We start from the raw sequence: 288,358 nt of genomic DNA, 5'->3' as shown, positions 1-288,358 counted from the left end.
ATTTTGGGTTGTACATTTTTGTTTGTCCATCACCATATATATGACTCCCTTCACCCCTTGTGCCCACCCCCCACCCCCACTGCCCCTGGTAACCACAGTCCAGTTTTCCCTGTCCATGTGTTGGTTTATATTCCACATATGAGTGAGATCATACAGTGTTTGTCATTCTCTTTCGGGCTTATTTCATTTAACATAATACGCTCCAGACCCATCCATGTTGTTGCAAATGGGACGATTTTGTCTTTTTTTATGGCTGAGTAGTATTCCATTGTATATATATACCACATTTTCTTAATCCAATCGTCAGTCGAGGGACACTTAGGTTGCTTCCACTTCTTGGCTATGGTGAATAATGCTGCAATGAACATAGGGGTGCATAAGCCTCTTTGGATTGTTGATTTCAGGTGCGTTGGATAGATTCCCAGTAGTGGGATGGCTGGATCATAGGGCATCTCTATTTTTAATTCTTTGAGGAATCTCCATACCGTTTTCCATAGAGGCTGCACCAATTTGCATTCCCACCAGCTGTGTGTGAGGGTTCCTGTTTCTCCACATCCTCTCCAACATTTGTTGTTTTTTGTCTTGGTGATTATAGCCATTCTAACAGGCGTGAGGTGGTATCTTAGTGTTGTTTTGATTTGCATTTCCCTGATGATTAGTGATGTTGAGCATCTTTTCATCTGCCTATTGGCCATCTGTATATCTTCCTTGGAGAAGTGTCTGTTCATTTCCTCTGCGCATTTTTTGATCGGGTTGTTTGTTTTTTTGTTGTTCAATTGTGTGAATTCTTTATATATTATGGAGATCAACCCCTTGTCAGATGTATGTTTTGCAAATATTCTCTCCCAGCTGGTTGGTTGCCTGTTCATCTTGATTCTGGTTTCATTTGTCTTATAAAAGCTCTTTAATCTGATAAAGTCCCACTTGTTTATTTTTTCTTTAGTTTCCCTAGTCTGGGTAGGCATGTCATCCGAAAAGATTCCTTTAAAACCAAGGTCAAATAGTGTGTTGCCTATATTTTCTTCTATGAGTTTTATAGCTTCAGGTCTCACCTTCAGGTCTCTGATCCATTTTGAGTTAATTTTTGTGAATGGCGATAGCTCATGGTCCACTTTCATTCTTTTGCATGTGGCTGTCCAGTTTTCCCAACACCATTTATTGAATAGACTTTCCTTTCTCCATTGCATGTTCTTAGCACCTTTGTCGAAAATTAGCTGTCCGTATATGTGTGGTTTTATTTCTGGGCTTTCAATTCTGTTCCATTGATCTGTGTGTCTGTTTTTGTACCAGTGCCATGCTGTTTTGATTACTATTGCTTTGTAGTATGTTTTGAAGTCAGGGATTGTGATGCCTCCTGCTTTGTTCTTTTTCTTTAGGATTTCTTTAGCTATTCGGGGTCTTTTGTTGCCCCATATGAATTTTAGTATTCTTTTTCCTATTTCTGTGAAGAATGTCATTGGGATTCTGATTGGGATTGCATTGAATCTGTAGATTGCTTTAGGTAATATAGACATTTTAACTATGTTTATTCTTCCAATCCACGTGCATGGGATATCTTTCCATTTCTTTATGTCATCATGGATTTCTTTCAATAATGTCTTGTAGTTCTCATTGTATAGGTCCTTCACTTCCTTGGTAAGATTTATTCCTAGGTATTTTATTCTTTTTGATGCAATTCTAAATGGTATTATCTTTTTGAGCTCTCTTTCTGTTAGTTCATTATTAGCATATAGAAATGCAACTGATTTTCGTAGATTGATTTTGTACCCTGCAACTTTGCTGTAGTTGTTGATTGTTTCTAATAGTTTTCCAACAGATTCTTTAGAGTTTTCTATATATACAATCATGTCATCTGCAAATAGTGAGAGTTTCACTTCTTCGTTACCTATTTGGATTCCTTTTATTCCTTTTTCTTGCCTAATTGCTCTGGCCAAAACCTCCAGTACTATGTTGAACAGGAGTGGTGAGAGTGGGCAGCCCTGCCTCGTTCCTGTTCTCAGAGGAATGGCTTTCAGTCTTTCCCCGTTGCGTATGATGTTGGCTGTGGGTTTGTCATATATGGCCTTTATTATGTTGAGGTACTTTCCTTCTATTCCCATTTTATTGAGAGTTTTTATCATAAATGGATGTTGTATCTTGTCAAATGCCTTCTCTGCGTCTATTGAGATGATCATGTGGTTTTTATTCTTTTTTTTGTTGATGTGATGTATCACATTGATTGATTTACGGATGTTGAACCATCCCTGAGTCCCTGGTATAAATCCCACTTGATCATGGTGTATGATCTTTTTAATGTATTGTTGTATTCGGTTTGCCAATATTTTGTTGAGGATTTTTGCATCAATGTTCATCAGCGATATTGGCCTGTAATTTTCTTTCTTTGTATTGTCTGTGTCTGGTTTTGGTATCAGGGTGATGTTGGCCTCGTAGAATGATTTAGGAAGTGTTCCATCTTCTTCTATTTTTTGGAATAGTTTGAGAAGGATGGGTATTAAATCTTCTTTGAATGTTTGGTAAAATTCACTGGAGAAGCCATCCGGTCCTGGACTTTTATTTTTTGGGAGGTTTTTGATTACTATTTCAATCTCTTTACTTGTTATTGGTCTATTCAGATTCTCCATTTCTTCTTGGTTCAATTTTGTGAGGTTGTATAAGTCTAAGAATTTATCCATTTCTTCTAGATTGTCCAATTTGTTGGCATATAGTTTCTCATAGTATTCTCTTATAATCCTCTGTATTTCCATGGTATCCGTTGTAATTTCTCCTCTTTCATTTCTAATTTTATTTACTTGAGCCTTTTCTCTTTTTTTCTTAGTAAGCCTGGCTAAGCGTTTGTCGATTTTGTTTATCTTCTCGAAGAACCAACTCTTTGTTTCATTAATCCTTTCTACTGTTTTTTTGGTCTCAATTTCATTTATTTCTGCTCTGATTTTTATTATTTCTCTCCTTCTGCTGGCTTTGGGCTTTGTTTGTTCTTCTTTTTCTAGTTCTGTTAGGTGTAATTTAAGGATGCCCATTAGGGCTTTTTCTTGTTTGTTAAGGTGGGCTTGTATCGCTATGAGTTTCCCTCTCAGGACCGCTTTTGCTGCATCCCATATGGTTTGATATGGCATGTTATCATTTTCACTTGTTTCCAGATAGTTTTTGATTTCTCCTTTAATTTCATCAATGATCCATTGGTTGTTCGGTAGCATGTTGTTTAATCTCCACATTTTTGTCACTTTCCCAGTTTTTTTTTCATGGTTCATTTCCAGTTTCATAGCCTTATGGTCTGAAAAGATGCTTGTTATGATTTCAATCTTCTTAAATTTATTGATCCTTGCTTTGTTTCCCAACATATGGTCTATCCTAGAGAATGTTCCATGTGCACTTGAGAAGAATGTGTAGTCAGCTGTTTTTGGATGGAGTGCTCTCTATATGTCTACTAGGTCCATCTCGTCCAGTTTTTCATTTAAGTCTAATATTTCTTTATTAACTTTTAGTCTGGATGATCTATCCATTGCTGTAAGTGGGGTGTTAAGATCCCCTACTATTATTGCGTTGTTGTTGATTTCTCCTTTTAGGTTTGTTAATAGTTGCTTTATGTACATTGGTGCTCCTGTGTTGGGTGCATATATATTTATAAGTGATATGTATTCTTGATGTAGTGTCCCTTTTATCATTATATATTTCTCTTCTTTGTCTTTCTTGACCTGTTTTATCTTGAAGTCTACTTTGTCTGATATGAGTATGGCAACACCTGCTTTCTTTTGTTTGCCATTAGCTTGGAGTATTGTCTTCCATCCTTTCACTCTGAGCCTGTGCTTGTCTTTAGTGCTAAGATGTGTTTCCTGAAGGCAGCATATTGTTGGCTCTTGCTTTTTAATCCATCCTGCCACTCTGTATCTTTTGATTGGAGAGTTCAATCCATTTACATTTAGGGTAATTATTGATATATGAGGGCTTAATGTTGCTGTTTTGTCACTTATTTTCTGGTTCTTTTGCATTTCCTTTGTTTCTTGTCCCATTTGTTTTGGACTGCCAATTCAGTTTGGTTGTTTTGTCTTATGATTCTTCTAGTTTTCTCTTTGTTTATCATATGTGGTTTTGCTTTGATTATTTGTTTAGTGGTTACCTTGAGGTTTGGGCAAAAAATCTTGTGTATGAGATAGTCCATTATCTGATGGCCTCCTATTTCCTTATACTAAGTCAATTCAGTCACTTTCCTCTTCCCCTTCTAAGTTGTTCTTGTTATACCTTATTCTATCTTGTGTTGTGGCTGTGTGTTTACAGTGATGAGGTTAAATTTATTTTTGGTGAATTTCTTCCTTTGATCTTTGAATTTAGTATTTAAGTGGTTACTAACCTATTCCGGTAAAGATCTACTATTTTTCTGAGTTTGTCTACCTACTTTTCTCCTTCCTCCAAGCTTCGTGTTCCCTTTCTCTTCTTTTTTTCAGGCCTGAGGGCCTTCTTGAGTATTTCTTGTAGTGGGGGTCTCGTGGCCATGAACTCCCTTAGCTTTTGTTTATCTGGAACAGTTACTATTTCTCCATCATATTTGAAGGATATTTTTGCTGGATAGAGTATTCTTGGCTGAAAGTTTTTGTCTTTCAGTATTTTGAATATATCATTCCAGTCTCTTCTAGCCTGAAAATTTTCTGTTGAGAAATCCACTGAGAGCCTGATGGGAGTTCCTTTGTACGTTATTTTTTGTTTTTGTCTACCTGCCCTTAATATTGTTTCTTTGTTGTTGACCCTGGCTAGCCTTACCACTAGGTGTCGTGGTGAAGGCCTTTGTCTGTTAATATATATAGGTGTCCTGTTGGCTTCGCTTACTGGTATTTCCTGCTCCTTCCCCAGATTTGGGAAATTCTCAGCTATTATTTCCTTGAATAGACTCTCTGTTCCTCTTTCCCTCTCCTCTCCCTCAGGAATACCTATAATTCTTAGGTTACATTTTCTAATAGAGTCAGATATTTCTCGGAGTCTTTCTTCATTTCTTTTTAGTCTTAGTTCTCTCTCCTCTTCCATCTGGAGTATATCTGTATTCCTATCCTCTAAAGTACTAATTCTTTCCTCCATATTGTCAGCTCTGTTCTTTAAAGATTCCAGATTCTCCTGTATCTCCTCCATTGTGTTCTTCATCTCCATCAGCACTGATTGGTTTTTCTTTATGATTTCAATCTCTTTTGTGAAGAAACTCCTAATCTCATTGAATTGTTTGTCTGTGTTGTCTTGTATTTCATTGAGTGTTTTTATGACAGCTATTTTGAAATCTCTGTCATTTAGTTCATGGATTTCTGTGTCTTCGGGGTTGATTTCTGGGTGCTTGTCATTTTGTTTCTGGTCTGGTGATTTCATATATTTTTGCATTGTGGTTCCTGTGTTGGTTTTGTTTTTCCTCATCCTGGAAGTCTCTGGTTGCAATTTCCACCTGCCGCCACTGTCTGGTGGTAGAGGGCTGTGTAGTCTAAGCCCCCTGCGCTCTGCCCCGGTTTTTCTGCTGCGATCCGCAGTTTTGTTTTGTTTTTTTCTCCGCTGTGATCCACGGGTCCAGTCTTTTGATCAGGTCTGCCTGGGATCGCTAGGTCTGGTCTGGTCGGTTGAGCTGCAGAGTCCGGGTTGCGGGGAGGGGGGAGCTCTCTCTTTTGCCCTCTGGGTCCCTGACGGGGGAGGCTTCTCGTTTGCCCCTCTTTATCCGCTCTCTGGGGTGCTCAGATGTTGATGGTAGCCCTGTGGCTCCTCTGAGTCCTCTGTGCGGGAGTTTCCCACTGGCTGAGAGAGTCCGAAGAGCCACGGTTTCCCTGCCGAGGGCCGCCCCTCCCCTCTCTCTGGGAGCCACGCAGACAGGGATAGCTGATCTGTTGGGGAGGGAGAGGAGTTCTCCTTACCTCTCCCCACTTCCTCCAGGGGCCCAGCACATTCCACTCTCAGATGTGCGGCAGTGTGGATCCCTCCGCTCTAGGTTTTCACTGTCTGGGATTCCGTTGTTGGTCTGTGACTGTTGCTTTTGTTGTATCTTGTCGGGAGAAGAGTTCACGGGAAATCTCACTCCGCCATGATGCTGACGTCCTGAGATGGTTAGCTTTAAGTCTTTTGTTTTGCTTTTTGTTTTCTGTTTGTCCCATACATTCTTTGTCCTATTTTACCCCCTTTTCTGCCTTTTTTTGTGTTAATTATTTTTATAATCCTATTTTATCTCCCTTGTTGACTTATTTACTATAACTCTTTGTGGTATATAGTGATATCATTTGTAAGATAAATCTTTAATGCATCATATTTTGCCCTAATGTCATATAATACTACTAAATATATAGTATAAGAAACTTACAACAGTGTTACTTCCATCGTCCCATTCCAGGATTTTGTGCTACTGTTTACATCTGTATGACTTCTATATGCATTGCTTTTATTTTTGCTTTAAAGACATCTTTTAAAATGATTCAAATTATAAAAATATTTACATCATCCACATGTATTAGTCAGGGTTCTCCTGAGAAACAGAACCAACAGAGGATGTATATAGATATACAGAAAGAGATTTATTATGAGAGATTGTCTCACGAGATTATAGAGGCTGGATGTCCAAGAGCAGGAGATGAATGTCCCAGCACAAGCAAGAGAACAATTCATCCTTCCTCTGCCTTTTTATTCTATTCAGGCTCTTAACAGATTGGATGATGCCACCCACATTGGTGGGGTGATTGATCTTCTTTACTCAGTCTATATTTTTTTACTCAGTCTACCAATTCAAATGCTAATCTCTTCTGGAAACAACCTCACAGACACACACACAATGCTTTAGCAGCTATCTGGACATCTCTTAGCCCAGTCAACTTGACACATAAAATTAACCATCACATCATGTCTTTGCTATATTTGTTGTGCTTTATTCTTTGTGTAGATTTATATTTACATATGGCATACTTTTCTTTCTGCATATTAAGATGTCAGTTTTCTCTAAAATCATCTATAGTTATATAGATTCAGTACAATCTTTCTCCCTCTACTGAAAAAAAAATCCCAGATACTTCACCAAATTCTGTTGACAAATCACTTGTCATTAGGAAAATGAAAACTAAAAGTGCAATGAGATTCCACTACATACTTATTACTATGGGTAAAACATTAAAAAGCTGACAATACCAAAAGTGGCAAGTATGAGGAGCAATGGACCTCTCATATATAGCTGCTGGGAATAAAAAATGTTATAGCTCCTTGTAAAAAAATTAGCAATTTCTTATAAAATAAACCATATGCTTTCCATATGACTCAGCAATCCTATTCCTATGTGTTTACCCAAAATAAATCAAAATTCATAATCACATAAAGCACTTTATGCACATGTTCATAGTGACTTTATTCACAGTTGCCAAAACCTAGAAACAACCAAAATGTCCTCCAACATGTGAATGGATACACGAACTAGATACATCTTTGCAATGGAATGCTACTCAGCAATTTAATAGCAATGAACTCCTGATGCGTGAAAGAACATGTGAATGCACTATGATAAGTCAAAGAAGGCAGACTCAAATGGCTATATATTATATGATTCTGGGGAGGCATTTCTACAAAGGAGCATATGGAGCTATGTTGGGCTGATTTAAATGATTTATATCTTAATTGTGGTGGTAGTTACATGACTGTATTCATTTGTCAAAACTCATAGAACCGTACAACAGCATGTGTGGATTTTTACTGTATATAAATTGCATCTCAATGAAAAAATACATAACTTGAGTAGAAGGAGAATTTTTATTTTGATAGTGGAATAAAAGAAAGTTTCCCAAATATAATTTGCTATATTACAATAATTGCTATAGTATAAACACTCATCCAACTTTCTTGCTTGCTTAAGAATCAAATTTGAGTTCAATTGCATAGTAGTCACCAAATATTTATTTTTATAAAAAAACGTATTCTTGCAAATAATTTAAAAAGGATATTAAATACTTGTTATGAGAGAATTGAAGCATCACACCAGAAGAGCAAAAAGTTAATTTATTATTATTATTAAAGGAATAAGCACACAAAGGAAATAGTATTTGTAAAAAAAAAAATTCTTTTTAATTTCTGGTAATTATTGCCCTTATAAAAATGGAATAAATGCAATTATCAATTACATTCATTTAATCTATGTACTGGTCAATTGTTAAAAATTTGTTCAGCATCTTTTATGGGTCAGACAGTATTCTTAGCGTTTCTGGTTCTTTTCATTATTCTTTTCAATTCCACTTAAATTGTAATCAGATATAACATCATTATTCTAGAAAAGAAACTAGGAATTATCTGGTCCAATCATTTGCATGATATGTCATTCCCTTTGACTAAATGCAGTACAAACAAGAAGTAAAGTAACATGCCATACAGGTCTGTATTCAACCTGAGTCATTCTACTCTTACATCATTTGTTATGAATTGTCAAATTTTAAGACCTTCAAAAGTATCCATTTAAACATAAGGAAAAGTCCCTGAGCTATGGAAACCCGGTATTCATTTCATCTGTATAAATGAAATTCCCAAGATTTTGAAGGCAAAGACACAGAGCCTTTCATACGGAACTTGGAAAGACTAAAAAAAGGAAGCAAAGGTGTATTTCTAACAGACTGGGCAGTATCATCCGCATGGATACCAAAAGGTAGCTATCGAATACCTGCAAAATAACTAAGAAAGATTGAACCAAGATATCTAATCCCACAGGATTGGATTGGGTGCATTTGTTTACTTTTTGTCGTAGGAATCATATCATATTCATTTTTGAATCAGAAGGAGTAACTCATAGCATCTACCACAGTTCAGGTTTTCAAGAGGCAACTAACTACTACTAACTACTGAATTTAACTCGGTTATTACACAAAGCATTTTTTGACTGAAATCAAGTCTGACATAAATTATGGACTTGATTTTTCCCCAGGTTTTAAGTATAATTAGAATAAGGTAGGAAAATCAATCATAGAGTGACTGAAATTAATTGCTTACATAGTGTAGAATCTCTTGTGAATCAAGGTTCCATCTATGGCCCCAAGGAGCATTCGAGGGAAACAATGAATAACTGAGATCCAAAATAATATGACAGTGAACACTGGCTAAATCAACTTATAACAAAAGATACACGTATAAACAATAGCTAAATTACAAGACAATGTACAAATAAATATAGACAAAGGAAATAAATATATCAACTCTTCAAGTTAATACGATTGATTTGAGTCAAAGCGAAAAAGAGAAGAACAGGTTATACAATTCTTATTATGTAATAAACGAAGTATCTCAGTTTTGATGAAAGACATTTTCCTGAAATTAAGGGTTTAAGAAATTTGGTTGCACACTATTTACACAAAATCTTTGAGCGAAATCATGAATATTGCTTTAAGCGATAATTTGATGCTGCTAAAGCGTTATGTCTATCACCATTGTAGGACGAGCAATTTTACTGACTCTGAGGCCTGATATGAATCACATATGAGTAATGTGAGTTTAAAACTAAAGACCCATCTATTTTTTTGTATATTTTTTCCATCAATATATTTTTTTAATAATTATTTATTCCATTCTTGTTCTAAGACTGACATCACACTAAGTACCTAAAATTACCTTAGTTTTATAGCATAGAGTAAAAAAACCTTCCACATCTTGACAAGGAGAGATAGTTCTCACCTCAGATTTTTATCTGATACTGTTTTTAACTATTTCATCAGTTTTTAAACTCAACCTATTCAAAGAATATTTACCTTCTAATTTATCCAAAATAGCATTTAGAAACTGTTGGAGAACCGTAGATTCTTGGATGGTTTTTCATTTTTCCTCACACCATTTCAAATAATTGTCATCAATACAAACATTTACTGCTGAGTACAGTGTGTTGCTGGGCAAATTAGTGAGCTGTGGCTCCATATTACAACTTCTCAAAAATGAAATCAGATAACTATTTTCTTGAGAAATCAATAGTGTTTATGATGATTATACTTTTTAGTAGTAATGCCATGTAAATATACTCTAATGGCTATACACATATAAACAAAGTACATAATGCATGTATAGAAGTAGAGGTTTTCAGTGTGTCAAAGACAAAACAAAGCTACACCTATCAGAAATAAATTAGTGTCATGTATATTAGCAGTGCTTTCCCTGTGCTGGTTTCAGAGCACTAAAGCAAAGTTAAAGCTCTTAAATTATTGCAACTAGAGAGCAATAACAACACGATAACAGCAAGCTAATAACAAGAAAAAGGACTTTGTCCCTATGAAAAGCTCAAAGGCAGATTTTTTGGTCTTGCCTTAAAACAAATAATTTAGATTCTTCAGGCAATGGCTTCTGAGAGCAATAATGGAGTCACAGAAGGCAACTCGATTAAAAAGACCAGTTGTGCTAATAGCTCACTCTGTATCATGTGAAGTAGTGCTTTGTGGATTGAATTTCCTTGCTGATATTTTTAGCTCTGAGTACATCACTTAAAGAGGATCATCCTTCTCCCAAACCAGTGCAGCTTCCATTTTCTCTTAGCCTAGAAATCAATTGAAAGTGATTGAAGGAATAGGAAATTCTATCTGTGCCTATAGAAGACTTTCAGCAGTTTTGCCAAATAGAGAAGGGCTTCAATAGTCTGATCTTACCCTATCTAGCCAATATTTCCTAACAAAGTCCAAACCTCCATCATTTATTACAGTCAGAGTGATCTCTCTGCTGTCCTCCAAATGTGGCAAATGAATTCCCATTCCTCTACTTTTGCTTAGAATGTTCCATTACCTTTGTCTGACATTCACTCTGATAAGGCTATATAATGAGGTATATTTAAGAGCATTCACCCTGAAGCCAGACAGGGCTGTCACTTAGTACACTGTGACAGTCAACAGTTTTGAGACTTTATTTCCACATCTGTAAAGTGGAGATAATATTACTTTCTCATAAGGTTGGTGTGAAAATTAAATCACATAATATAAGTAAAAATATAAAAATAAGCCCTGACACCCAGTACATGCTATATGAGTGTTTATTCAATTATTTGTTCGAATTCTTTTCCATCTTTTGAGTGCCAATTTGACTAAATTTTGTCTAAGTGCTATAGTCCATTCAGAGTTTGACTTCTGAATTTCTGAAGCACTTTGACAATATCACAAGCATGTACTTAGTGATTTGTTAATTATTTCATACGTTTCATTGCTGTTTATACAAAGAAATTATTAGCACTTTAAGTAGGAAAATTTTATTTTATTTCTATGTATATACTAAAATCATCCTAGTGCTAGGAAAATAATGGACCCAAACTATTTTTTGATTGATTGATTGATAAAACCCAATTTATAAAATTGAAGGCTATATTTCATTGCTAGTGACTAGAATAATATCAGGTTCACTGACTTTATTTTCTTTTGAAGTCCTACTATGCTGTTAAGCCCATTCAAGAACTTTTATTGCAAAAACTGCATTTTGAATTTAACAATTCATTTTTTCAAAGTTTGTATTTCTGGGTGTGTATTCTCCATGTGCTCACTCATTATGTACATCATTTCCTTTAAATAATGTTAATAATAGCTGTTTAAATATTCTTTTATGCTAATTTCCATGTTGTGTCATTTCTGAATCTATTTTTATTGATTCTTAATTCACCTAGTTACGGGTTATGTCACTATGCTTCTTGAAATACTAGTAAAAAATTGTGGATATTATGTTGTTAATTAATAAACTGATATTTATTCTCTTCATTTAAAGAGTACTGTTACTTCTGGTTTCTTCGTAGAATACAGGAAATTGGTGAAAGCATTGTTGGCATTCTTTTTTTTTTTTTTTTTTTTTAATTTTTTGTTTATTGCAGTAACATTGGTTTATAACATTGTAAAAATTTCAGGTGTACATCATTGTACTTCTATTTCTGCATAGATTACATCATGTTCACCACCAAAATACTAATTACAACCCATCACCACACACATGTACCCAATTATCCCTTTCACCCTCCTCCCTCCCCCCTTCCCCTCTGGTAACCACCAATCCAATCTCTGTCCCTATGTGTTTGTTTATTGTTGTTATTATCTACTACTTAATGAAGGAAATCATACGGTATTTGACCTTCTCCCTCTGACTTATTTCACTTTGCATCATGCCCTCAATGTCCATCCATGTTGTCACAAATGGCTGGATTTCATCGTTTCTTATGGCTGAGTAGTATTCCATTGTGTATATATACCACAGCTTTTTCATCCATTCGTCCCTTGATGGGCATTCTTAAACCAACCAAAAATCTGGGACAATCTGCATTCTCACAAATTTTCTACAACTGATCATAGATTGGAGGTCACAGGAAAAACAACTAACCTTAAATCTAAGGAAAGGTAAGTGTCTGCAATGAAAAACAGGACATGAGAATTTACATACCTGGGGCAGATGGAGGCAGACAGTAGTGAGAAGTATTCAGGTAAAAATGTTAATGAATTGGTGAATGCAGTGTTTGTGCCAGCAAGAGAATATAGAAACCCTGGGTGCTACAGATATAAGGAGAATACACATCCACTCATAGGTTCTATTCCACAAACCTCACAGGGGCTCACAAAAAAATACTGGTGACAATAGTGCTATAGAGTCATTTGTGGTTCATGCCTTGCGAGAGGAATAGCTGCTGCTATGGAGAAAACAATACCTCTCCCCTCATTCTATCTCCCTTTTCTCTTGTAGAGACAAATATCTAAACTGAGGGGAAGGGGAAGGAAACAAACACTTTTTCCCATAGGCGCTGGTAAAAATCCTTTGCATCTGGGAAAAGGAAACAGGAAAACATCCTCTATATCTGGAGAAAGTGAAGAAATATATGCTGAGCCCAGAACTACAGCTGGGCAATGGGCAAAACCACTGAAATGACCACACTTATGAGGTCCAGAAACACAGTGCTTGCCTTAGACTGAAACCTAGCCACAATACAGATTACTCACCATCCCCACGACCAAGGTAAAAGCACTGAGTAACAAGTAACGGTAAAATAGGGCGGGGATATTTACTAGAGCGTGTAGAGATTTCTCTAAAGTGCACCACAGAGGGAAAATCTAAAGCTTAATATAAAACAGAAATGGACAAAAATCCTCTGTCAAACTAATACCCACCACAAACACAAGGTATCACAAAAGGAATTTAAGGCTTGATGTGCAGTGTGGGAGACCATACCAACGACAAACCCTAAACACAACTCAACTCTTGACTAGATTGAGTCAAGTCCTGACACCCAAAGCCTAGTAGAAGAGAAAATTTGCCTATTTCACAGCATAAAATATAGTTATAGATAACTAAGTCCTACAAAAGATGTCGTATGCCTTTTATACTGTTCTACAATAAATGGTTTATATAAGATGTTCAATACTCAGAAAAATTTTGAATAAGAGAAAAAAGCTAGGAAAAAAAAGGAAAAGAACCAACAAAACTAAACACAGATATAAATGTTGGAACTATCAAGAGAGGGAATGTTAAGATAACTATAACCTAATATGTTAAAGATTCTAATGTTAAAAGTGAACAACATGCAAAGCCAGATGTACTATTTCAGGAGAGAGATGGAAAATATAAGAAACAGTCAGGGGCTGACCCGGTGGCATAGGAGTTAAATTCGCGCGTTCCGCTTCATTGGCCCAGGGTTCACTGGTTCAGATCCTCGGCGCAGACCTACTCACCACTCATCAGGCCATGCTGAGGTGGCATCCCACATAGAAGAGCTACAGCTCTACAACTAGGGTATACAACTATGTAGTGGGGCTTTGGGGAGGAAAAAGAAAAAGAGGAAGGTTAGCAACAGATGTTAGTGAGGGCTAATCTTCCTAAAAAAAAAAGTTGACAAAAACATTAAAAAAAAAAAGAAAAAGAAAGAATCAAAGGAAAATGCTGTAAATGAAACACAGAAACAGAGATGTAAAATGCATTCAATGGGCTTATTAGTAGATCAACACAGCCAAAGAGAAAATGAGTGAACTTGAAAACAGGAAATATAAATTTCCCAAACTGAAACACAAAGGAAAAGTAAAATACTGAACAGAGAACTCACTTATGATTTCTAGAGCAATGTAACAGTCTAATATAAATTAAATTGGAATCTGTAGTTTTCTTTTCTTGCAGTGTCCTTATCTGGCTTTGATATCATGGTAATGCTGGCCTTGTAAAATGAGTTTAGGCATGTTACCTCCTCTTCAATTTTTTGGAAGAGTTTGAGAAGGATTGGCATTAATTCTTTAAATGTTTGGTAGAATTCGCCAGTGAAACCATTTGGTCCTGCGGCCCCCTTACTTTAAGATACAAGACTCCAGGTCTCGTTGGGCTCCAATAAGTATATTACCTTTCCTATTCTTGTTATCTAAGGGAGGTAACAACCTTCTCACTTTTGCTTGCCTCTAGGTGAGTCAACATCCTACCTCCTTGTAAATAGTCACTTCATTAACGTATCGTTATTTAAGCGATCTTAGTGAAATTTTCTTTGCAGCCAGGATCCTGACTGATATACTTGCCATGTTCTTCTATGCCTCAAGGACTCTGTGCTTGTTGTTTCCTCTGCCCAAATTATTTGTCCCCAGATATTCAGTTGACAATCTTTTTCTTTGTCACACCCCAAAATCACCTTCTTATAAAACCTCTGTTTAATCAACTATTACAAAATACCTCCCATTATTTTCTGTAGAAACATACTTGTTACTTTTTTCACTACTCTTATTTTTATTAGAAATTATCTTATTTTCTTCATTACTTGTTGTGTCTACTCTCCTCTTACTTTTTACTAGTATGTACTTTTTCTTCAAACAGGAATCTTATCTCTCATATTTACTTCTGGCTCTGGATTTCCAGAACTTAAAACAGTGACTAACACATGGTAGGCACTCAGTAATATTGAATGAATGAATGACTAAATTAATGAATGATGAGTGAATAAATATTTTGCTAAATGTACTCTTTATGGTGATATGCTTCCGCATCAGATTGTTTTCTTATTATTCTTATTTTATATAAATTTCTTGGACAATTCTTAATTGGGGCAACCACTTCTTTCTTTCTTTTTCATCATATTATATTCACGAGTATTTAAAAGTTTAGAAACTTTTTTTCCTGTCAAAATCAATACATATTGAATATGGAAGAAATTTGGGAAAATCAGCTCTTTGGACATATCTATAATAACATGGATCTCTTTATGGGGTTTTATTAATTTTCTTTAACAAAAGAGTTCTTGGGGTTTCAATAGTTCTCATTCTATATAAATATTCCTTAGTTCAATACAAATGGCATTTATTATAAACTGTGGGATCTTTGCTGTTGGTTAGACCAAGGTTACAAATAATACTCTTTCTGGCCTAAGGCTTTTGTTATTTTTTAAATTTCTTATATTTAAATAATTTTAAATTTATAGAGGAAATTCAAAGACAATACAGAGAGATTCTGTATACTATTTCCATAGCTTATTTTAATGTTAGCATCTTATATAACCACGGCACATTTATCAAAAGTAAAAATTTAACATTGGTGTGTTACAACTAACTAAATAATCAGACTTCACACAGATATCACTAGTTTTTTTAAGATTTTATTTTTTTAAAGCAGTTTTGGGTTCATAGCAAAATTAGGAGGAAAGTACAGAGACTTCCTATATACCCCTTGCCCCTACACATGCATAGCTTCCCCGTTATTAACATTCCCCATCAGACTGGTACATCTGTTACAATCAATGAACCTATATCCACCCATCATAATCACACCAAGTCCATAGCTTACATTAGGGTTCACTCTTGGTGTGCATTCTATGGTTTTTGTCAAATGTGTAATGACGTAGTCACCATTGTAGTGTTATACAGAGTGTTTCACTGCTCTAAAAATCCTCTGCACTCTGCCTATTCTTCCCTCCCTGCTACCCCTGGCAACCCCTGATATTTGTACTGTCTCCATAGCAGTACCTTTTCTAGAATGTCATATAATTGAATCATACAGTATGTAGTCTTTTCAATTTGGCTTCTTTCACTTAGTAATAAGCATTTAAGGTTCCTCCAAGTCTTTTTATGGCTTGATAGCTCATTTCTTTTTAGTGCTGAACGATATTCCATTGTCTGGATGTACCACAGTTTATTTATCCACTCATCCACTGAAAAATATTTTGGTTGCTTGCAAGTTTGGGCAATTATGAATAAAGCTCCTATAAACATCTATGTGCAGGTTTTTATGTGGACATTAGTTTTTAAACTCCTTTGGGTAAGTGCCAATGAGCAAGATTGTTAGATTGTATGGTAAGAGTATGTTTAGTTTTGTAACAAACTGCCAAGCTGTCTTCCAAAGTGTCTGTTGTGTTCCCACCAGCAATGAATGTAAGTGATATCACCAGTTTTTACACTAATTTTTTTTTCCTGTTCCAGGATCCAATGCAGGGTAAGCGTTGCTTTTTGTCATCATGTCTCTTGGTGATATTTTGTCAGTTGTCCCGTGTCTTTCATGACCTTAACACTTTTGAAAAGTACTGGTCTGGTATGTCATAGAATGCCCCTCAATTCCAGTTTGACTGATTATTTCTCGTGACTGGACACAGGATAATATAATAGAGATGAAGAGCCCTTTTCATCCCGTCATATCAGGGGCTACATGCTATGAGCGTGACTTATTATTGGTGATTTTAACCTTAATCACTTTGCTAAGGTGATACCTGCCAGATTTCTCCATTATGGTTAGTGTAAATAACACTTTTAATCATAGTAGGTGAAGTGTGTAACAGATAAAATGAATTTTTATTCTTGGACCGATAATGTTGATACTGTATTTTTTAGTATAACCATGTTACTTATCAATTCCATTGTATTTCGTCATGTTTCTCCCAAGATGTAAATTTACAGGCTGACGCACTAAAATGCAAGAAAGTAGATTAGAGGAGCTCTTAAAGTCCTACCACTTTTATTCTATCATTACAGCGGAGAGATTGATGAAAAGGAAGACGTGAGAGCAATTCAGTGTTCTATTTAGTTTTTAATTAACTAAAAGTCAATAAAACCATTAGGTTAATTTTAGCATAATGTTTAATCAATATTATTAACATTAATGTATTTTGTTTGTGTACTTAAGAAAAATTTGAACCAAGAAAATATTTTCTTTGATGTTTTTCACCCTCGTTCAATTTCTTTCCAAGTACCTCATGCCACTGAGCTGCCATCGGCCAAGAACACTCACTCTTTGTGGCAGACATTTCCCAATATCATCACCCTCCTTCAATTTTTCCAAAAACATCCATCTACATATAGACACATAACCAGGCTAAGCTCACAAGTGTACATGAAAATTATATAGTGTGTGACCAATATTTCCTAAGAAATTACAATCTAATTGGGAAAATAATAGTTATTCAAGGAAGGAATCAGTGAAATCATAATAAAGGAGATGGAAATTAAGATGTCTTTTATCTATGTGGAGAAAAGAATATTTAGGGAAGCATGATTAAAACAACCAGGATATGGGGTTGGGGAGGGAGTGAGCATTGGAAAACCAAAAAAAATAATGGTAACTTGTTACATTAAGTAACAGGACACAAAGTAAGAGATTTTTCTGAATCATTACTCGATAAGTATTACATGGAGCAAAAGTTAGGTGTTTTGTGATTTTATTTCCAAGGATCCTCATTTTTGTAGTTAGTTAGTATGATTAATAAGGCTTGTTAATGGGTGCTAATGGCTAACCCATGATATGTTTGTATTTTTAGGCAGTGTTATAAACGAGTGAATGTGATGAATGGAATTGGATATCGGACAAAATACTCTGGATTTTGTTATACCCATCAACACAGACTTTAAAGGACATCTGTTTTAGCCAGTAAATTCACTAGCCTCATCCATTAAGTGTAAATCAATGACCACTAATTGTTAGGTACCCCAAAAATCTAAAAATGTAAAACACTGCTCATATATATCTAAAATTTTATCTCACTTTATATTAAAAACATTTAATCCAATACAGAATCCAGAATTGTCCACATTGGAAACTTTTCAAATATTCATTAAAAACGAAAAATAGACGTTTCAGTGTGAAGTATGTGTTTGTAATCTCCTACTAAAATTGGAGATTCTTATTCTTTCTCCCAACATTCAATTAATCAAATTATTTTAATGGCCCTCTTTTTGCAGTAAAGAGCTGAATCACCATATTGCCTGATAATAAATGTACCAGACACAAAGGTTTTATGTTCAAAGTACAAAGTGAACATGTTAGAAAGTTACTGATTAATATGCAATCTTCTGATTGATAAGATTTCCTCCTATGATGTCTACTAATAGGTCCACATTAGTCTCTAAAACTCTAGTTAAAATATTTTTAAATGATACACTTAAATTATCTCTACAAAACTAACTTAGTCTATGAAATCCAAAGATCTAGCAATTTTTGACGTAAAATTCTTCCAAGATCCATAGCAAAATTTATTTATAAAGCATCATCATAACGTTATCAAAATGCTTTAATAAGAATTATTTAGCCATTGGATAATTGCACATAACCTTTCACAAAGGACATTTAGATAGTTATTTTCAATGTCTTTATAATTATTCTAAACATCTGGGCTTAGAGGAGTTTTCTTTTTCACTAATTCATTCATTCATTCATTCATTCATTCTGTGTCTATATTTGATGTTGAGTAGAGAGAAGCCCACATGACAGAACTTGTTTTGGAGCTAAATGAGTAACAGGGAAGATAATCCCAAAACATGTAATTACACAAACAAATGCAATGTTACCAGAGAAATAATACACAGCGACTGATGAGAACATATCAACGCCAGTAGTTTAGTTTGGAGAGGAGCTAACAAAGGAAGTGATCCTTAAGCTGAAGAAGAAAATTAAATGATCAAACATTATTTTTGATGAGAACAACCTTTTACTCTCAGGATGCAAATCAAGATGGTCTTAATATATTCTTTCTAAAATTTTCTCTTATTTCTAAATGTTCAGATTTTAACAAGACTTGCTTTTAACTAACTTCTCATAATCTATAGGTATAGAAACATTGTATATGAGATTTCCTCATTTTGAATATAATGATTTTTTTCTATATGGCACCCTTTGTCTGATAGACTATATAGTTTGTCTGATAGACTATATAGTTTGAAAGTTTACAGATTATTTTCTTTTCAAGTCAAAATTAAGCCTCAATATTGTCTATAGTAGGAAATGTCCCATTTTATAAAATAAGAAGCTAAGGCTCACAGAGTTTAAATGTTTTATTAAAGATCAAAAGCCTATAAGAGTCAGATATAGAAATCAAAACCAGGTCAGCTGAATGGAAATGTGATGTTGTTGTACCTTCTATTTCAACTGGCACAAATAAAGCATTCAAGGATTGGATTCAAGACTGTCAAAGAAACCAGATATTTAATATCTAGTGCTTTATTTAAACCCAAGTTTAGAAGTAGCAGGAAATGAAGGGTCCTTCTGGAGCTAATGTGTTACTGGATGTGCTGGAATAACTGTTTGATCCCCATGTAACTATTAAAGGGTTTATCAGCAGGATTTTGCATTGATCTCTGGTGATATGCTGAGCCAGACAGGAGAGGAAAGATACCAAAGTGTTGCAAGAATTAGCCAGCATGGACCAACATGAACTAGACGAATACTCCTGTTTGTGATATTGAAGCTTACTTCATTAATGAGGCTGGATGTATTGCTGGATAAATAAGAATTCATTGACATGGGAGTGTTTTATCAGGATATGGATTTTACCATCCTAGCAAGGGGCCTGGAGGATGGGGCAAACTTGCTGTTGGGAAGCACTTAGAAACTTGAAAAATGTGATGGCCAACAGTTGGCAAGATGGAAATATCTGAGTTGCCTTGGCAGACAGCAGAGGAAGGGAATAGAGGCTGAGGAAAGTGGTCATGCTGAAGTGGCTATATTGTGTAAGTCCAGAGGATCCCCCAGAGGATTATGTTCCACGGGAGGGCTCAAGTGACACTCTGTTCACCAATACAAGGAAGAATGTGATGGTATAAGAGGCACCAGCGTCACTAAAAATTCAGTGCGTGCTCTCTGTGCCAGACAGGGCTGATGATTGAAAAGCAATCACACATCTGTGTTTATTAATATACATGGGATGATAGAGCCTCAAAGTAAAAGAGAGCAAGTGTCACCACTTAGTGAGAAGCCATAAACTGCAATTACCTTCATGACCAGAAAATTCAGAAGGGTAGCCAAGGGGATTTGATCTGCAGATAGTTATAGAATCATGTTCATAAAACATGTTGTCACTGGGAGCAAAGTAGATGGGCAGCTAAATAGATGCTAAACAAATAAAACAGACAGCTTAGCTTATTTAAATCAAATGGAAGAAAGAATAGAGAAACTGTAGACTGAATTTGGTCACTCCATTAAAAAGTCGTGATTCTTTGCTCAGTTTCTGGATATGAGTCAATCTTCAGAACCAGAACCAATTTTCTTTCTTTTTTTTTTTTTTTGTGAGGAAGATCAGCCCTGAGCTAACATCCATGTCAATCTTCCTCTTTTTTTGCTAAGGAAGACCGGCCCTGAGCTAACATCTATTGCCAATCCTCCTCCTTTTTTCCCCCAAAGCCCCAGTAGATAGTTGCATGTCACAGTTGCACATCCTTCCAGTTGCTGTATGTGGGCCACCACCTCAGCATGGCCCGGCAAGCGGTGCATCGGTACGAGCCCTGGATCCAAACCCGGGCCGCCAGTAGTGGAGTGCAGGCACTTAACCACTAAGCCACGGGGCCGGCCCCCAGAAGCAATTTTCTGAAGAGGTGACCAGGACCCTAAGAGGAAGAACACTATAACACCATGGCAATTATTTATCACAATAATTTCCACTTTCCTTCCCCAACAGGACTATGGCCATTTACTGTGGTAACTGAACACTGGAGAAAGGAGAATAACCAGATATTTCCACATCTAGGAATAATGCTCCAGCTCATATATCATATGACATAGAAAACTGCCAAATTTTGCTGGATATAGAATTCTTGGATGAGACACTTTTTTTTTTGAAACTTTTAACATTTGTAAATAACAAGCGTTGGCAAGGATGTAGAGAAAGGGAACATTTGTGCACTGTTTGTGGGAATGTAAATCGGTGCAGGCACTATGGAAAACAGTATGGAGGTTCCTCAAAAGATTAAAAATAGAACTACCATATGATCCAGCAATTCCACTTCTGAAGATTTATCCTAAGAAAATGAAAACACCAACTCATAAAGATATATGTCACCCCCATGTTCATCGCAGCATTATTTACAATAGCCAAGATATGCAGACAACCTAAGTGTCCATCAATGGGTGAATGGATAAAGAAATTGTGGCATATATATGCAACGGAATATTACTCAGCCATAAAAAATGAAATCTTATCATTTGCAATAACATGGATAGACCTTGAGGGAACTATGTTAAGTGAAGTAAGTTAGACAGAGAAAGACAAATATCATATGCTTTCTCTTATCTGTGGAATTTAAAAAATAAAAAAAACTCATAGATACAGAGAACAGGTTGATGGTTGCCAGTGGTGAGGGGTTGGAGAGTGGGAGAAATGGGTGTTTCATTTTACTCCATTAAGTACGTGTATGTGCATGTGTGTACGTGAATTAGATGCTTTAAAGTCCTTGTCCCTTAAAAACCATCTAGCCCTTGTGATTTTTTTTTGTTAGGAAGCTCTTTAAATTTTTTATTTCTTCTATTTTAATTGGTCTGTTTCTATTATGATCAATTTTGTCTAGTTTTATTTTTTTAAATGTATTTATATTTCATCTTAATTTTCAAACTTATTTGCATAGTTTTGTTCAAATAGTCTTTAAATTTTCTCTATTTTGAGTGTTATTTCCTTGATGTCATTTTACTAATATTTGTCAACTTGATTCTGTCTTAGATTATGAGAAGTATGTTAATGTCTGCTATTTTTAATGTGTTACTTTTTCACCTCTTGCAACTTTTGCTTTATGAAAATTGTTCTTGTGTTATTGGATATATATATTTATCTCATTGTAAATTGCAGCCCTTAGCATTAAAGAAGCATCATTATTTTGTTTTGAAATCTTTTGTGCTGATTTCTATCTTGTCTGATATCAAGATTATAGTTCCTCTTTATTTGTTTGGTTTTATACTTATACAGTATATATTCAACAATTATTTTTTTAAACTTTCTATGACTTTTTGCTTTTGGTGTTTCGGTTTGTCTGGTATAAACTGCATAGTGTTAGATTTTGCCTGATAGTCTAAATAATTTTTGTTACATCAATGAATTAAGCACATTTGAATTAATCAATATGATAATATATCTGAGTACACATCCATCATCATTTTAAAATCATTTTATATATATAGCAGTAACAGGTAAATAGAAAATGTTTCTTTAAAATTGATGCCATTTACATTAGTATTTATAAATTTCAAGTAAATGGGAACAAATGTAATAAAAATGTATATCTACCCTGAAAATTATAAAATATTTTTGAGAAAAATCAAAGAAGATTTAAATTGATGCTTATATATTGAATAGCGTAGAGCTGTTATTTTTCCCCAAATTGATCAATAGATTGATCTATTGATTTAATGCAAACCCAGTCAACATAGCATCAGGTTCTTGTGGAAATTAACAAGTTTTCTAAAATTTACTAGAAAACATAGAGTACCAAGAATAGTCATAGCAATATTGAATAAGAATAACAAAATTACAGAAATTATTCTATCAGACAGCAAGAACTATTTTAAAGTCTTAGTATTGTCTTAATCTTTCTGTGTTTTTGTTTTTGTTTTTTAGTTTTCTCCTTTCCACCTTCTGTTTCTCCTGTATTATTATTCATCATGTTTACTACTCCTGTCTTCCTTCTAGTTTAGTCTTCTTTTCTCAAATGTTTCTTTTTTTATTCATAACTTTCTTTAGTTCTGTCACCACTTCTTTGAAATTTCCTTCTCTCCAGACTGTCATTCTGAGATTTTTAAAAATTCTGATCAACGTTATTCTCTCATAGCTTCTGTCATTTTCTTAGTTTCTTTTACCTCCTTTGAAATACTAGAGTCCAGTTTTCATAATGAGAAATGTAACATTTCATGTTATAATAGCATTATGGAATAAGATCACAATCCTCTTCTGGTTCTCATTAATTAAAATGTTTTAAAGATTGTTTTAGAAGGATTTCCAAATTTTATTTCTGTCTCACTCTCTACTGTTGTTTTCACCACTGATCAAATGTATGACCTCTTACTCTTTGAGAGTAACTTCTTTTGCTCCCTTCCCTAAATAGTATATCTATAATTTTTGTCCTTTGCTTCTATTGTCCTTCCTGCTTAATTTGGACTCCACACTCAAAAGTTTCTTCTGTATGGGGATTTTTTTCCTGAAAGGTAACTTTAATATGTTAGTTTCAAGGGTTTATAGTACCATCAGACGTTATGGCATCTCAGTTCCTTGCATTCACTCTTGAATTGTGTCCCTTCCAAATTCAGCTGTTAGGGTACTCGTGTACCTCTTGGTCCTTGGGGGAGCCCCTCTTCTCAATGCGCTCACCAGTTCAGTGCCTCCTCCCTCTTCTTTTTCTTTTCCCTCTTCTCCCTCTTCCTTCCACGCAGATGATGATACAATGCGGGCCTCTCATTTGTAAATATTTGATGCCCACAGGCTGGTATTTTGGAATTTCTAAGTACATTCTGTTATCTAGTTTTAGTATTGATGCTGCCCATGTGTTTTGATTTTGCTATTTTATTTACCTGTATTTTTTTTTATTGTGGAATTTGATTGATTAAAAGAAGAAAGAAAACTGTGTTGCCTTGGCTGTTGTTTTCCCAAAACACCATTGTAATATTTTTAAAACATGAATCAGATTATGCCACTCTCATGTTCATAATGCTTCAATGTCTTTTGCAATTGAACAAATTGATAATTATCATGCCCTACAATGAACTTTATGATGCCGTCCTTTCTTCACAATCCAACTTCATTTTGCTCCCCTCCATTCCTCTGTCCTTTCTCCACTGTCCTTTCAGTTCCTCACACTCAACAGTACCTACCTTAAGGCCTTCATACGCGCTATCTCAGCAAGTTGCAATCCTTCTTTTCTCCTCAGTTCCTTTTCTGAACCTTGCCTGCATTCACACGTACACAAACATATATTCCTTATTCAAGTGTGACTCTTTTTTGTCATTTCTATCTGACAAACCTAGGTAGGTAATCTCCCACCTTATTATTTCTATCACTGTGCCCTGTTTAACTCATTTTTGTCTTCATTACATTTACCACATTTTTAAATCATGCAATTACATGTTTTTTTTTTAATCTGCTTATCTGTCTCATGTTCCAAAAGGAAGCCCTGTAAGAGTAGAGAGTGTTTTATTCACCAGCGTAAAGACTTTTTCTAGCACAGTTCTTGGTACAAGTGAGTTGCTCAATGAATGTTTCTTAACTAAAATATATCTTTATTTCTCCCACAGTGTAATGCCTTCTACACAGTTGGTTTAACCTTTTGCCTGCAGACTACAGATGCATTGAGAACAATCAAAACTTGCTGCAAATCATGGAGACCTACGGTTCGAGTCCACCTCTCATCTCCCAATTCCCACACTCCGTACACACAGGGACCTGGAATTTTATTCCTAGGACTCCCATTACACAAATGTATGTACCAGAAGCATATTTTTCTTTATATAGTTGTAGTCAGGAAAGAGAAACACTCCAGCATATGTTACCGCTGTTCCCTACTACCATAGCTGCTATAAGCATCACCTCTATAGCATGCCAATAGCTACCACACTGCAGCAGGCTCTGCTCTGAAGGTGTCCTGGTCCTCTGTTTAATGATCTTTACTCACTTTTGCATGCACTGTTTCTACTTTTATTCTGCCCTTCCTCAACTCATGCAATTTCTACTTGGTTCAGAAGCTTTGTAGATAGATTCTTCCTAATTGTGCTCTCTTTTTCAACCAAACATAAAATAGTATATTTCTCTTGTTTGGAGAATTTAAAGAGTGTCACTGAGGCTAGTCCAAAAAGTCTGTTTAATGGTACCATTGCATTTTGTCCTCTTAGTAATCTTCAATGCCCTTAAACCTTGTGTTCTGATTACCATTGCTGAGTACTTCTTCTATTATCCTGGTGTGAGTTCTCAGGAATTGGAATAGCGTTTATCTATATTTTTGTAATTGTTAAGTGTTTTGTTTTGTTTTTACTCTTCTTTTCAACCTTAATATTGGTATACTGTAGGGCTGATTAAGATTGCCTAAATCCTTCGTTTCTCCTAGGGGTATGTAGGGTCTTCAAATAAGTCCATATTTTTATCATTCGTGTTGGACTTTCCACATGTGTCTTACTTTTGAGGAGCAAATCTGTTCTTTGGTCACACATAACTCTTAAAATCAAGGTCTCATCACATGATTGCTAAGTGGATATTGTTTTCTCTTGAATTTTCATCCAGATATGTTTTGTCTCTGTGGACGTATACATATGCTTTCAGATGAAAGGTTACAATCCAATATGTTTTCCCTTTTTCTTTGTTTCAAGAAAACTAAGAATAAATTTCAGTGCCATGTTGTAGCTATCAATTTATCTCAAGTGTTTTGAAACCTTTACTCTTTCTGTTTTCTATAAATGTATTTCATTTTGGTTAACTCCTTAATTCCCCCTCCCCCCAATGTATTTTAACGTACAGGTTACTAAAAACCTCCTTGGAAATGGAACAATCACAAACTACACACACACGCGCATGTGTGCACACACACACAAATACTTAAGACACTAAAGCACTGGCTATAAGAAAATAGTGACATTAATTGAAATTAATACTTTTCTTGAGTTAGAAAAAGGGAAGTTATATTCTTTTCACACATAAAAGAGTAGCATTAGCTAAAAATTAAATTTCAGGTAAGTAATCATAAATACAGAAAAAATATCACCAAGTTAATGGTTGGATAATATGAAATTTTATTTTAGTGCAGTAGTCAGGACAGTAGCAATATAGAAATCAAATCAAATAAAAGAAAAAGTGAGAAAAATATGGATCAATTTATAAGATAAAAAGAATGAGAATTAGAAAGCTTTAAGCTATACAAATTTTATTAGAAGAAAGTAATTTAAAAGACTTTTAAAACCACAGTTGTTTTTCACTGCAATTTCTGATTCTTTTTTTTTCTCTCTGAAAAATAGTACCAATGCCACTGCATGATAAATTTGAAAAATTCTTCTTTAAAGCAAGGAATTGGACAGGAACACTTTGTGAACCCAGACATGAAAGCCATCAAAGAAAACTTTAGTGGAAAAGCACAAGATACCAGTTTCTCAAGGCTCTGTGAGACCCAAAGAATTTTCATAGACTTTACGACCTGTAAGGATGAAAGACAGAATTAACTTAAAAATTCTAAAAGAAGAAATCTTAGGTCTTGTGCTATTTGTCCTACTATTACCTAGACCTACTTAAATCAATATGTTAGTAAACACAACCAAGTACACCAAAATTCCACATGAATTAAATTTGCAGATGCATCCATTTGTATATGTGTGCATATGTTTTAGGAGAGAAGTAGAGGAAAGGAAGAAATCCATAATAACGTGTTATTCAAATCAAGATAAGCAGAATATGGTTATCCAGGGACACAGAAACATAGTTGTTTTCCTCTTTATTAATTCCCTGCCAAGAATTTAGAGTTTAATCTTCTCCATGGGCTCACAGTTAACTGATGTTTTTTATTCTTCTACTTCATTTTCCCTTCCCACCAGAATGAAACATTGATGAGTACTGTTCTTAGTCCCCCCGGGAGACTCTCATGATAAGCATTCTGTGCTCACATTATGGATCAAAACATCAGGAATCAGAAATCAATCAATCAGCCTACTAACTGTTGTTACTTTCTCTGAAGCAAAATCATTCTAGCTTTATTCAAATAGTCCCATGAGAAATATCACTAAAGATATGAGTCTATCATCATTATTAAATGCACCTTAAACATAGCCTGGCTAATATTTGGGATACACTTGCAGATTAGAAGGATACACAATTTAGAATATTCACAGTTGCAAATCAGAATTAAAAACGGAAAAGTGCCTGATTATATTGTCCATATGGCACAGCAGTGGTATGATTTTTGTAAGATTAAATCTTGTATGGGGATGAAAAATGATAAGCCAGTGTTATTATTATGAACCACATAATAACATATGGGATGTAGGCCAATAGCAGCACTCTAAATCATCCTTAAATTTCATAAGCCACTGAATGTCACAGATGGAAGCTGTTATTCATTCTACCTGCTTGACATGACGAGAGAGAATGATAAAAGTACGGAAGTAAAACTAGAATGAAGACAGCTAAGCCTGCTTTTACTCTACTGGCTACAAGTATTAGTGATGTGGTGATGCAGAGGCCAAAGGTTCGCATTTATCAGCAGGCTAAGACAAGATGACAGTACATTAATTCTAACAAAAATTTCATAAGAATCTACTTTCATAATTTACACGTGTAAACACAATGCTCATATAATCCTCCTTGTAAGGAAAATACTACAAAGAAGAAAGCATGTCTAGGTTATCTATCGATATATATAAAATTAAACCAAGTGGAGGAAAGGACTAACAATTTCTTGCTAATTTCTTAACTTAGGATATTGTTTTTCATTTTTATTAAATTTTTATACTGTGAATCCATGCTTCTTATAAAATATGACAACAATATAGAAATTTACAGAGAGAAAAAGTAAATGTCCATCTCCCTTCTCTTTCACATGCACATAAACCCACCCCTCTCATTATGTAACTGTATATACACACAAATACGTACTATATATACTTTTGCTTATGTACACATGTATAATTTCTCCCCACATAAATGGAATTGCATTTTATATGTGCATGAATAGATACAAACACAGTTTTGTATTTATATAAACGATGTTGTATTCTATATACTTGTCTTTGACTTGCTCTTTTCATTCAACAATATAAGCACATAAAGATTTACAATATTTTCTAAGTTTCTGTATGATATTTCTTATGAAAGAGGTAAGAGCATTTAACTATTATTTTACTGAATAACTTTGTTTTTATTTTATTTTTTTACCATCATAAACAAGCCTGGAAAGAAAATTATATATGTAGATATAGACATAGATACAGATATATATATAGATAAATGTAGATAGATAAATACATAATGAAGGCACACATGAGTGTGTATACACAATACACATATTCACACACGCACACATACATGGTCAAAAGATATGTTTCCCTACTTGTTTGAATATCATAGAAAACTCTTACTGAAATATAAGCCTTTTTATTCTCACTTGCTCTTCTAGTCCAATGTTCTCTGTGCATATCGACACACTAGTAATATACACCTTTCATTTTTGTATTTTTGTAACATGTTTTAATATATAGATGAGAAAATTTTCTATTGTTATCATATTTTTTTTTTCAGAATTGTAATGGTTATTCTTGCATTTTTATTCCTCAAGATGAACTTTGGAGTTTTGCTTGGAATTACATCTTGAGGTTACATTGAAGAACTGACTATCCTACTCTATTGATGTTTGTCATCCATCTATCTTAATTCTTTCCATAATATTTTAATTTTTTTCATAAAATACTTGCATATATGTTTTCACATTTATTCTTATATATTTATAGATTTTTGTGTTTATGAAAGTAATTATTTTTCCTATTATAATTTTTTGCCTGAGTTTTGCTGGTGAATAATATGAATTTTCATTTTTATTGTTCTTAAACTAACCAATTCCTTAAATGTTCTTATTTGCTTTAAGATAGCTAAAAAGAGGTAACTAGAACTAATAAGTGACTTAAGCAAGATTGCAGGATACAAAGTCCACACACACATTAATTGTATTTCTTCAAGCTGATAATGAAAAATTAGAAATGGATCAAAAGACTCAGCATGTAAAAGCTGTCAGTTCTCCCTAAACTGATCTATTTATCACAATTATAATCAACATCCTCCCAGCAGGATTTTGGTAGATATAGACAAGCTCACTTGAAAATTTATATGGAAAGACAAATGAACTAGAATAAGCAGTAGATTGGCCAAAACAATTTTAATAAAGGAAGATCAAGTTGGAGGCATCATGCCACCTGAACTTGGGACTTACTGTAAAACTACAGTAAATGTGAAAGTGTGGAATTGGTAAAGGGATAGACACATAGATGAACAGAGCAGAATAAAGTCCAGAAACAGACCTAGACAAATATGGTCAATAATTTTTATTTAAGTTCAAAGGCAAATAAATGGAAAAAAAAGATTTTCTTTTCAACAAATGATAGTGGAACAATTGGATATATGCAAAAAAGAACCTCAACCTAAACCTCATACTTTATATAAAAATTAACTCAAAATCAATCATAAATCTTAATTTAAAATGTAAAATTAAAGAAAAATACATTGAAGAAATCTTTATGCCCTGGGGTTACGCAAAGACTTCTTAGACAAGATCAAAGTAAAAAAATAAAAAATTGCTCTGCTAAAGAGGCTATTAATAGAATAAAAAGAATAAGTCACAGACTGGAGAAAATACTTGCAAATCACATATCTGACAAGGAATTTGTATCTAACATATATAAGAAAAACACTCAAAACTCCACAGTTTGAGAAAGAAAATAAACAGCTCAATTAAAAAATGGATGAAAGCCTTGTACAGACACTTGACCAAAGAGCATAAATGACTTCAGAATAGCACATAAAATTATATTCATCATTAGACATTCAAGAAATGCAAATTCAAATCATGATGAGATATTATTTACCTAATAGAATCATTAAAATAAAAAAAATATTACTGACCATAGGAAGTGCTCGTAAGGATTCAGAACAATGAGAACTCTCTTATATTGTCAGTGGGAATGCAAAATGGTACAGCCACCCTGGAAAGGAGATAGGCAGTATCTTAGGAATTTAAATGTATACTTAGCTCTGACCCAGCAATCTCACTCTTAGGAATTTACTTAAAAGGAATGAAAAATTATGTTCACACAAAACCTGTATATTAATGTTCATAACAGCTCTATTCACAATTGTCAAAAATTGGAAACAGTACAAATGTCTTTCACAAGTGAGTGGATAAACTGTGGTGCATTCATACAGTGGACTACTATTTTGCAATAAAAAGAAACGAACTATGGTTACACGCAATAACTTGGATAGATCTTAAGGGGATGATACTGAGTTAAAAAAAGCCAATCTCAAGGGTTAGGTACTACATACTTCCATTCATTTGACATCCTGAAAAAGACAAAACTATAGTGATGAGAAGAAATTAGAGGTTGCCAAGGTTGAGGAGTTGAGAACGGGTGTGACTGCAAAGGGATAGCATGAGAGTTTTTTGGGGAGGCCGTGAAACTGTTCTGAAACCCGATTGTGGTAGTCATGTCCACACAAACCTATGCATGTGTTAGAATCCATAAAACTCTACATCAAAAAAATGTATGTTTTCAAAAAAATAAATTAAAGAAAACTCCAAGGGGAAAGGAAAATGAATTTCTCTTCTCTTCCATTCCAAAAGATTTCCTCTTGCATAAGGTTTCACGGGATACTTGTTTCAGATATTGCAAACAATTTGATTCCATCCTTTGATACACTCATGAGGTTGGTGACTGAGGGGATAACCAAATCATTTTAGCACTGTGAGAGGAATAAAGTGAAGTGGGTGGTGGGGAAGAACAGGTAACTAACACCCTCTGAATGCCTACATATCAAGAACTTAAAATGAAAATGTTTCTCTGTTTCAAGTAATGCTACAAGAATACAGGCAGCAAGTACTCTATGATAGATTGTATTTTCCAAAAATATACTAATATCTCCCATGTCATTTGCTCTTTACCAAGGTTATCTTGCCACTCTCACATCAAAAGATGGCATTCATCTCTCCACCCCCTTAATTAAGTCTGAACGGGCCCTATTACTGCTATAACCCATAAAATATCACCCAAGATTTTGTACCATTCCAGATATGGTCCCTAACAGCCCTGGCAGCTTCTACTTCCTGTCCAGTGGAGCCTTCAGATAACTCTATCCTGAGCTGCTACTTGACTCAAATCCTTGCGAGGCCCCAAACAAGAATCCTCCAGCTGAAGCAAATAAACCATAGAACCCTGAGACATAATAATAAATTGTTGCTGCCACTAAGTTTTGTTAGAGTGTAATAGGTAACTAGAACATACTCCCTTCCTCCAAAGTGAGACTAGATTATCTAGTCAAATATATACAACTAATTGTGTGACATAAAACTAACTACCCAGTTCCGGTCTATAAAAGAATTTGGAAAGATCAAGAAGTGGGATACAAGAGACAGAACTTCAGTGGAAAGTTCTCAGTGTGCTTCCTCCTAAGCTCAAGCCTAATGAAGAGGGCTCCAAAGAGCCCATGTAAAGGACTGTATAAGTGTTCTCAAGAGTTTGCCAGGGGGCAATAAGAAGGGAGTCATGTAGATATGTGTACACCTCAACCCTGAACAAAAATTCTAAAGGGGAAGAAGCTTGATGAAGTGGCCTTCAGAGTGAAGGACTGTGGAAGGGAAGTAACTGCCCTCCCACCAAGGGGAAGTGAAATATTTGTTTCATGTGGATTAGATGTCTTAATATCTGGAGGGAGGGGGAGAGGGAGAGAGAGAGAGAGACACTTTCAAAGCATGAAGTATGCCCTACAAATGCCTGCCAAGCCCAGGGTGTGTCTCTGCTAACCACAGCAGATGGGATGTTTTATGTCTCTTTATCCTGGCCCTTTTCTTCACGTTGGCCAGGAAGGAGTGAGGAATAAAAGTGAATGAAGGTGAGGGAGGAGCTGGCCGATTAAGGAGAGAAGCAGCCTATTGTACTCTCACTTCACCCCCCACACCATTTCTATATTTCCATTTCAAGTTCCTGCCTTAAGCAAGTCTGAGCTAGGAGAGGAAGAAGATTCTCTACTTTAAATAAACTTTGAAGGTTTAACAATTACGTGGAACATACATTTTAATTACGGAAATGAGAGTAGCTTTGCGTCTTGAAATTGTGAAGGGGACTCTTTTTTCTTATCTGAGAATGACCAGAAAATGCACAGGCCTTTCCTAGATTTCACCCAAGGGTCAAGATAGATGGGTTCGTATAGACAGAGAATAAAGTTGTTTTCTGTCCATCTTATGAGTCCCATTTGTTTACGAGTTTGATTACAGCTTGTATGTTCTAGGTAGAGTGATAAGTTGTTTATTTGGTTCTCAGAAACAGCCAGTAATGTAGTCATTAAAATCTCCATGAGAAAAACTAAAGATTGGAGAATTTAATGGTTTTATAGTCAGAGGATAGCAAAGGTATAGTCCAAAAGCGCCCTTCTGAGTCATGTAGTAGGACTGCTCATTACCTGTGGCTTCTGCATCCTCTCTGAGCATGACAGGGGGAGAGGACAGATGGTGGGAATGGCTACTTGTTTAAATTAAGCCTATTTATATTTAAGATCCTTACTAAAATAAATACTATTGCTCTCCATGGAAAATCCTTTCAGCCTTGCATTTATAAAAATGGTGACTCCTGAAATCCAGTTGCTGAAAATTTTTAAAAATAATAAATTTAAAAAATAAAAGTAAATAAATAAAAAAATTCTCTTGTGTATTTCTTTCCTTAACCATGGTTATTTGATTTGGGATGTTATACTTTCTTCTTGCCTATTTAGACCTAGTTAATGTTGTCTTTTAGAACTATACATGCTCTATTTTTAGAAATATTTTTCTCTTTGTTTAGTATATGTAATAAGTTTGTATTTTTAAAAGGCCTCTCCTCATTTATAACTTGCTATGAAATACTTTTGGTTGAAGAACATGTACATCTGAGATATGTGATTCCCATGTGATATTTAGCCTAAAAAACTCACATACTTTGCAGCCAGAGTGGCTTCAATGGTGCAATTTCTTGTCACCAGGCAAAGCCCTTAAGCTTCTTTAAATCTCCTTTCCAAATTGGAAAGGTTATTTTAGTAGAAGACTTTTATTCAAAAATTAGTGACAAAAGACGAAATGCAGATATTCTTGGAGCATTCACTTTTGCCCTTATTCACATCAGGTATACTTGACTTCTGTAAGATGCTTTCTTGAGAGCAGAGGTTTGGAAATGGGCACAGGAGTGGAAAGTAAAGCTCTGGGTACTGAAACATAAGGTGCTTCCCAGGGGACCAACAGAACTCAGAAAGGGAAAGCTAGATTTTGGAAAATTATCTTCAATCCAAAATATTGCTGAAATTTTTGAAACTTTTGATGGCTAATGTTCAAGCCCAGGGCAGGCAGCCCCAAAATATCCCACAATAGCATATTGATTATTTTGAATTAAGGTTGCTTGAGAAGCAAAAAGGGCTTTCTGTTCCTCTGCCCCTGTCTCTGTTCCCCCTGAAAGCAGGAAATAAATCTCCCATGTGAAAGGTTCTCTCCCTGCATCCTTATCACCAGAGCTAGCGGATTCAGGGCTGAGAAATCTGCATAAACAAATCTTGTTAATTTACAGCCTCAAGCCTAAACTCTGCTTAAATTTCTCACTAATTACATAGCTCAAACTTAAATTTCTTTGTCCTGTCATTCCTCACAAATTTATTGTTTGTTAGTGGAAAAGATATTTATACTGCCTGCTTTGTTTACTCTCCGAGCATCATTTTCATGATTCTCCTGTGTGCATGTAATTAAATTGGGATTTTCTCCTGTTAATTTGACCTTGTGTCAATTTTATTATTAGTCCAGCCATAAGAATACAAGAAGGGTAGAAAGGAGGTTTTCCCTCTTTCAGACACTAACATTAAATTTCTTTAAAAAATCTCCCAGGGCCAGCCAGGGGGCTTAGTGGTTAAGTTCACACGCTCTGCTTTGGTGGTCCAGGGTTCACTGGTTTGGATCCCAGGTGCGAACCTATACACCGCTCATCAAGCCATGCTGCGGTGGGGTCCCACACACAAAATAGAGGAAGATCGGCACAGATGTTAGCTCATGGCCAATCTTTCTCACCAAAAAAAAAAAATCATCTCCCTCTTCTTTTTCTTTCTTCTTTGAGATTTATTTCTGTCATATTTTTCCTTTTTTAGCATTACATCTGTTTCTTATCTATGCCTTAGTCATGTCATTAGTATTAAGTAGCTCCCACAGTCATCAAATCCAGTAACTCTGCATTAAACACTTTACTAAAGCTGCCTTACAGGTTTTAATTTAATTTCTTTTTATTTTCACGAAAAATGAGAACTTGAAATTGATTTTGAAACATTTCTAATGTAGCATTACAGAGCAACTATTTTGGTTTCTCAATTTAAAAATTTATTTAATTTTACTTACATGCTTAATGTCCCCGGTAATTGCAGGTAGTTTATTTGTGATAACAGATGAGAAGAAAAATAAATCACCTTTGTGACATCCTTTGTTCTGTCAACTAATCCTGACATTTACTTTAAAAGGCTTGATATGCTTCTCTGTGGGATAAGTTTTGCAAAATCATCTTCTTCATTGACTTAATTCGATTTTCTCTTAAAATGTCACATAGATTTTCTTCTTTTTTTTTTAAACTGTTCTTTTTTTTTTAATTTTATTTATTTATTTTTTCCCCCAAAGCCCCAGTGGATAGTTGTATGTCATAGCTGCACATCCTTCTAGTTGCTGTATGTGGGACAAGGCCTCAGCATGGCTGGAGAAGCGGTGTGTCGGTGCGCACTTAACCGCCAAGCCACGGGGCCGGCCCAGATTTTCTTCTAACACAACATAAACATACCTTGTCTCCCAAGTGTATAAATCTAAAAAAATCCTAAACTTGTTTTACATAAACTAACATGTGTGACATTTAATTTTGTTAAACACAAAAGACAAAAATAAAGAGTACTTTCACAATTAAAAGTTTTTAAGAACAAATGTCAAAAAGCTCTTAATCACCACAGTCTAAAAATAGAATGTTTTCTTTATACATCTTGCACATTCCTAAACTGCAACTGGTAGGATATTTAGTATTAAGACTTAAGACAGAAAAAAAAAGTCTCTGAAAAGATACTATATGTCATTCTTCAAATAACTATGTAGAAATATTATAAGAATATATGCTCTATTTAACTTTTATTGGGAAGTAAAAGGAAAAAATAAAAGGAAACAAAGGAAAAAGAGTCCTCTTTTACACGAGAAATTTAAGTCTAAAAGCTATTCTAAAATTGTGGAGCTAAAAATAAATAAATAAAAGTCATGACGTTGGTTCAGCTGTCAGCTACTGGGCAACAAGGAAACAGATTTAGCCAACAGGAAAGCTGAAAATCCTTTTCACATCATAGCAAAACATTTGGAAAAACAGCAACAGCAGCTTAGATAAATTGAAGGCTTACAAAGTCCCTAATGAGTGTGTAGTTCTAGAAGTAGTTGGAAAAAGTGTCAACATGTAGAAGTATGTTGGCTTCTCCTTGCTGCTTTTAAAAAGGTATTTCAGAAGGCAGTGAGGTGAGGGAAGAAACTAGCTGATCTGCAACCAAATTGAGGAAAATATAGACGGAGCTTAAGCTCTTCCCAGGGTTGGAAAAGCCAATTGTTTCTGCAGTCCAAACAGCAGAAAATGAGACTGAAAAAGACATTGAACAACAAAGACTTAACGGGACAGTCAAATGAGACCAAAAAAAGGGCTTTGAACAACAAAAGCTCATGAAGGAAGAGTCAAAGAAAGGCCCTCAGCTTTGTGGCAAACAAAAATTCAAAAGTATGGCCTTTCCAGTCAATCCCATGGCTTCAAGGTAGCTGCCATTAAGCAGACAGAGAAAGGAGGGCAATGGTACAAAATAAGCAAAGAAATAAAACAGGCTTAAGAACTGTCTCTAGAAAGTGACTTGAGGTGTGATTATAATCACAGAAAAATATGTGGAAACAGAGAAATAGAACACTACTAAGATTTTTTTAAAATAAACTATGTATTGAAGTATACACACATATAGAAAAATGCACAAATTATAATTGTAAGTTTGATGAATTTTAACAAACAAAAAAATTCCTATATATCCAGCACCCAGAGGAAGAAAAAGAATGTTATCTGCACCACAGAAGTCTTCATGCCCAAATTTATATAAATAAAATAATTAAATATTATAAAATATATCTTGCGATATACTTTTTAATAAAATAGTTTAATATGGAGTTATTTACATCCGTCTTTTTATAATCATTTTCTAGTAGATATGCTTTGAAAGGAAATCTTTAGAAGTTTTCTCCGGTTTGCCTTTTAGTGTATAAAGACAATGCTGTTTTCTTTAAAAATATGCATGTTTCTTTGACTAGGATGGTAAGAACATTTAGACAGAATTTGTAGGTATGTAACCTTTCCAATAGAGCACGAGTTAGTTTTATTTAATGTGAAGCAAAGATGTCTTCATTAATTCTTTGTCGTTTCTTAAAATTGAACAGAAAGTGAAAAAGCAAGCCCATTCATTTTTGAGAACTGTAGTGAGTGACCAGAGCAGAGTTCACACCCTCCTGATCTCGTCATGACGTTCTGGGCAGTAGTCCTCACATCCCTCCTGTATAGACAGAGTTACTCCCACAGACTGCCGTAGATTGCACCTGGAATGAATTCCAAACTTGAATTGGGAATAGAATAAAATACCCTCTAAGATCCCATAAACACCCATAGACTCCATGTCTCTGTATTCAAAGTATTTTTTTCTTAATTTGGCTTTAAAGATTTGTATTTACCTTATGTTACATATTAAAGTAACAACAAAAATCAAAGAAGAATTCCGTATTACTATCATCCTACCAAATCTATTTAGTCAATTCCTTACTTTTTCAATCTTTCCTCCTATGAGTTGTGTTGGCTTTTATAAGAAAATGTTAAAAAAAAAAAAAAAAGTCTTCATATATTTAAGCTTAAATTAAGAAAACTAGGAAGACCAAATCAAGAAATTTAATTTAAAATCAAAATTAAATTTATCTTCCTATTTCTACAGTTGCTTAGGTGACTCAGGCAATATAATAGATTAGAGAATCAACCACCCTCTCAATAAAAATAGTTAACACTGGAACAGGCTAACATGAAAATTCTTGAAGATTTTTAGACCAGAAAGTATCTGTCTTGCATAGTTTAGGTAAACTTGTTGTTGAAATTAGGAAATTGGATCAGATGATAACTAGTTACAAATCATTTAATGTCTACGACAAACAGACAATACTTCTGGTATGATATAAAAATTAGGGGGTAACAGTTTTGACCCTAGTGTTCAGTTAGTATTTATCTCCTGTCCACTTCTCTAATCTTTTAAATGTAAAATTCTAGACATGAAAGAAAAGTGGTAAACCTTTTATAAATCCAAGCTACCACATACTAAAATGATAACAATTAGCAGTTGTCACATTCAGTGTCAGAGAAATATTAAGAAGTTAGTGTATCCCTTTGGTGCACTTTTATCAAACTCATATCAAATACTATCAATAGGATTTTTCACTCCTTCAAACTACAAAGAAAATTTGTTGCCAGACAATTTTCACAGCTCTAATTACAGCATTGCTCTTGCAACTCTATAATTAAGAGTGAACTACAATTTTGCTTCCTACTCTCAGCTGTAAAAAAAATAAAATAAAATAAAAATAAAAGAGTTAAAAAAGTAAAAAGTATTCTGAATTTAACATGGTACTTATTTCCTTAGTTCTTCAGCATGTTTTGCCTCCAAAATTTTGTTGAAATCAAATGTAATTCGTCCATCTATACCTCTAATTTGCAATACATGTCAGTCTTTAAAAATGTATGTCTATCTCAAAATGTCAGCTTCTGGAAATGCCTATGGTTTTTTCTAGATTTCTATGGAATCATTTTCAGCAGTTCTTCTGCATGAATCGACGTGCCTACAAATAAACTACTTGATTCCCTACTCTTGTTCTCTCATTCCAAGGTATGTGAGTGTTTCTTTTTATTTTACAATGTTATATATTTATATATCAGATTAAAAACTGTTCTTTAAAAATGATGTGATGCTTCAGATATTTCTTCAGCTAGCATTTTGATTTATTTTGCAAGTAGTTCCTAGAATTACACTTCTAGGTATTAAATCATAATACAATCTATAATGTACTTTTTCCACCATATACCACATGATTTTGCAAATTTCGATATAACTTCCAAGTAAGCAATACTCATTTAGCATGGCAATTTGGAAAACATTTAAGCTGAATGTTAAATGGTTAGATCCAATGGTACTGCTTATATGTACCTCATGGTCCAGGCTGACAATCATATAAAACACCAGAAGGAAAGTACTTGTAGTCTCAGTTGCAGTCTTGGGAAATGACAGTTTAGTGTCACTTCCTCCAGGGATGGAAAGCTGGAGGACTTTGTGGCCTGTTGTTTAAAAATGCCAATGTGAGCCCGTATGGATCACATGCATACTAAAACAGACAACCTGCTTTGAGTTTCCATCAACTGGGACTCCAAAGAGTCAAACCTTTCTCTTGCTTTAGTCAGACAAGGCTACTCACCAAATACCTTTCCTGTGTTTTTCTCCATCCTGCCTCCTCCATGCCATATCTGCATCTCCTTTCCTCCAAATTCTTGCCTGAATTCCTCTTCTTCCAGTTATTCTACTCCATCTCTCTCTCTCTTTGTCTTCTCCTCTTTCTTCTCTTTATACTCTTTACTATGATATTTTCCCTCTTGTCTGGCTTCCTTTCTTTGATAAAAGAGAGAATCTAGGTTTAGAAGCAAACCAAGGTGGAGTGACAAAACTTTTGAGGAAAAGTCTCATATTCCCCAGTACTGTGAATCTCTGAAACAAAAGCAACAAAATGATAAGAGTAGTAGAGAAGTAGTAGCAGTAATAGTAGTAATAATCCCTTTAATTGTACTTACCATGTGCCCGGCATGCTCTAAACACTTTGCATGTGTTAAATCAGGTACTCCTCGCAGCAACTCTGTGTGGTAGAAGTGATCATTGTCCCCAGTTAACCTATGAGGAAACTGATTTACACAGAGGTTGAGTAACTTGTCTGAGGTCAAACAGCTGGCACAGGAAGAAACAGGGGTTTGATTCTCTAGTCCATATTTTTAAATAAGAGATGATTAGCCCTAAAGGATCATCTAGCCACTGCCCTCTGTTAGAATCCTTGTAAATGTTCAATGTAAATCTTCCAAGAAGACAATTATCTGTCCCACTATGAGAAGATCTGTTGAAAAGTAGACTTTACGTTCTTATCATTCTTAATTTTATCACCAATAAAATTGGAGGCATTTCCATAAATGTGAATTCTAGCAGAAATATTTATATTAGTTATTATGGAAAAGCTTTACACATAATATAAAAATAGGACTGTGATGGCCAGGAGGGCTTTGGGAAACTTGTGAAGAGGGAAAGTAAAAAAACAAAAACAAAAACAAAACAAACAAAAAAACCCCATGAAGTTTGCTATAAGCTTTTTAGCAGAGAGGCCTATCCAAATGTGAACAAGGCTTTTGAGCCACCTGAAATCTTAAAAATTGATACCTCATGATGTCAAATGATTAGGAGCAGCAAATACTTGCCCTAGCAAGAATATTTTTGGCACTTTTCAGTATGTGAATTTATCACTGTTCCTTCCAGCAGCTCTTATTTTTCTGTTTATTGTGATTTATTGCTTATCTGTTTATTGCTAGTTGCAAACAGCTATGCCTTTGCCTTTACCTTTCTATCACTTGTGAAATTTATTTTGATTGATTTTTAATTTTATTCTACACTATGATGAGGATGAGAGCACAGTGGTACAGCCGGAATTGATAGCCAGGAGCAGACTGTAAGTTAGCCTTGGCTGCTTCACTAATTGGCCGTGGTCTTTCTCATCTCTCTAGGTGTCAGTTCCCTCTTCTGCTAATGAGGGAGTAGCAGGGGACATCTCAGGTCCTTTACTGATCTGATAGTCTACGGGGTTTTTTCCCTTATTGGGGAATTAAAAAGTAAATGAATGTATGTACTCCTCTGAAAATAAGCGCTTTTCCTTCTGCATTCATTACTGTTTGCCTCTCCTTGTTACAAGAGATGAGTGATGTTTAAATAAAGATCTCCATCTTGGCCAAATGAGTGTTTCATTCTTGCTCTAGGCTGGTATCTTATGTTTATTCTATATCATTTGAAATATTGTCAATCATGTTCACTTTTTTTCCTTTTTAACTTGAATAAACTAATATTTTATTTTCATGTGTAGAGAGGCCGAGTATGAGTGTCTCTCTAGAAAATATTGAGTAAACTTGCAAGACTCAACACCATTAGATTAAACTACTCAAAAAGAAGACCTTAGGTAAAATCCTCTTCACTAACTGTTTGCTTCTGCTGATTACATCACTGTTCCCCAAGGGGAAAGGATATTGGAATAACTGCTAGCATAGTCTTACCTCTACATAGAAAACCTGTTTATATAAAGAAGTATCAACTGTGGTAGCAAAAACTTATCAATATTTCTCTCTACAACACATCATAATGCTGTCATTCATTTGACCATCCAACAAATATTTATTAAGCACCCACTTTCCCCTAGACTAGGATTATAGCACAAAACAAAATAGACAAAGACTCTGTCTTCATGGGTTTATATTATAGTAGAAGAATTAAAAATAATAATAAAATTATTTGTCAGATGATGATAAACATCATGAAGAATCATAAAACAGAATAAGAGAATAGAGAAGACTGGGAGAGTGTTTTTTCCACTTTTAAAGAGTAGCGAAGAAAGTTATCTCTGATGAGATGATGTTTGAGCAGATTCCTTAAGGGAATGAAGGAGCAAGCCAGGCAGAGGGAACGAAAAAATATGGAGATCCTGAGATAGGAGCATTTTTCCTGTGTTCCGTGAATAACGAGACGCCAATGTGGCTGTAGGAGAGTGTGAAGCAGAAAGTGGTGGGAGATGCAATAACAGTAGTCACTGGAGCCAACTGTGTGGTGTTGTGGCCCCTTAAACACTTGAGCTTTTCCTCTGAGTGAGATGGGCTGCCAGTGCAGTATTCTGAGCTTTGTAATTACATATTATACTAACATTACATGATTATACCATATGATTGAAATTAACCAATCATCCTTAGCATTCTACACTTCTGTGTACAAGTACTCTTTAAATCCATTTTATCCATGTGTTCAGTATGTTTTTAAAAGACCGCTATGGTTGCTGAGTGGAGAAAAGACTTATAAAGACTCAAAGGTGTAGAAACAAGATTAAGATGGTATATGCGATATATATACAATACAACTAATAGTTTCATGCATGCTTCTACATTTGAATATAAAACGCACAGAATGTTCACAAATACTTTGCAAGTCTAACTACACGAATAAATTACTTCAGGAAAGTATACAGCCTGATGGTTTTGAAGTTCAATAATGTATTTTTTTAGAGCAGTTTTAGGTTTACAAAAAAATTGAGAGGAAGGCTCAGAGATTTCCCATGCATGCACAGCCTCCTCCATTAGCAACATCACTCACCAGTATGGTATAATTTTACCAAGGATGAACTTGTATTGATGCATCATCATTACCCAAAGTCCATAGTTTACCTTAAGATTCACTCTTGGTGCTGTACATTCTACAGATCTGGACAAATAGATAATGACATATCTATCATGATAATATTATAGAGTATTTTCAATGCCCTAAAACCCTTTGTGCACTGCCTATTCATCTCCCCACCACCACCACCCCTGGCAACCACTGATCATTTTATTGTCTCCATAGTTTTGCCTTTTCCAGAATGTCATATAGTTGGAATCACGAAGCCTTTCAGATTGGCTTTTTTCACTTAGTAATATGCATTTAAGGTTATTCCATGTCCTCTCATGACTTGGTAGCTCATTTCTTTTTAGCACTGGATAATATTCCGTTGTCTGGATGTACCACAGTCTATTTATCCATTCACCTACTGAAGGACATCTTGGTTGCTTCCAAGTTTTGGCAATTATGAATAAAGCTGCTTACAAACATCTGTGTGCAGGTTTTTATGTGGATGTTAGTTTTTAACTCCTTCGAGTAAGTACCAAAGCATATGGTAAGAGTATGTTTAGTTTTATAAGAAACTGACAAACTCTCTTCCAAATTTGCATTTCCACCAGTAATGAATAAGAGTTCCTGTTGCTCCACATCCTCGCTAGCATTTGCTGTTGTCAGCATTTCATATTTTGGCCATTCTGCTAGACATATGGTAGTATCTCTTTGTTGTTTTAATTTGCAGTTTCCTGATGACATATGATATGGAGCATCATTTCATGTGCTTATTTGCTATGTATTTATCTTCTTTGGTGAGATGTCTCTTAAGCTCTTTGGCCCATTTTTCAATCACGTTGCTTTCTTATTGTTGAGTTTTAAGAATTCTTTGTATATTTTGGATAACAGTGCTTTATCAGATATGTCTTTGGTAAATATTTTCTCCCAGTCTGTGACTTGTCTTCTCGTTTTCTTGACATTGCCTTTCACAGAGCAGGAGTGTTTAATTTTAATGAAGTCCAGCTTATCAATTATTTCTTTCGTGGATCCTGTTTATGATGTTGTCTCTAGGCATCACCATACCTAAGGTCATCTAGGTTTTCTCCTATGTTATCTCCTAAGAGTTTTATAGTTTTGCATTTTACATTTAGGTCTATGATCCATTTGGAGTTAATTTTTGTGAAGGATGTAAGGTCTATAGCTAGATTCATTTTTTTACATGGATGTCCAGTTGTTCCAGCATAATAATGTATTTTTAATGGTGTTTTGTTTAGTCATAGTTTCTATTAAGATCTGTTTACTTAATTAGCAACATTTTATGTAAGCTAATATATACTGTCATTTTTAGTAGATAGAGAGTAATTTAGTACCAACTATATAAACTAAAACATATTTATGGCCTGTTGATAACACATATGTTTTAAAATAACTGTAAGTAATACCCTATATTTCTATACATTTGCATATATACAATATATAATGTTTAGTGATTTAAAATGTATACATACACCTGGGATACACACACACATACATACATTGCTTAGAAATATTTAAATATGCTTGCGTGTATACCAAATCACCATTGAAAGATTTTTAGAATGTTTTAAAACTTATTTTCTCCATTCGTCATTTTTCTTTTTAAAATACCTCATACAAAACTCTCAACACAGTGTAGGCTCAATGAAGGTAAATGATTAGCATCTAATCACATGCTTCAGAATATTCGGATGATGCTTTCATTCTCAACATTGTTCAGAAAGGAAATATCTTATTGAATATTTTACCTACAAACAAGTCAGATGCCACTCAGAACGTCTTTAACCTAACCTCAGATTTTTTATTTCACAATGAATAACAGAATCTAAGTCAAAAGGAGGATGGCAAATTTTCTACCTATCAATCATTTCCCAAGTTTTCCACCTCATAGTGTGATTATTAAATGAGATTATACACGTGAAAGCACTTTGAAAAGGGCTGCACAAATGTTAATCATCATTTTCAGAAATTTCTGCTAAATTTCAGCTCTGCTACCCAAGTAGATGTATGAATTTGCAACATCTCTAAAGTGATTACCTAGATCTGGAACCTGTTCACAAACTTTTCAGAAGGCTGGGTCCTTCTCGTCCTTCATTTTTTATCTTTATTGTCACCCCCTCAGGGAGAGTTTCCACGACTCTCCAAAATAAATCAGTTCCCTCTTGTTATTCTCTCCCCTGGAACCCTATTTCTTTCTTCACCTGACTTACCACAGTTTGTAGGTGTGTAATGTTTTAGTTTTCTTATGGGGCTATAATGTCCATGAGGCTGGGAACGATGTCACTTTTGTTCCCCACTGAATCCCCAACACTAATCACAAGGCCTGGCTCAGGACATTTGCCAAATGGAGGTAATAATAATTCACCCGTTTACATTAAACATTGTTATGATGATCAAATGAGATAATTTATGTTAAAATGATTCACAAATTTACATAAATAGACAAATTTAAGGTGCTATGATTATTTTGAGGAATTAAAGCTTAAGATCTTAGTTATCTCAACCCTGATCTCCACCAACCACCCTCAATGTAAAGTACAATGTGAAGTACACAGAACCCAGACCAATAAATGAATATGTTTTATCTTTCTGGTCTTTGGATTAAAATTCCAGTGTGCAATCATGGGAGCATACCAGGATCACATATAGAATACCTTTCCTAAGATGAGTAATAGGAAGATGAAAGAGAGAGATGAGACCTGGAATCAAAGCAGCACCAGTGTCTACCATTGCTTGTCCCCTCTTGAGCTCTCATGACTCAGAGAGGAAAAAAAATGTTATCCAGAGCACAAATACCAGTTACATTGAGCTATTTTATGCACAAATGAAACAGATTCTGGTTCCCTATAATCTCTTCTAGTTAGGAAATGGCTTATTATACCCTTATTCAGATGTGAATAACATACATGTTTCCATTCTAATTCCATCTGGATCATTCTCTTTGGTGGACTGCTTCTGATACCTTTGTGTATTTCATACTTGTACAAAGACATAAAAAATTGAAAATTTTCGGTATCTGTCTACAATTGCTCAAGTCTTTGGCTTTATTACTGAGTCTCCATCAAAGAAATATACACATAGTATTGTTTTTCCTGTTAATTATCATACAGTTTTATACAGATGCTGAAAGTTCAGAAAGTCTCAACTCTGATTTAGTTCTGCAGATTACCTGTTGCTGCTATCTGCTAGCACCAGAAGTGGATTTTTCTCTATTTTACATTTTGTAGCATAAAGAGGGGAAATAAGAGGAATTACATAAACTATTTGGGTTTTTGGAGGCCAGGAAATAATTTATGGGTTCAGGACGCCAAAATTAACAAACCATTTTAGGGGAACCTCCTATGTTAACAATCACATACAACATTCACTATCTAACTGAACACACAGGAACTTGTGTTTAAATTTTTATTCCTATTTATATGTTGGCAGATGTAGATATTTTAGTCAAAATTAAATGCATATTCTAAGGCAAGAAAGTATAAATAAATCCAAGAAAAGGAGATAACATTTGTAGTTTGTATGAACAGGCGATGCATGTTAGAGATGGTGGACGGTGATATTTAATCTGGAATGTCAAGACTTTGAGATCTCATCAAGTGTATATCAAGATGAAGAATATTCTAAACACATGAAATAAATGCCTGGTGCTTTCCTTCAGAGAAATACAAGCATCCAATATAATACACGAAGAAGAGTTGGAAGAAAGAAGGCCATGAAGATAATTTGAGTCTGAATATGGAAGTTCTTTTAATATCAAGTGAAAATGTAACATTTAAAAGGAGAAATAATAGATCGCTACCAGGTTTTGAACAATAGATTGGAACAATTAAAGTGTTAGCAAAATCCATCTCACAGCTATAAATTAAGGTGAGGAGCAACCAGAAACAGAGAATTGAGATTCCTGAACAGTCAAGAGGTCAAATAATAGGGCCAGATAAGAACTGTGACTGTCCAAATACTTTAAGACAGAAGAACTCCAAAAAGACTTTTCATTAGGAATGTGAGACTCAAGGTCATGTGAAAGTAGTGATAAAATTTCATAAATTTGCTGAAATTATCATGTGCCCCAAAATGAAACATTCAAATTTCCACCAACTCACAAATGATAGTAACTCAACAAATTTTATTAATTGAGGCAAAATCAATACTAATGTATACTATTAAAAAGTATAATTTGAAATGTGCAAGAGAATGATACACAAATTAATTGAGACAATATGATAAAAATGGAAACAGTTCTAGACTGAGAGTCAGGAGTTATTTTCTCACAAATCATTAGGCTTCCAAGGCCTTCATTTCCTTATCTACATCATATTAAGTATGGATATGCTGTCCCACATGGCCTCTTTCAGCTTTCTTAAATTCTATAATCTACGACACAAGAATTGGGGATTTCAAACTAGGTACTCTCTAAGATTGTTCTCAGCTATAAAATTATATTACTCAAATCTATATTTTTACATGTTTTGACAATTTAAAAATCTCCAGTTTTCTTAAGTATAAGTAAATTTACCAATAATGGATTAACTTTTATTGACATTTCATTGGTGGTATACACATATTGGGAAAATGCTTTGAGGTGATTTTTTCTACTATTATGTTCAATTACCTTCCTAGTTTAATAGCTTTATTGCATTACAGTTGGCATGCAATGAACTGCACATATTCAAACTATATAGTTTCATAAGTTTTTACAAATCTCTACACCTGTGAAATAGTTATGCAATCAAGATGATAAAATATCCACCAACTTAAAAAGTTTCTTTGGGATTCTCTCAATGGCTTCCTCCTGTCCACCCTCCACCCTATCCCTAGGCCACCACTAAAGGACTTTCTATCACTATAGATATGTTTCTATTTTATAGAAATTATATAAATGGAAACATAAAGTACATACTTGATTTTGGTCTGGCTTCTTCACTCAGTGTAATTATTCTGAGATCCATTCATGTAGCGTGTATCAATAGCCCATTCCTTTTCATTGCTGAGTAGTATTCCATTGCATGAATATAGGACAGTTTGGTATATTGGCCTTCTTATGGACATTTTGATTTTTCCAATTTTGGGACTATTACAAACAAAGGTTTTATGAATATTTGTGTAGAAGTATTTGTATAGAGGTGTACTTGTAGCTGTATTGTTTTCAACAAATAATCTGTCATCCTTATCTTTGTTCCTCTACATATAACATATCAATGACTTCTTTTAAGATTGTCTCTTTATTACTGGGTATGTGCAGTTTTATTACGACTTACCATAATATCTTACCAAAAACCACAGTTTTATGCCTGTGGGTTTATAGTTGTCATCAAATTTGGGAAAATTTTGGTCACTACTTCTTCAAATATTTTGTTTCCTGACCTTCCGCTTTCCTTCCTTTCTATTCCTCCAAGGACTCCAAATACACGTATATTAGGCTGCTTAAAGTTGTCCCATAGCTCATGGACACAGTGTTCATTTCATTTGTTTGTTTTTATTTTCTTTTTTCCAGTTTGGATCGTTCTATTGCTATATCACCAAATTCATTAAACATTTCTTCTACAATATCTAATCTGCTATTAATGCAGTATATTTTCCACCTCATACTGTGGAATTTTCATATCTAGAAGTTTGATTTGGGCTTTTTTTCAATACTTTTCCTGTGCAACCTTAAATTTTAGAGGAAATAGAATACAGTTTTTATGTTTATCACCATTTGTTGCTAATTCTAACATCTCTGTCAGTTAAGGGTCAGTTTTTCTCCTCATTATGGTTTGTATTTTCCTGTTTCTTTTCATTTTTAGTAATTTTTGAGCCGATGTCAGAAATTAATCTTACTTCATTGGGTTTTGAATATTTTTGTATTTCTATAAATATGCTTGATTTTTCTTCTGGGACAAAATTAAGTTTGTTGGCAAGTATATAAACTTTTGAGTCTTGCTTTTAAGGTTTATTAGTTAGAAGCAGAGCAGTGCTCAGTCTAGAGGTAATTATTTGCTACGACCAAGACAAATCCTTTGTGAGTACGCCATCCTCTGTACAATGAATCATGAAGTTTCCCAATCTTCCTGGTGGGAGCAGGCACTCTTCTAAGCCCTGTCATTGTCCCCTCTAATCTTTTTGGGAAATTCTTTCTCAGCCTTGGGAACTTTTCTCCCATGCATTCACTGATTAGTTCTCATCCGAATACTTGAGGGGACTTTCTACGGTACTCTGGAATTCTCTCTAAGGGCAGCTCTCTACTCTCCTGTACCTTCTTTTGTGAACTCTATCTTCATCTGCTCAACTCCTTCCCTGTCCTCCAGCCTGGTAACTCATGGGAGTAAGCTAGTACAATCACAGGGCTCAGGACATTTGTTTTCATCACTTAGAGATCGCTCCTTCATTGATGTTCACTTTCTGGAAACCATTGTATTGTATAGTTTTTCCATTTTTGTGTTGTTTCAGAATAGGAAGGGGAGTAAATTATGTCTAGGTTTTACTCCATGTTGGCCAAAAGGTGGATTCACTTTTTTTAATTTAAGAGTCTCAATATCTCAAGGTTTTTAAGAAGTTGTAAGGATATTCTATTTTTTTTTATTTTCTCATTTATATAATTAAACATATTAATATGAACCTTCCATTTGCCCAAGAGTTACAAACTTCTTATGGAGGAATATTCATATAAAACTTTTAAACCACGCTCCCTCTACTTACTGTGTCCAGTTGTCCTTTTCACTGTGAAAAATGGATAGCATCACCTAGGAAAAGATTGCTGACAATCAAGACATCTCCCCAAGATGGCATGTAAGTTGAACTCAGTGCTGCCTAAGGCCAGTCCCTTTGCTTTGGCAACCCAAAAAACGAGTCATGTCAATGTACCTCCAGGTAGGGTACTTGAGATTCCTAAATTAAGCTAAAGAATTATAGCATTCTACACAAAAAGAAGTAAACAAATGAAACAAAAAACAACCAAAAAATTGAAATAAACCAATACATATTGAACACTATTATATGCCAGGAATTGTTTTAGACATTGACATGTAAAATTAAAATACAGATTTATGAATCTACATTGAGAAATATAATTGTTATGGAGAGCAAGCAGTCATTTTGTTCTGACGTGTTTGCTCTCTTTCTATACGCAAACAATATGAAAAGTCAGCATGCCTAGTGACTAAAAATTTATATGTAGAATATCATAAAATCAGTTCATTGCAAATGCATTTTCCATGGTAATGTCCATTGTGGAATAGATATCCAAATAGAATTAATGCAGAATGTAGATTTGAGTTTATAAAGATAGATTCAAATTCTGTCTTGAGTTGTTAAACCTTCCACTATATCTTAAACATGATTTGTTTTGAAACCATGTCTCTCGATGTTAGATTCTGAGTGGAATCTGCTTTTGTAAGATGAAGATCATTGCATCTACTGTGGGCTTTGAAATAATATTAATGCCAGCTACTAAACTGACTTCTTCAGGGCATTTATAAAGGTTTTACAAACCATTTTAAAGAATTTCAAACAAACATTCTTGTTTGGTTGAGTCTTTACTTTGCACTTATGTTTTTTCATGACACAAAGGGAACGTTGAATTAGGATGATAGATATTATCGCATTTTAGATCAGTATTGTAATTTGCAAAGCCCATTCAAGCTCTTCCGTATTTGATTCTATAACATTAAGAAGCTCCATAAGTTTCTTAGATCAGTTGCAGACATCTGCATTCCACAGTCTTTTCACAGTACCAGATTATCCTTCTTGTATTTAGAGATAATGTCACTGGATACTTTAAGTGTCCAGAAGTTCCCTGTATACCACCCAGAACTCTCTATTGTTTTTGTAATAACAATGCAACAGTAACTAACTGACTGTTTTTTCTTGGGGTGTCTAGTGGTCTAGTGGTTAAGATTCTGGGCTCTCACCACCACAGCCCAGGCTCGTTTCTTGGTCAGCGAACCACACCACCCATCTGTCAGTTGTCATACTGTGGCAGCTGCATGTTGCTGTGATGCTGAAAGCTACGCCACCAGTATTTCAAATACCGGCAGCGTCACCCATGGTGGACAAGTTTCAGTGGAGCTTCCAGACTAAGACAGACTAGGAAGAGGGACCTGGCCACCCACTTCCGAAAAAATTAGCCATGAAAACCCTAAGAATAGCAGCAGAGCATTGGCTGATACAGCCCCAGAAGGTGAGAGGATGGTACAAAAAGACCAGGCAAGTTTCACTCTGTTGTACACAGGGTCACTAGGAGTCAGAATCCACTCGATGGCACTAACAATAACAATCTGCCTCAATATTTCTTAGAGAAAATTGCTCTTATCTATGTTTTTTTTTAAACTAACTTCCATTCAAATTCCTATGTTATAAAAATAATATCTGTATACTTTGAAATCGGTTTTAAAAAGTTTACAGATTTACTTGTTGAGAGGAAAAAAAAAGAATGCACAATGCACTCAGAGAACTGAGTTAAAATTTCGAATAATTTGCTGAGCATTGGAAGTTTTATAAATAATTCTATATTATTTATGTATTTATTTTTTCAGGGAAATTAAGCTTCCATACTTACATAAGCAATAATAACATAGTAATTTCTGTTAATATTATCATACTAACATTTTTTTAATCTTTTTTTCTTTTATTTATTTATTTTTTTGGTGAGGAAGATTTGCCCTGAGCTAATATCTGTGTCAATCTTCTTCCATTTTGTATGTGGGTCACTGCCACAGCATGGCTTGATGAGTGGTGTAGGTCCATGCCCAGGATCCAAACCCGTGAACCCTGGGCTGCCAAAGTGGAATGTGCCAAATCCAACCACTACACCATGGGGCTGGCTCCAGTTAACATTTGTTTTTTAAATTGAAATTCTTACAAGAACCTCTGATAAATGTAAAAGCCCATGTAAAATACACTTATTCTATTTGACTTTATGTTTTCACCTATAACTTATCTTCTTATACTTTCATTTTAAAAGCTTGAGTTTTATAATTTACATCATTATAATTTACATCATTTTAATCTAAGTGTCTACTTACTTAGCCATAATGTTCTTTGCAAAGGTTAAACAAACTATTCGTTAGAGATGTGTTCTTTTCATCAAGTTGAATTGGTATGAATAGAATTAGATGATTTATTATGAATAAAAATACAACGGATCCTTTTTTAAATGTTGCGCTTCTGCCAGGAACTGGCTCTACAATTCTTTGAGGCATTTAAGATTGCCTCATTCCTCTGTGAGAGCCACTCTGATGTCCAGGGCAGCAAATTTTTTCTTTAAATGTATTTTTAAAATAACAGATGATATTAACAGAATTGAAGAACTAGTACAGGCATAGAGACAATCTTTTAGCTTTATCTCATAGACTGAACCTGAGGAGACAATAACAGCATATAGAGGTAATAGAAGCGTGTAGGATGAAGGTCAAATTAATCAAATGCTCACCCTTTAAGAGTCTACGTGAGAAAAGTACTGGTATTGGAGTGCATACACAGTGTCTGGCAAGCATCCATGATGAGACGTCTCACAACTATCCCTTCAAAACCTGCAGGGTAAAATGAGAAAGAAGATACCCATTGAAATTTAGAACTGACAATAAATACAAGAAGATTTTTTCACTGACTACAAAGATATCAGACCCAGTTAAGAAAAACAAGTTATCTATCAGATATGAAGATGGAGAGCTATTATTTTATACTATGACTTATAACTCTCAGGTGATCAGAGCATTGATTCTTAAATTCCAAACCAAAGTCACTACTTCTGTTTGTAGAGCGATTAAGTTATTCTAACCCCCTGGGGTTGCGTAGGGGGAAAGGCAAGGCCTGTATGTATTTCTGTGTGGGTAGGTGTGCGTTGGGAGGTAGGCTTCTGATATCCTGGAGATTCTAGACTTTAAGTGCTCTAGGATTTCAGGGTGGCCGAGTACCAAACAGTAGGTATAGGAAAAGCACTTCAGAAGAAGGGAAATTAAATGAATGCCTACTGAGACTTTGAAATTTTGCTAGGGGATCCGCACGTCAACCTTCTCTCTACCACCTCTAGCTATATGTCTAAGAAGGGAATTTAACTAGTACACATGTGGAGAGCGAGTGAGGGTACAAACACTCAATCAATAAGATAATGCAGAAATATCGGTTGAAATATTTGTTTTATGTACACATAATTTTATATCCTTCCAAGAGGTTTTTTGTGAGGGAAAGCAATGCTTGAACATTCTCAGAAATTGAAGGACTTAGAGAATAACTTACATCTCTTAGAGTAGGAGGAGAGGGAACTCAGGATTTTCACTTCATCAAAGTAAAAGAACTCTCAAACTTAAGTTTAAAAAAAGTACTAATAGTGATCATTAAAAACTGTTGAATATTTCTTTTTTAAGTAAACTTGCAAATATGATTAAAAATGAATGCATAAATAAACAATTATATTCAAAGAGAAGAAATATAATAGAAGAGTTATGATTTGGTTATAACAATTTGGATATCAATTCTCAAAGTATATTAAATATGGGGTAAAAAAATAAATAATATGAAAATTAAATGCATCCTCCATACCTTCAAAATCACAGGTGAAGATAATTGGCAAGTAGAATAAGTGATGGTAAAGAGAAAGAAAGGCGGTATCAGAAAGTGAGAAAGAGGAAAGTTCCAGTAACCTATCCTCCTCCTTGAATCCATGGCAGATTACATAATAAATATGTTTTCAAAGCAAAATCTGAAGTACACAGGACCATCAGCAAAGTAACAGAGTGAAGATAGTCTAAATGACTTACAGCAGATGACTGTAGAATGAGAGCAAAATCTACTCAAAAAAACAGAACATACTCCCCTAAACAGAAACGAGAAGCCAGAGGCATTTAAAAAAAAAAAAGAGAGAGAAAAAGGGAAACAAAAGAAAGTGAGACAACATGAATAATAACAAAATACATTTCTCGCCTAACAGAACCCTCAAGAGAACCAGGAACAGAGGAAATGAAGGCTGGTAAACATGAGATGTGGTCAAAATAAAATTAATTAAATGTAACTCCCTAATCTCAGGGTCGCAGACTGGAGAACACGGACCCAGCTAAAGGAGCTGGCCCTGCTCTCTGAAGTTGGAGTTCTGCCAGGACACACTCAGAATGTGCATGGGGGCTAGCCACGAGAATCCGTCAGTGCCCATCATAAGTCATCTAATGTACTCTGCCGCATATCCAGACCCTCTCTCAAATAATCACCTGAGAACTTGATGGTAATCAAAAACTATGGTCAATAAAGAGCGTGACTCCTGACAGCTTAAGAAACAGACTCCATTTTCCAAAAGTCTGTGATTTATCTCCTTCTCCACAATATGTACAGAGAAAAGCAATTGCTTATCTTTGGGAGAATTTTTCAACTGAATCAGAGACTAATCAATATCAACAAACTGAAAAACTAAATCCACAGGAATATAATTAATATAGCAAAGAGAAGACTGTGTTAAAATTAATAAAATTGATATTCCTGAATCAAGAAGAAATCATATTGTGAAATTAAAGCCAGATCCCAAAATCCAAAAAGAGCAAAACAAAACAAAAAAATCTTCAACATATAAAATTGAAACTTTTGTTATTTTTTTAAAGACGTTAGATCTTCGTCTCATACCTTGTACAACAACGACTACAACAGAAAGAATGTCAATCAAAATGTCAATGGACCAGCCCTGGTGGCCTAGTGGTTAAGTTTGGCATGCTCCACTTTGGTGGCCCGGGTTTGCTTCCTGAGTGTGGACCTATGCCACTCATCTGTCAGTGGCCCTGCTGTCGTGGTGGCTCACATACAAAAGGAGGATGATTGACAGCGAGTGTTAGCTCAGGGTGAATCTTCCTCAGCTAAAAAAAAAAAAAAAAAGGGAAAAGTTAAAAAAAAAGTAAATTATATAAGCAATAGAGAACTTTCAGCTAAAAGTGTCCCCATTCTTTCATTGTTGTATTCCCAGCAGCTAGAAAAGTGTCTGACAAAAAGAAGGTTCTCAGTGAATATTTGTTAAACGAATGAGTTAATGAATTCTCTGCAACTCTGAATTGCTGTTGGTTCTGTCCCCAGACTTCTTTTCCTCAAAAGAAACCAGAGAATCTCTGTACTTGGGGACATTCACAATGATTAGGGTTAGTGCCTGGCCGAAAACAACAAAAGTGTGCAAGTCTACCCACTGAGCTGTAAGACCACGGCATCTTCCCTCATTCTCTTTCAGGGGTGCCAGCAGCCAAATATCAATCCTTCCCTCACCACGCCCATCAGTTAGGAGATGGAACTATTCATCTCTGCAAAAATTGAACGTCCCCAGAGTAAAAACTTCCATGTATTGAAATTTGGATGTCTTTTCGAGGAAGAAACTGGCCTTCCTCCTCCACAGCCTGGTGTGAGGCCTCCATCAGATTGTTGGTGTCTCCCTCTTAAAATGAACAGACAGTAGAGGTTCACCTGACTGTTGGAGAAATCCGTATGAGAGATACCAAAAATCACACACAACAAAAGAAAAAAAAAAATCCAAAGATGGAAGGACAATGCAGACAGCAAAAGAAAACTTCAAAATCTATACTATCTCCAAGTCCATCCATAAAATAAAGCAATAATGGTATGAAAAAAGAACAAAAAGAAATACAAAATATGGGTAATTAAAATAAAAAATTAAATAGTGATACAACAGCACTGAGAAATCTTCATAAAAATTTTAAATGGGACAAAGCTGTTGAAAAGACAGCATAAACGAATTACAGGTTCAATCAGAAGAACAATGTGAGAATAGTTGAGCCATCATCACACCAGCCATACTGCCCGGTTTGAAATCTGGATCCTCAAGTTACCAACAGACTTACCTTACCAGTTGCATGACACTGGGTGTCAGTTACTTTATAAAATAGGTATAATAACAAGAACTTCTTCATATGAGTATAAGACATGAAATGTTATAATATTAGCAAAACTCCCAGAACAGAACCTGAAATGTTATAAATAGCCTATAGTGCTCATTACCCATTTGTGTTCCTTCACCCTTTCACTGACCTTCTTAATTTTTCTTTATCAGCTTAAAGCCTGTTGCATTAACTGTTCCTTCTACGTGGAAGCTTCTTTACCCACATTTTTACCTTGCTACATTTCTGACATCATTCGATTCTGTTCAAATATCATCTCTACAGAGAGGCAGCCCTAATCATCCTGTCTAAAACATAGTCCCACATCCTCTCTAACTCTTTATTCAACTTTATTTTTATTTATAACATTTATTTCAACCTGAAATTGTGTTATGAATGGATTGATTTATTTGGTTATTATTTTTCTCCACAACTGGAATGTATGTTTCATGAGGCAGAAACTTCGCCTATTGTGTTTATCCCTGTATCTTCATTGTCCAGAAAAAGCCCCTGACACATAGTAGGTGCTCAGTGAACATCTGCTAATCACAACGCAGCACGTTGGTTAAGAACTAAAGCTTTAGAATCGCCCTGTCTGTGTTCAAATTCAACTTCTGCCATTTAGCAAGTCTATGGCCTTTAGCAAGTTACTTAAATTTCATGCCCCGTTTGTAGCAAAACTGGGATAATAGTAGCACCTATTCTTAATGTTGTGATGATTCAATAGATATAGAACACTTTGAAGTCTGTTTGGCACATATCATTTACAGATGTCAGCTATTGCTATTGCTAAAATGTGCTGAGAGAGTGAAAGCATGAATGAATTTATGAAGGAGTAAATGAATGAAGAGCACGGGGGAAAGGGGACTTTTATTTACGCATCGCTTTGTTTAATTCTTTTATGACTTTCATGTGGTTCTTTGTTACTTTCATAAGGCTTAAAAAATTAATTTTAACATTAATGGAAATGAGAAGTATCTGTGTTTTTTCCCAACGAAAAAGAAAGCATATGGCTTAAAATGCCTTTCCCACTTCTCAGTGTTCCCTCCACCAAAAATACTGCCCTCACCCTTGAAGTTCATTTCAGGTTACTCAAAATGAGGATAACAGTAGCACAAACATGCCAGTTGTTCTCTGTTATTCTCTTTTCCCCCAAAACCCATAATCCAAGGTTTGCCTTTCTGTGCCCTGCTTTATCATTCGAGAGGCTGACCTCTGTGGACTGCACATCTTCACTCTTTTGCTTTCAGGGTTCCTGTTGGATTCTAACAATATGAGTCATTGATAGGAAACCAGAGAAAAGGAGAGCATGAGGAGGGTCACCTATATCTCCCCCACCTCTGCTACGGTACCGGCAGTGTCAGTGGCTACATCCCCCCGTGACCACAGCCACGGTAGGGCTGACCCTTTTTTGCAGACCACACTCCACTGGACTCCACTCCCCTCGTCCCTTCAGGCCTAAGGAGGATAAATAGCTCCCTGCTATTGCTAATCCCTGGGTGTCTCACTCTCCCTGGTTGGTGTCTGTAACCCTGCCCACGCTTCTGTAATGGGTCCCATAATCAAATTATTTCCAGTCAAAGTCTTTTAAATATGCCATATATTGCTTGATAAAAGTCAGAAAATTACATTTCATGAGATGTCTGGAACATGTGACAAATCCAAAAGTTATGCTGTGTCCCCCATCAGCCCTCACTGCACAAAGGTAGTGACTCTCTAATGAAGAAGGCTATTCAATTTCTGCTGTATAATCTACAGCCTTCTTCATTTGCGTGGGGTTCCCCCTCCTCCGTTTCCTGAAGTTTCTCGTAATCAGTTATTATAAGGGGAGTGAGGTGGGTGGAAGATGGCCATTTCCACTGTGCCATTTTACAAGTGAGGTCTTTCCTGGATTCAGTCAACAAAATGTTCTGCTAATGATCTCTGGAAAGAAATTAGGTTTTGCTAAATTCTCAGGAGTCATTTCTTTGGAATTTTGGATGAGAATTTGGGATTGACAATCATAAGGGAAAAATAACTTGGCATAAAAATGTTTGAAAATTTCTCTATCTAGACAAATTATGTTAGGTCTCCTGGGCATGCATTTTAAACACGAAAATAACCACTCAAACTATGCTAACTTCAGCTTCAAAGAGGGGCAAATGGGGACACATTGTGTTTGGATTGAACTGGTCCAGTGCCTCCTACTCACCATGTGCATTGTCTTCCTTGCATACCTGATTTTTTTAGTGAAAAAATGGCTCTAAGGAGGAATAACTAGAGAAGAATAAAAGTTTGCCACTGAGAGTTAATTACTCTAAGTAAATATCTGTTTCTATATTTTTAAGACATCCATGTGACATGAGTTTGTAGCGAAAAATCTTTACATTAGGAACTAAAAAGTGAAAGTATTTATTTACTGATTGCTTGTATTATTTTTGGTTGAGTAATATATATTTATCCATATTCATGTGCCTCTTATGATGTCTTCATAAAAATTTTAGGCTTTTCTGAGTGCAGATACTTAATTTAATCAATCTGTAAAATTAGACAAATATGTTTCTTAAATGAAGAGATTAAAGAAAATATATGTATTAGTTTTATTTATGGAGATTTTAATTGCTTCCTCCTTTAAAAATTTACCATTTAGAACATTTCTATTTGACTTTTTTATTTTCTAATTCTTAGTTAAAAAAATAATAACAATAATTTTTCGTTTTCCACATACAGCTTTCAGTATATTTGAGATCTTTTTTCCTGATCTAAGGAAAAAAGATGCTGTGGGATGCTGGGGAAGCCGTTTATGAGGCTTCAAAGGGGTTATTCTCTGAAACTTATCCTTGTTGGTTATTATTCTCATCAGTTCCATGATGTCCCATAAGAATGAGCATTGAAGTACATTAAAAAAAGTTGTTTTTAAATGAAAGGAGCCTAGGTACATGAGGGGAAGAAGAAACAGATTTAGAAGGAAAAAGAATCCCAAGGGATAGAATGTGGTAGAACATATAAAGAAGAAAGGAGAACATGTTCAGTCATTAGGCTCGTTGCAAAAAGAAATGCAAAATAAGGCAAAATAAAACAAAAGAAAAGAAAAGAATAGAACTGATCTAGCAGTAGAAAATCCCCTAGAATATCACCATAGGTCACTGGTAGGGAGCAGGAAGTGAGGAAGGAGTGAGGAAGCCAGTTTGGATATCTGAATCACTTTTAGCACACTTTACCTTTTTCCAGGTACAAAAGCAGAGAGGCAGAGAGCTCTGTCTGGCAAGGCTGCCAGTTAATAAGAGCATGGTGATGGTAAGGCAGACCAAAGACAGATGATTAGAGTGGGTCTCGCCATCGCCCACTTGGCTTGCCGGCATCTTGCAGCTAGCTCCACTCTTGTGAATATTTCATTCTTATGGCTGAAGGGAAAGTAGATCAAAAAAAAAAAAGAATTGACACTTTAAGTCTCATCAGAAATATAAACCCTAATGCGAAGGAGTTTACCCAGTGCCTTCTTGAAAGAAGTTTTGACAGACTGAGGATGGAAAAAATAAGAAAGGAGTATAATACTGAGTGTCTTGGAGTGGGAGGGCAGCCAGTGCAGCTGGGGGGAAAGGCAGGGAAAACGTGCAGACTTAGATGCCAAAGATAAATGTGGCTTATTTCTAATTTTGCCTAAAGTGACATAATAAAACTTTGTCCTGAGCACATGCAACATCTGACCACCTTAAGATGAGAAATTGCCTGAAAAAGGCAGATGGATTCATGCACTAAGCAGAGTACTAGAAAAACATTTCTATCTTTCTACAGTTGTTTAGTTTCTCTATCCTAGGCAACCATGGGATTCTTAATTCAACCGTCTCCAGGCCCTGTTAGAAAATACATATTGCACGGCATGCTTGCAGGATCACAATTTCGTTACAAAAATTCTCTGACCCTTACTGTCTGTAGAGATTTGGAGATTACAATACTATTGTAAATTCATAAAATGTACTCGCCTACTCTGAGGGACATAAGGCAATGGCATTATTTCATTCCCCATTCCAGAAGAAAGGAAGAGCTATGAAAAACATCGTCCAAATCAACTGGACTCAATGACCAGGCTATCTACCATTTCAGTGGTTTTACCAATCCTTGATTGAGTCTTCGAGTCTGCAGTTTAAAATCTAGTTAGTGCTTTGTCCCTTATGCTGTAATAGATTCTGGCAGTCTGAGGGTCTCTAGAATGAATTACTACCACATTAATTGTTCCACCAACTTTCCAATAATGCTGTCAAATCACCTGCTGGATTGCAATTTTCTGTTTCTTCAGTGAGATATCTGACTTCAGTCCAACTGTTTTGCAACTCCAACAAAAAGAGCTTGAACCTGCAATAAATCATTGGAGGCTAGCAGGGAAAGAAAGGACTTACAGCCTTGAACCAAGAATCCTCTAGAAATATGTTCGGCAACACCATAGAATAATACAGGAAGATCTAGAACAAAAGGAACAGATTGGAACGTAAACCAGAAGTCTTTAGTTCTAGGATCACTTATGAATCCCTATGAGTGCACACCTCAGTTTCCTCCTACACTAAGACTTATCACAAAGTAGAATATAAATTGTAGCAACCACCCCACATCTTAAACTTGCCTCTACGCCTATACACTAGGTTTTTGGTTTGGGGAATGAACATCCATCCAGTTGCCCAAGCTTCAAATATAGGAGTTATCTTTAATTCCTTGTTTTCTTTTAATTCCCATATCCTTTCAGACATCAAGTTTTGTCAATTCTGACTCCTACATATTTTTAGAATCCATCCCCTTTTCCACTTTCACTTCTACTTCTTTAGTTTGTGCCCTCCTCATCTCTTAAATAACCCTAGATTATTATAATAGTTTTCTATCTGGATCCCCTCCAAGTCTCAGTGTATGCCTATATAATGCTCACACTGCTTACAAGAGTATTTTGTCAAAGAAGGAAGTTAATTGTAATAATCTCCTATTTTAAATGAGCCACAAAGATAAAATTCTAAAATATAGCAAACAAGTCTAGTCCTTTCAGGACCTGGCCTGTATCTGTTGCCTATAAACATCCTTACATACTCCCATATATCCTCTAACATCCCACGTTTTGCTGAATGAGTCATGTTCTCTTTTGCTGGCTCTTCTGACTGGAATATTTCTCTTCCTCTTGTCCACTTAGCACACATCTACTCACTCCTCAAGATTCATCTCAGGTATCACTTCTTCAGTCAAGTCTTCTCCTGACTCCTTTTTCCCCAGTCAGGGAAAAATAATCCCACCTTTTAGCTTACCAACAATCATGGACATGATTCTATTGAATAGTTACGTATTACTGAAATTTTTCAAATGTAAATTTCTCTCCACCAGACTTGATCTGTAAGAATTTAGGGACCACATCTTACTCTGGCTTTTAATACAGTGCTTCACAGTAAGGATGACATAACTGTCTGTTGAGAGTAATATCTGAACTCCATACAAACTTAAGGGATTTTTGCAGAAACTACGGCTTTTTAAGCTAGGTTCTGTTAATCATCTGTATTGTTTCAATCATGTGTGTTGGATATCCCTTATGAATTCCTACGTTTTAATTTTTTATTTCTATAAGCTTCACAAGGATGGTGGTCCCTTAAGGTGAACTGTCTTGTTTACACACACCCCACCATAGCACCAGCCTCCTGTTGACTCTCAGAAGATGCTTGCTGAGGTATCTGAACCAGGCAGTGTTAATAATTAACACTGCCAACCATCCTAAATTAAAACTAGCTCAAGAGGGAGAAAGTGAACTTTAAAAAGATGTTTGCCAGAAAATCATCTGGTAAGAAGCCATTTTTGGAAAATAATCTGTGCTAATGAGAAAAAGAAGTGAAGAAAAAGTGGGATGTGGGCTTTGCTATTTTCAGCTCTTTGTTTTGCTTTCAACAAGGTGTCTCTAACCCTCACAGTGAACATTGTACACGCTGTCTGGGTCTCATATTCTGAGAAGTGCAAATGAAATCATGCCAAGCCACAGCACATGACACGTGGGGGAAGGCTAACCGAAACAATGAACTTAAAGGCAATTACCTCTGGCAATAGTTCTGCTGAAAACAAAAGACATATTAATTTGTTTTACTATTTTGGACATGCGAAGTCCAAAAGGAACATTGCAGACTAAACAAACAAGCAAAAATACGGTAAGCCATGAACACACTATTTCAATTATTAGCCATTCTGTGTGTTCAGATCCCAGAAAGAGAAAGCAAACTCCTGGACTGTCTCTGAAAAAAATCAGAAACTTGTAACCTGCATTGATTAATAAAATAATAGGGGCAATTTTGTTTTAGCCAAAAATGCCATGAATTTTAGTAGATTGAGTATAATAAAAATTGCTATTTATAGCTTTAGCCTCAAAATTTTTTCTCCAAAGTAAGAAAACCCAAGCCTCTCAGAATGTCCCCATTCATCTGCCCCTTTACTGTTCACAAATAAATAAATAGTAGTTATTAAACCTGCTTTAATATTTTATTTTGTACAGTTTTTACTGCACTGCACATATTCCCTGTAAATAAATAAATAAAACACATTAAAATCCATTCTTCTTTCCCTACATGAAATACCTAAATAAGAGATAAGTATCCCTTTTATCCCTTTGTCCTTTCATTTTGTGACACAAACTGTGCTATAAAGGAATACAATCTCAGAACACACTGAAGCATAGCTAATACTTTTGTATTCAGAAACAGCCTCATCTTTTAAAGCAAAAAAATGGAATTTTCTCAGATATGTCTTCTAGAATGCCAACACTTTCCATATTTGTTACAGAACCCTGAAATACTTTGGTGAGCTCCTTTAGCGTTATGTAGCCAAAATATAAGACATTTTAGGTAAAGTTTTTTCCAGGTTAAGTGATCACTTAAGATATAAATATTTCAATTTATAGATCTGGGATGCTGATGAATAACTAAGCTGCCCAATAAGTCACTAAAAATTGGGTTGTTCTTGACTATCCTTATCTTCCCTCATGAACAAAAGTACAGGTTGATGGTGTGAGTAGGTGTGCAGCAAGTACTGTTGTTCTGTCTTTTATACCCCATGCTCTAGAAAAATAAAAGACCTTCATGCACAAAAAAACAAAACTGTAATTCTGTTATCAAGCTCCTAACCGTTATCTCTATACCCAGCAAAGAATATTTCTGTGCCCTTAACCTGGACAATCATAACATAACCTCATCTTTTTATTAAACTTGAAGATGACAGAAATTTCCTTTTTTAGTCATTCCTAATAACCAGCATATGCACATATACATATAACTGGTACCCTGCAGATTACAGGGTAAGTGACACAGCAGTCTTGTAAGGTATATATTATATATTATTCCTGATTTATATTTGTTCAGATGAGAAAACTACATCTGTAAAGTTATGTAATTTGATGGATATCACAGACATAGAAGTTGTAAGCACAAGATTTGAACAAAATTCTTCTCTTTCTACTAGACCTACACAGTCCAATACGATAGCCATTAGCTAGCTACATGTGACTATTGAACACTCAATATATGACTAGTTGGAATTGAGATGTTTTCCAAGTGCAAAATATACATCAGATTTTGGAAACTTGAGATGAAATAAAAGATGTAAACTATCTCATTAATAATTTGTTTATTGATTGCATGTCAAGATGATAATTTTTTAGGTACTAGGTTAAATAAAATATATTATTAAAATTTCTATCACTTGTTTCTTTTTTCTTTTTTCTTTTTTCTAATGCAGCTACTAGAAAATTTGAAATTCCACATTTGGCTTACCTCTTGGCTCATACTATATTTGTATTGAACAGCATTGTATTAGATGATATTGTCTATATCTCTATAGGAAAATTCTCATTTGATTACCTACTGGCTTTTTAAGAGAAGTAAAACATTTTTTTAAAATTGGATTATGATTTCAGCCTCAAACTTACATATACATGTATCAATAACACTGATCACTCTTGAAAGAAAATCATTTTTCCCAAGAATGTGCTTCCCAATTTCAACCTAGAGAGATATCACATTCTTGCTCTCTGTGGATCTCTTTTTTTTTCTCTGAAAGGACTGTACTGTGCTATCCTATCAAGTATCTTCTGTTCTTGTGAGGATTATTTGTGCTGCAAAACTCTCAACACCTAGCGGCTCTGCATGACTGGACAGTTTCTCCTGATAATCAGAAGTGTCTGGAATTACATCCTCATATTGGAGGAAGGGCACAATAGTTTAAAAGCTGTTCTCACACTTCGTTGTACATAAAAATGATGAGTGAAGCTTGTTAAAGTTATAAATTCCTAGGTTCCTTCTTCCATTGAGTTTGATTCAGGAAGTTTGGGTTGTATCCACATGTTCACTTTGTCAGACTTCCCAGGTCATTCTGATGTATACAGCCTACAGATCTCCCTTCCGAAGGCACTGCTGTAGACAAAGGGCTGTGTCTGCATCTGGAAGCGAGAATATAAATGTCTCAACGCATAGATGTCAGGCATCAGAATCCAGGTCTTATTTTTATGTATTTGTTTACAAAATGATCTACATTTTTATATAGCCCCAACATAAATCAGTGTCATGTTAGGAAATAGAAACTAATCAGCAATGAAATGATTGTGGATAGATACATAGGTTATGAAGCCCTGGGTTTGTGAACAACAAGTCTTTTTCAAGTCCTTAAATTTCAATTTCATCATACATAAAAAGAATTAGAATTACCCACATCACTACAAAGTGCTGTAAAATATTGTTAGTAATTCTTTAAAATTTATATACTGATGATACTTCAATTAGACGAATATCTGGTAAGATCAGAATATAGCCTTCATTATAGCTTGAAAAAGAAAGATAACCTAAGTTAGAAGTCCATCAGCATTCTGATATTTATTCTCTGATTCAGACTATACATAGGACACTTTTGAAAAAAATTGGAACTGAACTGATATTTTGAAAGTACATCAGTTAACAATCGATAGAAAGAGAAAGAGTCGTTAAGTTATATTGCATTATATTATATTACATTAATCTTACTATGGTCAATTATTGATCTTCTCGTCCTTTGGCATTTACTGATATTATTGCAAAATTCATATGAGGGTATTTCCAGAACCCAAAGAAATCTGACTTTGCATTTTAGAGTCTATTATTGAACCTTGCTATTTATTAAAGAATGTCAATGGAATACTGAACTGGCAAAGATGTGGCATGAATCTGATGCAACATATGTGATTGATTTCTAATAATAGACCGGTACACATAACATAGAAAAAACTAAAGTCATTGCCTTTATATTAACAAAATCCACCAACCTATCTTCTTTCCCTTACTTTGACCATCATATCATAGAGAGACAGAAAATGCTAAAGTAAATATATCACAACAATTCTTTCCTGAGACTTGGTTTCAATAGAATTGAGTAATAATGTGCAAGGCATGCTACTAAGTACATTATTATGGGAAAGCAAAAGTCATGGTCTACGCCTTGCCACATAAAGCCTGGAAAATACAAGGCCATTTGGAATATAATCAGCATTTGTTAAACAATTGATGAATAAGTAATAAATGAATTAGTGAAAAAAACAAATGAACACATACAGATGTAGCTACACAGCTCTGGCAAAATTCAGAAGAGGACACATCTCTAACTCCCAACGTTCTCTATTCAGTGTATGAAACATTTCTTCCCAGGTGTCAACAGCCTCTCTCTATGTTGTAGGAGGAAGAATACTGAATGCTAAGTGTAATTGTCATAGATATAACTATGTGTAAATTCTATAACACAGGCTGAAGATGATTGTCAATTCCAAAAAAAAAAACACTCCACTTGCCAGCTGTGGGAGTGGTGCCTGGAAAATTATAATGCACTCAGAGTCAGGTCCACTAAACCAACAAAATTTAGAATGACGGGATGTAAATCTTTCAGCATGTAGTTTTTCACTAGAGCAGAGGTGACACAATGCTCAATGCTTAAATTCACAAATTAACATTAATTACTAGATATACCTAAACCATCAAGTCCTGTCAAGAAATAAGACTAACAGCATCAGGATAAAGAAAATGCGGAAACTAGAGAGAGGGGGACCAGCATTTGTTGAGGGCTTGCAATGTGCCAAACCCTTTAATTCTGCTTATCTCAATTAATCCTGATATCAACGCTGAGAGCTGGGCATTCCTCTACTTTTTTCAGCAATGGAAATTTCCAGCAATGGATATCTTCACCCACCTAACAAAGCCATATGGTAAGTAAAAGATGGAGCCAAAATGTCAATTTTAATTCTTCAATTTCCTGTGCTTTTTCTTCTCACTCTGCTACCTCTCAAGCAAGAATATTGCTTCACAGCCATTTGAATAATTTCTGGTATCACTGGTCTTAGTCTTAACTTCTGTCCTACACACCAAGCCTCTGGTGCCTGCTGATGTTATATGTCATACAGAAAAGAAGAAACAATTATGAATAGGAAAATGTCCTAACCTTCCATCCAAATGAACTCTGCATTCCAAAACAACATGGAAGATGGAAGACAAGCAGGACTAGTCTATGAGCTAAATGGACTCTTACTTATGTAGGCAGAGATTGGAACAATCTATCAGAGGAGCCACCAACCTGCCATGAATCCCATGCTGATCACATTCATTTCACCACAAGTTAGAGAGATGAGAGGGAAATAAATATCACTTTGGCCAGTTCCAGTAGGTTTTTTGGTCTAGCTTTATGTATGTTTTCATTTCACAGCAAGTTTGAAACTGTGAAAACAATCACAGGACGAAAAAGAACACATAGTGGAGTGCCTCTAAACTGTTCACATTCTGTGTTACTTTTGTGTAGTTGCTGTAGGTTTTTTAAGAAAGAACCTACTTCATTGATATGAAAGACAACTTTGGAAAAGAATACAGGGGTTTACGTTAGAGACGGAGAAAGGCAGCCACTCTGAGAGAACAAGTCCTAGACTTGCCTTGACTGGACAGATGAGAAAAGGCACATAATTGGCAGCAGCTGATAGAACTCTAGAAACTGCGGGAAGCCATGTCTTTGGAAAGTAGACACTGCTGTACAGTGGATTCGGAATCTCTGTGGAGAAATACCTGGAAATCCCTTCCTTGCATGCTGAATGGAACTATTCTGGAACTGATAGGAAATGTTGTCTGTTTAAGCAAAGCTTACTCTGACTACACTTCACTGCTGCAGAGTTATTCTTCCCCATTCCCTTTTATTCTGCAGTATAGCTTGGGAACACCTCTGTTCTTATGCTTACCATGCTTTATGGGAATAATTTATCTATAAGCTCATCTTCCCCCATTTAATTATGATCTTTTGAGAGCAGTGACCATGCTTTATTTATTTATTTGTTTATTTGTTTATTTATATATTCACTTGATCCTCGAAGCCTGGAACACGATGTCTGGCACAACTGGAACATAGTACTTTTGTCACCAACTTTCCCCCTATATCCACATAGGAAGTCCTCACTGAGAATCAGCTAGTGGTTCCCTAATTTGGTCCATGGTCTAGTCCTCAATCCCGTACCTCGTTTCACTTGATACTCTCTTCACGTCTCCATGAACACCTTGGCTCCTGTTCTATTGTCTCTCGCTCTTGTCTGTGGTCTCACATGCTCTCCCCTTACAAATGACACTTCATGCTGCGTTTATCGTTCAAGTATATTCCACTCAGGTTGGTACTTATGGCTTGAATTATATTTCGTTTGCCCACTTGGGAGGGCATTCCAACCTCATCTACCCTGAATCTATACATGAATTGGCCAATGGATTTGGCCTCAATGACTGGGTCTGACTTATCCATGAGATATAACCAGACATACAGCTGGCATTCAAAAATATTGTGAGCTAAGTAAATATTTAAAATGCAAAAAGCCTTGCAAGGACCAATAAGGATATCATACAATGAAACAGAAGTTGAGATCGATCCAATTCTGTGCACCTGAATCCACAAAGAAATAAAAAGCTTAACCTACCATCTGAAAATAATTTTAAAATAATTTAAACATATACTGGTCTTCCTTAATATACTAATTTCAGAGAAAAACTTAAAAAATACACACAAGGCAAGACAACAAAATCTGGCATCATTTTTGAAGATTCCTATGCTCAGACACAGGGAATGATGATGTGAATTAAAATCTAAATTAGTTGAAATCTGCACGGGTTCACCAACCCTCATGCAATTCCCAGAGCTGTACATAACAGCATACCCAATGTGAGCACATCAAGCTGACTTGGTTTCTAGGGTGTCCCAGTGCTTGTTTTGGGTTTGTTCACGCACAGATTCAGATGCATTTTAATCTCCAGCTCAGCCCATATGGTCACCCCATGAGCATTCAGAATAATTCTCAGGTACATAGTCGCTCAGCTCTAAAACAAAAGTATGAGCATGTCAGGCATGTAACTTATTCATCACCTTCAATATAGTAATTCATGAACCTCAAAGAAAATGGTACAAACTCTACTGAAGCCTATTAATTTCCAATTCCATTTAATAGCAGGATCAAAGGCTGCCTCTGCTCCCAACGTGAGGGGCCAGCATGGTGATAGAATGGATACTCAGAAACCCTTTCACCACTAAGCTGGGGTAGGAAGCTTCCATCTGAGTAGGAGTTCAGGATCTGTTCTGTGATTTCTGTTGCTAGGCAACCGCTTCCTTTGTCTGCTTTGTTCAGAACAGTTGCTTTATTTATACTTGGTTTAAATGATGCAGATCATAATGTGAAATCATAAAAGAAAATAGAAAAAAATTTATATTAAAATTGTTCCAGGGAATGTGTAATTCTGTATGAAAACTAATGAATGTTGGTGCAAATAGAGCTCCCACAAAAAAAACCAAAGAACTATAACCCAGCGGGTCCCATCTACCTGATTCTTTTTGAATAGGCTATATAATAACCTAGAGTTAACTTTGGATATCTTCTATGACTGGCCAAAATAAAACTAAATACCTAAGTAATAATAAATAATGCAAACTACATCTTGAAGGCAATTTGCAGGAAAAAAATAATTTTTTTTAGCCAGAGATGTTGAGATAATTTGCAAGAGATTAAAATGTGTTAAAAATCAAAAATAAACTGAGAAACAAGGAAGGCAAAATAAGGAAGAAACTTAAGGGATATAGAAGAAGAAAGGTATATTCATAAACTTTCCAAAATTTGAGAAACTCTGAAATATGTTGTGTAATAAATTGTTCTGTGACTCTGATCTGCACGAACTATAAGAATTGAAATAGTCGTCTTGATTGACAAAAATGTCTCCTTTAATCTATTATATGTGACTTATTTTAATGGTTCTGAATCTATTATTTTAAAGGTGATTATTAAATGAAGCAAAAACAAGATTATGCTCTGATCATGTTAATTGTCACTTAAATTTTGCCTGTGCTTTACATTTTCATTCTTTTTCTCATTAGCTAATTCTGCATTATTTTTCTCCATCCATTAATAACAACAAACCACTGAGTGCTCACAAGGACTAGGTATTTTAGCACTTTATAGATCTTAACTCATTTGATCTTCGGAGGGCCTTATGAAGAAAATGCTATTATTGTTATTATCCCCTTTATAAAGATGAAAATAATGAAGCACAGAGGTGTGAAATAATTTTCCCAGAGGTATCCAACTAGTAGGTGGCAGAACAAGGATTCAAACTCACATACTCTGATGTGGATCCCACCTGCTGAGCCAGTAATTTATGAATTGTGATTTATTCCCCCCCGTGAGACAATTTTGCGATTGACTACTTTCTCTCTAAATACCCACCTTAATTTGGGTTGTCATAAAATAACCAGCTAAATCAATATCTTCTACCTCTATCTATTTTTATTCTCAAGCTTATGCATCATGGGTTATAAAACATTTGAATTGCTTCATTTTAGTTATAATAAGCCCTATCTAAAATGTGTCCCATTCATGTCACTAATTTTCATGCTTGTCCCACTGTTGCCTACAGTATTGAGTTTTCATATTATTGTTATAGACTAGCTTGCTTGCATACTTATGAATGTTTCAGGCCTTTGGTTTCTCCATTATGTAGAAAAGTGATAAATAAATGCTAAGGATTAAGGGCCAAACACATAGGCATGGACTGTGTGTGAAGTCTGACAATTGATATGTGTGAAGTCTGACAATTGATATGGTGACTAATGAAATTTGGGCTTTTACTAACCTAAACTGAGGTCTCAGAAGGACTTTTTAAGATGACCCCTTAATTACACATTCTTTATTTTTTTACTCTACCACATTATTATTCCATGAGAAAATTGGTTGAGAATTTTTCAAAGCAATAATAAGTCTGATGTCATAGAGGTGTTTGTTATCCTTATGTCTAAATGAATTTGAGATGAGTGAAGTTTACTCTAACCCTATGCAGAGGCATTAGTGAAAGAGGAAACAAGAATGGGAGGAGCAGAGAGATTTTAGTGGCACTGGGATTTGTCATTTTATGGCTAAACTTCAACAGAGGTCCAATTTGCTTCCTTCCATGTGCAATTGGCTCCTGATGAAATTTTCATCTTTAAGTCAATAGTTCTCAAACCTTGGGTCCCAGACAAACAGAGAACAGAGTCTCAAGAGTGCATTGTGACCACTTGTTCTTCATTCAACAAAAACAGACCAGCAAGATAAAACAAACCAAGAAATCCTGGCCAGGATGAGGGGGCATTTATTTTCCTTAAGACTTGTAATTTTCATGTGATTCCATCCAATGTTGTTTTGAACCCAAATAAAGATCATTTCAATCCATTTACAAAATTATAATTTTTAGAGCACAAATTATTTTCTTTATCAAGGACATACCTAAAATGAAATTATTTATTATTAAAATTATTATCATCATTAAAGTTATAAGAAAATTTATTATTGTTCCTTAGGATTTCTCTTTGGAGTAATGCACTTAGACAATAGACTGCGTGTTTTATATAAGGTAACTTTTTAAGTAGTTTTCATTGTTCCTAAATAACAATATTTAGAAATATAACTAACTTCTCATACATTGAAATATCTCTTTGAAATAAAATGTATAATATATGTTATAAAATATAAAATATATAAATTCAATTGATTGAAAGTAAACTATAATGTGGGGTCTATAACAGAAAGACAGTTATTTGAGCTAAGTATAAGATTGAAAAATGAGCTAACAACTCCAACAATAAACGTATTTTTTCAGTTCACTATGGTACCGAGAACTCGGTTCAAACAAAGGGTAGAGAGGTGTAGTGCAAAAATCTACTGTCAGATGTAACAAAGTCTCAATATTCACTGACAAGGAAAGGCATAGGTAAATTAGAGGGTATGCAGGAAAGGAGGAATGATATTTGAAATGTCTCACTTTTATAATGACATTAGAGTTCTGCTTCCTGATACTATAGAAGGTTGATTTAGGTAGAAGTTTCTCTTCATAGCATCACATCATAAAATTAAAGGACTGCAAGGGGCACACAGGTATCAAAGCATTTGGATCAGGCTAGGTATTAAATAATAGGGAGTGCTAATTTTTTGAATAAAGATTTTCACATCTGGGGGCCGGCCTGGTGGCATAGTGGTTAAGTTCACGTGCTCTGCTTCAGCGGCCTGGGGTTTGCAGGTTCGGATCCTAAGTGTGGACGTACACACCACTCATCAAGCCATGCTGTGATGGTGACCCACATACAAAAAAGAGGAAGATGGGAACAGATGCTAGCTCAGGGTTAATCTTCCTCAGCAAAAAGAGGAGGATTGGCAATGGATGTTAGCTCAGAGCCAGTCTTCCTCACAAAAAAAAGATTTTCACATCTGTTATCTGCAGTTGGATTCATAGACCACTGAACATGAATTGGAGGGGTCATCTTACAGCAATATAAAAAATAGTTGATTTAAATAAATAATAACAACAAAGAGGTACACTCATATAATACTAACTTACACCAAGCACCACTCTAAGATCTTTTATATACAATGATTAATTTAATTCATATAATAACCCATAAAGTAGATACTATTCTATCTCCATTTTAGAGATGAGGCATAGAGCAGGTGTATAATTGGTCCAAGATCACATAGCTATTAATTAGAGTAGCTAGGATTAGAATGCAGGCAGTATGGCTCAAGAATCCCAGTGTTTACATTGACCTACACTCATTAATTTTGACTTCATATTGCTTTTCTTTTCAAAGAATTAATGAGAGTTGTCTTTTTAAAAACCCAATTTAAATACAATTTTCTCTATGTCTGGGACTTGTCAAATTTTTCTTGGAGACTTAGTAACAGAACCAAAACATGATAGTTGAGACTCATGTTCCATAAGTATAACTTGATATCATAAATGAAATCCACTACAACATAGACTGCCATCTCTGTTCAAGAGATAGAGCCACTTAAACTTAATAAAATGTTTCTGTATTATTGTATATCTTCTTGTTAAATATAAAATTATCTTTAATTTTATAAAACCAATTGTGGGCAAATATTAGCTTAACTTCAAATTATAATGTTAAGAAAAGAAAAAAAAGAAAGCACAAGATTATGACACAGATATTTCAGCAAAACAAGTTATTTATATAATACCATCTCTTCTGCTTCTCAACTATGTGCTTCTCTTTTGATGTGTGTGATTAGACGTTTGAACAATGGAAACTGACTATGGAAATGCAATGCTTTCTCATATCTGTCAGAATATGATCACTTAAGATTTATAGGCAATATCCGAGTTTAAATCTTTATTTTATACTTAAATTTCTTGGTATTTTTGCTTGATTTATTTGTGTTTGCCTTTTTCCTCCCTTCACACAGAGTTGTAGTGAGAGTTAAGAGCACCTTGAACAGCTGGTGAGAGAATAGCTCAAGCTGTTTTTGATCTCTGATCAGAATAGGATCACAGGATGAGGAGTTAAGGTAAATTAGCTTTAGACTAAAAGAAATTATATTCTAGGTAAATGAAAGAGTACACTACAGCACAATATCAACCTGTTTCTATATCAGAAAACAGAAGAACCAGAAGCAATTCCAAATGGCCAATAAATTGTGAATCTACCGTTTGTTAGTTAAAATCACCAAAGAATTGTATTTTGTATTCAAGAGCCTTATGTGCTAAATAACTGTAAATATTGAATCAAGTAAAGAGGCATTGCCTATTTATATTTGAAGCCATCAAAGGGCACAGAATTGCATGTTATTCATCATCATTTAAAACCACTTTAAATGTTAGATAATTAACAGTATTTTTCTCATATTGAAATGCAACATCTGCCTAATTCTAGGAAAGGGCATTCAAATACACGTATGTGTTTAAACTGGTAGTGTTTGTTGGTCCATATTGAGGCTGAGCAAATAGGAAAAGTGTCGTTTGCGATAGATAATAAATTCATATTAGTTGAAATATAAGAAAAAATCTGATGCTGGTGAGAATGATTAAATTTGAAATATTGGAGTGAATGTGGACTCTCTATCCACTTTGATCAACTCACATTATCCCTAGTTTTGACTTTTTCTCTATCTGGGAAAATTAGAGTTTCCGCTGGTTTGCTTGTAAATTTCTGGATATTTGCTAGACGACAAATCTGAAAATTTCATGCTAATTTAAGTACATACCATGAGTGTTTATAAAAACAAAAAGTTAAAACTCAGCTCAGAAATCTGTTTTTTAAATACTCTTTGACAGAACAAGGTTTTTGTTTTTGTCCATGAGCTGACCGATTAGACATAATTATATGGAGATCTTAGAGATAACTGAGTTCCCAGTTGGAACACTGCTATTCTTCTCTTGTATTCCTTAGTTATAAGCTCTCTGCCTCCAGAGTTTTAAAAATGCAGTATTTTAATGATTGTGGATTAAAACCACCGCCATTTGGCACACAGAGAAGTTTTAATGCATTGCAGGAGATACCATCAGCAAGAACAGCAGGGGCGAGTTTTATTAAAGCAGTTTTGCCACACTTTTCCTATAAAACTCAAGCTGTTCTTAAACATTAATCCTGATGTAGGTTGCTTCCTGGAAGTGGAATTCTTTGCAAAATTTCACAATGGGGGTGGGTCCTGGGGCGTAGTGGTTAAGTGCGCACGCTCTGCTGCTGGCGGCGGGTGTTCGGATCCTAGGTGTGCACGAACGCACCGCTTGTCAGGCCATGCTGTGGCGGCATCCCATATAAAGTGGAGGAAGATGGGCACAGATGTCAGCCCAGGGCCAGTCTTCCTCAGCAAAACAAAAGAGGAGGATTGGCATGGATGTTAGCTTAGGGATGATCTTCCTCAAAAAAAAAAAAAAAAATTTCACAATGCAGTTCATGCCTTGGGCATGTCAATGGGAAAAAAAAAAAGGAAGAAAAAACTCTCTTATTGGTTCTAAACATTGTGAAATTCTGTCTATATTTTTCATTTTTTCTATAAACATATGCTGGTACATTTAAATGGAAACAATCAAATTATATATTTTTAAGACAGGTCGTTACATTCTGTACTTTTGTCCTGTAGCATGTGTTCTATCCAAGCTCCATACGATTTTTAAATTTCAGTTTATATCTGGTACTTTACATTTGATAACTCCATTTTGACATAATTAAGTCCACTTTTGGGAGATGCTTAAAAAGTTGGATGATAGCATCAGATAATACATCTAGTCAAATCATGCCTTGGACCTAAGTGATTCTTGATAAATTTTTAGATTGATCTGGTTTCTGTAGACTGGTGAGTCTTGTGTGTTCATCAGCCTGCAATTATCCTGGATTTCTAGCTTTAGCCTCTATGTTTTATAGATTCACATAGCATTAAAGAAGCAAGTTGTTCCCTAGTGTTGCAAATTTTCTTGTGATGCGTTTGAATGTTGCTTAAAGTGATTACGTGAAAAAAAAATAAGAACATAGACGATCGGAGAGAGAGAATTGTTTGTGCCAAATGCACCTTTATATCTACCTTTATACAGTGTTCATGGAGCATGAAGGGAGGGCGTGTCCAATTCATCCCTGTGGATCCCTGCCGAAAAGCATTGCACGGTCGAGGATTGATTTTTGAATTTGCAGTAGAGGAGTTAAAAATGAAGAATTGGAATAAAATTGTAAGGTGAGGCATTTAGATAAAATTTAAAGAAGAATTTTACAACCACATTTAAGTATGTTTTTGACTTTGTAAGAGCTGAAAGGCAAATTACCAATTCACATCTCTCCCAACCTAACCCCATAAACCAAAAGCAGATGGTAATGCAGAGTATTAGAAAATCTATTGCCATGAACAAGTTGGATTTGGAAGAAGTCTGTTCTCCTATGGGTTAAAGGGAAGCATCTACAGCTTAACAGAACCTAGATATGATGAGAAATATTGCCCTTAGGTTACTAGATTCTGCCCAAAGTTTCCCCACTTTCTTGGTTCAAATATCTTAATCTGTATGTTGTTGAAAGAGAAAGAGCTCTTCCCCTTTTTTCCTTTTGTCCTGAACATTTCCTAGTGCTGGACCATATTCTGATTTTTTCTTTTCATCTCTATTGGGACATCTCTGTAATCAACACAAACTTAAATTTGGTTCTAAATAATGCTGTCCAAATGCAGGAAAAAACATCATTTCCCCTTTGCCCAGCCCTGGACTCTCACCTATCAGAGTGGCTCCTCTAAATGTCTGAAGCTAGCCTGTTTGGAAGTTTTGTTTTGTTTTGTTTTTAGTTTCTCTTATCCTTTTTGATCTTAGTTTCCTTCCAGAACACAAGAGGTCACCTGTCCTGCTTTGGTGTTTCTCGTCTTCCTTTTGCTTTCTTTCCCTCAAGCCACCATTGCCCCATGGATCTCAGTACACTCTATGTGACACCATGCCTGCCTTCTGTGAGAAACAATAAATATGGAATCTGATTGTGGTTATTTTCTTTTTCTGGAAGCTTAATAAAGGATAGTGATCTTATGTTGTGCCTTCTTATCAATAAAAATGTAACAAGCCTTTATTGGTTAGTTATATCTGAAGCATAAAATAGAATAGATCCTTTATTCTTAGTCTCCCTAAGCAAGATAAAGTAATAAATTAACAATAATTGGAAACTCAATACTACTCCTAGGTATAAAGATGATAATGAGAATTAAGCCCCCTTCTTTGGGTTAGCCAGTAAGAAGGAGTAGGGGGAAAGAATACTGTAGGATTATTGGTTCACCATCACAGGAAGACTTATCGTAGTGCATATCTTACCTGTTTACATGATATCTTGAGGCCTGACCCAAACTCTTTGACTTTTCCTGGAAGAGTGACTTTGGAAAAGATCCAGCGCCATCTAGACATGATTGAAAAAGAATAAAGATGTTGAATCCATCACTGCCATATTCATTTAGAGAAAAGAAGCCTAGACCATGGAGACAGCTGAGCAGAGTTACAATTTTCATGAATTCCTCTTGTAGATGACAGACTATGCAAATGCATTGCCCTCCTTTCAAACACAAAACCCTCCTGAAATGAAAGTATAGTTACACAAAAGAAAGAAATCTGTAACAGTAACAGCAAAGAGAATGGAAACAAGTGTTTACATAGGGCAAGACTTTTAAAACGTCTAGAAGATGTAAATAGGAGGCTGCTGCATGGATGCTAAAGAGATGGGGGCATGTAACTGTGAGAACACAGGAGAGGATCGAGGTTCTAAATCAGCGGGTATATGGAGTTTGAAGTAAGGGATGAAAGATGCAGTACATCGAAGGTCTGTGGATTAACTGCACTGGTCAGGGAGAGTGACATTAGAAAGAAGGAAACTGAATTCTAGCCTGCTAGTGATGAACAATATTTGCCTAGTCAAAATGATAATAAAAATTTTCTCAAATTATTCTCAATTTTCAGACCTAAGGTATAGACAAAGATTAAGCTATGATGAAAGATGTAAAATAATGTTAATTATCTTGACACGTAAAATTAAAATGAATAGAGATAGTACATGGAAAGAGAGAAGAAAAGAGAAAAAATTTTAGAGGCACTATTATTTTCATATCCAAAAACAGAGAGTCAATAAATACTGTGAAAAGTTGCTGAAACAACAAATAAAAATGCAGTTATAATATTTAAAGTTATACAAGCAGTCATTACCAATAAAATAATAATATAACTATCAAATATTGAGAAAATGAGACGACAAGAAGTGAGGAGGTAAAATGAGCTAAAGCATTATTTTTTAAAGATACAGTCAACAAGTATTGCCTGAACTTGAATTAAGAAATTGAGGTAAAATAATTTTATCTGTAATTAGGGAAGAAATCACTAGGAGAAACTAAAACAGAAGGACTGTTAGAATGTCCTCAGGATAGGAACACTGGAGTTGGAAAGGGTGGGTTTGAAGACATCGTTTTAACCATAAACCCTTCTATACTGTTTAGTTGATATTTATTACATTTTTTATGACAGATTAACAAAATCAGATTTATTTAACTCCTTCAATTTAGATATAGCTCTAATGTTTATTCTTACTAAGCCATGGTTTTCTCAGGTCAAATGAAATAATGAAGGTAAACTGCTTAGCATGATGCTCTCACATAATAAGAGCTCAGCGAAACATTTGCCATTAACATTGTTTTTCCCTTTATTAACATCATTTTCATTTTCTTGGGTGGCAGGGTGGTTGGTAGAGAGGAAGAAAATAAATAATAAATCATGTGGTTATATATCCATATTGTCCTAACTAGTAAACTGGAACTCACTACTGGAAAGTAAATCCCAGAAGCTAGAAATCTAAGCACAGGAAAGTCACAGTCCCGCCATCTTGTGTAAGACATCAGAAGAATCTAAGCAGTCAGTTTCTGGACTTCTTTCCTACTATTAACACCATCACAGAGTTTTGGGCTGCCACAGGCAGAGACATGAGCTGGAAGCCAGCATTAACACAGTGGTTGTAAAGAGTTATTGCACCTCTATTTGTGTCAAATCTGTTAAGCATGGAGAGGATTCAAGCCATTCTGATTCATTTCATATAATTGTTATGCAACCTACTAACAGGAAATGATGTTTTGCATACTGTTCCAAATTTTACCTTGAAATGTTTTCCATTTATTAAAAAAAGAACTTTTTTTTTAATACATTGTTCTATTTAAGTGTAGGAGGTTGTGATCGGAGATGACATTAATTATAAGTGAGTCTAATTTAACAGATGGGTGATAATGAGATACATTGAATTATCAATTGAGAGAAAAATACACTTAGAGAAGAATGACAATGACTATTCACTGGTCATTTGTAGGCTATGCATCCAGTATTTTAAATAATCAGATTTGGAATACTACTATCTTTATTAAATAGTACATATGTACCATAAATATGAGTTATGCTTATACCAAAAATACATAATTTTGGTGATGTTGAAATAATATACCTATATATGGACATTGCTTATGAATGGGCCAAAGTTGAGGCTATGATTCTATTTCCACAGCATCCTCCATTAAGTTCTGTATTAACATTTAAATTTACCAGGGTAAACTCATGTTTTTTTAATCATGGTGAAGTTGTTGCGTGAACTTCTTTAAACATTGTATAAACATATAATAAATCAAAGCCCTAAGGTGCTCAATTGTTTTTAACTCTGATTTAATAATATTTAATAATTTTTAAGGAAATTAAAGACATTATAAGGAGAAAGATAAAAGAGTCATTTTAGATCAATGTGTGATTCTGCTATATGTTTGTAGATAGATTAGCATAATGGCAAATATGCTAAGCCATCATTACTGCTCCATACCATATTCGAAAGGTAAGAAACGTGTTGATAGCACTACTTTCATTCTCTGAACACAGAAGAGTCTCCTCTGGAAGAGACCATAGTGAACATGTTCAAAGTCTTTTGTTAAATGTGCTTTTGATAACTCCATTGGTGTTCAAGTATGTCAACAAACTTTGATTTAGTGAATTCCTTTGCATATAATTAGTCAACTAGAATAAGATATTTAAACATGAACGTGAACAAACATGTTCTGAGGGTTGTCAATTCTCTATTAAGATTTTTTTTAACAATTTTGTCTCCACATTTAGATAATTTAAACACACGCTCAGACATACAAAGCACACATTCTGGACTATCTTGATAATCACCTCCTAACCAGGCACCAGCAATTGATTTTAATGCCTACGTCTCAGTTTAGGATAGATTTAAGAGCAAACAGCACAGCTTTATTTGTCCCTGACTATTGAGAAAAGGACTAAGTGACCTGGAGACTTATCTCCAGGTTTTACATCTATGTCAAGTGAAATTCAAATGATTTCCACAGTGCTTTATAATAATATATGTGTTTTTCAGTACAATTAACTAAAAGCTGTTTAGAATTTCTTCAATATGACACCAAAAGCACAGGCAACAAAAGAAAAAAATAGATAAGTACGACTTTATCAAAATTAAAAACCTTTGTACATTAAAGGACACTATCAACAGAGTGAAAAGGCAACCCATGGAATGTGAGAAAATATTTGCAAATCATATATGTGATGTGATTAATGTCCACAGTATATTAAAAACTCCTTCAGCTTAAGAACAAAAACCTGATTTTAAAATGGGCAAAGAACGCGAATAGACATTTCTCCAAAGAACATATACAAATGGCTAACAAACCTATTAAAAGATTCTCAACATCACAAATCATTAGTGAAATGCAAATCAAAACCATAATCAGGTAACACTTCATACCCATGAGGACGGCCAGTATCAAAACAGAGAAGGAAAAAAAAAAAACAGAAAACAACAAGTGTTGGTGAGGATGTGCAAAAATTGGAAACTTTGTGCTTTGCTAGGGGAAATGAAAAATGGTGCAGCCACTGTGGAAAATGGTATGGTGGTTCCTCAAAAAATTAAACATAGAATTTCCATATAATATAGCAATTGTACTTCTGGGTATATATCTAAAAGAATTGAAAGCAGAGATTGAGCAGATATTTGTCTACCAGTGTTCACAGAAGCATTATTCACAATAGCCAAAATGTGGAAGCAATCTGAGAGTCTATGAACAGATGAATGGATAAACAAAATGTGGTACATACATATAATAGAATATTATTCAGCCTGAAAAAATGAAGGAAGTTCTGATACATGTTACAACATGAATGAAACTTGAAAATATTACATTAAATGTAATAAGCCAATCACAAGAGGACAAATATTGTATGATTCCACTTTATAAGGTGACTAGAATAGCCAAATTCATAGAGATGATTCAAATAGAACGGTGGTGGCCAGGGGATAGGGGAAGGGAGAATGGCAAATTATTGTCTAATGGGTATGAAGTTTCAGTTTGGGAAGATAAAAAGTTCTGGAGATGGATGGTGGTGATGGTTGCACAACAGTGTGAATGTACTTAGTGTCACTGAATTACATATTTAAAATTGTTAAAATGGTAAATTGCATGTTACATATAATTTGCCATAATTTTAAAAATTGAAACAAAACTGTTTAGAGTGTTTCTAAAAATTATAAGCATCAAATCAAGGGAACTTCTCTAAGAAGATTATTTCTTAACACACGACATTTTAATTATTGGGGGAGGATTTCCTTTTGGTCATGACAACCATTGATATTCTAGATAGCGCAAAATGGAAAATGTGTTGCAGAACATACAAAAAACGAATTGAAACTGACCCTATCAGAGGCTATTCTTATTTTAAAATGTTGTTCATTTCTTGGCATAGAAGTCATTAAAACTGAAGAAGAGATATTCCAAATGCACAGTTCAAAAAAATAAATTTTAGATAGAAAGGCATAACAAATACATAATCTAGCATAGACATCTGTAACTCAGAACTCTGAATTTTTAGAATCATTTTCTTGTGTCTTTTCTCTTTCCTGGGACTTAGCCTGAAGCCCCCAAGGACATTAAATTTTTTCTTCTTTTTGCAATAGTCCTCTGTTCTATAATCTGAAAAAAAGAAATCTGTTCTTGATAGCATTTCTTTCAAAACTTTTCTAACCTATATCTGAATGAAACAAAGTTAGAACATAATAATCAGCTACCTTTCTTTTCTAATATATTATGACAACATCTGAAACAAATGATCAAACTTAGCATTGCTCATCTAAATAATAGTGAACGATATTTGAGTGAAATCAACTTTATTGAGGTATAAATTGCATTATATTAAGTAAACCCAATTTGAATGCACAGTTCAATAGTTTTGTCAAATGTATACAACTGTTAACCACTAATATAATCAAGATATAGAAGATTTCCATCACCCCAAAATATTCTTTCATAACTCTGCCCAATCTTACCTAACCCCCACCTATGGTCACTCAACCACTGATTTGCTTTGTATAGCTATAGACTTGGGTTTTCTAATGTTTCATATACGACATTTCGCAAGATGTGCTCTTTTGTGTCTGAGCCTCTAAAAGTAAAGAACTTTCTGGAAGAAAAGGAGATATGGCAAAAGGAGAAGTCAGAGAGACTTGACCTGCTGTTGCTGGTTTGAGAATGGAAGGGGCAATGCATCAGCAATGCAGGTGACATTAAAGAGCTGAGAGAGTCCTAGCTGTCAGACAGCAAAGAAATGAGGAGCTCTGCCCTACAGCCACAAGAAATGAAATTGTACCAATGACATGAGATTAGAAGCAGATTCTCCTCCAGTTAAGAATCCAGGGGAGCCAACACCTTGAATTTGCCTCGTGAGACTAAGAGCAGAGGTGTCAGTAAAGCTCATCTGGGCTTCTGTCCTACACAACCATAAAATAATGTGATTGGCTTTAAGTTACTAAGTTTGTGATGATTTATTACAGCAGCAATAGAAACAAATGCAATATATAAAGCAAAAAGAAGAGAAATAATGATAATCGCAGGAATAATTAAAATAGAAAAGAAGAAAAAAAATGACAGAAAATAGGAAAACAAGGTTCTTTGAAAAGACTCATGAAAGAAAAACTTACAGTGAGACTGAGTAAGAAAACAAGAAACCTAAATGATTTTAGAAAGATAAGAATACCAATGCTAAGGACTTATACTACCGAATACCTAGATTTATTCAATGTTGTTATACTTAAGACAGGGTGATTTTGGCATAAGTTTAAAAAAATAAATCATTGGAACAGAATGGAGTCTATAAATAGACTCACACATACATGGTAACTTGATTTATAACCAAAAAATCCCTTGCAATTCAGTGAAAAGAATAGTCCTTACCAAAAAATGATGCTCAGTTAATTAAATAGTCATAAAAAAAAACCTTTGACCGTTATCTCAAACCATGCATAAAAATTAATTTGAGATGGATCTTAGGCCCAAATATTAAAGAAAAAAAGTGGCTGCCCTAGAGAAAAATCTAGAGCAATAAATCCATGACATTGGAATAGGAATAGATTTTGTGTGTGTGTGTATGTGAGGAAGATTGGTCCTGAGCTAACATCTGCCAATCCTCCTCTTTTTGCTGAGGAAGACTGGCCCTGGATTAACATCCATGCCCATCTTCCTCCACTTTATATGGGACGCCACCACAGCATGGCTTGACAAGTGGTGCATTGGTGCGCGCCCGGGATCCAAACTGGCGAACCCCAGGCCGCCGCAGCGGAGTGCGCACTTAACTGCTTGCGCCACCAGGCTGGCCCCAGTAATAAATTTTTTAAAGTAAGATACAGAATGTACTAACCGTAAAAGAAAAATAAAAAATAACCTCTGTTCATCAAATGACAATAATAAGAGAGTGAAAAGGAAAATCACAGACTTGTGATAAATATACTTGAAAAAATATGTCCATAAACTATCCAGCATGCATATGAAAATATTTGCAGCATCATTAGTCATCAGGGAAATGCAAAGTAATACCAGGAGACAATTATACCCTATCACAATGGCTATAATTAAAAGGACTAATGATACCAAGTGTATGCCAAGGATGTAGACATCTAGAACCTTCATACATTTCTGGCAAGAGTTTAAATTGATTCAACTACTCAGAAAATTGGGTGTATCTTATGTAAAAATTCATCAAATTATACACTTATGATTAGTGTATATTCATTGAAAGCAAAAAACAAAACTGTGATTATTCATAGATAGATTTTTAAACACAGAAAATCCAAATACGATTAACAAAAAAATCATAAAAATTCATGAGAAGTTTCAGCAATATTGTCAGCTCTAAAATCTATATACAAAAATTGATATAATTTTATATACCAGGAACTAGTTAGATAAAATAATTTTTAAAATCATATTCTAAATATCTAAATTGTTATAACACATCTAGAAACAAGGATATCCAATGTTAACTAACATCTTAAAGGATAAATTAATAAAACATTATTAATGGGCATGTAAAAGACTCAAGAAGGAATAAGAAACACCTCGTTGAATGGAAAAATTCAACATTTTGTAGATAATAATCCTCCCCAAATTAACTGATAAGTTTAAACACAGCTCCAAAAAAAAATATCAGCAGCGTTTTTCATGAAACTTCACAAGCTATCTAAAAGGCACATAAAGGAATATACAAGTGGCCATGACAATTTCGAGAAGTAATACGTTAACAGGAACTTATCCACCAGATTTCCAAATTTACTGACTGATTAAAACTATGTGGTTTCAGAGTAGTGTTAGCCAAATATGTATTTATGCTACAAAATAGAAAGACTAGTAAAAGACACAAAAAATTCATGGGAATGTGGCATAAACAGACCTCTGAATATATTGGAAGGTGGTTTTGGCCGAAGTGCTATGTATCAGCAAGGAAAGGATGCACTCTTCCTATAAATGATGGTAGGACAACTGGCTCTCCATATGAAGAATGATAAATCAGGTGGCTACCTCATTCCACACTCAAAAATAAATTCCAGATGGGTTTAATACCTATACGTAAAAAGCAAAACATTTATAAGAAAATATGTGAAAGCATCTTTATGACATCAATGCAGAGAGATTGTTTTTTAAAAAAACAAGGCAAACAACATTATCCCTATAAAGTTAAAAGAAAATCCACAGTCTGAAAAAATATTTGCAATGCATATAAACTAATGCAATTTTGGTAGTCATTCTCCTCTGGAAATACAACATGTACATAAGGAGAGTTATAAAGGCTGTTAGGTGAAGCATTGTTTGAAATAGTGAAAAAAAGTGAAATTTGGAAATAATATACACACACATATATGTACTTACATGTATGTGTGTATATACACATGTACAATACATGTGTATATATACACGTACATATATGTATTCATTTTCTATGGTGCCAATTCGAGATACAGTTTTAAGACATTGCACTTTCCATTTATAATACAGTGCTTATAAAGTGCCGTGTTTTTTCCTTTCCCTAACCCAAGGTACAAAATTTTTCTCTTATGTTTTAATTAAAATTGTTACAGTTTATGTTTTACCTTTAGATCTATTTTGTTGTGTTAATTTTGCATATAATGTGAAGGAAGGGTAAAGTTTCATTTCTTTTTACATATGGAAGTCCAATCATAACAGCACCCTTCATTTATAAGACGATTCTTTCCCCCTTTGAATTAATTCGGCCCCATTGTCAAAAATCAATAGGTTTATATATTTGGGTCTATTTCTGGACTCTGTATTACATTTCACTGATATTTATGTCTTTCTTTTTCCAGAATGACACTGCTTTGAATTGCCTCAGCTTTTGTTTTTCTGAAAATATCTTCATTTATAGCAGGTCTTGAAATCTGATAGTCTGTGTTCTCCGATTTATTTCTTTTTTTAAATTTCTTTGGCTGTTCTGGTGCTTTTCCATAGAAATTTTATAATTGAGTGGTCAATTTATACAAAAAAAAAATCAGGAAATTGATTGAGGTTGCATTGATTCTATAGATCATTTTGGAGAGAATTTGATATCTGAACATCTTTTTTCTTCTCTCCCCAAATATGGTACATGTTTCCATTTACTTAGGTCTTATTAATTTATTTCCACAATATTTTATGATTTTAGTGTAGAAATCTCTAAATCTTTCAATTTTTTGATATTGATATGATTTATTGCTTAATTTCAATTTCCAATGTCTCATTGTAGTCTTCAAATAAAAAGTCTTATTTCTTCCTGTCCAAGTGTGATGCTCCTGAGTAGGTGGGGAATAGAGGTTAATGCACATCAGGAGGGGCCTTAGTTGAGCTCACAGAGAATTTATTTATAAATGTAGAATTAAAAAATAACCATATATGGATCCCATAATTACTGGCTATGATTTTTTACAAACCTACTTTAACAATTAACTCAAGATGGAAAATATTACTGTTTACGTGCTGATCTTAGTTACACCTCTGCAACAAAAGGTCAGAAATGGTCAGCAGTGGTAGGTTATTATACCAAAAAAAAAAAAATCTGCATTATCCCTCATTCAAACATCAGGCCACCACTAAGTAATTCAATTAGTTTTAATGTGTGACTCATACCACATTTTTATTCTGGCATTTTAATGAAGAATTACATGTTGTTGAAGAATCAGCTTCTATATTTAGAAATTGATAATGAAACACCCTGGAAAATAAAATTTATGTAGAATTTATGCAATAATCTATCAGTCCTTGGAGATAAAATTCTCATCAATCTAGGTGTGAAATAAAGTTAAGTTAAATAAACATCATTTAACAGTTACAAAAATAACACATCATAAAATATTGAGTTCAGTAAAAATATCCTACCATATATTAGTATCAATATTACACATTTGATCCTTCACCATGTAAATTTTTTGTCTATCTAAATATAAATATTCATACAAACTGTGTTTCTTTTAGGTCTGAGGGTACTATAATTTTCTTTTCTAGCCCATATTATCCCTCTGCCATCTTTATGATTCCATGTTATTTTCAACTAAATGGGAAAATGACCTGACTATTCTGAAAACTAAGATATCATTTTGTTTGTATTCACACTTTTGTTCTGATTGAGGAAATGAGATACTAGAGTTATAAATCTAAATGTCATAAAATAAATAGAAGGATGAAATTATGAAGGAAAATCTCACCAAAACTCTCCAAAAATTGAATTTATAAAAAAAAATTTAGGTTGTTTAGCATTAACAATTCATGTTAATATTTACTAAAAGCAATAACAAACATTTTTTATTATAAAAACAAAGAGCAATCCCATATAATGCAAAAGTCTAAGATCCCAACTTAAACTGTATATATAAATCAAGGTACCACTAAAAATCAATGATTCTATATCTGAGGAAAAAAACAAGAAATGAGCCTGAAAGCTCTTGGTATACCAGGAAGCAAGGATGCTTTCAGAGACGACTGAAGATATATGCGATAGCCTGCCTCCAAAATGGTCTCCAGTGACCCTCATCTCCTGGTATTCAGGTGCTCATGTAGTTCCCTTTACATTTAAGAGGGTAGACCCCTATAATCAATAGTACGTTTGGAAATGACTGTGTGTGTATTCAGAGGCTAGGTCATAAAAACATTGTTACTTGTGCCTTGCTCTGTCTGAGATGACTTGCTCTCAGAGAAGCCACCTACCGTGTCATGTGAACACTAAAATAGCCTACTGGGGAGGCCCATGTGGTAAGGAACTGAGGCCTCCTGCTAATAGGCAGCACGAACGTGCCAGTCATGTGAGCAAGCCAACTCAAAAGTGGATCCTCCATTTCTCTCCAAGTCTACGCGTGATTGCAGTTCAGACAGACATCTAACTGCAAGTTCACGGGAGACTTCAATCCAGAACCACTCAGCTGAGCTGCTCCTCAGTTCCTCATCCACAGAAATTATGCATGATGGGGAAGATTTTTGTTGTTTCAAGCTACTAAGTTTTAGAGTAGTTATCAATACAGTAATCGATGATAGAGTAGGTCAAAAGAACTAAGGAATCAACTTGAACTTGGCTTCCACTGTCTGGAGATAGGATAATTTGAGCTACAATAAGAAAAATAACTGCAATGGGTTGAATCACTTCAAATATACTAAATCCATATAATAGTGATACCAAAAAATTTCTAAAGCCCTTATTTTTCCTTATAGAGGATGCTAGATGACCAGTTCATCACATTGAAAACTTGTAAATGTAAGGAAAAACTCAAGCATTTATCCTAAGTTTCCTATATTAGCTAAACATCAGGGTAAACAAATGGTTGATAATGGGGAGTGTTATAGATTTTTTTCTACTTTTGTAAATGTCGGGAAATCTCCAAAATAAAAGCTAAAGAGCAATAATTTGAAGGATGATGATATTTCAATTCACCAATTACGTCTGAAATATATTAATAAAATAATTTCATAGGACTTCAGCTTCAAGGAGGATGGACTGGACATACTTTTGCCTATTCCTTCCACTAAGTGTAACTAAAAACATGAACATTATATATGAAATAGAGATAGAAGATTCTCAAAGGTAGAGAGAAGAAGTTAGATAAGAGAGGGCTCTTGGAAACTAAAGAATGACATGGAGGTGAGTTTACTGGGTTTTCCTTTTACCTCATATGTATCAGACATGGAAATGAAAAAGCTGGCAACAGGGAAAGGCCAAAGAGTATAGGAAAATCAAAGGCCCACAAAAAGCCTGCTTTCTCTAGCCAAAGGACTAGAAAAGGAGCAACCTCACAATACAGAAAACTTTTAGACGATAACTGAATAACCGCTCGACTCCAACCAAGTAACATGGAAAAAACTGTGGTTTGTCTCCATGCATGACAGCAGAGGCTGAGTGGGGAGCCTAGACTTCTACCCATAGGCTGTTTGAAGCAATCCAATCTTCCTGCTGGAGCAGGGCGGGGGAGAGGAGGAGGATGCTATAAGAGAAGGCTGTGTAGAAAGTTGGGACTTTCATCCACACTGGGTGGAAATGAGGACCTTCAGTGTCAGTGGGAACCACACAGGGAACCTGGGCTTCCAGCCCCAGCTAGCAGTAGTGATGCACCACACCTCTGACAGTGATGCCAGAGGAATCCTAGAGGGAAGTCAGGACTTTCCCCTCAACACTGTCATGACGAGGCCACCTTCCACTATAGTAGAAGTGAGGGAACAGGAGGAGGAGTAAAGAGACGCTCATAATTCCCAGCCAGAGAGGGATCAGTGGAGACCTAGCAGGGAACCAGAGTTATCACTTTCACCTGGTGTCAACTGAGATCAATATGGAACCTGGACATCTAGCCCCAGGAGGCCGTAACAAGGCAGTCCTGTGCCCCTGCCAGAGCAGTGTCAGAGAAAGCCAGCTAAAACACAAGTTTTAAATATGATCCAGTCTCATAACATAATACGTAACGTATCCAAGTTTCTATCAAAAACCAGTCATTACACTAAGAACCAAGAAGACCCCAAACTGAATGATAAAAGGCATTCAATAGATGCTAACATCAAGATGACAGAGATGTTAGCATTATCTGACAAAACTTTTAAGGCAGGAATCATAAAAATGCTCAAGGATAAACTTGAACTTGTTTGAACAAAAGAAAAAGTAGAATCTCAGCAAAAAAATAGTCTCTGTAAAGAAATAGAAGATATAAATAAAAAAACAAATGGGTATTTTAGAGCTGAAAAATACAGTAACCGAAAAAATACAAAGTAATAATAGAAAAAGTACTTGAAGAAATAATGGTTGAAAATGTTCCAAATTTGGCAAATGCAATTCTACAGATTCAGGAAGCTTAGCAAACCCCAAAGAGGTAAAACTCAATCCACCTGATTTCAGTACTTATATAGCTACAGTAAAAAAGATTATAGCATTTTTTTGTGAGGAAGATCAGCCCTGAGCTAACATCCGTGCTGATCCTCCTCTTTTTGCTGAGGAAGACCAGCTCTGAAGATGATAGCATTTTTAATAAACAGTGTTAGCACAATTGAACATCCATATGCCAAAAAAAATTAATTCCAACCTACATCTCATATCTTATACAAACTTTACACAAAACTAACTCAAATGGATCATGGAGATAAACATAAAACTTGGAGATAAAAATACACAACTGCCAGATAAAAGCATAGCACAAAATCTTCAGGATCTAATGCAAGGCAAAGTGTTTTTAGACTTGGCACCAAAAACAGGATGTATAAAAGAAATATTGATAAATGGGACTTCATCAAAGTTAAGAACTTTTGTTCTGCAAAGGTCCTTGTAAAAAGGATGAAAGACAATACACAAACTGGGAGAAAATATTTGCAAACCTCGTATTCAAAGAAGATCTACTATCTGGTATATATAAAGAACGATCAAAACTCAGCTGTCAAAAAAATAATTCAATTTGAAAGTGGACGAGGACATGAAAGACATTTCACTGAAGAGGATATACAGACGGCAAATAAGCACATGAAAAAATGTTTAACATCCTTAGCCATAAGGAAAATGCGAATTAAACCCCCAATGAAATATCACTATACACTTATCAGGATAACTAAAATCAAAAACAGTGACAAAAACAAAAGATGAGGAGAAATTCTAGATGAGTCATATATTGCTGGTGGGAATGTAAAAGAATACAACCACTCTAGAACATGGTTTAGCAGTTTCTTAAAAATCTAAACGTGAAAGTACCATATGACCCCACAAGTGTATTCCTGGGAAATTATCCCAGAGAAATAAAAAATTCTGTTCACACAGATATATGCACATATATGTTCATAGCAATTTTATTCATAATAGCTCAGAACTGGAAACAACTCAGAAGTGCTTCAAGGAGTGAATAGTTCAACTGTGTTATAGTCATACACACAATACCACTTAGCAGCAAAAGGAACAAACTTTTGATACATGCAATGACTTAAATAAATTTCCAGAGAATTCTGGATGAAAAAAGCCAGTCCCCAAAGGTTACATACTCTATATTTCCATTTATACAACATTTTTGTGATGACAAAAGTATAGAAATGGAGAACAGATTAGTAGTTACCAGGGGCAGGGACATGGTGGGCAAAGAGAGATGTGGGTATGGCTGTAAAAGGGCAATATGAAGGATCCTTGTGGTGATGGGAATGTTCTGCATCTTGACTGTATGAATAAAATCTAACTTATGTACTTGAAAAGGTACTGGTAACATCTGTTTATTGAAGAAAGATATATATATATATATATAAAGTATAAATTTTATTGTACTGCAAAGATCTTTGTCTCATGGATCTTTTATACTGTTACTGTAAAGCTTAGATGTTATATCATCTTTAAAGTGCTAGTTAGTGTGTGGCATTATTAATATTATTAACAGTACCATTTATATTGACAATCATCATTCAGGATTTTTTTTTGGTTTTGGGGTGTTTTTTGGTGAGGAAGATTACCCCTGAGCTAACATTTGTGCCCATCTTCCGCCACTTTGTATACGGGATGCCTGCCACAGCATGGCTTGATAAGCAGCACGTAGGTCCGTGCCTGGGATCCAAACCTGAGAACGTCGGGCTGCCGAAGGGGAGCGTGCGAACTTAACCACTATGCCACCAGGCCGGCCACAATCATTCAGTTTTAATAAACATTTATTTTTTTCCCAACTACTATAGGTAATATCAATATTTATCTGATGAATATCCTTGTCCTTATTTATTCATGCTTTTTTCCATATTTTTCATTAAATCTATTCCCATAAAGAACATTTCTTAGGGGATAAGTATGTTTTAATTTTTGAAATAGATTAAAAATTTGCCTTCCAGAAAGGCTGTGTCATAGAATGTTCCCATCAAAAGTGTGTAAATGTCCCCATTTATCCAATATTAGTTGACCTCGAGGAATGGCCACTAGCCGGGAAACTCTCACTTTGACAAGGCCAGTGCAAAATTGCTGTCTATTGTTGTGGTAGAGACTAGGGATATTCAAGTAGTGAAAATTTTTGTTGAAGTTTGAATAACACACAGTGAAACAGAGAGATGGAAAGAGGGAATTTACACTGTTTAAACACTTAAGAAATTCAATCCAAAATAGGGTAAAGTCAACAGAGTTTATGAGAGAGTTGCTTTCTTCAGACAACAAATCACTGCACTGCTTCAGATAAATGAATATAACTAAAAAATCATCTTCATGTTATTGTCTCAAATTAGCAATGTATTATACATTTTCAGCCCGTAGTTTTAGGAACACAACTCTGATGAATTTAATTATAGTGCCAAATTATTTCGCTGCCAGTTTGCATTGGCCATGTCCCTCTTCATTCCTCCTAGAGCTGTCTACACGTAGCTGTAGGGCTTATGTCCTACTTTGCTCCACATTACACTGGAGGCATTTTCTGAATGCCAAGAGATTTTGAAAGGGACAGATTTACTGTAGCTTATCAAATCCCAGTGAAGACAGAAAAACAACAAAGGAAGCTCCCTTAGCTTCAAAAAATGTCATCAAGACAAAGCCTTTGATTCCTGTAGTAGACAGTAGATAATTGCAGTAGATAACGTATTGATAAACAATCTAGAGTTTATGTTATTCGATATAGCTGTTGTAGTGACTCATTTACATAGAAATTATTTATATAATCCTAGAAAATAATTTTAAAGTTATAATAAATTATTATAAATTGTAAGTTGCCTTTATATCACTATGCTTTGAAAACCAGATTCATGGAATAGAGTGACACATCGCTCAGGAAGTTGCAAGCACAGTCAGCTAGCCCTGGACTGTAATGCTGACTCCACCCATCCTTTTGCAGCATATGACATTAATAAGTTATTACCTCTTTAATCTTCCTTTTCCTCATCTACAAAAGGCAAAAGGAAACCTGCCTTAGAGGGTTTTTGTGATATTAGAGATAACGTCATATATAGTGCCTGACACAAAAGAGCTAATCGATAACTGTATTATTTATGATAACGATCATATAGTTGGTCCTTATAGATGACTTCACCTAACACACTGAATTATAATTATGTACTGCATTATCTCTATCTGCCATCTACACTGTGAGTTCCCTGAGCACAGAGCCCATGTCTTATCTCTGTGCCCTACTATCTAACGCACGGTTGTTACGCCATAAATGTTTGCTGGGATCAATTGAATAATGCCTCAAGTTCCTGAAACCAACTATGCCAGGTGCAGGGATTACCATAATCAATTTTAAGGAGATGAATAAATTGCTCACCGAGTAATTAAAGTAGCCCACATTGATTTTATGTAATTTGACTCATTACTGAGCATAACATTTTTTTATAAAGCGCTCCAATGTACCCAGAAAACCTCAGTTTGCTATTTATCACCCATTCTTATTATGTAGTTATTAATATCCTGGGGCCTTACAAGTCAGGGTTTAATAAATGTTTCTGAATTTAATTGTACATGTGTAGCCAAATTTATTCAATAATTTCCTGAAATACTTTTCATATATCAAGAAGCTCAATTGCCTATTAAAAATCATAGGAAAATATTTAAAACTCTCTATATTACAAGACAATGGAGAAAAATGATTGAGTATTGAGACTCACAGGAGAGAAATCAGCCTTGACCTCCTTGTGTTTCTCTTTGGTGATGACCTAGTGCAGAAGCAGCACTGTTGGTTCACAAACTGATGCCTCTTGTAGCTAGTTCTGATAAACGTCTACGTTCTATGAGTCTTTTTGCTTACTATTATTTATCATATATTTATTATATTATATATGATATATATTATAACATAATACCCTATATTTTTATTGTACTAATATCATATAATGTTAAACTATTTTATATAATGTTCGTAAGTATATACTATTTACTACTATTACACATTTCCTACTATTCACTTGCCTGAATAATTAGCACAGACCCACAATCAAAGTATGAAAATGTTGAGATCTTTTTGACTTTCATTTGCTTTCTTGTGAGTTTTAATTTACTCATCACTTCTGCTATCATTTCATTCCTAACTTTTCACAGGGTGTGTGTCTACTTGTTTTGTCTCTTGCCTATCTGATCCCCCTCTCAACCCTCTAGTAGAATCTGCTGCTTTTCAAGAAGTAGGGTCCTCACACTTCTTTCTTCCAGACCTAAGTGTGCCCATATGGTTTATACTTCCAAGGCCATGCTGTCAAGATATATTTCAATGTGATGATTAATGTGATAATCTGTAGCAGTATGTTCTGACATAGAAATGGCAGGTAACAATCTTCCTTGCTTAGGTCATTCCTGTGCATTATTTTTGTGTGTGTGAGGAAGATGGGACCTGAGCTAACATCTCTGCCCATCTTCCTGTATTTTGTATGTGGGATGCCACCACAGCATGGCTTGATGATTGGTGCATAGGTCCGCACCCAGCATTCGAACCTGCGAATCCCGGTCCACCAAAGCAGAGTGCGTGAACCACTACGCCAGCAGGCCAGCCCCTCCTTTGCATTTTTTAAGTGATCTTTTAGAGTAAAGGTCACTCACAGTGCTGAATGTTTCAGGCTAGAAGAGAAGTGAAGTCAGTACTATAGGTGAGTTCCACCATCTATTCAACATCAGCTGGCTAAAAACACAAGTGGTTTTTTCCCTATGTGTCCACATTCACAGCACCCAGGCAATCAGGAGGTTGGGACAATTCTCCATTTACACATTTCTTAAATCCTTCCCGTCTATCCCATTAGCTTCCCTCACCAAGGTACTGACCATCCTTTGCCTGAATACCCAATACCTGCCTCACCAGTTCCTGATACCTGAGTCCTTCTAGTCATCACTTCTGCCAGGGAGACTCATCATGAAAATTACATTATGCCATGTCTTTGTTCAAAATTCTTCAATGGTTCTCATCACCTGAAAGATAAATTTTCATGTTTGCTACATGACATGCACAGTCTTTGTCACTTAGCCTCCTTTCCCACCACTGTCATTCCCAAACTTTATGCTACAGGAATTTATAATTACTTGCAGTCTCCAAAGTACAATTCACATGTGCAGCACCATCTTTGCATTTGTTGTTCTTTTCTCTGAAATACTCAACCTGACTTATTTACTGGAAAAATCTTACTCTTCTTTCAAGTCTTAGATTAATGTTGCTTGTTCTGTGACATTCTATGTCACTCATGCAAATCAATCTAATATCTTCTTTAACCATTTTCCCACCTCATCTTGCACATTATACTCATTATTATTAGTGTCTTTACAATTTTTAATTTGCATGCCTATCTTCCTGCTAAACTACATACCTTTTGAGGATGGGGATTAATTATTTTCATCACTGCATTCTTGGGCACTAGCATCTTCATAGCACTTATTAGGAGCTCAATAAATATTTGTTGAGTATATGAGTTCACGAAGGCCCTGGGCTACCACTCACATCCTAATTGGATATACTAATGGATAGCTCATTGCTTAATTAACCCAGGTGATAATTTCAATGTCCACTAATCTGGGGAAAAAAGTTTTTAGGGGAGCAGAATTTGCAATCCCAAAATGTATCTCTTTGGCTTAACTAATTTTAAGAACAAAAGACTCAGGAAGAAACTTTTATCTTCTCCCCAAGTGCCTAAAAGGATTTAAGATACAAGGCCTGTTCCAGGAACATAGATAACTATAGCATAATATGAACCAGGTGTGGTAGACAAGAAGGAACCTAGCAAGGCCTATTTGATCAAAGTCCTCTCCATGTCCCCTTGTTTTTGCAAGGCATGGTGAGTATTTGTTCACCAAACATTTGCTTTTCCATTTCTATGTGAATTGCCTTCCTCCCCTTTGAAGTCCCAGACTGCTACCCCCAACATCCTCTTTTGTGTTTAGTGGAAGAAGGCATTTAAGGTAACGGTTTTAGCCGTTTTGGTGAGTTACTCAGTTTTCCTGAGTTTCTCCCATGTGTACATGTTATTAAGCTTGTTTGATTTCCTCCTATTATTCTGTCTCATGTCAATTTAATTCTTCGACCTGCCAGAAGAACCTACAAAGGTAGAGGAAAACTTCTTCCTTCCTTACAAGTTCAATACATATTACATAGTTTTCTTATAAACAGATGCCACCAGCTCCTTCTCTATTAGTATCAAGTACCCACAGAGTGTTGAATTGAAAAAGGGAAACATGGTCACTGTTAGTGACTAAATCATATTACTACTGTGCTAGAAAAACATTAATATTATCTAATATTTATCATTTAACATTATCTAATACTTAATATTATCTAATGCTCTGTATCCTTGGAAATTTTCTAAAAACTCTACATGGGTTAACTCAATTAATCTGTAAGTGCTATAATTATTTTATAGACGAGCGAATTGAGAGAGAGATGTTTCACAGTTTGCCCAAGATCTTACAGAAAGTAAGTGAAGGACCAGGGATTCAAACCCAGGCAGCGTAGTTTTAGAGGTCTATGTTCCCAACCACTGTGTTATATCGCTTTATAATTGACTGCAGTGTCACAAGATTTTGACTCAGGTTGTTTATAGGCTTGCCTGATAAACAGTTGGTGAGTCCACCAGGAGTTATTTGCAAGAAGAATTTTTTTTTAACCTGAAAAAAAATTAGGGAAAGGATTTCTGTGCAGGTGCCTGGGAGAATTAGAAAGGACTGCTGAAGGTAGCATGGTGCCTGATTTGGGTAATAATTCCCCAGCAGGGGCAATGAACTTGGCCTGAGGCTTATGGAGAGAGGAACTCTAGGCTGAAAATAAAAAGCTGTTTTTACTAGAGGCACAAGGCATAAACAGCTCTCAGAACTCCAGCTGACACATCGTGGGGAGATTAGCATTTAATCCCACTTCTGCATAGAGCACAGCATGGATTTGGCCTATCAGTACTGTAGGGCTGTGCTTCTAAAACTTTAATGTGCATAGGATACACCTGTGGCATTATTAACGCACAGATTGTGAATCAGTAGGTCTGGGATGGGCCTGAGATTCTGTATTTCTTAAAAGCTCCCAGGCGATGTTAATGCAGCTGGACAATAGATTGTACTTTGAGAGTAGAAAGGCTCCAGGGAAAAGTGAGTGACTTTGCTTTTAAGGTTTGCACTTTGAGAACCTTGGACAATGGCACTGACATATGGACCTCAAAGCTACAGTGGTGGTGAAGTTCCCTTTGGTAGTTTTGTGGGCTGTGGCCATCCACAAGGGAACTAGAACAACATTAACAGCAATAAGAAAACACGAGAAAGTTATCTGCAAAAGAACATGCCAGGCAACATGCAAACCCAAAATTATCTGGTTCAGGCTTTGAGGTGATTTAGATTTCTTGTGTTATTCAGAAGCAGTGGGAAGTTTTCCTTAAAACATAATCAAAATTCTGGGCTGGCCCTGTGGCTTGGTGGTTAAGTGCGCGCGCTGCGATGCTGGCGGCCCGGGTTTGGATCCCGGGTGCGCATCGAGGCACCACTTCTCCGTTCATCCTGAGGCCGAGTCCCACATGCAGCAACTAGAAGGATGTGCAGCTACGACACACAACTATCCACTGGGGCTTTGGGGGGAAAAAATAAAATAAATAAAATCTTTAAAAAAAAAAAAAAAAAACATAATCAAAATTCTGATGGTTTATATTTTCATGGCAGTTTTGAAGTACCAATTCCAGCCTCTGCTGCGCTAATTCTGACCAGAACCCCTCCTTCCACAGGCACTTGCTTTCTGCTTTACAACTCTGACCCAGAAAGGCAACTGAACCCCTTTTCCTCTTTTTTTCCAAAAATCATTGCATCCAAAGTTTTTAATGCATAGCAAATTTTAGCGAAGCTTTTGAGTGGTGAAGGATTTTTATATATCCGAAAAGCTTGCATCTACCATTATTCTTAAAAGTTGTTTGGCCTCCTCTCTGCTGGGCACTTTTCTCTGGCCACCTTTCCCCACAGAACTCAGCCTCGTGTGTCCCATTGCAGACTACTTCCCTTCTCATATTCCATCTCTCCCTGCTTGCAGCAAATCCCAAATTCCTTATTAGTGTTTTATGAAGAACAGTAGTATGGCTATTACAGTCGTGCTCTGCATAACGACGTTTTGATCAGCAATGACAGACCACGTATACGACAGTGTTCCCATGAGATTAGTATCATATGGCCTACGTGTGTAGTAGGCTATACCATCTAGGTTTGTATAAGTACTGTAGGGGAGGAAGAAATTTTCCTCTACCCTTCTAGGTTCTTCTGTTTGGTCTAAGAATTAAATTGGCATGAGATAGATTAACAAGAGAAAAACAAACAAAAGTTTAATAACATGTCTACTTAATCTTCCTGGGAGAAACCCAGGAAGATTAAGTAAGTTGCTAAAATGGCTGGAGCCCTCATCTTAAATACCATCCTCAACTAAAGACAGAAGAAAATGTTGGGGGTGGAGAGAGTCAGGGACTTCAAAGGGAAGAAAGATGAAAGGGAGCAAATGTTTGGAAAACAAGTGTTTGGCCACACAGAGACAGAAGAACACGGAGTGGAGCTCAGCAGACAGGCTTTTCTAGGTTCTTCCCTGTCTGCTACCTAGTTCGTGTTATGCTAAAGTGAGACCTTGCTTCCTGAGACAGGTTTTTTTACCTGAAATTTTTTCCAGTTAAAAGGAAGGTAACAAGAAAAACTTTCTAAGTGTTCTGTTTCTTAAAAATAATGAGCCTAAAATAATCCTCATTAAAGAGATACATTTTGGAGTGGCAAATTTTGTTCCTCTTCGGTACACTCTATGATGTTTGCACAACAACGAAATCACCTAAAGACACATTTCTCAGAACATGTCCCAGTCATTAAATGACACCTGACTATACTTTGTTTTGTACAGACCAAGGCATCAAAGGCCCAGACTTCCCTGCCCAGGGCAGCCTGTCAAAGCAGCCTCCCCAAATTAAGAATAATAAGCAAATTTTTAAAAAAACATCCCTTCTTGGGGCAGGCCTGGTGGCGCAGTGGTTAAGTTCATGCACCCCACTTTGGCAGCCTGTGGTTTGCAGGTTCAGATCCCAGGCTCGGACCTACACTACTTATCAAGCCATGCTGTGGTGGCGTCCCACATAAAAAAGAGAGGAAGATGGGCACAAATGTTAGCTTAGGGTCACTCTTCTTCAGCAAAAAGAGGAAGATTGGCAACAAGTGTTAGCTCAGGGCCAATTTTCCTCACCAAAAAAAAAAAAAAATTCCCCTCTTTGTGGAGTCCCTCCAGTAGTTAAAATAACTTTTCACCAACCATCCATCACTATACATTCTTTATTGATTGTCAGATGTATACACAGTACAACCCCATGTGTGTCATTAAGGTTTGCAACAGAGACTTCCACTGGCTTTCACTAACTATTTACATAGAAATTGTCTCTCACTGAGTCTTTAAAATTAGTTTGATTAATTTGTATTTTTTAATTGATTGGTCTTAGCCAGCATTTTAAATGAAAAATAAAATTATTTCATTTTTACATATATGCTAATATATATTTAAACTTACGTGAATGAATAATTGTAACCACATACCAAATTGTTTTTAATTTAGGAGAGTATTTTTCTTTCTTTTCTTTTTTGCTTGGTTCCTCATTTCTCTTCTTCTTCACTCTATATTTTACCCCTTATGCCCACCCTATTTGTTAAAAAACAAGTAAATGTCTTTCCGTATTAGTCATTGTACTAATGCAAACATAAATAGAGCCATGTGTCTATCACACACACACACACACATGCACATATACATATAAAGAATAATGGAGACCAGTCATTTTCTAACTCAAAAATACATCCAGAGAATGCCTCTATATAATCTCATATAGCTATAGTTAAATCTTTTTGTTTTTTTTTTTGAGGAAGATCAGCCCTGAGCTAACATCCAATGCCAATCCTCTTTTTGCTGAGGAAGATTGGTCCTGGGCTAACACCTGTGCCCGTCTTCCTCTACTTTGTTTATTTATTTATTTATTTATTTATTTATTTATTTATTTATTTAGTGAGGAAGGCCAGCCCTGAGCTAACATCCGATGCCAATCCTCCTCTTTTTTGCTGAGGAAGACTGGCCCTGGGCTAACATCCGTGCCCATATTCCTCTACTTTATATGGTACACCACCACAGCACGGCTTGGCAAGCGGCGCATCAGTACTCACCTGGGATCTGAACCCACGAGTGTGCACACTTAACTGCTGTGCCACTGGGCCAGCCCTAGTTAAATCTTTTTCAATGACTACTATGTTTGACTTATTAAAATTTATAAATGAGTGGAAAAATAAAAGTCTATCAAATGATCCTTTTCGTAAAGCAGCAAATTCATCCGCAAGTAATCAGCAAGAGAAATCGATAAAACTACACCTTTTATAAACTTGGCATTATTTCACAAAAGCAAACATCCAAATCACTAAGATAACGACAGAATTGTGTCTTAAGAGACCTCTTCATACTTTGTGGTGTAACAACGCAAAATTAAAGTTGTTGGTTATTGTAAAATTTACTAGTAAAAGGCAAACATGGTTTCTCTTGGACAGAAGCATTGATTTAGAGATCAAACTATTTCCAACTACATTGTGAAGCCTACGTTTGGAAGAATCATTATGCTTTTCTCTTCTTTTATTCGACATAATGAGGTGAGGCAATAATTTTTTTCTTTTGCTAAACAAAGACCATAAATATTCTTCCTACACTTACAACTTTATTACAAAGTCATAATGAGCCACAGGCATTATGAACTGAATGCAGTATGGTTTAATACAAAAAACCTTCTGCATGCTAGCTATTATTAATAGCTCGGTAGGCACAATGCCAGTTAACCTCCATGACTTAAACGGAAAAGGAGCTCAGGTTACATTCAATTGCTAGAACAATGCAAAAGACTATGCTAAAATGTCGGGCCATAGGATGATTATAGGAGGGAAAAAAGACGATACTAAAAAAAAAAAAAAAACATCATAATTGCCAGTCAAATCACAATTAACACAACATGTGTTTGTACAAGACTGTTTAAATAATGGCCATCTCATGAGCAGTAAATAAATGTTTCTGCTCCCTCTTTCCTAGCAGTAACTCATTGTTAGGAGAGCAATACAGATATTCACCTTGATCCGTAAAAGATTATCTGATTTTGTATCTTAATGGCTATTTCTGAAAACTCCTAATATCAGACTGCTGGATTTTGCCAAGAGCATGTCAGAATGTTCTGTGTGTTGGGATGCTGGAGAGTAAACTGCAATGCTACAGAGGTCTTTATCTGGAATCTCTTGTGCCAGGTCCCGGCTTGTCTCTTGGTCTTTCTTTTCACAGTAGGAAAAAAAGCTAACAGTTCTATCTTTGCCTCTGAGGACAGAAAGGACACACCATTTATTTGTTACTTATTCTTTGGGTTTGTTGCCAACAGCTGCTCTGTGGGCTGAGCCCCTAATCTATGGTAACATCTTTCACTTCAAAAACAACCAGACTCCAGGGATAGTAGTCTGGAGACAACAAGCGAGATGAGGGAAGGAGAAATATAGGCGAATAGCTGTGGTGGAAGTGAGATAAAAGTGAGAGTAAATTGAAAGGTAAGAAATGGAGTGACACAAAGTGCAAGAAATGGAAGGTTAAAAAATAAGGAAACCAGGGGCCGGCCCCGTGGCTTAGCGGTTAAGTGCGTGCACTCTGCTACTGGCGGCCTGGGTTTGGATCCCGGGCGCGCACCGATGCACCCCTTCTCCGGCCATGCTGAGGCCGCGTCCCACGTTCAGCAACTAGAACGATGTGCAACTATGACATACAACTATCTACTGGGGCTTTGGGGAGAAAAAAAAGGGAGGAGGATTGGCAATAGATGTTAGCTCAGAGCCTGTCTTCCTCAGCAAAAAAGAGGAGGATTAGCACGGATGTTAGCTCAGAGCTGATCTTCCTCACAAAAAAAATAAATAAATAAGGAAACCATTAAAAATGTAAGGGCTACTGGTGAGAAAAGCTTCTGCATGACCTGGTGGCTGTTGATTTGTCTTCCCAACTCAATAAATCTGAGCTCTCCGCTGAAATCTGTAGTCCTGTCCCAAAACTCTTGTTTCACAAGCATTGAGGTCTGTCTGTTACTCAAGAAGATTAGAAAATATTCTCTTTGTTGTTTCCTTCGCTCACACATTACTATTGGCTGCCACACACACACACATACACACAGAAAAAGAGAATTTTACAAAAAGTTATGTTACCATTTTAAAATATACATCTGCGTGTGATAATTATGACCTTAGACAATTTTGCAGAAAAAAATACATCCAGGGAAAGTTAGACAAATTTACAAAGATAAACAGACATGAGGCTAGCAAAACTATTCAATCACACCAAATTTACATCTGATCTTTGTCATTTATTCAAAGAAATATAGTAAAATGCTCTAATCACTGTTTTATTTTCCTTTTTATGCAACTTAATATATTTCTTATACAGTATTTCCCTTTCTGACAGAGTACACATTCTTCTCATTTTATTGACATTGTGGTGTTCCATACAGTTTATCCTCATTTTGTTAGTTGTTTGAGAGAGTCCTTCTTTTTTTACTTCTGTACAATACATTTGCTAAAAAAAAATAAGAATTTTCAAATATATTTCCAGGGTGTAGATTCAAACATGAAATTACAAAGTCTAAGTTTATACTTGATTTTACAACATTAATTCACTGTTCTAGTTTAACAAGAATTTATTTGAATCTTAACATTATTTTAATTTACATTTCTTCCAATGGTAGAAAGATTATGTTCATGTGATGATTTACTATCTCTATGCTTTGTGTTAAATTATTCATCCACTTTGAGATCCTGCTAACTTTAAATCTACAATAATATAGACAGTCTGGTCATTCATAAGGATGGACAAGTAGATTGATAGAACAAATTTGATAATCCAAAAATACACCCTTATATTTGTGATACATTGATTTTTCACAAAGACGACAAGACGATTTGACAGGGAAAAGATGAACTTTTCAAGGAAATGTCCTGGGACAATAAGATATACACATGCAGATTTTTATCCTTATCTCACACCAGACACAAAAATTAGCCTAAAAATGGTGACAGACTTAAATGCAAGAGCTAAAACTATAACATTTTTATAAGATAACAAAAGAGAAAATTTTTATGACTTTGAATTAGTAAAAAATTTCTAAGATGTGACATTAAAAGCATGATCCATTAAAGAAACAAATGATAAATTGGACTTCATAAAAATTAAAAACTTTTGTTTCTAAGGATACTGTTAAGAAAGTGAAAAGCAAGTCATATACTGAGGGAAAACATTTACAATTCAAATATGATAAAAATATTTGTATCTTAAATATACAAAAACAATCTTAACCCAATAAAAATGAGAAAAATTTTGGAATTGATATTTCATCAAAGAATATGTATGCTTGGCCACTAAGCACATGAAAAAGATGCTAAATGTCATTAGTTATTAGGGAAATGTAAATAAAACCACAATATGATATCACTGCACACCCCCTAGGGTGATAATTATCAAACAGACAATAGAAAGTGTGGTAAGGAGAAGAAGAAATGGGACACCACATACATTGCTGGGGGGACTGTCAAAGGGTGCAACCAGTTTGAAAAACTGGTAATTCTCAAAATGTTAAACATAAATCTACATACAAACCAGCAAGTTTACTTGTGGGATTCTGCCCAAAAGAAATAAAAACACAGGACCACAGAAAGACTTGTATGAGAATGTTTATAGCAGCGTTACTCCGCCCAAAACTAGAAACAACACAAATGCTCATCAACAGATTAATAGATACACACAATGTAATATATCCACACAATGAAATCCTAATCACCAGTAGAAAGGAAGGAACTATTGATGTATCATGCTACAACATGGATGACCCTCATAAATAGTATGCTAATTGAATGAATTCAGACATAAAAGGTCGCGTATTTTATAACTCTACATATATGAGATGTCCAAAGGCAAAGCTACAAAGGGTAGATCAGTGATTGCTGGCAGCTGGGGGTGGGAAAAATCGGTGACTGCAAAGGGGGGATCTCTTAGGCGTAATAGAAATGTTCTAAAATTGATTTAGGTGACTGTTGCACAACTTTGTGTATTTACTAAAAGTCACTGAATTGAACGTTTAAAATAAGTGAATTTTATGTGCTTAAAGTGTACCTCAACAAAGGGTTAAAAACCAAATTCCATGTGTAGCCCAAAGTATTATCATTGAATTCAGCACAGGAACACAAAGTTTTTGTGTGATGTCATGAGCTTGTGATTGTTGCAGAACCAGACTGTGTATGATTTAAACGAATTATGCATGATTTCTCTGTACTTTTTAGAGGTTTATTCCCGAATACAACTCCGCTCTCCAAAAGACCCACATTTATTAAACCTCTGTTTTCTACGTATGTTTACTGTTACTGTTCTGAGACTTATTTCCTTTCAAGAAATATATTTTGATTGCTTGCTAAGTTGGATGCGGAGGTGGGAGGAGAAGTTGAAAATTGTGAGATAGGTCAGAGTCAATTCACTGAGGACTGTGTTACCACAGAAAGGAATTTAAATGAATATATTAATTTGTCTATAAAGAATTTTAATTGTCAGAACTACTCTTTCATTGCACACTGGTTTTATGTATGCTTTTTCCTATAATATATCACTAAAGTAATAATTTAAAAGAACATAGAAAAGGAAATTATAATTCCTGGAAATTACCAAGAAAGATCTGCTTACATATCTGGGAAATGCCACAAAAAATAGGTTTGTATTTCCTTAAGACTTTTGATAGAATTTCTTATAATAACCCTCAGTACATTTAGAGTAATGCATCTTTTTGATAGAGTTATTATTATATATTTGGAGATTTAGACTTTGGCCTAGAAAAATTAGATAAAAATCTAACAAAATACACTGGAAAAAAATAGATGTGTCCTAAATTGAGTTATCACAATATAGAGAATTGTCCATTATGGGTAGTATTATTTATAACCCTGTTTCTTTTTTTTTCTGTGGGGTTTTTTTTGGGGAGGGAAGGGTCTCAGATGTCGTATTCTCCAGGTATCATCTTTCCAATTTAGTATATTATGTATACATGGTAGTTATCTATAAACTCCTTGGAGAAAGGAATTATATTTTACATTTTTTATTCATTTTTGAATGACCAAAGCTCTAAAATGTTTAAGCCCTGGTGGAGTTGTTTGTGAGATGGGAGGTTTTAGGTACCAGTGCATTCTCTGGTACTGGTATAAATACACTCTTTAGCTCATTTGGCCACTAGGAAAGTCTACTCTTCGTTTAGGAGATTGAAAAAGAATGAATCTCTTATACGTGGTACTCTTATGCACAGATATTTGTACATTTTCTCAGAGTTTAAAAGGAATTCTTGTAAGTTTGTCACATATATATACACCGTGTTTTTAGAAACTCCCAAATGTCTACCCACGTATACTTGTGTTTTCTTGATTATTGTCATTGCTTTGGGTTACGATCTCAATGTTGACAAAAATATTCTGCTAGGGATGAAATGTGTTAAGTAAAGCATTTGGTCTTTGGCAACTAATCATTCTTTACCACTAGGTATTACATTTATCAGGGATCATACTTAAGGATACAGAAACACTAAATTTAAAGGCCAGTATCAGCTCAAAATGGCCACAATTGGACAGTTTCCAACTTCCTTTGTGGTGTCCAGAATTGAAATACACTTATGAACATGATCTGTTTCTAAGTTGCAACAAAGATTGTAAAAGTTGAGTCAATGGGAGGGACAATTAAAAAACCAAACACGAGATTTTTGCCTGCCCTCCTAATCATAGAGACATTACTTTTGAGGAAAGACAGGGAAAATTTCTTTTCAATAAAATTTATTTCACTAAAACTTTGTGACAAAGTTGAAAATGTTATTTTAGATATGGTATTAAGATTATGCTAAAAATAATTTGGAGAGTGTGCCTCATTCTCTAGTCTCTGAAATTAACATTTACAAAATTTATTTCATGACTGTTTGAAAGAATTTACTAGAGAAACCATCTGTCCAGGGAGTTTTCCTTGTCATAAGATTTTTATTTACTGAATCATTTTCTAGAATGATTGTAGAACTATTTGCAATTTCTATACATTTCTCTTCCGGTAATTGAAATATTTCCTATTCAATAGGAAAAATTTCCTATTCATCTAAATTTTCAAAGTCATCAACATAAAATGGTTCATAATATCCTTTCCTCATTATTTTATTGACTATGACACCTGTAGTGATACTCATTTTTTTATTCCTGATGTTGTTTTGGTGTCTTTTTTACCTTCTGGATAAATTTGTCCAGAGATTTCTCAAACTTCTGTGGGCCAGCCCCGTGGCTTAGCGGTTAAGTGCGCACGCTCTGCTACTGGTGGCCCGGGTTCAGATCCCGGGTGTGCACTGACACACCGCTTCTCTGGCCATGCTGAGGCCGCATCCCACATACAGCAACTAGAAGGATGTGCAACTATGACGTACAAATATCTACTGGGGCTTTGGGGGAAAAGAAAAAGAAAGGAGGAGGATTGGCAGTAGATGTTAGCTCAGAGCCGGTCTTTTTCAGCAAAAAGAGGAGGATTAGCATGGATGTTAGCTCAGGGCTGATCTTCCTCACAAAAAAAAAAACAAAAAACTTTTAAATCTGTTAATCATCACTATTTTTTATTTGCTTTATGATTCATTAATTCTTACAATTATGTCTATTATTTTACTCATCTTATTTTCTCTGGGTTGATTTTGCTCTTTAACTTCTTGAGAGATATTCTCAGCTCATTAATTTTAATTGTTTTTCTTTTCTAATATTTGCATGCATTTAAGGTACATAATTCTCCTGGCTTTAACTGCATTCTACAAATTTTAATAAGCAGTATTTCTGCTACCATTTTATTCAAATACTATCTAATCCTCATTATATTTCTTCTTTGAATCGTAGACAAAGTGCTTTCTTAATTTCTAAATATATGGATTTTTTTAAGGTATTTTTGTCTTACTGATTAACAGCTAAATTGTCCTATGATCAAAGAGCAGATTCTTTGATTTTAGTAATGAGAAATTTGTTGACACCTGTTTCATGACTCAGTATATGATCAGTTTTTGTGAATGGTCCAGGTGTACTTAACATGAATATTGTGCTTTTTTTCTGCAGTACAGTATTCTATATAAAGCCATTAAATTTGTTATGAATCTTATTTTTCCAATATTCTTAATAATTTTGTCTGATTTTTCAATCAATTACTGAAAGAGATGCACTAAAATATTCCATTATAATTACAAATTTATTCATATCTTCTTTTAGTTTATTAATTTTTCTTTATATATCTTATGTTTATGTTTTTAGGTCATTGTGAGTGAAAAGTGTTGTATCTTCTCAAGATTTATGCTCTTTGTCATCTTTGGTGAAGCGTTTTACCTTAACGTCTGTTTTGCCTGTTATTAATATACGTACTCCAGGTTCATTTGGGGCAGCAGCATTTTTATTATACATCTATTTGCATCTTTGACTCCTGTCTCTTAGAAAAAAGCGTAGAGTTAAATTTTGTTTGCTAACCAATCATACAATAAAATTGGTTGGCAAATTTCATTACTTTTAGAGCTTACAGTTTTAACCACAATGGAAATAGGAGACCTGCCAAGCAATTCCCGAGCTATGGAAGCATTAATTATGCCAAAATGTGTTAAAATTGCCCTTTGTAACAAAATGTAATACATTGTTCGCCAAAGTTATTTTTGAGGCTTATTTTCAGAATTTAATTCATCAGTTTACAATCTTATTCCCTCTTAGCTGTGACATTTTATTGCATTTTTATTTGTACTGTATGAAATATTGAAGGACAAGAAGAATAATAGATATTTTATTTAATCAACCCAAGGAAAAAAAAAATGACAGTCCAAAACTGATGTGTGTAGAAATATTTTTGAAACCAAGTTTCATTTATTTCACTTTCTAACCAATCATATGTCTTTTTCATTATTCTTGTTCTAGTTCTGTCTCCTAACCACTTATCCCTTTCACTGACTACTTGCTGTGCTAATTCTAGAGGTTGCTAGATCTTTTGTCTCATTTACTTGGTTTATACTCCCATCCAATTTACAGCCAATTTTTGCTAAACCCATCCCGGTATATTTTTTTGCAATATATATACAAATAAATGTTTCTAAAATATAGTCAGATATCTAATAATTCTGTGCAAAAGTGGATTATACATTCTTTTATAAATCTATTAGGTAATATTGTTAAGAAATTGGAAGCCTGCATAACCTTCATGAGCTCAGGAAGTTGTCATGCTTAGCCTGAATATAATACAGGTACAAGTGGCTTCTGAATTCAGATCCTTATAGCCTCTAACATCATTAGCCAGTCTGCAACATTTTGCTAGTGAAAGTTGCCATTTAAACAATTAAAATTCTGTTTTTTAAACATCCATCTATTATACAATAAATACGATATATTATTTTGGTAAACTTTAAAAGTGGTGAACTATTTAAAACTGAAATACTTTAAAATGAAAATTACATATTCCCATATTCATTACAGTAAAATAAAGATGTCTTCATTTTGATTAGTCTATAATTTTAAAATGGTGTAAACAGAATAATTATTCTTGGTATATAATCACATATTTTAATCAGTTTCTTAGGAATATCTGTCTCTAGTACCATGTCATTGATGTTCGTTTCAAGTGTTTTTAATATGGCCTTATTATTTTTGTTTTAAATTTTATGGCTTCTTATTTAAAGTTGTGAAATAACTTTAATAATTTGACACATTCAAATATTTTTAAGTGAAAAGAAAAAAACCCTCTCCACAGGTCTGAGATAACTGGTAAATGCTGATCAAAATCTGCTAAAAAAAGCCTATCCTCAATGTAATTTGTATCTGCATTATGTCTAAACTACACAGAGCAACTTCTTAATCTTGTGATAACTATGAAGACTTCCAGCTTCTTAACAATATTGCTAATACATTTAAAAAAAAAAAAGGGTAAGAACTCCAAGACCCAAGTTAAACCCCATGAAATGCCTAAAAACAGTGTGTATATATGATGCAAATGTTATTTATTTATTTTTTTTGTGAGGAAGATCAGCCCTGAGCTAGCATCCATGCTAATCCTCCTCTTTTTGCTGAGGAAGACCGGCTCTGCGCTAACATGTATTGCCAATCCTCCTCCTTTTTTTCCCCCAAAGCCCCAGTAGATAGTTGTATGTCATAGCTGCACATCCTTCTAGTTGCTGTATGTGGGACGCGGCCTCAGCATGGCCTGAGAAGTGGTGCGTTGGTGCATGCCAGGATCCGAACCCGGGCTGCCAGTAGCCGAGCACGCGCACTTAACCGCTAAGCCACGGGGCGGCCCTCAAATGTTATTTAATGCCGAGTACCAAATATACGCACTTTAAAAGAGAATTAGTGACAGGGATAATCCCATTTTCAGGTTTTCATCAGCGCTCTGTTCCCATCAGTCGTGGACGCTGTGATATGCATCCATCCAATCCCCCTTCAGTGAAGGACTTGTTACCCTCTCTATGCGGATGCTGTGGGCAGACGCCTTCAATTGTCAGCCTAAACAAGAGTCACCTCAGCTCCAAAGTACCAATGTCACGTCCTTTTGTAAGTGACTACATCCAGTGTTTGATCAATGAAGATACATACAGGCCTGGGATCTCTGGGGCATTTAAGTCCCAGAGCTCCCTGTGAAGCCAGCAGAACTGTCACCAGAACTGCATCACAGCTTGACTTTTCCTTCTGCCTGTTCCACAGATTTTGATGCCCAAGGCACTCCTTAATAAACATCTCATTCTAAATGCTTCCCAAAGAATCTAATCTGTGACACCAGGCAAAAATGTAAGTGTGTTGGTGCAAAATAGGATAAGTTCAAATTGAAGTTCCACGGAAGAACTCCAAGAAAAGTAGGAGAATTTACCATCTACACCATCAGATCTGTTTCCACAGGAAGATGTAAAGACTAAGAGCTAAGACAGAGACAACTCAACAGAAAAATGGGCAATGGTTACAAACTGGACATTCACAGAAAAAAGTAAACGAACCTTAAAGAGTGGAAAGATGCCTAACCACTCTCATAATGAAAGAAATGCAACCTAAAACTGCACTGCACTTATATTTCATCTGCCAAATGGAACAATGTAAAATAAAATTGATAATGAATTGTATAGGTGAGGGTGGGTGGCCAATAGGCCCATTGATAACACTGAAGGTGAGAGTGTAAATGAGTGCTGGCTTAATGCAGCTCACCGGGACAATATCTATCAAAATATAACATTCACATACTCTTCCTGACCCAGCAAATCCAGTGCCAGGCTGTTATCTTACAGGTATATTCCAAGACACATTAAGTGAAAAAAAGAAAGGTTTGGATGACTGAATCTATATTTGTAGTATGCTAGCATGTGTGAGAAGAAACAAATTTAAAAAATACAACTATATACATATACATAGTTATAAACAATTATATAAACACAAATATGTGTGAGCATGTGTGCACATATAATTTTCTATGAAATTCTGTGTTTTGAACTGCATAAAAGTTCTCTGGAATATTCTGTGATTAATATGTATACACATATAGAATATTTCTGGATACATAAAAAATGAACTGGCAATAGTCTTTGCCTCTGGGGATGGGAACAAAGCTGTTCAGTGAGAAAAGTATAAGAGATACACTTTTCACTATAAACCTATTGGAAATTCGGAATTTTATACTATGAAACTGTATTAACTATTTGAAATATAACATTAAGAACCAAAAATATTAAGGCTCAAAGTTATAACCAGTATGTCATAATAATTACCTTTAAGTCATCAGCTGATATGGACAATTGATTTCCTTTTAAATCCAATATGAAATTTTTGAGTGCTCAGATTTTCCAATATCTCTTTGAACAATTTTAGGTATCCTGGCAATAATTATGCTAATAACAATGGTCTCTGCTAACAGCTAAGACATCCATTTTCATTTTCTCTATCCTGTCCATCACGTTCTCTCTTTTTTGAACAGCAGCTCCGTAATAAAAATGGGCATTTATTTTATTGAGAAATCACATTTTTCTGCGATTTAGAGGAAAACTTTATCCTTCATTTATTAAAATTCTTCGGCCACAGGTTTCCATCTACCCATGATTAGGAGGTAAATGAGATGTTAATTTATGTTAGTATCTGAGTCTGCCATTGGGAGTCCTCTGATTATCTACTACTTACTCATCTCTTTTTGGTTAAATTCATTAGCTGTATATAACTGTTAATATGAGCTGTGTATTAGGAAAGCTAATTTCTGCTTCTCTTAATTATTTTTTAGAATGTCACATGCATAGCACTTTTTTTGTCTTTCACCAAATGTGAACGTGAATTTGAAGACAAGAATACTGTTTTATTTTCTAGGATCAGCCATGCTGGAGTATGTGATAGTACTTTCAAAAGTTCAGCAATACAGCACTTTTGTGAAAATTAGAAAAAGGAGCTATGTCTGTAAAGACACATTAGAGAAAAATTCCCTCTCTGGACTGAGCAATTAGACAAAAAGGATACCCGTCTGGTAAGGAGCACAGTATACAGTTTGGTGAGTGCACAGAGGCTAGATTTCAGCCCATCGGCAAAAGCACGTATCACTCCACACCATGTGGCAGGGCTGCCTCGGCCAGCCCAAGGATGGAGACAAATGCCAAGTACAACCCAGAACTATTGGTCTACTTAATAACAGCTAACGTAAGTGATGTTGAATAAAACCAACACCTTCTCCTGCCTCCCCTTGCAGTGGGCAGTGCATCAGAACCCATGTCACAGCAAAAGAAAATAGAAAAAGAACTTTGGTCCCTTGATAAATCAATATAAATAAAATAAATAAATAAATAACCTTCTCTCCCAAAGAGTCACCCCATCTCCACTTAGTTCCAGTCCCCTGAATAAATGACACTTGAGCTTCTTCTGAATATTCCTCCAAGGAAAAACAATTTTTCCCAATTTTGGAGGGCTAATCTCTGAAAATCTATGACAAGCCTTGCAAATATAATCATGTGGCGAAATTGCAGCTTTCCATCAGCAACTGCTTTCCGTCAATAACCTTGCTGTTCTTGTGGACTTTTTTTTCCTTTAAATACCTGAGATATTTTTATTTGGGGAGCCAGTACCTCTCTTGCAGACTTCTTTACAAATAACTTTTTTTTCCTTTTCTTTTTTCTTTTATATCTGAGTCTTATTTGACGATTATCATTTAAACGATGCTTTGATAGGCAAGCTAGTGTTACAAAATATGTATGGACAGTTTGATTTGTTATATGTTGCATTAAAATTATAAGGGCAATTGCATTCTACTATCTCAGCAAATCCCGTCAGCTATCTTCAAAAATATTTGGAATACAACACTTCTCACTAAATCCACAGCTGTCTCCCTGGTTCCCTTTCGTTTTTGTTTCACATAGACAGTAATTTTTTTTTTTTTGAAGGAAGATTGGCCCTGAGCTTACATCTGTTGCCAATTTCCTTCTTTTTTCTCCCCAAAGTCCCAGTAGATAGTTGTGTGTCATAGTTGTACATCTTTCTAGTTTCTCTATGTGGGACACTGCCTCAGCATGGCTTGATGAGCCATGTGTAGGTCTACACCCAGGATCCAACCCGGTGAACCCCAGGCCACCAAAGCTGAGTGCGCAAACTAACTGCTATGCCACCGGGCTGACCCCCTTCCTAGTTCTTTTGTTAGCATCTCTTGTCTGGACTGTTGCAAATGCCTCCTAAATGATCTCCCTGAGTTGTTCATGCCCCTTATCAATCTCTTTTCAACACAGCAGCCTATGTGATCATATTAAAAAGTAAATGAGATCAATGTCACTCCTTTGCTCAAAATCTTCTCAATAACTTGTCACTCCATGTCAGTAAAATCCAAAATTATTAAAATATTCCACATGTCTTCCACACACCACCGCCTCCTGTTACCTCACTGACTTTATCTCACCCATCTCAATCATCTCTGGCTAAATTGTCCTTGATGTTTCTTGAAATCAAATCACTAAACATGTTCATGCCTTGAAAACATACCCACTTTCTGGAACATTCTCCTCACTGAGAGCTTCTGGGACCTCCTTCAGGTCTCTATTCAAAGGTTGCTACCTTAGTAAGGCCTTCCTGTGCCCCCACTCCAGCACTGCTTATTATCCTGCCTACGTTTTTCTGTATAGCATTTACTACTATTTGCGTATCATATATTTTACCTATTTGTTTTATTTATTGCTTATATTTACAACACTACAATATAGACTCCATGAAAAAATATTTTTTGTTTGTTTTGGGTGTTTTGTCTTCTGTAATATGTATTTGTTTAGGAAATACATTCACTCCATTCACTGAGCATGCGCTTCTCTGCCTTAGAAGAGCGTGAGCCAAGCTCTGTGTGTCAATATCTTCATTTTTAATAGGAGGGTAATAATTACATTTATCCCATTGAATGCTTGTGAAGGTTAAAAAGAAGAAAATCCACATAAAAGAGTTGTCAGTATTCCAGGCCCATAGTGAGGGCTTCATAAATAATAACTACGATGATGATGATGATGAATAATGATGATTTGTCGCATGATTCAGGGAATACTTTGTTGGATTTGGTTACTTAAAACACAGAAATCAAAAAAAAAGCTTGCTGCCTATTTCTTGAAGAGCTTGGACAACTAAAAACTAATTAGCCAGAGAAGACTTATATTCTCAGAAGTTTATTAGTATTTGCCTGCCATCCTAGGTTCACCAGGGCAATATATTTCAAATCTATAATTTCATCTCCTTTTCTATCTTAATGATTCACTTCATTATAATTCTCCTCCTTATATATACTATCAAATCAAAAAATCATCTTTTGAAACAAAGGATTCTCCTTTCACCTGTTTCATTAGTCAAGCTGTGCAATCCAAAACATACAGGCAAATATTTTTGATCTTCCCAAGGCTTTAATTCTCAGAGGCAATTGCAGCCTCTGGCTCCTGTTACAAAATCATTTCACTTCTTAAAATAACTTCTATTTACATGTTTTCCATTTCAGCGGAATAACAAACCACTTTCCTTTCCACGTTATTGGAATGTTACTTATGTATACCCACTCATTCTTGTCATCTTCAATTGTATTCTTTTACTTTTTTTGCTGCACTGCCTAAAACATCATTCCCTCTAAGAACTGGATGCAATTGTGCCAGCAATTTAGTGATACTGTTTACTTCATCAAAAAGGCTTAAGAATGCAAATGTCAAAATTATTAAATATTATTACTCTTCTGCAATCAGCTTATCTAAAAATCCTACTGATTTTGACGTACATAATAGAAGACACTGTCTTAATATATTCCAAAAGAATTTTTGTAGCAAATTTTGCAAATTAAATTTTCAATATCAGATCTAAAAACTGATCTCAGAAGCTAAAATATGTACCTGGCCTTTTTTCCAACAATTTTACTCAACACGGCTGGAATATAAACACCAAAAGAAAGTTACCTTGCTTTCACCCAGAAAAATGAATATTTTTAAGGCCACAGTCAAAGATTGTTTTGCTTTTTAAAAAAAAAAAACTCTAGTGGAATAAATATTGCTCTTATTTGTACTTTTAAAACTTAATTGTACTTTAACCTTACCACAAGGAAATACATTTGTAGATAAGTCAATTTTAAAAGTACTTGCTTGTTGAAAATAATCGTGGAATTCAATGATTGAGTGGACTTGTATGCATAGGCTTATTTTCATATTGGAGTTACTTCTGTAGGAAAAGACTTTAGGGGGAAATGAAAAGCTTAAATTATCAAAGAAATAATTCTTTGATAAATTATTCTCTTTTAATAAAGGCATTAGTATAACCTAAATACTTACATGGAAATACCCAAAAAATTAAAAACATAGGAGATAAATGACATTTTGCTTTTTGGAAATAGGATAGTATTCAGTCTGTGAATGTTTGCAAAAATTGCCATCTTCTCATTGGCCGTTTTCATGGGAAATACATATTACACTTCTTGCTGGGCTTTTATAAGTTGTTATCCAAATGAGCGTGTTGAAATTTTCAAATTTCAGCTTGTGAGGTTCTGTTGTGGTGGTGGTTGTCATGTTTTATTACCTACAGACGGAGTCTACAGGATAAAGCCACACAAGCCTGGTTATTCCAATAGCCGGGTTATTCCAGTAACCGGTTGCAGATAGAATTCGATTCATGACATTATCTATGATATCAGTCAAGTGGTACTTTGTGAGAATGCATGTGAGAAGTTAACTCTTAAAAATTTTCCTGTTTTAGACAAAGTTATGCTTGCAAGATTAATCCACATTGTTATCTGTATTCTAGTTCCATTATTTTCATTGCTTTATAGGATTCAATTGTATATACTTACCACAATTTATTTTTCCTTTCTAAGGTTGAAAGACATTTGGGCCTTTTTTTAATGCTATTGTGAATATTCTTTTACACATATCATGGTGTAAATGTGCCTGAGTTTCTCTAGTGTATATACAGAGGAGTGGAAATGATGACTCTAGAGCTAGATATTTTTAACTTTAATACATAAGGCCATATTTTCCTATGAATTTTTCCATATAAAAATAAGAGAAATAATTGTTCCTCATATCATTTTGCCTGCAAAGTCAGCCCAAATTCTCAGCTCAATTAAAATACATTGCAAGACCTTCTAAGTCACATATTTCTGTTTAATTTTTCTGTCGTTTTAGGTTGGCCATGCTCTTACGTTTGATATTTTTAAATAATTTTAAATTCTGCAATTTTATTGTATTTAAAAAGCTACCTCAGATTCTTTGTGGATGAGGATCTAAAAAGCAGAAAAAAAGATTAAAACAAAAAATGAATAAATACACAAGTAAACAGAAGAGGTACACATTTATAATTGATATTAGGAAGGAAAAATATTAATTAAAGGATAAATAGGAAATTACCTCTCCTAGTTACTGCTACACAGATTTTTTTTCCCCCCATAAACGTCTTACTTAATGTTGTGGGTAAGATCTGACTCAGAGCTATACATCTTTTCCTCAAGTTATTTTAGAAATCTTGAAACGTTGTTAGGACTAAATAAAAATGTAACTGGTGAGCTACCTGGAAGTTTGTGTGGAGTCCTACACATTCGATATGTTTTAAAGAAGGAGAGCAGCAGAGGACATATTCCAGCAATTTTCTGTTGACCTAGAATTGGGGGAATTGATTGATCTGTTCAGATCGCTAAATTCTATTCAGAATTGTTATTGTCTCTAGGGAAGACAGAAAAAAATCCCTCCTATGATCCTTATCTCCTGGTATTAAAGCCTTTATGTTATCTCCACCCTTGAGTGTAGGCAGGACCTGTGGCTTGCTTAAATGGAATGAGTGTGGCAAAAGTGATAGGATTTAGATTGTTACATATATGTGAGACATAAAAAATGTAGCACCTGTCTCTCTCTCCATTGCTGGCTTTGAAGATACAAGCTGCCATGAATTCTACAGCTACAAAGAAAAGAATATTTCTTCCTTATCTTGATCATATTACTTCTGAGTAGTATTACAGTTACTACTATAGTTATAGTAGGTTATTATACTGCATAACTTAATTATTATTCACAGATAAGCGGGCCTATATATTTCTCACCCCAGGGTGGGAGATCAAAAGAGTCAGTTTAATTAGACTTTATCAGAAAATAGAACTCAGCAACTGTATTGAATATTTTATGTTAGAAGCTACCATTGTGTTGGATATGAAAAGAATGGAGATTAAGGAAGAATTCAATGGGCTTGTATCTAAAACCTTCTGCAGGGTGGTTGGGATGGTAATTGTACACCCATTATTACCTGGGGAATGTGTTTCTTTGTTTCACAGTTCTGGAAGTGAATCTGATGTAATTCAATACCAAATATATCCTCACAGGCATGGGACTAACTTCTGTTTGGAAGATGACTATGGAAAAGAAAATGGTGCTACAGTTTGGCAAATAAGATGCCATCTGTTTGCTGAAAAGAATTATTGACAAACAGTCAAGCCACAGCTTGAAGCGAACTGTTGGAACCATTCAGATTGTTTACACAGAGGCCTGGTGCAGACTAGAGACACTGAATTTTCTCCATTATAATCAGTTTCTCCCTCTTGACTCAACTGAAATTATTCTATGACCTGAATGGCTCATTTATAGATAAATACAAAAGCAGTCCTCCTAGTGAGTTAAAAAATCATCCAAGTATTTTATCTATTTTTCATACCCTCTTATCACTTGCATATTTATTTTGAAATCACTTATATATATGAGTGAAAGCATCTAAAATAATAATTGTAGCTTCTTTCTTCCCTCTCAAAACAAGTGCATAATTTTCACATTTCAAACTTTCTGGGAATATGTATAAATATATGCACACCAAAATATATTAGGTCATTTATTATTTTGAAACAGTGATCTAATTATGTGGTATGCATTGAATAGGCATGAATTCTAGCACTAATTAAAGCAAATACTGGGCTTAGTGATCTGGCAGTTTAGAGTTTTTAAAAAACTGCTTAAGAAGGCACTTGGCTGACTGGGTTCTTCTTATTGTCAGACTTCTCAGTTGTTTCCCTTTTGATTTTTGCCAAGTCAGCTGCCAGTAAACATACTGAGTACTCAGGTAAGTCCAAGAATAAATTTCTTCCAAGAGAACCTTTAAATTGTGAAATTTTTCTGAGAGAAAATTGAAAATAAACCTGATAATAATGCCCAAAATGTCTACCATGTTTATTTAATTTTTCACTCGATATAAATTAAACTAGAGTTACATGGAGGTTGACATATGTCTAACCTAACCAACCTACTCAGAAAATACACTCTATCTGTGCCCATCATTCCAGATATTGATTAGAGTTGTCAATTCAATTCAATTTCTATTGACAGTCCAAATGATCTCCATGATTTTGAGGACACCAAGATATATACCCCTGATTGGCTATGATTTCATTTCTCTTTCCATAGATGCGGGAAATTCGCTATAAATTAAAATTGTGAAAGAGTAACTCTGATTTCTAGCTCATCAAAGCTGTCACAGTTCCAGAGATGTAAAAGTATGTTGCTTAACATATGAATATCAGTCCACATGTGGTCTACATTGATGGGTCACAATGCTGATCCCCTAGGTTGAAGGCAAATGTCAACGTTTGAACATTTATTTCTTAGAATGATGTCTGATAACAATCAAGTTTTTATTTCTATGCAAGTAATTATTGACAAAAGACATTTTGTTGCATACATTTTAAATTCCAGCAATTTAACCAGTGAATATTTAATTATTATACTTCAAATGATGGCAAATCTATAATATTAGTTCAGATGACTCTAACTTATGTGCCAACACTGGGTATTTCTTTTTTTAATTCCATCTTGAATTAGAGATGAATAGGGGTTATTCCACCGAAGCATGTACCTGATACAAAATCCCCTCTTAATTAGCAAGTGACCCAATATTAAAATTGTTTTATTTTTTTAATCTTTGCTTCTTCACAGTTTGCATTTTACCATCTTTCTTTAAATCAACTTAATGCTCTTGAATGTAACAAGAGAAGAAAAGAGAGGAAATAAACTTTCAAATAACACTTTCCTTTGGGGAATGGTTCCGGAAATTTGAAGTGCTTGATTGCAATGGTAGAGGAAAGAGATATTGTTATGAAAGTCTAATGAAATCTAAAAAGATCTGAAATTATTGGTTGTTATTTGGGGAATTGTCAGCTTTCTCCTTTTCAGATAAGGGAAAGCAGATACAATGATTTCTTTTTTTTTCTGACCTGCCTAGAGTGAAATATTACATTCAGTTATAGCATCTATATTAACCTTTGCAGTTAGAATATATTTGTTGCCTTATTTCTCATTTCTTGTGTATTCAATTTTATTCATATTCTCCTATAACATTTTTTAAGCCTCATAAATTCTTTTTCTGAGGGATGTGAGCTATAAATAAAGTTCAATGAAAGATATATTGTTTCCAATGAAATGAAAATTGTGGAGTTAATTTATCCATAGTGTGTGTTGGAAGAGTGAACTTTCTAAAATTCATATCTGATCCCATCATCCCTTTAAAATCTTTAAAAGTTGACTGCAACATAAAAACCCGACTATTTTCTGTGGGTTATAATATCCTTTATGAATGGGCCTCTACTTTTTTAAAAAAATTAAAGCCCAGTATTTGCCTTAATTAGTGTTAGAATTCATGCCTATTCAATGCATAAAAAATAATTAGATCACTGTTTCAAAATAATAAATGACCTAATATGTTTTGGTGTACATACATTTATACATGTTCCCAGAAAGTTTGAAACGTGAAAATTATGCTCTTGTTTTGAGAGGGAAGGAAGAGGCAACAATTATCATTTTAGATGCTTTCACTCACATATGTAAGTGATTTCTAATTTTCTCCCATATTCATCCATTTTTCACACCCCATGTTCTGGTCTTTCTGAACTACTTATATTTGCAAAACATAATATGCTTTCCAAACTTCATGAATCTTACACTCTGCTTCCTTTACTTCTCTGCCTTTTCATTATCTATGTAATTTCTTGAAATCTCTGAAAACACAATCCCAGTATCCTTTACTGCAAAATAGTTTTCAAGATCTTTCCACTTTCTTTAACCCCACCTCAATCCCACATCAGATATGAGTTGGATCACCTTCTTCCTGGCGCGCCCATAGGATTCTGTGCAGTTATGTTTCAAAACATTTAAAACACTGTATTTTAATTAGCTATTATCTCTAATAAGTTTGGATCTCCTTTCCCTTTATTATCTTCTGTGACTCTAGTGTGCATCATAACATGTACAACATAGTAGGCACACAAAAGTAACCAAACAGGTGATTATCGATTTGAAGCTTTTAAGTTGATGGATCTCAGTGGACATTTCAACCCTGTAGTTAATTTCAAACTGAAATGAACACCCCGAAAGTTCATGTAATGGACAACAAGTGGTACAGATTCTAGTATGGTACAAATTGATTCCATCATTCTCAGGTAAGAGCTCCCCTATATAAAAGGCATGTTTGACAATTTGGAAAGTATTAGTAGCGGAAAGAAACCAAATAAAATATATAACCAGTGACTAAAAAATACCTTACTGGTTCAGAATAGATTATTGGTATGAATAATGGTCATTCACAGTTTGTGCTCTATTCTAACTGTAACCAAAATTTTGATTCTCATCTAGGGAGAAACTACCGTCTTCAAGACAAAATTTAATGCATGCTTCCCAAAGCAATTTTTTTCCTCCAAAAAAAATTGGTCATCAATAATTACTTTATCCATTAACGAGCTTAAGGTTTATGATTAATTCTTACTTTCTTTATGAAACTGTACCTTTCTATCATGATATTGATATCAATTTACCAAATATCTTCCAAATATCTTCTTTATAGTTGAATACCAACTCTGGAAGTCAGCCAAAATGGAAAATGGCTGGCATTAAACATGAGTCTCATATTAGTCAAAAAACTATGAGCAAATGTCTGACCAGGTTTTATTTTACAGGTCTTCATAGAGAAGAAATGGATGAGAGAGTTCGTTCACATTTCCAAATCTAGATATTTTAAGTAAAGTTGTGGATAATGTGAAATATGAATCTCAAAATGTAAAGTAATGTAATTTTATACTATAAATTTTATATATAAGGAAAGTGACTGCTAGTGAATTCAAACCTATACAGGGTTACAAAAATATGTCCATAATATAATTAATTGTCTCATTCTGTACCCAATTTTTCCTTTAATACAAATTGCATTATGAAACCAAGAAGTCACTTCAGCAATGAAAAGGGGGAGGAGATCAAAGTTGATAATAAAAGAATAATCATTTATTTAGGAACCTTTAATGAGAAAGGAAGCCATAAATCTCATAGACTTTATGAGTCCTCTTTATAACGATGGGATACTGGGTAGAGGTTCATTTACAAAAATAAATTGCATCTAAGTGATATTTTCTGATTTACCCTTCTCATTCAGTCAGCCACTGAATCTTAAACCTTGATCAAAGTGCCAACTCCCATGGGCCCATCCAAAGTCTCTGCATACTGCTCACTGATCATTTGGTTAAAGTACAACGGAATTTATTTCTAAAATCAGTTCTAGGTCACAAGCTTTCATACATTTTAAGTGTTTATGTGGCACAGTAATATTTTTCTGCCTACAAATACTGACACCAGCTTTTAGGTTGTTCTATTGAAACTTAAATCCACCCTTGATATTGTTTTAAGACTAAAGAGTGGGATGGCTAACCAAGAAAAAGTGGACTTGATGTATAAGATTAGATTCAGAACACTGAAGTTAGGGATGTTATTTTCAATCTATTTCATGAAACACTGTTTTGTTTTGTTTGTTTTTTCCTTCTCTAAGAAGAACTGTAAAATAAAACCTGGTCAGACATTTGCTCACAGACTATGACAAAAATAGATTCCCAAGAGAATAATTAAATAATATCTTGTTAAATATGTTTCTTCACAAAGAAGATGTCATTACTGAAAATAAATACCTGCCCTTATTTTTAAATCTACATAAAATTATACTATATAATAATCTATATAAAATTAGATGTGGGGAGGAAAATGTTTTGTTCAAATTGTATTCTTTTTATATAAAACAGGGAAGTAAGAAAGATTAGTGAGGTAGTCAGAATAATGGCCCCCAATTCCACATCATAATCTCTTGCATCTTACTTGGCAAAAGTGACTGGCATATGTGATTAAATGAAGAACCTTGAGATGAGAAGATTACTTTGGATTACGTAGGTCGGCTGAATGTCATCACAATGATCCTTAAAAGTGGAAGAGGAAGGTAGAAGAGTCAGAACAAGATGTTCCTCTGGAAGAAAGATGCAGAGAAATTCAACTTTGCTGGCTTTAATGATGGACGGTGGGGGCAACAAGCCAAAGAAAGTAGGTGGCCTCTGGAAACTGGAAAGATCAAAGAAACAAATTCTCTCCTAGAGCCTTTAGAAAGAAATGCAGCCCTGGTGACATTGACTTCAGCCCAGTGAGACCCATGTTAGACTTCGATCTACAGATTGTAAGATAATAAATTTGTGTTATTTATGCTGCTAAACTTGTGGTAATTTGTTATAATAGTGATAGAAAACTGATACAATTAAGCTAGCTTTTCTTCTCAAAGTGAAGAAACAATGAAAAATAGTAGAGGGATTTTAAAGGCATAGCAGGGCAAAGAGGTAGAGAAAAAGCACATTTTCCTGTGTTCTAATGAACTCAATTTGTTGATTGCTTCTTTCACACCTGGCAGAAAACTGTAGGTGTATTTTTGGATGAGGGTAAGACATTATGTAGAATTAGGACCTTATAAAAATAACTAAGCAAAGAAAAAACAAGACAATTATCAACTCTAGCTGGAAAAGCTGTGAAGGATGAGAAAATAACCAAAAAAACATGGGCTCAATTGTGATAGCACTTAATGAAAACAATGATAATTAATCTAATTAATATGATATAACAGTTTTGGAAATTTAGGGTAGAGTGAATGTGGTGGAGATGTAGTGGGCAGCAAGAATTGAAGTAGAACTAGATCTTTGTTCACCACAGTTGAAAAACAAATAGATAATGCCCCCAAATGGAAAATCAAGAAGCAGCAGTCACTTTAAGAATGGTTAGGGATTTGCATGTAAATAACAACAGAAACACCCAGACAGAGGACAGGGACTACTCATGTTTGTGGACTTAATTAAAAACCCCACTAAACAGCCTCTCTGAGAACCATTTTCTTCAAATGTAAAATGGGGATAATCTATTTTCCACCTACCACATAGAGATGTTTCGAAGATTCAAATACCATGTGAAAGTCACCATGCAAGTGATTAACATGTGGTGCTGGGGAAGGATAAGCAGGGGTTATGGGCGCGATTCTTAGTGAGCAATGAGTAGATAATGCGTCCTACCATGTTTGTTGTCTATAGCATCCATTGATCATACACAGCCCAAACATTCTGAAAGAGCCGTGATTTTAAGACAACTTTTCACGTAAAAGAATCAGAATTTTTAAAAAAAATTCTGTTGACTGATGAGGACCATCTTCTTTGACTTCCACTAGGCCAGAAGCTGCAGGAACTTGGCTTTTTAAATTAATTCTGTGAGTCGCCAGGGAGGTGGGCACATAACATATCACAGAACTGGTTTGATCCAAACACGTTCTTTTCTTTGACACACTGTAAGGACAAGCAACTGAAAGCTGATTTGATATTTAAACCAAATTAGGAAAACTATGTATTTGTCTGCTATACTTACTGTGGCTTTTGAAACATAGATTCAGCAAAGGCTAAGATGTCATGAAGCTTCCTTGAAGAAATGCGGGTCTCAAGTAATCTGCATTATTAAATTCAGGTTCCACATTGCTGAAGCATCTCACCAATAAGGTGCTAAAATAAAAGTAACCCTCAAGGAATGACTTGTCATGGATTGAATCATTGTCTTTTGGGAGTTAAGAGTCTTATGATAAACAAATTGAATCAAGGAATGTAATTAACTGTTGGAAAATGGAAAAATGATGAGCACACTGTAAAAATTAAACCCAATCATGTTTTGAAAGTTTAATACAGTTTTTATAAAATTGAACTTGCAGTATTGAATACATGAGTTTATACTTTTGTAACCTAAATGACTTTGTACATTTAAATAACTATAAATTGCATGCCAGACAATGCAATTAGTTTGATGGTAATTTGAATATGTACAACGTAAATCAAGCACAAATTCTGAAGTAGGGCTCACAGACATGCTGTGCAGTCAAGCTGAACTCTATTCAGAGTATGGAATATGGTAGAAATTCTTCATAATGCAAATAGAATGTAAGCCACCTTCTCCATAGTCTCACTCTTCCTCCAATAGAAATAATCCCTTATGGCTCCATTCTGTCTAGACAAAGTGGCTCTTGACTACTGAGACAATTAAATACTTTTCATAGTATTTAAAGCCATATTTGGATGAATTTGAAACTATAGAAGAATTTTTTTCAGAAATAATTAATGATAAAATAACCTTATTTTTAATTTGTATGTATTTACAGAAGTGTATTCACATATTGCTAAGAAGAATGAATATTTAAATTGAATATAAGCATTATCAAAATAATTGTATCTCTTTTATTTACATCATTTTGATAAATAGAATGAAATATTTTACCATGACAGGAGCCATACTATGAAAATCCCATAAAAAGGGACTAGTTTCCAGTTAAGTAGAGTCATTCAGTTCAATGAACACATTACATTTTGTTTTCCAATAGTCACCACACTGGTGAGCTGAAAATTCTTGGCTTAAGTTGACTTTTACTTTTTTCGATTTGAGCTCTTACAACTTCCTGAAATGGAAATACCAGAGGTTTATTCTTTATTCAGTCAATAAAACGCATAACTTTCCACCGCTGAGAAAACACCTCATGTACAGATTGAACAAATGTTACATGAAATCACTTTGATAAGAAGTCCTCCGAGCTGAAATATGTGAAACAGAAATGATTTTGCTTGGAATGATCAGTGTCAAAAAAATCAGCAAAAGGAGAAGAAAAAGCAATTCTTTATTTTTATCCAAATATATCAGACTTCATAATTTAGTTAGTTTCAACAAAAACGTAGAGTCACCATATAATGAATCATCCAAACCAGGACATTCTAAGAGTGAAAAGGAGTGCTATTAGTAATTACACAGGTACAACAGGTATAAACTGGAACTCTCCCGGATTACCTGGGACCTATGATCAACATAGTAATATGTGTTAAACTGCAATTACATGCAGAAATCATACCTTTCCCATACATTTGTGGAAAAGATAAAGCAATAGCATTCACTAAGAAAAATTAATTTTGCTAACAGTGGTTCTTTCTCATCATTCAGGTCTCTGTTCAAAGATCACCCCCTCCCTAAGCGAATCATCTCTTCCAAAATAATCAATTCTTATTCCACCTGGTCATTTTTCATCTTGTTATCCATTTTCCTTACCTTAACTGACATTTTGACTATCTGAAATCATCTCATTTGTTTCATATCTGTCTCCACAGTGTCCCCTCCCCACTCTCCTACTGATAATACAGTATTCAAATGGGCAGTGACCTCTGACTTAGTCACGTCCAAATCCCCAGGAGCTGAAAATGCCTAGGACATAAAAGACATGCAAAAATTTTGTTGAATGAATGAGTGAATACATTTGGAGAGTTTGTTTTTGGTCCTATCTTCTCCTTGGTACCAAAGACAAATTTAAATGACTCTCCAAATTAAATTATGGCTCTAAATAGACTAAACAGTCTAAAAACTAAATAGTTTTAAGTGGTTGGACTAAATGATCTATGCAGTTTCTTCCACTGATAATAAATATACCTTGCCCCCTGGGCCCCCTTCTCTCTCTGGTACTATTTCATTTTCTACATCCAGCAAATAAGAAAGTTTGGAGATCAGGGGTAGGACAACCAGCTCTATTCACAGTGGATGGATGCTCAAGGTTGATCATTTTGCCGGTAACAATTCCCTGGTATATGTTTGCACCTACAGAATTTGGTTGATACAGAGGTAGCCAGAGGTATTATTGTAGTTTATGATAGAATTGTTGCTGTAATAATTTTCCATTAAGAAAATCATCACAGGATTGCTAAAAAATGGGAAATGATGAGACCCCAAATCAGCCATTAAGGATTTACATATTAATGAGGAGAAATAGATTAATTCTGGACAGACTTAGACTGCAATGCCCAAAGAAGTTTTACAGGAAAATCCATGATATTTTGATAAGAAGCACTTGTAAATTTTCATAAAAATCTCTGTATTTCAAATCTTTATTTTGCAGGTGTTCTATTGAGCAATAGTTTTGACTCCTACTAAAGAGTAATAAATATCAGACTTTGGGGTTAGAAAAATAGTACTGCTAAAATTATTTTGGTAGGCCAAGGATCCAAAACACCAATAAAACCAATGTTTACTAAAAAAAAAAACCACTTGGGTAAAACATCTTCAATTCATATAATTTTAAATTCTCTCAGGTATATACAAAACATTCTTCCTGAACTGAGTGACAGGCATGGGATGAGATAGGTTCCCCAGGTGAGGAAAAAAGTCATTCCTGTTACAACAAATGCCACAAACAAGAGAACAGCATTAAAAAAGAGACTCATTTAGACATACATGTTTTAAGCATAAGTATTTATCATCTGTTTCATTGTATTTTTGTGTCTCCTCGAGGATAAATTATTGGTTTTTAAAATGACAGAAGTTCCAGAAAAAGAGTGAAAATGTTCCCAATTGACTCAGTTTGAAACAAGGACAATTAATTATGTAATTTCACGCAGATTCTGATATATTCAATATAACTTGGCTACTGACTATTACAATGATTCAGCATTTGTTCAGAGCTCATATTTGGATTAGATCACATACAAAACAGATTTCCAGACATTAGTCCAGGAAAGGACCAATTCTCAAATTAATCAATGTTTATTCTCCCCCAGTACTAGCAACTTTAAAAAATCATAGGAAAATTTCAGCATATTGGTATGCTCTAAAATTTACAAGTTAAATATATAATGGTTATATTTTTGCAGGGCCGTAAATAGCACAGACTTGTGTGACTCCCTCATATAAAGTACAATTGAAAACCTCCCAGGACCTTAAACAGCAAAAAACATTAAATCAGATTTTTAAAATGACAAATAATTTAAGGCTAAAATATTTGGTATTAATAATTAATGCCAGAAGTCTTCCTAGCCTAATAAAGTAAACATGCACAAGAACTACAACTTTGAACAAAACATCACAATTTTATCAGATATATATGTATGTATGTGTCTCTGTGCATATATATGTACATATACACATATATATATGTGTATATGTACATATATATGGTTTTATCACCCTGAAAGCTATCCACTCATGTTTGGCTTAATACATATGTTAGAAATGTTGTGGAGAGTACCACCCTTTTAAATATATATATATATATTTTTTTCCAGAATATACAATATAAATATACCATATATAAATCATGCCATAAAACTAAATGCAAAATTTGCACATTATTGCATGCTTGATGTGATAATACATGCCCATTAATAAGAACTTCCTTATGATGTCCTCCCTTCACGACTTTTGCTTTCTGCATAGTAGCAATACTTGGGAAGGAAAGGTTCTCAAATGTGTATATATGACTTGGGGGGAAAGGTATTTTCAGATTCCTTAGAGAGGATTACCTCATTTGCCAAATATTGGACTATTACTAAACCAAACAGTAAATAAAGTCTAAGGAGGTGTTTTGTTATGTGAATCGATCAGAGTTCATTTTTCTTAATTTGGCTGGAAGATTCCCTTCCATCCTGGCTGCTCCTCCAGCCATCTTTTGAAGCTTTGGTGGCAAATCAGCCACAGACTGGCTCATGGGATCAGACAACATCTTGGTAGTTTTAGATACCAGTTTTTCTTCTGAGTTGCCAGGAACTGAACTTATTCGTTGAAGTTTCATGGGCAAATCTCCCAAGCTGTAGGCTTTTTCTGAAGTTGTAGAACTCATCCTCAAGAGTTTTTTGGGAAAGTCTTCTCTCCCAGTAATTTTCTGCAGCTTAGTTGGAAGTTTTGTACTAATGTCATCTAGTCCATCTAAGCAATCCACAGAATTATGTCTGTCTTTGCTGTTAGTTATGGCTGGTGCTATTAAAGGGGATGACATAAGAAGCATTTCCTCCTGTTCCTTCACACTGTAAGGTGGGGTGGGGACTTCAAACGTTGCATGGAACTGGGAGTAATCAACTTTAAAGAATCCTTCTTCTAATGAAATTACAGGGAAAAAACGATGACCCCATAGAACTTCATCTTCAGTGTATGATGTTCGAGCTTGACAAGTCATCCCTATAAGCAAAAAGAAAATCCTTGATAAATTACGCAGAGCAGAAGCACATGTAAAGCCAGTTTGACCTAAGGAATTCATTTTGCTTTATTATTTAATCTTTGACTGTTTATCTGAGTAGACTGAATAATAGAATATGTTAACAGTTTTAATATGTTAATAGCTTTGATATATATACTTTATTCCAATGAAAAACTCAGAGCACTTCTGTTCATGTTTGGAGGCTAATATATCACAGCATAATTAATTGTTTATTATTCATAAACCAAAAGTAAAAATGGCATAGAACAATTTCAGAACGTATGTGTCTCTACAAGGAGATAAGTAGAGACATCACACAATCATTTTCTATCATTCAAGAAGCAATGTGACCTATGAAACAAGGCTGACTTTGAATCCAAACTTTACTACCATGTAAAGTAAGTACCTCAGTTAAGTATCTATCTTAAGAAAGATCCTTAACTGAGCATCACTTTCCTCTTCTGTAGAGTAAAGCACGGAAAACCACACCTGTCTCACAGGACTGCTGTGTGCATGAAATAATGTGTACAGAAATGTACAATGTGTCATATGATGCCTAAAAAAGTTGGCTCTTATAAATGAGAGCAGAGATCACTATCTCAAGTGTTTGCTAAATGAATAAAAGTAGAAAATATTTCTATGTTGGATAATGGAAAGTCATCGTGGTGGCTCCATTCTTCTGGACCTTTAAGGCCAGAATGAACTTTTGCTCAAGTTTTAGAAATCCATATGCTAAAATCAGCAATCAGGGCTATAGGAATAGCCCAGTTCTATTTCTGCTGTAGGAATCTCTGAAACTGGATGCTGGATATCAGATGTAAAATTTTGCTATTTATATATTATGTTGCTTGGCTATCATTTACCTAATGCTATGTTGATTTACTCAATTGCGTTCTCTTCATAAATCATATATTTAGACTGAGTTACTATTAAATCAGTCAACCTCTGAATATTCATTGCGTGAAGACTGGAAGTACATGAATAAATTAAAACCATATATCAAATTTCAGTCTTTTATTAGTCAAAAGACACAATTTTCTGTAAGTTGCAAAATTCAGTACTTCCCTCTACCTTTACTATCAGATTTTATTAAAGGCTATTAAAATGTAGAAGGATAGACAAATTTTAAAAAGGCATCTCTTCAATAATTAAGTATAATTTAAACAAGTAATGACAGTCTTTCTTATTTCATTCTATTCTCCCTCTGTCACTTTATAAGTAATTTCTATTGTGTTTAAGCCTGGAATAGTTTGGATAAAGTGATATTCTATCTTTTTTCCCCCTGACTAGTAATCACACATACAATACTTAAAACTAGGATAAAATGCATAATTAAAAAGCCATATTGAAGATAAACTAGATCTTTCATTGAATCCTTCCAAAATCTTGCCTTGTAACTATTATCAGTTATACATCACCAGGGAATCAGATGTTATCACTTATATACCACCTTTTCCAGACAGTTTTTAAAGAAACTTATATAGAAAATAAATGCCTATCACATCCCAGGTATTGTGTTAGGTACTTTCTCTATACTATTTCTAATCTTCCATATCATCCTGATAAGAAAATATTCTTATGTCCATTTTAAAGATAAGGAACATAGTGCTCAGAGAAATTAAATCACTTGACCTTCCTGGGCACAGATCTAGGAAGCTATAGAGAAAAGATGCAGTAATATTCTAATTCCTGGAGGTTTTGTTGTTATTTTTACTTTGCCATGATGTCTCTATGATTTTAGTTAGGAACTCTGACTCTCAACAATTTATCAATTTCACTGTCATGGTGGAAATCTGTTGGTGACCGAGTATCAGTCTTCATACTCAATATTATACCAGGAGTAGCCCCCAGAAATATTTATATATGAAGATAACAAAACTAGTTTAAAAAGTAATTTGTAAGTTTTATGGGCATATACACGTAGAATTCTGTATTTTCAAATAATTTTCCAGCCTCTGACTAAATATTTCATGAGAAAAAATTACAGATCATCACTTATTCAGAAAAGATAAAAAATGTATTTCCTAATGTATTTACATGGTTTTATTTCGAGAAGTTTAAAGATCCAGCAAAGCACCTAGAATAAAGAACAAACATTTGCTCTTCCTATCCATTAAGATATGAAATAATAAAACAAACAACTACCTTTTACTAGTTTAATTAAAGAAGTACCCTTCAATTTCTCTCCAAAAGCAATTACTGTCATCAATTCTTTATGTATCTTTCCAGTTTAGGGTATTAATTTAAATTTAAGAAAAAAAGATCATAAATATGTATTTACTGTTAAGTGATAGTACTTCCCTTACAAGCCCATTTTAATCTAAAAAACTCCCTCTGTTGAAAATTGATGGTGGGTAGAATTATCCGAAGTGAGCGCATACAGTCAATATAACTCAGTGTTTACCAATGTAACATAGGTTTGTAGGTTTGTCCTTTGATCACTATAAATGCATGTATACACTGAGAGTTGAAGTAAGTTGACATCATGAACTTTTTTCAATTATTTCTGACAACAATAGAGTAAATATTGAAACAAAATTCGATTACTATCGCCATCTTAGCCCATTTTATTTTAGTGACTTTTTTCTTTTCATTAGGAAAGGAATATAAAATTAAAAATCAAAATTCTATCCCTATTAGTTACCATTATAATATACCACATTTCTGGTCCCAGAGCTTACCCTGAGTTGTTTCCAATGTAGTTACCAGAAGCCATGGAAAGAACTAGAGAAACTTAAACGGAGGGAAAAAATGGGGGACATAAAATCGTATAAAGTTTTCACTTTGGGGAAACAGGCCTTTGATTATTAAGGTGCTTAAGGTGCAATGGCATCTACAATGGAAACAGGTATTTCAGATGTTTGTTTACATAAAAATACCTGTAAGCACTGTTACTAGTGGATGATTTTTGACTGAAAAGTAAGGTGGGGATTTTATTCTACTGTAGGAAATTAAGTTTACTTAATTCCCTAGCAAACTAGTGAGGCAACACCTTTATATAATGGAAAAACATATGAATTCGGCTTCCAATCCCACTGCCAAATAGCTTGTGAAAATTACCTAAAGCTCTCTGAGCCTCAGTTTTCTCTTCTACCAAGTAGAGATAGCAATACCCTCTCCTATAAAGCGGTTGAGAGTTTGAGGTAAGTCAAGGGCACAGAACAGTGCTTGGTACTCAGGCAATGCTCAGTAATGACAGCTGTTTCTATCATTCTGTAGTGATCACTTGCATTTCCTGTTCTTTTCTGGAAATTAGTGATAATGCATTAACATAAGTGGGGAATTTTGACATATTAGTTATTTGTCCCATATTAATAATATAGAAAATTAAATTTAAAAATCACTAGCTATCAGATAGCACTTGTCTTTTCGAAATGGTCAAACATTCAAAATATTTAAAAATATAGAAAAAGATACATTACTCATATTCCCAACTTTTAGAGTTTCTCAACATTTTCCATCTGTAGATCTGTAACAGCGGGAGAAATTAAGTGTGGAAACTTGGGGTGTATTAAAAAGGTCTGCAGCAAAGGAGTGACTAGAATCCACTTTAATACTTTCCTAATTATACCAAGAACTTTTGCAAGCTCTTTAACCTGTCTTTGTTCTTCTGCTCTTCCTTTTACACATTCATTAGATGTAGGTAAACAAATATCAGATATTCCAATTCAACAGCATCATAGTTTTAAATCTAGTTTCACCACAGAATATTAACGTGCAATTAACACAGGGATAATGATACGGAAACATTATAAGCTGGATAACAGGAAAATGTCTATGATGGTCAATCTGCAGTTTAGACAATGTGCTTGGATAAGATGTAATGGAGAGACTACTTCTTTTTACAAAAGCTATCCCAAAATGGTGTTGAAAAAAATACAATACAGATGTCAATTGAGAAGAATTTAAAGTAAATATAATTACGTTTCCTAAGAACAAGTATGTATCATGGCATTATTCCTTTTAGAATGCTTTATCTTATGCTATTTCTTACTCTAATCCAAATTATTTAAAATAATCCATGCTTAGATTCATAATTGCAAATGTCATTTAAATCCCAATAAATGCAGGTGAAGAGCATTATTCAAAGGGTACTAGATGACTGCACCTTTTAACTGGCAATGCGACTGTTTGCATGCTTTACCCAGATTCCAGACTTGAACAAATGTGATGAAAATCAACACGAGCTCATCTCTGTGGAAACTGGCCAAGCTACAGATGCTGCCACTGGAAATAGCTGGGACTTCTGAATCCTTAGATGAAAAACATTTTGCGAAAAAAAGATTTATTCTGTGCATTGATTCATGAATAAAAAGGCTATATATTATTGCTTAATCTAATTTATTCCAGCTTCAGTCTGTCAATCTAAAATGATAGAGGCAAAGTAGCCTAACCTCTTTATTTTTCACTTTTCTTTCTCCTGATTCTGCGTTTACAGCAGGCTGTTAAGTTCATCTCTTTAACTGAATTGAACGTTCATTCAAATAAGAAGTCGGAAAGCTTTTTAAGTGAAAATGGCAAAGCAAGCCGTTTTTTGACAAGTCCTTAATTTAACTTTCAGAATACCCCTAACTCAGTTATTCTCTATTGCTTCTCCCTGTCAGAGATGGTGCCTAGTTTGCCTACATGAGGTGGGTACGAGATGGTTAAACAGACTATAACCACAGGCCAAGGGGAATGTCTGGATGCTGTGACACAGAAAATATCAAACAATCAATAACTTCTGCACTGCAGAGGCTTTATCTAAACCTTAATATAGAAGTTGCTGGGCGGGAGGAGGGGAGAGAGAATTCTCCTATAACAGTGGCTGTGTTTTATTCTGTGTGCACCAAACAAAAGGGAAAAAAAGTAAATCTCCTTCAAATAAGCCGTGTAATAATAATAATAGGCAATATTGCTGTAGGTCTTACTATGTGCCAAGTATCTTTCTAAGCACCTTTTACATGTTATCTTGAATCCTCACAACAACTCTTTGAGGAAGGTGCTTGAACCCCAGCTCCACCACTAATTAATGTGTGATCTTGAAAGAGACTACTAAATCTCTTGAATCTTCAGTTTCATCATCTATAAATTAAGGTCCACTCTGCTGATTTCACATGGATATTGCAAGGATTTGAAACTGAGTAATATATGTATATTGCACACACAATAAATATTGGTCATTTTTTTCCAGAAGAGTCCCTAAATACAGGCTATATGACTACTCTACGAATTTCATTTATACACACACAACTGAAAAATTTAGCCAAGTAGTATATTGTTTTTCTTCCTTAAATATATGCTCTTTGTCTGATTTTTCTTCAAACTGGCAGTGCATTTTAGAACTGAATTGACTAATAGCTTAGCATGCATAGCATGTGCTATATCACAAAGATTTCCTAGACTGCCCTGCATATTACCCTGTGGATGACTGAATAAAGTCTGTAGCTGTTTCTTCCCTAAAGTACTTCCAAAATTTCGCCCTACTCCCAAGATATAATAAACGCAAAGCGTACTTGGCATTCTCTGCATGCTCTCTATTGTGACGCACTGAGCTGAACCCAAATTTAAACCATAAACTTTCTGAGGAAGCCTATGATGTTTGTTATTTTTATCTTGTTTATAAAACAAGAAAACACTGTGTATACCACTGTTCAATAATACTAAGGTTATGGCATCAGGCTCTTCTGGGATATAGGTTGCAAAGCTATTAAGTATACATAAAATGCTTCCAGAAACTGCAGTTTTCAAAGAGATGGAATCCCTTTAAAGCTCAGTATATTCTGCTCAGACAGACTTTTAGAGAGAAGCAGAAGTTTCTGGCATGCATTCAACCCAATATTATCCTCTATTATTTACAAGCACTTGGTCTTACAATGTGTTCTCAGATATCAGTTTGCCATCATTGCTCAAGCTAGGTCACAGAATTCTAAAAAAAATAAGTAAATAAAAACAAGAAGAAAAATCCAATTATGTTTGTTAAAAAATAAAGTCAATACGAAATTTAGCGACAAAGATTTCAAATGTAGTACTTTAGGTTTCTAAGTTCCCCAAAGAAAAAAGAGAGGAAAATAGATTTTTAATCACGACCAATAGAACAAAATGTGAGACTCCCCAAAAGGAATATAAGCACAGGTGTTAAGAGTCAATAGCAGGTAGAAAATATGACAGGGAATTCATGATCATACTGCTGAAAATATCTTTAAGAGATTAAGGATAATATTAAGCAAAAGAACATGGGCTTTGAATATAAACTTGAGATTATTATTGTTTCAATCATACACTATTAGTAAGACCTTAGGTATAGTATTTAAATTATCTAAACCTTGATGCTATAATACGTGGTAGTAATAAAGGATAATATATAATTTATAAGGTAATTACAATTATAAATGATATAATCTATTTAATGGTTCTACCATATTACCTAGTAAATGATAAAGGTTCAATAATTGGTAGCTATTATCAATCATTATTATTACTAGGGTTCCATTTTAGATATATTTCATTTCTTTAGTGATCACCTTATTTCTCAGAATCAAGTCAGAGCAAATGAAATAATTTTCACCTTGTTAGTTTCTATTAATTTGATATGGACCACGTTGTCTATACTTAATCTGGAATATGAGAAAAGGCCTACTATTACACACATTATAAACTGAGTGAGGTCTAGCAATGCCAACCTGGCCTGCCCTGCACAAATGTGACTAACTTTACAGTAGCAACTATTTCCCTCCAGTTAACTTCTCTGCTGTGTTGACAAGGCACTACCTTCAGCTCTCTAGTCTCACTTCATACAGAAGCATTACAGAATTTTCCCAATCCACTTTCAACTGATTATCATTTCCTTAACCCGACAATGTAAATGTTCCATTCTTAGCACATCTTTTTCTCTTTTCCTTCATAGTACCTATTAAAATGTTTCCTTGCATTGTCAATTATATAATCAAAACAATAGCTACCTAAATCCATTCGTGCTATTGTTTTCTCCTGTTAAAACATGATTTTTAGTTCCAAAATATCTTAATGGTATAAGTATAATGCAGCCCAATTACTGTTGGGAAATACCCCATATTAAAAGACTGACACCAGAAAAGATATTTTTCAAAGGGAAAATGTAATAAGATTTTAGCTTAAAAAAAAACAGAACATCTTTTAGATAATGCTGGAATTTCTTTATTTTGGAGAACATTATCCCTAGTCATAGGGAAGAAGAACTTTTGAAACATTGTCTGAAGCAATAACATACATGTCAACTTTTTAAAAAGATTACATACAGATTACCACAATTAAATGCTTAGATTAACCTCTGTTTATAAAGATATTCCTAAAACTTTGCATTAAAATGTCCTTAATAACCACTTTGTGTGGTGTTATAGACTGAATGTTTTGTGTCCCCTTAAAATTCATAGGTTGAAATCTTAACCCTTAATGTGATAGTATTAGGAGGTGGGGCTTAGTAACTTCTGAACTACGTGATATTTAAACAACAAAAAAAAATACATAAAATTTAAATAATAAAAAATAAACCCCAAATTCACTAGCATGTCTTTTTCAGTTCCTTTAAAAATCTAGTTCTAAGTTTTCATTACAGTTTTATCTCTTTAAAAAATCTTAACAATAACACAACAAATAGTAAAAAATATATGCCAGATCCTAAGTGTTTTCTATGCATATTATTGTGCACCACTCTATGAAGTATGTACTATTCTTTTGCTCATATGACAGAAAATGATACTCAGGAATTGGGAGGAGAAGTAGCTTGTCCAACCAACATCATGTGACAAGAGATGGTAGTAGACAAGATATAAACTCAAGCCCTCCAATTCCAGAGCCAGAACCTCTATGCTATTCTGCTCAAATTTTCTTGAATGGATGACTTTCCCATTAGTAACTACTGTTTTCCATGCATGTTACTTGATCCATGCTGTTTCAGCTGCTTGAAATAGCCTCTTCCATCTCTCCACCTGTTGATATAATTCCTCATATTCAAAGCTCAGATCAAATGCCATTAATTCTATGAAGTCTTTCCTGATTTTTCTATTTTAATTTATTGTCTTTTAAATATGTCATCTTGTCGTGTACACACACACACGTGCACAGGCACACACACCCACATTCCTTGCTCACTAGGTACTGTAAATATCTCAATGACATACACAATTAACTTCAATAAGTAATAATACTTAACACTTATTAACTTATTAAACATCTCCTTTCTGCTAGGCATTCTTCTAAGTGCTGAATCACAAAGCGCTATGGCAATGGAGTGAAGGATCAACCCTCTCAATCTCCATGATTAAAATTAGTCTTGAAAAATGAATAGTAGTTTGCCACACAGTCCATATCCACCACATGAGAAAAACACATTCTGGGGTGAGGAAATACATTTGCACACATTCTGTTGTGCAAAGGCACAACCAGTTGTACCTGAATTTAAGATGCAGTTCCTGTTTGTTCATTCATTACAGTTACAGATACATATCACATTAGAATAAGCTTCTTAAGGGAGCTCTTATCTACCCTAGCATCTCTAGTATCCAACATTGTGCTGGGTATTAGATGCTCAATGCATTCTTGGGGAGAGACAGTAGCAGAAGAAGAGGAAGAATGGAGAGGTTAAAAATGTCAGGGCAGGAGAAGTCAACTTTTTGAATGAGTGAGAGCTTCCATACTGGTCAGCACTCTATTCACCATCACTAGAGACTGTCACTAACAAAAATGCAAGGGATATAACTATTAATGAAATACAGATCTGCAATGTATCAATCTTGATTATTTTCTATGCTTTTAAGGTGACGATCTATTATTCAGTTCATGCCATGAACTCAAAAATTGACTTTGAAACATCTATGCTAAGAGCATCTTATTTTGATTAGCTAAGTAAGGGGGAAAAGGATATCAAAATAAATTATACATAACCACTGTATAAAATATGAATAACTCTTGTACAAAGAAGCTAGACACACTTGCTGATAAATCACTTTCAATGATAATGAGTTAGTTTTTTCCTTACACTTCTGTGAAATTATACACAGATAGATGTATGTCTAGATACATTTACTAGAGAGGTTAGATTTATCTGCACTTAGCCATTAAACCATATGATAATTAAATTAATCGATATTTTGATACACTTGAATAATTGACCTCTAGTTAAATTTAAAATTTTGGTGAAATTTCTATCCCTCATGCAATTCTAACTGATCACCTTATAAAATGCGATATATCCATTTTTACCTGACAATTTAAAATTTATTTTCCCCCTAATTCATGAGGCTTACTTTTTATATAGACTGTTACATCTTTTTCAATCAAAAACTATAACTATTTTTTAACATCTCCTTTGGCATAAATTCAAATACATTCTGTTTGCTTGCAGGCTTAGAACAGAGCCCGAATAAATATTTGCAATTCAGCAGTTGTTCTAGTTCTATGCTTTGCTGTAAAAGGTCAGAGAATTTTGCTTCTAATTTTGCTGTTAGGTTATTTATAGAGATTAAATTAAAAATAAAGTCCCTATAATTTTATGGGAATGATTATTGAGTGTTTTTTATTTTAGGGTGAAAAAGCCACATCACAGTAATAATCACAAACGTATGATATTTTAGCACATAAAGAAAAATGAAGGATTGGTTTGAACATGTATATACAAGTCTTATAAAAGAATTTAATTTTCTGCCATGACAAAAAAAAAGTATTTAAAAGTCAAACTATAAAAAGTTTCCTTAAACTACATGGTTTCTCATCTCCTTAAATAGTATCTTAATTTACTTCAATTAAAACAAAATCACTGAAAGAAAAAATGTCAAATATATAAAAATTCTGAGGCAAATAGCATAGGAGATGCTAACAGTGACTCCCTTAAAATTGACATTTTCAGAAACGAAATGATAATAATTCTGTAAGTTTATGCTAAAATATAGCTCAACTCCTAAGGCGACCTAGATTTCTCTCAGGTTTTAAAGTGAAAAGTGATCTCTCTACAAGCATTCTCTTAATGTGGAGAGTCAGGATCTAGAGGCAAAATTCTGAACTAGCCTGTTGACCTTTTGGGGAAATTTTACATATACATCTTTGCAGAATGTTTTCACATCTATGAACAGAATTATTTTTATCATATAAATGATGCTAAGATATACAATATATAAAACTATCTAATATTCAAAGGTTTGTTAATATTACAAAACAATATAGCCAAGGTCTAAACAAGGAAGGGAGAGAGAAAGGAGGAAAGGCAGGTGAGTTAATCCACTTGGAATATTGGAAATCAAGCTCTTTGGTCAGATGTCCACTAAGGAATCATAAGATAGAATTAATAACTGGTAAAGAAGAGATTAATTTTGTAGCCATATATATCCACAGGTAACAATTTGTGTGTCATTCATAATCAGAAACTACATTGTTACACATTCTACCAATTTTAACAGACTTTGAGCTAGTGATGTTTATCCTTAGATATATCACTTGTTGAAAAACAAACCAAAAAAGGATTAGAAAATAGCTTAATGTCATGCAGTTATTCTATTTCAATTGATATTTTATGCTGCCTAATAAACATTCCAGAAGTTAACAAAGTAACATTTCATTTGATTGACCTGAAAAGTACAGGAACTGTGTATGATTAAATCCTCTCATATGTACTGACATAAAGGTATCCAAAATTATTCTGAGACTGTCTCATTCACTAATTCACGTCTTTTAACAAAAATTTCATAGAACAAAATGACAGAAATTTGTCTGCATTTAGGGGTGAGTCAAGAATAACAGACATATTTTAAGCCAAATCAAAAGGAAGAATATTGGAGGTAATGATTTTAAAAAATGGGAAAGGAAGCTGGTTGGCAGGGTGGGGTGGGGGGAGTAGTTTTGTTTCAGAGATGTTATCATGAAGTAATGTTCATGATATGTATGTAACAATATCATTTAATATTTACTGGACACATTATATTCTAGAGTCTATGCTAAGATATTTAAATGAGTTATTTTATTTTCAAAATCCCTGTGGAATAGTTACTATCTTCTTTTTCAAATGATAAACCTGTGCCTAAAAAAAGGGGCAAAAGATCTAAACAGACACTTCATCAAAGAAGATATACAGATGGCAATTAATCATATGAAAAGATGCTCCAAATCATATGCCATCATGGAACTGAAAATTAAAACAACAATGAAATACCACTACACGCCAATTAGAACGGCCAAAATCTGGAATGCTGACAACAGCAAATGCTGGTGAGGATGTGGAACAATGGGAACTTTCATTCATGGTTGGTGGGAATGCAAAACGATACAGTCACTTTGGAAGGCAGTTTGGCAGTTTCTTATAAAACCAAACATACTCTTACCATATGATCCAGCAATTGAGCTCTTTGGTATTTACCCAAATGAGTTGAAAATTTATGTCCACACAAAAAATCTCCATACAAATGTTTATAGCAACTTTATTCATAATTGCCCAAACTTGGAAGCAACCAAAATGTCTTTCAATAGGTAAATGGATAAACAAACTGGTGTATATCTATACAATGGAATATTATTCAGTGATAAAAAGAAATGAGCTATCAAGTCACCAAAAGACATGGAAGTAAACTTAAATAACATTACTAAGTGAAAGAAGCAAATTTGAAAAGGCTACATACTGTATGATTACAACTTTTTGACATTCTAGAAAAGGCAATTATGGAGACAGTAAAAAGATTAGTGATTACCAAGGTTTTGGGATAAATAAGTGGCACACGGGATTTTTAGGGCAGTAAAACTATTCTGTATGATACTACAATTGTGGATACATGTCAATATACATTTGTCAAAACTTAGACACAAAAAGTGAACTCTAATGTAAACTATGGACTCAGGTTGATAATGATGTGTCAATGTTGGTTCATTGATTGTAACAAATGTACCGCACTGGGGCTTGATACCCATGGTGAGCAAGGCTGTATGTGTGTCGGCGGGGGGAGGGTCAGAAGAAGCTATATGTAGGGGGAGAGAATGTACGGGAACTCTGTACTTCCTGCTTAATTTTACTGTGAGCCTAAAACTGCTCTAAACAATAAAGTCTATTGATAAAAAGTAAATTGAAAACTTAGGAAAAAAATAAACAAAAACAAAAAAAAAACCGTATGTAAGAGAGGGTCAGTAACATGCTCAGGGCCTCACAGCTTTAAGTGATGGAGCCGGGTTACTTCTGTTCTTGGAGTTAACTATTCTGCATCTCAAGAGCCCTCACCCATCCTCATACGCTACATTTCAACATGCCGTACAGGTGGACCTATGTACCATGATGCATATGGTGAAAAAAGCCTATTGATATATATAGATTTACTACCAAATCTTTTTTCTTCTCTAACAATTTTTAAATTTTATTGTAATTCATGAAGTCATAAATAAAGGGACTTTAAAACCTTTTAAACATTACTTTTTCAAAAAAAATTACTTTTAAGGGTGGAATGAGAAGTCACATAATCAAACATCCTATTTTGTCATTCTTAAATCTGTATATTCTAAACACCCTGCTCAACACATTAGGTAATATCTAAGCCTATTCACATAAGTGTAATCGACACCTCTGTTTTGCTGTGCCTATATTTTATCTCCACAAAATGAATGGAGGCAAGAAAAAAGTATATTTTCTATGTAGTCTAAGCCAATTTCCAAAACCTAAGTCTAATGTCAAAGTTCCCACAAAGATAAAATTATGTAATCATTCTTTAAAAATATAAATAAATTTGTATTTTGAAACCACCTTATTGTTTATACCATCTACAAGAGCCCCATTCCCTCTAACACTGACATCTCTTAGTTATTTATAAGCTATTGTGCTCTTTTTAATCTGTTTCTTCCCTTAAGTAATATATACTATTTTCTTAATCTTTATTTTAGTGCATATAATATTTAATAAATTATAGAAGAAGTAGAGTTTACTACAAAGTACTATCCTATAAGATCTAAGTCTAGGATTGTTATGAGAATATGCTAGAATATTAATGGAAAAATGTTCATATCACCAAAAGAGAAAAATAGATTATTTTTGGAGAGAAACAGAAAGTAAACATTCACAACCTCAATCTGCCAGAGGTGGATTTACCATGATAATTATGAAGTTTAAGTGACTCTCACTAGCACAGGTCCTTTCCATTTTCAAACATTTGATTTCATAATTTTGTATTCTTTTTTCCTTAAAGAGAACCCTCAAAATTATGTAGGCATCCATCCATACCTAGATTTGCACCTGCAAAGTGCTATAACACGTAATCAAAGCAAGGCTCACTGACTTCGACTGCATGCACAAATAAAAAGATTTGCCACTACCTTGGTGATGTTTTATAATTCATCTGTTTTTAATATTTATTAACTATGGAAGGAGATCACATATTTTGGATACCTTTTATGGGCATGCCTTAATTTCACCTCAAATATACATCTTATCCATACAAATTGCCCATTGAACACTGTTCTAACCTGAGATTGTGCTCTCTCCCCCTAAAGCTAGTCCAGAAAACAGCCTTCCACAGTACCTGGAAATTATCCTAAGAACTCTTCCTTCCAATTTCCACTCTTCTCTTCAATGGAGGACTCAATAAATGTTGGCTCTTATTACTACTACTATTATTATCAATATTTGCTTTCACGGACTAAGATCTTATTATACAAAACTATACCTATAGTGAAAGACTAACCTTTCCCATTTCCTTGGAATGCTGAAGAACCTGTATCAGATACGGAGTATTTGGTGGTGTATATTGAAGGGAAATTGTACCTATCACCTGAAAAAATGTGTTACTCCACTCAGTGGGGGGCAATTGATGTGTTTTATCAAAGGCTGTGGCACAGTCTGATAGTGTTTTGCAGAAATCACATTGACTGCTCTGTGGAGAAAATACCTGATCAGGGCAAGACTGAAGCGAGTAGACTGCTTGGAAAGCTGTGGTAAAAGACAATGGCCAAACAAATAGCTTTGGGGATAACTCAAAAACATATTTGGGAGGTAGATTTAACAGGACTTGACAACTGATTGGATTCAGAAGGTGAGAAAGACTGGCAACCATCAATTTTGTATTATTAGAATGATGAAGACGAATGTGCCCTGAAATTTTACTTGTACTTCTCGTAAGAAAGGGAAGATAAAAATAGTAAATTAAATCATACCCTTTTATTTTCTGAACTTTCTGATTAAATTTGTCTGATGGTTTTGTACCATCATGCCTGCCAACTTATAGTCCTAGCAGCCAGTAACATGAGAAAAATAACCATCCTCATCTAATCATGTGCCATTAAACTAAGAACAATTACTTCCAACTAAACTGTCTCTCCATTCTGTTAAGCTCAAAGGAAATGTTATGACCGAAATGTCACCTCCAATCTCAAGTTTCTATATCCGGCATTAATTTCATTAATTATAGCTTCTTTGTTTTACTCCCGATCTGCTGACAGAGCACTGGCTGGGTCTCAGCCAACTAATCAGATTAAATACATTGAGTTTGAAATACATGATGTGCATCTGAATGCAATTGTTTTTCCAAGGCTCCTTTCTGAACAAACAGGTATCAATAATCTTACAGTGATTTGGTGATGTTAAAACATAGTTTTAACGGAAGTCATTAACTTTCCTATAATCAATAGGAATCCGTTTGAATACCACCATAATTCACTGCTTCTTTTCCAGGAATATGAGAGCAAAATAGACAAAGAAAACGTACTTTATTAAGAGCTTTGATGAAACAAAGAATTACATCTATTGTAAACTGAATAACCTTAATGCCTGAACAGCACAATTAAAGAAACTCAGAATAATTTGAGTTAGAGAGGCTTCAGGAAACATAATCTAAAACACTAATTTGTATCAAAGAAGGAAACTGAGGTACAGGGAGTAACTCCTGGCCATGTGCCAGCCTTACCTATTTTCACTTATAACACAATTTAGTTTAGCTATGATGCCAACACTAGAAAAGTGAAATGGGAACATGGGCTCAATGACCAGATAATTTGAACACAATCTAAATCCTTGCTTTAAAATGAAGCGAGTTATGATCTTGTCTAAGTTATCCAGATTAATTTAATTCTCAGGACAGGTTTAGTTACATTCTGAGTTGCTCCTTATTTTAATTAACAGTTTTGGTTGTTATTAGAATATGTGAAGGGAACAGCCATCTGTCTCTTTCTCTAGTGTCATTTTAAAGATTTTATTTATTTTATTTTTTCCCCCCAAAGCCCCAGTAGATAGTTGTATGTCATAGCTGCACATCCTTCTAGTTGCTGTATGTGGGACTCAGCCTCAGGATGGACGGAGAAGTGGTGCCTCGATGCGCACCCGGGATCCGAACCTGGGCCACCAGCATTGCAGCGTGCGCACTTAACCACCAAGCCACAGGGCCGGCCCTCTAGTGTCATTTTAAAATAATACTTGTGTTTCAGTCCTTGGTATACCTATTCTGAGGTCCTGTCAGCTACTTACTTTACTAACCAGGGTAAGGAGGCAAGTAACAGAACCAAGATTATATGGTGGATGAAAAGATACTATTAAATGGAGTTTTTGTGTTAAGTTTATTAATCTAGACCTAAATATTATGTAAAATCTATTATATATGAGAACATACCTGGCATAATACATTTTTCAGTATAGTGAATGTTTAAGTAAATTCTATTTTTCTATTGTATCTTGTTTCAAAAACTTAAACTAGGGGCTGGCCCAGTGACGTAGTGATTAAGTTTGCGCGCTCTGCTTCGGCAGCCTGGGGTTCAAAGGTTCAGATCCCAGGCACAGACCTATGCACCACTTATCAAGCCATGATATGGCAGGCATCCCACATATAAAGTAGAGGAAGATGGGAGTGGATGTTGGCCCAGGGCCGATCTTCCTCAGCAAAAAGAGGAGGATTAGCAACAGATGTTAGCTCAGGGCTAATCTTCCTCGCAAAAAAAAAAAAAACAAAAACAAACTTAAACTAAATATTTTGCCCTAAATCTATCTATCTAGCAATATAGAGCAAGTTCTTGGTTTTGAAAAGACATAAAATTTTACATATCCAAAGGCATGGACAAGGAGAGAGAGTAACTAGAGATTTCCTACCTCTGCCAGAGGGAGCACCATTCAAGGGAGCAGCTTGGATGTGAAGCCTATGCCCTAACCTTGTGCTTCTCATTAGAACAGAACAGCCCTATTTTACCTGAGCTAAGGCTCTGTGCTAACTGCTGTTCTCATTGCCATCCCATGTTGACATTACTAACCCCTGATGGTACTAAATCACTGAATACTTCAAATCCCCTGACCAGTCTTGACAAATCCCACCCAGAAATGCCAACACTCCTCTCCCGCTCAGCAAATCAAGGATCTTAAAACATATTGGAAACTTCTTAATCACATTTCAGCACTTATGCACTTCATCAGCACCAGGGAATCCACCCTTCCCTGCCTTGGCTGTCCTTGCACGTGGGAGGTGGGCAAGGCTGAGATCACTGGGGGTCCCAGTAGGCTATCTAAAGCTTTTAATACCTATTCAAAACATTTGGGTAGGTTTTCCAAGGTTCTGGTGCATGAGGTTTTCATGTGAGGCTCTTGTCAGCAAAACCTACACATCCAGTGGTCTTGTGAAAACCAGGCTGTATAATTTTTAAATGTAGTTGATAACAGATAAGTAGTTAGTAGTGATTTTTAAGAATTGAGTCATTGTAGTCTGGCTGTTTATTTAATATTCTAGGCTTAATTTTAGCATAACTATAATGCAAATGTCAAATTCCTGTCACCTTTTTAATATGTAGGTAATAGAGTATAGAAATGCATTTAAAAAATCATGTTCTTGAATCTAACATACTATTATATACTATATACATACACACACTAACATATTATATATAACATATAACATACTAATGTACTATTAGATTTCTGACAGAATTTGCTTATATTTTCTGAAATATGAATTAGTTACTGAATTAGATATTAGAATTTTGAAAAATGAGAAAATTAAAAATCTGAATTAAAAAATATATTGCTCTCTCCAGAATCTGATCATCAGAATCATTAAGAGTTACACTGGAGAAGAAAATTTCTTATCATGTTTACAATGAAACGTATGGCTCTAAAATGTGTTTATATTTATAAATGTCTATTAAGATATACTAGATTAGGGCCGGCCCCGTGGCTTGGTGGTTAAGTGAGCGCGCTCCACTGCTGGCGACCCGGGTTCGGATCCCGGGCTCGCACCGACGCGCTGCTTCTCCGGCCATGCTGAGGCCGCGTCCCACATACAGCAACTAGAAGGATGTGCAGCTATGACACACAGCTATCTACTGGGGCTTTGGGGGGAAAAATAAATAAATAAAATCTTTAAAAAAAAAAAAAAAAAAAAAAGATATACTAGATTAGAATATATTAAACTGGATATAACAAATACAGTAAAAGTCTAGCTATGCATGAAATCTTTGAAACACACATGTTTAAATAAAATTGATAATTTTCTGAAGATGTATAGAAAGCACCTATAGAAGTCTGTTTTCAATTTGTTTACTCCTCCCCCTCCATCCTGTATCCTCCAAATATCACTAGCTTGTGAGTCTCCTAGAGGCTTACAGCCTGCTATAAACTGTATTTCAAGCAGGGGTCACCACTGGAAAGGGGCAACCATCTCTTCATACTTGCCAAGCAGAGACAGTCTCATTAACGTAGCCTATTGAGTAGAACATCAGCTAAGCTGATTTAGGAAAATATCGCCTTTCAGAAATCTTGGGAGAAATTTCTGGGTTAGAGCACTAAGCCACAGAACGGTGATGGATTTTATCAACACAAAAGTCAAAAGAAATGAGGGGCCCTTTTGAGAATTCCTTTGATTGAAGTATATATATATAAAAAAGTGATTGCTAGCCAAAAAACGAAGAAGCCAAATAAAAGCCTCTCTCTAGAACAGTTTGCCTCCAGGAGTTAGCTTTTCTCAGCAAATCAAAGAGGATATAAATTCATTACAAGATATGCTTATGTTATCCTATCAGAATGGGAAAATGAAGGAAGATTTATTCAGCTGGAAGGAGGGAAAGATTTGATTTGCAAAGGTTTGTCATCTTAGAGAATAGACTGTACCAATAAGAAAGGGAAATGGGGATCTTAGAGGCTCAACTAAACAGACACATAAAAGAAATAGAGATAAACATACTCGAACCTGCCTTTGAAAATGAAACTGTACGAGGTGCCTGGAGGCCCCCAAAACACACATGCTGTTTTTGAACAGTAACTACAAATATGTGCCAATTTATTAAGTTACAAATTCTGTCAAATGCAGTGTACCTGCTTTAAATCAAAATGAAATTGCAGAAAATATTCCCCTACACAAACCCACACTTAGACATACATAAATATACAGGTAGCTTTATCCAAAAAATAAAATGTCTGGTCAAAATACGCATAACAGAATTGGTGCTCTCTGGATTCATTGTGAAGCATTTTGTGGGCTTTTTGAGCAAGTTGTGTTGCCCAAACTCATAATATCCAATCTAAACATTCTGATTTTTGGAGTGCTCTTATCAAAGAGAAAGAACTATTCAAAAATATCCACCTATATGTATTTCTAGTTCAATATAAAATTAGTCTTAATATTATGCCTGAAAAGCAAATTTTAGTGACAATTCTTAAATTATCTATGTGGAAATAGTGTTTTTATTAAATAAATTAGCAAAATTAAATTAGATGAGCAAAATTCAATGAACTGAAACTATAAATGACTATATCTTCATCAATTCCCTTTCATATAAATAAAAAGAAAACAACATAATGATTAAAACCTGTTTAAATACTTTATAAGTATCTAAAAGTTTTCAAATGCCAAAGTGAACATTTCAGAAAATAATCTGTTGTTGGTCAAAATGCTATGTCCTCTGAACTGTTCTTTATGGACATTTTCACATATCTCATTGGGCAAAGACTATTTCTTATTCATCTGTGCCCTTTCTAAAGATACGTTGAGTCTAAGGCACATTTGGCCAAGTGATCAAGGATGACGTGGGCAAGTCAGTCAGAGCCTCAATCAGTTTCTCTCTCTCACTCCCCCTTCTAAGTTAAATAAATATGCACCATGCCCACCCTACAAGACCAATAAATAGAAGTATTACTGAAGATTTTTTTCAACAAAACAAATGGTGAGTTCATGTTAGGTAATTTTAGCACCGATCTTTGAATATTAAAATTTCTATCCCATCCCTGTACTCTTGGTGGAGTGTGAACGTACAAGTAAGCTTATTTGTAATAGGTAATCACCAACAAAAAATCTTGCATGGGTCCTTGGGGCCCTGAGCCTTCATTCTTGTGACTAACTCCTCGAAATTGCTACTTGCTACTTAACATTTCTCTAGATATTTTAGTTATGTCATTAATACATTCATTCAAGCATTTAGGTATTGAGTATTAGGAATTGAATACAAATTGGTGCGCAAAAAGGTTTGATCCTCACTCTAGTGGACTTAAGAGTCTAGCAAAAAGTAGATTTTTGAACACAACGTTTCAGTGAAATGCGATAAATTCCATCCCACGCACTTTGGGAACACAAAGCTGATACATTCACCCTGGTCACTGCAGTTCAGGGAAAGTGAGGAAGCCTCATAAGGTAGATAATAGAAGAAGGATGATAAAAAAAAAAAGGGTAAGTTGGGAGGAAGACTGTTCCAGGCCGAGATCTACATGTCAGAATGCTCAGATACCAGATACCAGAATGCCCAGAGAGGAAGCTAGAAAGCAGCTCGAATGTATTGAAGAAAACCAGTTATGGACCACAAAAGCACAGACTACTAAAAAGAAGGAAGGGATGACGACACGCCAAATAAGTAGGCACTGATCAGGTCACAGAGAACCATGAAGCCATACTAAGCAGTTTAAACTTTAAGAGAAATATGTGAGCATCGAAGGATTTTAAATGTGTCACCTACCTAGCAAGTGATCACTTCCCTTTCAGATTTATTTCCCTTTCAAAGGTGTCTCTTTCACAGACAGCATAGAACTGCTACTACCATATAATTCACATGACTATTTTCCCATAAAGGAACTTCACATGTGTTTTACGACAGCCCTTTCGAGAAGACTCGTGCAATCGTTAGCTTAAACTAGCTGTTTTGGTCTGCATCCCCTGGAAGGTTAGCTATAAATGTGTTTTTGATACAAACCATCTTTTAATTACACAATCCCTCATCTGGATCCTGAAACTTACTTTTCTTGTGGCTGCATTCTGCTTCCTGGTTTCCATACATGAAAACGTGTATTTATGGTCTAAGTCATATAATTCAAAAATACACATTGTTTTCCTATTTTCTAAATGAATTTATGTTTTTATCAATGGAAAGAATACCATTGCAAGCAAGTGGTATATCTTAAGTTTCTTATAGATTGCTCACTGGTTTTATTTCAGTGGTGGACCCTCAATGAAAGCTTGACTTAAATCACGTTGAAAGGATGAATATTTGGTGCAATGTGACTTTTATGTTTAATACATTTAAGGCACTCAAATCTTTGTTGAAATGAAGAGCTGATATTTAATATTAAGTAGATTAGCTTGAGTATATTGAGAAATAAATATTAATAAAAATAATTTTACAGTGATATAGTCTCAAGTGTAGGATAATTTTAGGTCAAATAGACTTTTCCCAAATTCACATCCCTTTAAAACCAAAGCAAAGAAGCCAAACACTGCACACCAATAGATTTTACCTCAAGGAGATAGCAGTTCTTCAAAAATCCACTCATTTATCCAGCAGTTATATGATGAGTATTTCCTTTACGCCAAACACTAAAGGGTCATGAGACTAGAGATGAATAAGTGACACAAAACCCCTGACTTCATGGAGATCACAGAGGACAAAATTATAAACAAATACTTCACAAAAAAGCAATATAAATAAAACAAGAAACGCATGTATAAATATTGAGATAACAGAAAAGGAACTAATTAATATTGGGCATTGCGAGTGACAGCAGGGACACCATTCAAGAAGAAGGAATTATGAATGGAGCTTGAAATACACATATAACTTATATGATTGAGAAGGGGAATATAAGACGAGGAATGGATATATGTAAGGGCTAATGACGGCATTGAGATTAGAGACAGGAGATTACATGTTAGAGAGATTTAGGCATTAGGATCTATAAGATTACCACACGTTAGATGAGTGAAAAATATTTGTTGATTGAGGGAATAAAAGACTGAATAAATAAAATCAAGAGTTATCCCTAGACTTTGGTCATTGACTAGATGTGGAAAGAGAGGATGTGGGAAGTTTCCAAGGTATCTCATTCCTCTTTACATCACCCTGGCCTTTTTTTTTTTCCTTCTATGCTCTAATTCTGTATCAATATTAACCATTCCTTGTTGTATCACTGTCTTTTTATCTTTCTATTATTACTCATATAATTACATTAATGTACAGTAGGAAATGGTTAAAGGACAACTCAATGTTGCATATGCATGATTTATACACTATACTTTTTGTAGTGCTGTATTAATATTTTATAATAATATAAATTATTAGAAATATCTGTTAAAGTTCCAGGCAGTCAAAAAATGGATATAATGGTATCACATATTTCATAAAAATAATACCCTTCATGTTAGAAAAAAATTACAAACTTTAATGTTTTCATAAAATATCTAATGCTAAATTTAACTTAAAGACTCAACTACTGCTTAGCCAAGCTAGAAGTGCTTATAATTACAGTGCTACAAATTGTTTTTCTATCTACTACATCAGATTATTTTATCCACCTCTTTTTTGATATGCTGTATACTCAAGTGCTGATACTTTTAGAAAACATATTTTATTTTAATAATTTAGCAATTTAAAAAATATATATTAAAAAATATCTTAGCATACTAATTAAAATAATGATTCATTTACTTGGAGAAATTAGAACTTGACTCTTGTAATCTAATAGGTATGTACTGCTCCCATTCAAACATAGTGTCCATTACTACAGCAAAATGTTCAGAAACTGTGCGACATAAAGTATCAGCTACACGGGCTAAACTGGTTACAGTTCATCTTGTCAATGAAGCAAAGGCAAATGGAAAGAGAACTATTTTCTGGATAATAGAGAATGGGCAGATTATCAGGGATCCAATTCTTCTAGCATGTGCTACATTCACTATTTCCTTTTATCAACAAGAGAAACTGAATAAAACATATTAAAATGTTACCCTAGGTCAGTTAGAGCCACTGCAATGCCCCAGCAGTTCAAGAAAATTATGAGGCATACAGACTGGAGATGAAAATATTATGAATACCTCCTTTAGTACTGTAGTTTTAATTTCATATATTAAAAAACATAAGTGATCATTCATATATGACTTATTTCACCTCACATATTTGAAAACCTGCTCAGTTTCATTTGCAAACATCTGCAGATGTCATACCCCAAACCTAAATACTGGAGTCAGAAAAATATTACACCGCTGCCTTGCTTTTAATGTTTTGGGGAAGTACAACATTATTAAGTTTGACAAGTGTACTGTAGGTAGTGAACAGTAACAGTGGCATGCTGAGGTATTCTAAGTCCAAAAATAAGAAAGCAGCATGACTACAGTCTTCAGTGTGGTTCTGCTGACAGAGAGGTGCACGTTTGTTTGAAAAAATTAGCATATTTTCTTTTTCTTTTTTGGAAAGATTTTGGTGCTAGCATTTCCATTCAGTCACTGTAAGCTTCTGAGGTAGGTTTTGCTTTCTTGAAATTAGAAAGCCATCCCAAGGAAGGTGCAAGATATAACCCATGGAATCTTGTTAAATTGCTGTGTAGAAAATGATTTGTAGATAACTTGATTTTGAAGGGATACAGGGGAAATATTTTTTAAGCAAAATTTCCAACTTCTAAACTTTTGCAGTAGATTATTTTCTACTAGTCGATTGCCTAGCCATCCGCTCATGAAAATAATGCACTTGAAGAAAATAGTGTCCATGTTTTTGACTCCTATGTCCAGGATATGATCTCTCAATACCATTTTCACACACACAAAAAAGGGATCTTGGGCTTTTTGAAGAATTGGCTCGTTCCAGCTCTTGAATAAGAAATGCACAAGATGAGTTTCTGATAACATGTTGTGCTGAAAAACAAGAAAACTGTCAAAGTCTAATGGGGTTGTGTAAAAAGGACACTGATAAGAGATGGAGAATTTTAGCATGAAAAAGAATAATGGGTACAATTAATAGAAACACTGAATGTATAAAAATCCATGAGCCCATAAAGATACTTAAAAACATATCTATATTGGATATAGATGTAGGCATAAGGAGACAAAGTGTTCAAACAAACAAAATAAAAAAGAAAAAGAAAATCTCTAGTTTTCTTTGGAGGGAGTTGGAACACCAATCCTTTACTATAAAAATTGATCATTAAAGGAAGAAAGTTAAATTTGAAGGTATTATGAACTGAATTGTGTCCCCTCAAAATTCATACACTGAGCCCTTAACCCTCAGTACCTTAGAATGTGACTGTATTTGGACATAGAGCATTTAAAGAGGTAATTAAGGTTAAATGAGGTCATAAGTATGGGGCTCAAAGTCAATATGACTGGTGTTCTTATAAGAAGAGAAAGAGAAACCAGGGATTCATGGGCACAGAGAAAAGGCCATGATAGGACGCAGTGAGAAGACTGCCATCGGCAACCAAGGAAAGAGATCTTAGGAGAAACCAAAACTGGTGACATCTTGATTTTGGACTTCCAGCCTCCAGAACTGTGACAAATAAATTTCTGTTATTAAGCCACCCAGTTAATGGTAATTTGTTATGGCATCCCTAGCCAACTAATACACACGATAACTAAATAACTCTAGTTGTTAAGGGCAAATTTTCCCTTACAGTGTGATTCCAGATGATAAATTGTAAATGAAATAATGAAATTACCACCATTTTGCAATCCCAAATGAAATAAATGATTCAGGCAATGATTATGAATGGATACTAAAATCATGATGAGAAAAGTTGATGGGGAAATTTACAATATAATATCCTGGCTGTGACCACCTGCATCCCCTGACCCACTGCTAAAACGGAACAAGTGGACAGTATGTGTGTCCTGATGCGATACAACATTAAGTACAGAGCAGCAGCTTTGAAATATTTTTGTCAAAAAGATAAATCTAAATCAAATTAAATCTTTTGCTCTAACTTCCAGTTGTCAGGAAATACACTGGATCCCGGTACATATTGAATAACACCAGGAGAAAGCAGTCAGACAAGTTCAGAATGTAGGACATTCTACCCATCAATTATTTTGATTTCTTTAATAAGTTGATGACTGGGGTGGGTAGGGGGTGGGGGGAGTGGGCTGCATATACAACAAGGGGTCCTTTGGATCCTAGAAGAAAAAAAGGACATTAGTGAAAAAAAAATGTAAAATTCAAATCAAGTATATAGTTTAGTTAATAATGTTCTACCAATACGAATTTCTTTGTTTTGCTTATTGTACTATGATTATGTAAGATGGTAACATTAGGTGAAGGTGAGTGACGGCTGTTTTGCAACTCTCTGTATTATTATTTTTGCAATGTTTCAATAACTGAAGTTATTTCAAATTTAAAAGTTAGAAAAGGAGGGACACAACAAATGCAAAATACACAGCATATTTGGTTCCTGATTTGAACATGCCAACTATAATGGGAATTTTTAAAAACAATCTGGGAAATTCAAAATTGAATTCAGTATTAGATATACTTAATTTTTTAGGTATGATAATGGTATTAAGGTTATAGACCAACTCTTTATTTGAAAAAACAAATACAGAAGTATTTGTTCATGATAAATGTCACGATGCCAAGGATTTGACTTGAAAATTCTACAGGAAGAAAAAACAGGAAATAAGCATTGATTATTTTTCACTAATACTGGTTGAATCTGGGGATGCGTATATGGGAGTTCATTACAACATCCTTTCTACATTTGTGTTTGTTGGCAAGCTTTAACAACAAAAAGCTACTAAAAAGTTTACATTTCATACTCTTTGCTTGGCCATGCAACTAGAACAGAGTTCTCTCCAGGTCCATTCTCAGCATCTGCCCACCTCGTTCGCTCACTCTATGCCATTGAGCGCAACAAAGGCTTCATGAACTTGCTGTTGCAAGGGCTGCCTGGCCATCTCCGTGTCTATTCTGAGGCCTGTAGGAGAATCTCACAAGATGATAAAGAAAGGCTTTTGCAACCAAAGCTCGAGTGCCATGGGATTTCTATTACATTTAGCATGTACTGAATTCTAACAAAACAAACAAAATGTCAAATGCCTCCGTCGTGTTTTGTCCACAATTATGATTTTCAGAAGTTCTGAAAATTCTGTGCACGTGATCACAGCGTCATTAGAGAAAGAATTATAGCTTCTTAAATGTCTACACACTTAGTCATTATTATCTAAAAAGAAAAAAGCTTAAAAACTATGTGCAAGATGGCAGCGTAGCAGTGGGGTTAAAAGCAGCATTTAGAGTCAGACATGTCCTAGGAGCATGACTTTCCTCAGCCTCTCTCTAAGCCTCGGTTTCTGCATCTGATAAATGAGGATAAAAGCAGCACTTAAAATTGTGGGAAATAACTGAGATAGTACATGTACAAGACTTAGCAAAATGTTTGACGCAAAATGACTACTAAATAAAATTGAGTAATAATAATGCTGTGTCAATTCTGCTCTCCAGATGGAGAAGCAGACATTCCCATTGAAACAATGCTGGTCATAGATAGGATATGGACAGTTAATTTATGTCCTTTTTTTTTTTTTTTAATTTATCTAATTTCCTTCAATAGCCACCTCTGGAAAAATATTTTCAAAGTGAACTGTAATCCAAGACCCATGATTCAGAGGGATTTCTGAGATTGAGGAAGGATGTGTTGTTCCCCCACAACCTAGAAGAACCCAAAGTCATATATGGTGTGACAAAAGCATACTCTATTTCTTGATATCTGTTGTCTTAGTCTGCTCGGTCTGCCACTACGAAATACCACAGACTGGGTGGTTTAAACAAGAGAAATTTATTTTCTTACTGTTCTGGAGGCTGGAAATCCTAGATCAAGGTACCAGTCAATTCAGTTCCTGGAGAGAGCTCTCTTTCTGGCTTACAGATAGCCACCTTCTCACTGAGGCCTCACATGGCCTTTCCTCTCAGTACACACGGGCAGAGAGAAAAGATATCTGTTCTCCTCTTCTTATGAAGCCACCAATCCTATTGGAGTAGTGTCCCACCCTTATAACCTCAATTAACCTTAATTACCTCCTAAAAGCTCTATCTCCAACTATAGTCACATTGGAGTTAGGGCTTCAACATATAAATTTAGAGGGAGGGAAACAATTCAGTCCATAGCACACATCAATGGAATATTTGTTCTAACTCCCCCTCCACCAAAAAGGGGGTGCAAACATCTCTGAATGATCAAGTGTGGCTCAGTATTTTAATATAAGAACATGAGGAAAAGACAACTATATAAAAATGATTATCTCAGTTTACAACAGGCATATGAAATAAGCGAATTTCTTAGTTGACGAATAAACATGACATTGGTTGACCAAGTTTTTACCTTTCATAAGTTTTCTTCTTGCCCATGTTTTGAATCTCCATTGGATAAATGTAAAACTTATTTGAGATGTGGGCTGTATATAAATTATAGAAACTAATGGACAGTAAAACAAAGGTTAAAATAAGAGAATAGCATGAAATTGAAGGGGAAAAGATTTAGCAATGAGGAAGCACTTCCCAACAATGAAATCTATTAGAGCAGGGAAAGTTCTCCTGGGGGAAGTATAGAAGTCTTATGGACCAAGTCATTTCAAATAGACTAGACAAAATAATCAAAAATGGCATTAAGAGAACAGTCCCTCAAGAGAAAGATAGGGGTAGGAGGTTGATTAAATAATCTAACAGAGCTGTCTCATCTTTAAATTTCCATGATTCTAAAATTCTATGAGATTTTTAGACAGTTTGATCACCCAGTAGAGAGAATTTAATTTCATTTTTTATGACATATCTAATAGGTGAACAGCAGTGATCATGCAAGCTTGGCCTGGCTTCCTCTCCCGGGTTGGGTTGGGTTTCTGGCATAGCCCTAACTACAGCTCTCACATAAACCTCAATGAAACCAATAATTACTAAGTAATCCCTCTGCAGAATTTCCATCAGACATCTAAAGCTCACATCAGCACTGTTAATGTAGAATTATTGAAATTTAAATCAGGAGTGTTTATCCAACACTGTGATGATATAAAGTGATTTGAGACTGCTTATCATGATTAAGGCTGCAGATTGCAGGTTATTATTGGAATGAAAAAGGAATATGAAATTAACGGGAAGAAAACCAAACAGGTTCTTATTATCAGGTGGAAGAAAAAGATTGTATCCTGAATGCAATTAATGGACTAAAATGGTTGTGGTATTCTTTTGTTTCCTCAAATTAATAACTTTTATCACTGAGGACTGGCATGGATATGACATAATGCCTCAGGGCCAAATGACTTGCCAGCAGAACAAAAACAAAGTCTTGAGCTGTTTAAAATCTCTCATAAGGCTTTATCTTTTAGATGTGAAACTATTATTAGTGACTAATGTAAGGTCAATGAGCAATTGCAAAAAGGATAGAAGGGCTAACTCTAAACTCCACTTTAAATCCATATTTCAGAACTTTTCTACAGAATAATTATTCACACGTAAGAAAACGTCATGCCAGGGAAATTTCTTTTTCCCAAGACTTACATAAACTGAAAATTTAATGGTAAAAGTTATTTACTATGACATTTGCTGATGTATTCAGAATTTTCTATTACTTGATAACCCAAAGTTCTAAAGAATACTGCTGCTACAGTCTACTGATACATAATTATTTATATTTATTAAATACCATGTGTATAACTTACTAGAGTCAATTGTTAGCGCTTTTATGTTTTCAACAGTTCATCTTTAACAATACTTGTGGATGTGCTTTTATTTCCAACTAGAAAATGACCTTCTTCAGCTTAGGGGTCTCATTCATCCAAACGCCACGTGGTGTGATATATAAATAATATTATGTATATAGCAATTTTCACTCCCTTACTTCAGTTACTTTTATAAGGAACTTTGCTTATGTTAACTCACACCTTTACATTTAAAAATATTCTGAATTTCTCATAAAGGATTCCTTCATTATTTCAATTATAAATAATTTTGAGAATCTACTATACGCCAGGCAAAGGAACACTCTCATGAAATTTACTTTCTACTGGGAAAGAGAGTCAAAAAACAAACAAATAATTGAATAATATCATGTTAGGCAGTGGTAAGCTCTCTGAAGAATAATCAAGCAGTGTGATGGGGCATGCATTCATATATTGGATATCAAGAAACGCTTCCCTGATGGGCAGATGTGTAAATAAAGTGAGCAAAGGAAGCTGTAAAAACATCTGGCAGAATAGGGTTTCAGCAAAAGGACAGTAAATGCAAAGGCCCTGAGGTGGGTGCAAATTTGGCAAGTATGAGCAACAGCAGGGAGTCTGGTGTAACTTAAGGGCAGGGAGTGAGGCAATGAATGTTAAGAATTGAGTCAGGGAGTCTGCTCATGTGGGCCTTGTAGACTGAAGGAAGGAGATACAGGGTATAAGGAAGACAGATCTAGCAAGATCTCTCCCTAGTCAAAATGCATGAATGCTTCACGCATAAGCATATGCATAAGTACACATAAGGTCAATACTGAGTTGACGCATACATTTTCCATCTATCCAGCATTGATTCTTTCTGTGAACACGGGCTTGTGTAATAAACCTATAAATAAATTACAAAGAAGGACACTGCTGAAAGCTGACTGTACAATCAATATTAATGTCTAATGCAGTTTTAGAAAAAAAAGAAGAGGTAAAATAAAGAACTGAATAAAATACAGCAACTTTGAAACAGAATTGGTTGTCAAGATTTTTTAAATTCCTGAGTATTCTCTATAACAGAATTAATAATTATGTTTGTTCACCTTTCTAGGACTCAGTTAAATTCAAAACATATATTGAAGAAGCTAAAATGAACCTCTTCCTTACGGGGAAAAAAAGATTCAGAAAAATAATTTATATAGAAATATGGCTTTACAGGAAATGTTTATATTGAATAGAAGTCAAACAAATTAGGCAACTCTGCTTTCATATCTGCCTAACTCTTGGGGGCAGCAGCTATTTCTGCACATTCAACATGCCATAAATACACAAGCCTTGCTTCTGTGTAAGTCACGGTGTCTGCTTTAACTGTCTATTTAGAGCTGTGATCTTTTCCAGAATTGCTTTCTGGCTCTATAAGTATTTTGCTAAATTGCATATCTTACAATAAATCCTTTTGCTACCACTTTATTCTTAGGATTTAACAAAGATCTTAAAATGTTCCTGGGTGGCCACCTTTCACAATAATACACGTTAACATCACAGATTATATATTTTCACCTGAGGCTTTGAAGGTATTTCTACTGAGATAATTGTAGAAGAAAAAGATTGCAAAGTGAGCAAAAATAATTTTTGTCAACTTAATGTATTGAGGGATCTCCTCTCTTAACATACTTTATTTTTATACTCTACAAATTCACTGTGACTTATACTATTATTATACCTATACCTTATATTAGGCCCATATATTTGAAAGCTTTGCTAGTAATTCATAGAATTACATTTGTCCTCTGGGAAGGGAGGCATGCCATCTTATGTCCAAGTCACACAATTAAGTAAAAAACAAGAAAAGTCACTAAATTTAGTTTAAAAAGGAAAGCTACATCTTTTAGAAAGTGTGTACTAGGTAATAATCTTGACAGAAGTTTTGAGGAAATAATGACAGGATAGGAAAGAATGTGATGAGACTAGAATTGGTGACACTGTTTAGTTAAAGAGAAATGTAGTAATTGCCCTGCAAGTGGCAAATATGAAGACAGCACAATCAGTTGATTAATATACATATTTTAAAAGCTACAAGTTGTGACTCTTGGGGCATCTAAACCCAATTTGGGAACATAGTATTATAGGAACAATGCATTTAAATCTGACTCAGTAGGTGTGTAATGTATTTTTCTTTATATATGAGGAAGACGACAGTTGACACCATCAGAGTTTGTAAGTCAAGCCCTCCCCAACTTTTAACATTTTGTCCTTAGGGCAAAAAGGTGGAATTCCCAAGATCAGTAACAAGAGTTATATATCTCAATCTCTAATGTAAAATTTGATACAGCTTACTGGATGATATCAACATCAAATACATGTTATTTCATATTTTGCTGAGAAAATTATAAAACTGATCCCAAATAATAACAAATTTGTCTTGAACACTGGCAAATTAGCATATCTATCTAAACCTATGCTTTCTCAGAATTCACTGAAGTAGGCAAAAACATGTAAGAACAGGGGAAGTAAAGGAATTAAACTTTGGATCCTAATAGAAGTAAATTCTGCTGAATGGAATGTGGAAAGAATCAGACAATGGAAAGGTGACTCTGATCCATGATTGCAGAAACTAGTGGGAGACAAGTGCAGCAGATCTCAGAGGACCAGGAATACAATGCACCATTTTGGAGAGGTCCTGTGTGGAGGGTTCCTGTCAGCTACTCTTCAAGTAGAGGCTGCAGAGGGCTTCCTGTGGTTTGTGCTTGGAAAAGACCACTGTGCCAGGCTGCAAGCTGGTTACTAATGAGGGCAAAGAGACTAGGAAAACAAAAAGACACAACTGCCCCTGCTGACGACTAAATATATGAAAGAAACCCTTTAGCCATCCGCCACAGTGCTTAAGAGTATGAATTCCAGCTACTTACTAGACGTGTAACCCGGGTTAATAAGTTAACATCAATTCCTTACTAACATCAATTCCTGCATCTGAAAAAACAGGAATGATAATAATAATACTTACCTTGTGGATATTGCCTGGATTAGTGAAGACACTGAATGTAAGGCACTAACATACACGAGACACACAGGAAGTGCTCAATAAATGTTAGTTAAGGTTATTATTACTATTATTATTATAGTAATCCATCATATCTGTAATGAAGCTTTTATTACCCTTTTTCCAGCTTCACTCACTAACTGTGTCACATGTCAGTCTATTTTAACGTCTCTTCACCTAGTGATGGGAGAACCATAATAAATCTAAACAAACTTCTGCACAGCCCACATCAACTCCTAATATTGTACCATGCTTACAGGAATGAGAAAACGGAGGCCAGCCCAGCTGTGTAGTGGTGAAGTTCGTGCACTCTGCTTTGGTGGCCCAGGGTTTGCAGGTTCGGATCCAGGGCACAGACTTACGTGCCACTCATCAAGCCATGCTGTGGTGGAATCCCATATACAAAATAGAGGAAGTGGGCACAGATGTTAGCTCAGGGCCAATCTTCCTCAGCAGAAAGAAGAAGACTGGCAACGGATGTTAGCTCATGGCCAATAAAAAAAAAGAATGAGAAAACAGAAAGATCTCTAGATGTTTTTAAAAAAAGAGTCTTTAGCATGAAAAAGCAGGTTAGCTTAAAGACTCAGAACCACTGTCTTACCATGAAATCAAAATCCTACAAGGAATATGAAACAACTTTAGAAAGTTTCTAATTTGTCCTCTCAACAGAGTTCAAAAGATTCTGCAGCTTTCATAACAGAACAGTCACCATACACTAGGAAAGCTTGGGTAGAGGTTTTCTAAGGATTGCTTTAAAATTAAAAGTATACATATATATAATATACATATAAATATATATATATTTGTTGTAATTTTTCTCCTTGCTCTTCTTTTTCAACTAACAAATAAGATACACTCTGTGTCCCATGTATGGTTTGTCAAAATTTCCTTGATTATATAAGTGCCTGTTCAGTTCTACTGGACTTTTGATTAGAATTCCATTAATTTTAAAGGCCAATTTGAGCAAAGTTTTTCCTTTATAATATTGATTCTTCTCCTCCAGGTCAATGGCATTCAAATTTTCTTTTGTACAATAATCAGTCAATAAGCATTTATCAAAGGAATAGATAAATGCCACCCAATTATTTTTTGTAATGCTCTTAAAATAGGTCCTAAACATTTCTTTTCAAGTTTATTCCAAGTTATTTTGCATTTTTGGCAAATTAGACCTTTTCCCCTTATAGAACTTTCTATTTAATTGTCACTGTTTGATAGGAAAGGGTGCTGAGTGGGACGTTTTCCTTTGCTCAACAATTGACACCTGGGGAACAACCTGAAAACCCAAAGAGGCTTTAAGTACTTTTTATTTTAAAGAGAACTTCAAGCAGCAGTGGCCAGACCCTTCCTTCAGGCTTATTAAGTGTGGCAGAATTGGATAAAATACCATTAGTCCCTGCTGCACACCTGCAACTCTCCTTCTTCTATCCTGTTTCACTAAGACGGCTGAAAAGCCCACTGAAAATCGCTTCTTGCCTGGACATTGCTGAAGACTGAAGGCTTGCTGGAGTAACTCATGGCAGTAGGACAAGAAGGGACAATGGTGTGAGGGCTCATGATTAGCTGACAGTGGCCAAAGGGAGACAAAGCTGCTATTCTCCAAGGATGTGTTGGAGGGGCTTGAAATAAAGTTGAAAACTGTCCCCCAAACACTCTTATCTTTCTTGAGGAAGCTGCTTCATTAGTAGGGCTCCAAAAACATATGGAACCAGTTTAGAGCCACCACCCTCTCATCTCTATCACATTTAACACAACCCGTCACTTAACACCTAGCATGTGTCCTATCTCTCTTTTGACCATGCATTCCAGCAGATTTAGACATCCCCAAACCACACTTCTTCACTCTGAATGAGTGCACTACACCCTTTCTCCACTCAAGTCCCTCACCTGAAACCAGGTGTCAATCAGACTATGGTTTAAATGAGTTATTATTTATAGTGTGCTTAGAGTGCTGCTAGGTACACAGCAAGTATACAATAAATATAACAAGTATATAAAGGTGGAGAAAGTTATGCAGGCTTTATTCTACACAGGAACAAACTTAGTCATCCTGTTTCCATTCTGGACAAGACAATGCAAGAGACATCACAACAACATGCTCTAAAATAATCTTTAACTTGAAATAGTGGAAGGACCACCCATGAGCAATGGCGAATAAAATGTCTTTATTCTGACAAAATTTTATAAGAGTTTGAGACCAAAGCACTCGCCAGAAAAGAAAGTTTTATGTATTGAGAGTTCAGTCTTTATCTGTTATAGTTCCTTTTCACTGATCTAACAAATAGCTTAGCCACACTGAGCTCAAATAAATACTTATATTTCCATCTAGTTAATTTTGATGTTTTAATTCACCTTGACTTTAATTTAGTATACTTTTGAATATTTTTCAAATAGAAAACCAATTGTTATAGTATCATTTAATTATTTTTTAAAAAACAAAAATTGATTTGAAAAGCCAGGTTTAAGATATGCTGAACCTATTTCTGGGTCTTCTGCTTTGATTAAGTATTCTGTCCATTCCTATGATAGTATTAAGTACATGATCTCTTAATTTTGTAAATGGCTTTTAAAATTGGCCCTTATGATATCCTATCTAGTAGGATATGTTTGTAGTGTGCCCTTGTCTTGACTGTTTTTCTTACTACCTGACCTTAATGTAGACAACAAGTCTTAATCATCTTTAAAACCATATTTAATACCCTGCACATATAAATGCTCATATGTTGTACTGGACTAAATTTTGGAAAAATGTAAGCAAAATAAATACGTGTATGTATATATGTGTGTATATCCATATATGTGCTTGTGTATATATACATACGTATATAAAATTTTCAATGATGTGGAATTTCATATGCACTATGTGAAATAGGTAATGTTATTTCTTTATAAAGATTCATACAAAAGTATAAAAAATTGCATAAATTAGGTATGCAACGTTAGCTCTTTGAGTATTAGGCAAAATTAAACTGTCGTTATAGATAAGACACTACGCTATGAAGACTGTTATTGCTCTGTATGAGTCAATATGGCTTTGGGTTTCAGTTTGAGGTTCATAAACAAACACAATTGACCCCTCTGCTTCCAATGGAAAACCGGTGAATAAAGGAAAAATCTCAAGCCAAGGCTTTCTGTGGTGGAAGTTGTTGAAACCAAAAACCTGACTACTCTCTGTCGATCCAACTTTACTTATTCTCAGCCTTGTATGAGTGTTTCTGATAATTGCTTTTGTACACAATTCACTTTGCTTCTCGATTTGGTAATTAACCTGATTATCTTATGTAATTAGCTAACTCTTTAGCCTAGTCATTTTCACAGCACTGTTGTAGATGAGATCATTCCCTCCTCTTCCCAGTTTCCTGCCTGTTGAAATGAAGTTCTCATCTCTCAGAGGTACTGGGAAATCCCTCTCATCTGGTCTTACTTAGCTGACTGGTGAGATCAGAACAAAGAACTGGGTGATTTATTAGGAGTTGCAGGTTTTCTTCCTGTTGCTTCTCCTCTGCTGTGTGGTAAGGTGCCCACCCCCGGATGAGGCTACCTATAGTGTTTAGTGCTGCTTATATCTGGGGAAATAAGCTGGTGGGTGAGCATGAAGCCATTGCTATTCCATTTTGATCAGACAACCCCAGCCACACCACTGCGACCTGTGAAACTAAATTGTGTCATGTTTTCAGCTTTCCAGACCATTTACCCATTTTCCCTCCAACAGTGGTGCACCTTTTGTCACAATAGGCCACCCAGCACCAGGCCACCAGTCAAGGTATTCGATGGACATTTCATGCCTGTTTTCATCCTTAAATGCTCATGTCATTAAGAAGTGGCATGGTCTTTAAAAAATACACTGAAAAAAATTTCTGACTCCACTTCCCTCTAATCCACACATCTTAGTACAGGCAGTTTGGTCACTAAATATGGAAGTTCCCCCAAATAGTTCATCTTTTCTTGGTCATCTCCTGGGTAATGATCAGGATCACAGGGTTGAGGAGTTATATAGACCTATTTTGAAACTTCAGGATTCCATACTATCATTCCAGGCCACGAAGCTTCTTTTTTTCCCGTAACAACAGTCTCAGGCCAGCCTGGCAGGTACTCTTTCTCAGCCTGGCCAAAAGGTAGCCTGTGGAACTCAAACTTAATTCTGGTTCAGCCACCTGAATTCTAGTGTTGGGTTGATATGGTCCTCAGGTCATAAAGATAATGATCACTATGTTGAGTACACTGATCCCCGAGGCCATGACAGAGACCTACATGAGGCAAGGTATGTATGGGGGGTATAATGCATCTCAATAAATTTTATTAAAATGCCCTTATCTCTCTTGCATCTGACACTCTAGAGGAAAGGTTGGAATGCATGGAGATGATGATTGCAGAAAAGGTGAATTTATAGCTACTGGAATGGGATGTACCAATTTTGTGGGAGAATAAGGAGAGTAACAACTCCAGCATCTGGGGAGGGAACACCTTAGAGTTCAGGAGGTACAGAGCTGGGAGGGACATTAATGATCTTTCATCTTTCAGAGCCGCACTAGAGCTTTCTTCACAAAGAAAAACATCCTGGTACACCCTCCCACAGGGTAGCAAGCTGCTTAAATTTAAATGACTCCTAGATCTGCCATTCCCCACCAAATGGTGTGATCATGCCTTAATTGTCAGTCTCTATAACTTTATTAAGAAGTCAACCAGAAACATTAAGTAGCCCCATCTCCTGCAACTCCCGTGCAAAACGCCAATCAGTGCCTCTACTGTTCAACCACCTTCATTTCCATCTGTATCACTGGGTCATTCCATGGGATGGATGAGTGCCACCTGGCATGTGGTGTAAACAATTACTATAGGTCAGACAGACTGCCCTCAGGTGATCCCTCTAGAGACTCGGGCTGAGTTGGAATTGGGGAACCTACGATTTACCAGCTGGCCAGGAGGCCATATTAGAGGTACTGTTAACCTGTGTGCCCTGGCTGATGTAGGTCAGTCACACTTGGAGTAAACAACAATTGCAATTAACACTTTCCTACCAGAGGCACCATGTGTGCCTCTGGGACTGTACTACTTCTGTGGAAGCCAGACATTAGCTCATCTGTAACTTGCTTTGATTTGTACCTAAGAAGCAGTCATAAAAGCCCTTCAAGTGTTTAAGGAAACACCACTAGTCGATCATGTAGCTCTCATATGACTGTGAAGATCTCTCGGGAATGGGGCACCCTTAGTCACTTGGGGAGTTCCTGGGAGGGATAAATGACTCACTGCAAATGCACTTGTTGGGTAGTTATTCCTTCAACGGGAGCCATCCAATTAGAAAGGTGGTAAGAAATGTGTGTCTGGCTTTAGCTGAAATTATCAGTCATATACCACTTTGGACATACACAGTATTTAGGTCAATTGCAACTCAATGGCCAGGACTGTTATGGAAGATAGTACTGTCTTACACATCCCTCTTTCAGACCAAAGTGGAACCCATCCAATCACTAATGCATTGCTGTACCTGGATAAATTACTCTGAAAAAAAGGAAAGGTCAATGTAGAGACTTAAAGAGAAAGTCATGTGTCTTTCTAAAGTATATATTCTGATGTTTATGGGATTTGTTCAGTTGGCTGAGTCTAGGACCCTGGGGGTTATGGTTTTTTGAGGTCAGTATCGCAGGTTGGCTTCATCCTGCTGCTTGGAGTCCTGTTGATAGTAGTTTTAATTAAATGTGGTATGAGACAAATTGAACTGATATAGATCTAGTCTCTAGTGATAAGATTAATCAGAGTGGCTCACAGAGTGGCATACTCATGTAAAAATTTGAGTACAGCTAAGAATGTGTAGGGCTAAGGAGTGGTTTTTTGGGAAAGGCATTCTGCCAGGGCTCTGAGCATCCCTGCATGTTCTTGCTGAGTATGCCAGACTGCAAAGCTTATCCGTCTCCTGATACTAAGCAGTTTTTCTAGCTAGTCACATAAACAACTAAGTAGGCCAAGTCCACCAGAGCATGATAACCACGTAACTGCTTGCTCTCCAGTGGGAGGGGGATCTGCTTTCTTGCAATTTGCTATAATATTTGCTGCTTGCTCAAAAAGTACTTGGCCCTGGGTTTCTCAGCTGTGAAACAAACCCACTGCATGTGCAGCATATATCTGGGCCCATTGCATGGCCCCAGTGGGACTTGGGAGGCAAGTGGATAGACAAATATGCTGATGCTCATGCTGCTTGCTGTGTCATGAGTAATAAAGTCCTGTCTCTGACCCAAGACTCTCGTCTTTTCTGCCAGTATGCATGTAATGGCGGCCAGTTGCCTTGTTGGCTTGCAAGTAGGGTAAAATCAAAACTCAGAACCTTCCCAGTTCTTGAGAGAAACAACATGCATTTTGAATGGGATATAACTGTATTCTATTTAAATATCTCTTAATCATCTTCCAAAAAAAAAAAACTTGAATATATCCTTATAATTCATAAAAGGCACACCAGGTAGAAAGTAGCTAGACTAGGATTTGAACCACACAACATGGATGCAGAGCATGTTTTTAACTACTCCACGATACTTCTCTATATGTTGATGTTGTTTAAAAGCATCAGAACATTTTGCATCTTATTTAGTAAATTTCCTTTTTCTATTTTATGGAATTCTGTTTGTAACTCATTAAACATCAAATTTTCCAAAGTCTTATTTTCTAAATTGGTAATCACTTTATCTAAATTTGATAAATCTGATCATCATTCTCTTTAATTTGTGTATAATATATAAATGTTTTTAAAATAACTATTCATTCAATTGTAACATGCTTATATTTCACATCATAATCTATCATTTGAATATAACAAACTGTTAAAAGGAGGTTGATTCAATATTAAAAATAATTTAAATCCAGTTATATCAGAGACCTTTAATTGAAAAGTTCCAGAAATCTAGATGCCAAGAGTATACAAACTAAAAATACAATCTTCTAGTTACTTTGTTTCAATTTGTAATTCATAGGATGTGCCCACTTTGAAATTATCCCTGTACTACCATTGACTAATTAACCAGGAAGAGAAAAAGACAAATTTAAAATCATTTCAAAGTGTAATTGAAATGTTTTCTGAAACAGAAAAAGAAAAAAATGACTTATAAATACCCTATTTATGAGTACAAAATAAGTCAACTTCACAAGACTTCTGCTTCATCTTAGCTCAAGGTGGTCCTCCTCCTTTTCAAGTTTTTCTCTTATCCAGCCACTTGCACATGTCAACAATAGAGCTAAGCCAAGAACTGATGGTGGCACCTCGTGAACGCAGGAGGAAATTATTCTGCCCCAAATTCCCATTACTTCCTTTTAGCCCCCTTTTTAGTCTGCTGGGTCAGGGCTCGTACAAAATACTACACATTCACCCCGATTTTTACATCTTTCACCAGTTAGTAAATCAACCTTTTTGTACACACACCTATAGATTGTGACTTTTCACTCTCACGAGTATTTCAGTCGCTGAATGGACTTAGGAAAATTGTTCATTCTTCTCAGGATTCCATTTGTTAGTCCTTCAAAGTACGCAGAAGGTCCCCCTTTGCAGTTTTATACATCTTGATCTACCTCTTTATTCCCTTCTGATTATACTTGCTTTTTTGTCAATTTTAAAGACAATTTTAAATTGTATTTCCTATCCTCATGCTCTGAAACTTGACTTTAGATATGAACATAACCCATTTGTACCTTGAGGACTCCCTAGAATTTTATATTAAAATGTAGAAAAACTCAAATAATGTAATAATGGAAAATTAATAATGTTAAATATTTCATATTATAGACTATTTATGTTTAATGTTTAAAAAGGAGCACGTTAAACATTGGTAGCATTCCTCCAGTTGGAAATAGGGCTTTGAGTCAAACTGACCCAGATTTCAACCTCAACACGATTATTATTTAGTGTGTGAACATGGATAATCTCTTTAACTCCTTCCATCTTGGGTTACTCATCAGTAAAATGTGGATCACACCTACTTTGCATGGTTGGATGCTATATAAATGGCACCTTGCATGGTACCTGGCACTTACTTGTCATGGCGGAGTATATTTGAGCTATTATCTGACGAAAAATTCAGCAGAAAATTTATCATGAGAATGTGGTGGAATATCGTTTCCCCTTCATTCATACTCACTTGACCACTTCTCCACATTCAACAATGTGAAATATCTGCTGGACAATCTGGAAATACCGCACTTTTGCAAATATGGACAATGAAAGAAAGTAAAGTCTTTGTGACTGACAAGTCAAGTAAGTGACATAGTATCAGAAATAGCTCTATAGTAAATTTACCTGATTAGATTTTTAGCTAACACTAGCACTTTGCAGTTAACTTGAAACTCTTATAACTGTTTCCATAGAGATATCCCACAAGCTTGTACCCCTGGATTAAATGTTTACTAACCTTCTTTTGTGTCACACACTATGCTCTGCTACTTTTCATGTATCATCTTTCACTGTGTCTGAAAAACTACCCTTTGAAGTAGGTATTATTTTTACTATTTTATAAATAAAACCAATGCTCAAAAAATAAACTTTCTTGAGAAAAATCATAGCTAATAAAATTCCAGGCCTCCAAATTTTGAAATAGCCTTCAGAACCCTAAAATCTTTCTCAGAAATATAGAAGCTTTTAAAAAATATGTTTGAATATCTTAAATTAGAATACATTGAAATACTAATAAGATACCATCACAGCTTTTAGATTTTGTAATCTTTCTTATGCTCATTTTAATTTTTTTCTTCAGTTCAAAAATAATACTTAAAATAGAATAATTTTCTACAGCAAAAAACAGCATTATTATTCACCTACAACCTAATTAGCATTACTTACTCATTTTGTATTACACTTCAGCTCAAATTTAGTTTTAATCTTGACTACATTTAAGTTCCAAGCCACAATATAGCTTTATTTCTATATGCATCTTGTCAACGAGATGTTCTAATTAACTGTTTTCATTCTGATTTCAAATCTATGACAGAGAAAAATAAGTTATCATTCCCCCATGTAAAAAGTAGGTATTTTAATAGCCAGAATTTAAATCCTACATTTTTGAAGTTAGGATTAAAGAGATACAATAATTTAGTTCAAGAATGAAGGATAGAATCATGATTAAGAGCACGTAATCCAGATTTTCTTGGTCCTTCTCTGAAGCTCTCCATCTGCTCACAAACAGTATGGAGATAACACAACTGCAAAGCCCAGCAATATTAATTGAAACCAAATACGAGATAACAGAACCTAATCATGGCAGGGACCAGAACACCAGGCGGCCACAACCCTGCTCAGGATCCCTCACCCCAGCCACACTGAATCATGCCTCCCCACATCAACATCCCTCTTCTGTCCCCATAAGCACTTTCTACATCACTATAGACAACTTTGAGATAAGAAGGCTAAAGACACAGTACAACAGGAGAGTAGCTGTCACAAAAACCTCTAAAACCCTGGAAACATCACATAATGAGCAGCAGGTTCTTTCATCAAAGACACATATAAACAGCTATACATTACTCCTGACTCTGAACTACAGTGAGAATCAAATAGCCAGAGCAGGAGAAAACCCCAAAGCAGCAGCTCTACAAATCCAAACTACATTAATACAGACTAGGAAAATGGAGTTAAGGCTAACTTTGGGGGGGGGGTTCTGTTTTGTTTTAATTCCAGATGTAATGTGAAAGGGGGAATATTCCAGCAGCCTGGGAAAATTGAGGTAGGTAAACACAATTCCTTTCCGGTACCAAAAGCCTGTAACTGATATATGTATTCTCTTTTAAAGTTTAGTAAACAGAAATAAATAAATAAAAACTATGGAATCTATAAATAATTGTAAATAAAATTTTGAATAAATTTGATAATACTTACATAGTTCTTACATTTGCCAATCATTCTTTTAAATATTTAATAACATATATCCACTCGTTTAATCCTAACAATAACTCTCTCTAGTTAGTGGCATTTTTATTTCCATTTTATAGATCAGGAAAATGAAGCCCAAGTAACTTACTCGGCTAAGGTAAATGACTTGCCCTGGGGCATGCAGCTGACATGACTGGGTAAAAACGGGATTTAAACTCAGGCATGGGGTTCCACACACAGGCGTAATACTACATGTTATCTTCCAAATCTGAGACTTAAACAAAAAGTGAGAATGTCTAAGACAGATTCTAAAATACCTACTAGGCACCTCCTCCTCCTGCTCCAGGTGGGAGCCAGATAGGCAGGAGGCTTTCGGGGACAGGAAGGCCATGGGAGCTTGCTCCTCTGATGGGAAAGATACTATCAAGTGTCTTGCTTTGCACAATCATCTTCCAATTAGGATTTTATACTTTTCACTTAAAACATAATCTACATAACAAGGTGAAGTCTCCTCTAAAGGCACTATGGAAAAGCACAACAGTAAATAAAACATTTTAAAAATAGGATTCAAAATACAATTTGAAAATAATTATTTGGTGTCATCAAAGAGTGTCAAGCTCTACAAAACAAGAAAATAGGCCAAAAGGAGAAGACAAGCCAGGATGAACAAGACACAGCATTATAAAGAAGTTGGCAGAAATAAGGAAAAAATGCGATAAATTCTAAATACTGAAGTTCAATTAAAATCCATGTTGAAGGCAGTAAAAAGCAGAATTAACAACTGAAAATTAGTGATGTAGAGGAAAAACATAAGAAGTCCTCTGAAAATAGATAAGGAAGCCACTGAAAGAAAAGCTACAAAATATACAGTAGCTGTGGGGGAAAGACAATGGAAGGCAAACCTATACATCCATTCCCATGCCTTCTTTTAACAAATATTTATTTTTTTCCTAGGACTGCTTAAAATCTAAAACCTCTTGCCTCTAAAATCATGTCCGTATTTTTATAGAATTCATAAATTGAAAGAAGCTGACCTCTTGCTCTCATTTTGTTTGAATTTTAGCAGAATTAAATTCCAAGTACTCTTGTAGAAGAAACTAAAACAAAGTTATATTCAAAGATATTAACAAGAAACTTTCCAGACCTGGAGGAAGAGAGGACCAAAACCTCTAGTTCAAAATAAGTCACTGAAGACCACACAGGTATACACAAACGTACAAATATGTCTATAGTCTCTTGACTTTTTTTTTTAGTTTCAAGGGTAATGCAAACAAACTTTTTACTGTAGAGTCCAGATACATGTTCTGCTAATCCCCCCACCTCTTTCAAGACTTGGCACAAATGTCACCTTCTCATTGACTCTGTCTTGACCATCCCATTTAAAATTACAACCCACCTCCAACTTGATCCCACTCTGCTCTATTTTACGCATCTTCAGCACTGAGCACCTACTCATGTACTATATAATTTCTTATATATTATGACTAGAATGTAAGCTCCAAATGAGATGAGACTTTTTATGCTATTCAATGGTAAATCCCAAGAACAGAGAACAGTGCCTGACATATAGTAGGTATCAATTAATGTTAGTTTTACTAAGGAGTGGAGTATCCAGGAAGGTGACAGAGGGCAGGTTACATACACAGTAAGAAATATCAGGTCTCAAGAATCTACACTTGGAGAAGAACCAAAAATGTGGTTGAAAGGGTAGACTGGGGTCAAATAACGAAGAAGGAGCTTTTAGGAGACAGTTCTAGAGACAATAGGATTTAGATTTTCAGCTGTCCAAGGTAAAAGAGAGGGAATTTGAATCCAACAGGCAGAGCCTTGGAAACATCTGGGACTTGATTATACCATTGGCTTCTCCTTCCCTGCCCACTTTCCCACCACCCTGGCACAAATTCGTAGAATCATATATAAAATCCTCAGAGACACCATCTTACATATTCAGCCTTGTTTCTCTCCCACACACATATGAAGCACACACATACTCATGCACATGCACACACACACCGTGCATAGTCTTGTCTTAAGCCACAGTGATCCTGCTCACCACTGCGCCAAATGTAAGATACATGGTTGAACCTCAAAGGTTCCTAGACAAAAGGTTCAATACTTTAAACATGTCAACTGTTCCCAAATACATCTAAAATTCAGTGCAATAGCAATCAAAATCTCAACAAGTTTTTGTTGTTGTTGTTTTTTTAGAACTTGTCGAGTTGGTTCTAAAGTCTATCTGGAAGAAAAATTATGCAAGAACAGCCACGATATTTCTGAAAAAAGGTAGGATAATAAGGGAGGACTAGCCTTTCTTGATATCAAAATAAACAAAAGGTTGCAGTGATTAATATAGTGTAATTTCAATGCAGGAATATATCAGCGAAAAAGAATAAAGTCTGTGAATATTGGAACCTGAGCATTAGGAGAAGTGAACCATGGCATTTACTGCCACTTCATTCAGTGTTTTTTTAAAAAGTAGAGACAACTTAAGTGTTCAATCTAAGGAGAATGGTTAAATAAATCATCAAATACTCCACAAAATATGGTATACAGGGAAGAATGTCCACAATATAACTTTCAAGAAAAAAAGCAAGTTGTAGTATGGTATATGTGTATATGTACATATGTAAGTATGTATATTTAGTATGTATGTACATACACACATACATGTTTATATAATATGCTCCCATTTTATAAAATAATAACACTAAAAACAGCAACAATAACAAAACTAAATGTGTTTGCATGTATGCATGGACAGGCTAAAAACATCAGAGAGCACACTAAACTGTGAACAGTGAGGTTTGGGAAGGAGGGATTTCACTTTTTATTTTATAGAGTTCTGTGCTATTGGAAATTTTAAACAAGGAACATATTTCATGTTTTACTTTTGTAATTAAATGTATATTTGTGCATGTATCATGGTATCAAATTTCAGCCTTTTTAAAAAATGTCCATTATCTAATTGAAGTCTCACATCTACTTTGCAAAACACAACCACACATTAATATTCAATTTTACAAATGAGAAAAGAAGTCAAAAGATGCCGCATAGAATGTAATTGGAATGCTTAGGCACCAGAAAAGTGACAGCTGCCTTTATATGCTAAGCAACTAGAACATTAGGTAATGCCTCGTATGTCTCAGTAAATGCTCAATGATGTGAATAAGAGACAGATTATTTCTAGAGGCCAGGAATCTAAACATCTGGTTGGAGGCTCTTCCTCCTCCCACACCCTGTACAGGTGAACCCTTTGCTAGACACTACTCAACAGCCGTGTGCCACAGCCTTTTGGTCAGCAATGCTACAAAAGAATGGGCTTGAGAATGGGTCTAGAATAGAATGAACTAAGCCAGCTATAGTCACAGATTCTGAAGCAAGTATTTTGAAAAAGACTTTCTACCTTTAAAAGAATAGCTTACACAAGTGAATTTATAGCTCCACTTAATAAATATATTCTGTAATTCTTTAAGTATCCATCCAAATTTAAAGTAATAAACAGCAAGCAAACTAACAAGGTAATCAATTGGTAACCTACTTTAAATGGTGTCTGCATCAAGCCATTCAACTTTATTATATAGTATCTGTTTTCATAATTATTATCACAAAGGAAACTTTAAAACATAATTTGAATTCAGTGATTCAAAAATTAATGAACAACACGGAGTTGTGTTAGCTTTTCAAATGTTGAATGTATTGCCTGCATTTAATGAAAAAACATGACCCAAGATCCTCAACTGAGAAATGATGAAAAGGTGTCACTTCATTGAGTAAGGTGGTTAGTGTTTAAAAGACACAAAACAAATAATTATGTCAATACATCAGTGAAATCACAGAGAGAAAATAATAAAGACAGGTAACTGGAATACTTAAACGTTGTCTAGACAACATAATGGGAAAAATTGCATTTTTCACTTTTGTACGAAGATACTCTGTGGGATTTTTTATATCCTCAAAAATCCACAGAAGTCCTATTCAGTGTCTACCTGGCTTAGCATCTCTTCTTTTCTGACTGTATCTTGAGTGCCATTCCTAGAATGAGTCCCTCTATTGTACAAATAGATCTTGTATCTTAAAGATAGACTTCAATTCCTTTGATGCCCTCAGACAACCTCACATGATTATGCAATGTAGCCCTGCCTCACAACCTTTGTTAAGACACTCAACATAGTTTGCTGTTTAATCCATCACTCACGTTATGCAACTGATAGTAGAGGAAAGGCCAATCAAAAAAATCTGCAATTTAGTGAAAAATAACAATGGTCCGGGGTTTGGTGAATTAGTCTGCAAGGATATTCCAAAGGATGCCCTTCTCTTAGAGTTTGAGTTACTGTCATTCACACTCCAGTGGGAAATGAAATCCAATTCCTCAAAACCCAATTTCCCAAGTAGAAATCCAATTCTCTAAGTCTTTGCTTACCCTGTAATGATGCTTTGGCCTCCACACTGATGTAACAGGGAGGATAGAAAGAAAACATCTCACAAAAAAGGCAAAAATAAAGCACCAGGTATCTTTTATGACTCCAGAAAGGCCTGCTTTTCAAGTGTATGTAAGACAAAAATACCACTCATAATTTATTTCATCTAGACAGTTAGGTACAAAATCAATCTGAAGAAAAAAAGAAAGGCTCTTAGCTTATTACATTGGCTCTGGAATACTAACTAAAAAAGTCCTTAATAAGCTAAAAGAATTGAAAAATTTTAAATAGAAAAAAAGTTATGCATGAAGATAGTAAAAAAACAAGGAAATGTGGTTTAGCATTTAAAGCTCTTAAACATTTATATAAAGTATCATAAAGAATATTGTTACATTAGAATAGTGAAATAGCCAAAGGGAGTTAATATTAAGAATTGATTGCCCACTAATTGAGAAGCATTATATATATATAATGAACATATATATATGAACACATACATATAAATGTATCTATATGAACACATGTAATACATTTACATATAACTGGCAATAAAATATAATTTCAGCCTTCAAAGAGATAAATTGATTTGCTTTTTGTTTTTCTAAGTGAGAGATTATAGATTTATAATCTCCAATTTTATAAAACACTCATTTTCCTTTAAAACTGTGGAAATTATATCATAATTATATACAAGCCCATTTAAAGGAGGAACGAGAAAGTCAACAGAATATGTTTCCTTAGGCATATAATATAAGAAGAAAAAAATTAAGAAAAATTGAAACAGGTTCTGCATAGATGAAACCAATACATATTTTTAATATTATGTCTGAATATAATCTAGGAAAGATTCGTGATGTCAATCAAAGCTATTTATTGAAGAACATTGATTTGTGACAAGAGATAGGCATGTTGCTGTTCAACAATGCATACTCGTCTGTTAAACTTAAAATAGAAGATAAAAGGAAATTATGATTGTTCAAAAAGTAGATTTTTCAAAATGGCAGTTTCAATCAGATTATTCCAAGATACTTGCAAATGTTACTAAGAGGATAGCCTTCCTTGATGAAGCCTCCTTAGTGTGTAACATCTCTCTCTTAGTATTACAAATCTGTCTCTCACTCACTATGAGTTTCCTGATAGCTGCAACATTGTTTTATACTCATTTTTATATCCCATTACTCAATGGCTGGCATATAATTTTGGTATTAGGAAAGAAGACAATAAACTGTAATTGTTTTTTGATAGAGAAAGTACTGGACAACTTTTTATGAATGTTCAATACTTCATTGTCCACTTATATTTATTGAATACCTACTACACGCGGAGCACTGTGCATATGCTGTATCAAATAACTAGGCACCAAAGTACCTTTGATTGAAAAGAATGTGAAGTCACATGATTCACTTATTATTCAAAACTATTTAGTGCTTCATGTAAATGGAAATATTCATCAAAAGTAATGATCACACTTGTTCATAAATGAGATTCATTATGACTTCGAGGGCAAGATGCCATTTGGCAGGTTCATCTCCTTTGCTGGAGAAACGAAAAGAGAGAATTTAGCTGTGAGGGCTCTTCTAGATGTATTTATTCCTGGATCTCTTTCTCTCCTCCACTCAGTCATACTGCAACATATTGCACACTGCTTTAACTTGGAACAAGCACCAACTTCAAAATTCAATTTGGAGAACCTTAAAAATAGACTGAACATATCATGACAAATCAAACATTTTGAAATAACACTGTTGGCAAGGTGGCTTTTACTTAAAATTGAAAATGTTAACATTTTGTAAGAAGGTGAATTATTTTTTCTTGGCAGATATGTTTTAAAGAACATTGAAATGAAATACTGAATAAGATCAAAAGTTTCTAAAATAAAATCGGTTCTCTTAAAGGAAATAAAAACATCAGAGAGAAATGACAACAAAATATATATTATTTCCGTCTGACAAAAATGACTCTACCTGGATAACAGCTTCCTAACAATAAAGCAATAGAAATTCTTAATAGCCCAAGATATAAAATTATAGAATATATTAATCTGATTCTTTCAGTCAGATTTGAAATGTCAGCTCCCAATTCAGCAAAACCAAATTTTCCTCATAGATTTGTCTTTGAGGAGTTTCCAGAAACCTCCACTTTACATTGCTGCAAGTGAGCACATAACAGTCCCCGAAAATAGCTCGGCATTTGCTTAAGAAAAAAAAAAAGAATTACCATAATGTTTGGGCTCAGAATCTGCAATATGAGTGCCTAGAGGCATTAAATCCAATTACCTATATTCAATCTATAGCCATTTGTTGTGGTACTATTCACTCGTTTACTCATTCAACCAACAAATATTTATTAAGTGCCAGACCCCATGTACTACTTGCTGAGTTTACAGATATAAGTATTAAACGTTGGTCCCCAATCTCTGGAAACTTAAGTCCCAATCCAGCTTCTTTCTGTGTGTGTGCGTCTGTGTGAGTGCGTGTGTGTGTATTTAAAAGAATCCTCTAGAAGCCAACACTGGGCAAACCTAAAATTTTAGAGGATTAAGATGATAAATATTATAGGATGTAATGCTCTCATTCAGAAGATATCTGTTTACAGGTTTTAAACTACAGATTGTTTATTGAAATCACTTCAGAAAATTTTATGTGTGTAAGGAATATAAAAAAGGATTGAGGACCACACAGTGATGGTAAAGTCAAACAATCATATTTTTCTGAATTTTTGTGGTATAGTATAGTCCAGGAAATCATATTTTTAAAATGATGTGAAAAGACAGAGTACTCAAACACTGCAGTGTCCCTCATTTTCATCTGTTCAGATATATGCCTGCAGTTTCCAGCTTTCACCATAAATTGATAAGCATGTGCCTAGAAGGCACAATCCTGATCGAGTTTATGCAGTTGCCTTTGACAATTCAAAATGATTCAATGTCATCAGTGGATATTTTCCAGTAAGCGAAGAGAGATGGTGGAGAGTAGATTGCAGGTATTGGACTGCCTCAAAGAGAGGCGAAAATGCAGTGCAAGCTCACCAATATAAGACAGTTCTTATGACGCAGACTTGCATATTCATTAATTCACTTATCTCCCCCAAGAACTTCAAGTCTTTCACTTTCAAGCGCCATGATATGAATCCTTAGAAATTATACTATGTTCTGAGGGGAAAAATCTTGAATCAGCCCAGTGTCTAAATTTATTCTGTTCCAAGAAAACTGACCATTTTAAGACGCAGTTTCCAATGCTCTATTTTGTACAACTCTAAGTTTTCATTTTAAATAAAACGGTTTTATTTTTAATTCCCTTCTGAAGATTTATGCTAGGAGTTTGTGCTAAAGATTTTCTTTATCTTTTTGCCACCTCAGTGATCTTTACTTATAATCATGAAAGACAACTTTGCTCAGGAGACATTTTTCCACTCAAGTGGGTTGAGGTTGGTTGACAGCATGATAAACTAAGTTAATATTTTTAGGTAGAATAGTCATGTCTCTAAAAACACCCAAATAACTAAAAGAGAAATAAACAAATAAGGACAACCATTCTGTGAGGCCACAAGAGCTCTGTCTTTACCCCTGGCTATGATCAAAATACAGAATGATTCTCCAGGCCAATACAATCACTTATTAGTGAACAACTGATTTAGACAAAATCTGCATTGCTCCTAATAGGACTTTTTGGGATTTTATTCTACTTAAATAAGTGCCATTATGGGGAGGAGAGCCAGAAGCAGGAGAATTCACATTAAAATAACTATATGGGCTAATAAGTTAGCCTGCTACAGCTCCATGGACTGTCACAGAAGACACAGGACACGTGGATTAGGGACAATGAACTTTATTACTCCCAGCAAAATCAGAGGCAGAACTATCAGCATAGCTATGCTGGTTCCCTGAGCCCCAAATCCCACAGGGCAACCTAAGGTCTATGTGGAGTTTGCAAGTGCAGTGGGGTGTGCCACCAGAGAGGAGTCCTGAGCTTAGGGAATTCTCTACTTTTATAGCAAGCTGTAAACAAGCCTCTGTTCTGCCCAGCGGGAAACCAAGTATACTTTAGGACTAAATGATACATTCCTGGGATGCATTGCCTCACTTTTCAGAATCCCCTGCTGCATAAAAACTCCTGAGAAGGGGCACAGGTAAAGGAATGACCAGGGCCTTGAAGTTTGGGCACACTCTGCAAGAAATGTAGAAAGCACAAGTGGACTGTGGTGGACTACCTGGCAACAGATCTGAAAATTGTTTTTTGGGGTTTTTTTTGTTTTTTTTTGTGAGGAAGATCGGCCCTGAGCTAACATCTGCCAATCCTCCTCTTTTTGCTGAGGAAGACTGGCCCTGGGCTAACATCCATGCCCATCTTCCTCCACTTTATATGGGACGCCACCACAGCATGGCTTGCCAAGCAGTGCGTCGGTGTGCGCCCAGGATCCGAACCGGCGAACCCCGGGCCGCCGCAGCGGAGTGTGTGCACTTAACCGCTTGCACCACCGGGCCGGCCCCTGAAAATTGTTTTGTACGTACCCAAGGTTGGGAAGTCCTGTGCTCAAAACTAGAAATATAAAAGCAGTTGAAGAACAAACCACCCACTTCTATGTCTACTTTGCCTTCTGAAAAAGCTGCGTGAGGACCAGGGCCTTCATTCGCTTTTTGGACTAATGCAATTTCAGGATGTAACATAGAACCTGGCCCATAATCTGGGTTTCATATCTTTTTCTTGCGTGAGTAAATGAATTCTGTTTGCCACTGCACTTGTCCCATTCTATTAGGCATATTGCTGATTAACCACTGGGATCTGGTGTATTTTCTACTTGAATGGCCATCTTTGCCTATAAGAAAATGGGGCTTGTTCCTGTGGACTAATAGGAAAGGCTTTCTAGTCTCTGCTTTGAGGCCCTCACTCTCAGCCCCTTGCTTTAACTCTCCTGCCCTGTATCTACCTCAGAGCTTCTATACCACCAGCTTACTTCTGCTCTCCACAGTCAAGCCTCCTTACCTTCTATTTTACCAGTTCTGACACTTGTCCCTATTGGTTAAAAGGGCAGATTTCTTGGTCAGAGTCTAGTTTCAAAATCTGCCTTAGCCATCCACCAGCTGTGTGAGCTCAGAAAGGTTTTGTAATTTCTCTTGGACTCACAGTCCTTAAAATGGTAATAATAATAGAATCCATCTTATGAGAATTAAATGAGGTAAAGCATGTTTAACCAGTGTGCAGAACAGGCTGGACTCTGAAGGGTTCCAGAAGGAACAAAAAACTTTATTTTTTTAACAACGCAGGCTTCCAAAATTAATTTTAGAGCACCTTTCTCCTCTTCTCTGGACAACTTTTGGCCATTCTTTAGATTTTAATCACTTTCAGAAATTAACAAGCAGTTCTTATATTATGTATTTTAAGCTACTAAAACATTAATCTTAACCAATTAAAATAAATTTCAACACTTCCCGAGCTCAGGCACGACCAACAAATTCCAAAGGCCAATAGTGAGGGTAGGACTTACCTTTTTCTCTGGTATTCTTCCCTGTGTTCTTCCCCTGCTCCTCTAAGCCTCACCGTCTCCTCTAAGCCCCACCCCTCCTCTAAGCCCCACCTCCTCCCTAAGCCACACCCCTTCTCTAAGCCCCACCTCTTCATCTAAGCCCACCTTCTCTTCCTAGCCTCTATCACTAAACATCTTCTGGATCCCTAGATTGGAGGAGAGGAGGAGGAATGTGAGGATAATATCAAAGTCTTATTTAACTAAAGCTGTTGAAATCGAAATACTAGTAACCTCTTTTCTGAGTAAGATCACCCTCTCCCATTGCTGGGGTAATTCCACTACCCTATTCCTTGACAGAAAGGATAAAAGCTCTCTGGCAGACCCCTCAGGATACCCACTCAACTCCCACTGTACATTCCATATAGCCTCTTCCTGCTAGGATCATCACACCCATTGGAGGTACGTGGATTTGAAAACATATGCCTTCTAATTGGAAACTCATCCAAAAAACCCCCAAAATCTTAGTCATCAAAAAAAGGAAACTCTTACATTTTATGATAACCTTTATAAACCTGTTTCATCTTTTTGAAGGGAGGGGCAACTTTCTTCAAAGCATTAATCTCACAACAAAACTACAGTGAATAATGAAAGACAAGCAATGTAGTTAAATATTAGTATATCTATCATTGTGCCTTATTAATCATTCATTTGGGAAGCCTCAGAGTAATTTGAGAATGTCAGATTCAGGATGAGTATGTAAGAGGAGTAATGAAAGCAAGTGGAGGAGATAATTGAAGTTCATGCAACAATATAATTAGGAAATCATCACAAGTGTCAGAAGAGGGTACAAGTTATGTTTGGTATCAGCTGCTCTATTTCCCTAGTAATTTGGTTGTCAGAGTAAGATTTACTAAAGTTAAAGTTTGTTCTACATTTGACTGTATTACCTGTGATGGCAAATAGATATTCTAGGATATCTTTTTAGCTCTCTGTATTAGTTTGAAAAATTTGGTCAACTTGTCTTGAAAGTTGTGCTATTTTTGGACTTCTGCTAAAACAGTATCTGATATCTGTCTATCTGTCATGAAAGATCATGGTCCCCAGTGAGAGTTGTATTTATGAAACATATCAGATCAGTTGCCTTCTCCTTTTCCTACATGTAATAAAACAGCTGCTTGTTATCGGTCAGACTTGATGGAACTTGATCGCTGTGAATTTTTCAAACATTATAAAGTACAGTCATGCATCACTTAACGACAGGGATACGTTCTGAGAAATGCATTGTTAGGCGGTTTCATCATTGTGCAAACATCATAGAGTGTATTTACGCAAACCTAGATAGTGTAGCCTACTACACACCTACGCTATACGGTACTAATCTTATGGGACCACCGTCATATATGCAGACCGTCGTTGGTCATTGACTGAAATGTCCTTATGTGGTGCGTGACTGTATTAGTAATAGTATTTTTATTAGAGAACCCTGCTCACATTAGTGTTCATTTTGTACTCCTTTATTTTGTTCCAAATGTTCTCTGCTGCAAATCGTTATTCTCTCTATCATACCTTCTTTAAACTTTCCTTTTCTATCTACCTATTTATATTTGAATATGCAAAGCCTTTCCTATTTCGTTACTTTAGTATCAAAATTGTACATTTCTGCACAGAATGTCAACAAAGATTTTAGATTCTAGATGACAATTTGGAATACCTTGGTGAAAATATATTTCTATAATGTTGAAGACATAATACAGAGGAAATTACTTTAATTTATTGCTGTATCTTCTGTGGCTACCTCTTTATCTTGCCAGCAAGAGTTTATATTTTAAAAATCTAACAATATCTAATGTTCGAATGGTGCTTTGCATATTTCGGCACTTTTGAATGCATTATCTTGGTAATCAGAGTGGACTTCTACAACAGCTGTTCTGTCAAGTTTATTAAGAGCATAACATGTAGAGTTAGTATTTTCCAAAGAAAATAACTCTAGTTTCTGAGCTCTCTTTGCTCCTCTAGTTCCTAATAAAACCTCCCATAAAGCAAACTTACACAATTCAGATTCCTAGATAAAGTAAATATCCTTAGTGTTTTCCTCATATAAAGGCCCTGTGATATTCCAACAAACAAAGTAAATTCAAAGAGATAGTGGGTTTAATTTCCCTCGTGGCCACTATCTTCTTCACTTTAAGCTTAGCCTGATTACTATTAGGCCCTAGGTACATGGTAACTTCTGGGCTTGTTGGTTAGAAAGAAATCTAATACTCAAAAATCCTTGTGCTTTTTCTTATTGCAATATTATACAGCTAAGAAAAATATCAGGACCAAATCTCTCTGCCTTCAGCAAATTAAGGGTTATGAAATCAATATAACAAAACAACCAATAACAGCAAAGTTAACATTCATATTAACAAATACTTGACCACCTGCTAAAGTAATCTCAAACCCTAAAACTGAACTTCAGAGTGAGAATCACAAATAACTCCAAATCAAGAGCAGATAACATAGTTTTGTTAGAACTCTCATATTCACACCAAGGCAAATTTTGGGTATCATTTTTTTCTCAACCATATCCTCATTTTTCATGCAGCATGATACCTCACTTCTTGAAAATTTTCCTTTCAAATACGTTTGACTAGTTAGTAGTTCTCACAGTTGAGTTGAAAAAACACCTTGAACTCACGCACTGACATTTTTCCATCCATCTTAAAAACTATAGCAATATTAATAGCAGAAAACATAAACATATTTGAAATCAATATTTAAAAGATAAGAAGAATGTGTGACCATACAAAACACATTCTATAATAATTATTAGCCATCTCAAATTTTTCCATCAGTATTTATTTAAAGGAGTACCTTTGCTAGGAGACAAGCAGTAGTAACTATCAAAGGAATAAGACAAAATAACAAAATATCCATTTACACACAAGAGAACTCTATCCAGTAAATTGCTTCTGCCATTTTTCTCAATTGTAGCAGTACGGCACCTCAATTCAAATTCTGGAACACTAGCGGTCTGTGGTATACACAGGACCACTTGCTCAGCTCAGGAGTTTATATTTAAGCAAGCTCTATCTACCAAAAAGCACCTGGATACAATAATTTGCAATAATTTTTGCTAGTTTCTTCATTATATCTTCTCAATGTTTCCATTTTGCCAGGTGCACATTCTGGGTGAACTATATTCATGTAGATTATGTTTCCTTTATATACCGGTAAAGAATATAGATATGTGATATGTGTGTGCTGCTTCTTACTCTCTCTGATTGGCCTCCTTTTCTGTACCTTAAATATTAGTTATCTTCAAGGATCTGCCTAAGCACCTCTTCTCATCTCACTCTTCACTCACTTTTATTGCAGTATCATGCCCTCCATTTCTTAAATTTCCAAACTGAAGAAAAGGGTGTGGATGAATGCCTAGGTCTCTTCCTGAACACTCTTCCCTCTACTCAAGAAGTGTTTGGCCAATTAGCACAAATGTATATTGGATTATATTACAAGGAAGAGTAAGATTATTCTCATAAAAAAGTACTGAATTTCATTTAGTTGAAAAGCAACAGAGAATGACAGTTGGAATACTTGAGATGACTACCAAAGACTGTATAGCTTTTCAAAAGTCAGAAATGGAAGCACATGTATTCCATTTAGAGAGAAAATCATGACAAAAATACATAAATGCAGAAGGACACAGGGTAGGTTCAAGGAACCTGAGCAGTACAGGTTGAATAGTGGGTAAGGTAGGCCACACTTATCGACATCAAAATCCACTTAGATGTGGCTTTTCCATCTCTTAACTGCTACTTGTTATGAGAATTGGACTTAGGGAAGTTTGAGAAAACTGAAAGAATAAGAAGGGGTAAATAAACCCCTTTGACATGCTTGGAGCAGTCACATTTATACTTTGCTCCTAGCACTCCAGAGTTTCAAAGAAGCACTCAATGGTGGCCGTGGTGGGGAGGGAGGAGGAAGAAGGAGGGAAGAGCACACAGGGTGGAGCCAATCTTTGGTACAGAGCAGCTCCTTAAAGATATGTTGAAATTCCATCAAAGTCTTTGTTCAAAAAGAGGGTGAAAAAGGCAAAACAGAAAAAAAAAATACTAAAAATCAACTTTTTAGAAAGCAGCTGGGAGAAAGAGGCATTCGTGAATGGTGGAATTGAAGAGCAATGAGAGGAAGATAATGTAATGTTAATAATACTTAAGGTTATAGAAAATGCAGGGAGAATGACATGGAAACATTTCCAAACCAGAACACAAAAATATTGTTTTCCTTCATTTTCTAATCATAAAAATAAATCTTTTTCATCTCATTATACCTTTTAACTGTTTTTAAATTGACACACATTCTTTCTAGTGGCAGAAAAAACACTTTTTGAAAGATTCCAACAAAAAAATCAACCAGTATCATCCATTACCAGCATGTTCCCACTTGACATCTCAAGATTCCTGTAAGTTGTATAGTAAACTAAGTTTGAAAATAACAAATTTATATTCTCTGGTTGTATTTGCAAACATAACTGTTAAATCGTTTGCTTCCTCTGTAACATGAACGTTATTCTCTGATTTACCATGGCTAATTCATTCTTGGTTTGCTCTTCAACTAAAAACAATAAATGTCATAATTCAGCTTTTGGCAAATACTGTACTAAACAAAGCACATATATATGTGCTTTCTTGTTTTTTTCAGTTGACTAGAATTAAATTCTTTTTATGATAATACTTTTATCAGTGATGCACAGCAATCCTGATGTCATCAGAAAATTTTTCATTTGTCTTGTTTTGATGAAGGGTAATAAATAATAGAGGAGTCTTGAATACATCTATACGTGCATCTCTCTCTCTCTCTCTCCCCCCCCCATCTCTCTCTCTCTCTCTCTCATATATATATAACTGCATCTCAAAGGTACAAAATACAATAGCATCAAGTACTAAGAAACAGTTGGACTGACTGAAAGTAACACGGGAAATGACATTCCATTCCTCACATAAATGATGTCCAATTACCAATTGTTAATTATATAGCTTTGCTGGATAACACCATTGATCCTAAAAAAACATTTCTTATACTCATTGTCTAATGCCTCAGAAATGAGTGAAATATTTATATATTTTTCAAGAAATGCCTGGCTTGAATTCAATGTCCCCTAATTCCCCAGGGATCTATGGAGGGAAACTATTATAACTTTCTCCCTTCAGTTCTCAAAGTGAGGGGATAAAAACTTGATCAAAAATTAATTGAGGTAAAAGTAGACAGAACACTGAATTTTCTGATGCTCGTGCCAGTTCTAAATATGTGGAGTCAAAACTGTATTTCAAAAGTTTCCATCAGGTGTGGAACCCTTTAAAATAGCTTCAGTCTGAGTGAGCACAGTGATTATATTATAATCAATCCATTTCCTTAGGAGATGACGTTCATATCACAACGGGTAATTCTAAAAGACAGATACCCATCAATTTCAAGATTGAGACATTAAAAAGAGATGATGAGGGCCAGCCTTGGTGGCCTAGTGGTTAAGTTTGACACACTCTGCTTCGGCAGGCCTGGTTCAGTTCCTGGGTGTGGACCTACACCACTCATTTGTCAGTAGCCATGCTGTGGCGGTGGCTCACATACAAAAAGAGGAAGATTGGCAACAGATGTTGGATCAAGAGATCATGACATTCTACAGCTGGTCCAGACATTTAGTCACTGGTCTTAAATTCATTTGCCCCAAATATGACAGTTATGGGCTGAACTGTGTTCTCCCATAATTCATATGTTGAAGTCCTAACCCCCAGTACCTCAGAATGTGACTATATAGGGGGGATAAGGACTTTAAATAAGTAATTAAGTTAAAAGGAGGCCGTTAGGGTGGTCTCTAACCCAATCTGACTGATGTCCTTACATGAAGAGAAAATTTGGACACAAAGAGAGACACCAGGGATGACACAGACAGAGAAACACTATGTGAGGACACAGTGAGAAAGCGGCCACCTGCAAGCCAAGGAGAAAGACCTCAGAAGAAACTAATACCCATCAACATCTTGATCTTGGGCTTCTCGTTTCTGGAACTATTAAAAAATAAATTCCTGCTGTTTAAGCTACCCAGTCTGTGGCATTTTGTTATGGTAGCCCTAGCAAACTGATACAGGATTTTATCACATATATTTACCACTTACATGAAATTATATATTCTATTTAGTCATCTTTTATCATCTATGGGCAAACAGATGATAGCAAATTTGGAGTAATATTTCACTTATATACTGTTGCCCTGTCTTATCTGCTGTTTGGCACATTTAGATCACAATCCAGTAAAGCTCTCCTCTCCCCCTCTTCCTCCTCTTCCTCCTCCTCCCCACCTCCACCATTATCCCAACAACAACAAAATCTAACTCTTAATGAATACATAGTATGTTGTAGGCACTATTCTAAATGCTTTTAATTCTTATGATTCTACAAGGTAGTACTGTTACTGTGCTCATTTTATCAACTGGGAAACAGACACAGAGAGGAAAGTAACTTGGCCAGAGACACAGAGCTAGGATACGAACCCAGACAGCCCAACTGGGGAGCATTCTTTAACCATTTAGGTTATAGAGTCTTAAACACCACTCTGCCTTTTAGAAAGTGAAACTGTCTTCCATTTTGGCTCAGTTACTCTCCTTTGTTAACCTGAATCTTTATTACAAAAGTCATGTCGGCTTTCCACTCAAGGGTTTTTCTCCTTTTTATATTAGGTTTTTGGCTCAGATAGACAAGCTGAATCTAAATTTTGTCTGGTTTTGAAATGGCCATAAATAATATTTCTGTGATAAATGAGAACTTTTAAATTTTAAACATTGAAAACCTTAGTAACATTACCAATTGGAAAACCAAATTTACCCTTTCCACAGTTATTGATATATCATTAAAGTAATACCTTCAAACCTAAATGAGGTATATTATAAACCTCAAATTTTATCTCCCAGCAAGAAAAATTTTCAAATTAGATTTTTACTTAAAGTTTGTAAAATGAAAAGAATACCATACTCTTCCATCATTCTCTCATGAATCAATGTTGAATTTCATTATGCTCTGTGTTTGAGAAATTGTTTTCTGCATCTAATCCAATCAGATAGCAGTAATCTAAATATATTTTAAGGTTGCCGCATACATAGAATTTAAATTGGTCATTTTTTACAAAAATAGAATAATGGAAATAGTTCCCAATGACTTTCTTGTATAGGGAAGAAACACTCTCTCTTGCAGTTCAGAAAAGTAGATATAAGGTTACCTTGGCTCTAACCGGACTCTACCACTTTGTAGCTGTGAGATCGTGGGCAAGTGATTTAACCTCTTTCTGCCTCAGTCTTCTCTTCTCTATGGGGATAATTACAATGCTTACTTCACAGAGTTTTTATGAGGATTTAACAAGTTAATATTTATAAGTCACTTAAAACTGTAATTTGGTCATAGTATCTTTCATATACGTTTCTTTTAAAGACATGGAAATATTAGAGTTTTGTGGTTGATCCAGGATGTTAGTGGTGGTAGAAACTCATGTACTCAGGAGCCTTCTCTTACTGTGTCATGTGAAACCACATCCCCATGTTTCCTTGTCTCTTTCTCATTCCAAGTGAAACAAAGAATCCAACAAATAAGGAATATATCTGTGAACATAACTAAAACTCATTGAAGAAAACTCTGAATCATGCAAAATGCACTGGAGGATGCAGGTAAAAATCTTTTAACATCCTTGACTATTCCAACACGATTAAAATCTACACCACTTTTTGTTGCTCCAATGTTGCCTCTGGGTGTTTCTTCACAAAAACATACTACCCTTTCATAATTTAAATGCAGAGCTCTTCATTCAAAGGAAATATGAAATTTTGTCTTAAGTAATGTAATTTTAGCTCTTATTCTCCTTTTGTACCTTTACACACTCTGGTCAACTGAGAAAGTAAACAAAATAGAGATGAGATTCTCTGTGCTTTGATCTGAGTATGACACTGTGAAGAAACCCTATCTCTCTTCTAAATCTTTCCACTGAGGCAGATTGCAAGGGAACATTTTATTAGTTCTCATGCATAGTACTAGACAGGCAGCTGAGGACAAAGTTTTATTAGTGATATGACTTTATCATGTCATTTTGTCTCCATTTTATGATCCTTAAAATGCATGCTGCAGGTGAAAGTGTGTGTGTGTGTGCGCGCAATTTTTAGGAATATGGATATGTATGCTATGGTTCATAACAGTTTAAAATGCATGTTCCACCTTTTTTTAATCACATGCAAGGTAAATAACTATAGCTAACATTTATTTAGCACCTATTATAAGCCAATGACTCTTCTCAGTACCTTAAATATACTAACTCATTTAATCCTTTCAATATCTTTATAAGATAGGCATTATTATTATCCTTATTTTACACATAAGGAAACTGAGGCATAGAAAATATAAGAAACTTGCCCAGAATTACATGGTGAGCAGTTAGCAGAATCACATTTAACCAGGTATTCTGGCTCCATAGTTTTTCTCAAGCACTACAGTGCTTCTTTAAATGACCTCATCTGATACCGCCCGGTAATTACTAGGCGAATGACCAAGATGAAACACCTAAAATACCGTGAATAAAATAACAATTTTACTTACTTCAATATCATGGGCAGGCCAAATAATCACAAGAACAGCTTAAAAGGCACAAAGAATTATGTACCCACTTCAGAACATTTCTCATCACTCAAAGCCACTGAATATTCTGTCCAGCAGTATAGACTAGGTCACCATTTGTTAGCCTGACCTAATGAAAACACTGAACAAAAGCAATTGAATTCATTAAGTCTCTATTGAGCTCCTACTAAGTATAAGGTAGGCATGGTGGGAGAAATAAAGTTAGAGGTATACTCTACATTTACATCATTAATTTCTATATGCATTAGATATAGCTATAGTAAATACATTATTAAACAGTTCAGGCAAGTAGTAATTATCCAGATATAGATTTTTCCCTGTAAGACCTATTTTTATCTTACTATATCATTAGTAGCCAAGAAATAAGACAATCAGAAGCTAAGATCTTACATGTTATTGATTTCTACTATCATTTCAGTAATTAAAATGCACATTATTAAAGTACAAATTTCTAAACAGACTCCTTGTGGCTAATTTGTGCATTTGTACTTTTGTTTTATTGTGTGCCACTTCTTTTTTTCATTCTGAGACTGTTTTTTCTATCAACAAATGACTAAAATTCAAAGCTAATGCTTCTTTGGCAAGGTTGTGGATGATGTTTTGATACTAATGTATCACTTGTAATCTTCATGCCAATAATTGAGCACGAGATGGTAGAAAAAAATTATAGTCATAAGGCTCCCTCATGTTCCTGGGGTGAATTAACTTCTTAGTGCCGTTGTAACAAATGTAGCAGTTTAAGACAAATTTATTATCTTAAAGTTCTGGAAATCAGAAACCCAAAATGAGTCTCGCTCGGCTTAAATCAAGGTGTTGGTTGGGCTGCACTCCTTTCTGGAGGCTCTAGGGGAAAATCCATTTCCTCTACTTCTCCACCTGCTAACGACCGCCTTAGTTCCTTGGCTCATGGCCCACTTCTGTCTTCAAGGCCAGCAATGGCCGGTTGAGTCTTCCTCACACCTCATCACTCTGATACTGACTCTTCTGCTTTTCTCCTCTACATTTAAGGACCTCTGTGATTACACTGAGCCAACCCAGATTATTCAGGATACTCTCCTTAATTTAAGGTCAGCTCATTAGCAATCTTAATTCTATCTACTACTTTATTTCCCCTCTGCCATACAGCATAACATAATTAGATAACTGAGGATAGTACATGAACATCTTTTGGGAAGCCATTATTCTGCCTACCACAAGGGTTATTGCTATTGAGAAACTATTCATATCAATCCTACTGTTCCAAAAAAAAGGGAAAGCCTCAGGGATAGTTTCTAAATACATGTGTATAATACACATATATAACATATATGTACAATACATACGTATAAAACAAGAACATTGCAAACACAAACTTCCTGTACACCATACCTGAGAGACCGTACAAGCTAGAACTCAGGTGCCCTTCACTGGGCCCAAACCCTCTCACTCCGGCTAACCTACTTCACCAATAATCAGGTTCTTCCACTCCGTCCCCACTGCTATTGCCTTAATCTGAACCCCATGCATTTTTATTTTTTGCTATTCCTAATCACTATTACCAGTCATTCTCTCTTCTAACATCCCTCATACTGATGACAGTCAATTTCTATGATGTTGATCCTTTTATGTCCCCTTTAATTAAAATTGTTGCATGGTTCTCCATCACCTACAGGATAGAATTAAGTCATTTGAGAAAGGCATCTGTCTCAGTATCCAGCAGTCATATCACCCGAAACATACAATCTTCTCTCTCACAACATGTACACACACATGTGCATGTGCAGTACACACACACACACACACACACACACACACACGCACATCCTCCTCCCCATACTGAAATACTTATTGTACCCAGAATGTGCCAGGCCATATCCTACCTTTGTGCCTTTTTTTAATCCTTTAATGAAATCCCTCCTTTGTGTGCCTCAAAAACTCCTTTTCTTAATCTAGTTCAAATATTTCCTCATAAGTAAGTTTTTTCCTGACCTTTCTAAGGTAGGACATTTTCATCTCTGTATTCCCTCATAGAATATGACATACTACTCTATTAGTGAGTTTATCACATTACTCTTGAATATGTGTTCTCACATCCCTCTCTCTCTCTCTCTCTCTCACACATACACACACACACACACACACACCCCCTCTCTTTTCCTTTCTTCTCTCTTCCTGTCTCTCCTCTCTCCTTTCTCTTCCTCTTTGACTGGGATTTGATCATTTCAAGAGCAAGAACTATACAATCATCATTTTTGAATCTATTCAGCATGTTCCTGGAACTCACTGGCACTTAATGAATATTTAAGAAGTAAAAGTTATTCTTTTATTATTATATATCATATATTATTATATGATATTACATATAGTATATTGTGTTATATATAATTTTTAATTTTATTATACTAATTTATTATTAGTATTTAGTTGCCCTATCACAAGACTTTTCCTCACAAGACAATAGAACTGAGGCATATTTTTGAAAACATAGAAAATAAAATTCCAACACCTCATCATAATCCTAAGCTAGAAGGTCACAAAGAAGAGTTAAACTCTTTGGAAGTTTCACTTTTGAGAGGAAATTTTGAGATAGGGAGATATCCTAAGTAGTGTGTTATTCAAATGTCACACTCATGATTTTAACTCTAACAACTGGCCTGAAAAGTCACCAAGTACTTAAGTCCGTTGTGTTGCTGGCAAGAGCTCCCGTGTTAGAGAAGCAAGTATCTTGAGCAACTTCAGGTTCCTAAGCATCATCCAGTGTGTTCTATTCTCATCAATACTTCCGTTGCACAAGGTCTGCAGAAACTACTTCCAGGTCTGAGGTAAGTAACTCCAAACCAACATAGTTAAACTTCTCAAATCATTCTGCATTCAATCAATCCCTAAACTATACAACGTGAATGGTCAACAAATTGGGTTTTTCCCTATACCATATAAGAATAGAATAAACCATTAATGAATTAGTAATAATTTTTCTTTCATTTCAGAAGAAGAAGTAATGCTGTATTTTATTAGGTATCTAATATTTGCCAAACATGCTGCTATGGGATTTACGAATATTTAATCCTTATGACACCTCACTGAGAGGCATATTATCTCTATTTCACATAGGAAGAAACTAAAGTTTAGTGTGTTACACTGGCCACTTGTTGCTAAGGTCCCAAAGCTTTAGCCCTCTCCAATAACTCAGCCTAAGCCCTTCAACTGTAGGCTTTTCTACTTCCCCATGAACCTAAGAAAAAAAAGATTTTAGTGATAAACCTCTCTCTGACCACAAGAAAAGAAGAGAAGGGAGAATATCCCCAAACGCAAACACAAAGGAAGATTATTGCTCTCCAAAAGAGTCCTATGCATACATATTATGATGATTAAATAAATCAATAATAATGATTAAATAAATCAATTATAATAATTAAATCAAGTTATCTCAGTTCCTAAAGCTATGATATTGTTTACATGTCTACATAGCACTTAACTGTCTTAAGGGAAAACTATCCATATCTCACTCTATGATAAATCCCACTATAATGTAATAGACTAACAGTCTGGAAGAAGCTTAAAGTTTTAAATCGTCAAAAACAACACTTTCTGAGTCATGCCACAGAAAATGCTTCCTATTCTAGAGATTTCAGTCTATTAGAGAAAAATTACCAAATAGAAATCTGTCATTTATTCTTGAAAGAGTCCCAAAGGATGACTTGATTTGTTGTTTTGCTTTGGCCTTTAAGTATCTCAGTTCCATGTGGTAATCTTGGTAACAGTATACTAATCAGAAGTTGTGAATGATCATTAACTCTATTTTAATGAAAAAAAAATGAATTACTACTAAATTTTTTTTTTGAAATTAATATTTTTCAAAATATAAGTTCCATCAGTGAAAATTACAAAATAAGCCTTTGGTTGTGAAAATTTTGAAGAAATCTTTAGTGTTTAAATAATCAAATTGTATAGGCAGACATAAAGTTCTTTAAAAAAGATTTAGAAGACAACACAATTTTATTGGTATCATGCCTAGAATCTTTCCTTTATGATTTCTGGCTATTCCTCTTCTTTGTAAAGAATAATTAAGAGAGAATAAATCAATGAACAAACTAGGGAATATCTAGTAACTGGCATGCAGGGCGTCGAGTTTATGAACGAGTGGCCCATTTGAGTTAGATTTTGGTTCTTTTGCTATTAAAGCTCCAACATTAAAGCTCCATATTTATGTTGATGTTTCATTTCCTAAAGGCTATCATAAAGCCAATTCCCTTTCTCCCTTCAGTTTTCTTTTGTCAACTTAGTCTGTAAATGAAATTGGGACAATTGTCTCAGAGTAGCTAGAGTTGAAAAAATCAGCAAGTTTATTATAAAACATCTTTTAATCCTTTGAAAAAGCATCACTGAAGAATGCATTTCAAAAGAAAAAATATTTAAAAAGTTGAAACACTCGCCAAGGCCCATACATTTAAACAGAATATACCAAACACTTCTCTATATTTAAACAGAATATACAAAACAGTGGGAGTGAGGGGAAGGGTGGTTACTGATTCAACTAATAATATTACCACTTTCTAATATCCTACACCACGCAGAGCTATGAAAAAGTATCAGGTCATTGGCAGGGAATGGGAGAGGGAAAAAAGTGAAATAGAAACAAAAGATAAATGGAATTTGTCAAAGTGACAGGAAAGAAGGACAATAAGTTATGAATTTCAAAGGACTGTTGATGGTTGTACGGCTTGCACTGGGTCAGTAATTTTTGACAGCAGACAAAGTCAACCTGGCTAAACCAAGAAACACTTGTGATGTTCATTAAAAAAGAAACATTTTAAAGAATATTTGCTTAAATTTGACATACACACACACACACACACACACACACACACACACAAATACACACATTCACAAAGTCCAGAACCATGATATAGTCACAGGAAAATAACAAGGCCTATTGCAATTCAGTCCACACATTCTCAACGAAAATTGTTTGAAAAGACCCTACTTACACAAACCTTTTTATTTATGTGCATTATGTACGAAGAGGTGTTTTCAGGCTGGATTTATTATTTTGATCCATCAGACAAATTTAACTCATGCCCCAACAACATCTTTCCAATTTGATGACTTTTGTGTGTGTGTGTATGTGAAAACAGGTTGCAGAGACTGGAAGAAATTCTTAGGAACATTTAGCAACTGAGTGATTGGTATGCATGATGCCATTTTAAAATAGAACACTGGAACATAATTCCACTGTTTTGAAGTTATTTTTTTTTAATGTGGAGGGCTTTTTTTCTATTTTTATTGCCAATAGTTTACTAAGAAACATGAAAATACAAGACAAAAGATAATAAAATTTCATTAATCTTGTGGAACATTGCTAAATGCTTAGTACTATCATATTTTCCTGGGATTATCCTCACTTAATTACAGTAATTTTTTTTATTGACATTTTAGATATATAGCTTTCCTTCAGTGGAACTAAGATATTAATTCAATATAATCAAGAATAAGTTTTTTAAGTATTTATCTGTCCTTAGTGAATCATATTGTAGAGATATGATCATGTAATTGAATGAATATTTTCTATATTAGGTACACGGCAATTTCAAGAAGGGAAAGGATCTGTTTTACTCAACATGGTGGTTTGAAAAGTACCATGAAATGGCTGAAATCATCAGCTTCAAATGCACTAAATTTAATTAAATAGTTTATAAATTAATTCATTAATATGTATATCAATACATTATGTGTACCTATTGGTCTTTATCATGAACAACAGTGAACAACTACTTTTGTTCAAGCTCCTTCCCCAACATTTTCCAAACTTCCAGGCAGATAGGGAGAGTGAGAAAGGGAACTCTGAGAGCAGAAGAACATAAGCACTGAGAATCTCTTCTCTTGAAGCCCTTTTAAAAATCCTCACAATCTGAAAAATAAAGATGCTACCATGAACAGGAAAATAAAATAAGAAAAAAGCAAGCTCAATATTTTGGAAGGAATTTTTGCCTGCCTCGTAGACACGTGGAATTTACTCAAACTCTGTTATCTCCCGCTCTCCTGGTACTTTTTGCATCTCCCAAGGTTGCCCTGGTCTAAGGTCCTGTCCATTTAATATTCTATGCAATTACTCATGCCCAAATGTTTAGTAGAGAAGTTCTGTGAAATTCCAAAGGGATATACACTGAATTCCCTTGATTCTAAAATGAATGCTGTGTTACATAATAACATTTATAAAAATATGTTCTAATTCAATTAGTACATTTAATGAAATAGTGTTACTTGTTTTTGATGTTTTATCTCATAAAATGTGTTGCAAACTTGATCTTTTACATTTTAGCAGTCTGTGACAATTAGGAAAGGAAAAAATTAAGAAATTTATATATTCAGGAAACATCCAACATAGGAAATGATAGATACTCAATTCTGTGAAGTAAATGGCACTGTAATATATGAATATGTTACAAATAACATAGATGAGCTGTTTAGCAAAAACGCTTCTGCAAAATACTAGTTGCTAAAGAGCAAAAGAAATTGGCCAAGCTTCTTTGAAATGATTTTTAAAAATTTTACCCACCTAGAAAGGTATACAATTTCCTGTGATATTGAACGAATATTATGAAAAAGGCAATTCTTTTATCTTGAAAGAAATAACAGCAAAAATAAAATTAATTTTACTTTTAAGAGAGGTTTAAAAAGATAGAGGAATAGGGCTGGCCCCGTGGCTTAGTGGTTAAGTGCGTGCGCTCCTATGCAGGCGGCCAGGGTTTGGATCCCGGGCGCGCACAGACGCACTGCTTCTCCAGCCATGCTGAGGCTGCGTCCCACATACAGCAACTAGAAGGATGTGCAACTATGACATACAACTATCTTGTGGGGCTTTGGGGGAAAAATAAATAAATAAATAAAATTATAAAAAAAAAAAAAAGAGGAATAACTGCATGGGGTTGTTTATCTGAATTTAATAAATAAAAAAGTGCCCAATTATTAAATAAAAAAGTGCCCAATTATTACAAAAGCTAAAAATAAGTGACATCCTAAAAGACTAATCATGGTTTAAAAAAAGTATCTTTGCATTTGCCTTTTCTCCTTTTCTATCGTATTCAGAAATCTGAGCTTTTTCCATGCATTATGGAATTGCTTCCACACATTACTTATAAAACTGGTAATTTTAAGTGGAGTGCTTATTTTCCATCAACTGTTAATTATAGTGTTCCCACCTGATTGAACCATTTCATCAAAATACTTGCCCCTTGACCCAGCCCTGATGGCCTAGTGGTTAAAATTTGGTGCTCTCACCACTTCGGTGACCTGGGTTCGGTTCCTAGGTGCAGAACCACACCACTCATCTGTCAGTGGCCATGCTGTGGCAATGGCTCATATAGAAGAATTAGAAGGACCTACAACTAAAATATACAACCAGGTACTGGGGCTTTGGGTAGAAAAAAAAAAGAGAGGAAGATTGGCAACAGATGTTATTTCACAGTGAATCTTTCCCAGCACAAAAAAAAAAAAAAGGTTTAAAAAAATGTTAAAAAAAGAAAACAATATTTGCCCCTTTCTTACTACAATTGGTCTTTGAACCAATGAACTGCTCTAAAAAATAAATATTTTTCCCATAATGATTAATTTAAATAATTAAATCCTAAGATAAGTTAAAGATGTCACAGGAAATTATAACATCAGTCAGCTCTGAATATAAAATACTAAGCCAATTAATGATCTTACCTTGGATATTTGTATTATTGGGGTCTAATAAATATTGTCATGTATATAAATATTTGCTGTAAAATGTTAAATTTACCCATGTGGCCATAAATTACTACATTAAAACACCGAAACAACGCAATGATCAAGAGGTAGTAAATAAGTGCAACCTTCTTTTATCTAAGCGCTGTTAAACCAGTCTTGGAGAGGAAATGAAGCTGAGTTTGCAGGCAGGGAAATTCGCTTCTATTTGAGGGAACTAGTTCTACTCTACAAAATTTTCTTTAAAGTATTTGTCCTGGACCAGTGAGTTTTTTCACTTTGAGGATATATGTCATTTCAAAAATTATGCGCTAGAAGCAAATTATGATTGGCAAATGATGGTCTACTTGGAAGTGATTAAAATATTAGAATACTACTGATTAAATTTTTCAAATTTAATAGAATAGGAGATGAATATCCATCTTTGGTCAACTTAACATGTCAAAACTACTTTTGATGAACTTTTTTGCAGCTCTCTGGGATGCCATAAATGGAAACATGAACCCTTAGGAAAGGACAGAATTAAAGAAAAACACTCTAGCAATTATGCATTGGTGGTATTAATAGTTGTATAGTAAGTATAAAAATAGCTGAAGACTAATGAATTTGTATCTAAAAACTCATTCTGACAAAGTATTAAAGAAATAATGTAATATCTCATAATGACTATACAAATGTTTTAAGCACGTATAATTTACATATTAAAACATGCTCTCAAGTATGAATATTAGACATTCAATCACTTTAATAACCCTTCCAAAGGAAAAATTTGCAACCCAAAAAGGGATAGGTCTGAAATATTAAAATAACATTAAAATACAGAATACTAGTGATATCAAAGTCAGAAATAAAAGGCATTAATTGAAATATGACTTCATAGGACTCTAGCTCAACAGTTCTTGACATGTGGGAGAGAAAGTCTCCCACATTGACAGCACCATGAATCTGCTCAAAACTGAAAAGTAATCCAAAGGTGAAGTTCATCTCTGGATCATAAACTCTCCCCCCAAACTCTAGGTACCCAATATCCTAATGCTGCCTTTAAACTACCCCCAAATTCCTATTTTCAGAATCACACTTAAGCCAACTACCTAGCAAAACAGCCCATGGTCCAAAGATATGCCAGATTTAACAACTCCTCACACACACACACACACACACACACACACACACACTTAAAAGTCATATTTTGGTGCTCATCTCAGCAGTTATCAAAAAGAAAGCAATCCCATGGTGTCATGCTTAGGCGAAATACAATAAAGCATTCAACGAGATGTTTACATATTAAAAGCAAAGGCTAAATACATTAAAATAATTAAAGCAATTAATATAAATTAGAAGTTAATTTCAATAGTTAAAATGCCATTTCCCCCATATTAAATGTGATAACTGTTCATCGAGACTCTCTTCTTAGGTGCTTAATTCACTTAACTGCTTTGTCCCAACCTAGTCACTGGAATTTGCCACCCGACTTCCTAAAGGCTGATGGATTATACATTACAGTGCTGCATAAATAACACAATACTAAATATTCCGATGATTTTCACAGGATGATAACAAGGCAAATTTAAACTTGGAAATATTATTTTAATACAATATTGAGTTAGTAAAAGTATTTTTGAGGAAAAAAATTCATCATGTTTGTTCAACTGCACAATTTGAATAATTAAAACTCTCTGAGCTTTTTAGCCACTGAGATCGGTAAAGGCACGAAGAATTAAAAAGATTGCCACTGCCATTTCTGATCAGAGCTTACAAGAAATGGCTTCTGAAAGCAGAAATTTAAAGATAATAATTCAGAACGATTCTCAGCTTTCAGATTGCTCTTATTTTCTTAGTTAATGTTTAAAATCGATCAAATATTTTAGACATGTTTGTAATTGCTAAGGTACATTTTCTTTCCCACCAAAGAAGGGAAAGTAACAAGGAAAGTAAAGGTTAAGATGACCATGCAGCACTGTCCTGTCAAAAATCATATTTCAAGGACAAAACCTGTTAAGGTAGATTTTATATTACTTGTGTTTCAACCACTCCAAATTCCATGATGCATTTTTTTTAATATCCACAAATTGCACATTAGAATTTTATTTCAGCAGTATGCAACAAATTAAAAAAAATGAACTGAGATAAGAAACTGTTAGCCATAGTCATTCTCAGCTTTTGTCTCTTGCTCTCTCTCTTTTTTTCAAAGTACTATCCCCAGGGAGAAAATAAATGTGAGGAGATGGGAATAGGGGAATGAGAATGACCCACTGAGTATATTATTCAGTATATAAAATACAAAAACATCCTGTATCTTTGCAAACAATTAGAAAAACATTTATCTCTGTTTAGATTTCTCCCTGAATTCAAATTTTCACTACAGATGATTGGTTAATGTCAATGTTGACTTACGGCTTCACTCAAAACCAGTCATCTTTCTCAGTATCAATTTATATTTTCAGCATCTCGACACCAGATCTTGTTTCATTTCCATCTCTGTATCTGTTTCCAGCACACATGGGGCTAAATGTCCACAACCCGTGTGGTTTCTTTAATTAATCCCAAACATCAGCAAGAGGAATTCAAACTAGTATATTACTCTGATACTTAGTGACAAGTCACTCTTTGTATGAAGCCACCACTAATGTTGTGCTCCAAGTTTCCTATCTAGTAACTTGCGGAGTCCACCTTGTTAGTATTAATTCCTCCTCTAAGAATTAGAGGAGTCTGACCCCTGACCTCAATGTAAGGCTAGGCTCTTGCCGTCTATCAACAACACTGTCTAGTACCTAGAGTCTGCTTGCCTCTTCAACAGTGTTCGTTCCTTTTCCATGGGACTCTCAGAACATTGTAACCATGTTGGACGTAGCTGATAGCAACTCTAATGGAGAACAACTGCTTGATAACTGGCCCAAGTATAACGGGTTCTACCTTTTGGAATATACTACCTCTCAACTCCCGTGGTTGGGTCTGTCCTATTCTGCTCTCTTACCTTTATCTTTTCTGCTATCCTACCCCAGTAGCTCCAAACTTTCCTTTAGATTCCTTCTCACAGCCATCAAGTTATTTTTTCATACTACCATTCTATGTGTGTAAAGCAATTCCCCAATATTTTTATCTAGTACTTTTATTTTTTATATTTGAATATTTGATATGCTTGCAGTTTATTTCATGTGTGTGAAGTATGGATCCAAATTTATTTTCTTTCCAGATTACTGTTTACTTGTCCCAACATTATTTACTAAAAAGCCTGTTTTTTTGTTGGGGATAGTATCACTAGCATATATTTTTTCATCTTCTGAACAAATTACTTTTAATAAATAGTCTTTAAACATTATCTTCTTGAGACTTACTGTTTATGAAAGGAAATCTAATATTTTAACTATTACAAATTTATCACATAAATCAAATGCTGTTGGCATCTTCAAAATGATGGTTTCAGTATTTTGCTGTAAGAAAGCTGTCATCCAGAGACTAGAGTAGGGAATAACAAAACTGCTTCTGATGAACTAGCTAATGAAAGTTAGAGGATCTTCATGGATCCTTATGATTCTTAACCTACCTCCAATTCGTTACCTCCCCAATACTCCAAAACAACAATAACAAAAACAATATTTTAAAAATAATCAACAGTGGAACAAATAAAATAAACAGAAGATAACATCCTTAAATCAGAAATCATCTAATTAGCAATGGCACAAAATGATCAAGATACTATCCAATAATATATCTATAAAACACTACAGGCAAGATAGAAAGAGAAAAACAAAAAAAACACAGAGGCAAAAAATCCTGCTTCTCAGTTCCTTCAATCTGTCAAATATGCTGCTTCCAGTTTCTAAGAGCTGTGCTGGAACAGCATTTAGGACTAGGAAGATGTCCACCAACATGAATACTACTCATCTTTCCAAGAAGTCTCAGTGATACAAATTCTTAACAAATTAGTTTGGTGTAAAATATCTGGAATTTCAAAGAGAATTATAGAGAGAACAGTGAAATCCAAAATATAAACAAAGAAGAGGGCATGAGAAAGCAAAAGAAAGCTTATTATACATTTTTTTGTAAATAGGTTTAATATTGAGAATTGCAGATCGTTGACTTTCCCCTAAACGACATACTTATCTCCTCAGTTAAGGTATGAAACTCATTTTGAAAGTTAACCCATATTGTAGTACTTTTCCAGAACTCGTGATAAGACAAGTCTGAAGATACAATCACCTTATTGAAAAAGACTTAAAAGGCTTGAATTTATCACTGAAAACTTCTGCATTAAAACTATCAATGGAGAAATGATACCAATAAGCGAAGTTTATTAATAGTTTTAGGATTCATAAAGCTTCCCTTCCACCCATCTCTGCAGTAATTCATATAACCAAAGAATGTGAGGATTGTTATATAGAGTTCATTACAAATGTAAAGAATGTCCCAGCAATTAAATAGGATTTGGATTTTCAGCTAAAATAAACTTGATTGAATTATAATGGCATTTATGCCATCTATGAGCACAATTTAGTGCTCATTAGAGCAAGGAGAACTGGAGTTTAATGAAAAGTGATAGTCAAGGCCCATTCCAAATAAATTCTTATAAGAGCCATATCTAATACAGCCAAGATATTAATAACCTATGTGTAGCTTAATAACCCTCTGGTAGATATAATGATAAGGTCTACCATATACTTAAGATAATAGCTTAGTTTCAGCATTAACAGACAAATAGTTCCTATGAAAATGAAAACTATAAATAATAATGGATCATTTTTACTAAAACCTCTTTTTCCTATTTTGAGTAACCTAGAAAATCCTCTAAAATCCATCCTATTTTCTTTGAGGATTGAGCTTCCGCATAATGGCAGAAGCAAACCTGCAACCAATATCCATCTTAAGTTTTCTATCATATATTCTTTCATAAATCATAATGATGTATCATCATAAATATATTACACTCAGACCTCTTGAAATATGTTACCACTTACATAAGGAACTAGAAACTAGTGTTTATAAAAAGAAAGTGTTTAGAATAGAAACAGTTAAATTGGCTAATGCAGAGATTTCCAAACTTTCTCTCTTCATGGAGCCTTTACTGACTTAGTAATTTTTTTCATTAGTCCCTTGGCCAAAAGGAATATCTACTTGTTCTTTTCATTAAAGAGTTGGATTGAAAAAACTTGCTAATTATTTATGTCCTCAACAACTTAGTAGTCATTTTAAAACCTAGTAATATAAATAAAGAGAAAAACAATATTTTACTCCATTCTTAAACAAACGCAATTACTTACTAATGGCATGTGAGCACCTGTTTGGCACCATACCATTTCTCAAGTCCTGGAATCAGTTTGAACCCCCATTTTCTGTTCCACATTGTTTTTCCTTATTTTATTTTCTTTTTTATAACACAGCAACTGTCAAAACCCAGCTTCACAAAGATGTGACTTGATCAAAAATAATGTAATGCAATCTAACATTGAAATTGAACTAACTCGAGCCAGGAGATTGCAGAGTGTATGGCAAGTGTTACTGTATTTACCTTGAAAATTTAAAACATTCCACAGCCCCCATGAGTTCACTGGGGCACCTTGGCACACGGTTTGGGAACCACAGGACTAAAGATTATTACAATGACAATAACAAAACTCAATGTTGGGACTCTAATGATAGCAAGAATCACTAATTGCAAAAATATTCATTTTAAATAGTAGGAAATAAACAGAACCAAAATCAAAGGTCATTTTAAGTTTACAAACGCATATTGAGTGCCAACTATATGCACGGTAGTGTGCTAGGCACTAGGAATAGACTGCAGAACCAGGCAGCGACAGTCACTTCCTTCCCAGAATTTACATTCCCCCAAAAACAATTAATGCAAAATATCTAAATAAGCATTCATTTTTGCAATTTTTTTTGTGATAAGTGCTATAAAGGAAACTAACAGACAAATAGGATAGGCTGATTTGAGAATAAATAAAGGGTGGAGGAACTGTTATTTTAGGGGATAGGAGAAGTCTTCTTTAATAAAGAAATAACATTTGTAATAGTTCTCAAGTAGTGAGTCTCAACCGAGAGTGAGTTTGCCCCCTCATGGGACATTTGGCAGAGTTTGGAGACATTTCGGTTGTCATGACTGGGAGGGCTCCTACAGGCACTCTAGCAGGTAGAGGCCAGGGATGCTGCAAACATCCCACAGTGCATAGGACAGCCCCCTTGCATCCCCACCTCCCCAACAAAGAACCCAAAATGTTAATAATGCTGAGAAGGTTTAAACAAGCAAAGGTGTGTGTTTGGGTGTGGGGGGCATCAGTGAGCATTCCGGGAAAAGGGAACAGCATGTGCAAAGACTCTTAAATGATAAGAACATAGTGTATCCAATGAACCAAGAGAGGGCCAGTGTAGACAGAGGCTAGTGTAGACAATCGCAATAATTCTCAAACCTCTCAAAGAAGTTAGAAGAAAATGTAATCGAAGAGGAAATTTTGCCTAAATAATCCTTAGAGTAAAAAGAATAAGAGTAGTGGTTGTTATTTTAATTATTCAAGCAGGTGCCAGGCCATATATAGTATTTCAACTTTCCCTTCCGCAGTAAAATGTGACACAGCAGGGAAAGGAAGTGATCTACACAAAGGCCTACACGGTCATGAAATGGCTACATCATGGCTTGCGCTGGCCACTGAGCAGCTGTGAGATTCTGCAGGTTGATCAAGTACAACTTGATCAAACTAAAAAACCTAAAGGGGAAAAGAGAGGAAGGCATTTTATAATCAGAAATGCTTTCACCCCTTAGCCTCCATTATAAATGATTACTTTCATTACTCTTGATATTTACATTGATATTATATACAATATATATTGATATTTCTTGTAGCCCAGAACTATACTTGAGATAGTTACAGCATTTGCAACTATAAAGTGAACTATAATTGAGATAGTTACAGCATGTTTCATACTTAAGCAAGTCAATGATGTAGCCAGCTGACAAGAGACATTGAGGCCACGACCGAGGACAGAGAGAACAGCTCATTGTTTGAACGATAACTTTGGATAATTCAGGTGAAATACCTATACACCAGCTAAATCCTAATCTATGAACCATTAGACAGAGGCTATAATAAGCAGCATACACTCAAAAAAAATTCCTCCTCAAATTAGCAGTTGCACAACAGAGGAGAAAAAGAGAAGGGATGTGATTTTGTTAAACATCTAGTTTGTATACACCAGGTTTAGAGGTAAATCTCACTTGTTTCTATTCAGCCTTTCAAACATCCTCACCTTAAGATAGGGAAAATTGAGACCATACAAGGAGAAGTCACTTATCCAAATCCAGCAGCTAAAAAAACTAAAAGCCAGAGTCAGGGTTTGATTCTGTGTCTCCCAATATGCAAGCCCCTACCATACCACACTTCCTTGCAGCAGAAAGGAAGACAAGACCTAGCTTTCCTCTTCTCTGTAACCGATCCTTCTTCTGGGTCCAGCTCCTTGGTGCTCTCCATAGCTCCTGGGCAGACCATGAGGTGAGCACCTACTTCCAAATCTTCAGCTCTTCCTCTCATAAGGAAAGTCTATCCCATTCTGTCCCCAAAGAGATGATCAATGGCTACATAGATGATCATCACTAACTCAGATCCTCCAGCCTACCAAGAGCAGAAGAAACGACTGAAATGAATGCATGATCATGTTAGTAAGAACTATTGGTACTCCTAGCAGCTAGACCTGTGCAGAACCACCTAAAAAAGGACAAACACAGAGAGCCACATAGGATAAATCCAATGGGGGAGTCAAAGATTCCATTTATTTCTTGTGGACACCGCATTAGCTTCTAAGCTTTATTAGAAGCCACAGACAAGAAACTAGATTCATTCTTTTAGCAGCATATAAAACAAATTAAAAAGGTATACTCTTAACATATTTAAGCTTTTAATAACTAGGCAAAATTCTCACAAAATTTTCAGAAATGTGAATCTCAAAGTTATAAATATAAAGATAGTAGACTGGATATTTTCATTGTATTATTGTATTTTATCATCACAACAGTTCTGCAAAGCCTTGGAATTGTCCTCATGTTACTAATGAAGAAACTGAGACTTGGAGAAATTAAATAACTGCTCTATAAGACAATTTAAGGTAAAATGGAGAATTTTTTGCACTTTCTAGCAGACCATCTGCAGGGAACTGTTTCCCAGCCCCACCTCTCTTTTCTTTCTCTAGGCCAAATAACCTAAAGCTTCCCAGCCCTCTCCATAACCAGCAGCGATTACTTACAATATTTTCAAGTCAGTATCCAATGTAACGAAATGGCCACAGTTAGAAAGGATCTCATCCATTCTGATTACCAATTTGTTTCCTCTTTCCAATACTATCTCCGTTTGCGTAGGCCTCAGGGAGCGGAGTCCCTCTTACCATATCCCTCTGTATATCACTTGGCAGCTTATATATAGGATCTTATTTGTTTCTCCCAACAACCCCTGGAGACAAGAGATATTATAAATTCTGTTGCACAAAAAAAGGTAACCAAGTTCCCAAGAGGTAAACTGGCTTTGCTGGGAGCACTTTTGGAAATAAGTGACTCGCAGGTCTTCAAACGTCTAGTCCAGAACTCCCTTATTTCAAATGACCACCTCCCTTATCTTCACCCCGGCTTAAGTCCTGGCCCACTCTCTGGGAGACCCATGGATTCATCATGTAGGCACAATTGGTGAGACTGAACCTCCTCTAAATGCCTCTACTTCTAGATCGACCTCACTAAAATAACAAACTTGTTTATAGATATAACATTTGTTATTTGATATATAATATTAAAGGCATTTTCCTTCTCACTCTGAATCAGATCACAGCCTCGCAAAGCAGTTTCATCAGAAGGTTGTTTCCTATTGCTGCTGTAACAAATTACCACAAACTCAGTGGCTTAAATCAACACAAATTTATTACCATGTCTGGAGGTCAGAAGTATAAAACCAAGGTACTGATAGGACTGAGTTCCTAATGGAGGCTCTAGAGGAGAATCCATTCCTTGACTTTTCCAGCCTCTGGAGGCTACCCACATTCCTTGGCTTGTGGCCACACCAATGTAGCTTCTACGTCTATCAATTACAGGTCTTTACCTGCCCCCTACCTCCCTCTTTAACTTATAAGAAATCTTGTGATGACACTGTGTCCACCTGGAGAACCAACGATAATCTCCCCATCTCAAGATCCTTAACTTATACACCTGCAAAGTTCCTTTTGCCATGGAAGGTAATAAAGTCACAGATTCTGAGGATTATGGTATGGATGTCTTTGAGGGGCCATTTTTCTGCCTACTACAAAAGGTAAATTAAAAAAAGCAAGTATAAATAATCACATTTTACCTAATTCTCACAGGGTCTGATATATAGTCATTTCAAGAAGTTTAAAAAAACTAATCTGATTCATATTTAATGGTAAAAACTAAAAGTATTCCCTTTAAAGTACAGAATAGGAATAAAGTCAATGAATATCATCTATTTTATTCAATCATGCATGGGTGTCCTAGAAAGTATAATATAATAAAACAAGAAAAAAATTAAAAATCATATAAGAATGGGAAGATTATGAAGATTGCAAGTCTCCTCCAAATAAATAGTGTGAAGACTGCAATATTATGAAGATTGCAAGTGTCTCCAAATAAATCTAAAAGTTCAATGAAATTCCAAACAGCATTCCTGTAAGTCTTTTTCTGGAACTTGACAAGCTGATCCTAAAATTATATGAAAGATCAACCAAAAATAATGACGGGAGCACATGCCCTACAAGATATCATGACTTATTTTAAAACTCTTATAATTAAAATAGTGGAGTATCAGTGCAGGGATAGACAAACAGATATCTGAGATAAAGTAAAAGCCTAAAAACAGATGAGGCATAAACAGAAACTTGTGATGGTGGAAGTGGCATTTCAATTTGGTGAAGAAAATATGTGCTATTTCTTCTATTAAAGTCAGCTATCCATTGGAAAAGGATGAAGTTAAATCATTACTTCACATAATACAGATAAATGAATTCAAAAGGGATTACAGACCGAAAAAGGAAAAATAAAAACTTATGACATTTAGAAAAATAGAAAAGAATGCTCTTAGAGTATTAGATTAACAACAAATTCCTAAAATAAAAACAAACTAATTTTAAAGAAAAGACCAATAAATTTAATAATAAACTGAAATCTACTATATAACAAAAACTCCTCCATAAATGTTTAAAGCCAAAAACTGGAAGAAAATTCTTATACAACACATATCTCATAAAAGGTTACAGCCAAAATAATCAAAAAATGTCTACAAATTAATAAATAATAGATAATTAATAGAAAATCCAATGACTAATAATCTTATGAGAAAAGGTTAAATTTCTCTAGAATCAGAGAAATATAAATTAAAACAATGAGAAGATATCATTTCTAAATCACTAGACTGGCCAAAAATTTTAAAAGTCTAATAACACCAAGTGTCGTTTAGGATGTGTTTTTTACGTAGTTCATGAATAGCTAGTAAGAGTGTAAATTGAAGCCATCCTTTGGAGAGCAATTTGGTAACGTGTTATACCACTTAGAAAATCTGTTGATGTACATTTCCTACCCCTCAGTATTTCTTTTAACAGTTCTGTAGCCTTGCAAAACTCAGTCTGATCTAAAGAAACTTCTAAAATGACATTCAGTTCAGCAAGGCTTGTGGTACATAAAATTGGAAGTAAACAATCCATCAATAAAGTACCGATGAATGAAACACTTGATTCATAACATGCAAGACTACAGAGCTGTTACATGTATGAACAAAATCTAAGTTTCCAAAACACACAGTGAGGTTTTAAAAAAAAAAGCAAGTTGCAAATGATATAGTTTACTTACATTTTAAAAATAGAATGATCAATAGTTATTTTTATGGATGCATACAAATAGGATGAAAACAAAAAACTGTGCATGGAATTAATACAGGTCACTTCAGAATAGTAATTTCCTTGGAGTAAGAAAGGACTGGAAAGAAAAGTGTAGTTAAGTCTTAGCCGTTTGTATTTTTAAAACACAGAATCTGAAATAAATATTTCAAAATGCAAACAACTGTTCAATTTGGATAGTGGATACACAAATGTTTCTTCTTATCCATATGTCTGAGGTATTTTACAAATAAAATTAAATTGAATTAAAACCAATATGAAGAAGGCCCTTTGGGTATATTGCAAAAAGAACCGACTCGAATGGCGAGTAAGCAGACTTCAAGAACCACATGGATATCAAAAGTACAACAACCTTCTGGTGCATCTGAAAGTCATCTTCAGTCCAAACTTCAGACTGAGGTGTCAGTTCAACTTTACAAAGGACCAAAAATTGACATTAGTGTTCCAGCACTGTGAGTTTGTTCCAAGGTTCACTCCAATTCCACATAAACCTGTACTTTACAGCCATGAGACTCACTCTGGGTTGGCTACCAACAGGAACGTTATAAAAGGGCATTTAATGGAAGGATTAGGGCACCATCTGTTCCTGAGTCAGCAAAACCAGAGAATTTCCATCACCCATTTTAATTCTTTGCTTATGAAACTAGTTTTACTATTGTCAGAGGCCTCGAGGGCAAACCCAAGAGTTCAATCAACAGTGTAAGCCGCCAACTTCAAATCACTAAGCATAATGCCCTGAAGAAAAAGCTAAAAAAAAAAAGAGCTGCCCAAACAAATACTTTAGAGGCACCCTTTTCCTTTAAACTGGGCTCCAGAGTAAAGTAGTTAAACTGGCCTCCTGTATATTCAGTTTACTATTTAATCCAATAAAGGGATCAGCATTTGTTCACAGCAAAAAAAAAAAAAGCTTTCTCCCTTAACACATCTTACCTGTTGCCCAAGATTGCAATTCCTCCAGGGACATCCAACATCAGTCTGCAAATGCACTTTCTTAGGCACAGCTCTTACATCACGGCATGGCGTGCTTTAGGTCTTTAATTTGTATTCTATTGCATTTAATCTACCAATTCTCTGGACGTCAACACTTGGTACAAATTCTGAACAATGTTGTTGACCAAGTGCCATCCTCACCACCCTAGAAACAATCCTTGTTTTGGAATTCTGAGGGATTTTCCACCAAAAGCCCTGCAAATGCATTCGGTTTAAACGTAGGAAACAATTGTCAAGAGATTCTCTATTGTCAAGAGATTTACAAAACGCCTGAAATTAAGAAACCTTACTTAGGGGAGATTATGTTCAATAAGCTTGTAATGCTGAGTATTTCTGCAACTTGAAGCACAGAATTTTTAAAGACGTCATAAAAATCAGAGATTATAACTAAGCCTACAAAATGGAGTGAAGTATCTGCATCTTTTTTCTATTTCATACTACATAATAAGATCTCATGTGGAAGGGGAAAAAAGCCAAAATGTGCACATTTGTAAAGTTGGGAGATATAGAGAAGAATATAAGTAGGGGAAAAGGGCAGAGTTTGCTTGGTTGAGTGAAAATTGTATTTTAAGCTCCTATCGCTACTTTAGATAGTCTAGAAGCACTGCTTCTGATAAGGGAACAGCTTGAACCAGCTGTCGCAATACTAAACCTTCCTCCCAAAAACCTTCACTTCACTTATTATACTGCTCTACTGCTCACAAATACAAAATCAGCAGCTTTCCTTAGTAGCTCCTCTAGAAAGAGACAAAAAAAAGAGAAATAAAAAGAACATTCTGTTGCATTCAAATAAATGCAATGCATGACTTATACTCTTAATTTATATTTTATCTATTAATATGTCATATTTCACTCTGGAAAACTCATACTTGCTGTGAAAATGTTTATATAATGCTTTGACATTTAAAAGTACCTTTTAAATTCATTATTAATGTATTTCTAATGGCCTATGAATTTAGCATCATCATTTTTCTTTTTACCTATTTAACTTGGCACAATACAGAAGCCTAGAGATGTTAAGTTCTACCATTTTTCCATGATCATGTAGTTCCCCAGAGTAGATCTGAGTCAAAATCCTCTCACACAAATTTCATGCTCTTTCTTCTACAAATTTCTTGAGTGTTAAATTTCAAAACTTTACTTTTGTCTTAAATGTTAAATTAGACTGAAAAGACAGGGCTTTGTTCTCTTATACCACATAGCACATTTCATGAAAATGGAGCTATGAAAATACAACTACTTACAGCACCAATTTTATAGAAATCTAATATACAGATTTCCAACATATAAAAATATGAATTTTTTATATTCACTGAATCATCAAACATGAGTTACAGTTAGGCTAGAGGATATCAGCAGTTGAGTACATAATACAGTGTTGTTCTGAAAATAAAATAATAAGTGTGAAGTACTTAAGATAGAACTTTGCATGCAGGAGGTAACTGATACACAAGTATACCTTGTTTTATTGTGCTTCATTTTATTGTGCTTCTCAGATATTATGTTTTTTACAAATTGAAGGTTTGTGGCAACCCTTGTCAAGCAAGTCTATTGGTGCCATTTTTCCAATAGCATTTGGTCACTTCATGTCTCTGTATCACATTTTGGTAGTTCTCACAATATTTCAAACTTTTTCTTTATTACTATATTTTTATGGTGATCTGTGATCAGTCATCTTGGATGTTACTATTGTAAATGATTTGGGGTGCCACAAACCATGCCCATATAAGATGGCAAACTTAATCGATAAATGTTTTGTGCGTTCTGACTGATCCACCAGCCAACCATTCCCCCATCTCTCTCCCTTTCCTCATGCCTCTCTATTCCCTGAGATGCAACAATATTGAAATCAGGCCAATTCGTAACCCTACAATGGCGTCTAAGTGTTCAAGTGAAAGGAAGAGTCACATGTCTCTCATTTTAAATCAAAAGCTAGAAATGATTAAAATTAGTGAGGAAGGCATGTCGAAAGCCAAGATACACTAAAAGGAAGGCCTCTTGTGCCAAACAGTAGCCAAGTTGTGAATGCAAAGGAAAAGCTCTTGAAGAAAATAAAAGGTGCTACCCCAGTGAACACACGAATGATGAAGTGAAACAGCCTTATTGCTGATATGGAGACTTTTAATGGTCTGGATAGAAGATCAAACCAGCCACAACATTCCCTTAAGCTGAAACCTAATCCAGCCCAAGGCCCTAACTCTATTCAATTCTATGAAGACTGAGAGAGGTGAAGAAGCTGCAGAAAAAAAGTCTGAAGCTAGCAGAGGTTGGTTCATGAGGTTTAAGGAAAGAAGCTGTCTCCATAACATAAAAGCTGATGTAGAAGCTGCAGCAAGTTATCCAGAAGATCTAGCTAAGATAATTCATGAAGCTGGCTAGGCTAAACAGATTTTCAATGAAGACGAAAACAGCCTTCTATTGGAAGAAGATGCCATCTAGGACTTGCATAGCTAGAGAGGAGAAGTAAACACCTGGCTTCAAAGGACAGGCTAACGCTCTTGTTAGGGGCTAATGCAGCTGGTGACTTAGTTGAAGCCAATGCTCATTTATCATTCAGAAAATCCAAGGGCCTTTAAGAATTATGCTAAATCTACTCAGCCTGTATAAACGGAACAACAAAACCTGGATGACAACACATATTTTTAGAACAGGGTTTATGGAATATTTTAAACCCATTGTTAAGACCTAATGCTCAGAAAAAAAGATTCCTTTCAAATTATTACTGTTCATTGACAATGCACCTGGTTACCCAAGAACTCTGATGAAGATGTACAATGAGATTAATGTTGTTTTCATGCCTGCTAACACAACATCTGTTCTGCAGCCCGTGGATCAAGGAGTAATTTTGACTTTCAAGTCTTAGTATTTAAGAAATACATTTCGTAAGGCTATAGCTGCCATACATAGTGCTTCCTCCAGTGGATCTGGGCAAAGTAAATTTAAAACCTTCTGGCAAGGAATAGGATTCACCATGCTATATTCTATCAAGAATACTCGTGATTCATGGGAAGAGGTTAAAATATCAATATTAACAGGAGTTTGGAAGAAGTTGATTCCAACTCGCATGGATGACTTTGAGGATCTCAAGACTTCAGTGAAGCAAGTAACTGCAGACGTAGTAGAAACAGCAAGAGAACTAGAATTCGAAGTGAAGCCTGAAGAAGTGACTGAATTGCTGCAATCTCACGATAAAACTTTAACGGATGAGAAGTTGCTTCTTATGGATGAGCAAAGAAAGTGGTTTTTTGAGACAGAATCTACTCTTGGTGAAGACTGTTGAAATTACAACAAAGAATTAGAATACTGCATAAACTTAGTTGATAAAGCAATGGGAGGGTTTGAGAGGACTGACTCCAATTTTGAAAGAAGTTTGACTGTGGGTAAAATGCTATCAAACAGCATCACATGCTACAGAGAAATCATTCATGAAAGGAAAAGTCAACTGATGCAGCAAACTCTATTGTTGTCTTATTTTAAGAAATTGCCACAGCCACCCCAACCTTCAGCAACCACCACCCTGATCAGTCAGCAACCATCAACATTGAGGAAAGACCCTCCACCAGCAAAAAGATTACAACTCATTGAAGACTCAGATGATGGCTAGCAATTTTTAGTGATAAAATATTTTTTAATTAAGATATGTACATTGTCTTTTTAGACATAGTGCTGTTGCATACTTAATAGACTACAGTATAGTGTAAACATAACTTTTATATGCACTAGGAAACCCCAAAATTCATATGACTCACTTTATTGCAATATTCACTTTACTATGGTGGTCTAGAACCAAACCTGCAATATCTCCAAAGTATGTCTATGTATATGGCAATTGCTACAGTCACCATCATTATTATTTATATTCATAGGTAATAGCTAACTCCCTTTGGTACTGGTATCAAGTACCACTGTACATATACAAAACAAAAAATGTAAGAAACTTGTACATTAGAGGCAGCATCTATATCTATACATGAAATTCCTATTGACCTGACATGAAGAAGACAGAGATTAGATTCTAGGATTGATCAAATACCACTAACAAGAAAGTATGAGCCAAGTATGTTGTTTACATAAAGATACAAAGCTACCTGGAAACCCAGGAACCATAATGTAAAAATACTGAAGACCATCAGAATGAAAGTAAAAAGAGAACATCCTCAAAGTGACATCTGTAGGGGCAAATGGTGTGGAAGAACTATAGCATACTTAAAACACAGCAGAATTTGTGATAGAATTTTCCATATCTCTATATCTATATTAATTATCCCCAATTGACAGATGAAAAAACTTCAGGAAAGTTTAATTAATTTACCTAATATCAGAAAGCTAATAAAAGTCAGAGCCCAACTCCAAATCCCCACTGTCCAATCCATCATATTAGCATTTAGATGGAATTATTTGTTACATTTTTTACATTCCTTTTGTATAACTTTATTTCTATGTAAACTTAACAAGCAATAAAGAACATGTTAGTCTAGATTCAATATCAAATAACAAGGAAAACAGGTTTGTAAGAAAAATGAGAAACTTAGGATAAAATTTCTATCTTTGCCCTCACGTTTTATAAACTGAAAATGCTCACCATGATGTGAAATAATCTAGATACTGTAATAAAAAGCAAAATTATTTGAATTTGATTAACTTCTGTGGCCACATATGTTCACAGGTATTCTTAATATTTTTTGGTGTGAATTCCTTAAGCAGAACGATGTTTGTAAATGCATCAAATATCATATTAAATAAAATATTCAAACAACTGAAGATTTAGCAACAAAACTTAAAAAAAACCCTATGTGACAAAACTTGTCAAAATGAAAACTAGGTAATATTTTGAATTTAATGAAAAATCAAGAATCAATAATCTAAGCTTCCATCTCAAGAAGCTAGGAAAATATGGTATATCAATCTCAAGACAAGTAGAAGAAAGGATGAAAAGAATGCTAATAGAAGAAAGCAATGTCAAAGATGGCAGAAATACAATAGAGAACCTCAATAAAGTCAAAAATTTGTTCTTTGAAAAGCTTTAAAAATGTTGAAAAATCTCAAGCAAGACTAATGAACAAAAAAGGGAGAAAATACAGATCACTAACTATAGGAAGGAAAAGAGAGGCATAATTTAAAGCTTATAGATATTAAAAAGATAATACAAAAATATCATAAATAACTGCATCCATAAATTTAACAACTTAGGATAAATAGACAAATTCCTTGGAAATACAACTGAATACAAGAAAAAACAGAAAACCTGAACAGAGCTATACCTGATAAAGAAATTAGACTTGCAATTAAAACCTACTACTACCTAAATGTCCTGAATTGGATGAATAGATAAAGAAAAGTGGTATATATATACAATGGAATTTTATTCAGCCATCAAAAAGAAGGAAATTCTGCCATTGCAACAATGTGGATGAACCCTGGAGTGCATTATGCTAAGTGAAATAAGCCAAGTTCATAGCAACAGTAATGTACAGCATGGTGAGTATAGTTAATAATATGATACTGTATGCTTGAAAGTTGCTGAAAGTAGGTGGTGACATCAGCATCACGGCAGAGTGAGCTCTCCCCTTAGACTCTCCCCCTTAAGATACAACAAAAAGGACATTCATATCCCAGCAGAGGACGTTCATACAACAAAACAGATGTCTGAATGACCGGCGCAGCCATATGTCCAATGATGAAGGTGCTGGACCCCCCAGAGGAAGGGGAAGGAGGTAAGGAGAGTAACCCTGAGCTCTGCTGCATGTGGCTCAGAGAGGAGAGTGGGGAGGGGTGGCCCTCTGCAGGAATACTTTCACTCTCCAAGTTTCCTCACAGCCCGTGGGAAAGCCCCACATGGAGGTGACTGAACTGTTGCAGGGTTGTCTTCACCAAGCTAGAACCCCAGGAGAGCAGATAGTGAGGGAAGAGCAAGATGCCTCTGGGATCACGCAGGTGAAAGAAAGTGCCCTTCCTCCTGCCCGGTGCTCTAGCTCAGCTGGTCAGCCAGAGTACCTGTGCATTCCTTAGAAAAGCAGTAGCTAGAGGCCAGGAATTGTGGCAGGCTCAGAATACAGGGCTCTTGACCCCCACCCAGTAGTGCCAGATGGAAGCTGTGACCAGATACCATCACTATGTGGAGGCACAAATCCACACCATCAAATACTATGAAAAAATACATTAAATCTCCAGACCAGAAGAAAAATAACAAGCACCCAGAAATCAATCCTGAAGGCACAGAAATTTATAACATAAATGACAGAATTCAAAATAGCTATCATAAAAAAGCTCAACAAATTACTAGAAAATACAGATAGACAATTCAATGAAATCAGGAAGTTCTTCACAAAAGAGATTGAAACTATAAAGAAAAACTAATCAGAAATATTGGAGATGGAAAACAACAATGGAGGAGATAAAGAAAAATCTGGAATCTTTAAAGAACAGAGATGACAATATGGAGGATAGAATTAGCAATCTAGAGGATAGGAATACAGAAATGCTTCATATGGAGGAGGAGAGAGAACTAAGACTAAAAAGAAATGAAGAAATTCTCCAAGAAATATCTCACTCAATTAGGCAACGCAACATAAGGATTATAAGCATTCCAGAGGAAGAAGAGAAGGAAAAAGGAGCAGAGAGCTTGTTCAAAGAAATAATAGCTGAGAACTTCCCAAACCTGGGAAGGAGCTGAGAATACGTGAATGAAGCCAGTAGATCTCCTAACTATATCAACGTAAAAAACCTCTCTCCAAGGCATATAGTAGTAAAGCTGCCAAAAGTCAATGACAAAGAAAAAATATTAAGGGCAGCAAGGCAGAAGAAAATAACTTACAAAGGAACCCCTATCAGGCTTTCAGCAGATTTCTCAGCAGAAATCTTACAGGCTAAGAGAGAGTGGAATGATATATTCAAAATTCTGAAACACAAAAACTTTCAGCCAAGAATACCCTATCTAGTGAAAATATCCTTCAGATATGATGGACAAATAAAAACTTCCCCAGATAAACAAAAGCTAAGAGAATTCATCGCCACAAGACCACCACTACAAGAAATGCTCAAGAAGGCCCTCATACCTGAATTTAAAAAAAGGGAGATAAAAAGCCTTGAGCAAGGAGAAAAATAGGTAGCCAAAATCAGAAAAATTGCAGCTCTCTATCAGAACAGATTAGCAAACACTTAACTATAACATCAAAGATAAAGGGAAAGAAGACACCAAAAATAAATATAATCTCATCATTTTAACCACAAACTCACAACACAAGATGGAATAAGTTGTGACAATAATAACTTAGAAGCGGAAGAGGAATGGGATGGAATCAACTTAGTCTAAGGAAAGAAGAGGCTATCAGAAAACAGCCAACCTCATCTACGAGATTTTGTATACAAACCTTATGGTAACCACTAAACAAACAATCAGAACAGAGACACAAATGATAAATAAAGAGAAAACTAAGAAGACCATCATAGAGAACTACCAAACTGAACTGGTAGTCTGAAACACACAAGACGAGAAACAAAGGAAATGCAGAAGAATTGGAAGACGAGCGATAAAATGACAGCATTAAGCCTTCATATATCAATAATCACTCTAAATGTAAATGGATTGAATTCTCCAATCAAAAGACACAGAGTGGCAGGATAGATCAAAAAACAAGACCCAACAGGGGCCGGCCCCATGGCTTAGTGGTTAAGTGCGCTCACTCTGCTACTGGTGGCCCGGGTTCGGATCCAGGGCACGCACTGACGCACCGCTTCTCCAGCCATGCTGAGGCCGCGTCCCACAGACAACAACTAGAAGGATGTGCAACTACAACATACAACTATCTCCTGGGGCTTTGGGGGAAAAAAAAAAAAAGGAGGAGGATTGGCAATAGTTGTTAGCTCAGAGCCGGTCTTCCTCAGCAAAAAGAGGAGGATTAGCATGGATGTTAGCTCAGGGATGATCTTCCTCACAAAAAAAAAAAAAAAAAAAAAAAAAACAAGACCCAACAATATGCTGCCTCCAGGAAACACATATCAGCTCTAAATACAAACACAGGCTCAGAGCGAAAGTTGTTGAAAGTAGATCTTAAGCATTCTCACCAGGAAATCAAAAAGTTAACTATGTTAACTGTGTGGGGTGATGGAATTGTTAATTATCTTGATCTTGGTAATCATTCTACAACGTGTTTGTGTGTGTATATTTATATCAAATCATTATGTTGTACACTTTAATATATACAATTATGTTTGTCAATTATTCCTCAAAAAATTAAAAAAAAAACCTGCTACAATAAAAACTCCTGACTCAGATAACTTCACTAGTGAATTTTATCAAACATTTAAGACAGAAGTAATATCAATCTTAAATCCTTTCAAATAGAGAAAAGACCTTAAACTTGACAAGGGCAATATGTATATATGTAAAATATATAATATGTAATATATAAATATAAAATATATAATATATATTTGTTATATTTACATTAAAAAATAGGATGCTAATATATCTTATAAAAACAGATGAAAATTCCTAAGTGAATTCCAAATCAAATTCACCACTGTATAGATAATATACCACGTATTGAAGTATTTATCAAAGGAAAGTTTATTCAAGGTTTATTGAAGGAATGCTAGATTGATTAAATACCCTAAAATCAATGTAACTTAGTACATCAATGGAATAAAGAAAAAAATTACTATTTAATAGATACAGAAATATCTGCTCTATTTGATAGATCTCAACACTTACTCATGATACAAACTAGAAATAGAAAGGAACTTTGCTAATCTTTGCAATTTTTCTATAACTCCAACATTATTCTACAATAAAAAGTTTATTTTTAAAAAAGATGTTAGCGGGATAACTGGCAAAATTCAAATAAGATATGTAGTACAGAATTATTGATTTAATGTTAATTTCCTGGTTCTGACAATTATACTATAGTTATGAAAGATACAAACATCAAGAGAAGCTAGGTGAAGTGTAACTTGGAATTCTCTGTAGTATTTACGTAACTTTTCTATAAATAAAAAATTATTTCAAAATAAGTTTTTTAAAAGAAAAGATAAGGCAAATTTCATGGATCAATGAGCATCCATGTATTATATAATTGAAGTAAATGTATAAAAACTTTTTTTGAACATTTCAACTGAATGATGTCATATATTAATGCCGTAAAGTCCTTCCTCTCTTTCACCCCAGCAGTAGCCTCTGAAAGCCTTTTCTAGCCCCATTGTTTCTGGGGGTATATATATAATGTGTATATATATATAAGCGTATACATATAGTGTATCTGATACACTATATTTTCAAAATGCAATTTTAAAACTGTAAGTAAAAGCCATTTGCATGGTTAAACCAAACTAAATATATATATTTACACTCTGGAATGTAGCTTGCTAAAAGAGAATAAGTATGAGAAAAAAAAATTTCCACTGGAAATTAAAAGTTGGGTGAAAGATAAGGCATTTATGCTTCAGTGCTAAGATCTGGAACAATTTTTATAATTAAGATGATTTCTTACCATCTTAAATTTGGGTAAAGGCAACAATAAATAAAGAAACAATAAAAGGAGATATTTTTCCTAATGTTAGTGTCAACACAATTTTAATAAGCCAACAGGCTGTGCTGTTTCTAAATGGCTTCAAGTCAATCAGAAATGTTGCTATTAATAAATATCACTACAATCTGTTTAGAGAGGAGTATAATTGGTATAACCTATATTGAAAGAAATGGGGAGCTGTCATATTATTGGCCTTTGACCTCATAATTATAGTTTTAGCAATCCATTATAAAAAAAATATTTCAATAGCTCAAAAACGCTTGCTACATAAACAATGGTCATTACATTATAATTCACTAGACACAATTTATATACAATAAGAGAAGATTAAGGTCCTCATCTGAGGTCAATAATAATACCAAACAAATAGGATTGTTGTCTTAGGACAATAACTGGTACATAAAAACTTCTTACTATTACTTCTATTAAACTGTCTCATATACTGATTAGTTATATCTAGTAAATGTTTTAGACATTATAGTTTGTTACATTTCCTGTATGCTTTCTTTCTGGCTGCCATTCATCTTTTAACCCTATTCATGACATTTTTATGTTAGAAAAGTTTTAATCTGCATCTAGTCATATTATCAACAGCTTCCTTTACTTAATTAGAGTTTTATATCTTTATGTCCAATAGTTTAATAGAATCCCAAACTTCCTAACACTTCATGTCTTCACTTCATGGAACAATTATTATCCCAGTTTTACAGTTGAGGAGACCACAGTATAAGGAGGTACAAAGGTTTACATAGGATTTTACAAAGAGTAAATACTTGAGAAATGTTTGGATCTAATAAATAATATGTATTTGAGAAACTCGAGGAACTTAACAAATAGTAAGTCTTCAGGAAAGGCTAGTGGTTAGCAATTATTGTGATCAAATAAAGTTTCATAATATTTCCTATTCCTATAGTTAAGGATACACCAAATAGATTATTTTTAGTAAACTAATATCTTACACCATAGAGTTTGTTTTAACTAGAAATATATCTCTCTCCATTTATTCAAGTTTCTTATATCCTTCTATAAAGCTTCATATGTGTTGTGTACCTTCCACATTCCTTCTTAGATTTATTCATATGTATTTTATAGTCTGTGTGGTAGTTTATGGTGTTATTATAAATGGATTTGATTTTTCCCATCACATTTCTTAAGTGGTTACTGCTGTTGCAAAATAAAAATGCTGATTTTTGTTGTATTATTTTTATAATGACAATAGTACAGTTTAAAAGAAGAACAATCTCAATTTGAGGACACCAAAATGTTGTTTCTGTATTTAAGAATACTTTTGTTCTGCACTCAAGATAACCATCAAGCCATTTCATTTGCGTGGATAGTTATCTAGGAAAAAATTAATTAAAATGAAAATAAAAGAAGTTACACTTCTTTAAATGAGTAAAAATTAATTTTAATAGATGTTATGGGCTGAATTGTGTCTCCCCAAAATTCATATGTCGACATCCTAATTAACTCCCAACACCTTAGAATGTGACGGTATTTGGAGATAGGGTCTTTATCAGGTAAATTAAGTTAAAATGAGATCCTGAGGTGTGGGCCCTGGTCCAATGACTGATGTCATAAAAAGAGGAGATTAGGTCAGGCACCCAGAGAAGGAAGACCATGTGAAGACACAGAAGATGCCCATCTACAAGACAAGGAGAGAGAACTCAGAAGAAACCAACCTGGCTGACACTTTGATCTTGGTCTTCTAGCCTCCAGAACTGTAAGGAAATAAATTTCTGTTGTTTCAGCCACCCAGTCTGTGGTACTTTGTTAAGGCAACCCTAGCAAACTAATATAACAGAAGCGAACAATGAAGTCTTTTATTTTTTTCCAAAAGAGATAATTCTATGATTTTATTACATATTATGAGAGATCATTTAAGTCTTTCAACCTTTCACAGTGAAATGTAGTAAGTACACAGAGAGGAGCACATAATAAAGATGTGTATTATACCTTAATCAATGCAAACCTTATAGGGTATGCTCTTTGTCTGGAAAACAATTAAGGTAAATATTAACAGTAAAGTTTAAATTGAAATATCACATATTTTGGAAAATTATGAAATAAAGTTCTAAATACCCCAGCTTACAAATGGTAGTTAGAAAATATTTTTATATTTAATGAAAAACTATATTATCTGTGAGATAGAGCTAAAGCTTTCCTTAGAGGGAAATTCGTATCTTAGAGGGAAATTTATAGCATATATCTGAAAAGAAAAATGGCTGAAAGTCAGCAGGCTAAGCTTCTATCTCAAAAAATGAGGAAAATTAAAATTCCTCCAAGTGACATAATTTTAAAGAAATATGGATACTAAAGGTTTTCTTGCCCTTATAATGATCACATACAAAGCTCAATTTGCCAAGTCCTACATATAAATTTTCAAAGTTTATTTGAAGGAAAATTATTCCCTATCACTGAAGGCAAAAGTGAAAAATATTCATTTCTGACTAGAAAATACAGGCAATTATTAAGATTTTTCTTGCCACTCTAGCTAGACAACTTATATCTTTTATCATTCTATTCATGATCTATGGAAGAAAGAACTGTAAGGAAGGGGAAACTCACAAAAGTCTCTGGTTTATAACAAAGCCACAAGGGGACATCAAAGCCATATCTTTAATGAGATCCATCTTGTGATGAACTTGTAGAAGAGGCTCAGGCAGCTATGAGATTGAGGATAAATTAATAACGTAGTTTTTTGTGGTTGTTTATTTTGTCTGTCTATTTTTTTATGCCAGGCTGACATAAAACAATGGAATTATGCCACAATTCAGAACCTATTCCAATAAATGATATAATTTCAAGGTAAGAATTCATAGAAAGTCATAGATAAAGAATTCTAATCGGTTTTAGAATAAGTCACCATTGTATTAAGTAATGACAAAACATTAACTTTTTTAAAGTTCCATAGATTTTCTTATCTAAAAGTTTGTTCAGCACAGATATTTTAATTATATTTGCAATAATTAGTAGTACAATTCTACTATGCGTTAGCAAAGCTTATGATCAAACTCTATAGATATTGAAGCTAAAATGAAGGTTTTGTTAATCACCTGATTAATAATAGAACCATAATATAATTGTGTTCAAATAAAATATAAAGAAGCTCTTTACATGAATCTGTTTCATTTATATGTTGCATATAATATTTACATAGATCTACTGTTTAATATTATTCAAGAGCTGAAACATGAGAAAAAGATAACTTCTGGAAATGCAGCAGCTAAATTGGAGGACACAATTGCTTTATTCCTATTTCCTAGACTTTCTTCCATAAGACATTTACAGTGTACTAATATTTTAATCACAACTTGCATAGTTTTGAGTCCATAAAAAGGTAGGTGAGTAAATATTTATTTAGTGGTTTGTATATAATTATTACCACCCTCTCAAAAATAACCTGTTCCCATTTTACAGATGAAAGAAATGAGTATCAGAGAAGTTATGTTACTTTGCCAAGGTCATTAAAATTAAGTGATAAAATCAGTATTCAAGCACAGTATAAAATACAGAAAAGCAAAAGACAAAATATCTTTGGTTGCAACTCTCTGAGATGAGTTACATTCTCAGAATTCAACAACTTCAAGTTATATTTATGCAACATTATGACAATCAGATGCAACTAAAAATTGTTTTGCTTATTTGTCCATAGCATACCTGTAGAATGCTGAGATTGACAGAGAACTGGGTTACCATCCTAGAGGCTGGCAAGCTAACTACATTCATGAACCATCTGAAGCATACCTCCTGAAACTTTTGAGCAAATACAACTTTTCCATGGACATGTAGATGAGCCTGCTACAAACTTAGATATGTGAGAAAACTTTAATTAACTTTTTAGGGTCACCCGGTATCAACTAAATGCATTTGAAAGGTCTCTTACTTGTCAGTGAATCTATTATTTAGTGTTCAGTCGGGAAATTCCTAAATGATGATTTATACAAAATTAATAGCTTCTAGAAGAACAGCTTGACTTCTATGTTGACACAATTCACCCCACCATTGCCCATTCCAACCAAAAATAAAAACAGTGATTCTCATTATGCAGTGCATCTAGTAACTTTTAAAAATGAAAGGGGAATGATTTCTGCTAATGTTGGATAATGAAAATATTAATAGTTTATTACGATGAGTCTGGTCAGCTGAAACTTGTAGAGTGTTTTGCAAGCTACTTCACTTTTCACCATCAAACTAGGGAAAAGTCAAGTAGCTGACTGATAATTGTTAATATGCCTATATCTGTAGTACATTTACTAAATGTCTGATGTCCTAAGATCATATGAAACAATTTGTGTTTCCTAGTATGTCTGTCTTCTCCCTGACAGTTTTAGTTAAAACAACAGAAAAACTTGGATTTTATCACTGCTTCTTCAGCATGTAAGTTATTACTTATTCTGTTTTCCTAATGCAGCTGAATGAAGAAAAGTATAGGTTTTTCAGCAATTTGTCAATCAATGTATGACTGATAGTTTGCAATTCACTCGTATTTACTCTAAACTAGATCTTAAAATTGGATGAGTTTGGTTCCAAGGCATAGGACAAAAGGCATCAGGCATCCTAGAAATGTCATGTAGAATTGTTTCTTCACTTGATAATATCATATTCCATAACAATTTGAAAGGAAAAACCAGCCTCTAACAGAGAACCAACATGTAACTTTCTACTTTTCAGTTCTTAAAGGGGAAAATCAAGGTGAGCTATTGTATCAATAAGATGTCAACATATTTATATTTTTTACAGAAGTTTTATTTGAAAGGCCACTATATTGCTAGCACACAAAAGAGAAAGAGGAAGAAAACAGGCAATCAAACTATTTTAAATTGATTTAAAAATAGGAGTCACATTATTTTTAAAGAATATTAATAAGAACGTGTGCAACAGGTATTAAATTGGTTCGTGAATGGCATTCAAGTGGAAGAAAAGTCATATTTCATAACTTTTTGAAAAATCAAAATCATCTAATATGGTTTATTTCTTCCTGTCAATAGGGATGACAGAGAATTCTAACTTAGCCATGTATTGTATTTTGGTGTGGGAGGTGGTAGGGGAAGCCACCCTCAACCATCTCTAGGGTTTTACTAAAGTCTCAGGGAGGCATATTTTGTCCATAAAACTTGAGGAAGAACTTTGGGTTTAGCGAGAATTAGTGACTATGGGGATGCTCCCTGACCAAGCCCATGTAGTTAATTTAAAGATGAACTGCTTTCCTGCCTTGGGCACTGAAATCTTTCAACTAATTTCCCAAAGCCACAGTCCTTGATATTCAGCTCCCAGTAGCCATATATCGCTCCATCAAACATCTGGCCTTCCTCTGAGGCTCTGCAGGGTTCTGGGCTCGAGGTTTTGCCATTTCTAAGACCTACAGTTCTAAGCCCATTTCTCTTGAGAAGTTACCTCCATGTTGGGCTACCTGTCCTTTTCAAATTAAAACAGTAATCTTTCCCTTCTCCTGTCTGGAATTGGCATGAAAATGTAAAACTGTTTACTTGTAGTGAGGGCAGATGGGGAGTAGTGTGAGGAGAGCTCAGAGTTCTACAAACATTAATGTTGTGCCCCACCACTCCACTCCATCCCCACTTTCCAAGAATAGGGTAGAAAACATATTAGATTCATTCATCCCTAATGGGTCCACAGCAACAAAAAATCCTGGACATTAGCTTTCTTCTTAAAAATATACCTTGTTACACAAGTTTTATTAAAAAAAAATAAGCAAAAAGATAAAAAGTGAAGTAGAATGCTAATTAAATTTCCACAATTTCCCCCTCAAGAATTCTTTAGTCTTATCTCTTACAGCTCTTTTATTTTGCAAATAATTCTACAAGAACTAGAGAATATAGCCCTAATCACACTGATAAATGAGTAAAAGGAATAATTGTTAACAGCTTAAGAGGTATACGTTTTATGACAAGTCTAATACTGACTTCTCAAGAGAGACATTACCTTTAATTCACTTCTTCCTTAATAGACTATAAAGTACAACTCTAAAGTGGTTCATACAATGAAAAAGCACGGCAAGTTAGGTATGCTCCACTTATTGTACAAAAGTCATGTTCTGGGGCTTCCCTGTTCTTTCAATAGCAACAGCGGGAAGTAGTCTGTCTGTGACACTCTTACTATCATTTTACAGTGGCAGACTAGATTTTTATTGCTATGATCCGAGCAACGTGCTGTTATTGCTCATATAGATAAAAACATTGTCCATACAATTATGGTGTAATAACCAAGGAAACACATTTGGAAAATGATTTTCCAGGAAGTTATAGCAAGAAAACATCCAAGGGAAGAGTTTGGCACCTGTTAATTTCGAATGGAGCTTTAAAAGCTTGTATGAGCTTTCTTGTGCTCACCTGTGATTCTTTTTCAAAATATATAAATTTCAAATACATATATATTATATATATTTATATGTATGTATATATATCCTTACCACCAGTAATGATAACGAGAATAACCTTACTACATGTCTTTATCATTTTAGTACATGTTTGTCTAAGAATCAAAAATTTCAGGGGCCAGCCCAGTGGCGTAGTGGTTAAGTTAGCATGATCTGCTTTGGCGGCCCAGGGTTTGTGGGTTCAGATCCCAGGCACGGACCTACACACTGCCCATCAAGCTATGCTGTGGTGTTGTCCAACATACAAAATAGAGGAAGACTGGCAAAACTGTTAGCTCAGGGACAATCTTCCTCAAGCAAAAAAAGGAAGCTTGGCAACAGATGTTAGCTCAGGGCCAATCTTCCTCACCAAAAAAAAAAAAATTTCATAAATTTCTTTGGGAGGCTACCAGCTAATAGATTATATTGTATACATTTTATAAAGAAAATGATTGAAGTTCAGAGGGACTTCAACTTCTGGAAAGACAGATTAGATATACTTATCCCTGTTCCTCTGGTTAAGTACAACTAAAAACCCTGGACATTATATATAAAGCAAATATAAGAAGACTGAAAATTGGAGAGAAAAGGGCAAAATGGCAGTGGATCTCAGGGCCCAAAGACAGACATGGTAATGAATTCACTGGGTTTTCTTTTTGCTTCATATATATCAGACTTGGAGCAAAAGAATTGGCACTGACAAACACCAGTGGGCACAGGCATGAAGAGCCCCAACAAAAGCCTGCTCTCTGTAGCCAAAGGACAAGGAAAAGGGCAGCCCAGCAAACCAGAAAGTGTTTTTGGCAATAATTGCTCTACTCCAGTCAAACACCACAGAAAAAACTTTGGCCCTACCCCACACACACCAGCAAATGTCAAGTGGGAAACCTAGATTTCTACCCTTACATGGTTATAATAAGGTATGCCACCTCTTCCACTGGAGAGGTCTCAGAGAAGACCGGGTACGGGCCTCCTACCCTTTCCCCTGCTGTGTCAGTGGAGACCACATAAGAAGCCTGAACATAAGAACTACAAGTTCTACACCCAACTCATAGCAACAGTGTGCCCTTCCCTGAAGCCACTGTTGTGACAGTGTCAGAGAAGGCCTACTAGAGACACATGACTTTCACCAGTAACCTTGCCACCCTCCTCTGCCCATAGTCAGTGGAGGCCACCAGGGAGTAGTAAGATGGCATTCCTACACCTCCGAGACAGAGAGGTATCAGCGGAGGCCTAGTTGGGGGCCAGAATTCCCACCCCTGCCTAGCAGTAGGGAGAAGATTCTGATGTCAATGGAGGCTGAGTGAGAACCTGGATTTCTACTCCCACTTCACGTTCCCCTGTCCAAGCAGTGTCAGAGGAAGCCAGCTAAACCAGAAGGGTTAAATAAGGTCCAGAGTCTCACAAAATGTCTACTAGTATTCCAAGAACCAAGAAGGTCTCAAACTGAATGATAAAAGACAACCAAGAGATGCCAAAACCAACATGACAAAGACGTTAGAATTATCTGAGAAAAGTTTAAAGCAAACATTCTAAAAATGCTTTAATGAGCAATTGTAAACACACATGAAACAAATGAGAAAAGTAGTCTTAGCAAACAAATAGAAGATATAAAAATGAACAAAATGGAAATTTTAGAAGTGAAAAACACAATAACTGAAATAAAAATTATCAGGGACAGAGAAGGACATTAAATAATGATAAAAGAGCTGATCCAAGAAGACATAACAATCCTAAATGTGTATGCACAAAATAGCATAGATAAAAAATATGCGAAACAAAATCTGACAAAAATGAAAGGAGAAATACACAATTAACTATAGTTGGAGACTCCAAAACCTCTCTTTCCACAATTGATAGAACAATTACCTAGAACACTAGGAAAGATATAGAATAACTTAAAACACCATCAACCAACAGGATCTAACCAACATTTATAAAATATTCCACTCATCAATATCAGAATATATATTCCTTTCCAGTACCCACAGAACCTATACCAAGATACACCACATAATGGGCCATAAAACAAACCTCATCAAATCTAAGAAATTTGAAATCATGCAGCATGTTCACTGACCACAATGGAATGAAACCAGAAATCGGTGACAAAAAGATAACAGAAAAATCTCCAAACACTCAGAAACCAAACAACATACTTTTAAATAATTCATGGGTCAAGAGGAAGTCTCAAGGGAAATCAAAAAGGTACACTGAACTACATGAAAATGAAAATACAATATATCTAAATTAGTGCAACACAGCTAAAGCAATGCCAGAGGGAAATTTATAGCACTAAATGCATACATTAGAAAAGAGGAAAGGTCTCAAATGAATAATCTAATGCTCTACCTCAAAAACCTAGAAAAACAAAAGCAAAATAGGCCCACAGAAACCAGAAGGAAGGAAATAAAGATAAAAGCATAAATCAATGAAATTGAAAACAGAAAAACAATGCTAAAAAAATCAATGTTACAAATAGCTGGTGTTTGAAACTATCAATAAAATCGACAAACCATTTTCAAAGGTCTAACAAAAAAAGAAGAAAGAAGATACAATGACCAACATCAGTAACAAAACAATGGATATCACTACAGATCCTGTAGACATTAGAAGGTTAATAAGGAAATACTAAGAACAACTCTACACACAAAAGTTTAACAACTTTGATAAAATGGACTAGTTCCTTAAAAAAACACAAACAAAATAAAATAGAAAATAGAAAATTTGAATAGTCTTACAGCTACAAAGAAATTGAATTCCTAATTAAAAATTCCCCAAATAGAAACCTTCAGGCTGGGAGAATGCTACCAAGTATTTAAAGAAGAATTTAATTAACACCAATTCTACGTAATCTCTTCCAAAAAAATAGAAGAAGACTCACCGGTTCATTTTATGAAGCTAGTATTACCCTGATACCAAAACAAAACAGTAAATAAAACTACAGATCAATATCCCTCATGAATACAGATGCCAAAATCTCTAATAGATATAAACAAATAGAATTCAGTAATATATAAAAAGAATTCTAAACCATGACCAAGTGAAGTTTATTCCAGGGGTCAAGGCTGGTTCAATATTTAAAGATCAATCAATATAATCTACCACATTAACCTACTAAAAGTGAAAAAGCACTGCATCATATCAATTGATGCAGAAAAAGTATTTGACAAAATTCAATACCCATTCAAAATAAATACACTCAGAAAAAAAGGAATAGAGGGGGAACTTCCCCAACTTTATAAATAATATCTACAAAAAATTACAGGTAATACTATATTTAATGTTAAACCACTGGATGCTCCTCTTTAAAATGGAGAATAAATCAAGAATGTTCACACCAATAATTCATACTCAACATTTTGCTGGAAGTTCAAACCTGTACGATTATGCAAGAAAATAAAATAAAATGCATTCACATCAGAAAGAAATTTATAAATAAAACTGTGCTTTTTTATAGATGACATGATTTTCTATGTAGAAATTTTCAACAAATCTACAAAAAAAATTAAAAACTGCCTAGAACTAATAAGTGACTTAAGCAAGGTTACAGGTATGTGTTAGTCCATTCAGGCTGCTATAACAGAATTATCATAGACTGGGTGGGTTATAAACAAACAAATGTAGTTCTCATATCTCTAGAAATTAAGAAGACCAAGACTAAGGCACCAGCAAATTCATTGTTGTCTGGTGAGGACCTGCTTCCTGATTCACAGATGGCTATCTTTTTGCTGTGTCCTCACGTGGCAGAAGGGGCAAGGGAGCTCTCTGGGGTCTCTTTTATAAGGACACTACTCCTGTTCATGAAGGCTCCACTTTCATGACCTAATCACCTTCCAAAGGCCCCCACTCCAAATACCATCACATTGGGGATTAGGTTTCAACATATGAATTGGGGCGGGGGGGGGGGGGCGGCGTACAAACATCCAATCTATATCAAGGTAGAATATAATTATTTCAAAAATCAATTTTATTTCTTTATATATTTTTATTTGAATGTCTAGACAGACGTTCGAGTGAAAAAATAGAACACCATTTACAATCAATAAATACTACCGAGTAAATCTAACAAAGCACATACAGAATTTTATGCTGAAAAACTACAGAATCTTGATGGAATAAATCGAAGAAGATCTACATAAATGGAGAGACATACATTGTTCCTGGATTGGAAGACTCAAAACATGAAAGATGTCAATTCTCCCCCAAACTGATCCACAGATTTAAAGAAATTTGAATCAAAATCCCAGCAAGATGTTTTATAGACATAAGATTACTCTAAAATTTATATGAAAAGGCAAAGGAACTAGAATAGCTAAAAGAACTTTGAAAAAGAAGAATAGGGTAGGAAGAATCTGTCTACCTGATTTTGAGACATTATATACCTATAGAAATTGAGGCTATTTGGTATTGTCAAAGAGATAGACACATAGATCAAGGGAACACACGGAGAACCCAGAAATAGACCCACACAAATATATCTAACTGATTTTTGACAAAGGTGCAAAAGCAATTCAGTGGAGGAAAAATGGCCCTTTAAACAAATGGTTCTAGGGCAATCGATATCCATTGGCAATCACAAAAAAAATGAACTTTGACCTAAATCTCACATCTTACACAAAAATTAACTCAAAATTGATCACAGACTTAAATGTAAAATGTAAAACTAAACAGCTGTTAGAAAAAAATAGGAGACATTCTTTAGGATCTAGGGCTAGGGAAAGAATTCTCACACTTAATACCCAAGGCACAATTCATAAAGGGAAAAGTTGATAAACTGTACCTCACCAAAATTAAAAACTTCCATTGCTCTATGAAAGAGCCTATGAAGAGGATAAAAAGACAAGCTACAGACTGGGTGAGAATATTTGCAAACCACATATCCAACAAAATATTAGTGTCTAGACTATATAAAGAACTTTCAATATTCAACAACTAAAAAAATGCAACTAGAACACGGGTAAAGGAAATTAACAGACATTTCACTGAAAAGGATACACAGACATACAGATGGCAAATAAGCCCAAGAAAATAAGTTCAATATCACTAACCATTAGGTAAATGCAAATTAAAACCACAACGAGACACCTATATGAATGGCTAAGATAAAAAATTGCACCAACACCAAGACTAGCAAGAAGGCAGACTGGATCACTTACACATTGCCAGTGGAAATGTAAATGGTACGTTCTGGTAAACAGGTTGACAGTTTCTTAAAAAACTAAACATACAACTACCATATATCTTTTTTTTTTTTTTTGTGAGGAAGATCAGCCCTGAGCTGACATCCATGCCAATCCTCCTCTTTTTGCTGAGGAAGACCAGCCCTGAGCTAACATCCATTGCCAATCCTCCTCCTTTTTTTTTTTCCCGTTTTCTCCCCAAGGCCCCAGTAGATAGCTGTATGTCATAGTTGCACATCCTTCTAGTTGCTGTATGTGGGATGCTGCCTCAGCATGGCCTGACAAGCGGTGGGTCGGTGCGCGCCCGGATCCGAACCCGGGCCGCCAGTAGCAGAGCGCGCACTTAACCACTACGCCACCAGGCCAGCCCCCAACTACCATATATCTGAGCAATTGCACTCTGAGTTATGTAGAGAAATGAAAACTTACATTTACACATAAACTTGTACATGAATATTTATAGCAGCTTTATTTGTAATAGCCAAAAAGTAGAAACAACTCTGATATCATCTAAAGGGTGAATGGTTAACCAAAGTGTGCTCAATTGATACCAGAGAATTATACTCACAATACAAAGGAACACAATATTGACACAAGCAACAATCTAGATGAATCTCCAGAGAATTGTAGAGTAGAAAAAAAAAAAAATCCAAAAATGTTACATAATGTATGCTTTTATTTACATGACATTCTTGAAATGACAGAATTAGAGAACTAGAGGACAGATTAGTGGTTGCCAGGTGTTAAGGAAAGAGTGAGCCAGGGAGGGAAGTAGGTGTGGCTGTAAAAGAGGAACATAAGCAATCCATGTCAGGATGGAAATATTCTGTATCTTGACTGCTCCAATGTCAGTACCCTGGGTGTGATACTGTACTGTAGTTTTGCAAGAGGTTACTGCTAGGGGAAATGGAGTAGGGGGTACATGGGATCTCTATTATTTCTTCACAAGTGCACGTGAATCAGTAATTATCTCAAAATAAAAGGATTAATTTTAAAAAATTAAGGCTCAAAATCATTAACTGGCTCTGAAATTCACAAGAAATATGCCCAAGCCCTTTCTTCAGAGTCATTTTGCCTGAGTTAATGAGAGTTAGAATACAGTACAGGGTCAAAACAAAAGCTTGAAATGAAAGAAGCCATCAGAAAGCAAGGACTGAAGGGTACTATATCAGGCAGATCAATCAGGAGAAAAAGCTAAGTCAGAAAGCAAGGTCAAGAATAGGATATCTTAGTCAAAAGGTGAAACCAAATTTTTAATTTTCTGCCTGGACTACGGGAAAGACAGAAAGCAGGACTGGGATGAGAAAATTGCCTGACAGTTTCAAATACTTGGCTGTCCTTACACCTGACAGTACTTCTCCACTTTTCACTGGTTCAAAGGGTGACTTCTATATAACAAAGCTCTCTCTCTCCCTCCAGGAACCAGTCTGGGTTGGAAATCAACTAATGAACATTTATGAACGGCCCACCAGAAATATTTAGTACTTGGGAAAGGCATTGCATAAAATCTGTCCCCAAGGATTTAAAAATGTAATATGAATACAGTTACAAAAGAAAACTGATCATAAATAATACCATTATGAACAATAAGTTCAAGAGTAAACAGGTTGGCAGTATAGCACACTGACTAGATTACCTATAAAAAAATCGCATAAAAATCAAGTCTAAATTTAAGTCTTGTGTCTCAAGTCTATATTATAGAGGGAAAAGATGATCAGGTTATAAGATATTTGACTAAAGCTTATCTTTTGTATTCTACAATTTAAATTGTCTTACAATCTTAAAAAATAAACTACATTCATAACATTTCCATGATAAAATATAATTTTGTGCTTTTTGAAAACAGTAAATGTGTTTTCTTTTTGAGTTTTCTAATTAATGCCTATGAAATTCATGAGTTTGCCCAGATCCAGATCTTGTAGACTCAGCCTAATTGAACCTGAAATATATATTGGACTTCCTAATGGAAATAGCAAATGTAGTGCCACTACAAATTTGAATAAGAGATTTAGAGAGAAAACTGTCCTGGGGCATCATCATAATTGCAAGGCAGTTGATTGAGTCCTTGATTTTCCTAACTGTAAGCTCAATACTATCAAGAACTGAAGAGGTATTTGTGTTAATCTCCAAGCCCTTTTATTGGCATACTCACACTATTATGACGTATCTATTTACGGTATTTTCGGTATTTAAGTTCACTGTTATAAAAATCAAGACACTTTTATTGTCATATATTAGCTTATATTTGTAGACATACACTTTTTATAGATCACTTTAGCAAAAGTTAAACTATTCTAGAAATATATGGTTATAAATAACTATAAAATATAGTGATACATAATTTAATGCACACAGAAACTTTCTTTTATGACAAAAACAATACAAATAAAAGATTTCAATCTGTAACATGAATGTACTCAAATACTTTTCATCAAATCAAGATTATTTTAGAAAACATCGGTCATCTAAAGATACTGTCTTGCAATACATAAATGTCTTTATTTTTCCTTAGGAACCTATATATCTGAAATCAGTAACTCAAAGTCAGCCCCCTGTGATTTTAATTTTGAAAAATTTTAAAATAAGTTAAATAGAGCCAACAGGTGACATATACGCATCATATCTTATAAGTAGCAAACTACAGTTTCACAATTGTATTATGCTTCCTTCATCTTTATTTTATTTATTATTGATATCAAGATGGCTGTTCACTTTTATTCTCAAAGAGCCGTTTGCACAGTGTGTTCTTTCCCTCTCATCCATCTCTCTCTCTCTCTGTCTAATTAGACTTGCCAATAATTTGCAAACTTTACTGCCCATTTAAACAACTCAGGTTTGGGGTTTAGTGTTCTCTTCTACTTCAGGGGTGGAGAGGTTTAATTAATAACTTTCTGTTTTACTGTAACAGTTTCATTTACTTCTGTAGCTTTATTTCATTGTTCTTTTCTATTTCACCTTCAGATCATTTTGTCTTTTTTACTTGCTAATAGATATCATTAAGGCTATTCCTTTCTACACCACATAGGATTTAATTTCTGGAATTCTTTGTCATTTTAAATCAAACAGTCTGTAAATTCAGTTTGAATTATTTTTTAACTCAAAATTTCTTGAAATGAATTTTTGCTTGTTTGGTTTTCGGATTTCCTAAATTTTTAAAATTTCTGAGATTTAGATTAGGGGTAGGCAGGTAAAGAATACATCCTTTTGCTGTCAATTTCTATTTTTATCTCATGGTGGCAAGAAATGTAGCCAATATGAGCATCAATTTTGGAAATGTTTTGGTATTTTCTCCGTGGCCTAATGTATGTTTAATGTTTGCAAATATCGTAAAGTCTGTAAAAGGTTTTTCCCAGAGGATACAGCAGTCACTTTACAATATATCTAATAAACTGAATTTTTTAATCTTTGTGAATAATATCCTCTATACCACACTTATATTTTGTTGTGGTTGTTTGATGTATTACTTTTGACAGAAATATGGTATCATTGTAGATTTGTCAGATTGCGTTTGTATTTACATAATTTTTATTATTCTATATATTTTTTTGAGTATCTTCTGTTTATCAGCTAAAAGCTTTCAGCACTTTCTTCTGGTGGACTGCACCTTTTAAAAATTGTTTCTAGGGCCGGCCCCGTGACTTAGCGGTTAAGTGCGCACGCTCCACCACTGGTGGCCCGGGTTTGCATCCGGGGCGCACACCGATGCACCGCTTCTCTGGCCATGCTGAGGCCGCGTCCCACATACCGCAACTAGAAGGATGTGCAACCATGACATACAACTATCTACTGGGGCTTTGGGGAAAAAAAAAAAAGGAGGAGGATTGGCAATAGACATTAGCTCAGAGCCGGTCTTCCTCAGCAAAAAGAGGAGGATTAGCAGGGATGTTAGCTCAGGGCTGATCTTCCTCACACACACACACAAAAAAATTGATTCTAGATTTAATGCATTAGTCTCTAAATTATATATTACCTGATTTTTTTTAAATCATTGAGTTCCTTTTGCATGGCATATCTTTGCCTATCCATTTGCTAGAATATCTTTACCCCCCTAACTGAACTTCTCTGTCATTTTAAGCATCATAGAGCTAGGTTTTATAAACTAATCTTAGAGCCCCTTTCAAACATGAAATGCGCCTCAGATTAATCAGTGTGAAGTTCTGAAGTTTCAGTGGGTTTTATTTTGCTCCTCTCACAGTCCATACTAACATCATCTTTCCCCCAACCCCACACAAGCAAATCCTCACTTATCCTAAACAGCTGTTCTCCCAGGTTGATCAGGGTTACAAACACTGAAGCCAGCAGAGGGCCAGAGGGATCCAAGTGGACCAACGCTTCAGCAGACTTCAAGTATTCCTGTATATCGCCTTCTCTAAGGGAAGGAATTTTTTTCATGAGTTCCATAATGAGCAATGTCTCCTTGCTCTGAAGCAAATTTTAATTTCAATTTTTGTGTTTCAAATTTCTCTGCTCTGATTTCTCCCTCACTCCATATTTCATTTGTTTAACACATTTTAGAAATTCATCAAAATGTATCCTTTAGTGACTGGACACTTACCTGCTTTCCAGGATTCTTATGGACTCATTTCTTTGCACGTACATTTTCAGGAGGGGAGCTAAACTCACATGTTTAACTTGCCATCTTAAACGTCAAGTCTGTACTCTAAGTTCTGTTTTCAGCTATGATTTTCCACAGAGATACTGTAAATTTTGTTTCCCCAAGTTTTCATTCAATTCTGCCTACTTCCATAAGCAGAAGATGTAAATGAAGAAATGACCGCGTCCCAATATCAATAAAACAATTTAATCCTGACAATTTTTAACACGATTGATTCCTTATCACCCATTTAAGGAAGACTACAACAACAAAAAAGGCCTAAGGGGACTAAAAAGGAACAAAACTTTCATTAAAATACAACACTGGAAAATCATATAGCAAAGCTAAACAAAATATATTTTTATTTCTCTATAAGATAGTTTGAATTAAACTTATCAGGCAAACACGGCACAAAAGGGGTTCGTTGTGTATCCTGGAGATAATCAAGCAGTACAGCATACTGGTTACCAGCATGTGGCCTGGAGTCAGACTACAAGTGTTCATATCTCAGACGTACCACTAACTAGCTGTGTGGCTTTGGGGAAGTTACTTAACCTCTCTGACAATCAGGTTCATCATCTGTAAAATGTGATAAAAGTGTTTACTTCATAAGATAATGAGAGGTTTAAATAATATAGAAAAACACTTAAAAATAAGGACTAGCACATAATAATTGCTCAGTAAATATTTCCTAAGATTATTAAAAGCTGTGTTTCTCAGATAGTATGGATGTAGTGCTGCCCAGAAACACAGACTAAATATCCTCTCAACATTAATTCCAGTTACAAGAGTCTCTGGAAAGTTATGTTGTAGCAAGCAAACTATTCAGCTATTTGGTACCCAGTACAAAACCTCAAGAAAAATGACCGAAGTGCTTTGTCTCTGTCGTATTTGCAATTTGTATTATTTTCTGTCTGGCAGAACGCAGAGCCAGAACTGATAGATTCTGCCAATATGAAATTTATGGTTTTGATTTCATATCAGGTGCCACAGTAAAATGATTTTATACAGATTTTACATGAGAAACTTGTCATTTTTTGATTATATAAAACTTGCACCAAAAAAATATAAGAAGGAGATTAAAAAGAGTCAGTGCTAAAGCAGACTCTTTAAAAGCAAAAACCCACCATCTGTAGCAGGAGGACTTCATAAAACCCAGGGGTGTCTTCTTACCCAACTGTCAACACCAGGAAACATGCCAAGGGGACAGATGCTAAAATTGGAAAGTCTCATCTAGGGCGTGACATCAGAGTTCTATAATTTCTCTCTAAAAAAGCATCAGTCACCATAACAGCAACAAAGTATTAAGGAGAAAACAAAAGCACCATCCTTAATGAAGAATGGTTACCATTAAATAGTTACACTACTAAAATTCTGTTAACAAAAATGAACATACTGGTTTGTGGGATGGGAGGTAAAATCTGTATCGAGCTAGTTTCCAAGAGACCAGGAGGTATTTTTTTAAGCACTGGCAACAACAGGGAACATATGATCAATTAGGAAAATAATAACAGAAGCCATTACTAAAAATAGTTTCCAATGACAGTGTGGAGTTGAAGAAAAACAATGAGGAAATCTCTCCTGCTGTTTTAATAATACACTGACAAAGACCTGATAATGAAAATTGATAACTCAAAGATAGCACTCAGTGTTAAAAATGGAAAACAATATATAATTAATACCATCACATGGGGGAATTTATGGTCCAGAAACACAGATATCCTTCAATAAAACATATTTCATGTTCATTCAAGAATTGTTGAATTTGGATTTTTACTCCCATTAGATTTTCACTTCTATCAGAGAACAAATTTGGCTTTTAAGATTTCAGAGTCTTCAGCTATTTACAACCAGGCTGAATCTGAAAGTGCACTTGCTGACTGCGGCTTTGGTTTCTAAAGCAGAGGTTGCAAACTCACAGAGTGCGCCAAGCAGATAACATGAATGAGTGAAACCAACTGCGTGAGGGCTGTGGGAACCTGCAGAGAGAATGCCCCAGGTACATGGGATGGAAGCCATTCAGCTTCATGCTAGAAAGCAAGCCTGGTATTGTCTAATCTCATTTTTCAAGAGAAATTTTAAAAATCCATACTTCTATTTGAATCTCCAAGTTATGTAAGTGTTGGTATAAAAAAAGAAATATCAAGTATTATTTAAAAATTATGGGTGCCATATACAACAATAAACTAAAATCCAATACACAGGTTACCAGATGTAATCTCAAAAGGGTCTCCATTGTAATTAAACCTCATAAGGGTAAAGATGGCTGTTTTGTTTGTTTTGCTTTGTTTGGGAAGTATGATGATTTAACCATATATGCCAAAAAAGTCATACAACTTTTTATAGGAAGATAAAGCCCATTATTTGCAAATTCTGTTCAGTTTTTGTATACAAGACCTCTAAACTGGCTAAGAAAAACTGGATTATAAAGCTTTATTCAGGACCCCAATATCAGAAGTAATATTAGATTTCTCAAGGAATGAAAAGAAAAATGAGAGAAATCTAGCAGTTATTTACTTTATTTCTAAAAGGTAAGAAAACAATATAAATTTCTATTTGTGTTTTAGGTGAGAGGAAGCACTAATGTAACCCAGTCTGGCTATTAGCTTATTCAGTGTTTCGGCAGAAAATAAAATCATTAATAAGGACTGTGTTTTAATGAGATATGAGCCACTAAAGGCAATAACTCTAATGAAAGAGACTCAAATAAATATATCTTCCTCTCTCCTTTTTAATATATGAATAAAAACAAACACCACCAATAAAAACACTCCAAAGAGAAAAATTAATAAAAGAGTACCATGGGTGAATACTTTATCAACTTCAACTTCTACTTCACGACAGGAAACCCTCATTATCCACTTTTATTTCACTTCATTCTAAGGCAAATTGACAAAGAGATTTTCTTCTCATCAGCCAGTCTTTTCCATTTCTACACCTCACTCCTTCTCATTTCTAGTTACAGAGAAGAAAGCTCATATATACGCCTATATAACACAATGCCATATTAGTCAGTTGCTAAACACAATTGAAAATTCTGAATTATTTCCCAAATATCAAAAGAAAGGCAGAAAGAACATATTTGTCAAAGCATAAATGGCAGATTAGATATTGAAGTATTAGCCTGAGTACTCTCCTGTATATTTTTTTGTACATTCTTCTCAATACTGAATATTCTATGCAATGCCCCATGAATTACAAGGTTTTCCCCTCTGGCTGGTGTGAGCCAGAACTCTCTCTGGCTCTGTGTGATTTCCAGCTACTGTTCCCTCCTATCCATTTGACTGGTTCACTCCTTAGCCTTGGGTAGTATCCTCATGCACATGAGCTGAAGACTGTAGACCTCTGCAGATCTCCAAAGTTCTTTCTCAGTGCAGCTCTCTCCTCTCGGGTGTTCTGCCCCATGAACAGCAGGCACTCTGACCTCTCTGGGCTCCCAGCTCTTTCCCTCAACTCAACTCTGGACACTGTGCAGGTGGTCAGCTGGGGCAGTCGTAGAGCTCATCTCATTTGTTTCTAGTCTCTCAGGGATCACTGCCCTTCCTTGTCTGATATCCTGCGTCCTGAAAATTCTTGTTTTAGATGTTTAGATGTTTTAGGTGGGAGAGTATACCCTGTCCCTGTTACTTCATTGCAGCTCGCATGGAAGTTTTGTTTTGGTTTTTTTCATATATACCATTTTAAGAGTAATAGTCTGTTCTTTTCTCACCGCGTTCATTACTCTTTACAATTTCTATTGTTTTATTAAATATACACATTGTAAACCCTCAGGGTTAGTAAATGGTAACAGAATACGTTAAACCAGCATGGCCGCAAGCAGAATCCAATGTTAGGTTTTTCTGTTTTGTTTTGTTGCTTTTTACTTAGGACTAGTGATTCCCTGTCACTTTCTCCCACTCTAAAAAGGCAAGATACGATGGCAAGAAGGTACGATACTTCTTATGGCTTTGAGCGTCTCTGAGTTTTGAAATAGGCTCAGGTTCTAGACATTAAAATGACCTGCATCAAGAGCTTCAGTAATTAAGTTTATGATCTGCATACTAAATAATGTATAAGTTCAGGAAAACTGTATATAGTTTACAGCAACAAGAAAGAGGAAGGTGCACAGGAAACAGAAATTCCAAGAACGATTCAGAACACACTGCAAGTTTCCAAAAACCAATACCATAACACACTGTACATTAATAGCTCTAAGACATTAATAGAAACACAGTAGCCTTTTTCTCACAGTCATAAATTATAAATTAAAATTAAAAAATTGAACTTATTACATATTTTATTGTATCAAATTAGAAGGATAGGGCTAAAATTGCTTAAGCCAAGCCATAATATTTTTCTACTGAACAGTCCATGCCTGTCCCTCAAAATCAAAATTTCGCACTTCTCTTTTGCTTCTTCTAAAAGATATCACGGGGGACAAAAGTGAAAGATATATAAACAATGACTTTCTTCAGAAAGTTTGACTATTCTGAAGGAAATAAGTATTAAAATGGTAATTAAATGAAGCCATCTATGATAACGTATAAAGGAAAAACTAAATGTTCAGAACAAACAGCAATGCTTCTCTATATGCCTAGTTCCACTTTTAAATTGGACTTCTTAATATTCAAACACATTTTGTGCTAACATCAATAATTCAAGCAAATTTAATTAACTATATCCCAGATGAAAATAAAATAATGTAGGATTTTACTAAGTGTATTTCCAGTGTGTCCCTTCATGTCTGGAGAAAAGCTGCCACATAAACCTATTCTTACCCTTCTTCCCCTGTAAGGCTGATCTTTTTGCAATCTCGGGTGGTTTGTGCCAACAGGAACACAGAGTAAGATATTCATCCCGGGGACCTGGAGATAGGCCCACACGTGAGTGCAAAGTCTAGCAAGCTAAGGCGGTCACTATTACTTGACTGAACATAAATGAAACTGGTTTATTGAGCAGCCTGAACTCGATGTGAACAGAAAAAAACAGGTTCCTTTTTCTCTATTTTCTGCCTTTCAGTTCACTCTGTTGGGTCTTGATTCTTCAACGAATGATGCCATCTGAACTTGCAGGTAGCTTTTCGTTATAGAACAGTCCCTTTACCGAGCATTACAATTCATTTTTATTACTAAATGGTTCAGTCTTGCCTAAAAGCAAACTTCAATCTCAAATTTAATTTTTTTTACTCCACATCAGTAGGGGCGTGTGGTCTGATCCTTCACTCTCTCCATCTCCTCCCTCACCCTCTCTCCATCTGCTCGTTCTGCAAAATTGGAAAGGGCAGTGGGAGTAGGGATTAGAGGTAGAGGAATGAGACACTGGCACCTCTCTAGTCCTATCCTGTTTAACACAAGCTGGTTATCTTGCTCTCCATTCTAATAATCATTAGTTGCTGGTTCTTACAGAGGACACATGTGTGTGTGTGTATTCTGAGGCACCTCACAATTTCTTATGATTGATATTTCACTGATTCACTTTCTTTGGGGTGGGTGCTGTAATGACTTCTTTCTCAGATCCAGACCATGGGGAATCATCCCAGACTTTCTTAATGTTAGAATGTCCTCCTCCGTAGCAGGTAGCCCTCTTAGGGAGGATTCCCCTCAAGACAGATGAAGCCCAGTCACTTCCGCTGGCATGCAGTTAGCCTATGGCAAACTAAGGCATCCTTGCCATGCAAAATGCTGGAGACACTAGCTGCTTCCAGTCCAGCAGAATTCTGTCACCTCAAGCATCTCCAGTAAATTTCCATGAATTTCCATGAATTCAGCAAGTGGGAAGCAAATATTAATTTATATTAGAAGTGGATTTATCATAAAGATAAGGAAGTTTAACCTCAGGGCCCCTTGCATGGGCTCCTTCCAAATCTCTGAAAAGGGCCTTAGCAATGCATTCATATAGTCAAATAGTTTGTAAAATTTGCAAAAGTAACATAAAGAGTAATATTACTAAACCCCACATTGTATAAGTGTCAGGCCCCACAAAACTCGGATCTTGCCCTGGCATTCTCTATATTCACTTATGCTCACTAAACTTCAAGAGGGACAAACACATGTCAGCTTCTCCTAGGAACTCTCACTAGGATTTCTCCTCTTCAATCTTCTACGAGACAAAGACGAAGAAATGCCCCAGGACAACAAACTCCCCAGTAGGCCAACACACTCTACATTAATAAATCTCAACAATTCCCTTCCAAATGGAAGTTGGTGATGGGGGTTAATAGTCACTGAACCAGTTTTGCTATCTTTCTGAAAGTCCTACATGAATGTATCCAGTATCTCCTTATGATGTGAGGCATTTATCACTTAGTAATTTCAGCTTTGGAGCTTCAGCCTGAAAATGTAAAGCAACAAGGAAATGCTCAAGTAATTCCCTACTATATAAGCATTCACCTGAGACAATGCAGGTAGATAGCACTGACCCAGGTTTCTTCTGCCATCCAAAAGAAAGCCTCAACTTAAAATAAAAATGATGAAAATAATCAGGAGGATAACTATTTCCCTGAGAAAAATCATTTTTTCTCTTTAAGGGAAAAATGGAAACAAAGCTGGCCATTCACTGAAATGTTTATTATATCTCAATGAAAGCAAAATACTGGAGATTAATTTTGCAGAAGGTAAGAATCTATGCTTTGTAAATTTAAATTTATAATTAATATAGAATAAGAAAAAAATCACTTGAGAATTAGGTTTAAGGGTAGATAGCCAATTCAGTAACAGTTACAATACTGTTATATTGAACTGAACTGACTACAATTCAGTAACTAAAAATGAATAAATAAATAACAATTTAATTTTATAATTTACAAAAAGGTAAAATGGAATCTGCTATAGAGAGAATCTGTTTTGATGCTTAAAATGAAGTCTTAGCATAGGAAAACTGGCTGGCTTAATCTCTAAGTCTGTATAAAGGAAAGTAGATTTTGAAAAACAAAATGTATACATACCAATAAGTTAAACTAAAAATCAATAATAAAGTTTTTATTTGTTTGCTTTTTCCAGTGTTGTGCCGGGCAGACTCAGCCTCTGTTTCCCAGAAATGTGCTAAACATCTGATTTATTTTCCACTTTTAAAATAAATCACTGATAAAGGCTAAATGTGTTTTTATACTTTCCATCCTTGATTAATTCCTAGTACTTTCAAGTGATCTGTAAATAATACTTGCTTTCGAATGATATCTTGCTAGATTGTTTTTAGCTGGCCCAGAGCTATGCATTGAATTTTGATGGTCAGTTAGTAGAACAATGCAAAGAAGGCAGAAATAAACAGCTAACGACCTACTTGGGATGCTAGCTGGGCACTTTATCCAGGAAAAACTTCAAAACAAGTGGTGATACAAAGGAAAAAAATGATTAAAGCTACAGATCTTTTGAATCCTGTTCCAAAATATGACCCTGTAAGATGTTTTTCTGTTTCTAAAGAGTCTACTGAAGTCTGCAACTGTCTTTCATTTACCTAACCAGTGGGAAAGAAAAGTATGTATTGCCATGAAGAAAAGGAAGTGAGGGTTGAGAAAGAGAAAAATCCATAAATGCTATGCTAATTAGAAAACAATGGCAAATTCCACAGCAACAAAATTGTCCTGGGATATCTAGGACATTTAGAAATTTAAAAGACAAGGATATGCAGAATTCAACGAGGCATAAAACTCACTTCTTATCAAAGTGTACCTCTACAAACAGTTTCATAATGGGAGAAAAAAAATGAATAAATCGTACTAGCAGCACTTTTTAACCTGTTAAGTAGGTATCTTGGCTTATTTCACAGGTTTAATTTGAGACTTTGACATATAAAGGGCAAGTTACTCTCAGATTCTTTCCTAATCTACAAATATGGGAAAATAACACCTAACTCACGGGGAGGGTCTGAGTAAACCAAAGGCATATTTCGGCCTCTTTCCTAGCACATTATAATCAATACATCATAACTGTACTAGCATTACATTCTGTTTATCCATCCTCCAAACGTAGATGCATTTACGAGTAGAGCATTATGATGACTTTTTGCTACCCAAAGACCCACTAAAATGAATTAGCATTTTCATCTTGACAAACTCACTTAGTAGAAAAAAATGTTTACCTGAGAATGCATGGGCTGACCCAGGAATCCCCTCCACCAAGAAAAAATACAAGTGAATCGAATTGTTTCATATGAAAAAGTACTAACAGACAAAACCTTTCCTTTTTTTTTCCAGAGCAAGATTTGTTCACCTATTCCCCTGTTTAAAAAGGTAATTTCATATGACAACAATGTAAGACAGTAATATATAAAGACAATCATTAATTTTATAAACAAAAAGTGCTAGTTACATATATTAAAAAGATACTCAGAGAAGTTACCTGGCTTATTTAGAACGGTTGAAATATGTATATAACACATGTATTTTAGAAAAAAGAATTCTCTTGAATTAAACAGGTAAATTCTCCTATTCACATAACAGGTCAACAGCATAGGTACTTTGGCAGAAAGTACAAATATAGGCAAGCTAGTAATTTTAATATATAAATCTTACCATATGAATATGAATTTTCAAAACTGTTTAGAATTCTGCTAATCCCAAAGGAGCTACCTGAATATCTTCTTGATCTGGCAACCTCTCTTATTGTGTGTCCCCTGTAGAAGAGCACATAACTTTATCTGGATCACACCACATCGTATCGCTCCTTCAAGCCTTTGCTCTTGGTGCTGGGTAAAATTCTATTCATCTTTAAAAATCCTAGTGAAGGGACTCGTCATCTGAATGGGCTGCCTTGACCTCAAACTCGGGCATTGACCCATGCCTGCCTCTACTTCTTTATCCCACATCCTTCTGTCATATGAATCACACCACAGTTGAAATGACTTACACGCTTTTCTCTTTTTAGAAACAAAATATGCTAAATTGTTTTTTAAATGTGATTTCCAGTTTTGGTAAGCTCACTGCACCACACCTCAAGTGGAGAATAATGGTAGCTTATTGGAGGGTGTGATTTAACAATATATTGCAGATAAAGAATCATCTACTGGAAGCACATATTTAATCTGTGATGAGATTCAAACTAGAATATGTTTAGGGAAAAAAGCTCCTTGTATGAATTCACAATTAAGGATAAAATAAAATTGTATATTTCTATAATATTTTATATGGACTTTAACATTTACAGTTGCAAATTAATGAGACAGTGAAAAAAGTTGATGCTGCTTTTCTTTCCTTATACCTTAGCCTTATTACATATTAAAAAGAAATATAGGTTAACACCAAGCCACTAGACTGAATAATTTTAATACTCTTCTAGCACTAATTTTTCCCACTTTATATCAGCTTTTACGGGAAAAATATAAAACTCTTGCATTTGATTATTTGCATTTTAAAATTATTAAGTAGGAGAAAGTTCATTTAAAAACAATACTTTTCATTGTATTGCTTTATTAATATAACTTTTAAAACCTGGCTAAGCAAGAATTTCCTTTTTTCTGAGATTATCCCTTCCCCCATCCCATTATTCTTACCAAATTAAAAGAAAATACCTTTATTTAATTCAAGAAATTATACACAATTAAAAGTACTCAATTTCTAAAACTCGTCCAGTTGAGGCAAGGGAGTCAGAGGAGGTTCTGACCAATGCAATGGAAAGAGAATTTCCTAGGAAATATCTTTTCCTGAATACAATGTCAAAGTCTCTCTAGGAGAAAGCTCCTTTGGCATTTCCTCTTTCCCCTTCTTTCTGTCTGTGACTCTGAAATGATGCCTAAGGTGCAGCAGCCATCATGACCACTAGGAGGAAAGACAACTGTTAAAGATGGCACAGCAGGAATGCAGGAGGAGTCTGGGTCTTTGGTGACATCCTTAGCAGCTGCACCAGCCTGGCTGCCTGATTCTGAACATCTTGTTACAGATGAAAAATAAAGTTCTAGCTGTTGAAGCCACTCTTGATTGGATTTTCTACTATTTGCAACCAAATGTGTGCCTAACTCATACAATATTATTTAGGAGAAATCATACTGCAAATATCAATCAAGCTTTCTGATTTAAAGTTATGTCAATTTAAAATGATCTCATAACAGTTTGCTTTATAATAAAACACTAGTTATTTTTATTTGTCTTGTTTTTGAAAACTGATTTATATAGTCTGTATTGCTCTACATATGTAGCGTGTTAGTCCTCAGTTCTTGCTTCTCGTTGATGATGAGAAGTCACAATAATTAACTTTTTGCTTTAGGAAGATTAGCCCTGAGCTAACATCTGTGCCAGTCTTCCTCTATTTTGTATGTGGGTCGCCACCACAGCATGGCTTGATGAGTGGTGTAGGTCTGCATCCGAGATCGGAAACCAAGAACCTGGGCTGCCGAAGCGGAGTGCACTGGACTTAACGACTACACCACCGGGCCAGCCCCAGTAATTAACTTTTTTTGTCAGTCATCATAGGTCAATATAACACTTTACCACTCATGGTTTATAAAATAATTATGCTATTGAAAAACATTTTCAAAAATACAGTGTAATAGAATGAAAAAGAAAAAGCCTAAGTCAAATAGGAGTTAAACATACAGCTGTTGATAAAATAAGACCTAAGAGGGATGTTCTGAACATTGAATGCTATATTCAGGTTCTTGGACCCATTCAAAAGACACTTAATTAAATAATCATGGCTTACTCAGTTAAAGGAAAGCCCCTTACTCTTGTTAGCACTTTATGCCATTTTATAGCATTCCTCTATATCTGGCTGGCAAAGCTATATGTGAAAACTATAAATTTTGGATGTAATCTTCCCAAACTGGCATAAATAAATTCAATTTTCAATTCATTCTAGTTAATGCTAAACCTGCACTTGTCAATTAAAAACCTGCTGAAACTGGAGGAAGGTTTAATTTCTGGTACTTATTAATAAAATTTCATTGTAATTTCACATAAGGGTCCATCCTTGGTCAATAGTTTTAGAGAATTAGTCTAAGGAAATTGGTATATATTACCTATGTAATATATTACATATATTTTTAAGACATTCTTATGACATTATTAGTCTTCAAAAATGAATTAAACTAAGAATTCTGCAATATTAATGATTTTGATGATAATAACAATTAGTAATTCTTACTGGGTGGCCGGCCTTTAATTACTAGATCATGTGCTAAAATAAACACACTCACTATAATATCTTATTTTAATATTGTTAATTTAATCCTTCCTCCCACCAAAAAAAATATATAAAAGAATAATTTCTGCCTATATTTTACATATGAAGATACCAAGGAAAGGGAAGTTTACCAACTTGCCCAGAATCATGCAAGTAATACATGGCATATAGACTCTAAAACCAATCAATCTGACTCTGAAGTCTACACCTCTGATCATTGCGTGTGCTAATTCTCTCAAATTCAACGGCCCAAATTCTTCTAACACCTGACATATTTTAAAATCAGCAGGTTGAAATATTATGCAACACATTCTTCTTCGAGAAAGTCAACTCTGCAAATACTGAGTCTTTTTACTAAGGGTGGTTGTGGTTCCAGGAACCAACCACATAAATTCCCATTAAGTGAAGTCAAACCTGTAGTAAATTAATAGGGAAGAGGTTTATTGTAACATCACAAAAGTTTTGAAAATGTAGGATCTTTCAGATAGTTCTCTTCCACAGTGACATCAATAAAAACTAGTCCAGACATTTATATGGCTACCCCAGTATCAGAGCAGAGTATTTTAAAATACATAAAGATAAGCACATAACACAGTAGATGAAAGTAAGCCACAAGGCTATTTCTAAAAGAATAAACAATACCAAGTGTCTTTACCGGCTATAACTACACTAACATAAAAAAAAGAGGTCACAACGAATAACCAAGGATATATCTTTACTACACATATATGCAAAATGACACAAAATGCTATTGGAATTTTGATACAACCAGAAGAAGAATTAAAGAAACGTAACTGAGAAATAATGATATAAGTTAAATACCAGTAAGATGAAAATGACATGAAAAAATGATATTTAAATTATTTTCCTTCATCAAAATCATTATACTTTACATATTATGGCACTTAATAATTTCATAAAATGTTAATTTCCTTTTGCCTTAGTAAAAACCAGGACAAGAAATATTATTCACATATTGTAAATAAAGAAAATTTTACTCTAAAATATTATTTGACTTGGCACAGATAACATGGCCAGTTAGGGGCAGCACTGGATTCTCACTCAGCATTCTTTGTACCACAGTAGCTGGCCATGTAGGTATAGGACTATTCTAAATGCCATTTTTAAAAATTAATACTATGTATAACGTCTGCACTCTAGAAGTTTTCAATATAATCAAACTTTTAATGTGAGAAACCATGTAAAAGAACCTACAAAATTCTGTAAACACTTAAATGTGCAGCTTTTGAAGAAAATTAGTTTATACTCTTTCCATAAATTAAAATAATTTTCAGCTTATTGACAGATCTGTGTAGATTACACCAAATAGTTAATAAAAATGGAAAGTTAAGAGTATTGTCAAGAGCTAGTGAAATAAAATTTGACACAGGAGAATTAACCAAATATTTTTAAAGAAAAATACTGCATGTAGAACTGTGAAAGTTCATGATTTTAAATAGGTGGCATAGGGTGGTGAGAGTGAAAAATGGAAGACACAATGAGTTTGAAGACGTTTTCCTATACAGGACTTCAATTTTATAATGCAAGGTCTATGCATCATCTCTTTGAATTCTCAGGATGACTTTGAGAGGTAAGTGGAGAAGGTATTAGCACCATTTTCCAAAAAAGGAAACTTTCAAAGAAAAGATTCCCAAACACCCAGGTAGTTGGTGGAGGCTGCAAGATATAAAAAGTAGAAAGTAATAGAAGACAAGTCTCCAGAAGAGAATTTTGGAGGGGAAAAAAAACAGAAAATAACATTTATTGTCTGACTACTGAATGACAGGGTGGGAATGTGATCAAAACCAATAACAATTTGAAGGATTTGATTTTCAAAAAAACAAAAGACTATAGTTGATATTATTACCAACAAAGTTATATTTCTTGAAGGAGATTTTTGAATGTCTAAGAAAATTATTTTTGAAACATGGACCATTAAAAGCAGCAGAAGAATCTCCCAAGGCAAACATTAAAAGCCCAGATGAGTTATTAAAAATTCTTAAGAGTCAAGTAATACTTCTTCATGTCTCAGCTCTGCATTAAAGGTATATATGTAGGTTAAAATAAAATGTAACATTTTACTTATACTTATAAATAATGTAAAGTAAAACATGATATGTATAATGTAACAGTAATATAGACTTTCCCTTCATCCATTACATCAGATTTTATTCTCCCAGCCAGTTAAGATCCTCATTTTCCAATCTGAAACCATGTTATATTGGGGCATGGCAAAGTTAACCCAGAAGGCAAGAAACCATTCGTATGGCACATAATTGTTGGCACAATCCCAGGAAATGGAATGTGTCAGGGAAGGCATTTTTCAACAGATTATTCAGCTTTATTCTTGTTTTTGCTTGCCGAGTAAAAACCACTTCATGATTGGGAAATGTATAACAACTTAGACTGACCTTGACGACATGTCAAAAGAAATCCTTGAGCAATAGGAAAAACTGATTTATCTATACGTTTTTTTCCCTAAATAAGTTTGAAATGTATTTTATTCCAAAATAGGGCAGAATTTATCTATAGTCAGCATTTACTGGACTAAGTTATTCTTATAGCAGCACAGATCAAAATAATAATAATAAAGTTCTTGGTTAACTTAAGTATGCTCATCAAAAGACACACACATACACACACACACACCAATATTTCGTAACTTCAGATATTCCTAGTATCTTATTAATTGGATATTGTCACTAATAGACTAATTTCCTTAACTATAAAATATGCTATTTTATCTTCACACAAAGTATTCATCTAATTTTAACATATATAAAATTTTTGAGATTTTCTTTTTTCTTCACAGTCATAATTTTATTTCTTGAGGAATTCTGAAAGACAAGTGGGTCATGATACAAAAGTGCTCGGTAGAACTTAATTTTAAATTATAGCGTACAAATGTATGATTGAATTAATTCAAATACCTTCACAGATTACTTTTAAAAAAGGTTTTTAAATTCCATTTCTAATTTATAACTTTATTGTACATATCACCGTGGAGTGGATCTTTAAAAGACCATGTTTTGAAGACAAACATTCTAAGTATCTAAACAGTCTTTTAAAAGAATAAATTTTTGCAACAAATTTTGGTTAAAAAATAATAATTTAGGACCATTTATTTTTACTGAAGCACTGGGCATATTTCATTTGACTTATAATATGTACCTATCACATTGATGTAAAGCATTTTTCAAAAGCTAAATGAATTCAAGTTATATCCATTTAACTTATCTTTCATCTCCCAGAAGGGAAAAAATGAACACAGAATACGATGAAATGAGAAAGACAATGTTATATACACTATTATTATTTATTGTACACATTATTGTCCAGAGACCTTAAGCACAAACTACATCATGGCACCCTCCTGCTCAAAAACCTGTGATAGCTTCTTTTTTACCTAATAAATTGAAGTTCTAGCACTCCGGGCTGCCCACAGTCTTCTCCCAATACCTTTCTAGTCTTACCTGCTAGTCTTACTCCACTTATACATCTCACTCTTCAGTCCAAATCTGAATTTAGAAACATAATCCCTGCATTTTCACACCCCCACGCTTGCGGTGTTTCACCATCTTAAGTGTCTTCTCCTTCCTCTTCAGGCATCAAACTTCATCAAGGGTAACATGAAATTTTACATACTTCTAGTTTTCAACAAGTCTTCCCCAATATCCCAGCCCAAAGTGGATACTTCATCTTCCAACTTCCACTAACAACAGATTATCACCTCTCATCTGACTTACTGCTATAGAAACCTAATTGATCGACCCACCTCCAGCTTTACACCATTTAATACTTTCTCCAAGGTCAGCTAGAGTAATGTTTTTCCTAAAAATGCAATCGTGATATTATTCTCCTGCTTAAAAGCCATCTGTAGCTCCCCATTACTCATAACAATTAAGTGCAAACACATAAATGACTTGAAAGTACTACATTTTCTAGCCTTTACGCTTTGACTACCATCTCCTGAATTCCCTTCTTGTCCCCATTACCTCACACCTGCTCTATCTCCACCATACGAATGTCATTCAGCACCTTAAATATCGCAGGTTTTCTCTTTCTCTTACGCTTCAGGTCTTCTACCTTTGTTCACTCTTTCCATAACACTCTTTCCATAACACTCATTTCACCTCTCTTGGCCTGGCTAACTCTCGTTTATCCTTCCTAAGCCTAGGTGGTAGCCTTCATATGTCCCCAGTAGTAGGGTATATTTCCTGACTTACATTACTTATCACTGTGGAGGTGTCTTTATCTCTCACTGGATTATGAGTTTTGCTGGCTGGGACTCTCACATTTCATATTTACCATTGTGTAACCAGTGCCCAACACAGTGCTCAATATATAGAGGTTGCTTAATACATAGCTATTGAAAATATGGATATCTCAATAACTACCACTCTTATCGTATTTGCCCTTAAAAGGACTTTGCAATGTTGTTTAAGACCAGGTCTATTCATAAGGCACAAATCTCTGACTGCCCTTACCTTCTGCTCAGCTAGGCAACTAGCTGATCTGATCTAAAAGTTAGACCCTAGTAATAGAGAGAAAAGATCATTGACATATCTTAACAAAATATGGTCTCCATCATTATAAATTATTTTGAAGTAGGTAAACAAGAAATGCGTGAAATATTAGTGAAATGTTGATAATGAGAAGAATGTCAGAATAAGACTCAAAGCACAAAAACATATTCCAAATTATTCTAATAATGGTTCTAAAAAGATGGGCAAGTTGTTTTACCTTAATGAATCATAGTTTCCATTTCTGTAAAATGGAGAGTTTTAACTAGATTATTACTAAGGTGCATTTTATCTTCATGATTCTATCATCCCAATTCTATTATTCAATTAGATGACAGCTAAGATTCAAAAATCATAAATGTGCTTTTTTTTCTTACTCTCAACTTCTTCCACTTCTGATAATATTATGGCTTCCACTGTAAAGAAAAGGAAGAAATATGCTTCTTCCAAGGTGAAAGTAGCATATTAGGTTTTACCAAGCATATCTAAGCCAGGGAAGACATCATATCGGTCATATATAATTAAATGATCAGTTCAAATAAGATACCATATTTTAACTGGTATCTGTACCACTGGTCTAGTAGAACCTGGAACACAGGAAGGCACTCTGTAAGGGTTAGTCTCTTCCTTGAGTAACATTTTAGACACATTTTAAAGATAAGCTTACTTTAGCTTGTTAGACTGAATTTTAAAAATATTCAATTACTGAATTAAAAACAATAGATCATCACTGTACTGCATAGGATAGACATAAAAAGCTCAAGACTAAAGTCTGTCCTCAATTTTAGCAAATTGGACTTAAAAATTTATGACACCTGAACTTTTTCATAAAGGATTATTAATAGGCACTACCATTCTATACTTTACAGTCTATAAAATATTAAGATCTTAACTAAATGAAGAGAATAAGCAATATAAGTTTAACAAAGCTTTGCATTTAATGTATAAAAATTTAAATGAAAGATAATGAAGCATATTTGAAAAAAGGCCACTGAGAGAAATGTAGAGCAAAGCAAAACCAGAAAGAAGCAGATAACACATGTTAAAACATTTTTGGAACCGATAATGCTAATCTGAATAAATACACACATACAAAGAGGCTACATCATTTTCTCTCTACATTCTCTAAGTAGCGCTGCCAAATATGGAAGGATTAGAGCCATTTCTGGGGAACTGCTGAATCAGGAGCATGAGTCAGAAAGTAAACCCTCAGTGCAGACAAAGTACTAAAAAAAAAGTGCTGAGAGCTCACACACAGACATACACTCAGTTCATAAGGTCCAAACCTTCTCTGGTCATCAAGACACTGCGCTCTTCCCTTCCCAAATTTATCCCCTCCTGTTATCTGTATCTGGAAGAAAGTTTTCCTTCCAAGGAACCAGATTGTACCTGTATCTAAATGTTGAGGTATATATAGCACAGAGTTGGTACTGTATGCAACTAAAGATGGCTCTGAAAACTAATGGCAGGATATTTTCCACTTCAAATGACAAGAAATATAAAATAAAAATAAAATTAAACAAAATAAAGGGCTTAAATTATATTAAAAATTGATTTAGAGACATACGGAATAATTGCTTGACAGTAATTTAAGGGAGACTAAGATGCTATTTCTCCCAAAGCCTGTAAGATCTAATAATCTCTCTGAAATGGTCTAGACATCACTCTTCTCTGAAGCAGGCAGCGGGAATGGATCACAACTAGAGCTACTCTCAGGCTTATGAGTATATTTTTAGCACAAAAGATTCAGCAAATATACCCCATATATAATCAATGCAATTAAGGATGTGCTCCAAGGATAAGTCACCCTTGGAGAACAAAGAATTGATTGTCCTCCTTCCTCCCCTGCCCCATGACAAGACCTTCTCAATGTTGTGATGGCACTCTGCCACCATCATTAATAAATATTAAAATGCCACAGTTTATAAAATAACTTCATATTATTTCATCTCATTCAACCTGTATTTTTAACAGCAACAATAACAGCAGCACTAATTTCCCACTTTAGTTTCAGTTCTAAAATCTCCTCTAAGTCAGTGGTCTTAGCTCTTTTTCAGACAGCATCTAGTGCATAGAAATAAAAAAGTAATGATTAATCAAAGTGAAGCAATGTCAAATTGGACCTAGAATCCTTATTTGTCAATATAAACTCACTCTCTCTGGATCTCAAATCTTACTCATTATCTTTGCCTATTAAAAGTATATTTCTATTTCTGCATAGATTACATCATGTTCACCACCAATCTATGCAGAAATAGAAGTATAATGATGTACATCTGAAATTTATACAATGTTATAAACCAATGTTACTGCAATAAACAAAAAAATTTTTTTAAAAAGTATATTTCTATTTAATCTCTATAATCTCCACAAAATTTACCCCAGAAAAGAAAATCCTGAAATAGTTTAGCTTTAATGACTAATAGCCAGTGTTAGCCTTAGTGTAAAATTATGAAAATTGTCCTTTTGAACTTTGCAGTAAGCATAATGATATTCCTCTATGAAACAGTAAATAACTGCACACAGTGTTCTGGTCTAATGTGTAGAAATTTCAATGACCAGAATTCTCTTCATCAGTGAGTGGCACGAACATTCTTGTTTGGCATTTATATTACATCTTCACACAGTGTTCCGCAATAGCTATTACATCTTGTTCTTGGTTATGATGATGAATAGTAATGCATTTTAATTCATACTCCTGATTTTCACTGTTTTCTACCCACATTAATTTGCATTTGGCTACATTGATCAGCACAGTCTGAATCAACAGAAAGCTTCATCTCTGAAGACTTCAGAAATTTAAAGAACTATATTCTCTCTCATTTTTACCACATGCCAACGTGGTAGATTAGCTCAAGATATTGTGGTTGAGTAAGTAATTCAATAAATATTAGTGACTTTCCTAGTTGCTGGATTGAGGAGTTCTCAAACTTTAGACTTCATAAGAATTACCTACGTGCTTATTAAAAAAGCAAATTTCCTGGGCCACAAACCCCAGACATTTTAACAGTGTAAGTCTACATCAGGGCACAGAAGTCAGCATTTTAATAAGCATCGCATGGGATTCCAATGCAGGTCATCCTAGGATCTCACCTTGAAAAGCTCTGAAAATGAGTTATTATTAATGTCTAAATTGTGAAGTTCCTTGTCACTGGACTATGCCACATATTAGCCAAAACTGCTTTCCCCAATCACAACTCCCCTATGGCTACATTTAACAATCAGCTAAATTATCCATTGGGTTTGCTGACTTCTTTATTGATATTAGCCATAGGCAAGATTATGACAAATATAGTGTCAACCTTCCTCAACCCTCCTCACTCCCAATTTACCCATACCAACCTCCTGCACAACAAATGAGAAACTTCCACCTAAGATGCTAGGGATTGTATTAATTAAATATTCTATAAAAGATAGCAATGAATATAATAGAGAAAATAACACATGAAAATATTTTTTTTATGTATTTTTGAGACTTCAATGTTGGCCAAGGCTGAGTAAGGAAAATGGTGGAGGAAATTCAATCATGAGCCTGAAAAGACCTAGTCCACTACTAATAAAGCAAACTTCTCAATTAAATTGAAGTAGGCATTTAAGAAGGCTTAACTAACATTCTCGGACTTCTAAGTAGAGCAACCAAACATCTCAGTTTCCTGGTTTCAGCACTGAAAGCCCCATGCCCCAGCAAACCTTTCAAGTGCAGGCCAACCAAAACAGCTGTTCGCCCTACTCCATGCTTCAATATTTAGGCATTAATTTTTTGAAGTCCATGGAAAATTTCTACATGGTCTATTAAAAAAAATAATAATAATCAAGTAGGATTTTTTTAGGAATTGCTCATAAAAAGCTGCCTTAGATTAAAAAAGGATCCATGGCCCCCAAAAGTTTTAGCTTTATTTTGATTCAACAAATTATTGGAAAACGTCTCTAAAAAAGAAAAAATAATCACAATTAAGAAGCAATAAATGTTTAACAAATATATAATCACAGACCTTACTGGGAGGAGGGTACTTTGAAATTTCCAATATACACAGATCTATGTGTGATGGGCTTTTACCTGATAAGGTAGAAAGTCTTCTGAAACACCAGCAATTACTTTAAAAGCTAACAGCAATCTGCTTAGGAGCAGGGGAACCACAGAGGTAAACCAGATGCCCCTGATTTAGGTCCTGGCTATAACAGATACAAGGAGATCACAGACTAATAATTCAGAACCCGCAATGAGGAAAGATGGTTAAAATTTCCAACGGTCAGGAGAGTGTTACCTCATTTACGATAACACTAGGGGGGCTGCTGATCACTATCTTCCAACAAATCACTAAAGAGTAATGATTAATTACAATTAATAAAGCCAAATATTGTAGACTCATTCGTAAAGAAAAATTACAGGCACATTGCAATTATTCACAAATTGAGCTTCTGCTCTGCGATTTATTCATTAGAAAATTTCAAACTGTTTTTCACTAGTAAGAATAAGAGTCAATTGCTTGGTTGTGCTGTTTTTTTTATTTTTCTCAATTTATCTTTTTGTTTCTTTGGGTGTCCTGGCCTCTTCTACGTAGCCTGCGGAACTTCAACAGGAAGGATCTTAGGCCCTTTTTTCCCATTCCTTTTTAATCACAAGTAACAGCTTTGAAACCAGAGGCCTTTTTCATTATTTTCGACAGTCACATAGTTGCCTGAGCCAGATAATTTCATGCAGGACCCAATTACCTCTGGTCTGGCCTATTGTAACAGCCTAATAACTGGTCTGTCTCCGGTCTCAGCCCCCTCAATCCATCCTCCACTTGCAGAGAGATCTTTCAATCATGCAAATCTGATCACAGCATTCTCCTGCTTAAAATCCTTCAAGGGCTTTACTGCTTGCAGAATTAAATCCAAACTGTGCCTCAGGGATAGACTCGTCTCCAGCCAGTTCCCCTCCACCTGTTTTATACTCTGACCACATCATATTATTTGATTTCTCTAACAAAATGAAGTCTCACTTGCTGTCCCTCTCCCCAGAACACCCAGCTCCGCTCACCGTCCTGAGGAGCTCTGCTTCAGTTTCCTGTCTCAGCTCACACTGTGTCCTCTAGGGGGGTCTTCTCAGACTTCCCTAAGAACAAATCCATCAGGGACCACTCTTCTAGGCCCCTACTGTAGGCTGGAATACGTCTATTTGAGCACATATTGCTAACATTCAACTCAGCTCAACTTCTTTTGCCCTCTGGACTGTGGGCTTCCTCCTTAATCATCTTTGTACTATCTTATACCTAATATAACATGGATAATCAACAAGCATTTAGAGATTGATTTCCTATAAGAAACAATCTGACTCAGAAAGCAAGCTTATAAAAAGAGAGCAACTCTATTAAAATCAGTAAAAAATAACAAGAAACAGATCAGAAGTGTTAACTGGGATCTACCACTTTCTCGGATCTATAACATACAAAATAAACAAAGCCCTCAATCAAGCTTGGAAGTTTACAGCTCCTCTGGAGATGTAATAAAGCACATATGAGAGGAATGTGATACAATTATACATGTATATATCCATAAAGAAAATATTTTGATAATAATATACATACTACTAGGGACATGGTTTATCATAATAATGTGCTAATTATCCAAGCAATTTTTGCATGAAAAGAACTGCAAGAAAAATGAGCAATATTAACGGAGGATTCATGAAATAAAATTAGCCAATAGATACATAACCAATAGATACAATAATTTCAACCTCACTAGTAATCCAGAAGAACAAAATAATGTCAAATTGTCAAAAAGAAAACCAATTATAATACCCATTGTTGGCAAGCATATGAGGAAAAGGGCAGCTTCACATACAGTCGTAAATTGGTACCAGCTTTCTAGACAGGAACCCTGAAATACACATTAAAAACCAACAGATCTATATGCCCCTTTACCCAAGAATTCCACCTCTGGGAATTTATATAAAATAGAAAAGTTGGTGGTAAATAAGTTAAAATCATGGACTATAAGAATATTTACCTTATTACAAGGAAATGACTAAAAATCCCAGACTAGGAGATAGGTAAAAGAAATTAAGATAGACACATAGATTAGCATATAATAAAGCCATTAAGACTAATGGTGCAAATTATTACTTGACATGAAAGGCATTAACAATATATTATACAATAAAGCAAGTTATAAAACAGCACAAATATATATATATTGTTATACATGTATAACAATATATCTGAACGCAGACACCTGAAGGTTAATGACGAATACGTTAACAATATGGTAGTTGACTTTAAGAGTAAAGTTTTTATTTTTCATATTCGTATTTTTTTATTTTTTCTATAATGAGCATGTATTTAATAGCCCTTTCACAGTAAAAACAGTTTTTTAAAATGAGTTATTAAAGAAAAACACATGGACTAAAGTGCCCAGGGAAGACTGAATAAATACGGCAGCTCTTATGCTGTGTGGGAGAAGAAAGAAATGCAGACAGAAATGTTATCTTAAGTACTGAAAATGGCATTATCACAGACACGGGAGTCAAGAGAGAGCATCAGTGTATGGACATTACAGTGAGAAGAGCAGCCTAATTTTCTCAGGAAGAAATACGGACATTTTGACATGCCAGTCATTAGGGATTTTTGAGCACAAGTATATCATGAAAGTAGTGTTGTAAGCAAATTTACTGGCCAGTAGTACAAAATCTGCATGCAAGCCACAATCCTAGAGATACTAAATCCATTCCTAAGACAGGTACTGTGATTTAGAAGTACTATTATGTGGGCTTTAAGACGAAGAGTTGAATTGAGAGACATTACTAAGAGAGGAGCAGTCAGGTACCCTGTTCCTTGGAGCATTTACTGATACCTCTACCTGGAATGCTCTTCTCCTAGGTGTTTGCTCTGCTCAAGATACTGAGTTTGGGTTCAAATGTCACCTTCTCGTTGCAGCCTACCTTGACCTCCCTACAGTCCCAATCTCTCTTGTCTTGCTTTATTTTTTTCCATAGCACCATAGCACTTACCACTTTCTAACATTCTAGATGAAGCACTTCTTCACTTTATTGTCTGTTTCCCGCATAAGAACATATGTACCCACAAGGGCAGGAATTTTGTTTTATTAACTAATGTTTCCCCCTTGGGTCTACAATAGTGTTTAGCCTGTAATAGGTGCTCAATAGGTATTTATGGAATGAACGAATTCATTGGATATAAAAGGGGATGGGGAAGGAGAAGTCTGGGATAAAATTGCAGTCATTAATAGAGACAAACTTTCCAAAGAAGGATGTAATTTGAAGGTAAGATGATGACTTGGTATTTGGACAAGTTGACTCTGAATTAAAATAGTGACATTCAAGTGGAAAAATGCCCTAGACATTAATAGCAATACAAGACCATAGCTGGTGAGAGGTTTCATAGCTGGAGATAAACAGAATGGTGGACTTGTGAGTACTCTGTGAATTCATTAACAATAGTAATAGTAAAAGGTGAGTATCTAGATTCTAAAGGAAAGAAGGCAAGGGCAGAGATCCAGGAAACATTTACAGGAGACAGGAGGAGTAAGAAGGGGTAGCGATGCAGGATATAAGGAACAATTGGAAAACATAAATTGGAAGAAACAGAAAAAGAGAGGGAGAATGTGGTGTCTCTGAATCCCAGGAAGAACCTTGAATATAAAGGGATAAATATAAGGGTTTTGTATTTTTTTCATGAGGAAAGACTTGTAAATGTTTGAGAGCAACTAGAGCCAATGGGACTTTAGGTGTTGTGTATGGTAAGTACTGGCGCTTGAGTCACAGGTGGTGTGGAAAACATAATAGCTATAAAGGGGATGGTTTTGGAAAATAAGGACACTTTCCCCACAGACACCAGGAAAGAGAAAGAGAAGATAACTATGAGAAAAGAAGAAAAAGAGTTAAAAAATGTATAAATATTGAAGTGTTACTTCTTTTCGATAGAATAGGTAGAGAGATGATATGCCAAGGAAGGGACAGGACAGCTGGGACTGGGGGCATGGAAAGAGAGAGAAGGTCCCAAGGGGAGAGAGCTGGGGAGTAGAGAAAAGACAATTAAAAAGACTACCAAATAGCAGCAGAGAGCAGATTGAAGCTTGAAAGCATCGAGTCCTAATGAGCCAAGTCTGCAATGCTGTTTGCCTCTAGCAGTGCTCTCTCTCCTGAGGGAAGAAGCAAAGAGAGCAAGAATTAGAGGTAACCTATGCTTAGGAATTTGCTGGATGAGCAAAGAAGCAAAGGTTAGTAATGAAGAGGGAAATCTTGTGTTCCTTGTTGGGAGTGAAAATCCAACTCATTTGAAGCAAGGAGGGCAACAGTCCCTGAGTCTGATCACTGAGGAGTATTTCCAAGGAAGGGGGGAAAGTAATTATTGTGAGTCCTGAGCTGAAAGCTGAAACTTTCAAGGAAATTAGAAAGCTTCCAATTTCTCACACACTCCCACCACCACCACTCCTGCTGAGGCTACAGAAATGAGAAGAAGCAAAAACTAAATGAGATCAGAAGATTCTTATTAGAGGACTGTGGTGGAACCAGCAATTGTGTTTGTGTGTGTGTGTGTGTGTGTGTGTGTTTTGCAGGGGTGGGGATAGGGTGAGTATAACCATTAATACAAAAGTGGTAACTGTCTAAAGTTTCACGTATTTTCAAGACATTAGGGTCACTCATTTTTAAATAAACTACATGCAACCCACTACAAAAACAAGTGTGGCTTTTTTTGTGATATACAGTTTGAGATTACTAAATTATTACTTTCATATAAATACAGGTTTTGCTTTTTTATCAAATCTCAACACTTCCTCTTGGTGCCATAAAATCATCGGTAGTACAGAGATGGTCCCTCCACTTTTCTGACTTCTCCTCGCCCGACTCTCCACATTGTTCACTCTGCTCCGACCACGTCTGCCTTCTTTCAGTGGAATAAGCCAAGCTGGTCCCCAACTCTGAGCCTTGAACCAGGTTTCACCCTGCCTGCCTTGTTCTCCCCACAGATGGCTCCAGGAGTTGCTTCTTGACAGTCAGGTCTCTGCTTAGGTGTCATCTCCTCAAAGAGACCTTCACTAACCATCAACCTAAAGTAGCCTGGGATACACTCTTTATCCCATCACCTTGTTTTGTTTTGGTTTTTATTCCTGACACATTATTATCTGATAATATCTTGCATATATATATATATATATTTTTTTTTTTTTGCAGTCTGCCTCCTCCAGTTAGAATACAACCCCCATGGGGAGAGGGATTCTGCCTATCTTGTTCAAATACTTCCCAGCAGACAGCATTCATTCAATGACTTGCCTAACGAATGAATGAATAATAAAAACTTAGTATTTTAATGCTAAATATGATGGAAAGTTACATCAAGTAAATGTTTATTTCTGCGTACCAAAAAACTTGACAGGAAAAATGGTACTATTGCTGTCTCAATACAATCCAAATCATATCTGTCTTATTCTAAGCAATAAATATTATGAGAAAGTAAAATTTATTGTGAATGGAAGGATAAAGGAGGAAAAATCTTTAAAGGAGAATCTAAATAAATCTCAGTAAAATTTTAAATGATTACACGGACATAAAAAATTTTTACCAGGCTCAGGGAGGTCTGGACATATAGACAGATTTTACAGAGTTTGAACAGTGTGGGATTTAATTAGTTAGGACATATACACAAACAAAATGTCAGATAAATTTTCCACAAAATAAATTCTATAAATTATGAGTAATGTTTTTGCTGTTTGTCTTGCTATATTAGATCTAGAAAACAGGGTTAATTAAGAGGTTAAGAGGAAGCGGACTTTAATCTCTTCTCCATAAAAGGCAATCTCTAAATAAGAAATTCAGTCTCTAGGCAAGTTTTCACATTTTCCATGGAAAGTATACTCTGCCAGTTCATTGTTTAAAAAAAAAAAAAATGGAGGGAGGAGGAAATGTTAAAATAAAATTTACACTCCTAATGAATAATTTAATGTCACAAAACTCCTAATGACCTTATGTAGGACATTATTTACTAACCATAATCCTCTGAAATATGATGAAGTCATATCAGTTAACGTCAAGAACACATAGGTAAATTTAAAAATAAGCTGCTTCAATATTCCCTTAAGATGCCCATGTAGAAGTGAAAAATCAAAAGAATTAATGAAAAAGGAAACCTCAGACAAATCCAAATTGAGAGACATTCTACAAAATACCTGGCCTGTACTTTTCAAGTATCTCAAGCAAAAACACAAAGTAAGGTTGAAGAACTATTCCATCTTGAGACTGAAAAGACAAGTAAACAAACAAAGGGCATAATCCTTAAGTGGATGTTGAACCATGGGGAAAAAAATACCTATGGTGGAAATTACTAGGATAACTGATGAAATTTGAACATAGAATTTGAGCTAAATGGTAACATTGTATCATTGTTAAATTTCCTGATTCTTTTCTTAATTGCACAGTGATTTTGTAGGAGAATGTTTTCATTCTTAAGAAATACAAACCAGGGAAAAACAGGAAATATGGACAGATAGAACAAATTAATGAAAGATTTCGAGGGCTGTCAAGTGAAACAGAAACTTCACTCATGTCAATGATTAGAATAATAATAAGCAATTGGTAAATTATAAGTAGGTATGTCAAAGATAAAACCATATGCTATAAGAAATAAATCAATAAAAATTGCAACATCTGCTCTTTAAGTTCTAACAATATATTATTACTTCAGTAAATGAGATGAATAAAATTGAAATTTAATGTAAAGATTTCTTGACCTAAAAGGCTATGTAAACTGGTTTCATTCTTTCTCAAGATATGATATTTTAGAAATACACTATGGCATCATTTAAATTTTAAGTTAAAAAACTGAATGGAGGATTTAAACCATAAAATAATCCACAGAAATCGAATTTCAGATATAGACTGATGAGTTAAATCTTTACTCACTAGCCTTAAAAACATTAATTTTTAAACTGAAGCACTAATAATAATAAAATAATAGTAATATGACAAGCAGCTTTGAGACGGTTATTACATCATTCTCACTTTAAAGAGAAAGAAAAAAAGCTTAACAAGTATCTTGCCTAAATTTCAAATAGGTGCTATGTGACAGGTGTAGAAAAATTACAGTGGCCTGCCTCCCCCTGCTCCTTGGGCAAAGCTTTATATCAGGGTGAGACATCACTGATTATGTAACATCTCCCACCTGGTATAAAGCTTGAATATATCTATTACTAATACTCTAATACTCTAATCTATTACAAATACTAACCTAATTACTGTTAATGTTACTTTCAATAGTGCTATAGTTTATACATAATAGCTAGTATTTTAAGATTGTTGAAGTGATATTGGTAGAAAAAAGTTTGAGAGTTAAAATATTTCTTGCTTTCTCATTACTTGCAGAAAGAGTAAAATCCAAGATACACACATACACATACATATACGTATATCATTATGTCGATACTATATTATTAGTCTCAGGCACCTAGCAGGTTCCAAACCAACTAAGCAATGCTCAGGCCCCAAATAATATACTCTGATTTATTGTTTCTTTCCTTTGACAACCTTATTCTCCTCAGAGAGTAGCAAATTCTGTGTATTTGGGGCATGCCAATGTTATACTGCAACTTAAGGAATAACACACAGTATGTAGCTACACCAAAGCAAAAAGGGAAGAAAAATCTCTTTTAAAAAAATTTTTGGTCGAACTTCAGCTGGGGAAATCTACTTTGACCCACTTTGAAATTAAAATGCTGCTTTAGCACACACGCGCGCACACACACAGGGAATTTTCCACTGAGGTTGCACATAGCAGCATATCAAAGATTTGTCAATGACATCCCGAATCACTAGCCCCAAGGCAAGAATATGCACACTGAGTTCAGGCTGCTCACTAATTACACTGGATGTATTTTAACCTTTAAAGAAAAAATATGATTATAGGAAATCCAAGTTTCTAATTAAAATAGAACATCATAATAATTTCTAAGGAGTCATCTCAGTTTCCTTTTTTTTCTCTTGCAGTGATTGTTCCTGAATTAACATTACATATGCAATCATCACAACAGTTAATCTTCATTTTCAAAGTAGTATCAATGTAATGTTATAAAGAAATAAGAGGCAAGTTATTACTTTCATTATTGTGGACTGAGACATTTATCCCAATTCATGACAGGTAATGTGTATACAATATAATGTCATTACGGAATAAAGAAACTTGATGGCATATCTATGTTTTTACTTACCAGTTGTTTCCACAATGCCTTCTAGGATGACGACAATCTCGAACTGTTCAGTTTGCATGCTTCGCTGGGATAGGTCATAAAAGGGGCTTTTGGCATCGATCACGTGGCAAATCGTGAGGGGGGAAACAAGAAAAAGTTGATCTGCCCCTGTACTAAAACCTACATCCAGTTCAAGTTGATCAAGGGGGAGGAACTCACCCTCAGGTGTCTGCCGAGACTAGACAAGCACACAGAAAAAGAGAAGAAATCACCACTTATACTGAAATTTTCAAGGCAGCCCAACAGTAATTTACATCATTGCCAACATTCTGCACTATCAATCATCTGCAACAAAATCCAAACAAATCATTATGCAGCTATGTTCTAGCAAATGGGCCGAAATCCCACGTAGCTCATGGGGAACATACATGCATTATTTATAATATGCGACTTACTATAATTATCTTTCCCTGACTGGTGAGCTTTGGAGAAATGCCTGGTCCAACAATGGCTGTTAGCACAAACTGTGGAACTAAGTGTACATGGGCCACTGCTTGACATAAATCACTGCATGATAACTCACTGCATGCCAGATTTTTTTCCTCATAAAGCAAATAAGTAGTCAAGTCTCACGGAGTTTGTTAAAGCTAAAAAAGGTTGATCATGATTTAAGAAGAGATTTGCTGCATTATTACAAAGCAAAGCACAAACATTTATTTTTTCAGGACTTTTAATAAGTAATAAATAGATATAAGTTGGAATAGAAGAGTGAAGATGTTATATTAAATTATGGTTATGTACATAACAGCTCACAGAATAAAAATAAAAGACAGATGCTGTTAGCTAATGGCTTTCAAACTCCCAATAATAAACTGCATTAAAGTTGTTGACTTCTCTATTTATTTTATGAATTTTAAAACTTAGTGAAAAACTGTACTAAACTGAACTTTTTAAATCAAAATGCAAGTTAAAATATCTATATTGAATAACCTTATGGTTTACTAAAACTTTCCTAAGGTAGCAGCATTCAGTAGCAGTATAAATCACTGTAAAACTTTACTCAATAAACTGTTTGCATGCTAAAATCTGAAAGAAAATTAAATATGACTATTACCCATTAGCAAACCATTGAAGTAAACTTATCTTTTGTTTCTATGCATTTGTATTTTATTTTCCATATCTGTTACCTATAAGGATCATGTACAAACAAATATTTAAGTTTAATTTATATGATGAAGCTGGTTAAATAAGGGCTGTGTTAAGGAGTTGCATACCGAAAAATGTATGGGGGGAGGCCCTTGCTGTTGGTCAAATGGGGCTTGGAAGAATCCAGCATATTTTAACAGACTCTTTGCAAAGCTAATTTAATAAACAGAATCTGTAAGACTAGTCTATCCAATGAAGCAGCAGTTTGAAGACAAAATCCTTACTCTTGGGGTTCCAAGAAATACTTGGCTTTTTTGTGGAATAAATGAGTCTGAAAACACTGAGAAACGTGGTTTAGTGAGATGTCCTCAATGGCTCAACAGAACCAAGAGTTTCAAGTTGGTGGTGGATTGCTACAGCAGCAATTGCTACAATGAGCATCAACAGCAGAATTAGTCAGTTAGAGAGGCTACTTTGTAACTAGTGATACTCAGGAATTTCATTTGTGTAGGAAAAAATCCCATGAAAATATTTAGACTATTTTTCTTCTCTGGCTTATGAGTAGGTGATTTAAAAAAAAAAGAAGAAGAAGAAAATGATTACCGACAAGAAAGAAAAATCCATGGAAAACCTGATGGTGAAAAATGAAAAGAGCAGCTCTAACAATCAATGCTGGAGAAAACTAGGCATTTGTGAGCCAGTAGAAGTCACCTAGGTTTCTAAACCTTTTCTCAAATTAGCAAAATATGGATGCGACCAGCATCCAACTACACAGTTGTACAAGTATTGATTAATATAACAAAATAAAAGCCAGAAACAAAACAAAAATAAATAAAAACAAAAGACCTGTGTCATTGTTCTCTCATCTACTGAGAAACAGGTGCTATATAAACACAAGGTGGTATTCTAATGTTTATAATTAATGAATAGAATTTAGGTTGCTCAACTACTCTAAGTTCGCTTTCTGCACTAAATGAAAGTGTTCAAAAAGATAATTCTTTAAAAACTCAATTTCTTCTTTATTTAGAAGTCATTTTCCCCAAAGAAGATATATTTTTCTAATGATTATATATGTACCCCAAAACCAAATTTGTTATTTATACCTGTGCCTCGTTCTAACAAGCTTTAGAGTAAGCTATTAACTTTTATATTCCCTGATCATTCAACAACCCATGAAAAGAAGAAGTGGCCTAGAAACAGGCAGCCTATCAGGAGAATGCCAAACTAGAAAAAGAAATGTTTTATTTTTAGCAAAGCAGTTAATTCATGTATAGGTAATTTAGACTTAAACATGCATGGATATGCTCCATTCAAACTCTGTATACCGTCTTAAAATTTGTTCTATATACTCAAAATTGTATCTGTGTTCCTCTCCAAAATGCTTTACATCCTATCCAAGTCTTGGCAGAAATAAAGTTGACAACTATACCTATTATGTGACACTATAGGGAAAGTAATAATACTTCATTTTTTGGAAAGATGTTTTCCAAGCTTACATATTTTTCAGATAAGTGAAATTCCCTACATATTCATTGAAAATTATTTTCCTATGGGTACTATCTAATGGAACCTTTCTTTAAACGACTCCGAGACACTACATAGACCCACAATTTTATCTTTCAGGTCTTCTTTCTTTGTGTTAAGCCATCAAATATTTCAACTATCAATATGCTTGCCTCCCTGATTTTTGCTTGCTTCTCTGACTCTGTAATAGGCTGGGAAGCCTATTAATCGCTGTGAACTAAACAGAAAGCTCTTTCTATTTAGAGAAATGAAGGGCATAGTTTTAGTGTGGCAGGTGCCTGGAGCACTGGAATTGTTTGAAGTCTTTGCTCCTGGCTACAGTAAGGTTATCTATCAGTGCTCAGCCAAATACATAATGATGTTCCAGAAACCTACATATGCCTACCAAACACATTTTCAGAAGCATACACATTCTACTCTAGGCTTACAAGGAATTCTAATCTAGGCTTTTCTAATTCTGGTGCAATTCCAGAGATTTTCTGGAGCAAAAGGGAAAACAATTCTACCATAGTTTTAAGTCTCTTGACTTGTATAAGTACGATGAGAGAACTTTTGTTCAAGGAACCGTGATATACACATGTACAGTAAAAGGAAAGACAGAAAGGAAAAAGAGGAGATATGTATGTGCCTTTATAAAATTAAACTGTGATCGGTACCTTGAGTAGATAATAAATCAGTAGCAATGATATTCCATCAGTTTCTAATTCTCTTATTTTGCTACCAACCACCATATTTCACCCAGAAATTTTGATAATAGGCAGAAAATTTTTAGATAAAAACCCATCTAATCTTTCTTTATTATGTCATCTTAAGAATTACAATATAATAAGAAATCTTTCATTAATAGAGCAGTTTGTTGATGGTCCACATTATCTCCTTTAGCTCTATGAACCTCCTAATTCCAAAGTGAACACAGAACCATGATCATTTCCTAGATAAAAATGTGTAAATAGATATGGTCTAGATCAACAATAATTCAAAACAATTGCTAAAGGTTAAGATTGATGCAGTAAATTATTTAAATTTCTAAAAAGCTGATAACTAAGGTTAACTTCTATTTAATTAAACAATTGTTTAGAACCATAAAACTACTGAACGAATAAGAAAGTGGAAAAGTGGAAGGAAAAACAGTTCACGGAAAATTGGTAATTCTTAAAAATTTAGAAAATAATTTGAAAAAACTATGACCTGAAAATGACTTCCATACAACTTTTATTTTCAATTGCAATGGAATTTAGGGAAGGAAATAAAGATTTTTCCGCCATTTTAAAGCCTTTGTGGTTGATTGCATTATAGCAAATTCTGAGAGTTAAGAGAAAAACCAAGGATATCTAAGGCTTAAAGTTTATTTAATTTAAATTTACTGTTCAAAAATTTAATCATAATTAGAACATCATGGATTTTTGAAATGATTTTGTACAATTTAGGTTGTGGCAATAATTTCTAACTTATTCTTCATAATGAAAATATTGCTATTTAAAAGTAGTATTTCTATTATTCATATTTTAATTATATGCAAATGGGTATGTGTGGAACTTAAGGCTTGTGCCTCATTTTATAGTCGTATGTGCTAATTTCAAAGAAGCAGCTAATGCCAAATAACTCTGAACTCCCTTAGAGTCCAAAAAGGTCTACAAGATAATCAATTACAATTCTGACTATAGGTGGAAAAACAATCAAAAGTCCCAGCTGCCTGGAAAGGACTATCATGGTCGTGTACTTTACAGACAAACACTGTTCATATTACAGATGAAAGATTGTTGGGTACACATCCAAAGACACACACAACTCTGGGATACACATTTAGCACCGTCCTGGCATAAGTACATCCACATTTGGCTATCCTCCTTCTGGGAGATTTGTGACCAGTTGTCCACATGTATTCAGCTGGGACACACTTCACCAATACAATCAATCTCTTTGCTACCTTTCTCTCATCTCTCTAACCCTCACTGTGTTCTAATTATAACCATTGTGCTCTTTCCTAGCTCAGAGGGAGGCTTGGGGAATTTTGAATAAAACATGTAACCACTAACATCTGACTCATGAGATATCCCTTTATCATATTCTAAGGCTCGATCCACTCCCCACCACCTACTACAAGCGTCCACTGGAAAGGGTCGCTGAGGGCCAGTGGTCAGGAAAGAAAAAGAAAGAAAAGGAGGCTAAGACGGAGAGGGCTAGCCATTCTTGCCTGCCACCGCTCCACCATTTTATCTGTAATTTCACTTCTCCTCTTTTAATGTCCAATATGTCTATGCTGAATATATACTGAAGTCAGAAAGATAATCACATGGAATGATGTCAGAGTACTATCTAGAAGCTAAAATTACGAAATAAGCCAAAAGCAGTTATCAGGATAAGGAACAAAAATGCCCTGCGACTCAAAACAGTTATGGAAACAGCTTTGGGACTCAGACCAAAATTACAGTCAGGTAGGGAAGAGTTTAGACCTAAATTTTATCGGGACTGCTACAATTAAATTGCACATTTCTTTTGACCCGTTAAGTGTGAAATCCATGAATATTCAGGTGAAAAAATACGACCAACATCAAATCTAAAACAAAGATTTTTACTGCCAAGCTAATTATCCCATAAAAATATGTTCATTTTTATGAAAAGAAAATACCTTATAGAATGAAATGTAATTTATCTTGTAATAAATTATGTGAGGCTTTTATACCATTCACATGAAAGAACAGCTTTATAATTCCTTGCAGGCCTTTTATGGAATTTATAATAACTGTGGACAGGATTTGTACCCCTTCTTGCGCATTCCCCTCCTACTCATCAAACTCCCTCAAATCCATCAAATGCTTTTCCCTGCTTCTTCTTATCACTTGTTCTTACCTACTGCTGTTTATCTGTGGGTCTTTATGTCCCTTATTTCTGTTCACACTGTACTCCCCTGAGCACAAGCCACCCTGTACTTTTCAGGTACAATAGTAAAAATAAAAAACAAAACAACCTATTACTACTATTTAAAAAAGAATACTAATTACAGATTTTTAAAAGAACCCAAGTTTTATACCTACTGGATAATTACTGTACTTGTGTCAGAGAAAAGAAAGCTAGCCTAAATAGGAACTGTGTTTTTTTTAAAAGACATAATGAATCCACTTAAGAAACTCACCAGCCATTATGGGATCTAGCCCCAAGAGTTCTGGGGTACTTGGTCTTAGAATCCTTGTTTACTACAGCTTGTATGATGTTCAGAAGAACAGTTTTTTAATAGATATTCACTTGTGAGCTTACTTTTTTTTTAAAGGAGGTAACTAATTATCTCGAGTAAAACTAAAGTGCAAATTGGCCAAGATCAACTGATGAAAAGAGTCAGTCATACAAAATAAGGTCGTAGAGAGTCAAAAACATAATTGCATTTAAGTGCAAGCTATGGAATGAAGACAAACTAATAAATATATGAAAAAAATTCAGAAATCATGTGGTCCAGGAATCATTAAAGGATTGAGGTTAAAGTATTAATAAAATGTTAGGACATACGAAGAGGATGAAGAGCTTATTGTATTTGCAGACAGCAATTTTGTTTTTTATTGCATCTGTACTTGATCACCTTCCTATGAGGAAACCAGATAACATCCAATTTTGAGTATCCAAAATGGAGAATAATAAAGAGGAGCACAAAAATAATGTATGTGATACATTAGAAGATGACTATAAACCACTACCTTTCAATACATAAAAGTTAAGGGTTGCATAGCTGACCTCCTAGGAAAGAAAGAGGATGACTATTCACAATGAATAAAAATATAAAGGAATAAAATTATACTTCCATAAGAAAAATTTATGTATATATATTTACATAATGGCTTCTGGATAATAAGATTGTAAATTCTTGAACAATGTATCAAAGCAGATTATGTAAATCTTCCCTTAACAAGATGTAAGTCTAGGGCAGTCAACCATTAATATTAGATTTGTACAAAAGAGTGAGAGCTCCAAATCTTTTAAACTCAATACTAAATTACAGAGTCCAACATCTCTGTCATTAGCCTCAACTCCCTAATCCCGGCATTTTTATTGAAACTTTCAACTGGATGAGATAGTAACTTAACATGACTATGTTATTCATTAGTCCCTATATTCTAGGTTAAAAAAAAAAAAGAAGACAACTAAAATAAATTGAAAATTCAAATAAAATATCAACATGAGGATGAGAGGACGAAAAGAGAAAGACTATTCATCTTAAAAGAGCTTTCTACAGCTACATTTATAATAAAATTATAAATTTAAAGAATAACTTCAAATTCTAGCCTTTAATTTTTGTTTAATCTGCTTGCCTTTTTAGTAGAAAAATGACTGACCACTCCAGGCATAAAGTTGGAAGATCTATATTTGAATATCGAAGTAAATTCCAATATCTGCAAGACAATTCTTGAGACAAGAATTGAGTTGAAATAAAATTTGCTTTTATATAAGTGAATAATATAATTAAAAATTAGGCAGAAAAGTTACCAAAAAAACTTCCAACAAAACTTAGAGAATTCAAAAGAAATATGCATGGAAAATTTCATAGTAGAAAGGATTAGAAAGCCATATCCATGTTCTTACTGTCTTTCCAAGAGTAGAAAGTGCTTTATAATCATTATATAGAACTCATATTAATACTGATAAATGAGCTTTTATTCAGCAAATAAGAAAACAGCAATAGAAAAATATAAATAAAATTAAATTAGGTAACAGGAAGAAATATAGACTGTGATTACTATCATTAAATATGTTTTTTCTATATATTTCTAGATTTCTATATATTTCTATATTTTCTATATATTTCTCTGTATTAAAGATACATAAATCTCACATTTAAAATGTCAAACGGGTTAAAAGAGCAAACTGAATATATGTAATATATTTAATAAGAAGAATGTATAAGACTAATATCAAAATATTATTACTTTAAGATTTTGGTATAGCTTCCCTTTTAAGAATATAGTTGACTGTTTTAGGTCACTTCATCTCAGTCCCTAAGAGAAAATGAAATTAACTTATTAAAGGCAAATCTCCTCTGTAATTTTGCTGAATGTTTTTAGTTCCCTAATAAAACATGACTCCTTTTTAAGAAGTCTAAGGAAACAACAAGAACTATGAGAATTCGCTGTACCATGGCTACAGGAAAAATCAACTTCAAGCAAACTATACTAACTGGCTGGATAATGAGCTGCCACTGATTAACTTTCTTGCTTCGCCAAAAGCAGGCGAGAATTTCACTACAATTTTGTTTAAATATAAATTGACACCACATGTCAATCACTTTTACTTCCGGCACTTACATCTTCCCAACAAATCAAAAGTAAAGAATTTTATAAGAGTATTTACGTATTATTTTAATTAGATGTCGTTTTTTGTCACCTTGTGTTAATATAGCACCTTGCTCCAAATTTGTCAATACTATAAGTCTTTTATTTGTTAAATCAGGACACTCCTTAGAGTATATGTGGTACATGGCCTTAGGCACACAAGTCATTATCAGTGTCCTGAACCATTGCAGAAACTGGGTACTTCCGATTCATTGTACCTTGTAAAACAAAAACAAAAACAAAAACAAAACAAAACTGATATGTAGATTAATTCTAATTATTTCTGGCCTTGTTAAAATAAAATTTAATAAAGTCTAAAAACATCTAAAATATGTTGTCACGAAAAGATATTTGTTTTAATAAATGACTTTATATGTTTGAAAAACTAGAAAACAACAATAAATGACCTTTAAAGTCTAATTTTAAATTTCCAATAAACCAATCAATATGGGAAACTACCCTTCAATAAGAATCTCAATGGGACCCTTAAACATGGATTCCTTGACAGAGACTTTGCACTATATTAACAAAGTGTCCCTCTATTCCCTGTAGGCCTAACCTAAAGAGAGAGATTATATGCTTTGGTCTATTTGTAAAAACAGCACATATAACAAATACAACTGCAATAAACATGACTACAACCCAACTCCTTAGCCTGCTCCAACAGCTCACTTAGTTCAAACAATGGTCAATAAGACATTATGCTAAGTTAAATAAAAAACTATATGCAGTTCACAGAAGTTTAATTATAAAGAATATGATCTACACAAATTATTTATTCATGGTTATCTTAATGAACATGTACATCAGAACCAGGTTGAAATTTTTCCACTATGCTATACAAAATTTAGTTTATTCACTGTCTGTAGCATGGTAAATATGCATATGATGTGGAGTGACAGGACCACGGAACTGCTTTCATTCCAACACTTGACTGAGTGACATGGTCAAGAGTAATTAGGGGAACATCTTATAGATGAATAATGTAAATGACACAAGAGCCAAACTTTTTTAAAGCACATTGTATCACTTTTAACTACAACATAAGTTGAGGCTGTGTGAAATGATATATACTTGTAGAGTGGAAATTGAAACTTCAAAGGCAAAATCTCAACTTAAATATTTATCAGATTTTCCTTTTATTAAGGCTAAGTTCTGAATCTGGCCATGGTTCTCTATGCAACCTCAGATAAGTTTTTAAGGTTTTATTTGAGGTCATCTTTTTCAACTTATGAACATTGGGAAACCGCCTAAGGCAAATTTCTCACAAAGATGACACAGAGAGAACTGGGCTTTTCTCTCTCATTCCCAGACTCTAATTGGGTGAGTGATTGCATTGGGCTTCTCTTCTTGTCTGTAGTGGTGCCCTCTAACGACTAGATGGACCTGACTTTAATAACCACTCCATGAGCAATTTGTTTTAGCATTTACACTGCTGATGTTAGGAAGCAATCTTCTTTAATGGATGCTGAAAAGCTTCAAGTGAAATCTGTAATTGACAAAGCCTTCATAGAAGCAGGCAATTAAGAATAAAATTAACAAGAGGCTCTACAGGAAAAGCACTCAAGCTTTCACAGAATACTTCTCTAGGAAAATATTTAGTAAAAATAAAAATTTTAAAGAACCAGATGTTGTTTCTTTTCACTTTATTAACTGCTTCTCGGGGCTCTGTGCTTCTTAAAAAATGACCACAGATGGAGTTAATGTTATAGGGTCTAGAGGAATAATTCACCTACTGGTATTATTAGGGGGAAAAGAAAGAAAGAAAAAAAGCCCTAAGTGCAAGTTGAGGCAAGTTCAGCACCTATATCTTCAAAATAAAAGCTGTTCAGTTTTAGTACCCCAAGTTTAATGGAGTAATATATTGACAACAAATCAAAAGTGCTCTAAAGAGCAGAGCAGCTAAGGGTAGGGAGCAGAACGGAAATCTCCTTTACCTCTGGGCTCCAAGAGCCAACACCACTCCGTAAGTGTTACTAGTCTAGAAAGTGATACAAGCACATCCGAATGATGAATATAAATAAGAGCATGAGAGTGAGTGGCAAAAGGACAGAACTGTCAACTGCGCTCTCTTTGCCCAATCCTCCAGCACCCCCCACCCACCCACCCAAAAAAGGAACTTTACCTGCTGTGATAGGTAAGACTAGGGGGCTGGGGGGTGGTTCTGAGGTGAGTTAATTCCCGTGTTTAAAGGTTGGCGGTGGCCAGGTGGGGAAGGGGCGGGGAACACTTACTTTGAGCAGCTTGCAGCGGATCTGCGCGGAGACCATGTGGCTGTTGCGCAGGTTGCCCACCCGGAACATGAGCGTGAGTTTTCCGTCCCTCATGGAGATCACCGCGTGCTCACTAAACATCAGGGTCTCCGCGCGCTTCTTGGGCTGGGACATCTTGATGAACATGCAGCCGATGAGGAAGGCGTCCACGATGGAGCCCAGGATGGACTGGAAGAGGAAGAGGATGATGCCCTCGGGGCACTTGTCGGTGATGTAGCGGTAGCCATAGCCTATGGTGGCCTCCGTCTCGATGAAGAAAAGGAAGGCGGAGGGGAAGTTATAGACATTAGCCACGCAGGGCGTGTAGTTGCCGACGTGGGCTTTGTTCAGGTCGCCCCGGGTGTAGGCGATCACCCACCACATGGACGCCATGAAGAGCCAGGCCACGGTGTAGGTGAGGATGAAGATAAAGAGGTTCCAGCGCCACTTGAGGTCCACCAGGGTGGTGAAGAGGTCCGAGAGGTAGCGGCTCGTCTCGCTGCCCAGGTTGCCGTGCTGCACATTGCACCGGCCGTTCTTGTCCACGAAGCGCTGCCGCTTCTTCTTGGGCACAAGCTGCTGCTGCGGGCCCTGGCCCGGCCCCTGGGGCTGCAAGCCCGAGCCGCTGGACGAGGTGGTCACTACCTGGTAATCGTCCCCAAATTTCCTTCGGAGTGCAGACATAATATGGAGGGGCGAGCCAGATTCAAACACGAAGCGAAGGCGCAGGAGCCGAGCGCTGCAAACCAGCACCAATAAGGAGGTGGGGGCGGGGGAGAAAGGGGGGACAAAACCGAGAGCGCCTGGGGTGGGGGGCGCACCGGGCAGGTAGCGGCGGTCTCGGCCCCCTGCAGACGCCTCTCCTCCCCTGGGACGGAGGCTTTCTTCCAAGCCGAGTCTTAAAACAGAAAAGTGTTCTCCTGCACTCAAGGCAGGAGAGCTGCAAGGACCAGGAACCCAAGCGCGATTTTGCCTCCAAGCTTTTCGAGGCTTCTCTTTTCTTCCCCCATCACCGGCATCCCGGGCCACCTCTTGCCTTCCCACAGCGCTCCTGACTATCCTGCAGCACTCCCAAACTGACTGTTTTAAAATCAATGAGTTGACAAGCGAGTCCCACCCTACCTGCCAACTCGCCAGGCTGCCGAAGCTGCGCTACCTGCTTGTACCAGACCCTCCCCCCTCCCCGCCGCTCCCCTATCGCCCGCCCCCCGGGACGGCTCCCCGCTCCCCCCGGCGCTCCCGCCTCCTATCTTTTGGCCAAAATCCCGCCCAAAAGCATGTCTGCCGGGCACCAGTGTAACACCCCGCTACCCACGCTCTCCGGGCTCAGAGTCCCCCGCTATGGACTCCACAGACCTGTCCGCCTGGCGTCCGCTGGCCGCCGAGTTTCCGCGGGCGCCGCCCGGGCTCTCGGGCTGACCCTCAAGCGCCCCCAAGCCGCCCCCGCGCGCAGCGGAGACGCGGCGGTGAGCGAAACCCGAGCACTCACCCGGCGGGAGAGGGCAGGAGGCGGCGCGGCGGGAGGCGGCGGTAGCCTGGCCTCGCACTGCGCTCGGGGCTGTTTTCCTCGCCCCCACTTTTTCTGGTGGGCGCCAATGCAGGTCCCGCAAGCTCCGCACCTTCCAGGCAGCACCACGCTGCCCCCACCAAAGGATCCTGGCGCACCGAGTACTGGCTGACTTGGGCGCGGGACTTGGGAGTTCCCGGGGGCGTGCTTTCCTAGCAGGCGACAGCGGTGCTGCTGTACGGGGTTCGAGCCTCGGGCTGCCGGTCAGACTTTCAGGTTAAATACTAGCGCCGCTCCAGCTTTTCCTCTGCTTCACGGTCCCCGCCTTTGCCAGTTCCTCTGCCCCCGACTCGCCGTCCGCGGCTCGGTGGCCCCCGGTGGAAGATACGAGGCGCGAACAGGGGCGGCGGGAGCGCGGTGTATATGCTGGTGCGTGTGATCAGCTGCAGAGCCGCGCTAGCCCCGCCTGTCCCTGCCTTCCCCCGCTGCTCCGCCAGCCTATATTGCACCTCCGCGCCTCAGTTGAGCCTGCAGTGTCTGGCAGCTCAGGAAAAAGCGAGCCCCTCCAATGAGAAGGGACTCTAAATCTGCTCCCAAACGCCAGCCAACTCTCCTTCTCCGCTCCCCTGCATCAGTCAGAAAGCCCCCAGCAAACAGCAAATGCTGCTCTCTGAAAGGAGAGAAGTACAATATGTCTCTATAACTAGGGCTCTCAGTTAAACGGATGCCTGGGTTTAGGCATGCATCATAAACCAAGATCCCAACTGGCTCTGAGATAAGCGTGTCCAGACTCAAAGTTGCAAGTAGCAAAGGGGTCCTCAGGATGGGAACAGAAAGGAGGGGAGACACTAGGGGGAAGGCTCCCAATCCTCCCTGAAAATGGCTCTATTAGACAGACTCAGAATGTCCAGAGTTAATGTGTGGCTGTAACTGAGGGAAGAAGGCTGGGTTTTAATGGCCCAGACCTGGCAGTTAACTTAATGGAGGGCCAAAGTGCAGAAATAGCTAATATAGTGCTCATGGGTAAATACCAGCTTATTTACCACTTCATGTTTGTTTTAAAATGTCATGGTATCTTATGGCATATCCCATTCAGTCCAGATACATAAAACTGATTTTATTAAAATATCATCAAATCATAAGGTCATAAAAGCAAAGGGCTGCTGTGAGACTCCCATGCAAAGGAATGTCAGCACATAATCACTCTACCAGTCCTTGGCCAATAGCTACTCCCTTCTACCTCTGTACCCCTGAGCCTGCTGCAGGTAAGCCTTACACCTTGTCAGCTGTCAGCAGAGGACTCTTGCACTGTCATTTGGTTAAAACATCTATCCTGAGTTATACACTCTTCTCCTGCAGGCTCTCCAATAAGAGGTCAGTAACTCTGTTATTCTTTAGGGTTACATAAGAAGGGACAGCGACACTGTGGGAAGTGGAAACTGCTCTGGGCCTAGAATCACAAGACCTGATTCGCGTCCTGGCCCTGCCAGTTACAAACTGTGTGACCTTGCGCACGTAGCTAAACATCTTGGAGCCCCAATTTTCTCCTCTGAAAGACTGGGAGTTTTAACATTTCCCAAAGTGGGTATGAAAAAAAGAGAATGGTGTGGTTTCATTAACTACTTTTGCTGCAAAGAATGTTGTATACTGGGCTGTGAAGTTGCGACAAGGCCAAGAGGTTGGGAATGAGTTTTGGGGGTTGGCCCCAGGCTGTGAACTAACACATATATTCTCCTCTCATCTCTGACTGCTCTCCCCTAACTCGCTATGCCCTTGCCAGGCTGGCTTCTTGCAATTCCTAAAACCTACCAAGTCATAATCCCCATCCTTGAACCTGTCTGTTCCCTCTACCTGGAATGTTCTTGCCCTGTGGCTTCATGTTACTGGCTCCTTCAGTCTTCAGCTCTCCGCCTAAATGCATCCTCCTCAGGGAGGGCTTCGCTAGCCTCCCAGGCACTTCCTGTCAATCAGCTTGGTTTGTCTTCTTCATAACACTTTTTTTCTAGCCGCCATTTTCTTCGTTTGTTTGTTATCTCTCTCCCCTCTCCATCACAGTCGCAGAATGTAAGCTCTAGGAGAATAAGGACCTTGTCTGTCTTGTTCACTCCCATGTCCCCAACACCTGGAACACTGCCTGTCACATGCTAGATCCACAATAAATATTTGTTAGATCAATAACATGTACCGATCTATGTCACGAGGAACTCCACCTACATTGAAACTCTCTCTCAGTGATACAGAATTAAAAGTTGTCACTAAATCAGGTCACCTATATGATAATATAAAAGAACATGTAAACTAAAAAGGAATACTTCCTGTGCTTGTTAGCTTCAGCATTGCTATTCAATCTGCTGCCAAATCCTTTTAATTGTACAGCTACAATATCACTCCTATGATTTACTTTCTCTCTTTAAAATATGCCACAAACCTTCTTTAAATCCCCATTTCATTTTAGGTCCAAAATCAAATTATTTTCTTGCCTTTAGTCTTGCACTCTTTCAAATTGTGCTGGATAGTGTTACTAGATCTGTCTCCTTAGAATCACATAAGTTTAGCAGTAACCAGAAAGTTCTCTGATTATTTCATTGGGTCTTTTCATCTCCAAGCTTTTAAATATTCCCACTTTTTAAAAGACACTTTTCTATGAAGCACCTTTTCCATTTCCCAACAACAAAATTATAAGCAAATAATTTTATACTTCAGGAGACATGGTTTAGTCTAAACTTCTCATTTTACAAATAAGCAAATTGAGGCTAGAAAGAGAAAATAGCTTGCTCAATGTCATAGACTTGATAAGTGGAAACTTTGAGATTTGAACCCAGAACAATATATCTCTGGAACCTGGGTGCTCTGCCATCCCTTACCGGGTGCCTGGAAAGGAGTCTAAGATTCCTAATCCAAAGCCAGGGTCTCCTTCCACTATGCCATTCTTCTCATATAGGTTGAGATCTAAGGTCTTCCAAAATATGGCCTAACCTCTCTTTCCTAAATTATCCCCTACCTTCTCTTTAAAGTGGGCTCTTGACTGTTAGTGAGTCTCCAAACATGCCTCATATTAACTTCACTTGCTCAACTTCTTTCCTGTTACTTAAATATCCTTTTTCTATCCCTGCAGAGTCCAAATCACCATCACTAGTATGTCAGGGAAGGGAAGAATTTCTTCAGCTTTTATTTCAAGTGCCACCTCCTCCATGGAGCTTTACCTTATCCTCCCACTAACAGTAATCTATCCCTTCTCTGAATTCTCATTTCCCTAGATTTGCAGTGTGGCATTTTTTACTTTCTAGAGTGTATCTGAGCTCAGAATTCATCAACATTTCCTCTATAAAAGGGCAAGCACCCTGAGTATCCACCTCTTAATATTTTGATACCATCCAGTCCTCCAGCTGTCCAACCTTGCCTTGCACATGGTAAATATTTAATAAATTTTTACAGACAGCTAAGATTTACTGAGCCTAGTTAATGTGTCAGGCAACATGCCTGGAACATTCTAGTTAGTATTCCCATTATATAGCTAGAAAGAAGGTAGAGCAGGGATGCCAAAACATGTCTGCCCGTTTTCAAGATCTCTATTTTTTTAGAGAAACAGTACGGCCTGATAAGTTAAATATTTTTCAGGATGCCATCATGTCACACTTTAAATGTGACTGAACCTTTGACCTATTTGTGACATTGAGTCCAACTCCTTGAAAATGTTTAAAGATGAACGAAGCTCATCTTCCCCTTTCAGGACAACTGCCTCCATGATGAGTTTCTGGAGGGCAGCCAGCCGCACGGTGCCGAGGCCAGGCAGGATGTGTGGGGAATGGATGACAGAAGGCCACTTAATCAGGCGCTGTCTGATGAACTGAAGTGAAACACTGTAAACAGAATGGGTCAAAGGAAGGAGAGCACACAATTTCATCCAAGGCCACAAATCCAGAAAAACCTGGAAAATATAACTACAAGATACACAATCATCTGGAGTCTACCATTTAAAGATAGGGTGGGAGATTATAAACAAACGACCATACAGTGCTTGGAGATAGGGGGATGGCAATCAAAGTTATATTTAACAGCAAACTCAGTTAAAAGCAAGCTACATATTTATTCTGCTCAGAAAGTACTTCTGGCAATGTCTTATTTGCTGTGTCCAAAATTAGTAATATCATGAATAACTATAACTTCAGAAGTGAAGGATATGATTCTGTGTTTTATACTAAAAAGGCATGACTTTGCACATGCATTCACTGTATTATGTAACTGAACAGTGTGTGGAAAAGAGTACATTTAATGTAAAAGAATAAAACCTTTGCCCCTGAGAAGTCTAAATTCTAAAAATGACTTAATCGGCCAACTGTGAAAAAAGCATGCCTTTGAACATCTCTGTACCTGGAGTCTGTCTTCTCGTCATTCAGTTATTGCCACTGTGACTCCCACCATGTGATAGTCTGCATGGGCAGAAATATTAATTACTCTCAGGTGAAAGTGGCATTATATTTAATACTTCTTTACTCCTAATCCTACCATTCTCCAAAGTACAGTGAATTGATGGGGAGGCCTGGGGATCTGAAGCTCTTATGCTTCAAAAAGTGACACATTCCCATTGCCACCATAAGTTCTGCTATATCTGGGAAGAGGTCACTCTTTGAAATTCTGTATGCAATTTTGAGCAATAGGATGGTGTTCCTTTTTTTTTTTTAACCCTCCTAAAAAAAGAATACTGAAGTTATTTTCTCTCTTGCCAAAAAAAGAAGAAAAAATGAAAAGGAGAAATCAGTTTGAGATTTGATTGCGCAGACTTGAAAATAGAGGCATCGCCATACCACAGTGGATGACTCATCCGGCCCTTCATCTTGGCTCCAAACTCTGGCCTCTGCCTGAGGATTCAGAGAAAGGCAAAATGCCATTGTCACTCAGAGGCCATTTATTTAGCAAGGTTTTCCTGACTTAAACCCTTTCTTTACTCCAACGCTGTACATGGGAGTACTCTGGTTTATGAAAGAATAAGGGCTTTAAAAAAGTCTTCCAGAACTCAACATCAGTTAAAAAAAATTATTTTATTAGACACAAGGGTTCATTGGCAGGGCATCAAGGAAAAATAACAATTTCCTTTCCTCATCCATGTCAATCGAAGTTATACTTCTGAGGATTTCTCCCCTGAGAACAGCAATAAAGTCCAAGATGTCAAAATATATACAAGAATGTTGCTTAGTTTAAAATAACAGACACTCAATGTGCACAAACCGTGTGCCTAACAGTATACCAAAGGTTGTGCAGGTCAGAAATGATGACAACATCATGCCAACAAAATATATTAACAACAACAATAATAAATACAATGTGGTAGGCACTTAAAGGAAGAGCATTGCTTTATTAACATTCAGAGGAATAAGTCTCTTTAGGAACTACTACTCCAGCTAGTGTGAGTTTTCCAAACCTATCAAACTGGAGTCACTTACATTTTGTTAAGCATCAAATTACCTCTGTCCACACCCCTATGTTCATTGCAGCATTATTTACAATAGCCAAGACTTGGAAGAAACCTAAGTACCCATCAACAAATGAATGGATAAAGAAGATGATATATAGATAGATAGGTAGGTAGGTAGGTAGGTAGGTAGATAGATAGATACATAGATAGACAATGAAATATTACTCAGCCATAAAAAAGATGAAACTGTGCTGTTTGTGACAACATGGATGGACCTTGAGGGTATTATGCTAAGTGAAATAAGTCAGACAGAGAAAGACCTTATGACTTCACTCATATGTGGAAGATAAATAAACACATAGATATGGAGAACAGATTGGTGGTTACCAGAGGGGAAGAGGTGGGGACAGGTGAAAGGGGTAAAGGGGCACATGTGTATGGTGAAGGAGGGCAACTAGACTTTTGGTGGTGAACATGATGCAGTCTATATAGAAGTCAAAATATAATGATTGACACCTGAAATTTATACATTGTTATAAAGCAATATGACCTCAATAAAAAAAAAATTATGTCGGTCCAAATGACTTTATTTTAGAAATCTGAAGGTAGATTTTTAATGACTAGATTTCTAAGAGATAAGGTTTCTACATAATTGGAATAAGATAAGAAATAATTTGTACTCATCTTATAGAGCCTTACAAACATGTATTAAAATACTGGAAGAAAAAATAAAAACTAGCATTTTGGAAGTAGTAGAGTAAATTTTTCACGCTAATTTTCTGTGTTAGTGTACATAGAAAAGATTGGAATTATTTTACCCTGTTGGAAAATAATAATACAACTTTTGTAATTTTTTTTAAAAATGTTAAAAATGATTGACAGATTGTGTCAGCACAGTTTATCTGGGAAGCAGATAATGAGACAAAGCTAGAAGGGCAAAAGATTTCTTAGAGAGTAATGCCAATGAAAGATAAAAGGGTAAGGAATAGGATGAAGCAGAGAGAGCCTTTAGACTGTCATGCTGATCTGACACCAATGAAAGGAAAGGTGGGAGGAGGCAGAATTAAGTAGAGAGACACTCAGACTATGATGCAAATTCGATAAAGTCTTGGCCAACTTAATGGGGAGCTCTAGAGCAAAACTTGCCCAATATAATAGTACCATGTTGGGCAGAGATGGCCCTATCCTAACGTGCCTGCTGAGCTGTCATTGGCTGGGGGCCGCCCTCGGAAGAACATGACTTCAGCTGAATGCTGCATCAGATTGGGAAATGTGCTGTTGCTGGTGCACCCCTTCCAGTTGAAGGGCAAGTTCTTCTTGAAGGGAGATCAAGTGGCGCATCTTCATGGCTGCCAGACAGAGTAGAATTCTGAGTGGAAGTGGAAAGTGTGTGTCTCCGGAAGTTTTGTTACAAATATACGGAAATACTAGTATAGTCTAACCAACTGACTATGAATATATGCATAAATCTTCAGTTTTGTCCTGGTACAATCACATGAATCTCTTTTTTGGGGGGTTAGGGGGGTTGGTGATAGCCCATGGCACGTTGATCTTATCTTTGTCTTGTCTTTGGTTATAGTCTGCTAGAGGGTAGGAATATACATATATATTTAATTTCTTTTAGCATCTTGCAATACTGAGGCTGCATTAAGACTGCATGAAGGAGAGGGAGAGATGAGAGTAATGGAGCAGTTGGGCCATAGGACTGGTGAGGGGAATAAAGGAGAAGCCAGTAAAGCACGAAAGACCTTGAAGGACAAAGGGATGGAGAACAGAACTCAATGTATCTGAGGCAGATACTGTAACCCTGGTGAGAAAGGAAGGGAGAACAATGAATAGAATTTTCTGAAATCCAATTGCCCTGTTTATAGTTCCCAGCTATGTATTAGAATCACCTTGGGATTCCGCCCCAGATAATTATATCAGATTCTCCGGATATAGAGTCCAGGCATCAGTATTTTTCAAAAGCTCCCTTGGTGATTCTGACAGCACAGCTCAGATTGAGACACACTGATCTGTGGGAACTGTATGCCTGTCAGCAGAGAAGCTTCCCTGGAAAATGACACACATGGAAGTACTATCAGTCTTCCTTCCCCACTGCTGCGAGCCCTCATCCTTTGGCACCAGAGAGAGATAGTTGGGATTGGTAAACCCTGGTCCTCTCCACTCTCACAAATCGACGAGTCCGACACGTGTGGATCCAACCTTAAGGTGACAGAAGCATCTTCCCTCATTGGAAAAGCTCCCGAGCAAAGCAGGACACATTGGGTTGATTGCGGGTTAATCCAGTCCTACCACCCACAGTTGTAAATAATGACAGGAATGGAGGAATTGGGAACAACTGAATTGTAAAGCCCCTAAAAGTTTTCAGTTTTTTTTCATTAATAATATTTCTGCTACTTTCTGTAGATGTGGATGTGAATATAAAAGTTCTGCCTTTATAATCTCTTTGCCACTATTTATCATACTTTCCCAAATTAAAAAAGGAAAAAAGGAAGGGAGGGAGGAAGAAAGAGAAGAAAAAGGACAAAAATTAAAATTCTCACGAAGAACCAATAAACTCACAGAAGAGCACATCGCTGATAAAAGTGTTTGGCCACGTTGTCAGCGAGCAAAGCTGGGATCAGCAAAGCTGGCCGTTTGCTTTATACCATGTGACTATTTGGAGAGAGAGGGGTGGAGAAGAATTACAGAAATAAAGACAATAACCACTAGGAACTAGGATGTCATTTTTACACATTCATTTCTAGAATTCCTGCCAGTCTTTACACCGGGAAACCTCTCAATAATTTTGGTTTAGCTTTTCATTCCCGGAAAGATAACTGCTTTGAGTTCACCCAGTAAAATGACAGTGTAAACTCACCCGCTTTAGTGATTACCCAGTAATGCACAGCTCATCTTCATATTCCCCATGAGGTAATGGAAGAGGCCCTGAGGATTAGTTTAACGCTGGAGTGGGAATGCATTAAAACTCTCCACTTCCGTGTAATGTGGTCCCTCCTCTGACCTACAAAGTAGGTGCTTAAGCAATTCAAATTTCCAGTTGAATAAGTACCAATTATTGTTCAAAACTGATCTGAAAGTAAAAATTGTACCCAATTCATTCTTGGGGAGCTTCTACTATTTATTATGACCCCATAGATAATATTGTGGCTCTAGAAACATCTTGTTATTGAAGTAATAATTAAATGTAATGGTTCTCTAAAGCTACTCTTTTTCCTTCTCTCCTCCCTATCTACGAGTTGGAAAGTCTGTTCTACAAACAGAGCTTACAGGATTGACAGATTTTTAAGAAATGAGTGAATTTCTCTATTAGAGAGCGTGGATGGATATTATCACTCTGTTAAGCATATAACATAAGGAAGATGCCTGCTGTTCAACATTTACATTCAGAAAATGTAATGTAATTACCTTTACTGAATGTAATTCACTATTGTTTTTTTTTTGCATCAAGCTGAAAAATCAAATAAAGAAATAAAAACATGCTGTGAAATGACCAAATAATGAATTAACTTCCTGCATATGTAGAGAGAAAGTTCTTCCAGTGAGGTCTTTCTAATAAAATCAAAGAATAGAGATGTAACAATTAGAGAAAGGGGGAAAAAGGAAGTAAGATGGAAGAGAGAGGTCAGAGCCCAGTTCTAGCTAGCAGTAGAGTACATATTCTTTTTTGCATTCTGTGAGGCTGGAGTGGCTGCTAATGAAATGTTCTCCCATATTCTGTCAATGTCAGAATGCAAACATCACTAAATAAACCCTTATGTCAAAATGTCGCACAGTGATTATTTATGCTTCTCTACAACACCAGTGAATGACAAGGCTGCCTCTATGTCTGTGAAAGGTTGCATACCAATTGTTAGAGGTAACATGGATGAAGGACAATGTAGTCATCAGAATTCATTTAAATTGTGCCACTAAATTAGATATGTTATCAGTGGCCAACAGAGTAAATACTACTGTGATTCTCTGGAAAGAAAAATATTATTAAACAATTTAATGCAAAGCATTTTATAATTAACAAGCATTTCTGAATCTCTGCTATCAAGTAGATAGTCACACTAAAAGAGAGATGTCATTTATGTTTCTTCTTCATTTATTCATTGCTTCACAATATTCCTTCTTCTGGAATTGAATTTGGGGTCCAGAGTTTCAGAGGAGATTGCAATTACTAACGAAGTTTGGATAACACAGAACAAACTCAAATGACACAATGATAAAGTCTTTGTAATATGTACACAAAGCGACGAAGATGCTCAGCCCCTTATTTGTTCCTAAATTTCATACTGTCTCCTGTTCCAGCTCTACTCGGTAAGGAATAAGAGGCATAGCATTGTTCAATGGGGCAAAAACATGTATTGTGAAAATATCTTGTAAAATCAATCAGTAAAATATGTAAGAAAATTATAAATCTATCATACATGTTAAATATTAAAGAATAACTAAAAGACAGTGTTTTATTAGGATAACATTCTATTAACATTCCACTCTGTCAATCATGCGGACACATACTGACACATTAAATGCTCAAAACACGATTTAAAAGCTATCTAAATCACTATGACTTTTAGGATCTTGACTAAGACCTCTGATGCTGCCCTGGGATTGTTGAAGTGTGAATCCTTGCTTTGAATTTTCTGGCTGTGTGATCTTAGGCAACTTACTAAACTCTCTGTGCTTGGCTGTTCTCATTATTAAGTGAAATAGAAATAACATCTAACGCTTTGAGGTAGTTTGATGTGAGAACTAAATGAGAAAATCTACATGAAGCATAGAGCCTAATATCTGGCACAAAATATTTTCAAGGTCAGCGAAAAACACATTCAAAAATTATCTTTAAATGAAGATAAAATCCACATGGAGAACTTCTAATATGCTGTTAGCCTAGAGATGATTTTATAGCCACAGAAATTTACCAAAATTAAAGCAATAACTAAATTCAAAATATTTCTAATGTTTCCACCCTCCTTTTTGACATCATAGGTTCTCAAGTTATAAACTCTGTTTTCTCAACAGAAATAAGACTGTGCATGCTTTTACTCCCTGCATGTGTATCTTCCATTTTCCTCTTACTCTCTTAATGTTGGCTGTATCCCGTTATCCTACACTGGCTCTGCTATTTGTGGTCTAATAGACACTTTCATTCACTCTTATTCATGACACCTTTTCCCAGTGATGGGAGGAGAAATCCACTTACCATCGCATTCCACCTTCGACCCCCTCCACACAAACAACCTGGAAGAGCTTGCCTGTATATAAGAAAAGAATTGGCTTCTTAGCAGTCCAACAAAAAGATAGTTCCCACCCACTCTCAACAACAACAAAACTACCACTAGAAGCAAAGCAGAACAAAACCTTCCTTAAATTTTTTCTATAATGAAGCGGTGAAAGATTTATTCACCAAAACACTTCTTATAAAGTGCAAATGTTTGGGCAGACTCTGGGACTTCTGGAAGTAAATGGAACTATTGCAAGGTAAGACCTCAAAAATTGCTCATTACTCCTGCGAGGGAGGAAGAAGGACAAGAGGAAGAGAAAAAACTATGAGAGTGCATCAGCACTGGATGGGGACACCTGTGACTCTGGCAGGTGACTCCTCCCCGTGAGAGTCTTGAAAATTCCCAAAGTTCCTCAATCTGATGATTGTTTTTGAATCCAATGAAGTGCCTGGAATTCACACTCACCCTGATACAGTCAAGACGGTACTTGCAGGTGCAAAAGTTGAAAGATGAAGAGATGCAGGAAGAAATAACCCCTAAAAACAGAGAAATCTGTTGGAGGGCTTTGGATTGGATAAGGCCATGAGGTTCAAATCCAGTTGAAATAGTTCTTTGAGGGGCAATGAGTTTCCAAGATGACCCTTGCTTTGTAATCCTGATTTTGTATTTTGGATTCATTTAAAAACATTTTCCTCACTAATTCAAAGAGACCAGGGACTGCACCAAATCAGCTTTTTCACTATTAACCTTTTATTGTGTCTGTGTGTTACAAGGTGACACAACTGAAAAAAGAGTATTTTGAAATTCAGAGATAGGAGTGGGCGAGGCTATTAAAATAACTGTGCAAATAGCAATCTAAAGACACTAGCAGAGTATTGCAAATAATGACTTTAGAAACAAAACCCACCTAACATAATAATGCACATTTAAATTGGGGCTATTTAAAGGCAAAATAGCTGTACTATAAAAAGTGTTACTGAAACTTCAATTGTACTTGCCTTTCAAATGATGTGAAAAGCTGTAACTTCAGGGTATGCCTCAAATAAAAGCAAAGATCTGCAGCAGTGATACAAAATATATATACAGTCTCCTGAGAAACATCATTACGCACATATTCTAGAGCAAGAGAATTTCATTTTCAACAGCAAGGACACTTAGAAGTAATAAATTAATTTTATGCAACTGTTATGATGAGAGTGTGGGGAAGAGAAAAATTTAGCATTGAAACTATTTTTTCCAAAATTGCATATTATTCACCATCTATTTGCAAGAAGTTAGGATTGACTGCACTAATACTAGGGTTACTGTTAATAGTTACCAATGCTAAATTACTCATGACCCTAAGCACCTTCTAGAACTGTGATTGGAGGTAGAGGAGAATAAAATTCTTGAAACTTATTCTTAAAAAGAAAGCTTGTGAAAGAGGAAAAGTAAGACAGATAAAAACAGAGCTAACCCTGTTGAAGTTGGATTGGGGCACAGAACCCCACCAACTTAGACCTTTCCTCCTTTCTCATGGTGGTCCCCAGGAAAGCCGAGGAAACCATAGGGCTCTGAGGGGCATAGTCCATCATCCATGACTTTCTGGAATTAATCAATGAATTGGAAGGGAGGTGGGGTGATGGAGAGATGCCAACTTCATTCTAAATTGTATTCACTTCTGGAATTCTCTCACATTTGGATGAATGATGAGGCCAACCTAATAAAAATGAATTCCTTGAGGGACTTGAAAGCCTCATGAAAGACAACTCATTCCTTCAAGGTAAGAAGGAATGAGGCTGAGAAGCTAGTAACAAAGCCTTAGTCATAGAGGGATGAGCAATTCTGCCATAGGTTACCTGTCACACAAAATATCTCTCATCCAGGCACTAATGGTCTAACATAATATATAAATCTTACAAATGTGCTGGTGTGGGAAAGGGTTGATGAGGTTCTAAATAAAAAAAGAATAGATTGTTTCTTTGAGAATTCTGTGGGGAAAAAAAAATGTTGATTATAAACATCATGCTTTGGTACCCTTGTGGAAAAGTGTTAACACAGCAGGAGAGAGTTGCTTTGAAAAAGATTGGTTTCTGAGCACTGGGGTATCCAAAGAAGGCCTAGCCTAGCTGCTGTGGGATGAAGTGGACTTGATCCCAGTTTCAGAACAGGGGTGAGGGATGTCACAGCTGAAGAGTGAAATGCCCACAGAGGCAGCTCCATACACAGTTTCCAAGAACTCCAAACGCAGGACCCAAGAAAAGTGACAGAGTTGGCAGCATACAGAGGTTTCCTCTCTGTGTGGTACCTTCCATTCTCTGAGACAAGGCAGAAGAGGAAAAAGAAAAAACAAGCCTATGTTACTTGACCAGCCCTAGACTTACACATCAACAATAATGATTAACCACCAGAAGTTTCCCCTAAAAATGTGATGGGTGGTGGAAGTTGCATTAATTGAAAGAGAAAATGCTGGGATCAAGTGGCAATGGAAAAGAGGTTAACCAAATAGAACAGGATTATATAATCTTTACTCTTTCAAGTGTTAAGAAAATACTTGGTCAAATACAATCTCTACTCATTTACACACACTCTGTCCTTGCCCCCCTCCTAGAATATTCCAGTCATTCCTCATTGTGCTAAGTATAGAACCATGGCCCTTTGCAGCTCACATAATAGTAGGTATCCTTCCGGCCTGGTTGCCTAACAAGAGACTGGATGTGTGGGTTTCCCCATTTTCTTCTTTTGTGTGAAAAGCTGGTGCTACATTATAAGACAAATAAACATGAGAAGTTATTATGGAATCACTGAGAATAGCATTGCTTCAAAGGACAATCCATTTGGAGTCACTGGAAGAGAGATAAGGCAATGGAAGCCACGTGTTCTGTGTTCATGAAGTGGCAGGGAGCTGACTTCTGCCTCGATTCAGTGCTCATGGGACTAAATTTGTCTTCTTGAGGAGGTAGACACATATATGATAAGAAAATCTTAGTTACCAGACTGGAAATTTGAGTAGAGAGAACAGTCTCCCAGGTGTGCTCCCGACACAACCATTAAGTGCTGGTTCACGCAGTGCCTCTCTTTGAGCCACCTCGTTCCCCCTCAGCATCTCCAGTGTGCCCTGCTCTGGCATCCACCACTGTCTGAGCTTCCTTGTCTCATATTCATGAAGTGACAAAGAATTAAAAGGACTTGAACCTCATTAAGGTTTGACTGAAGATTTTCCCTTTTAAAGATTTTTTGAGTGTTCTTTTTGCAAACTCTCAGTGTTCCTCTGCTTCTGTCCTCCAATTGCAGATGGACTTGGACCTTGCTGGCTGCCTATAACTCCTTCCTGGGCTTTATGCCTTGGGTATATGTTTCCTGCCCCCTTTGCCTTCCTAGCAGGAGCACCCTGGAGTCCTTTCCAAAATGGCTCACAGCCAGCTCCACTCTCCACAGATACTCTGCCTCCCAAGTGCAGCCTGCTCCCAGGGAAAGTCCTCTTACCCAGCTGCTGGCTGTTCTATCCAGGCAGAGCTCTTCTTTACACTTTCCAGGTGTGATTCAGGATTTTGTTCCAGGGTCCATAACGCTCCAGGGAATCCATGTTAAGCTTTCCAAAATATTCTCTTGAAATTCCTTCTATTTGGCTTTATCTTCCTCTCTCCCGCATGGGCAGTTGTAAGGATGACACACAGTAATCTGTCAAGTATTTACAAAGCAATTCTCACTACAGCCTTTTAAACTTCAAATAAGTCCTAATTTTCTAATATCCAGCTGGAAATGGCTGATGGAATAATGTTGGCCGAGCCAATTTCATAACCTCTGAGCATGTCTCAAAGAGGTCTGGTACTTGATATTAGAAGTGTAGGGACTTGGTAACTGTTGCCTTGCTCATGACTTTTGAGGCCCATGATGAATGAAACACAGCTATAGCTTTGATATTACACATGGATCACATCACACCTTGATCATATTATACATTGGTAACATCAAGCATTAACAGAAAGAAGTAAAAACATTTTGAAAATAAAAGATAATGTTGGGAGAATTAGTAAATCTCATATTAAATCGTGTTAATAACTATAATAAGTAAGCTAAAGAGATATCAACTGCACGGATTCTACACCTAGAAACCCACCTAATAATCTTTATATCATACAAGAATTCCAAACCAGTGAGGCAAGAATGGGGTCTTAATAAATGTTGTTGTTGTTATTATTGAGTAGTGTCTGAGCTTTGGATCCATGGAAAGCAGATCTTGAGGCTAAGGCTTATGGGATACCCCTTAATTAGGGATCTAATCCCAGACAGCAGGAGTGAGTGAAGGAAAGGCGAACGAAGTAAGGAAGGGGGAAATCCAATGGAAGGCATGAGAATTGAGTTGACTGACTGCTCCAGCTCAGAAAACCATTTTCTAAGAGGCAGTGTAGAGAATTGGTTCTCATGACATATCATCTGGGTTCAGATGGCAGAAAAATTGATCTTTAGCTGCTCCTCCTCACCTCTGTCATTGGGTGGTCAAGAATGTGCCCCAAGGAGGTTAATTACTCCAGTTCCCCCGACACACACACACACGCACACAAACGCACACACATACCCCTTATGCATATTTTGGCAAGAGCTGTGGCCTCTCACTCCTCGCCATCAATAGGCAGGCCTTAGGGCAGGAGGCATGAGGCCTGTGTGGTGAAGTTGGTAACAGTCTACCACCAGTTGGTCCTGGGAATAGTCACTGGCTGGAGCAAGTGAAACAGGTGAGATAGAAGAGTTGAGGCAGAACCATTTTGAAGTGGTGTATATCTGAGACAGATAAATTAACTTTGGGGTGGAAGAGTGGCATCAACTTAAGCCTATATGCCACATTTTACCCCAAAATAAATGCCATTAGATTAAAGAATTAAATATAGAAAATAATGCCATCGAATAGAAGATGATGATGGTGCATATTTAATACCTCTGAAGGAGAGCTTCTAAGCACACCAGCAATGAAGGAGATTGCAAAGGAAAATAAAATGATAAGGGAAGTCAAATCTCTGTGCAGCACTAAAAGATACACTGATGCATTTCTTGAATCTCCTTCTTTCCCTATCATCTAGAACACTACCTTCTCCTTGTTCTCCTTGACTGTTTTTGAATTACGTTCCCCTGGTCTTCTCCAAGGGCTCTCCCTCATTTATTTGTATTACACACATAATCTTAGCCAGATTCCTGGCTTGTTTCTGTTTCCTCCTTACTCTTTGTGCTCTCTGAATGTTCTTCTCCACAGCCCCAAATTTAATTATCTACAGGTTGATGACTTCCAAGTAAATTTGTCAGCCTGATCTCTTTTGAGTTCCATATCAATATTTCTGCCTCCAATTGGATATGTCATGTTGTTGCCTTACAGGCACAGCAAACTTTGTGAGTTCAGATCTGAAATCAATATCCCCTTTCCCAGGACACATCAGTGCTCCTTCCTCTCTGTCCTGAGATGTTATTGGTATTGCCACCGTGCCATGTCCTAAGGTAGAAATCTTAGAGTAGTCTTTCATTACCTCTTCTTCCGTCCTTCCCCATATTCTACACATCAGCTTCTCTTGTCGGTACTTTTTCAGAATGTCTCTCAAATCTGGCCTGTCTTCTCCAATTCCACTGCAACTGCCTTAGTTCAGAAACTCAGGATCACTCATTTGAAATATTGTAATAGCTTCCCATCTGTTCTTTCTCTCACCAGGCTCTCCTCACTGTAGTCCCTCCACATATTCTTGCCAAGTGATCTTCCTGAAAGCATTTTTAATTGATGATATCCCTATCCTGCCTTACAACTTCTTCTTGTTCCTACTTCTCACAGCAAGATTACGTTTTTTCAAAACAGTATATTTTTTTAATCTCAAGTTTACCTAGAAGACAAATATATAACCCTTAACCTTCTGTTGCACACTGTTCAAGCCTCTATTAAACATCTAGATCATAGTTTTGCAATTTATCCATTTATGTGTCTGGAAATTCCAAACTGTGCCTTCTCTCAGAATAGAAACTCTATATTATTCATATTTGTATGTCCCAGAGCATAATACATTGCCTAGAACAGAGAAGGATGTCAAAAATGGTTGTTATTGAATGAATAATTAAAGACAGGAACTGCTAAATTAGCATCTTCCAAAATATGCTCCAGAAGCATTTTAAATAATGTTATATAAAAGCATGGTTTTGTGGATAAACCAGTTTGGGACATTTTAGGAAAACAAAACAATTTTGTTAACTGGAGTACTTCTCAGAATCGTTAATATTCTTTAATGCATATCATGACTCTTAAAAAAAGCAATGTAGTATAAAACATTCACTGAACTTTTTGATTGCTGAACCAATTTTTGAAGTGAGTAGTAACCTAAGGAAATGATTTTGGAAATGCTTTTATATGCAAATTTACTAATTCACTGTAAGAAGATAATAAAGACAGTTGCCTTTCATGTATATCTTTACTCTTCAGGAGAATATATAATATGACCCAAAGGTACAGTTTTCTTATAATTAAATTTAGACTATTCTACAAGGCAGGTGAAAGCAACTTAGAGCAAGGTTACTTTTCCAATGCCATTCCAAGCAAATATCATGGATTATGTCATATTCCATACAACAATAATAATAATAAATAAAAGATCACGTAATATTTTCTGGATTGTATTCCTACCCTTCGTGAAACTGTTGGCTCAAGCCCTTGAAAATTCAAAGCAATGCTAATAATGGAAAGTAGGCACATTGATCATTACTGTATATGTAGTAAAGCAAACAATCCAAGGAAATAATAATAACTACCATATGATTAGATTATTTCAGAAGAAAGTATTAAATCATCCTCAAATTTTACTAGGTAGAAAATGATTTGCTGTGTTTATTAAGGAGTAAGTTCTGATTTAATCAATCTGTATTGGGACCCAGGAATCTGTCCTTTAAGAAATTTTCCTTATAATTCTTATGCAAATGGTCCAGAAATTAACAGATAACACTTTACATACCCTGGCTTCAATTATAACAGTCTGTGAAAAGGCTACCCAAAGGAAAGTAAACAAACAGGGTGTGATGGCTAATTTTATGTGTCAACTTGGCTGGCCCATGGTGCCCAGATATTTGGTCCAATATTATTCTGGATGTTTTTCTGAGGGTGTTTTTGGATGAGAGGTACATTTAATCAGTGCACTTTCTGTAGAGCAGGTTGCCTGCTACTCTGGATGGGCCTTATCCAGTCAGTTGAGGGGTTGAATACAACAAAAGGCTGAACTCCCCCCTCCTACTCGAGCCAGAGGAAATTTTCCAGCAGACTACCTTCAGATTTCATCTGCAACATGGTTCATCCAGGCTTGCTAGAAGACTGCTTTTGGACTGGAACTACAACTCTCCTGAGTCTATAATGTGCCAGCATCCTCCATCAGAGTTTAGACTTGCCAAGCCTCCACAATCATGAGAACTAATTGCTTAAAATAAGTGAATGAATGAATATCCTACTGGTTCTATTTCACAAGAGAACCCTGACTAATATACAGGGGAAACCGTGACAGAAATAGTCCCAACATTTCTCAAGCTGGGTTACAGAATTCCTGCTGATTGGTTTGCCAGCACTCTGTAATCTTCTGGGAATTCCCATTCCATTTACTCCTCTGCCTCTCCACTCCACCCTGTATGTCTGGTTAAACCAACCAGACTCTGTCCCTGGAATACCAGAAATAAAGCTGAGAAAGTAAAGTCAATTTCCCTTGAGGTACCTGAATAAAAGAATCCCAGGTATTTATAATTTGAAGCCAGGGTTCAAAACCACTGACGCAAGATCTTATGTGCCATATCAAGACCAGTGGTCTGTTTGTTTGTTTTGTTTTGTTTTTACTTCTAGGAGCCATAGGAAGCTGCTAAATCTCTTAAATAAGAGAGTATCCTTATCAAGTTTGTTTCTTTATATGCTCATTCTGGCAGCAGGGAGAGAATGAACTGGATGAGGAGGCACAAGTGCAGATTTAGAAGATTAAGTGACTTGTGTGAGGGAACTAGCAGTGAAGAAAGAAAAGTTGATGGACTCAAGGTACATTAAGAAGTGAAACTGACAGGAAATTATCAATTGATTGTCTGGGTGTGGACACTGGAAAGAGTGAGGGGGTCAGAGATGACTCCTAGGTTTCTACAAGCAATAGATGCTAGCATTTACCAAATAGGAAACAATGCAAGAGGATCAAGTTTTGAATTCTATCTTGGGCATTTGAGTCTGAAACGCAAGAAGCTGAGTATGTATGTATAGAATACAGATAAAAATTGGGGAGTCAGCATCACACTGACAAATTCGATACTCTCTCTTCTCTAGTAACAAACTGGTTCCAGGGACTATGAATTATTACAGAAATGAGAAAGGGGCTGAATTAGGAAGTATGAAACATTGCAGTAAGAAGAGGTTTCTTTTTTTTTTTTTTCTTATTTAAAGTATGGTCAAGATGTGCTTCTTTTAACTATGCTTAAGTTAATGCATTGCCAGGTCTGAGAAGGAGAACAAAAGAGATCAATGAAGTTTCTAAATGATCATTCAAAGCAGTTTTTTTTTCTTTTCTATTTTTCTCAGAACTGAAGGGAGGTTACAGTTAATGAGCAGTTCCTAGTAGCAGTTAAAGTCAACAATAATCCAGCTCTAATCATTTCAAGAAAAGTTTTTTTGATTTTTATTTAAGATATTAATAGATCTACATATACCAATATAATTTATTCTTGATGTTAGAAAAATGTGTCTAAATGTTGTCTCACCTATGAAGGAGACTGGTTTTCTGACTCCAGGTTTTACTTCCATGGAGAATCTGAAAACAGTGACTATGACATCAGGAAACTATGAGTGACTAGAGAACAGTAGTCACCAAAAGTTTTCCAGAAGTTACCAGCAGCGCTTCTCTGAGAAAAACTGAGTTTCCCAACAAAATGACCATTCTCTTATGACTTGGTAGATCTCAGGTGTGGGCCCTGTAGTCACTCATCTATAGAGTTAGCAGAGCTGTGAATGCATATAAAGAATTGGTGGATGGCAGTAAAAGACATGGCTTTCTTTCAGCAAATGCATTCTCCCAAAAAATAAAATAACAGATATTGACAGATTATTGACATAGGAGCCACAGATG

At 35.4% G+C, this 288,358-nt stretch overlaps 1 protein-coding gene across 1 annotated transcript; it reads right to left on the bottom strand.

Moving 5' to 3' along the window:
* Nucleotides 1–121,217: 121,217 nt before the first annotated feature.
* KCNJ3 (potassium inwardly rectifying channel subfamily J member 3) lies at nt 121,218–268,235 on the bottom strand. Its single transcript, XM_004423818.3, has 3 exons — nt 267,122–268,235; nt 256,924–257,140; nt 121,218–124,606 (listed from the first exon to the last, which is right to left on the bottom strand). The coding sequence occupies exons 1-3, from the start codon at nt 267,821–267,823 to the stop codon at nt 124,020–124,022; spliced, it is 1,506 nt and encodes a 501-aa protein (XP_004423875.1). The 5' UTR covers nt 267,824–268,235; the 3' UTR covers nt 121,218–124,019.
* Between the last annotated feature and the right edge of the window lie 20,123 nt (nt 268,236–288,358).

The sequence above is a fragment of the Ceratotherium simum genome, chromosome 9 (genome assembly GCF_057802395.1).
Source record: "Ceratotherium simum simum isolate JZ-2026a chromosome 9, ASM5780239v1, whole genome shotgun sequence".
NCBI lineage: Eukaryota > Metazoa > Chordata > Mammalia > Perissodactyla > Rhinocerotidae > Ceratotherium > Ceratotherium simum.
This window is presented reverse-complemented; position numbering and strand designations above follow the sequence as displayed.

Excerpts from the sequence above, each read along its gene's own strand:
- KCNJ3 (XM_004423818.3), bottom strand. The coding sequence starts at position 267,823 with ATGTCTGCACTCCGAAGGAAATTTGGGGACGATTACCAGGTAGTGACC. Across the intron at positions 257,141-267,121 it reads TCCGCTGCAAGCTGCTCAAA|TCTCGGCAGACACCTGAGGG; the intron begins GTAAGTGTTCCC and ends GTGCTTGTCTAG. Across the intron at positions 124,607-256,923 it reads AGGCATTGTGGAAACAACTG|GGATGACTTGTCAAGCTCGA; the intron begins GTAAGTAAAAAC and ends TTTTGCTTATAG.